The sequence below is a fragment of the Cnephaeus nilssonii genome, assembly GCF_951640355.1.
Source record: "Cnephaeus nilssonii genome assembly, chromosome: 1".
Lineage (NCBI taxonomy): Eukaryota > Metazoa > Chordata > Mammalia > Chiroptera > Vespertilionidae > Cnephaeus > Cnephaeus nilssonii.
This window is the reverse complement of record NC_137072.1, coordinates 70,734,331-70,973,343: the sequence shown is the minus strand read 5'-3', so window position 1 is coordinate 70,973,343 and position 239,013 is coordinate 70,734,331. Positions and strand designations below refer to the sequence as shown.

Sequence of the window (239,013 nt, the reverse complement as noted above, 5' to 3'; positions counted from 1 at the left end):
GGCCGCTGATGGAACTCGCTGCCCACTTGGGGCCACTCACGTGGGCGCCACCACCACTGTTGTTGCTGCTGCCACTGCTGCTGGGGCTTGAGGCACGGATGGAAGCTGTGGGGTACACCCATGACCTACCCAACCCGGCATGAGTGGGCCCAAATGGGCAGTGCATTCCATCAGCAGCCGGCCTGCGCACGCACATGGAGGTGAAGTCGCCAGTGCCTGCTTTCCCATAGACCTGAGCCCCGGAGCAGCCGGGGATGACCTGGTGATCCCAACGGCCTTACAGCCTGGCAGCAGAAGCAGCGTTCAGCCTGGGGACTGGCAAACAGACAAAAGATGGCCCTGATCACAGGAGGCTAGGCCCTAGGGACCCTACCTGCATGATTTTGTGCACTGAGCCTCTATATATATAAAAGCCTAAGTGACCATTCGACCATTCAACCAGTAGCTATGACACTCACTGATCACCAGGAGGCAGATGCTCAATGCACAGGCATGGAAACATCAAACAGACTGATGAATCTCAGAGGAAAGAGGGGAGAGAGGAGTGAGGGAAATGATTAACCAAAGATCTTATATGCATACTAGAGGCCCGGTGCACGGATTCATGCACTGGTGGGGATCCCTCGGCCTGGCTTGTGGGAATCAGGCTGAAACCAGCTCTCCGATATCCCCCAAGGGGTCCCGGATTGCAAGAGGGCACAGGCCAGCCGAGGGACCCCACCAGTGCACGAATCCATGCACTGGGCCTCTAGTATTACCTATAAATATTTAGCATCTATCTCTAAAAAGTAAAGACTAATTTTTTTTTTTGGACAAAGCCATTTATCTTTATTACACCTATAATAATCCTTTAATATCAAAACATCCAATTAGAGTTCATAGTTCCCCAATTGTCTTTTGTTCTTCCTTATTTTTTACAATTAGTTTACTTCAAACAGCACCCGAATATAGTTGGGATTGTAATTGGTTAATATGTCTCTTAGATCTCTTCTAAACTGTAGGTTTCCCTCTCCCTCTTTTTATTTTGCCTTGAAAAAAATTTTTTTAGACCAAGTCTTTTGTCCTACACTGCATGACTGAATTTTAAGGCTACTTTCATGAAGCTTTTACAGCAATCAGTTGACGGCCAGGACATCAGCACACACCCAGCACAGTGGTTAAGAGCAAGAATCCTAGAGCCTGACTGCCTGGGTTCACATCACTGCTCTGCCACTTATTAGCCATACTAGATGCCCGAGGCACGAAATTCGCACAAAGGGCTTGGCCCTCGTAGCCCCGGCTTTGTCTGGAAGGCCATCTGTAAGGACATCCGGAAGGTGGTTCGGCTGTCTGATCTAATTGGCATATTATGCTTTTATTTTTATAGATGACTTAACCTCTCTGTGCCTCAGTTTCTCATCTTTAAAATGAGGGTGACAATAGTACCTATCTCATTGGATTAATGACGATTAAATGGCCTAATGGATGTGCAATAATTAAAATAGTGATGCTTAGAATACAGTAAATGAAAAAACGAAAAAATAAATAAATAAAAGAATACAGTAAATGATACTTTATATATATGAGGAAACTGAGGGGCAGGGAAGCTGATTTATCCCACTGGTTTAATCGTTTCAAACCACTGATAAACAAAGGCTCTCATGTAGTGGGCATCACTCTGACCCTGACCAGGATAGTATTGCCATTCTGCTGTTAAAGCACAAGGATGACTTTAGGAACCTTCCCAGGCCTCAGTCTCCTGATCTGCAAATGGGAGAATTGGAGATGTGTCTAAGGGGCCTGAGATCCCTCTTAGGAGAAATTCCAGCAGAAGATGCGCTAGCAAGCTTTGCAGGGGAGTCATCCAGGCCACCACAGAGCAGCACCTCCAAATCAGTACCGACCACAGGACCTTTAGATTCCCTGAAAAGGTGTCTGCCCCATCCTGCCGACAGAGAACCCTAAGCCACCCAGGCCTCCAGGAGATAAGCCTCAGAGCGCCAGCCACTACTTCCTTAGCCTGACTCAGAGTCCAGACCTGGTCCCCACGACTCCCCTGATAACCTGACTCATGGAGGCCCTAATGGCAGCTTTCCGCATTACTCACTGTGGCCAGCATGTGATGGGAATGCCTCTCCCAGACAGGCAGTTTCTTCAGCAGGAGAGTAGTAGCCTCATTAGATGTAACTGTAGTTTGCCTTTGCTTCTCCAAGCCCTGGCAGCAAAACGGGACCTTCATCCCACAGAGATGAGTGGGGTGAGATGCAGCTGATCCATTCCTCAGGCAGACATCCCGGCGGGGCCCTGAGGTTGTGGAAGGCCGTTCTGCAGAGTGGCGCCTTTAAGCTGCAGGTGGACAGCTAGGACAGTCCAGCCTTTCTGAACATTCCTGGTTGTGGTTTTTCCCTCTCAGGGAGCTTGATTCCATTTCAATTAATACAGAAGGATGACTGATATTATCTCAATTTGAGCATCTAAAATAAACTACTTACCCAAAACCACTTTTATTGTATCCAAACCCAGTATCTTCAGCGTTTGTACCTCCCTGAAATTCTAAACACATTTTTAAACCACCAGGAAGGAGGGCAAGAGAGGCTGATAAGGGAAGAAAGCAAGGAGGTCACTATGAGAGTCTCCCCAGAATACAGGTGTTCAGCCTCCAGTTAAAAGACAGGCTTTTTGAAATGGGGGAGGGAGGTGCTACTCTCCAGTTCAATACTCACCATCCAGCTGAAAATTCCTAAAGTCATGGTCAGGGAGCACTGGCTATGCCCTGCATTATCCACAAATACCTAGACTTTTATTTGAGAAGAATTTGGTTTATTAAGTCTCTTCGTACATACATGTGCCCTAAACCTGAGAGCAGCATGCATATAGGTGACAATGAGAGAGAGAGAATATGTGTGTGTGTTGGTCAGGTTTTTTAGAGAAAAAGAATCAATAGTATGTATACATAAATAGGGGGGCATTTATCTTAAGGAATTTGATTATGTGATTATGGAGGCTGGCAAGTTCAAAATCTGCAGGGTCCAAAAAGCCTGCCAGTCTGGAAACCAGGGGAAGAGCTGATGATGCAGTTCAAGACTGAAGGCTGTTTGCTCAGCTCCTTCTTGCTCTATTCAGGCCTTCAACTGATTAGATGAAGCCAACCCATGTTATTCAGGGCAATCTGCTTTACTCACAATTCACCAATTTAAATGTTACTCTCATGCAAAAGCATCCTCACAGAAAAAAACATTCAGAATAATATTTGACCCACTATCTGGGCACCACGTCTCAGCCAAGTTGACACACAAAACTAACCATCATAAAGTGCAAGTGGGAGGAGAAAGAAAGGTGTTAACATTTCCCGGAGCTCAGATCCAAATAGCAGGGTGTGGCAGAGATCTGGAGACCCTGGGTATAGCCGCCTACCTGCCCTCCTGTCCTCTCCTAGCAGGTAGTTGCCAGACAACAAGGTGCATGAGCTCATCTGCACAAGCAGGGAGCCTTCTCCTTCCCCTCCCTAGGCATTCCTCTATCCATGCATTCCAGACTACTTACTGAGTGCCTATGTGCAGGGCACTGAGGCCACAGCTATAATTAAGACTCAGTTCTTCTGTGTACTTAAAAATGGTTAAAATGGTCATTTTTATATTGTCTATTTCATCACAATTTAAAAATATTTTAAAATAGTTCTTGCCATCAAGGATCTCAAAGTCCAGAGAGAGAGGATAGATACAAAGCTCAATGTTAATGTAGGGTCTCACCCATGGTAAGACAGGGCAAGCAGAGAACCCAGAGCCCACATGGGTCAGGAGAACCTGCGCCTCACTCACCTGCTCACCTCATCCTTTCCATCCCCTGTGAGCAATGCTGCGCTGGACATAAGAATCTCCTGGCACATCACCAACCGGGCTGCAAGCCAGTTCCCTCTTATTGCCCAGAAATGACAGTCTCACTTCTCTAGTCCTGCAATTTCATGGAACAGGTCTGCAGACTAATAACTTGTCTCAAGTTGTAAAGTTTTTTAGTATTTATTCATTAAAGTGTCAATTTTTATTGATGGAAAAAGCAATTATAGTAACACTAGAGGCCTGGTGCACAAAATTCGTGCACTGGGGGGGAGGGTGTCCCTCATCCCAGCCTGCACCTTCTCCAATCTGGGACCCCTCAGGGGATGTCTGACTGCTTAGACACATGTTGGACATCCCTCTCACAATCCGGGACTGCTGACTCCTAACCACTCACCTGCGTGCCTGCCTGATTGCCCCTACCCGCTTCTGCCTGCCAGCCTGATCACCCCCTAACTGCTCCCCTGCTGGCCTGATTAACACCTAACTACTCCCCTGCCGGCCCAATCGTCCCCAACTGCCCTCCCCTGCCAGCTTGATCTCGCCTCCAACTGCCCTCTTCTGCCGGCCAATTTGGTTCTGATTGGTCCGTTTCTATGCCAGTCAGCATCTCTGGGCCTATCAACGGGGCCTGATCAGAAAGGCAGGGCTGATCAGCAGCCCCTGTGGAGGCCTAGAGAGAAATGGAGGCACAGCTGCTGACTAGGCCTGGAAAGAGAGAGGCAAGTGCTGATCAACAGCTGCCACAGAGGCTACGGATCAGACCCTGCTTCTCTCTTCAAGCCTCTCTCCCAGCCTGATTCGCAGCCCCCTCGGCAGTCAGTGCTGGGTCACCGTGCCTGCAGCCATAGCAGTCAGTGCTGGGTCACCACAGCAACCCAGTGCTAACTGCAGGACTGACTTCCAGTTGGTCGAGCCTCCCGGTTGTTGTGGATGTGACAGACCCAGAGTTTTTATATATTAGGATTTTAGAAATTCAACCATAATCTCACCACCTGACCACACCCAACCACAGCAGTCAAATACTCAGACCAAAAATCTTGGTGTAATCCATGACTCTCCTGTGTCTCCCACACCCTACTTCCAATTCACCAGGAAATCCTATCTATTCTGCCTTCAAAATATGTCCAGAATCTCCCTATCCCCACACCTCTGCCGCTACCACCCCAATCTGAGTCATCATCCTCTCCCCCTGCACTACTGCTGTAGTCTCATAACTGGACCGCCTGCTTCCACCCTTGCCCCCAACAATCTGTTCTCCACACAGTGGCTAGAATTGTCTTTTCAAGATGTAAGGTCATGCCATGCCTCTGCAAAATCCTCCAATGGCTTCACATAATGGCCCTTGACCCCATGACCTTATCCTGGTACTGTCCCCCTTGACTCACTCTGCCCAGTTACAGCCACCTCTTTGCTATCGTATGTTACATGCAAAGTCTACTCCTGTCTCAGCACCTCCTGGCTGTACCCTCCCCTCCGCCTGAAACACTCTTCCCCCATAGAGTTACATAAATAACTTCCCCACTTCCCTCAAGTCCTTGTTCAAACATCATCTACTTAAAGGTGCCACACACACACACCCTTTTTACCCTGATTATTTTTTTATTTTTCTATAGTACATATTACAGGATATCCTAACATCCTCACATATCCTAACATATTATATAATTTATTCCTTTGTTACAATTATTGTTTACTCTCTGTCTCCATCCCACTGAATGATACTGCACTAGGACAGGTAATTTTTGTCTGTTTTGCTCACCTGACATAGTGTCTGGCACACAGTTAAATAAGTAGTTGTTGAATGAATAATGAAAACAAAGTACACATTCACAAAGCAGCACGCCCCAGTCCCAGGCTCCCGCTTCTCTGGGCTTCAAACCTGAAAGGAGGACATGAGGGACTTTTCCCTAAAACGATCAGAAAGCCTTCAGAGGCTAGCGTCCCCTCCGTGATGAAACATGTCACTACAGGACATCGGGAACTTTTCATCAGGGCAACCTAGACACGGATGCTGGACTGAATAAAGGCAGTGAATAATTCCATCTAAGTTGACATATGGTTGGAATAAGGTCACATGCCAAGTGGTGGCTGAACCACATGACCCTTCAGTCACCAACAACAATTTCTCCCAAAAAACAGCAATATAAATATTACCATATTTGTAACAATCCCAGGCATTTAGTAATACAAAGTTGTCCTTTTTTTTGTTTTTCACAGGAACATCAATTGGCCTTTGCCTGTTAACAGGCATTCTGGGTAAGTGACACATACTGGAGAGTGGGAAGGAGACATTCTGGGTGGGAAGGTCATGTGACACTGTGGGTGTAATAGACACAAATCAGGGCAGCTCCTTGGCCAACATCCCCTGTGGCCCAGTCTCTGTTACCCCTATCTCTCTTCTTCTTGTATTGATTCCTCCCTCCCTTCCCCAGCCACAAGCTTAGCCAACCAGAGCGCCTCCCTGGGTCATTTCTAAATGGTGCTGGCAGGGTAGAGCTTCTTTCTTAAGCCACATGGACATAAAACAAAGTTCAATTAAAATAAGAATATATATTCATTAATGAATTAGTGAGTAAATGAATGAATGGATTTTTAAAGCAAAGTAAATATATCTAATTAGAAGAAAAACATAAATTTTGGATCCAGAAAAATCTCAGTTCTGAATCCCAGCCTCAATATCTGAGTCTTTGGGAAAGAAGTGTAACTACTGTTAGTTCTATATCACCTCCTCATAAAGTTATTGTTAGAAAAACCTAACACCAACTGGCCATATGGGCCTTTCCCTTAACACATTGAACCAACAACAGTGACCCAAAGCCACTGCAGCTTTGTTGACATTGGGATTATGGAAATGTGCATCTCATTGATCAATCTTCAACTAAATGACTAAGTTATGATTTGTGGATTTTTAAAGTATATGACTGAAAAGATACTTTTATCAAAGTTACCGTATTTGAAATAAGCTTTCAGAAGTATTTCCTTTTTCGAGTTAAAGATTTTTGCAAATGAATTTGCTAACCTAATGACCTCACAACAGCTTCATTGAGTTTATATATTGTTGATCACTTGGTTTCACTTTATATATAACATATAAATAAACAAAATATGGCAAGAGTTACTCTATACACCAACAGTAAAGAAATAAGTAAGAACTTTCTGTCAAATAAAAATTTAATAAAACAATCTAAATGTCCCTTTTAAAGTTTTGTTCCTTTCTTTTATAAATTTCAGGGCAATAGATGCAAATGAGAAAAATATGCCACTTGCTTTTGTCATTTATTTTCATCAACATGTAAATTGGAAGCACTTTAGAAATCCAATACAGAAAAGAAAGGAGATCAGAAGAAATAATACAAATGTCCTTCAACTAAAACTTTGGTTAAATAATTTAAAATAAATCCATAAAATGGAACACTGGGCAGTAGATAAAGAGATTACATGGATCTGGTTTTATTGGCAAGGCAGTGTGTTACCAATGCAGGGGCAAAGTAGCATGTGTAATGCATACCCGGTGATGGAAAATTACAGATTCTGTGCTCTGCTTCATAGCCTCCTGTACTTCCTCTCTCTTACCCCTCAAGATCCTTTGTTGTTATTCCTTAGTTAATATTTAATGTCCCTGCCAGACTGTGCTCGATGATAGCAGGAACCCTATCTTTAGCCCAGCACCTAGGGCACATCATGCGTGGTCAACAGAGACCTGCTGGACCAGTGGGTAGTGCCTTAATCAAAGGAAATGAGCTGGGTCTGGGTCACCTCTGCTTCCTTTCCAAGCTGCTGACAAACCGTCCATTTAATCGTCTGTTCCAGAATTTTGCCTAGGATTATAGCAAGCCTGTGGAATGTACCATTTTGCCTTATTCATTTTGGTTTTCTGTTTGCCTAGTCTCCCTCATTCGATTGTCAGCTCTTTGAAGCTAGGGACTGTGTTCTGTGTTGCTGTTCTGTAATGCCCAGGAAAATGCTCTAAGTGGGGGCCTTTTGAGCAATTGAATGACTTGGCAAGTATCACCTCCCAAGAGAACAAAAAATTGGAGTCAGAATAATTTTATAACCACAACCACTCATTTCATGGGCCACACACTGAAATAGTTTTAAGTCAGTTGACTCTTTTATTCCACAACAATCCTCTGAGAAAAATACTACAAGCCCCATTTTACAGATGAGGCACCTGAGGCTTCAACAACTCTCAGGGATTCACCCCAAGTTACCCAGCTGGTAGGAAAAAGAACAGACCCACTGGTGTGGCTCAGTGGTTGAGCATCAACCCATGCAGCAAGAGGTCACCAGTTCCATTTCCAGACAGGACACATGCCCGAGTTGTGGGCTCTATCCCCAGTAGGGGGCATGCAGGAGGCAGCGGATCGATGTTTCTCTCTCCTCAATGTTTCTCTCTCTCCTTCTCCCTTCCCCTCTCTCTAAAAACCAATAAAAACATTTTTTTAAAGAAAATTAGAGTTGGACTATGTACTAAGATTGGAGCCAGGTTTTTGTAACTCCAAGGTCCACGCTCTTAATCACTTGTGACCATCCCATCCCACTCCTCCAGCAGCTGACAATCCTTCTCTCAGGAAATAACTGGGTACAGATGTATCATGTCCATCTTATTGGCAATTTCGTGCATAAGGAGGAGCCTGGAAGACAACTCGCTAAGTTAATCTTTCCAAACTTTGGTGTTTGTTTAGGGCTTAATCACAAGGAACAACAACAGCCTGTAATTATTGGAATTGAGAGTCTAGGTCAGTGGTCGGCAAACTCATTAGTCAACAGAGCGGCAAACCGCGGCTCGCGAGCCACAGTTTGCCGACCACTGGTTTAGACAGTGATCATGATGGCTATCAGAGAAGATACTTTGCTTATTGCTGTCCTTGGCTCCTGCACAAAAGCAGAGAAGCCATAACTCCTGGTCAGAGGCCTACGAACAAACAGCCTCTCTAAACTGCCTGGGTCAGGAAGCCTTTCGATAATGACCTCTCCGTCCTGTTTGGCTTTTTTAAGTAAGTAAGCGCCACAGAGGGAAGCAGTGTTGACTATTTCCCAGACAGAGTCTTTCTCTTGTGGAGGGAGACTCAGACACACAGGTAAACAGGGGAGAAGACTTGAGGGAATTAAAAGAATACAGTCCAACTCTAAGGACAAGTGAACGATGTTTGGCTGTCATTGCAAGAAGTTTCTGGTTGATAAACACTTTCTGGTACTTCCTTGCTGATTTCTTAGCCTCACACCGCAGGCCCTGACCACTGCGGTCCACTATGCACATGCAAATTACCTGACTCAGGCTGTTGAGTCACCAACTCCCTTTTAAACCAACGCTAGGTTCAAGGTAGTGACTGCTCAGGTAGAAGCCATGGCTCACAGGCTCTGCCTCTCCTGCTGGCTGTTGGCCTGCTGGTTGGTGGTAACGGTGGCAGAAGGTAAGGGTTTTTGTGTTTATTCTACCGTGGGCCCACTAATCAATAAGTTGTGTGAAAAGATAAAATTTGGCTCCATGATTATACATGTTCATAAACTGAAAATGTTAGTCAGCTTCCACCAGCCTGTGTGGTTAAAGAAGAACAGGCTGAATCTTACCATCTGACGATCTCAGTCTCAGTCTCAGTTTTCACGCTGTTGACGTTAGACATACTTAACCTTTCTGATATCAATCTCTTCATATGTGAAGTGACAGGATTAAAAACATGCATTATTTGGGGGGTTGTGAGCCATCATGCAAGAAAAGCTCTTCAAGTTTAAAATACTATACGAATACTACTTACTCTGGTTCTAAAGCTAACAATTTGCCGCCCTGAATGATAGCAATGTCCACCTCTTTCTATCCCCAGAAGCACAGTGATTTGCACATGGTGGGTATTTAGTCTCTGTTTGTTAGTTGCTTTAATTAATCACATCTATTTAGCTGTGTCTTGGTGCCATTCAGGTGAGCATAGATTTCTTTCTTTAGGATTATATTAGATTCCATCTCTCCACTGTTCCTTTTCTTTTTCCTTTCTCCACTATGAAATTTCCAAGTGGCCTAAGCCTTAGATTTGGCTTACAAACCTCTGGGGAAATGAAAGAAAACGATAAAAAAAAAAAAAAAAAGGAGGAGAGAGGGAAGAGAGAGAGGAGGAAGAAACTGAGAGACCTGGGTCTGATGACAGTTTCCCTTCGCTCCAGAACTAACTATGGTTCAGGGAGTAGAGACCCAGGAGTCAAACTGAATCTTTCTCCCCTTCACATGCCCCTGGGGGCTTTGCAGGGGCCCAGCCAGAAGCTAATCAGCCTCCAACCAATTCCCTGCTTCCATCCCCCAAAGCTCACAGCAGAGAGGAGAGAGACCTTAGAGGTGGTGGAGAGACCACCAGAGCTCACCCTGTCCAATCTCTGCATGAATTCCGGTGATCAGAGGGCAGGAAATAGAGATTACAAATAACCCCTGCCCCACTTCTTCCAAGCATCACTTGCTAAAAGTGACATCTAAAAGAAACACCATAAACAGAACTAGCCACCTCATGCCTTCGTTCCAGAAAGTGAACCATTCGTCAGGAAACTTTGTAATGTGTAACTAAACCGGTTATAATGAGATTAGAGGTTTATTCACACCAAAAGAACACCAATTAAAATGTGGGATATGATTTCTGAACTTGACTCACGCTTCCCCACTGTCTCTCAGACGGGCATGGAAGTCCATCCAATGTAGCTTCACTCTATCCAAGCCACCCTGGTCCCAGCTCTTTGCTCACTTCCACAACCCTCACTCTCTCCTCTCCTCTCCCTGGCAGGCTGGACTGCCCCTCCTCCTGTTCTGCCCCGTTTACTGCAATTCTGCTTCTCATGACAATGTTTAAGTGTCACTATGGTACTGCCTTCACAAAGGCTTTCTTAAGACAAAATTGCAATCTCTTCGATATCTTAGAATAATACTTATAATAACTTGTGCATCACCCATGGCATTCCTGCATTCTGCTCTATTACAAACCCACGTATTTGCAGTGCGTCTGCACTCCTCAGCCCAGGCCGGGTCTTTATCGTCTCTGCATGCGCCACAGTACCTAGCACAGGACCCTGCGCACTGCTGAAAATGAAATAAGCCTGTGTGACACTTTCTGGGCTCCAAATTATTTACCTGTAAAATTAGAGATATGATCAAGATAGTCAGTCCTTCTGTGAGTCACTGAGTTGCAGTTAACTAAGTCAAAATCAAATTGAGTTGAGTGGTGAGTAAATTAATCACAGGATTTATATTTCTTTCTGGTTCAATTCCAAAAGCATGTGCGAATTTTTCTAATACTCCATGTGTCATGGAAAGGAAGAACTGCATACTAGTACTTATAAATCAAGTATGAAGCTTACTTCTCTTAAAATTCATATAGTTCTCTACGACCCAACTATTGTCTGCCCAAATAACCACAGACTACAGGTAATTATATATTTATATAAAAGTCTTCTTATCCTTACTTTTTTTTTAAAAAAAGTACTAGTTGTTGGTATGCTATGAATTTTATGTCTAGACTATAATAAACCCATTTAAAATTGATATCTAAACTCTCAGCAATATTTTGGCTTAATTTTTTATTTTACTCTAATTTTAAATGTAAGTTATTATTGTGAATTTTCTAGGAGTGACATTAAATATTCATTGAGCTTTACAAAAATCTATAGAGAGGAAAATTCAATGTCTGGCTGGCCATTCATTCCATTTATCAGATCCATGTGTTTGCAGTGTGTCTGGGCACCACTCTAAGCCAGGGACCATTCTACGTGCCAGGGACATCACAGTGACCAGCAAAGTCAGCAGTCCCTGTCTTCATGGAGGTCCTGTTGTAATAAGATCTGCACCCTTTAGTCCTATCAATAGTGCACAGATTTTTATGTATAAAGTGTAACCAAATGGAACCAAGAAAACTGGGCTCTTGCTAACAGAATCTTTCCATAGCATTTAAGATTAATCACAACAGTAGCTAACACCTACTAAATGCATACTGTGGATCAGGAATGTTCTGAGCACTTTACATATCTTATTTCAGATAATACAACAAACCAGTGAGATAGATAGTATTATTTTCTCCATTTTACAAATGAGGAAAAGGCGACTCCGAGAAGTTAAGGAACCCGTCTCTGGGTTGTTAAATGGCAGAGCTCAGGACACCTGGCTCTAGAGCCTATGCTTTTAAACATTCTGCTGTTCTGCCTCTCAAAATGTTTTTAATCTGCATTTAAATATTTGACCTACTTTGGCCTGAATAAGGTTGCAGAAGCACTCTCATCTTTGATAGTGAGTGTCTTTGGTGGCATGTCAGTATGTTACACAGTGAGAACTATTTGCTTACTAACAATTGCATTATTCCTGAGAGATAGGAAAATGGTAACTTCTGCAGTTATAGAAACAGATTTCTCTCAATCAATCAATTCTACTAGGTACCATGCTGGGGATGAGGTCAAAGGATGTGGTCTACAGGATGGTCAAGTGGATATTTCAGTGGAGGAGGAATATAACCTCTGAAGAGTAATCACATGACTCATGAGTATCAAGGACTCACAGGATGCTATGGGAGCATACTGCATATTGCCTTAGCACAGTCTCAGGATTAAGGCCTCCCTCAAGAAATGAGATATGAAATCTGCATAGAAGTAAACCAAGCAAAGATGGCAGGCAATGGTGCTCTAAGCACCTGGAACCAAATTTTTAAATCCCATAACCATTGGTAACTTTTGCCAAAGTAGCCTTTGTGGAGTGGAGGAGGCAGAGTCAGATTCCAATCCATTTAAATAGGTGGGGGAGGGGCGGCAGAATCGGAAGTGTGCAGACTTTTCTTTGCAATGATTGCAATGAGAGTAAAAACCAAAGAATTTCATGGCAGATCACCAAAGTTTTCTCTATGAAATATGAAGCTAAGTAATCTACTTAGAAAGGTAGAGAGAATTTAGAAGAGAATTCTTCAGGTGAATGAAGAAGAATGGGAATTTTGAAGCAGCTTTGAGGAGTATACTAAAGGTTTAGAAGACAGTGGGAATTGAGCAGAACAAGGATAAACAAAAGAATTAATGAGCCCTAGATGGTTTGGCTCAGTGGATAGAGTGTCAGCCTGCAGACGGAAGGGTCCCAGCTTCGATACCAGTCAAGGGCACATGCCTGGGTTGTGGGCTCAATCCCCAGTAGGGGGCGTGCAGGAGGTAGCCATTCAATGATTCTCTCTCATCATTAATGTTTCTATCTCTCTCTCACTCTCTCCCTTCCTTTCTGAAATCAATAAAAATATGTTTAAAAAAATAAAGATAGCATTTTTTAAAAAAAAGAATTAATGAGCAGTATTAACTCAGTCAAAGTTGGAGACCATGAATGGCATCACCCCCTCACTCAGATGTTTGGCCTTAACCTTGTAAAGAATCTGTGACAGTTCCCAAATCAATCCCTATGGCTTCCCCATTTTACATCACTTGTGCTAGCCAACCAGTGACCTGGAATAGTCACCATGTGTCTAGTCTGCTGGAAGAATGTGGTTTTATGTGGGCTTGCCCACATTCTTAGGTGGTTAATGGGACAAACTTGTACCTTGATCTTGAGCCCCACAGAAATTCCCAGAAAAAAACACTGAACACCTCGGGACATCCCAGAGTCAGAAAAAAGCTGCCTAGCAGGCTCTAACACCCACTGTCAGCTGGAGGATGTGGAGAGTAGCTTCAGGTTTTAAGAAATGAGATGAGCACAGGGGTGGGTTGGTTGGTTGGTTGGCTTGTTTGTACAGCTGGAATGCAGCTTACTGAGTGACAGAGCTCAAGGCCCAGCTAAGCCTGATCTGATAGCAAAGTGTCAAGATGGGGATTAAGAGTAAGGCTAGCTTCTCCCCTAGCAACTGAAACCTCAGCAGAAGATTTTTATGTTACAAAAGGTTCGGAACTGATCTAATTGTGTAGGAGGAAAGAATGAGTCATGTGGGATTTAATCATCTTGTGGAAGTTGAAATATTTTAATCTAGTTTCAGTCATAGAATTTCAATACTCAGTAGCCTAGATGGGTCTGGAAGAAAGGGTCAGTATTTCCTTCAAGGAATAGACACCAATTAAAGTTAGCTTTTAAAAAGAGAACTGGAAGTGGAGTGGTTATTATAAGAATATCTCTAAGACCCTAAGTACAACCAGCCCTCAGTCAGATCAGCCCTGGAAAGTCAGGAATCAAGGCTACTTTCATCATCACTCTGTTACCACATGGTCTCTTGTCTCTTTTTCTCTTTGAGAGGCCTTCCCCATTTCATAGTTTCTATGGAAAGACGGGCTTCTCTGCTTACTCAACATTCACCTGACCAAAACCTAACCCAGCCCCTGTCTTACACCTTCCAATGACTGGGTCTCTGTTGAAATTCTCAAGTGAGAATCTGATTGGTCACTGGCCAGGCAATGAATGAGGTAAGTGTCTAACAGCAGTCCAATCAGCCATAGCCAAAAGTGTACAGGGTTGACCTTTCCGGGGGTTGTGGGTGAAACAGAATCTCTGGGAGGGACTATGAGCACAGGCAGGCAATAAGCATATCCAATACAACCAAGAAACCTGGATTCGGTTGTTCTAATGGTGAGGGGTATCTAGCTCTTTTTACGTGCCTCGGTACTCCCAACTTCCTGTGGGGAGCTCAATTTCCCATCATTCACACTCAGCAGTCCTTTCCAGATCTAGTTGGTAAGTCGCTAGGGGAGTGAAGGAGTAATTTTCTAAAGGGAAGCTTACTTTCTCATAGCCAATTCAAGTAGGTGATAGAGCTAGAGGGAAGACCTGGACACTTGAGCTTCATCCAAATTTCTTCTCAGAAACTAACGTCGTCCTGGTCCTCAGTGCTCCCTCCCCTGCTGCGTGCAGAGGCTCCCTGCTTCCTCCTTGGGGAATGCTTGCACTGCTGGGGCAAGTGACGCAGGCCTTTGGATTAATGGCCTGTTGGGGTGAGGGGCAGTTATTTTTATTTTCTTAACACCAAGTTCTGTTTTTCAACTAATTTTCTTTATTTAGTTATAATTTATATACAATAAAATGCACAAATCTATTATTTGTCAATGATCCCTCAATAAAGCTGAAAACAACAACAACAAAAAATGCACAAATCTTTTCAATTGAATTTAGTGGGGTGACATTGGTTAATAAAATTATATAGGTTTCAGGGGTAGAATTCTATAATACATCATCTGTATATTGTATTGTATGTTCACCACCCCAAGTCACATCTTCCATCACCATTTATCCCCCCTTTCCCCTCTCCTCCCCATCCCCTCTTTCCCTCTGGTAGTTATCATACTGTGTTCTGTCTATGAGGGGTTTTTTTGTTGTTGTTTTGCTTAATCCCTTCACCTTTTTCACCCAGCCCCTAACCTCCCACTCCTCTGACAGCTGTCAGTCTGTTCTCTGTATCAGAGTCTGTTTCTATTTTGCTTTTTAGTTTATTTTGTTCATTAGATTCTACTTGTAAGTGAAATCATATATTTGTTTTCCTCTGACTATAAAATGCACAAATCTTAAAGGTATAGATTGATCACATTTTACACATACATACATATATGTGTGTATAAACATGTGTGTAGATATGTATATACTAGAGGCCCAGTGCATGAATTCGTGCACCGGTGGGGTCCCTCGGCCTGGCCTGCATGGATTGTGCTGAAACTGGCTCTCTGACATCCCCCACGAGGTCCTGGGTTGCGAGAGGGCAGTTCTCGGGTGACGCACCCCAGAATCAGGCTCCCTCCTCTCTGGTTCTGGGTGTGTCACTGGAGAACCACAGCTGCCAAGTGACCACAGCTTGGCAGATCCTGTATTGAGTATCTGCCCCCTGGTGGTTAGTGTGTGTTATAGCTACTGGCCAATCAGCCAGTCACTTAGGCTTTTATATATATAGATAAGTGTATATGGGTGTATGTGTGTGTGTGTGTGTGTGTGTGTGTGTGTATAGTATTTATCTCCATATCTATGTAACAACCACCAATATCAAGATCTAAAGAGTTCCCTCGTTACTTTTCCACTAAATAATACCTACCCCAACCCTAAGCTAACTATTTTTCTTTTACATTTTTTAAAGCCATAGATTAGTATAGCTTGTTCTTGAACTTGCTACAAATGGAATCTTTTGCTCAACATAACATCCGTGGGATGCATCTGTATTGTTGTATTAGTAATTCTTCCCTTGCATTGCTGAGTACTATTTCATTTTGCTTTTTAGTTTATTTTGTTCATTAGATTCCACTTGTAAGTGAAATCATATATTTGTTTTTCTCAGACTGTAGATATTCTGTATGAATATCTACAGTCTGTTTATACATTCTCCGATTGATGGACATTTGTATTGTATCCAAGTTTAGGCTAATATGAATAAGGCTGCTATGAACATTCTTGAACTAGTCTTTTGTAGACATATACACTCGTTTCTCTTGGGTAAATTCCCCAGAGTGCAAACATGGGATCATAAGGTGTGTCCATGTTTCATTTCACTGAACATTGGCAGTTCTTCCAAACACACTCAGACCTCTCCATTTCTCCCTTCTAATCTTGCTCTCCTGCCACCCCTCAAGCATCTCCCTTCTTCTGTTATCAGGCCTGCTTCCTGACTTGCATTTTTCTCCCCACAGGACAAGTAGGGGTAGTCATCCCTCCTGGAGGCTCACAAAATAATGTGGATCCTACAGATTGCCAGATCTTTACACTCACCCCTCCACCTGCCACAAGGAAGCCGGCGACAAGGATCCAGCCCATCACAAGGACAACCAAGTGTCCTTTCCATTTTTTTCCAATACGGAGGCCCAGCGTCCAAGTTAGGTTTCCAAACAGACCTTTCCTCCCACCGAGGTGCAACCACCGTTTTCAGTACCGTCCATATTTTTGGCCAAACAATCGTCTTAATCCATATTATAACTATTTCCCCAGAAGAAGACTCCGGAGAGGAAGCTCATCTGAGGAAAGAAGAGGGAAGAGAGAAGCCCCAAACCTGCTCAATCAGAGGAGGTCAATGCCTCAGAAAAGACTGTAAAAATAGTTCTGTTTTCTTTTTCCAAACTAAAATTACCGAATTTGAAACTTATCTTAAACACCACTGACTAGAAATTGTTCTCCTTGCCAACAGTGAAGATACTGGTGTAAAGGTCATTCAAGTTTGCAAAGTAGGAGCAATAACCACATTATTCTTATTCCCAACTTTTTACGACCACATAATATTTATGCAAATAAAACCCTAAAATGAGAGGTTCTGGTCATTCCTGTCCATACTGAGATGCCAGAAGAATCAGCTCCATCTTCTAAATTAGAGCGAGGAGCATTTCAATAAATCAAGATTGCTATAAATCAAATGAAGACATTAATGAAGCACTTTTATACTCACTGGAAAACTTATGAGCAAGGTGCATTTACAAAGTGAACTGTAAAAGCAATTATGGAAAACTGAAAGCTTTATTTAAAGCATGTCTGGCAGGGATGTAACTAGTGGTTAGTTATTCATTTATTATATTTTTATTGAGGTACAATTGGCATAACATTACATAAGGATTCAATATTTGTATATATTGCAAAATGGTCACAACAATAAGTCCAGTTAACATCGACACCATCCGTAATTACAAATTTATTTTTCCTTGTGATGAGAACTTCCAAGATCCAATCAGTTTTCTAACAACAACAATTTTAAAGATTAAACTAAATTATAGGACATCTGACTATAGATAATACTTTAAAGCTATCATAAACTGAATTACCTAACCCCAGAACTCTTTTTAATTGTAATATCTAAATGTACTTTAATGTTAACTTTTTAAGCAAATTAGCATGATAAGTATCTCACATTCTCCCATTATTATCATATAGACACTAGTTTAAATGATATACTTCCCCTAAAACTTTCAATGTGGTCTGGGCTCAAAGTCTGATTAAGTTGACTTGAATGTTCTCCTAACTCTAGGACTCCACAGACATAAATTTACTCCTCTATAGGAAGCTTGTATTTCGAGGGTGCAATATAAGTAACCCACCCCACAGATTACATGCATTGGTTATTTCTTTAGCCATTCTGTCACATACCAACTCCTGTTTGTGCCACTCATCTTGCCTGTAACATAGGAACTAGTTTTGTATATGTGGTTTGTATCTTAACACCTCTTCCTCCCAAGAACTATATGTAAAAGTTGCTGCTGGTGCTGCTGCTGCTACAAAGAAAAAAGAACATAAAGACGTGAGGTTGCTGGGAACATTGCCTGGGAAATGGAAAGAGATTGCTTTGCTTCCTTGCTGTATTAAAGATAAGAAGGGGAGGGGGATACACAGCTATTTCCTTTACTTGCTTCATAACAAATTTTCATTATAAGAACAGATATTTGCTTCAAAATGACAGGCTTAAATAAAATCTATACTTGAAATCCTCATTAAGAAATTCTATATTTTGTTTAATAACCTTGATCTTTTTTTTCTTTCTTGTTGGTTAGTGGCATAAGCAGAAATGAGCCAACCTTGGGCAAACTTGAAGACAGAGAAAGATTTGTATGTGATCTCGCCTCCCTCTCAGGACCCCCTCTTTTATCACTGCTCCCCACTTACCCTCACCTAGTACTCACTGCTCTTGCCAGAACTCCCACTGTCCAACCAGCCTGGCTTTGACTGCGCTTTCTCTCCCAAACATTAGAAATTCTGCAATCCAAACGTTAACTGCTCTGAACTGAGTCCCTGAAGGCCTTGCTACGTGATATTAATCATTAGGAAAACTTAGACAAAGTAAAGACAGATTAACAGCTTCATTAGTTGGTTATTGCTTCTATTATAGAAAGCAGACGACTGCTGAAGCGTTTCATAGTGAGAGCCTTTTGTAAAATAACTAGGTAAAATTGCATTGCTTCTCACCCATGAACATGTATATAAAAAGCAGGCCCACACTTGCAAGTATAAGCATATTCTTGTGACTTTTTTTGAGAAATTGCATCCTTTGGGTTAATAGATTTTTCTCTTAAAATACAGTGATGCCTAGCAGGTTTACGGACTCAGGTACTAGTATCATCTTCAGCCACTAATACCTCAAAGTGAGCTAATTTATCAAATGCGTTCCTCTTAGCATACAAGTGGGATTAGCCGCTTTTGAAGCAATGGGAGTCTGTGGGGAGGGTGTGATGACCTTTAAATTCAACTTTTGCTTTGTGGTAAAAATAGCCTATGCAAGTCTGAAGTTCTAATTATGAGAAAAAGGCATAACCTGAATGCAGTCATCAGACAAACCCAAATTGAGGGACATTTACAAACCAACTGCCCTGTAATCTTCAGAAATGAAGATGTCATGGTAGACAAAGATTAAAGATGATTACAAAGACGCAACCACTAAATGTGATCCTGGAGGTGGGAAGGAAAAGGAGAGATTGCCATGAAAAATATTATTGGGACAAATGTGTTAATGTGGACCATGTGTTAAGTAAAAGTATTATATCAGCATTAAATTTTCTGAATTTGATAATTAGGTAAGAAAACATACTTATGTAAGATCTGAGTATTTAAGGGTAAGGGAGTATGATTTCTACAAATAAATCTCAAATTATTATGGAAAAAAGTGTGTGTGTGTGTGTGTGTGTGTGTGTGTGTGTGTGTGTGTGTGTGTGTGTAAAGAGAGAATAGGAAGAAGGGAGAAATAAAGCAAATGTGGCAAATATTTTTACAATTGGTGTATAATGGGTGAAGGGTACAAGGGAGTTCTTTGTACAGTTATTGCAACTCTTGTGCAGTTTGAAGTTATCTCAAAATGAAAGTAAAATGATACTATTAACCACAACACAGAGGCGTTAGTGACAAGGAGTGCCACCCTGGGTTAGTCATGGGGGAGGAAGTGGTTAGTTTAGGGCCTGGGGACAGATGGAGGAAACGACAGAGTAAGATTAGCCTGGGGGTGGGGGTACAAAGAAAAGGAAGGTTAAAAAGGAGACGGGATCTTGGGGAAACAAAGCTGCGGAACGCTGCATAGCAAGTGCCTAACGTGGCCCGAGAGTGGACAGCAGCACCCCAGGCTGGGCGACCCGCTGGAAAAGGGGAACTTGACCTGGGAGGATGCAGCTCCATGTAGACTTTAAAAACATTTCAGTCTGAGATTTTGGTGTGCATGTAAAATGAAGTTAGATACACTCTTCTGGGTTTGTAACTCATTTTTCCCCCACTGAGATATTTTGTGATTGAAAATTCCAAGTGAAAATGCAATGATTTCTGAAGAAATTTTGTCTGTTGAGTAGTGCCTTACAAACACATCTTTTGTCTTTCCTGTGTTTGTGGTCAGTATCAATAACAGCAAAAGTTTCTGCTTACTATTATCTTTTCATAGTCATTATAAACAAGGAGAACCAAATAATCTTTTGTGGTCGCTGTAAACTTACTGTAATGTTTGGTAACAAACAGAGATCATGCACTCTTGCTAAGGTTAGAGTTAATAATCCATCGCCAGCTTTAGTTTAAATGTTTCTTTGTGCTTTTTAAATAATCCAGCAGTAGAGAATAAACTATCAGCCAAAATCATTTTGGGAGAATAAGAGCAAAACACGGGGTGAGGCAAGGAGGTGGGAAGACAGACCTTTACAAGTTGTGATCTGTTTGTGAAACTTCAAGGGAAGGTCTGAAAACCCTTTATGTTAATACTAGAGGCCCACTGCATGAAATTCGTGCAGGGGATGGGGCAGTCCCTCAGCCCGGCCTGCACCCTCTCACAATCTGGGATCTCTGGCTTCTAACCACTCGCCTGCCTGCCTGATTGCCCCTAACTGCTCTCCTACCTGCCTGATCACCCCTAACTGCCTCTGCCTTACCCCCCGCTGCCGCAGCTTCATCCAGAAGGATATCTGGAATGATGTCTGGAAGGTCATTCGGCTGTCCAGTCTAATTAGCATATTACGCTTTTGTTATTATAGATTTGTTTCTGAGCTGCATCTATTAAATTGGTAAAGTATTACCATGGTGCGTGTGTTTTTAATATGTCTCTCTTCCCCCTTAAATTTTACTTAAAATTTTAAAAATCCTCAATACTTTTTCCTTTGAGATTTTTCTGCCTTCTGGGTTCTTTTTTTTTTTTTTTTAATGTTTAAAAATATGTTGGCATGATAGTTCAAGTCTTAACTAATGATTCAGGTATGATACAATGACTATTGGAATTTAAGGAGTATTAGGCATGCATGTATGGGGAAATATGTTCAAGTATGCTGTTGTGAAATTAAAACTGTAAAGTAGGCAGTGAAAGTGCTTGTATGTTGCTCCGTATGGTAAGAACTAGTCCTGTTGCATCATGTATATTATTACTAAGCATTTCTCTTCTCCTTTACAGCACAAAGAAAGATTTGAATTCTACACTAAAAAAAAAAAAAAAAAATCCCCACAAAATAATTAATCTTAGATTTATCCATGCCTTAAAGATAAGTTAAAAATGAAATCCTATTCCTGCTTCCCACACTACTAACACCCTTGTAATGATTCACACTTTAGTTATACTAAGAGTCATGGGCTGGTTGAGTTGGGACTCTCACGTTCACTGATATTTGGGGGAGGATGGGAAGTATGGTTGGAAGTTTGGGTCTCAAAGGGATCAAGGCATGAGACAACATGAACTTCCACACCACCACCTGGATTGAATTTGAGCCTGGAGATTGGGTCAGTGGTGAGCACCAGATGCTGATAAAAATGCCTTTAAAAGAAATTTTAGGAGACGCTGAACATAGAGCTGCCTTGGGGCCAACATGACAAAGTGTGGCACAGATTAGAGAAAGGGTCCATTCTCCCCCTGCCCCCTGCACAGAACTCACTCCTCTGTCACCCCCCGAAAATAGCAGCAACTTTTGAAAACGTGGGACACAGCGGCGTCTAGTACTCACAGAGGGCACTGTCCACCACAGCCGTGCAGGGGCGCCTTCTGGGGCTTTGTGGGCAGCGTGTGGCCACAGGGACAGCCAAGCAGAGGAAGGACATGTGGGCTGCATGGGCCTGCTCCTGACGGCACATTAAAGCACTGGTAAACTCTGGGGTTTGCTAGTTTCTGAATAAAAATGAAAAAATTAAGAAAAAGACTTATTTTATAGATGTTACCTTGTGACATTTGGAAAACTATTTGAGGAGGTATCTTAGTTTGCTAGTTAGTTAGGACTACTATAATAAAATGCCATAGACTGGGGGTGAGGGGGTCTTTTACAATAGAAGTTTATTCTCTCTCAGTTCTGGAAGCTGAAAGTCCAAGATCAAGGTGTTGGCACACGAATTTGGAGAAAATAAATTCAGCCCATAACCACAGATGTCCAGTTCCATAGTAGGAAGTTCAAACTCCCAGACAAGCTGCATAATCTAGAAAAAGCTGGCTCTAATTTTAAAGAAAACTGTGGTCAGAATGTTCAGGTACTTTTAATAGTTAAAAAAAAAATAAACTACCATTTTCCTTTTTTAAGCCTAGAGCACATTTGACTTATTTTTATAATAAAATGTAAATAGATAACAGGTTCCTATCAGAATCTCTAAGCTTGTTCTAAACAATAGCGAGATAAACAAATCAAGGCTGAGAGGTACAAAAGAGTAGACACAACTGAAACAATTTATTTGGGGCAATCAGTTCTATACATCTCAGCAGCTCCTCAAGTCATCACCAAGGAAACCCACTGAATCATCACAAAATACCTCTAAACTGGAAACAAATGTCCATCAACAATAGAATGGATAAGAACATTTTTATTGTATCATATACTGGAATACTACACAGCCACAAAAATGAAGGGATTGCTGCTTCACGCAGCAGCATAAATTAATCTCATAATTTCATGTGGAGTGAAAGAAGCCAGACTCAAAAGAATGCATTCAACAAGATTCCATTAATATGAAATTCCAGAGCACACAAAAATAATCCCTGGTGGATTATGACTGCTAAGTGAGAGAAAGACAAGTGCTATATGATATCACTTATATGTGGAATCTAAAAATTCAAACTCAGCCTCAGCTGGTTTGGCTCAATGGTCAGAGCATTGGCTTGCAGACTGAAGGGTCCCAGGTTCGATTTGAGTCAAGGGCACATGCCGGGATTGCATGCTCTGTCCCCAGTAGGGCATGTGCAGGAGGCAGCCAATCAATGATTCTCTCTCATCATTGATGTTTCTATCTCTCTCTCCCTCTCCCTTCCTCTCTGAAATTAATAAAAATATATTTAAAATAAATAAATATAAAAATTCAAACTCAGAGAAGCGTGTGGTGGTTACCAAGGGCTGGAGGATAGGGGAAATAAGGAGATATTGGTCAAAGGGTACCAACTTCCAGTTATAAGGTTAATAAGTTCTGGGGATCTAATGCACAGCATGATGATTATGCTAATAATACTATGTTATATATGTGCAAGTTGCTAAGAGAGTAGATCTTAAATCCAGGGTGGAAGTATTAGCTAATGCTATAGTGATAATCATTTTGCAATTTATTAATATACCAAATCAACACATTGTACACCTTTAACTTACATAATGTGATATGTCAATTATACCTCTGCAGTTCAAATAGATTAAGCACTCCTTAATATTGGGCCCTTAAAAATGGAAAAAAGAAGGCTATTTATTGCATGGATAAAAGGAACAGAAAATACCCCTCAGGTCAAATTCGTCACAGGTTTTTAGCATTTTTCCCCTTGGGAAGGATAAGGGTGATAGTGAGTGGGGCTTTACTGCCACCTCCTGGAGCATGGCTTGGCAGCCCTAGGCTGTCCTGGGCAGCGCCAAAGGATTAGGGTGTCACCCCAGGGAAATGGATGTTAAGGCCGATTACAGCCACCCCTAAGTTCAGGTGTTTGAGAACTCTCCTTAAATAACTTCTGTCCATTCCTGCAGAATTGACTTCTCCTTCATCCCTCTAGCAGAGGAGGGAGAAGCGCTGGTCTCTCACTAACTTCTTTCCTTCCAGGACCCATCAGAAGAAAGGGGACCTGACTGCCTTACTTTAGACGAAATAAGAAGAAAAGTGTAATTAAAACTACATTCCTCTGACTAGGTTGCATTTCCCAGTACAAAACAATTTTTGATCCTACAATATAGTTTGAGCCAAACTGTATTATCTGAATCTGGTGTTTGCCTTTGTTTTCAGGAGGTAGGAGACACATCTACAGAGGAGTATCTCCAATAGTCAAGCTAAAATCTGCTTCTTAAATGACCAATAATATCTTTATTCACAGAAGAAGGAACTCAAATGGTCTATAAGTCAGTAATAAGAAAAATATATGGAAGTATATATAACAAGTAGCAATCAAGAAAATGTAAACTAAAGCGAAATAATTTTTACCCATCAAATGGGTGAAAATAAAGATTATTAATATCTAAAATAGTTCCAATATTGGAAATAGATTTTCTCATACAGTGTTGATGACAATGTAAAGTGGTATAGCACTTTTGGAGGATAATTCAGAAGAATCAGTCAAAATCTAAAATGAAACATACCTTTTGCAGCTTCGAACTGTCCACCTCTGGTGAGCATTGCGATGGTTTCGCCAGCATCCATTCTCTTCCCCCTGGGCTTTGAAGGAGCCAGGTGGTTCCATGGGGAGGCTGTGATTGGCCTGAACCAATCAGCATAATCCCATGTCCTTTAGCTCCCATTATTAATTCAGACAAAGGAATTTAACAAAGGCCCACACTAATCAGAACATGCCATGCCCCGGGCTACATGCTCGATTCAAGGTGAGCATATCCAAATTTGGCTTAATCAGAGCGAAGGTTTGTTTGTGGCTGGAGGAATGCACTTCTTCCTCTTTTAAGAGGATAAGGACATGTATAGCTCCAGGAGTCTAAGCGCCCAGAGTTTATATTATCTAAACAAAAAATGTTTTAATTGATTCCAGATCTAAAAACCATGACCATATATTTACTTCAACAAACATGCATGGCTCTATCATTTATTGAGCGACTGACACTGAGTTAATTCCTTAATCTTTCTGAGCCTATTACCTTGCCTGTAAAATATGACTAACATTCCTACCTTCATAAGGAATATTATTACTATCGTCCCATAGGAATTGCTTTGCTAGATGGTATGGAACAGAGATAAAGTGTGGTTCCCAATCTTCAGAAACACAGAAAACGTAGTGGGCAGTGACACTGAGTATTGTTCTTGCACATGTGCCTTCAGAATCTGGCCCTGACTCTTCTGCGGGTGCCTAGGAGCAACTTCATAAACAGATGTTTCTACTTAAAAATATGTCTAGTGGGAGACAGACAAGAAGGTATACATATCAGAAAAGGAATGATAATCCAAGGAAAAAGGCTAAAAACAGGGAAGTAACCAACTGAAACACTGTTGCCATGGGGGGGGAGGGATGGTTTTTAATTCTAGCAGCAATATTAATGGAGATCACTTTCCAGATCCAGAGGCAAGGAGATAGATGAATGAAGATAAACTGACATAAAAACCTGCTCCCTTGAATGATAGAAGATCCTACCCTAACCTATGGATAGGAAAACAGGCTGAATTGAGATATTTTTATTTCATTTTCCTGATTCTTGTTTTCATTCATGTTAGACAACAATACATTTTCAAAAGTTTTGTTAGAACCTTCCTCACTTCCACTGGAGATGCCCCTGCATGACAAAGCAGAACAAGAGGATTGAATAAGGCTACATCTGCCGGGGAAGGGGAGCCGATTTCACTGAGAGCAAAAGGCAATGACATTTTATGGATGGTTTTTTGTTTTGTGAAGAAAATGTCTCAGTGTATAATACATTCGATGTCAGATATCCCCAAACATCTATAAACACAAAGGTCTAAATCACAAGTCACACAAATTACATACAAGTGATAATGAGTGATGTTAAGATTTGGGGCCAGGTATTTCGCAGAAGGACATGTTAAGAAACAAATAGTCCAGCTGGTGTGGCTCAATGGTTGAGCATCAATCTATGAACCAGGAGGTCACAGTTTCATTCCCAGTCAGGGCACATGCCCAGGTTGCGGGCTCGATCCCAGTGGGAGGCGTGCAAGAGGCAGTCAATCAATGATACTCTCTCATCATTGATGTTTCTATCTCTTTCATCTTATCCCTTCCTCTCTGAAATCAATAAAAATATTTTTTAAAAAGAAACAGATAAACTGTATGTTCATTACATTTTCAAATTAGTTCATGTCTAAAGCAATCAAAAGAAAAAATAAAACCATTTAAAAAGCAATGTGAGAACCTAATTTTTCACTCACATAGTGTTAGGGGACCATTTCTAATGTAAAAACACAATACAAAGCAATAGAGAAAAATCCACTTAGTCCAATACACTAGGACTTAAAGCTTTAGGAGCAGTGACCCTAGAATTTCGGATCCTCTGCCAGTGACTCGGTTACATTGAGGAGGGCTCAGAAAACAAGTCGGTCACATTTTTCAATCTAAACTGATTTACAGTTGCTTATAGATCCAGCCTTATATTTTAGCACAATTAAGATAAAGAAACCAATAATGAGAGAGTCACACAAGACAACACATCTTCTACGTTTCCATTTCAATAGGATGCTAGCTAATCTAACCAAGCAGGGGGTTCTCAATCAGGAGAATCAGGTTCTAAGCCTGGGTCTGTCACCACCTTTACCAGGTAGTCTTTACAAGACATGTTACTTGATGACCAGATGGCTTGTATCACTGGCTGTACAAGAAAATTAACTTGTCAGCCCTATATCCTAACTTTCCCCAAAAGAACTGATTATTTCAAACATATTTGTTAAACACCATACAGTGTTCTATACATTGTTTATAGTTTATTAATTAAATAAGTGCAAATAAAAACTATCTATGGAGTTCAATAACATATAATATTTATTAATTGTAAAATATACATACACACAGCAAGCCCATTTACCCACCATTACATATACATATTTCCTATTAGTATGTGACTTAATCATATCCTTGTAAGGAAAGACAAAGTAACCTTAAATTGAAAAAAATAGGATTATTTTAGTTCAGGGTTTATAGCCCCAATTTGCAAAATCTTTCTCAAGTAGTTCTTCCAAGGTTCTAACCAAATACGAGCTTTAAGTCTCAACTTGGACTTATAGTAAATAGTTTTTAGTTCTTTAATTCTAAAGTGCACAAAATGTTTTAATCCATAAAAGATACCTAGAGCAAATACAGAATGAAAAAGGTCTAATCCTAGACCCTCAGACATTGAGGTGATATTTTCACACCAATCTTTAAATAAAACAAACATTAAAATAAACTGGACAGCTACTTGGCTTTTAAGTAGTGTCTGCTTTTTATGCTGTGGTGGCTGTTGACAACATAATTCAAAGTAAAAATAATAATATTTTAATTTGAGGCCTATTAATGCCTATACACAGCATATTAGCCATACCTGGCCTAGTCAAACACCTGGTCAGAGGTTAAAGATAGAGTTTCAAAATCAAGATCAAAGTTTAATTGAGCCACCTACATAGACTTCTACATTGCAGCCCCTTATTTTGCCTCCTGAATGTCCTACTCTTTTGAGGCTCAGGTAAGTATGATTAGAAGTTTAATATTAAGCTCCACAGGGTAGGTAATAGAGAAAAGTGCTAGTAAAATTCCTAGGCTAAGTTCTAGTCAATGTCTTTTGGAAAAAACAACAACATACTATTAATTGGTTAAGGCAAAAGACCCCACACAAATTCTGGTCCCCTTAACAACCATTCTCTAAAACGATAAATGCAGAGCATGACTTGAAACCCAGAAACGAAAAAGCGAGAGCCAAATTGGTTTAACTCTCCCACCTAAAAGTTGAGGACCAGTGTTTTAGGAAAGATGTGTGTCCTGTGGGTTAATAATTTTGCACCTTGGTTACAAGCTTTTGGGAAGGCCTAGGTGTTTGAGGAAATAAGAAGACAGGAATATCTCTGGGATGTTAGAAAGATATTCTATGTAATATCACCTTCAAACTACCAGTGGATAGGAGTAAAGTCCAGAACAAAGTTCATCCCGTGCCCAAAGCCTCTTGGGCTGGGGAGTTCAGCAGGATTCAGCCCAGAGAAGAGTAGCCAGTCATAGTCAGTGGGTAACCCTGCTTCCCATTTCCTGATTTTGCATGTACACCTCTTTTGTCAATGAGAAGGATTCAACTCCAAGGTATACCTACGAAATTCTCCTTTCCCACTCTTGTCCCAATCACATTCCTGCTCACAGGAACATTAGCCCCCGAATCCCACAGTGCAAAGGACTGTCCAGACCCGGCTGTACCAAATCGTTAGAAATAAAAAGGGTTCTTTGCAAAACTTGCATGTAGTGTGGTTCTTAGAAGATCAGCAGAGAGACAGATTCCCATGATGCACTGATCAAACATCAACTATAATCACAGAAACCAAAGAAATACATCTATCCATAGAGAGCAGGCATATATCTTGTTAAAGCCTAGAAACAAGCAAGATTCTTAAATGTGTTTTTATAGTTAGGTTAGGGTAAAGAAAACATTTTTTTTTTTTTTACTGATCCTAGTTTTTTTCATTTTCTTCAACTGATTCTAGTTTTTAGCACCCACATCCACCAAACACACTCCTAAATAAATGTACACATTAATGCAGGTAACACACAAAGTTCAATGCATAAGTAACATAAACTTTTATAATCTTTCTCCCCTTTTTTACTTACTGCTAATCTTGGGTACCTTTAAATACACAACCTACTAATAGTAAATATACACTCATGTAACAAGAACCATATCACTATTCTTTCATTGGATATATCTTGAAATAGCATCAGTGGACTTCAAAGATGATGGGTAACAGTTGGGGAGGACACTTGCCCAATCTTCCTTTGAAACACCTGGGAGTCATTGTCTTTCCTTCTGCAAAACATTTCTCAGAAAATGCAGGCAGTTCAGAAGTAAATGATCAAAACCATGTATATCTCCTCCTGGGATATCAGCACTTTTGTTCCAAGAGAATGTCATCTCAAGCGCTAGAGCAGCATCTAAAAGCACAGGAGGAATACATGCCACCAAATATTTTACATAAAATCTTTCTAGATTTCTATCCTACTTGTTTTCTCACATTATATTTACAAATATACAAAATATTTCCCAAAAAAAAGGCTACACAGCTTTAAATATGGGGAAGAAAACCTACCCCGTTCAGAACCAAACTGACATTCAGTGCTGGTGCTCCATCCAAGGTAAATCAGCCTCCGAATCCTCTGGCAGGGGAGATCCTGGTACCTATAAATTCATAATCCAGCATTATAGATTCCTAGTCATTATACATCCCACTCCCTGTAAACCCCTATTTTTGTTGTTCAGTTACCAGATGTTTAAAATTAACTATTCATAGCTCAAATTACTTGCACAAAAGATGAAGTAAGGGGATGTTATTTTTTTTACCTCTTTGTTGATACATATATTAAAGTGTACTTTGGATGTGCCAGGGCAGTACTAACCCATTACAAACCCCCTCTCCTACTTATTCTAAAACAAACAATCAAAACAAAGAAAGAAACATTTGGGGAAAATACAAAAAAAAAAAAAAGAAAAAAAAAGCCCACTAAGGATTAAGGAGAGGAGTCAAAAATTTGAAGATGTGGCCTTTCATGTGGGGGTAGGTTTCCAATTTTGTTTTTTCCTCCTGTGGCTTTGCCCTAGTCCCAGAGTAGTGAGGAAGTGCAGCAGGCTAAAAGACTGGAAGAAACCCCATCTTTACAGAGAAACCAGGAAAAGGAATCCCTGCAGGCCAAAAAGGATGGGGGGAATTCTGAAGGGACGAGAACTAGAAAAAGGGGTCCTCTAATTCTGTATATTAGCCGTAGAAGTCTCAGTCCAACTCCTGAGATATGCACATGGGAGAGCTTTAGACCAGCACAGCAAAGGCTTACAGAACTAAACTGAGATTTGAATCACTTGCACAAGTCTCCTGAACTACACAAGTACAGGACAGGTGCAAACCAGGATAAGAAAGACTTAGAGAACTGATATTTGTACCACCTCTCACAGAAGCGAAGGCAGAATTTACAATGTGAACCACACTTGGGTGACTTCCTGCTAAAACAAAAAATTCAACGTTTTCCAGAGTATTATAGCAGAACCCTGAGGCTACACAATATAATATCCACAATGTCCTAGATATAATCCAAAAATACTGGACATAAAGACATCCAGGAAAATGTGATCAAGTCAATCAACAAATATCAATCCTGAGGTGGTCCAGATGTTGGGATAAATATATATATATAGTGTGTGTGTGTGTGTGTGTGTGTTTGTATACTTATTTTTAAGTAGCCATTATAACTATGGTATATGAGATGAAAGAAGACATAATGAAATGAAGGCTCAGGAATTCTTAGTAGAAGAGTAGAACTCTAAAACTGTCTAGAACTAAGTAGATATTTAGTATTAAAAAACAGTACTGAAATTTTTAAACTTCACTGGATGGGCTTAATAGCGGAATGCAAATGACAAAGTAGAGAGTCAAAAAACTACAGATCAATAGAAATGACCCAGTCTTAAGAATAAAGAGAAAAAAGATTGATGAGCATGAACAGATCCTCAGGAACCTGTGAGAAAATACCAAAAGGTCTAACATATATGTCACTGGAATCTCAGAAGGAGAAAAGAGATTGTGGCAGAAAAAAATTTTTTGAAAAAATAAGGTCTATGAACTTCCCCAATTAGGTATAAGTTTACTGATTTAAGAAGCTCAGAAAACCCCAAACAGGATACATTAAAAAAAACAAAAAAAAAACAACAACTATGCCTAGACATATTATACTCAAACTAATGAACACAAAAGATAAAGATTAAATCTTGAGAACAGCCAGAGAAAAATAAAACATTACATACAGGAGAATAATTATTCAAATACCTGAGCATTTCCCCCAAGAAATCACAGAAATCAGAAAAGAGGAATAACATCCTTATAGTCCTGAGAGAGAAAAAAATTTTAAACAACCTACCAACTCAAATTTTATATCCAACAAAAATATACTTCAGGAACAAAAGCAAAATAAAGTCATTCTCAAATGAAGGAAAACTAAGAGTTTATCACCATCTGACCTACTCTGCAAGAATTGCAAGAAGTAAGTTTTTCCTGTGGAAGGAAAATACCAGAAAATAAAACTGTAATCTTTAAGAAAAAAGAAAAAACAGAAATGGTAAGTAGATAGGAAAATATAGACTACTTTTTTCTCATAAATTGTTTAAAATATTTATGACTGCTTAAAGCAAAATGTATGACAGTGTAGTGGAGTTTTCAATGTATGTAAGTAAAATATATATGATTAACTCTAACATAAAGTTCAGGTTGGTGGCCCAGCCATAGTGGCTCAGTTGATTGAGTGTCGTCCTGTGCACCAAAAGGTTGCCGGTTCAATTCCTGGTCAGGGCACTTATCTACCTAGATTGTGGGTTCAATTCCCAGGTAGATCGCGCATGGAAGGCAACCAAGTGATGTTTCTCTCTCACATCAATGTTTCTCTCTCTCCCTTCCTCTCTCCAAGTATGTCCTTGGGTGAGAATAAATAAATAAAATTCTTTCAAAAAAAGTTCAGGTTGGTGGGAAGGGAAATATATTTGCAAGGTTTTTACATTTATAAGTGGCCTAATATTTTCTATAAGTAGACTGTGAAAATCCTACATAATAAAATGGTAATATGTAAATTACCATCACTCCGCTACGCCCACGATTGGGCCAGCAGGAGGCGCAGGGGGCGGGACTCAGGGTGGCCGGGGTAGCTGATTGGGCCAGCAGGACGCTGAGCTCGCGGCGCCAGTGGCGCCGCGAGCTCAGCGTCTGTGCCATGGCTGCGCCAGAGGCTTTCGGAAGGCCTGGTGCACCGGCGGACAGCCGGCCAGCTCCCCCGCGATCAAAAGCCAAAGCGGGGGAGCTGGCCGGCTGTCTACTCCGGCACAAGGCCTTTCGAAAGCCTCCGCCGCGTGCACCAGGTGCATGATTAAATCATGCACTGGGCCTCTAGTTATATATATAAAAACATGTAGTTGTGTATATAAGTACACACACACACATATATATACTGTATATATACTGTAACCCCTAGATCAATGGCTAAAAAAATAATACAAAGAGATATCCCCCAAAAGTCAACACTAAAGATATTTAAATATGAAAGAAGACTGGAAAAGGAAAACAGAGGAACAAATAAGAAACAAATAAGAAAAAAAGAAAACAGAGCTAGACCCAAACATATCAATAATCACATTAAATGTTAATGGCCTAAATATTCAGTGCTAGTCAGAATTCTAAAGATATCCCCTTAAGATGCCTATCCCTGGTTAGTCAATCAAACTAATTTAGTTTCTGTATGAAGGGTCTTTGCACATGAAATTGATGTTACTAATCAGCTGACCCTAAAGTAGAGAGATTATCCTGGTGGGCCCAATGTAATCACATCATCCTTAAAAGCAGAAGAGTGAGTCAGAGAGATGAGGCAGAAGATGAGGTAAGAGAGATTCAAAGAATAAAAATAAAAAATCCAGCTAATGTTGCTGTCTTTGAAGATGGTGGAACTGAGCCATGGTTCCCAGGAATGTGGGTAGCCTCTAGAAGTCGAGAACAATCCCTGGGGATCAGCCAGGAAAGAAACAGGGACAAGGAAACAGGTCCCACACCACATGGAACTGAATTCCGCCAACAACCTGAAGGAGCCTGGAAACGGATTCTCCCCTAGAGCCTCCAGAAAGAAATGCAGCCCTGCTGACATCTGGATTTCGGCCTGTGAGACTCTGAAGGAGAGAAGCAGCTTGGCCCGGGCTTCTGGCCCATGGAAACTGTGAAATAATAAATGGATATTGTTTTTAGTTGGAGTAATTTTTATCGGCAATAGAAAACTAATACACATTCCAATTAAAAGAATTGGAATTGACAGAATGGATACAAAGGAAAGATCCTACTTATATGCTGTTGACAAAAGGAACACTGTATAAAAACCAGATAGTTGAAAGTAAATCAAAAGTAAAAAGATATACCGTGGAAACATAAGTATAAGTAGGCTGGAGTGTCTATTTTAATCTCAGACAAAATAGACTTCAAGGCCCAGAGTACTATGAGAGTTAAAGAGAGACATCTCATAATAATAAAAGGGACATGTATCAGGAAGACAACACAATTTAAGTGTGCATGTAATTAAAAAGAGATTAAAATACACTAAGCAAAAATAAACAGAAAAAAGAGAAAAACAGACAATTCCACAATCGTCATAAAAGATTTTGACAGTACTCTTTCAGTAACTGATAGAAGTAAACAACAACAAAATCATTAAGGACATAGGAGATCTGAACAACACTATCAACCACCTTAGTTTAATTTCACATTTATAGAACATTATATCCAACAACTAAAAAATACACATATTTGCCCTAACCAGTTTGGCTCAGTGGATAGAGCGTCGGCCTGCAGACTCAAGGGTCCCAGGTTCGATTCTGGTCAAGGGCATGTACCTTGGTTGCGGGCACATACCCAGTAGGGAGTGTGCAGGAGGCAGCTGATCAATGTTCTCTCTCATCGATGTTTCTAGCTCTCTATCCCTCTCCCTTCCTCTCTGTAAAAAATCAATAAAATATATTTTTTTAAAAATACACATATTTTCAAGGGAACAAGTTTAATTTACCAATATAGACCATATGCTGGACTATAAAACACATCTCAATGAATCTAAAAGGATTAAATTCATACAAAGTATATTCTCTAACCACATGGAATTAAATTATAAATCGATAATAACAAAATACCCAGGGAAACTCCAAATATCTAACCATTAAACAAACATTTTTAAGTAATTCATGGGTTAAAGAATAAATTACGTGGGAAATAAAAAAAATGTTTGGACTGAATGATAATGTAATAACAGCATATCAAAATTTGTGGGATAAAGCTAAAACCATGCTTACAGGAAAAAACATGTAGTTGTGTGCATAAGTACATAACATGTATAAGTGTGTGTGTGTGCGGGGGGGGGGGGGCGGGCGAGGGATTATGCAACACTTTACTTACAAAAATCTATCTTACAGATTTTTCCAAAAGGTACAAATAGACTTTTATAAAGGTGAAAAGTTTTGTGTTATGTACAGAAATGAAACATAGTTCAATGTATTCTTAAAAATAAAGTAAGAGTGCAGGGCAAGTCACACCGCCTACCAGAAGGTCTTTTGCTTTCAGTCTTCTGGTGTTTCTCTTTCCTTCAGATTTTCTGTACATAAGCTCATGTTATTTTGGTGTTAATTTGTGATTTTTTAAAATATATTTTATTGATTTTTTTACAGAGAGGAAGGGAGAGGGACAGAGAGCCAGAAACATCGATGAGAGAGAAACATCAACCAGCTGCCTCCTGCACACCCCCCACCGGGGATGTGCCCGCAACCAATGTACATGCCCCTGACCGGAATCGAACCCGGGACCCTTCAGTCCGCAGACCGACACTCTATCTACTGAGCCAAACCGGTTTCGGCTAATTTGTGATTTTTGTTACACCGACTTTCTCCTTTATTATAGTTTAAATACAACTGGAAATTAAGCAAGTAACTTGAGACTAAACATGCAGAACCAGTTTATATGTATAAAGCGATTAGTTCAGCCCAGCCGGCATGGCTCAGTGGATGAGCATCAACCCCTGAACCAAGAGGTAACCAGTGTGATTTCTGGTCAGGGCACATGCCCTGGGTGAAGGTCCCAAACCAAGTAGGGGGCATGCAGGAAGCAGCCGATCGGTGTTTCTCTCTCTCATCAATGTTTCAATCTCTCTACCCCTCTCCCTTCCTCTCTCTCTAAAATCAATAAAAACATATTAAAAAAAGATTAGTTCAAAACAACAAATAAAAACCTTTTCTTCCATTGACTGAAACTAGATTTGGTTATGTCAACCCTGAAAAGTGCTTTTGGACCATAGTGCACTCTCTAAGAGCAAATGAAAAATTCTGCACCTTTAAAATGCACATTAAATTTAAGTTTAAAAGTATGCAAGGAATTTATTGAGACTCTATAGTTACCAGATGTTAAATCTGTGACAGTGATTCATCTTTATACAACAGGAATTTGTTTAGTTTTGATAATGTTGCTACAGAAATTGTCAGCAAGAGATAAGGCAAAGCAACAGCAGTCAATAAACCCTTTTTCTCAGTATCACTGGGTAACCGTCTCTGTAATTTATCCTCAACAATATTATTCCCCTTGTTTAGAGAGCTCTACAAAATTATTTAAGGAGTAACATAGTTAAGGAGAAAAGGGTATTCACATAGATAAAGAAGCAACATAGAGTTTCTCTATTAAATTAAATGGAAATGCTTAAAAAATGAGAATGGAGAATTTCACTCTAAAACAAAAGTTTCCAAGCATCAAGCAAAGGTGAGAAATCTGGAAAAGTAAAAGTGAAGTACAATGATACATATCCAAAGTTTGTAGCAAGTTCTGGTTGGCTCAGGAGATTTAAAAATTTGCCGGTTTCCTCAATGTGAAAATGAGCGATATGACTGTTGTTGCTATAAAAGTAGCAGAAACAGCCGAAACCGGTTTGGCTCAGTGGATAGAGCATCGGCCTGCGGACTCAAGGGTCCCAGGTTCGATTCCGGCCAAGGGCATGTACCTTGGTTGCGGGCACATCCCCAGTAGGGGGTGTGTAGGAGGCAACTGATTGATGTTTCTCTCTCATTGATGTTTCTAGCTCTCTATCCCTCTCCCTTCCTCTCTGTAAAAAATCAATAAAATATATATTTTTTAAAAAAGTAGCAGAAACATAAATAGTCTTAAGAGCTAAGAGAAATTATAGAAAAAGATGACTGTAGTAATAGCAAATCTTTAACATGGATGAAGTGAATCATCTTGGGGAAAAGTGTCAGACAATACATTTTAAAGGAATAAAAACAGTTTCAGAGTTATACTCTTTGAAAGATAGATTATAATTTTGGGGCTAATGCAGTGAAATACTATAAGCTACAACAAAACCTGTAGTTATATAAAAGCCATAATTAGGCTACACACACACACACACACACACACACACACACACACACACACACATTTTTAATCACAAAACATTGATTACTGTAAACTGTGAAATGTTAATATAAACATACTAGAGACCCGGTGCATGAAATTAGTGCATGGGGGAGGGGGGTATGGTCCTTCAGCCCAGTCTGTGCCCTCTCGCAATCCGGGACCCCTCGGGGGTTGTCGGATCTAAACCAGCAGTCAGACATCCCTCTCACAATCCAGGATGCTGCATGCACCAGTGACCATACTTTTCATACAGGTGAAAGGCATCTTGCTGTTGTATGGACAGCTACATTTTTTTGCCCTGATTATAAAAAGTAGTATATAACATGATCCTTCTGAGGCAGTACTACCATTTTCCCCATCTTATGGGTGGAAAAACTGAAGCAGAGAGAAGTTAAGTAATTGGCTTGGTCACACAGTTGTAAGTGTCAGAATCAGGACTGACCACAAAATGTGCAAGTCAGAGTCCATGCATGTCATCGCTGCATCATCCTGTTTTTTCAGTGTTAGAGTAGCCTTGCCAGGTTTTAATTTTTAAATCTAAGAGACTGTTCCCAATATATAGGGTAGGGTCCCTAGGTCTGGCCAGCAATCAGGGCCATCTTTAGGGAGATCGGTGGGCAGGGTGATCGCCTACCCCCCGCCCCCGGCACCCACCGGCCGCCCCCCCCCATCACCACTGCCGGTTGCCTCCCTCTCGGGGGGGCGGCGGGGGGGGGGGGCAGTGTGCATCATAGTGACCGATCGTTCCGCTGTTCTGTCGATTTGCATATTAGGGTTTTATTATATAGAATATGTCATAGAGATACTAAGTTTAATGAACCATAATACACAATTTAACAAGCAAAATTTTATAGATCCCACCAATAAACCTTCCCAATCCTTAAGAGCAAACTCTCCCTAAGGAACTTGAACAGGAAATATGAGAGACACCGGAGCTCCACACAACCTACAGAGAATTTCTGTACCTGATGCAGTGTAACACTGGAGGCATGCAAGTCAATAGCAGCCAGAGAAGGAATTTGAGATTCTGAAAGATTTTTGTTCTCTTTCCTCATTTGCCTGGAATTTCGAGCTGCACAAAAATAACCATAAGCACAGTGAAAAAAAAAAGACATTTTTGTTAGTATTTCACATTCTGTATCTGTCCCTTTGTATGTAGTACTTGTTATACATATTTACATACATAAAAATGTGAAATTACTATGAGTTTTTGATATTCTGTTCATTTAACATACATGTATGAGTTTTTGATATTCTGATCATTTCACATACATTTTAAACAATGCAAACAAAAGGGCTGACAAGGTAAAAGCATTGTAAACATACCTATGCCTTCCAAGGCTCTCAGTTCAGGGAGATGATTATAGTTTAATTCAGGCAAATGGACATCTGTCTTTGCGTATTCTCTTCTTTTCTTATTTGCCTGAAGGAGGCTCTTTTCACTAGTGATCTAATATCATCAGAATGATTAACACAAATGAATTAGCTTCCAGGTAAACTGGGCTTGCCCCTTTTCTAACTACTGTAGTCATAGCCTAAAATGTATGGATTTGAAGATCTGGAATAATACAATATTTGAAAAACGTAAGTAACACAAAAGAAACAATTTCACCTAGTTATTTCAAACCTCTCCCTCAGTAAATGTATTAAAATTGCTACCAAGAGATTACTGGTTGATATGAGTTTCTCCTTCTCCCTCTCCCAGCCTTCAGGTAAGTCCGGGCAATCAGTAAAAGGTTAGCAGATGGGCATCAGGCCAGTAAGGTCAGGCCTTAGGACACTTGCTGAGCTTTTCAGCATATAGTTGCTTAATTCTGAGCAGTTTATCTTGCCATGTATATCACATGTCCTAGGTTGTTTTTTGCTTTTCCAACATAATCTTGCTGCTCATTTTAAAAACATTTGTCCTTGTCCTGCTCCTCAGAGTTACCACATACTATCTCCTAGTTACACAGTTGTTAAATAAAAATGTAAGCTTCCAAGGCAGGGATCTGTGCTTTGTTTCCTCACTGCTCTCCCTCACACCTAGAACAGTGTCTAGCAAGTTGAAACTGCTCAAGAAATGCAAATGAATTCTTCCAGGGAAAGGGAGGTATGAACATATTCCCCAAAAAAGTATTGAATTACAACTTCAATTATTTTCCAAATCTTAATATTATTACTTCATAGTTGATAAAGTCTGAGAAATAATAAAGTGAAGAATAGTAGGAGCACTTCAACTCTGCACCTTTATGGATTTGACATTTTTCTGTTTCATTTGAGAATGACAGAAAGTCTATATTCTTTTCTACATTTTCAGAACAGGTAATATATACAGTGTGTGATTTTCTTAAAAACACACACACCTCTATATAATGAAATCATACATGTGTTTTACATATGTATGTATGTATAATGAACTATACACATAAACACTTATAATGACAGTGTTAAGCCATTGAGGTTCCTTGATGTCTCAAATTTAATATTCTGTGAATTATGCCACTCTGCCTCCCACAAAGTCTTCAAAAGTCCTGAAGTGAGAGTTTGCGTTTCTTTCTTTTGGATGTTTCTGTTTGTTCTTTTAATAGAATAAGTACTAAGGCTCTTGGCTCAAGTCAGCTACAAAATAGAATAATTAGTTCAAAAAAATTATCTGCAAATGCAAAAATAAATAAATAAACAAATAAATGAATAAATACGTCCAAACTACCATATTTACATAGTCAAACAGTGGCAAGTAAAATGCATAAAAGATGTTTATAATAATATATTTATTATTGATCTTCAACCAAGAACTTGAAGAAAGTTTAGGCTTAGCTCTGCTTCCATTAATTTTCCAGTGGATATTCCCCCCACTAATCTTTACCTCCTTTTTTAATTGCCTGTTCCAAGAAGGATAAACAGAAATAAGATCTAAAATTACTAGCCAGTGATGGTTATGCAATGCCTGAAAGAAGGCTGATATCAATTCCAGAAAAATGGTATTGAGCCAACTATTTGGAATAGCCTAGCTGAGCAAAAGAATCTTCAAAGCAGAGTGGGAATGTAAAACACAAAATAACCACAGAGAAATCAAAAGGGAGGCTATATCAAAAGGAAAGCACGACGGGTACAGATATTGTAGCCTAAGAAAAACTTAAAAACAAGCAAATATAATGTCTAAATCAGGAGAGATGAAAAAGAAAGGCTATAATTTTCAGCACTGAGGATAATGAAAGAAGTAGAGAAGGAACATTTGTGAGAAAAATACTTTTTTGGGGAATACGTTCATACCTCCCTTTCCCTGGCAGAATTCATTTGCATTTCTTAAGCAGTTTCAATTTGCTAGACACTGTTCTGGGTGTGAGGGAGAGCAGTGAGGAAACAAAGCACAAATCCCTGCCTTGGAAGCTTACATCTTAGTGAGGGAGACAGACAATCCTATCTAATAATAGACAAATATGCAAATTAACCATACCTCTGACACGCCCACAAGCCATGCCCACCATCCAATCAGAGCGAGCATGCAAATTAACCCAAACCAAGATGGCTACAGCCACAGAGAGCAAGGTTTCCTAGGTAACAGAGGAAGCCAAGCTTTCTGCCAGCCGTTGCAGGACTAAGCCTCCACTCAAGCTACAAAGTTTCAATTATAGAAGGTAAACAAATTCAAACAAATGGCGGCAGAATGGAGCTTGAGAGAGCAGGCCAGGGTTGCCGGCGGCAACAGGGGAAGCAAAGCTTTCCACACACCCTGGCCGGGTCCACCCACTTAAGGCAACAAAGTTTCAATTATAACCCCAACACAAATGGCTGCAGGCCTCGGAGGGAGCACCATGCTTGGCTCCGCTCCAGGCTACAAAGTTTCAATTGTAGAAGGAAAATAAATTCCAGATACCAGGGCCTCCGCTTTCGTTGCCAGGGGGCGTGGCCTGCCTGCAAACCACCACAGGCCCTTCGCTCAGGCCGCCCCACGCCCCAAGGGAAACCCACCCTGATCAGGGACACCCTTCAGGGCAAACCAGCTGGCCCCCACCCCTGTACCAGGCCTCTATCCTATCTAATAAAAGAGTAATATGCAGATTGATCATCACTGCAACACACAATATAGCTGCCCCATGTGGTCAAAGATCCTGCCCCCATGTGGACACAAGATGGCCACCACAAGATGGCCAGTAGGAGAGGGCAGTTGGGAGGCACCCGGCCTGCAAGGGAGGGCAGTTGAGAATGACCAGGCCTGCAAGGGAGGGCAGTTGGAGGTGATCAACCCTGCAGGAGAGGGCAGTTAGGGGTGACCAGGCTGGCAGAGGAGGGAAGTTGGGGGCAAACAGGCTGGCATGGGAGTGGTTAGGGGGTGATCAGGCTGGCAGGCAGAAGCGGTTAGGGGCAATCAGGAAGGCAGGCAGGCAAGCAGTTGGGAGCCAGCAGTCCTGGATTGTGAGAGGGATGTCCCAGATTAGAAAGGGTACAGGCTGGGCTGAGGGACAACCCCCCTCCGTGCACGAATTTCATGCACCGGGCCTCTAGTATATAAATAAAAGAATGTAGAGGACGTCAAATATATATACTGGGGAAAAAATTAAGCAAGGTGAGAGGATAGGAAGTAATGGGAGACAAAATGAGTTATCATTTTAGGGATGACCTCATAATAAGGTTTCATGTAAGCCAAGGAAGAGAAAAGGCAAGTTTTCTGGATTATCTGGAGAATGTTCCAAAGCAGAGGAAGAAGCAAGTGCAAAAGCCTAAATGTGGGAGCATGCCTGACCATGTTGCAGGAATAACAAGGAAATCAGTGTGGTTGGAATAGATTGATCAAGAATGAGAGTAGCTGCGAATGGGACAGAGGGATAGGGACGTAAAGACTCTGCAAGAACTCGGGTCTTTACTCAGAAATGAAAAGCCAAGGGAGGGTTTTGAGTGGAAGAGTGATGATGATTTAACTTTAAAAAGAAGCTATCTTGAGCATAAAAATGCTCCTCTGAAGCTTCAGAAGACATATGAACCTTGTACATGCTTCTATTACAATCTATGCTTTAACTTGCTGATCCTCTACTAAACCAAGAGTTCCTTGGAGAGAAAGATTGACTCATTCATTTCCAGTGTTTTATACATAATAGGTAATCAATAAATATTTGTTAAATGAAGAAACAGAATACTTTTACCAAAATCCTAGTGTGGGTGAGATAAGACCATTTATCTTCTCTACTCTAAAACAACAACAACAACAACACTGATCACCAAGCATTAGGTTAAGAAAATTTACTGTTGCCTAAAGAATTAAAACAGATGTCATTTTAATAAAATCTTACATTTTAAGTTCCAGACTGATATTACTTTCTAAAACTTATTTAAACTTTAAGTCTTTCACATTTATGATTATGGCAGACTGGAAAGATACCTGCATAATTAAGCTTCCATTTTATGATTTGTCCTCAAATAAAAATCTCAGTTCTTCACTATTATATTTAATATTAATAAAAGTCTAGAAATTACTTAGCTTGTTCTTCTACCACTGAAAACAGATCACTTACTGGTTTGGTCATGTTAATATTATAAATGCCTGATGGAGTCTGTTGATTTGGTTTAACAAATGGAATACAATACTTCTTGGTCTTTTCATCCACTCTGTAACAAGGACAAAAAAAATTAAGTTAGAACCAACAGTAATTATTTTTCAAGCACAAAACCAAATTACATAGCACCAAGTGACATGCAGTTTAATCAGCATTTAATGCCTGTTCTTAAATACACTGTGCGCACAGATCTGGTAAAACATTCTGTCCTATACTCATGCCTCCTACCCAGTCCCCAACTCCCATCAAACAAATTACCTTCTTTAAGCAAAATTCCCCAAAGGAGCTTCATTGTATCCCTAAATGCCTGTAGCCATAAAATGCAGAAACAGACCTTGAAAATCAATTACTTCTTTTGTTATGACAACCTCCTTCCAAGTTATTAGAATAAATAGCTGTATATTCTCTTCACCTTAAACAATACAGCCCTACTTTCTTAGGACTCAGGTTAATTTTTTGACCAAATGCTAATAATCTTCATTATATAGGCCAGAAAGTCTTTTGAAACAACAACCTGACAAGAATGAACAGTATCCAGAAGCCTGAGAGTAACACAATGGGGCTGAAATGACAATCACTTACAAATTTGCAAATATATCCTTAAACAACCTTTTGTCCTTATTTTCTTAATTCATACCTGTAACTCTGAACTCCTGGGATAGTCCCCATTCCAGAATTAATACCAGGAGCTACTGCAGAAAGATTGTGTGTAAGTGGAGGAATAGCCATGCCTGGATTCCTTGTGTGGTCCACACTGCCATTGCTGCAATCTCTAAGGCTTGTTGAAGGCACTGTTTTGATGTGGCTAGTCCCGTTGTCATGGAGACAGCTGACATTTGAAGCTCGACTGATTTTTTCAACTTTCTCTCCATCAATTTTTGACCCTTTTATCTTTAATACTCTAGAATCCTTAATTTTGGGGTCAGCATTGGAATCCTGAGCAATAATAAAAATGTTAATAACATTAATGATCTGAGGATAATGAAAAATCACCTCTACCTATAAAGTACTTGTCCACTAAACCAGAATTCCATAGACATCACCTTTTTGTGCCTCTGGTTTTTTTTATCTACCTATGGAATTAAAATTAAAACCAAGATTCTCAGTCAGACATTTATTTTGAATAGAAATGCAATTTACACTAGCTCTGATGTGTACAGGGTGGGGTAAAGTAGGTTTACAGTTGTTCATATGGAAAATAATACAGTAATTAATAAATAATAATACAAGAATAAACTCTGTTTCACATACTCACACCTGTAAACCTATGTTTGCCATGTCCTGTACACCTCAGATTTACATGATACATGTATCTAGTTTATAAATATTTCAGTGGGGAGAAATGTGGAAGAGAAATCAAGCATGTCCACTTTTTTTCTTTCATTTTTTTATTAAGGAATTATATGTGTATATATCTTACCATTGCCCTCCCCCCACCCCACTCCCATACATGCCCTCACCCCCCCCCCCCCCGAGTTTTGTGTCCATTGGTTATGCTTATATGCTTGCATACAAGTCCTTCGGTTGATCTCTTACCTCCCCCACCTCTCCCTAACCTTCCCGCTGTAATTTGACCTTCTGTTTGAAGGCATGCCCACTTTTGTTCCTATATATTTAGAGTCAGGAAACACAAAATTGAAAGTCTTTTCTTTTGGTTCATGTGAGAAAACAGGAGTGGTTGGTGGTGGATTTGAATTACCTTACCAAGAACCAATTCTGGATAACATACCAGGGAAAGTAAACTTCAAATAAATTCAATACTCAAATCTCAATTTTAAAATGCTCTACTTTATATAAAATTCTAACAATGGTATTTTCTCTTCTTCTTTTTAAAAAAATATTTTTATTGATTTCAGAGAGGAAGGAAGAGGGAGAGAGACAGAAACATCAATGATGAGAGAAAAATCATTGATTGGCTGCCTCCTGCATGCCCCCCACTGGGGATCGAGTCTGCAACCAGGCCATGTGCCCTTGACCGGAATGAACCTGGGACCCTTCAGTCCACAGGCCGACGCTCTATCCACCAAGCCAAACCGGCTAGGGCGATATTTTCTCTTCTATTATTTAAGGGGGGAAAATGGTGTTCATGTGTGTTTGTGTTCATGTATTGGTATGTGGATACTCACATGTGTGTCTAAATGTTCTTGAATGAGTATGATTTCCTACACAGTCTGGTACACAGTAGGCACTCACTACATGATATGTTAAGATTTTTTAAACAGGCAACGTCTACAGAAAAAATACATTTTTATGAAGAAGCTAAAAATAAACTTATTCCCCATCAGAAAATATTTTAACCTTCCTTTTTTTCACCATCCAACATAATAAATTTAAATTTAATAGACATCAAAACATGGACACTTACCTGCACCACAAGAGTATTTCTCTCCTCACCTAAAAAGTCATCTTTTTCCTTCTCCTTCTTTCTGTTTTGGGATTTTTTAGATAAAGAAATATTTCTGGCGTCTTTCTGTATTTTTAACTGTAGTTCCTGAGAGAACCTACATAAAAATACATTTGTCAACAAAATAAAATTGTGTGAGACAGATAAATCAAGGGGGAAAAATGGTTTTCAAGATATCTATTTTTAAAAATTGACTATTAAACTAGATTGCGTTATTTAAAATGAGAAAAATTATGGCCTCCATTAGCAGTTCTCAAAAGGTAGTTTGCATACCCCTGGGAATCACTAAGAACCTTTCAGGAGGTTCAAAAGGCCAAAGCTATTCTTAAGAGGAAGATGACTTCCTTTTCATCCTGATAACATTTGCGCTGATGAAAGCAACAGTGGCGCCGAACTGCACTAGCAGTCGCTGTATTCTTCATAGCCACACATTCTCAGTTAGAGAAAGAGAGAGAGAGAGAGAGAGAGAGAGAGAGAGAGAGAGAGAGAGAGAGAGAGAGAGAGAGAGTTGTATTTAAGGATGTCCCTGATAAAGCAGTAAAAAAGTATTAATTTTATTAAATCTAAATCCTTGAACTTATGCCTTTTTCATGTTCTGTGTGACAATATGGCAATATGCAAAAAGAACTTCTGCAAACTGAAGCACAATGGTTATCTTAAGGAAAGCACTGTGTGATTGTTTGCGATACAAACTAAACTAGCCACCTTTTCTTGGAACATTTTTACTTGAAAGAAAGACTGACAGAAGAGCTATTGTTATTCAAAGGGGGTATTTAGCATATATTCTCTTTTAAAAAGTGAACGAAGGAGCTTGTCACTTCAAGGAAAACAACTGGTAATATTTGTGTTAATAAAATTCAAAATTTTATGCAAAATTGGAATTCTGTTAAATTTGTATCCACTCCTTTGAGCTGAGCAAATTCCCAATATTTAAAGACTTTTCTGATGAGACTTTTCTGAATGTGGTTTTTTGAATGTGGCATAATGAAATAGGTCAATATTTTAAAGATCTGCATAACAGCAAAACAATATTTTCCAAATGACTAATGTATGTTATTACAAAAGTATACATGGGTAAAAGACCTATATTCAAAGTGTGAGATTTTAATGTAACTGGGTTAAAAAAGCTCACTGATGTGGTTTCAGATTCCACAACCAACATTTAAGTACTACCACTGTAAGTTTTAGTATAGCATCAAAGTTTTTGGTACGGGATCAAAGAAGAATGCGCACAATTATCTAAAAAAGCTAGTAAAATATTCTTCCAGTTCCCAACAACATATTTGTATGAAGTCAGGGTTTCTTCATATATTTCAAACAACACAACATATCACAACTACTGAAATTAGAAGCAAATATGAGAACCCATATGTCTTTTACTAAGCTAGATATTAACTAGACTTGTAAAAATATAAAGCATTACCACTCATCTCACTATATTTTTGCTTTCTCAGCTATACTGATGCCCGTAGCTCAAACAGCACAAGAGAACATGCCAACAGCTCTGGCACCCACAGGTTTGGCACACCAAGGTCTCCAGCACATCAGCAGTGTCAGCGGGGTCATAGGACTGGGTGTGGTATGAGTTTGGCAACAACAGGAGATGGTACCTTTGCAAAATGCATCAGCACCCAAGATTATGGCATCATACAACTGGTAGCAACATAGAAATCAGTGACCTGAGTGATACCTGTTACCACAGGAAGACAGGAATAAAAGCCGGAAGTGACTGCTTCGTGAAAACCAAGAGCCCTAAGTTAGTGAGTACAGGAGACCACTCCCACAAATTCCATGGCTGCTAAGGATGAATGGAGGTAGGGTGGTAAATATATGAGATCCTATAAAAGCAGCTGGGTAGAGAAATACTGTCTGTTACTATTATGGAGAACTTATTTCAACTCTAGGCTGGGCAGACCTGGAAAACATGAGCCAGTACTATACCGTTCAGCAAATCCATCCATACAAAAGAAATCATGGTGCAGGAGCTCAGCACAGAAGGGCCTTTTGTCTGGATCAATATGTAAGCATTTCTGGAAAACCAAAAGAAAAACATGTAGCTCATATTTTATTAAAAAAATCTAACCACATTTAAATGTCTAAATATAGAAAATACATCCTTATAGTCATGAATTTAAACATCTATGATAAATTATAAAGAATAAGTCACAAATCTAGACAATGACCAAAGGTTGCTAATATCACAAAAAGAAAGACCACCAGACATTCTGATCATGCTCTAGCTCTATGAGTTTATAAGAAATACAGGACACAGAGGAACATTATTAAACTATACTATATGGGAAATTCTAAGGGACAAACAACCTAGTTTCTTCAACAAATAAGTAGCAAGGTTAAAGCAGACAAAACAAAAAGAGATGAAGATGAGTTTGTAAATTAAGAATCTTTTTAAAAAAGGTAACTAGCCCAGTTAGTGTGGCTCAGTGGTTGAGCGTTGAACCAGGAGTTCATGGTTCCGTTTCTGGTCACGGCACATGCCCCCGTTGGGAGCTCAATCCCCAGTAGAGGGCATGCAAGAGGCAGTAAATTGATGATTCTCTCTCATTACGGAGGTTTCTATCCCTCTCTTCATCTCCCTTCCTCTCTGAAATTGATAAAACATTTTTTAAAAAAAGATATAACCTCCTTAAAAAAAGAAGTTAACTGATTAATATGTAGACTCTATGTGAATCCTAATTTAAACTATAAAAAGAAATTATGAGAAAATCAATGAAACTTTGAGCATTGATTAGATGTTTTATGATACTAAGGAATTATGGTGAAATGTTAAAGCCCTTGCAGAATGGGAGGGAAAGGACCTGCTCTGTGCTTATTATTGTGCTAGGTACTTTACATAGATTCTATTGTAATGCAGGTCTTGTTCTGACTAATTGAAATCATTCAATGTTAGTAAAAATAAAAGGGACACAATAAGTAGCTTTAAATGAACAAGAAAAGTTCTACATATAATTAAGGTATTTATAAGTGAAAAAATATAGTATCTGCAATTTGTTTCAAAATGCTCAAAAAAAAGGTGCTGAGGGTGTAGATAGATGATAAAGATTGTCTAGAGTTTGTTAATTGTTGAAGCTAGATGACAAGTATACGAGGCTACATTCTATTGCTATTCTTTCTTTTCTGTTGAAAATTTCTGTAATAAAATGTTTTAAAAGTTATATGATTCTACTATAAGGGCCATAAGTTAGACAATAATTTTATTTTTATTCCCTTTAAGTCTCTTTATAGATTGATCATAAAGCAGGTTTCAATGAAAAATATTTGCATGTGTTAGATTATAGAGAAAATTAGAAATGTGTTATTCTAAGAACTTACTATAATTAGTTATAAGCACACTAAACTTTCTTTTAAAATATATTTTTATTGATTTCAGAGAGGAAGGGAGAGGGAGAGAGATAGAAACATCAATGATGAGAGAGAATCATTGATCAGCTGCCTCCTGCACGCTTCCCACTGGGGATGGAGCCCACAGCCTGGGCATGTGCCCTTGACCGGAATCAAGCCTGGGATCCTTCAGTCCGCAGGCCGAAGCTCTATCCACTGAGCCAAACCAGCCAGGGCTCACTAACCTTTTTTAATGAATTATATAGAAAACTAAAAATAATAATAATAAAATAACTTAGATAAATGTTATGTGATCCTGTGTGTTTTATTTATTTATTTTTTAAAATATATTTTATTGATCCTCTACAGAGAGGAAGAGAGAGGGATAGAGAGTTAGAAACATCAATGAGAGAGAAACATCGATTAGCTGCCTCCTACACACCCCCCACTGGGGATGTGCCCGCAACCAAGGCACATGCCCCCAACCAGAATCGAACCTGGGACCCCTCAGTCCGCAGGCCAACGCTCTATCCACTGAGCCAAACCAGTTTCGGCGATCCTGTGTGTTTTAGAGATATTTATTTAATCAATACTTTAGGACAATCCTAACAAAAATTTTTCTGAGCTAATAATTCCAAAATGTCCACTTTCAAAGACAATTCGATCCATTGGGACTCTCCCTAATATCTACCTCAATCAAACACAAGGCAAAGGTGATGATGATATGCAAATTAGCTTCAGCAAATCCAGTGGCTCAGTGGGATACACAATAGATCACCTCTCGGCCTTTTGGCTCAGATCAAGTGTAGTATGTATTCTTATTGGTTTAACAATACACCGCAGGTCATGATCCTATGCCATTTAATTTAATTAATTTTCCTACTACTCTGCCCTTCTTTTTATTTTCTTACTCTATTTTCCTTTTCCATTTAAACAAGGCTTACACTTTAAATGTTAAACATTAAAAACATCTCTATGAGGATGTTTTCACACTTAAAACATGCTAGATAACACTAAATGATTTCTTAGGTGAAATTTTCAGTGAAATACACATACACACGAAATTGTTGACCTAAATGATCAACTAAACAAGAAAAAAAAGAGAGAGAAAGCCAAGCTTCCGAAATATAAATTCCCTGTCAGAAAGTGAAAGAAAAAGTATGGTTACCTTTGCTAAATCGATGACAACTTCAGGGAGCTTGGGATAGCGTCTTTCAAGAGGTTCCATTTCCTTGATTTCAGGCAACCTTACTCCAGCAAACGCAGGGTTTTTATAAAACAGCTCCTGGTGCCTTGGAATGAGATTACCTGGAGGTGAGGACAGCACACATCTCTGTCATTATACATCATGGGAGTAATGGCAGAGACAGGTGATGTGGAGTAGAGAAAAGAGGGGGACATGCTTATGGAGTTGGGGCTCTCTCTGCAAAATCAACCGAAGACAGTGCTCTTAATGGAAGTTCATATGCCAGTAAACATAGAACTGAAGACACGAAGGAGCATAGGAAAAGGAGAGGCAAAGCACTTTATAATTTTTAAAAATATACTGTTATTGATTTCAGAGAGGAAGGGAGAGGGAGAGAGAAATTGAACATCAATGATGAGAATCATTCATCTGCTGCCTCCTGCATGCTCCACCCTGGGGATCGAGCCCACAACCCAGGCATGTGCCCTGACCAGGAGTCAAACCATGACCTCACTGAACCACTCCGGCTGGGCTGTAATTTTAAAATATAATCACCAGCACTTCATTTGTAACACCAAAAAGCATGAAAGTGCTGACTAAAACAATGAAAACATGGTCAGAATCTAATCTAGATAAATCAGTCTTATCATTTAAGAATTTAATATTTGGTCAACTGATTTTATAATTATGTTCAGGTCTGATTTTAATACTTGTATCTTTTTTATCAACTTCAGTACCTATCTGAGCATAAAATATATATGAAACCATTATATTGTTTGTTGAATTTCTAACCTGGAAACTTAAAACCCAATAGTTAAATAGCCCCCAAGTATTTTACCATTTTTTCGATTTTCCAAGCTCTATCTCCCAACAATGAAGTTGATATTTCAACAAATGTGAGAACAATGTGATAATCTAGCTTTGGCACTTCATCCAAAGCACTAACAACAAAAGTCACATCTGCAACAAGATTAGACTACCTTGGAAGTCTCTGTATCTCTCAATTTGAAGGTGGGGATGAGGGTATAGTCATATTACACCAAATGCTTATTGATCCATAGGTAATAAGCAATCATTTGCATCCTTTCTATGTGTGACTGAATGCGAAAGTGCAGAGAAATATATATAACCTTTGCTCTTTAGGGGGAAGTGGGGCAGCAGGTGGAGTGAAAGCGTGATTAGGACCATAGGTCACACAGACCAAGGCCAGGCTGAGAATGAATGAATATATACATGTATATGAAAATTTCCTATTTGCTTCCTACCTTGTAAAATCAATACAAACAAATAAGCAAGCATAGGAGAAAGCCTCTAGAATTGAAAATGCAGATGTATAATCTTACCTAAACACGTCATAATATGATATAGCTGATCAATATCAGAATCTCCAGGAAAGAGGGGTTCCCCCATGAGCATTTCAGTTACCAGACAACCAATGGCCCATATATCAACAGCTCTGAAAGAAAAGCAGTGTGGTGTAAAATTTGGCCTCCTTATATTCAGTTTACTGTGACTTGAATCTGCTCGGCATATTACTACTAAATATTCTAGGTATTGGCAGGGGTCCTCAAACTTTTTAAACAGGGGGCCAGTTCACTGTCCCTCAGACCGTTGGAGGGCTGGACTATAGTTTAAAAAAAACTATGAACAAATTCCTCTGCACACTGCACATATCTTATTTTGAAGTAAAAAAAAAAACGGCAAAAACACCCACATGTGGCCCGTGGGCCGTAGTTTGAGGACGCCTGGTATTGAGAATAGGAGTAGCAATCTTTAAATCACCTATAAACTTAAAGTACTAATTCCTAATTTTATGTAAGTCAGATTTCCAGAAACTTTGATCATGTGACATAGAGGGAAAAGGCTTCTAAAAAGTCGTAATAGTTATGTGTCCTTTATTCTGAAGATAAGCCTTTTGGGTTTTCATTTAGAAGCTATTCATTCTTTGTTTACACATAATTCTAACAAGTTCATCAGTCTATCCCACCATACACTGAAAACTACCAGAAGGAGGTGGTCGTTAGGGACACGTACAGTAACAAGAAGGAGAATTGAAAGCTAATAGAGAAAAAAAAAATAGAAAAACTGTCTTTAAAATCAGTTATAAGAACTTAAAGAGTATTCTGGCATTATTAGCATAAGGACAACTACCTTGAAATTTCTCAAGGTCATAGCTATATTATAAAATGATATAAAGGTTACAGTATGACAGTAAAAGGAGAACTTAAAGTAATCAAGAAAACATTAAATGATGTATACTCTGAAAACAGAAATTGTAGAAAATATTAAATGTTAGTATAATCACCCCAAATTGTTTCACAAGAATACTTAAAGGGGAAGCACCAAAAATTACAAATCACTTTGTAAAGTTCCCTAAATTCAAAACTTCCTTCCATTGTTAGAGGAATCTTTTTTATATTAGAAATATATTAGCACCCCCCACACCACCACCATCACGATGTCTTACTTGCCATACTTCACATCACCAACCAATAGTTCTGGAGCTCTGTACCATCGGGTTGCCACATAATCAGTATAAACCTCCCCAGGAGCTGCCAATGTCCGTGCAAATCCAAAATCACACAACTTGACAACACCAGACTGGGAGACTAATATATTCTCTGGCTTGATATCTCTGTGTATGATCTAAGACAAAAAACAGAGAATGACATATATTGGCACATCAAGGTAAACAAGTTAATTATGTTTTTAGTGCCTGCCATGTGCAGGGCACTGTTTTTGTCCCTATAATGAATAGAAATAAAAGCATATGAAATTCTTCCTGGCTTTAAAGGACCTGAAATCTAGTTGGGAAAGAAATAACATTTATGCTTAAAATTTTATGTAAATAATCAAAGATATTATATATATATATATATATATATATATATATATATATATCCCAAATCAATTGTTCTTTTACTCACTCACTGCTCTCAAGATTAAGAAAATAAAGCTGTAATTGAAGACTGGGTAATCAAGGAAAAATGTTATGAAAGGGATGGGCTCTAAGGTAGGTCTTTAATCTAAGTATGACCTGGATAAATGTAGAAATGAAAGGGCACTCCAAGTGAAGGTAACAAAGAGAACAAAAGAATGAAGAGAAAAGATCAGGAGACTAGAGACATGTTACTTCTACAGTACAGGTTATATACTAGAGAGAAAGGATGTCTCAACTGCCAGCCTGAGGTCTGAGCTCCTGTCAAGGCCATGGGAACCCATGGAAGTGGTATGACCAATACGATGTTTAAAGATTTTGGCCATAAACAAGCTAAATCAGAGAGAGGGACTAGAGGCAGGGAAAAGAGCAGTGGGACAACTATGAGGCAATAAGGCCTAAACTAGACTGGTGCTTGGAGGAATGGAAAGGAGGAGACATAGTTTATAAATATTTTAAATCAAGCATCAATAGAGCTTAGAAAGTAGTCTCAGATATTTTATTTAAACCTGGGAATCTAAAAGAATGGTGGTTTTATTGCCAAAAATTAAAAAGCTTAGAAAAAGTTAGTTTTGATGGAATAATTAGTAGTTTACTTTTAGCCATAGGGACCTTTATGAGGATTGCTGAGTACCCAAGTGGAGGCATTATTCAGGCAATTAGAAATGTAAAGAGGGTCGCCAGGCCAGTGTGGCTCAGTAGCTGAACATCAACGCATGAACCAGGAGGTCAGGGTTCGGTTCCTAGTCAGGGCACATGCCCAGGTTGTGGGCTTGATCCCCAATAGGGAGCATGCAGAAGGCAACTGATCAGTGATTCTCTCTCATCATTGATGTTTCTCTCTCTCCCCCTCCCTTCCTCTCTCTGAAATCAATAAAAATATGTTTTAAAAAAAGAAATATAAAGAGGGTCAACAAGATCATTGGTTAAGATTTGTAAAGGAGAAAATATCAATACTGGGAGACAATACTAAAAATTCTACAGCTAGGCAAAACAAAATATTAGACCTAATTCTCTAATACAAGTAAACTGTATTTTGAAAAAATATTATATATATATTAAACTCTTTCTGGGGACCAGCATCTTAAATGGCAATATGCCATTACTGAGCATTTTGCAGAGGCTACCACTGCTATTACATCCATGCAAGCTCACAGGGCCAATTCCACATCTACCATTAGCATCTATTACTTTTATAATCACACACAAAAAATGTCATTTAAAATATTTTGTAAAACTGGAAGAATAATGTGTTGTTATTCATTTTGTACTTTGTGCCATTTTACCTAGAGGTACTCTTATTGATGCTCAAAGGATATAAAATTATTGTGATAGACTACAGGCTAAGAGCAGGGATTTTTTAAAAAAATCTTTATTGTTGAAAATGTTACATATGTCCTCCTTTTCCCCCATTGACATCTTCTAGCCCACCCTCACCCCTCACCCCAGGCCTTCACCACACTGTCCATGGGTTATGTATATATACATACAAGTTTTTTGGTGGATCTCTTCCCATCCACCCATCCACCCCTGCTTTCTCTCTGAGATTTGACAATCTGTTCCATGAAGAGCAGGGATTTTTATACTTCACAACTCGGCAACAGAATCTGAACTAACATATACATGGATCCTTGGTGAATGCTTTTGTCAAAACTCATACATTAGAATTTGTGCATTTCACTCATTAAATGTCACCTCAAACAAAAGCAAAAAAATATTAAACTCTAGTTAATATACATAGCCAAAGTATTTAGAGTTGAAGTGTACTGATATCTGTAATTTACTTACAAATACATAAATAAGACATTAATAAATAGATAAATTTATTAATAGATAAATAAATACATAATAAAGAAAATATGGAAAAATATTAACAAGTATAGAATCTAGGTGATAGATTATATGGGTATTCATGGCACACTCTTTTTATTTTTCAGTATGGTATGTCTTAAACTTTTCATAATATGATGGTGGGGAAAAGAACACATGTATTGTGACACATGAAAATTGGCAATATTAAAGTAACAGTTCATTTCTATGACTTTACTAGTCCAAACTTTAAACAAGTATCTCATTAAATTAAATGACTGGTGCCTGGAGAATCAAAAATTGGCAAAATAATTATTTAAACTAAATACTTACATTGTGACTATGACAAAATCCAATTCCATTAATAATCTGAAACAAATACTTTTGAACCAGCTGGTAGTCTAGTCCATTTGGAAAGAGTTCCAAGTCATCAAGAATGGTATGGTCAACAAACTCAAAGACTAGGTACCATCGTTTTTTTTTCTTACACACCTCCAACAGATTCACCAGATTTTCATGCCTCAGTTGCTGTTATAAAAAATGCAAAATAGTTTTTACAACATCAAATGATTAGCATTTAGTGACAATCCAAGATAGGTCTTAGCATAAGAAAGACATATAAATAAAATGCATGAACAGTATAAATTGCAAATGTATATCCTGGTTTTTAAATTCTAGTGAAAAGACCACATTGCTCTGTTGTCCTCTCAGAGAACACAATAAAACCGATAAGGAAAAGAAATGTAGCTTTATTTCTGATGGTACTAAGTAGGATCTATGACCCCTACCCACAACAAATGAGGTGAAACTGCCAAATGCAATCAAGATCAAACAGGAGTGTAGGAAGATACCAAGAGATTATCTGTGGCCACAAAGCTGGCAGAGCCAAGTTCTCCAAAGTTGGTGATATACCCTGAAAAGGAAAAACAACAACAACAACAACAAAAAAAAAAAAAAAAAACCCAAAACCTTCTTAGATATAATGGGAACAAGGTTGCAGAAAATAAAACTAATTTATGCTGATTGTAATCAAGACAGTTGTGACCTGAGTGGAAAAGGAAGACAGTAGTGACTAGAGAAGGTATAAGGGGTGGGGGTGGAGGGGGGTGGGGGGAGGGGTGGGGGAGGAGAGAGGGCCTTCTGGGGTTATTTTCGTGTTCTCTTACTTGATTTAGATGGTGGTTACATGGGTTGTTCAGTTATTTAAATCCATAGAGATATATTTTTATGATATGTATACTTTTCTATATGTATATGTCAATAAAAAGTTGAAAGGAAAAAAAAAGATCCAGACATAAAAGAACAAACTTAAAAAAGAGCAGCAATCGGACTGACAGCTGACTTCTCAAGAGCCATAATTGAAGCCAGAGGACAAAACAATGTTATTTTCATTTTGTTGAAAGAAAATAATTGCCAACCTGAAATTCTATACATAGCAAAAATATCCTTCATGAATAATAACAAAATAAAGATATTTTCATGCAAACTAAAATTGAAATGTTTTATCTTCAGTATTTCCTCACAAAAGGAAATCCTAAACAAGAAGGGAAGAGATCACAGATAAATAATAAATGCAGAAAGAAAGGAAGAACAAAAAAAGTGGTAAAAATAAATCTAAATGAACATTTAAAAATAATTACGTCTTATGCTGTTTAAATAAGATAAAAGGGAATAACTAGAGATGATTATTGCAAGGTTTGGAAGAAGGATAAAATTACTGGATTCTGTTAGACTTTAACAAATGTCTAGGATAACCACAAAAAGAAACAATATATAATTTTCTAATTATTTGAGAAAATAAAGGAATGATAAATGTAATCCATCCAAAGACAGAAAGAAAAAAAGGAATACAGAACCAGTGAGACAAATAGCATATATTAAGATGGTAGATTTATACCTAATTATATTAGAAACTATATTACATGTAGGTGGGCTAACTCTTCCAATTAAAATACAGATTGTCAAACATGATGAAAGAAAAATGTAACTATGTTCACAAGAGACACCTCTAAACAAGAACTGAGATGGGGAGCCAGGCAGAAGAGGGTAAAGGGGGGAGAAATGGGAGACATCTGTAATACCCTCAACAGTAAAACAAAAATAGAAAAAGATATACTATGCAAACATTAACCAAAATTAAACTAGTGTAGCCTTATTAGTTTCAGCCAAAACAGACTTTAAGAAAAAAACATTACTATAATAAAAAGTTATTTCAGCCCTTGCCAGCATGACTCAGTGATTACAGAGTGTTGGCCTATGCACAGCCTGCACATGGGAGGGTCTTGGGTTTTATTCCCGGCCAAGGGCATGTGCCTGGGTTGCAGATTCTATCCCCATCAGGGCACATGTGGGAGGCAATAAATCGATGTGTCTCTCTCACATTGATGTTTCTCTCTCACGCTGTTTCTCTCCTTTCCTTCCCTTCCACTCTCTCTAAAAAAAAAAAAAAAAAAATCAATGGAAAAATATCTTCATTCCTTAGGTGAGGATTTAAAAAAAAGTTATTTCATGATGGTAAAAGATTTGATTCAGCATGAAGGTATAATAATTCTAAATATAAAATATTAATAATATGGCTTTTCTACTTGTAAATTTAAATCTTAACTGAATTAAAATTTAAAAAAAGACATATCAATAATCACAGAAGATTTTAACATATTTCTTCTCAGCACTGGATAGAACACACACACACACACACAATTAGTGAGAATTTAGAAGATTTAATCTATGCAAGTAATAAAAGCTAATTTAATGGAATACTTTTCAAGTACATGAGAAAAAAAAATTTTTTTAGTATATTCTGAACCAAAAAGCATGTATCAAGAAATTTCAAAGAAATAAAATAAAATCTTACACAGTATATACTCATATCACAGGGCAATTATATCAAAAGTAAAAAACCAGGGAAGGAAAATCTAGAAAATTTCCAAATATTTGGAAATTAAGGGAAATAAGAAAATATTTTGAACTGCTAATCAAAATTTCTGCAATACATACCAAACTGTTCTGAGGGGGAAATTTATAGCTTTAAATGCATAAAGGAGGTGGGGGGAGAGGCTGGAAACACTAGTAAAAGACACAAGTATGTATTTCAACTAGTTTGAAAAAAAGAACTGCAAAATAAACCCTCCCAAAATAAGTAGAAGGAATGAAATACTAAAAAACTAAAATTAATGAAATAGAAGAGAAATAAATAATAGAGAAGATTAACAAAGCTAAAAGTTGGTTCTTTCTAAAGATAAATAAAATTAATACACTTCTCGTGAGACTGATTAAAGAAAGAGGGACATAACATAGCAGGCCTGAGACTGCTATCCTTAGATAGGCATGCTTGCACCTTGGCTGGTACCTGGGAACTTGGATTTCAGGAGGGTTCCCTTCATTTCCAGAATTGATAAAAACGGTGCACTGTGCAAACAATATTGTTTATGCTGAATACCTGCATTCCTTCTGGGAATCTGAAATTTTGGTACGAGCCAGGCAGAAATGCCTATATGACCAGTCACCAATAAAAACCCTGCACACTGAGAATCTAATGAATTTCCTTGGTAGACAATATTTCACATGTGTTATCACAACTAATTGCTGGAGGAAATAAGAGTGTCCTGCTTCGTGACTCCACTAGAAGGGGATTCTTAGAAGCCTTAACAGGTTTCCCTTTGCTGATTTTGCTTTATATCCTTTCAGTGTAATAAATCATGGCCATGAGTACAATTGCAGAGTGCTGAGTCCTTCTAGTGAATCACTGTACGTTGGGGTGGTCTTTGGGATCCCCAATACAAATGATAGCTGGCTAGCTCTACCTAGCTAGGTAGGTAGACAGATAGTAGAGAGAGAGAGAGAGAGAGAGAGAGAGAGAGAGAGAGAGAGAGAGAGAGAGAATATACATATGTAATCATTTTATTTGTTTATTGCCAAAAAATATATACTTTAAACCTTGTAATACATGAAACAAATATAATAACAGTAATTTCCCCCAAAATGTGTTTACTCACCTTTAGTAACTTGATTTCTCGCATAGCAATTTTTTTAACCATTTTGTCATCATCACTTTCTAAGAACTTCTTAATGGCTACAATTCTTCCGGTATCTTTATTCCTACACTTCATCACCATTCCATAGCTCCCTTCTCCAACCAATCCTAGGTTCTCATATTTTTCCATTTTAATTCAAAACCAGAAGGATTTTTTCTTGCTGTAAAAACCAAAATATAGTTAGTAATGTTGAGTATATTAATTTTCTCCACACTCACGGCAAAGTAATTCTTCCCAACTTGTTTTCCATATTAAAGCAGTCATTGTGTTGATGGTTCTGCCTTGCTGACTCACAATTTCTTATTGTTTCCAATTTTGTTATGTTTTCAAAATATTCATATACATTTTATAATAGAAAACACAAATATAACTGAAGCCATTAACTTTAAATTTAAATTACTAAATGTCATGTTGATGAAATTCAACATATTTTTAATTTGGATACAGTAACACTAGAACTACCATACAAAACAATTACAGCTCACTTTATTTTTTTTAAATATATTTTATTGATTTTTTTACAGAGAGGAAAGCAGAGGGATAGAGTTAGAAACATTGATAAGAGAGAAATATTGATCAGCTGCCTCCTGCACACGCCCTACTGGGGATGTGCCCGCAACTAAGGTACATGCCCTTGACTGGAATGGAACCTGGGACCCTTCAGTCTGCAGGCTGATGCTCTATCCACTGAGCCAAACCGGTTAGGGCTACAGCTCACTTTAGAAAAATATGATTCCTTTTCACAGAAAGTTGAAAAAGTCGCAAGTGAATTTGGTTTTAGTGAAGATCATGTTTATTTTTTTACATCAGGATTAAAAGATCAAAGATGAAAATTTTTATATACTTTCTACTCAATGAGGAAGAATATTTGTTCACAAAACTGTCACTTACCAAATGAATACTAAGAACCTTTGATAAGCTATTTTTCTTTATTTTTCTTACTATAGTAATTAAATTCCTATATTGAACTTACAGAATAACAGCAATGACATCAGAGAATATAGGCAGATTTTAGAAATTAAATATTAGTAGTACCAAATAGAGTATTTCAAAAATCCTTTTAATGATTACTCACTATGAGAATAATCATTTGAATTTTGTGCTTATAATTCTTTTCTTTTTAAATACATTTTTTATTGATTTCAGAAAGGGAGAGGGCAAGAGAGATAGAAACATCAATGATAAGAGAGAATCATTGATTGGCTGCCTCCTGCACACCCCCCACTGGGGATGGAGCCTGCAACCCAGGCATTCGCCCTAACCAGGAATCAAACTGTGACCTCCTAGTAGTTCATTGGTCAATGCTAAATCACTGAGCCAGGTTGTGTTTATAATTCTTTTCTACTCCCAATTACATGTCATTTTCTGGATAAAGGCAACCCTAATAAAACCTTCCTTACTTTACCAATGATTGATGAAGGTCCAGCAATCAGTCCATTACATATTTTAGTACAGAAAAAAAAAACTTTTCAGTCCAAATACAGATAGATGTTAATTCATAAGTTTTATTGCAAATTTCAAACTTTATTTTTAAATCTGGTGTTGAAATTAAGTTCTAGAACCAAAAAATATATATATATATATATATTCATCTTAATCCCATTACGTTTCTAAAAGTTTAAGGAGGAAAAAATACCTTTAAGTAAGCTTATATTCAAGGTTAAATTTTTTAACCTGACAATATAAAAATACTCATTCATAAAAGAAGGGGGGAAATATTATCACCTATTACACTGTGTATTTATGGCAATTTGAAACTAATTTACCCGATTGTGAGGTGTGATGCTTTTCCTGGATTCCTTATTGGTATGCTGATGAAAAAGACAATACAAATATCCTCTCTTTAACAAACTATGATAATCCAATGAATATATTTTTAGCATTTTACATATGATAATTTATATAGGTTCTATTATATAGATATACATGGAAAACCAGAAGATTGACCTGGGGGTGAAGGGTGATTGAAAATAAATCCAAGTCAACTGCAACTCAAATTATTTCATTATTTTACTACCAGCTTTGGTAATACTATAAACTGTTTACACAGCAGTGTCCCAACACGAACTTTCCATACATTTGACATTTTTACTTCCATTTAATGTCTATCAACTATTTTCAAATTTAAAAAGCCTGTGTTTGAAAAAATATCTCAACGATATTTTCTCTCTCCTTTTTAAAATAATTTTTCCTTCCACTAAGACAGTATGTTTTTATCAAGGACTAGACTGTAGGTTTTATCATGTCAAGGACAAAAATAGATGGAATCTATAACTTGCATCACTTAAAAATATTTTGCAACTGGTCTTCCCGATATTTGAAAAAGCAAATTAAAATTACCTTAAGCATATCTAAGCTGTTGGGAAGCACATGATAAGCTAACACTGTGTAAGTTGACTCCTCCAAATTCATTCTTGCAGCCAATTGCACGTTTGGTCACAGCACACTGAACACACCCATTTTTCAAGGGGCACTGCCTGCAAATACCTTAAAGGCATCACAGCTCATAAAGCCTCTTGTTTCCTGAAACAGTTACTCATAAACTATAACTTTTCATGCCTTCCACCCCCTCGAATGTAAGGGTAATAAAAACGAAGCCTGCCCGACTGGCAATGTGGTATTTCTGGACCTGTGCCAGGTACGAGTATAGTTCTAACACCAACAAGTTAGATGATAAAAAATAATGCTAATTTATCTTGTTAAAGAGGTTGAAATCTATTGTACATCAAGAGTGAGATAACGGAAGCCTTGAAAAGTATTATACTTACTGCTTCTTTAATATCCTTTCACGTGGGAAGACCCCAAGGTTTTCAACTTGGAAACAAATTTGAGGTGAAAGTCATCTCTCTCGCGGGTCTAAAAAATGCTGACTAGCAAACTAGCAATTTCGGGGCTGCTACGGTTCCTTGGGAGGACACAGTCACGGGCCCCAGGGGAAGCAGAGAGAGGCAGATCGGCCTCGGCCCGCCCCGAGCTCCCACTCAGGAGGACCGCTGCCTGCATGCTGCCGTCGTCAAGGCAACGACCTCACTCTGTCCCCAACCATAGGCACAAAGTCTCCCGGGAGAGGTACGGCTCAGGTCAGAAGGCGTCCACGGCAGGACCGACACCTGCTAAGGCCAAGGCCGGCAGAGAAGTGGGCTGGGGTGCGAGGGCGCGGTCTCCCAGCTCGGAAGGTGCCCAGTCTCTGGACTCGGGAACCAGCTCGGCTCTAGCCAGCCCTGGGCGAAGGCGTTGGCCACCCAGCTGCAAGGGGGCGGGTCCTTACCCTGCGCCAAGCACCCCGCGTCCTGATTGGCGGATCCCTGTTGTCATGAGCTATGATTGGCTTAGCGCCAACCACCCTTTCCCCTGCACCTGGGGCTCCGCCCGGGTTCCGCTCGCGGACGGCGTGGGCGCCGGCCTCTGGACACACCTACATTAAGTAAGGAGACGCCTTTCTGCCTTCGCTGGAGACCTCTCCCCACAGAGACGCGCAAGAGACGATTCTGGTGTCCATGGGGAGGGTCAGTGTGGTGGCGGTTTGCAGGACTGGGAGAAAATGGAAGAGGGAGATCATGCAAAGAGCTCGATCAAGTGTTCCCCCGCAGCTTCCCCGCTGGGGCGGGGAGCGGGCCCACGGCGCCCTCAGCCGGGAAGATTCGGTGGGAGAGGTGGGGCCAGTCTGGGCCCGATGGGCGATGAGGGTGTCAGTCTAGGAGGTGATGATTAATAGGTGAGGCAAGGTAAAAAGTAGGCAGGTGACGACAGAACTTAGGGTAGGAGGGACCTTGAGGGTAGCCTGGGCACTGAAAGTGAGAGGAATGGAGATATAACATGAATGAAATAAAAGGACAAAGGCTAGGAAGGTTGGAGAACACAGTACTGGCGTATGGCAGCCAAACTGGGTGCAGTTGGGGGGTGGGATCTTTAAGGCACAGACCAACTCAATTCATACATAACCAGGCAAGACTGGTAGATCAGAATCATGCACATGCTTAAGTCACACAAGAAACAGGGTTTAGGGGTTTAGGCCATACCTCTGCAGTAAGGACGCCTTCAGCACTCAGTTATTTTCACGTTAAATCATGAAAACTAAACGTTTTATAATCATATTTGATCTCTGTCTTGATTCAGTTAAGTGTGTTCTGGATAGCAGATATTTATACCCAGTCAATATTACAGTATTAATTCCTTTTTGTATGCTAAGAAATAAATATCCTGGTTTATAAATAATCCTTTGAGAGTTTGGTTAGCATGAATTAATTTTTCAGTGCTTGATCACTTTGGTCAAAAGGCTTAAAAACTAGTTCCTGAACCTGTAATATTAAGGACAAGACCTGGGACCTAGGTATGAAAATAATATAAGTATTTGGTCAATCCAGGATAGAAGTCTTAATATAGCAATTAGCTCCTTCCTCTGCTGTGACCAAGTTGAAGGGAGCCATACCCAATGTTGTTACCTCAGGCTATAACAGAATCTGATGAACTTCTTTTATATGAGGGGCGGATCACCTTTTATAAAATGGCAAATCCAGGTTTGGGGTGCCTGAAACTTGACAAGAATGCAAAAATATTTTTGCTTTTGCAACTTTACAAAAATATTCAACAACAAACATTTTAAAGGCTCCTTTAAGCAAGAGACCCTGAAGCTTAAACCCCACAGGCAATCAAAAGTATAACTAAAAATACTGGATTTGGTGAATAGGTAACACTTGATAAAACAATTTTAAAAAGAACTGAGTTTAAAGGCAACTGTAAAGGAGACAGGGCATTTAGGAATTACACATGCTAGGTAAAGTCATTTACATGTTTGCGGAAGAGGAGGTAGCATTATATAGGTGCAAGGTTAATTTAAAAAACACAGGGAAATCTTTGTAGTGAAGACGAATGGAGAAAGGCGTTAAAGAGTGAAGAAAATGAATAATTGATTTAAAAAAAAAACAACTAAGGACAGGTAGTGAAGAGAAAGTAATTAAGTGTGAAAAGGGCTTAGCCTTGAAGAGGTTTTGAAAAAAGAGGTTTTGAAAAAAAAAGTGTTTAAAGAAAAACTGAGAAAAGTGTTGGACGGACAAGCAAATAACAACATGATTCTCTCCCACTCCCACCCTGCTGTAGTTTCCCAATTATCATTTTTGTGTGTTTGCTTGATAAAGTTGTAGCTGGGGGGGGAGGGGTGGCGGGTGTGGGGGAAGATCTTAGGAAAGTGAAAATGTTCTAAAAATCTAAAGAAAACAGTATGGGAGTGCATGAGGTTAGCAACTAGAGAGGAGAGCTTGAGAGATATGTTAAAGAATTAAAGGTTAGAAGAGACTAAGGATCATATGACCCAGTAATTCCACTCCTAGATATATACTGAAGAAAAATGAAAACTTATTCATATAAAAACTTGTACATGAATGTTCATAGCAGCATTGATATTCATAATAGAAAAAAAAGTGAAACTCAAATGTCCATCAACTGATGAATGGATAAATTGTTATATCCATACAATGGAATACTATTCAGCCACAAAAAGGAGTGAAGTACTGATACATGCTACATGGATGAATCTTAAACATTATGCTAAGTGAAAGAAGCCAGACATAGAAAGCCACATATTATACCATTCCATTTATATAAAGTGTGCAGCACAGGCAAATCCATAGAAACAGAAAGTAGATTACTGGTTCCCAGGGACTGAAAGGGAGATAGGAATGAAGAGTGACTACTGATGGGTATGGAGTTTCTTGTTAGGGTGATGAAAATATTCCGGAATTAGTGTTACACAACTTTTTAAAGTAAATATACTAAAAGTTGCTGAATTTTACACTTCAAAAGGGTGAATTTTATGTATGTGAACTATATCTCAATAAAATAAAATAGACTACAGGAGGATAGGAAATTTATAGCCTTCCCAGAAATTTCTGCCTTTTAAAATAAATTTATGTATTTTAGCTTAGTCCAATTTTCTTACATTAGCAATCATCTCCGTTAAGTGACTTTTGGCAACAATCATTTTCTACATATCTTGACATCCCCAATAATGTGCTTGGGTGTTTTGTGCAAAAACAAACAAAGAAAAAAACCACCTCTCACTTAGGTCCCATGAGATACTGATTAGTCATGGGTTTTTGGCATCACTTCAATTGAGTCACCAAGTGAATGGAAAGGGCATAAAATCTTCAGACTACAAAAAGTAAGATTTTTTTCAGTAGAGTATATGAAGCATGCAGCTATGAATACATTCTACCATTCTATTAAGAAAATGGACTGATTCACTTTAAAGTTCTGGTTCTTTGATGGAAGGACACTTGCCATAGAAAATAGAATTCTGTTCTCAACCTAGTAGTTGATTCAATGGCATCATTACTACATTTTTAAATAATTAAGACAATTGGAATTTGGAAACCTAAAATACAATATACCACTTATTTTGCCAAATTCAACATACACCAACACATCTATAGCAGCGGTCGCCAACCTTTCAGACCTCACGGACCACCGGTGGTCCACGGACCACCGATTGGCGACTGCTGATCTATGCTGTAACAGTGTAAACCTTGGAATTCATTTCTTAAATGTTAACAATATTATACATTCTGTTTGCACTAGTAACATGCCTCTTTTGAAAAATCTTAACATTCCATCTCTTTCTAGCCTCTCTCTGATTCCTCTGTTCATCTTCATAGCAAAACTACAGAAAAAAAGGTGTGTTCATTTCTTACCTCCGGTTCTCTTGGGCTTTCATCCTTATCACTTCACTGAAATAGTTCTTCCCGAGTCATTATGACCTACATCCTGCCAAAGCCATTTGTAGCAGAGATTGCTAGTTACAATAAGCTAGTTTTTTCCTGTGTGGCTTGTTTCTTTTGTGCGATCTCCATTGCAGTTAGGAGTGGTCATGTGACTGAATTCAAGCCACATGGGCACCATTTCCAGTCCTGGTCCATAAAAATCTCCATTCAACAGTCTCTATGTTCCTTTTCCCTTTCAGCTAGCTACAATGGAGATGACTCGGGGAGGAAGGCCAGACCACTGACCTCTTCATTACCACTTTTCTAATTTTTTATATTAGGGGTAAAAAAAACTATTGTGTCTGAGCCATTAGACATCTTGGGGTCTATTTATTATAGCAATTAGCCACCCTAATTAATCCACTACCTCATATGACCTCTCAACAGCATGACTCAACTGCTTACTTCCTTTTGAGATAAACTCTTGAAACTTAGCTTTCCATGATATCAGTGTCGTCCTATTTTGTCTTCCTCAGTTTTCTCTGCATGCTTCCCCTGTACTAGAACCCTAAATTTTGGGAGTATCTGGGGGCTCAGTCCTGAGCTTCTCCTCTGTACACTCTCTTCCTCGGAAATCTCATCTAATCCCATAGCTGCAGCAAAGACCTATATGGACAACTCATAGCACTGAGCTCTCTTCAGAATTCCATAATCGTACCATGTGACATTCATTCTTGGATATATAATTGGCATATGAAACTTAACACATTGCGGACCAGTAGTTTTATTGCTAGCTTTACCCAGTGGCCAGATAAGTTTCTATTGAACTAGTACAAAAAAAAGTATTACATAAATGTTATAGGCACGCTTTAAAATTAAATACCCATTGCATTTTGAAGTTACTTATTACATGTTCTTACAAGCTAATGTCTTGTAAAACACTGTGTAATGTGAAGCGAGAATTCTCGTGATCCGTCCGCAATGTGTTAACACGGCTAAAAGAAAACTGTTGATTTTCTCGCCACAATCCACTCCTGCTTTAAATTCCCAGGAATCCCTTGAATATTATCTTTTCCTCACATTCAAGATCCAGTCCATAAAATTCTTATAGGTTCTAGATACAAAATAAATCTTATTAGCTAACCATTTATCACCATCTCTGCTACAGCTCTAACCCAAGCCACCATCACTATTAGCTGACATTTTGACAGGCCGCTCACTAATTCAGATCACATCACTTCCCTGTTCAGATCCCTGCAATCCCAGTAAAATCCAAGAGTAAATATAAGAGTAAAATACAAACTACAAGGCCATCCTCAGATTAGCTCTTACCTACCTCTTGATATCATCTGCTGACTGTTATGGCCACGCTGCCCTTGAATACAACAAACTTTCTAAAAAGGGCCTCTCTCTATGTCCTTTCTTATTCTTGAAACATTCTTCCTCCAGATCTCAGGACTGCTTTCTCTTCCTTTCAGACCTTAAATGTACCTCTTCGTAGAGGCCGTTCATTACCACCCTCGATAATGATTAAGGACCATCTCCAGTCACTATTATGTTGTCTACCTTCACTAGTTCGACCCATTAGCCATGTGATCTTGGAAAAGTAGCTAACCCCATTGTGCTTGAGTGAACCCTTCTGTTAAACAAGTAATACTCCTCAAAGAATTGCTGTTAGGACTAAATGAGTTGTGTGGTGCCCAGGACTAATCAGAACTAATAGTAAGTACTTATCTACATAAGTACTAAAAAAACCCCCACATTTCCTGAGAGTAGGCTATACCTGCTGTATTGCCAGCCATCATCTAGGAAGGTTTCTGGCTCATATTAGATGGTAATAATTACTGCATGCTATACAAGTCTTTGTCACCTAGCACATATTTGTTATATAAGTGCCTGCTTTGAAACATCACTCTGAGTCATTTCTGATGTCACCATTCATTGAAATATCTCTCACATATTTTCTATGCCAAAGTCACTATCCTCATCACCATATGCCAGGCGGTTATGGTTTTTATGTCTCCAAGCTTTACTTTAGTTCACCTCTATAAAAGAATATAAAAAACTTAGGGTAATCAGATTAGAGAATATAACATATGTAAAATGACAGGCCCTCAACATCTTTTGTTTTGTTTTTTTTTGCTTTCAGCTTTCGGCTTTGAAAGTTAGGTGCAACTTTCTTCAGTCATACCAAATCCGGGTTCCTCTGACACCAGCCACCTCCATGATGCAGCCAAAGTTTGGCCCCAAAGAGATCAAAGTCCTGTACCCGAGGTGCACCAGTGGGGAAGTCTATGCTGCGTCTGCCCTGACCCCCAAGATTGGTCCCCTGGGCTTGTCTCCAAAAATGGTTGGCTTTGACATCAACAAAGCAACTGGTGCTTGGAAGGATCTGGGGATCACAGTAATTCTGAACATTCAGAACAGACAGGCCCACATTGAGGCAGTGCCTCTGCCTCCGCCCTGATCATGAAAGCCTCAAAGAATTGCCAAGAGACAGAAAGAAGCAAAAAATCATTACACACAGTGGAAATAATCACTTTTGATGAGATTGTCAACATTGCCTGACAGATGCAGCACCGATTTTTAACTAGAGAACTCTCTGAAACCATTAAAAAGATCCTGGGTGTTGCAATATTGATGGCCACCACTCTCATGACATCACATAGATAACATCAGCAGTGGTGCAGTGGGATGCTGGGCTAGTTAAGAACCACAAAGGAAAATGTTTCACTAATGAGGAGTATTTAGGGACATTATTCCATTAAAGATTAATTGTGAAAATTATTAAAATATGTGTTCAAAAAAATGTTTCAATTAAAGATCATTTGACAACCGAAGAAAACACACATCTATATATATAAAACCCTAATATGCAAATAGATTGAATGGTGGAACAACTGAACAACCAGTCACTATGATGTGTGCTCACCAGCAGGGGGTGTGCACGGAACATGGCCTGCAAGGGCAGCAGGAGACAGAGCACAGAACATAGTGGGTGTTGGCCGCGGCAGAATGGTGGAGCAGGTGAGCAGGGGTGCCAGACCAAGGCAGGGTGCTGATCACTATCATCGGGGCGAGCCTCTGCTGGTTACTGAAAATTCTTTGCTCCCACGCACTGTGGTCCTGCCTGGCGCTTGAGCCACTGTTTGCACCTATTTGCTCAGCACCGTCAGTGGGTGCGAGCGGCGGCTGCCAGCCCCAATTGCCCCTGAGGGCTTCTCCACCTCCCCATGCTCCTGAGGGGTGATCGGGGCAGCAGCTGCCTCTTGCACCCACTGATGGCGTCAGCCCCAATCACTCTGTGCAGTCAGCTGGTGTGAGCGGGGCTGGAGCCATCAGTGCATGGGAGCGGCAGCAGTGGGAGCAGGGCTGCTGGCAGAGGGTACCAGGGGCCGTGGCAGGAGGGGCCGGGCGGGGGCGTGGAGGATGGGCTGAGACCCACCCCTGTGCCCACCGCAGCCTCACGGCCCACAGTTCCTTTCAAGGTGCACGAATTCATGCATTGGGCCCCTAGTGTGTGTGTGTGTGTGTGTATTTTCCCCCTCAATTCAGAGACTCACAGTATTTGACAGCTATTTGATTTTTGTTCCAAGTCTCTACTCTCACTCCTTAAGGCTGTGCTTCCTGAATGTTATACCCGATTAAGGGATCCTTAATTTTAGTCCCAATGCTGGAGGCTATAATTTTAGAATTTTCTAAAAGTCACAATAAAAATGCATTGCACTTAAAAGTTTAAATTTCTGAACTTTAAATAACTAATCCTTGAAAGCAGATTGACACTTTTTGCTAATCCAGTATTCCAAATAATTTCATACTAGTGTGACTTATCCTTTCTGAGCCTCTTTGGCGGTAACCTAGGTAACTATACCTAGCTTGCCTAAATGTTAAATCAGATGTAAAGCCACCAGCAGTGATTCATAATATATTCTCAAATATTGTCAGAAAACTCATTTTAGAGATAAAAACAAGTATAAAAATAACTTTTATTGGTTACACTGATTCATAGTATATTCTCAAATAGTCAGAAAACTCATTTTAGAGATAAAAACAAGTATAAAAATAACTATTTTATTGGTTACACTATTTTCAAGTAGAAGTGTCTGCTTTTCATTGATTTCTGTCTTTATGCTAACTATCCAGAACTTGAGTCATTCTCAATTCCTTTTAAGATACCGCTTACATTCAGCTGCCAAAAAATAAGCTAAACCTATTTCTCTCCAAGTTTTAAACTATTGCAAGTCTTACCAATTTTCCTGCTTCTACATTTATCCTATCTATCCTCTAAGGATATCACTGCCATGCTTAATTCTCTTTAATGGCTTCCTATTGCAATTAGAAGAAAATCCAAATTAACTCCTTACCCTGGCAGATTGCATGATGTAGTTCCTCTCTCTCCTACCCCACCTCTTATCATTTTGCCACCCTTTGAACCAACTCCATCTATCCCAGCCTCTTATCATTTCCTTCCAAGGTTTTATTTTACAGGTTGTTTTACATTAGCTGGTCCTTCTGACTACAGTGCTCCTAAGTTCCATTTCAACTCTAGAATGGGTGACTGAGAAACAGCTTATCACTTCACTGAAATAGTTCCCAAAAGTCATTATGACCTAATTCCACCACTCAGTTGCTTTTTATTATCTTAAATAGAGCCCTGGTGCATGGATTCCTACACATTGAAAGGAAATTCATTATAAGGTGGCTGGCAGTGCGGGACTGGGCGAGAAGGGCCGGACACGCCCTCAAACCAACCTCCCACGGTACCTCTCTGGTTGGCAGCATCTGGGGCGGTGCCAGGGCTCGAAGGGCATCTGTGGAGTGGGGTCCCTCCAGCAGGTGGGGTCCCTCGGCCTGGCCTGCAGGGATCAGGCAGAAACCAGCAATCTGACATCCCCGAGGGGTCCCGGAGTGCAAGAGGGCACTCTGCAAAGTTGCTGTCACTCGGCAGCTCCTGCGTTGAGTGTCTACCCCCTGGTGGTCAGTGTGCATCATACCTACCGGCCAGTTGACTGGTTGCTTAGCCTTTTATATATATATTCTCCTTAGCATTTACAACTAGTTATCTTCATTATCAAATAAATAAGCTCAGGGAGACCAATGGACTTTATTCACTCATGTATGCTCAACATCAACAATGCCTGGCACATAGAGGCACTCAATCCTCTCTAATAAAATGGTAATATGCAAATTAACCATCACTCCGCTACATAAGCCACGCCTACCAGCCAATCAGGGCGAGTATGCAAATTAACCCCAATCCAAGATGGCTACAGCCAGAGAGAGCAAGGTTTCCTAGGTAACAGAGCAAGCCAAGCTTTCCATAGCTGTTGCAGGCCTAAGCCTCCACTCAAGCTACAAAGTTTCAATTATAGAAGGTAAACAAATTCAAACAAATGGCTGCAGAATGGAGCTTGAGAGATCAGGTCAGGGTTGCCGGCGGCAACAGGGGAAGCAAAGCTTTCCGCACACCCTGGCCGGGCCCACCCGCTTAAGGCAACAAAGTTTCAATTGTAGAAGGTGAATTAATTGCCATAGAAATGGCTGCCGCCCCAGGCTACAAAGTTTCAATTATAGAAGGAAAATAAATTCCAGATACCAGGGCCTCCCCTTGAGTTGTCAGGGGGCGTGGCCAGCCTGCAAACCACCACAGGCCCCTCGCTCAGGCCACCCCATGCCCCAAGGGAACCCCACCCTGATCAGGGACACCCTTCAGGGCAAACCAGCTGGCCCCCACCCCTGTACCAGGCCTCTATCCTATCTAATAAAAGAGTAATATACAGATTGATCATCACTGCAACACTCAATATAGCTGCCCCCATGTGGTCAAAGATCCTGCCCCCATGTGGACACAAGATGGCCACCACGGGAGGGCAGTTGGGAGGCACCCGGCCTGCAAGGGAGGGCAGTTGGAGGTGATCAACCCTGCAGGAGAGGGCAGTTAGGGATGACCAGGCTGGCAGAGGAGGGAAGTTGGGGGCAAACAGGCTGGCAGGGGAGCAGTTAAGCATCAACCAGGCTGGCAGCGGAGTGGTTAGGGGGTGATCAGGCTGGCAGGCAGAAGTGGTTAGGGGCAATCAGGAAGGCAGGCAGGCAAGCAGTTGGGAGCCAGCAGTCCTGGATTGTGAGAGGGATGTCCGACTGCCCCTTTAGGCCCGATCCTGGTGGGATCGGGCCTAAACGGGCAGTCGGACATCCCTCCAGGAGTCCCAGATTGGAGAGGGTACAGGCTGGGCTGAGGGACAACCCCCCACCGTGCACGAATTTCGTGCACCGGGCTTCTAGTAAACAATAAAAAGTTAAATGGTTTGTCTTCATTAAGACAATGTTTAACAGTATAATGGGAGAAACACACACTTATGCCAAGGTTTTTATAGGGTCACCTATGGGTTAGATTGTGGGAGTACAGTCTATCACCTGTGTTTTCCTTAGATTTTTACCACCACTCATACTACTTACCATGACTCCAGTATCATAGCTATTGACTGAAATATTGGTGAATCCTTTGACCAGATTTACTTAATTCATTACTGAACTTGCATTTTTACTCTGTAGTCAGACATTTCAAAATAAAATTACCTTACCCCCCAACCCCTCCCAATTGCTTAGGGGATAAAAACTAACCTGCTTAAGGCAAACAAGACCCTTTTTGTCCCCCCCCCCCCCCCACACACACACCCAACTACCTTTTTAAATATGCACATTCACTCTCTCCATAGAGTTAGTCTTTTAGTCTGACAGCAAGGAAATTTATTTATCATTTACCAGTAGTACCTAGAACAATGCTTGGCACGTAGCAGCTCAAAAGTTAAACGAATTAGATGAATTATTAGGAGTTAATCACAATAGCTTGAACAAGTTTTCGTGCACTTTAAAAATGGATAGGAGGGAAGACAAAAATATTGAGACTAGATTTCAAACATTTCTAGGTTAAAAAGGTCAAAAAATAGAATCGTTCACCAGAAAGCCAGATATGCATTAAGTCACTTATAAAGAGAAAACATTGTTTTGGACTTGCAAATTTTAAATTATCTCGGACTTCAAAGGGGGCTGTGAGTTTTTAAGATGTTTATGAAACACAGGGTAGGTTAGACAGTAGGAATGCAATTGAATTGAAAATAGTAACAACTTGCCCAGCCAGTGTGGCTGGTGATGCTCAGTGGCTGAGTATCGACTCATGAACCAGTAGGTCACAATTAGATTCCCGGTCAGGGCACATGCCCAGGAATACAGGCTCGATTCCCAGTTAGGGGGCATGTAGGAGGCAGCTGATAGATGATTCTCTCATCATTGATGTTTCCACCTCTCTCCCTCTAATCAATAAAAACATATTTTTAAAAAAGTTAAACTTAAAAAAAAATAGTAACTTATACTTGCTAAAGGCCCACCACTGCATTGTTTTAGGTGCTTTATATATTAACGTATTAAATCCTCACAACCACCTACCTCATTTTACAAATGAGGAAACAGAAACAAAGAAAAAGGCTAACCATTGAATGGTGGACTTGTCATTCAAGCCCAGGCTATCTTCTAAGCCAGTGGTCGCCAACCAGTGGTCTGTGCCACTGGTAGTCCGTGAGGTCTGAAAGGTTGGCGACTGCTGCTCTAAGCCCTCCTCTTAACCATTATATTGTTTGAAATCTACTGGATAGACAACATATTGAAGGAAAGATAGTACCTGGCCAAAATGAAACCACCCAGAGAAAGTTCATGGGGAAAGAGATTGAGCACACAAGGGACTGGGGAGCAGGGATTATTATGGGATGAGAAAACAGTTAAAATATTAATTTCACAAAAGTGAAAGCAATCCAAGTAGGCAGCCAGCTTTGTCAAAACTCTAAGAGATCAAAGACAGAGAGAACAATTAATTTGATAATAGAAGGGTAGTAGTCTTTATGTGATTTCTTAATTCTAAACCTGCATTTTTGGTATTTTGCCCAGTATTTATTTGGTAGTGCTAAAAATTGACTATTTCTGCCCAGCCTCGGTGGCTCAGTGGTTGAGTGTCGACCTGTGAACCAGATCCCAGTTTGATTCTAGTCAGGGCACATGCCAGGCTTACGGGCTGGATCCTCAGTGGGGCACTTGTAACAGGTAGCCAATCAATGATTCTCTCTCATCACTGATGTTTCTCTCTCTCCCCTCTACCTCCCCTCTCCCTTCCTCTCTGAAATCAATAAAAAAATATTTTTAAAAATCGACTATTTCTCATTCTGAAACATGTTAAACATAAGCTATATGCTGCATAAGCAGATTTAAGTCTCCATTTGTTCAAAATACCCAGAAATTTTATTACTTAGGAATTAACTCAATGATGCAAATGATTTTAAAATAATTACTCTCTGTGCAACCTACTGAAATCTATCACAAAGGGAAATTTCTTTCATGATGTTAATAGATTGTTCACTTATCCAGTAATTTTAAAGAACTCTGGCATCAAATTGATCAAAACAGTCTACTACTAAATAATTAGAAAACTACTTATGAACACAGAATGAAAAGAAAGGTCAATGGTCTTTATTCATCTGTAGTTAAAATATAAATTATGATAAGCAAGTTTTCCTAATTTAAAGGAACAGCATTAACATCTAGCCACTAAATTTTCGTTCACTTGCTACAAATACTATGTTATAGAGCACAAGTGAAATGAAACACCTTAAGTGGCTAAAATAGTCAAATATTCTGTTTCATATTAAGTTTCCTGGACCAAACGGTAATTTGCTCCCTCAAATTTGGTTGTTTTTAATAGTGGCATATATTACATCTAAAAAATGCTTTTTCCACAGCCATAAAATTATGTAAGTCATCTATATATATAAAAGCCTGAACAACCGTTCAACCGTTAGCTAAGACACGCACTGACCACCAGGGGGCAGATGCTCAACACACAGGCTGTAAACATGGAAAAGACTGATGAATCTCAGAAGGGAGGCGTGATGGGGAAGGTGGGAGGAGATTAACCAAAGATCTTATATGCATACTAGAGGCCCAATGCACGGATTTGTGCACTGGTCACTCGGCCTGGCCTGTGGGGATTGGGCTGAATCCGTGCACCGGGCCTCCAGCATCCCCTGGATTGTGAGAGGGCGCAGGCCAGGCCGAAGGGCCTCTAGTTATATTATAATTAACATGGAAAGTGAGTTTAATATACACTTATAAAAATCTTGTCTGACTTCCTTAAGAGTATTTTAAATAATGGTTATTTTGGTTTCTCTCCAGTACAAACTTTCAAAGTCTGATTTAAGGAATCTTCACTGAATATATCTGGAAGAATTCAATTATACCATCCCTTTTAATGAAGAAAAAGTCTCAAATTCCAAAATTATAAGGAAGCTTTAGGACTCATAAATATGATTAAATGATTATTCCTCCTTTAATATTCTTTTAGAGTTTGACAAATTTGTTTCAATTTCTGAATTGGGTCATGTCCATAGCTTTAGATAGCCTCAGTATTCCCATCCCCTTTTTCCTGTCTGAGATGTGAGGTAGCAATCCTTTGGAAAACCCAAGATTTAAAAAAAAAAAAAAAAAAATTAGTAGTCTGATTTAGATCATTCTCACCTTCCTTATTACTTATTACTCTAAAATTCTTTAACTTGTAAATCGGCTGAACTGGGATAGATTTCTTAACAATTGTTAAGGAAAAATATAAAAATACTTTACTTCTTATAGATCCATTCTCACAAATAGTAAGCAGTTGGTTTTAGAACAACTCATTTTTACTTAGATGTGTGAAATGCAATTGGGAGAAAACATTTTGGAACACAACCCTACTGATTAAATTAGGAACATAGATAAACGCTGCAGACATCAGTAGTTTATTGTTTGTTTAGTCCAAACACATTCAAATGGAAACCGAAAGAATACTTTCCACCTGAAACAATTAAACTAGATTCTACTAGCATATAATGCTTAACACATTACAGCAATAAAGATGGTAATCCATTGTCTTCTATACCTACTAAAGCCGAGATGGTAAAGCCAATTTGGTTGCAATAGTGTCATAAGGATAGAATATTACCATCCATAAAAAAAAAAATCAGCAAATAACAGTTATGGTAGATGAATATTTTTACTCTGGTTCACTGAAAAGGGGACAAAATGTTAAAAGTCCACAGTACTGCAGGTGAACAATCACCATGTAAACTTCTCCATGTGATGTTTTAATGATTTATTTATGGTATGTAAAGACTGAAGCTGAATGGCTCTTTGCTCTAATTTTCTATTACACTTAACATTTGCCATTACTTTTGGTGCCAGAACAGTTTTCATGAGTGGCAGGGCAATATTCTGGATTAGAAATTTCACATATATAAAATGGGAAGAAAGAAAAGAGTAAAGGAAAAATATGCTATAGAAAAACACTGACAATAAACCACTCATTTAAAAGTAGCTTGAATAAAGGCTTCAAAACTCAAAATTAATTTTCTGGTAAGAACTTCAAGTACTATACATCAGAAAGTGTAAAAAGTGTTTTAAGCAGGAAAAAGAAAAATCCTTAAGCCCCCCAAAATGGCAACTATTAAGATATCTGTGTCCCCAAAACGTATGCAATAGTGCAAGACTTTTCCTCAAACATGGAAGACCTCATTCAAAGGAAAAAAAAGGGACAGATTTAATTTTACTTATATTGCCCAGTACATGAAAAACAAAATATGTGCATCATTTGCTAATTTACTAAATAGCAAACAGTTTTCATAATTCAAAATCCGTTTGCTACTATGTCAAGTGCATTTTTGTTTTTACCAAGATAGAATGGAGAAGTCTTCCATGCTAACAAGCAGCTTTAAGTGGTCACACTTATTTACCCCACTCCTAGCTTGAAACATCAGAAACTGGTGTGTACCAAATGCTTCAAGCATAAAATTGAACATCCTTTGCCATACTTGCGGTTTACTGGAACTTGCTAAAAAGACAGACAATAATCCAGCAGTTACAAACTTTGCTCACAGAATTGTTTAGAGATTCATGTAAAAATAAAAGATGTCGTCCCAGACTTAAATTCAGAGCCACTTGGGTGCTGACATCAGTTCAAGAATTGTGCAAAATGAATGACAGTTCCCTGCCCCCCAAATAGAAAATGCAAACACTTAAGAGCTGCTGTTCTTTTCTCTGAAAATTGCAGTATCCTCACTTCAGGTTTACTTGCCATTTATGGAATCTGACTGCTTTTAAAATGTCACTAAAAATGTACATCAAGTTGATTGACTTTTCCAAGCACCTCTCAAGTGATCTGCTTCATCATTCACATTCATGCTAAGAGAAAAGTCAACAAGAGACTTACTCAAATAACCGACTTCCTCCTTCCCACTCCCTCCCAAACACACAAGACTCCCTCCCACAGAGAACACAAAGTTGTTAACTAAAGAACAAGGTAAATAATATGCTAGTCAATTTTACTAATTTTAAAGATACTGCAATTTTTATACACTTCAATGATTTTTCAACATTTTGCAGCTGTTTGGCTTTGCAGCACAGCAATTCATACACTATACTGTACAAAATTACCAGCAAGACTGGAATGATGTATTAATAGAAGGCACCATCATGCTTATTACATTACCAGAGAACAAAAATACAGTAAAGACAATTTTCACTGTACACAGCTTAAAGAAAGGAAAAAGGGGAGGAGGAGTGTGTTGAGCAGCCAGCCATCCCTGTACTGAAGAGGGGCAGGTAGAAAAATCTTAGATATGAAGCTACTAAATCTGGTCTAGTATTCAAGACCATAGCATTTGAAGTTCTGATTTTTGTTATTTAGTTCAAACTAAATGATTTTCTTCTGGAATATACTTGTAGTCTTGTTAAGGTTTATGTGTACACACGCTGGTCACAGCAAGCAGATAAAATGCCCTCATCATTTCACAATCTATTCTCTACTGGAAAAAAGGATGAAAGATTTTTCTCCCCTGTTGCCTCCTGTTGCAGATGTCAATGTTAATGAGTTCAGAGTACCCATTAGTGCATTTTGATGAGTGCATAAAAAGTTTCTGTTGGTTTGTATTTTGGGGGGAGCCAAGAAAAAAGGCAAGATTCTCCAATTGCACTATTTGTGTTTCCAAGATTAGTAGGCAGAAACAGTAACACTTAAAACAAAATGTGCAGCAGAGGATTTTTTTTTTTTTTTTTTTTTTTTACTCAAAGGACCTGAATTCAGTTGGGCATGTCCTCTTAAAAAGTTCATTTTGTTGTAGATAGTTTAAGATATGGTCATTCCTCAGTCCTCAATTCTCCAAGTCTAGATTTATAAATTAACAATGTGAATCCTGTTGTGAAATTGGGGAAATAATGTCCACCTCAATTTAACTCATAACCAAAGATGCTTTTCACATCAAAGAAATGATCAAAAAGGCTGTGTCACATTCCAAAGCCAAAAAAAAATTAACAAGAATGCAAACACGATGAATAATGTACCACTGCCAAGACTTTGCCAACAGTGGGGCTTCAGCGACGCTGTCCTGTGAAGCGGCCTTCCATCTGCCCGGTTCCTCTTCCAGAGCCAAGTTTCTGTGCCATGCCACCTCTTGGAGGAGGTCCTCTTCCATCCCGGTCACGCATCATTCCACCACTCACTATTCCACGTGGACCACCAGGACCTCGATCGTTGCGCCTAATATCCCTGCGATCATCACCACCACCTCTGGTTTCTCGCTCTCTTGCAGCTCTCGTTTTTTTCTCTTCCACATTTAAACGCACTTCTCCTCGAAACATTATTGGCTTTAAAAGGGGACAAAAAGATTTACATGGGCAGGTTAGACAGTAATAGTAAAGTATTTCCTTGTATATGTAAATAAGAAAACCCTAAGAAACAAATTTAAAATGACTCACACCTCAGACTTTAAAACTAACAATTCTCTATTCTTTGCATAAACCATTTACTTCATAGTGAACAATTTTTAGTTTTAACATTAAAAAAAGATTCTCTATGGTTTAAAAATGCACCAGATTAATATTATATACAACAGGAATAATAAAGTCTTGAATTTTGCCCTTTAAGTCACTTACTTTTGCAATTAAGATTCTCTGAACTGGTTCAGAGTCATCAAAAACCACAAAACCAAAATTTGGAAGCTTTCCGCCAACACCCTTGGTATTGATGCGAAGTTCCACAACATTCCCAAAACCTGTGAAAACATACATTGCACCAAGGGTTATTTTTTTTTTAATGATGAGTTCACATTAATAGCTCTATTTTTATTTATTATAACAGAATACTTTGTGGCCTCAATTGTTCAAGATGAATAACCTTAATCTCCTTGATCCATCTCAAAATAAAAGTTGCAAGTGGCTACATCCAACAACAACTAAAGTACATATTCACTCATATAGGTCCTTCATCTAAGACGCCAACAACTAGCTGGACTGTTTGTTTTGTAACCCTTCAGCATCTTTATTAGACATTTCAAAAGGAAAGGTATCTACATGATTTTAGAAAGACAATGATATTTTCTATTTCTGATTTGCATTTGCTAAATTCATCCCACCTCCAAATTTAACACCGATTCATCCTGCTCCTTCTTCTCACCTATAAGAACCAGGCCAGTCAACACTAAGTACAATCACTGAGAAACATCTGATATAGCAATCTACTCTCTTCTGATAAGTGGTTGGTAACTGGAGATATTCTAATTACTATGGGAAAAGCTCTGTTTTTCTCCTGCTTAATTTTAAGATAAAGCAAAATAAACCACTTACTCATGAAGAACTCTTTCAGTTCATTTTCATCAATATCATGTGGCAAGTTACCAACAAAAAGTTGATGACTGTCTGGATAGCGAATTATTCTACGGTTGTCAGATTCATTCTGTTCTATATCTCCTCTGCCTGAGAAAAGAATAGAGCAGATATAAAGTTCACAACATCTTATAAAAACTAGTTCAAAGCAATGAATATAAAAATCACTTAATATTCCTGGTTTAGTTTAATAAGATAGTGAGTTCCTTGAACAGAGATGAAGTGCCTATTGTTAGTAGGTTAATTAGGAAATGTGATATTGAAGTGTAAAGTGAGGGTACTGACTAGATTGCACAAGTCCCTTCTAGATCTACTCATCTCATTGATTAAATGAAAGACAAATGTTAGTAGTTCAAGTTTCCCTCCTTAATCAAACTCTTGCCATTACCCAGGAGCCAAACAAATTTTATATAGTGAGGTATATTTGTACTAAATGTGTTTAGTATTTTGAAACACACAAATTACTTAATCTTTGGTAGTATGAAATTACAGCTAAATCAGTAAATTTAATAGTAATACTTCATGTATATATTATGTATGTTAGGGTGTTCATATACATTTATACACATATATAAATCATATTTGATCCTCCCAGTAACACAAAAAACACAGGCATATGAGAAAGGCATCGCACAAGAAAAATGGTATAATAACTGAATGGCATAATTTAAGGGGGTATCACCTAAGATCATAAACTCAATCAGTGGCAAAGCTAGGACAAATCCTAGCTTCCATGATTTCTGGTTTAAAAACACATCACTTATATTTTACTTTTGTGAAAAAAATTACACATTCTAAATTTGATGTATACTATCTCCCACCTCCTCCCAAAGCAATCTAAATATACTTATATTATTCAAATAGAGGTGCTACATGTATTAGCTAAAAATGGAAACAAGTCAAAAATCATGGCAACTTACTTAAAACCTAAGACAATCAAAATAAGAAGAATCAGGGTGTGCTTATTTGTTTATCTGTGAAGAGATAAGAGTGCTAAGTAAGAAAGTAGGTTATTGGCAGCTCGGTTTTGAATTCTTAGAACCAGTGACAATAACCAAATAATACTTGGCTCAAAATTATTAGTAACTGTCTTCAAAATACATGTCTCTATGGCATGACAACTAATCCTCCCCTAGAAGTTAGTTGTTTTGCACCAGACTGAATTTTAGCAGGTTATTTAAACCTTTAAGCATTTTGAAAATGAAAGAAAATAAAAGAATTTGGGTATAAAACACTATCTGTATTGAAACAATATAGATCTTGTTTCTGTAAAAAAAAAAAACACACAGAGTTTTCAAGTTCAGTATTTTCCAACTTTTCAAGTACTAAACACTAAATTCTAACAGTTACAGAGGAGGGACTGACTCACCTGGTCTTGGTCCTCTAGGAGGAAAACCAGGTCGTTCTCTAGGTCGTTGTTCACGCACACGAGGTGGCTGAGACTGAACTTCTGGTTTAGCTTCAACTCTTGGCTAAAATACAAGGGAAAAAAACACATTATAAAATGCAAGGGAAAAAACACATTATAAAGAAAAGAAACACATTCCATATTAGAAAAACTAACTAAAGCAACTACCAAAAGTCACTAACAGGCATAATGGTAATTTTAAGTTTAGAATGTTTTTACGTAGTGTCTAATATATATGAAAAATAATTTTATAAAGATATTCTGTACCAATCTAGGACTGTAGGGTAGGCTTTGTTTTCCCTCTCAAGGCCATATAACTCACAATGAGCTATTTTTTACAACCACATTTTAGAAGTTACATCCACACTGGGAAAGCATAAAAATCACAAAAATGCAAGATGAACCAGCCACTCCATGTAAACACACATACAAAAGAAAGAGCCATCTTTATTTCAGGAAGACAAGAATATCTGACACATACTTTCTAATTATCAAGCTTGCTGACCTTCAAATGTAAGTGCTTAGCAATATCCTCTAAACCTCACCCTATAAATAAACCTTGAAAATCAATATTTTGATAGTTCAAAATATATAACTTAGCTTATTCTAGCACCTAAAAATACTACTTTTAAGTCAAAATGCACATAAGAAAATAAGATAGAAACATGTATACAGAAGTCTTAACTTTCTATTTTTCTTCTTTATGAGAAAGGTGTGCATTTATTTAAGGACTGACCCCAACAATTTTCCTTAACTGTTTCTTGAGGGATAATTGGGGGGAGGGAGGGAGGGTAATGGGACATTTAAGATGCCTTCCAAAAGTTTCTGCTAACTGCTGAATTAAACACATACAATTAAACTATTTTAAAAACAAAATAACATCCACATCTATTACATTTTCTTTTAGTATAATGGCATGTTCAGTATTCCCAACTTCTTCAGGTTATTTACTGCCCAAATATTTGTAGTCCAAGGAAGAGGTAAAATATATGGACCTTCAAAGGATGCTGAAAACACTCAGCAGTATATGAAGAACATGTTATCAAGTCAGGAAGCTATTAATTTCAGTGCTGTCTTTATGGTTGATCATCTCTAAGGACCTCAGTCCCAGCAGTGGCTCAAACTCATCATTTATGTAACTGAAGTATTATAATTTGCAAGGACATTTTTTTTACAAGGACATATTTTGATACAAAAAGTTATGCTTCCTTCACCAATGACAATTTATTGTAAATGCCTTCACCCACTGTAATTCCTAACAGTTTTTAACAGATTTGCCTAACTCTTCCCAAATTCTTTTTCTTCCATGTAGATTCTCATTTCCTCCAACAAGATGAATTGTTTCCCATATTCTAGAATTTTGCTAGTTAAAAAAATTTTTAACTCTCTCCAGATTTATTCAGTTATTTATATGTATTTATTCCTACAAGGACCATATCTTAATTTATTTCTACACCACCCAAAGAACCAAAACAGTGCTGTTAGACATAGATGTTTAGTAACTATTGATTCACTTAAAGTTAAATCACATTTAGTTAGTTCTCTAACCCAAACATGTAGAAGAATGTTCTATGCCTGACCCAAGGTACAGCCCTGAGACCAATACTATCTATAGTTGGAATTGAACACTATAAGATATTTTGACCCATGATGTGATGCCTGAAAAAGGCAGTTATCTAGAAATTTCAACTTAAGGGGGCCTAAAGTGCAACTTAACTTGAATATTAGATTGTAAAACAGAATTAAAGAATAGATGTACTCTAACAAAATTTTGATGAAGCTAGTGTGTTTTACAAATTCATAAAAATAGCAAATGCACATTTTAATTTAAGAATATCAGAAAAACCTAAGACTCATTCAATCCAAATGTTATCAAAGAATTTGAGGCAACCTGACTGATTCAAATTGTTTTCAAAACAGATTACCAAAACAAAACCACAAGTAGCAAAACAGTAAAGTTCTTCATTATCCTTTAAGGACTTCAAAGTAACAATTATTTTAAATAATTTTCAACATCTTACAAATAAATCAATTTAGCAACCTTTTAATATATATCTGATGATACCAATGCAAGAAGAATGAGATTAAAAAACCTAACAAAATTCTTTTCAATAACTGATTAATATTTTAACTAAGCCAGCTATGTAGTTTTAATACTGTAGGCTCAAGTTTATGATTAAAACTACGTACTCAACTAGATAAAATGGCTAATATGCCACATACTATTTTATTTTAGGGCCTTAAAATTATTTCCATGTAACAAGAAATTGTGCTCACATGACAAATCCCACAAATGAAAGTCAAACGAAATATGAGATAAAAATGAAACCATCAAATCAAGTCAATAACAGCAAATAAAAACCGCAACTAATAAACACATACTTCAATTTAACATAAGCTATTTAGATAAAATAATCAATTTCCAGACAAAATCTTTTCACCAAGACATTAATGCCTACTAGTAATATCCTAAGAACTACATTTAATTCTTTTATTAATTACCTATGCTAAAACTGTTAAGGAAATAAATATTATACCAAAGTAACAAAATAAAATTGAAAGATTTATTAAATCAAGGGGAAAAATCATAAATTCATTCTAAATATAGCCTAAAAAGATCAGAAATTTATTTTAAAGTTTAAATTATAAACATTTTGTTTTAATAAGGGTGTAGGTTGGGAAATACAATCTAGTCTCCTACAATTCAAAAACTAACTTCAAAAATCTTAAGATAATTGTATTTCCTAGGCAAGAGGCTAGGATATAATGAAATGCAATTTAGACATGCCTTAGTACTCTTCTTCTTAAATGTAAATAGAGATACATTCCCCTCCAAGGGTCTAAAGAAATCTATATAGGTTTGCATAAGTCACAGATGGACTCTAGTGCTCATGGCGTCCAACTGCATGAATTCAAAGCCTAGCCCTACTATTTATATACCTGTCTCAAGTACTACTCAATTTAATTAAGTGGGAAACAGGAATAATAATAGTAACTACCCTCACAAAGTGGTTATGAAAATTAGATGAGAATGAATAGAAAATGTTTTGACAATGCCTGGTATAATGAGGATTAGCTATTTTAACTTTTAACTAGCAGTAATTTTTTTTAATGTAGCCAACTCTCTGAAATGAAGTAGCAATCCAAAGGATTCCAAATGCAAATCTGATAAATCAAGCATTTCAAAGCATATCCAGAAGTCACTTATCAGGTCTTCAGATGGGTTGAAAAGTACAATCAATACTTGGTAAATTAATTTTCTTTAAGAGAGAATCCTGATTTGTGATCTGAGGTAACTACTCAACACTTCCTGAATATCTAACTGAGGGGGGAAAAAAGGTTATCATGAGGCCATGTATTGTACCTGATTATGTGTACCAACACCAGAAAGACTCATAATTACTAGCTTTTTGAAACCACAAAGTTTCACTATTTAGAGCATATTAAGAGGTGTATACAAACAGGTGTATACAAACAATTTTATGTGCACTAGCAATTTTAATTAAATTTTCTAGTGGAATGAAGTTTAAGTCAAAATGTAGGTAAAAGAATAAGACATTCTTTTAAACTGTGCTTATAAATTTAATTTAAATTTAGTTAATTCGAAAGTACACCTATTTCAATGTTTTGAAAGCTCTGAAATGGGTATGATGACCACAAACAAAAAGCAGAATACTGGAATGATTGGTTAAGGTGAACACTACAGTCATAAGTTGGTACAGGCTTCGATTAAATGGTGTGAACCACTTACAAAGAGCTTAGGCAGTATAATTTTTTAAAGTATTTTATTTTTTTAAAACAGTGATTCTTTATAATGCCATACTACTTTGTGCCTTTCCAAATTTCTTCCTTAAAATATGTTTGCTAAATAAAATTTAAAACTTTTTTAAAAAGAACTATTTTGGTTATTTTATAGAAGCCTTTTAAATGACAATATATATATGTAAAACCAACTTAATCTGCATTTCACACACCCAAACCCCAAATACCACCTATGCAGATGATGAATGGAGATTTGGCATTTAAAGTGGGTGCACTGACATTTAATACAATTTTTTTTGGTATATTTAATCCATAATTTCTGATTGACTCATTTTAAAAAGTATTAAAAAGATAAGCAATTGGCAATGTAACAAGGATACAATCCAATGTGTTCACAGATTGGTTACCTGTGAGACTGGTGCTTTAACATGGGGTGGAATTCCAGAGGAAGAAACAGTACCACTAGGAGGCAGGTTTTTACTGGTCACTGAAGCCCAGGAGAAAGCCTGCAGGAAATGCAACAAACCTAGACTACTAATCATGGAAAACCACCAACATTCCTATAGGGAAACTTCCAAATATATATTTTCTTTTCACTTCTAAACTACTGTTCTATATTGGAGGACTCCTACAAGAAAGGCACACACACACATGCCAGTCTATGTGCCAGCTTTCATAATCTCATTATGTAAGATTACTTGATGTTTTTTTCTGAACTACTAAATAAATCCACAAGCAAGTTCCTATATGCCCTAAGTAGATGAGCAAGTGGCACAAAACCACTAACACATGCTAGAAAAATAAGAGCCTAATAGAACCAATTTCTTTCCCCTTTTAGAGAAAATGGGGTGTGTGATGGTGTTAAGAGGGGAAGAATAGGAAAGAAGAGAGTACTAGCTGGAAACTTTAACAAACATTCACAAATTGAACAAGGAATCTCCTCTCACTACCCAAATATACTTTAACCTTCTACTTTTACAGGAAGATAAAAGATGTATAGATAGGCTTAAATGATACATTATGGGTGTCACTCATCTTTCCAAGATAGCTTAATTGGTGTAGTAAGGAAACCGTTCCCATTAAGGCAGAAATAAGAGGTATCTCTTCTTTTAATAGGCCAACTTATTTAAGTTGGGAAATTGTAAGACTCCTTGCATCCGGTGTGTAGAGGATTTATTAGTACAGAATGGAAGAGCAACTCACAGTTTTATGCATGGACCCAAATAATTTCATGTAAGGTACTAAACATTGCATAGAGACAAAGATTAATCTTCAACTTCACTCTGCGGGGTATTTTTTGAGGGGGAAAAAACAATGCGATTTTCTCAGAATTACCAAAAACCCACAGCTTCTTTCATATGCACAAAAAAGTATAGTTTACTATATGAAACCAATTAACATAATAGAACAAAGATCATGCTTCATTAATGGTATCAAATATAAAAGTGTGATGTTATAAAAAGTTCCTTTGATCTAACCTTCGGTGGTTCTTGTGGCAGAGACACAGGTTCAGCAGGAGGAGGAGAAGTAGACTTCTCCTCTAATTCTTCCAAGTTCTTCTCTTCCACTGGCGGCTTCAGCTCTTCAGTCTTTGTTTCAGATTCTGGCTCAGGTTCAGGTTCATGAGAGGATTCTTCCAAAGGCTCCTCTATGCCATTACTACAATAAAATATTTTATTTCCTTTTCAGTATGAGTAAAATGATCAATTCAAATAAAATTCAGTATCTCTCTAATCTAATGGGAAAAAGTCCAGTAAGAACTAGAAGGCAGAAGGGAATAATACTCTCAAGCAACATTTCTCAATCCCACTGTTTTAAAACTGGATTACTAAAAATGTTTACTTTAGTATCAACTAGAAATAAACCCCCTACTTATAAAAATAAAATGCTCATGCCCTAGCCAGTTTGGCTCAGTGGATAGAGCGTCGGCCTGCAGACTGAAGGGTCCTAGGTTCAATTCCGGTCAAGGGCATGTACCTCGGTTGCAGGCTCCAGAGCGAGTGCAGGAGGCAACCAATCGATGTTTCTCTCACATCGATATTTCTGTCTTTCCTTCTCTCTTCCACTTTCTCTAAAAATCAATGGAAAAAATACCCTGGGGTGAGGATTTAAAAAAAAAAAAAAGATGTTGAAAAACAGATAATAAAATGATCTAAAAAAATAAAAATAAAAAAATAAAATGCTCACTCTGTATTGTCCTAAGTGATCTGCATTATCAGTAAGTGATCATGGTTTTGGTCCAAACCATGTTCAATTTTTTAATCAATTAAAACAATTATTTCCAAATTTCTTGCAAAGTACTCAAATACTGTCCTAATAGGTACCTTTATCAAAAACTTACTTCCAACAATTCTAGGAACAAAAACCACCTGACATTATAATATAGAACAAATTTAACTTTGCAAGCACTATTCTTACGTCACAGGGTGAGCTTCATAGTATCCACTGTTAGCATTTTCTTGTACAGGTTCTGGAGATGGTTGCCTTTCTTCTTGTTCCTCTTCTACTTCATCTTCCGATTCTGACAATACATAATATACCAAATATTTTTTAAGAGGTTCGACACACAATGTGATATACATATTTTTAATGATTAAGGCAGTGATATGATAGTAAATAGCAAAAAATTGCCATATTTCTTACAAAAGCATTCATTTGTGATATTCCCTAGTCTCTAAAAAAAATAAAGAGCAAACAAGATAAAAGTTTGGTATTTAATCGTATTTTATTTTAAAAAAATCTATTAGTAAGGAAAGGGTAGGAAATAAATTATAAAGCCATAACTCAGTTTCCTTTGTCACATCTATTCAATATAACAAATAATAATTTAAAAAATGATGTATATCAACAGAAGATCAATTAAATAATTATGGTATAACTAAAAAATTACCAGTCAACAAAGATATTAAGTGAAAAACTAAAAGCAAGCTTTATTATTTTTTAAAAATATTTTTATTGATTTCATTGAGGAAAGGAAATGGAGAGAGAGATAGAAACATCAATGATGAGAGAGAATCATTGATCAGCTGCCTCCTGCACACCCTACACTGGGGATTGAGCCCGCAACCTGGACATTTGCTTTGACCAGGAATTGAACAGTTACCTCCTGGTTCATAGGTCGATGCTCAACACTGAGCCACACCGGCCAGGCCTAAAAGCAAGCTTTAGGCCAAGTATAGGATTCAACAAAATTCTGTAATTTGCACCAAACTCTTAGTTATCTATAAAGGATGAGATTGAGAATTTTTTTCACTCTCTATGTCTGACATTTTTATAATTTCATATAATGAACACCTATATTGTTTACAACAAATACCAAAAGGAGAAAGGGGTTTTGACTCGGTTATAATATACGAAAGCTTCTGTAAGTTCATACTTTTCCTTAAAGAGTGATGAAAGAACCTTTCTACCTTGAAAGTAACCTCACCTTCATCAAGTTCTGGCTCAGAATCACCAAATACTTCATCCTCATAACGAAACATATCATTGTGAACGTAAAATTTATTTGGAACAGACCCCTGTAAAAAGAACAACATCCAAATATGCCATAAGTACCCATAAAGGTGGCATAACACAAAAAGAACAAATTACACAACACATTCAATTTCTATTTTAATACTATAAAAATAATGTAGACTAAATATAATTTCCCAAAGTTGAACATACTATATGATGTTAATAAAGTAAACTAAAGAAGATCAATCAAAGAATATTGGAACTCAAGAAATGTCTACTCAATGTAAAAGAATCTGAACAATTAACAAATGGAACTTTTCCATTCTGTTTAATATGTAACCTATAAAACATAATTTTTGTATTAGTTCTGTAATTTTAATAATCTATATACCCATTAGTATCAGTATCTTTTACCTCTAGTCAAAGAGTGCAAACACACACGCACACAAAGCACAAATAAATTATATCAACATGTTCACTACAAATTTCTCAAAAAAGCTACATGTATATGTATGTAAACTGGTATGAAGAAACTCTTTGGACACGTCAAGCAACTAAGAGCCAAATAAAATTATGTAAATGAAAACTTACTTCAGGAGCCAGAACAAAGGTTTGCATAAACTTCCTCTCTGGCTGTCCACTGTTAGACAGCAAACCCATGACCTGGACAACTACTCCATCACTCAAGGTTGCGTGGGCATCCACATGACGAATTTTAGTATGACATTCACTGAAGTTCAGAGATAATACTTTGTGGTGTATATCCTTTATTAGGAGAAGGGAAAAAATACAAATTCTTGTGATACTGCATTACCTATACCAGTGATCGGCAAACTCATTAGTCAACAGAGCCAAATATCAACAGTACAATGATTGAAATTTCTTTTGAGAGCCAAATTTTTTAAACTTAAACTTCTTCTAACGCCACTTCTTCAAAACAGACTCACCCAGGCCGTGGTATTTTGTGGAAGAGCCACACTCAAGGGGCCCAAGAGCCACATGTGGCTCGCGAGCCGCAGTTTGCTGACCACGGACCTATACAATACTACAAGAAAACTTCACTGATTTCTTCCTTACAATTTATAGATTATTTACGTAATCCTTCTGCCTCACTTGAATCCATTTCATCATACTATGTGTTACTGCCAGACTGGTATTCCTAAGCCACCATTTTCAACATGTCAATTCTCTATACAAGAAAGCACAATGGCGTCTCTTATGCAGAAGTATGGGCTTTATAAAGCTTCCTGCCACTATTCTGTATTGGGTATTTACTCACACAAAATGTGTTGACTACTCCTTGACCTCATAGCTAATTTTACTTTACTGCATGCTTGCTGAGGCCTTTTTTTCTACTTTCAATTTCCTCGTTTGGCAAGGCCAAATCCTATAATTCAGAGTCTAGCTGAAATCCCACATCCTATTTTCTACATCCTTGTAAGAGAACCTATAAATAATATATATATTTATCATAAGGAGCATACATACTTCTGTACATCCCTATTTATAAAGTAAGATTAGGCCCACATTTGTATAAACTTAATACACTGTCTCAACTGTTTCATGTATAAATTTATTACATCAAGGAGAGAAAACATCCCATCTTCTCCTTTGTATCCACCCCCATGTAATACTGTGCTTCATACAAAATGGATGTTTTTAAGAACTCAAAGCACAATCACAATTATTGTAACATAAATTCTAGTTACAACTAATGATTACATTCAATAAATTAATGGCAAGGGGGGGCATATGTAATACTTTCAACAATAAAGAATTATTTAAAAGGAAATAAAGTAATGGGCACACGAAGGCTATTTTTCAAATATCTATCAACACACAAGAAAAATCTAAAATGTATATGGAATTGATACTTACATTTTGGCCATAAACGGCCTCCTGGGGCTTTCCACTGGCATCTACTCCACCATGAACATAGGAAGAATTTCTGCCATAAAACCTGTAAAACCATTGATAATGATTAATATTCAATTGTCAAGAGAAGTCTAAGAGGCAAGAGTTCTGGTATCAGAGAGACCTAATTTCCAGGTCCAGCTCTCTCAATGATTAGTTGTTTATATTTAAGTACATTTAGGGTTTTTAAGTTCACTTTCCTTGGTTATAAATCAGAACAGTGACTACCCCATAGGGTTTTTGTAAGGGTTAAATGAATAATGACATAAAATTATTAGCGTGTCTAGAACACTGAATATACCATGCACCCAGATAATTAGTTATTCTCATCTAATTCCTGTTACATCTATTTTTTATTAAGTGGAAAAACGAAATATTCATAAAACATTCTACATAATGATGCTGCAGTAGTTGACCCATTTCTTTTCCTTTAGATTAAAAAACTCAGTTACCTAGATTTGTTTGGGAATCAAATGCTATTTAACATTCTACTTTGAGTTCCAAATGATTACTAACCCTTGAAAGGCTTAATCAGTTTAGATTTAAAATAACAAATTCAGAGATTACATAAAAAAATATACATTATTTCAACACCCAATTTATTAATATTTTTATATTGCTCTTAAGTACATGATGCTTCTCTTGCATTATCTAAAGCAATTAGAATTAATATCTTTCTAAATTAGGGTTATCAAACATGCAAGGTTGATTTTTTCATAAAGAGAATTCAAGTTCTATCATAATAAAACATGTTTAAGACTTCCTCTATGCCAAGTAATGTTCTCAATGCATTACATACACTGATTCATTTAACCCTAACAACAACTTCATGAAATAAGTGCTATTATCTAAATGAGCAAACTGAGATTCAGAAGAAGTTAAATTAACTTACCTAAGATCACACATCTTTCAAGTGGGGCAGCTAAGACATAAACTCAGTCTGTCTCATTTCAGCATCCATACTTTTAACTGCTACCCATATTTTAAAGTTTATACTATTTCCTCCCATGTAAAACTGGCAAGCACATCAACTGCTATTATCTCACTGGAGGACAATTTGGCTCTAAATGTGCATAAGAAAAACCTTTAACATTTTGACTTCTAGGAACTTATTCTAAAGGCGCACAAAATGTATGTGTAAGGATATTCATTACAGTATTAACCAGTGCAAAATTACAAACTAAATTTTCATTACTAGGGAAACTGGTTACATAAGTATAAAACAGAAGTTAGTGCTGTTATTTGAAATGATGGTGGAAAGTCTATTTTACATTTTTTACATTTTACTTTTTTGTCACTATAAAAAAAGTTCCTTGCTTAAAAAAAAAAAGCTAAAAATGTTAATACCTACATTGTAAAAAGATTAAATTTCAAATCATGAATGGCCCTATTAATTCTATTCTCCTTCCACAAACACTCTCAACAAGAATGCCTTTATTTTTATAATTAGGAAAATGTGTAAGTATTCATTTTGGGTTGGGGGGGGGGGGTGTGTTGCTATACAAAAATGTCTCCTGTAACAACACAGAATAATACACACATGTTTAACAATGCAGGGCATATTGCAAAATCTAACTTTAGAATAGCCAGCATCCTAGTAAGAGAACCTATAAATAATATATATATTTATCCTTAGCTCACTTGGCTAGAGTATTCTACAACAAATACTTGCAAAGCCTAATACTTACAAAAGTCTCACTTATCTTCCACCTGCTAAAATATACCAGAAAGAACATAAATCAATTTCATTTCAATCTCTGGAAAAAATAAGCTTACAAATTCCAACTCTTACCAAAATACCAAACAAGGCTCCTGTTGCTGTTTTACCAAGAAATACTATTTTGCAGATTAATCAAGAAATGTTCACAAATGTAATCACTTAATGGATTCATTTCCTAACGTTGCTATAGAGAACTTTAAGGAGATGGCTTAAGCCCATGATTTCAAATTGCACACTGGAACTCATTAGTTGTCAAGCCAAAGGTGGTTGTTTTTTTAAATGAAACATAAAGTACCAGAGTATATAATTCTGTGCACATGCATAAGCGTGTGATGTGTTATATTGTGAGAAGTGGTTTTCTTACTGTGGATTTCATTTAAAAAAAAATGGTTTTAGCCACCAGATGGTTAAAATATTAGATAAGGTTTACAAAAGATACTGTCAAGACAGGAAGTGACAGGAAGACAATATGTCAAGTCATACTCAAGAAAATAAAACTATAAAACTAAATAAAAAATACTAAAATATACCATTTAAAATTTACCTGTGTAAATATTCTGGAGCTTTATTCAGCAAAGTATAATACTGCCTCACAAACTCCCGCCCTACAAGCAGCGGACTGGGCTTCTCCATAACCATTTCTTTGCTGCACAATGTCAAAATCTAAAGGAGCAAACACAAGAATATTAAGTATTGGAAAGTCATCTTTGTAAACTTCCATGAAATCAATTTTCTGAGCCATACAAGTGGTAATTAAGAAAATTAATACCACTTATTAAAAAGTAGTTTACAATGGCAAAAGAATTCCAAAAAACCACTGGTAACCTCCAACATCTGCATCTCCTGCTTTATCCCTCAAAAGGGAGAAGTAGCACCGTTATTTCCAAGTCAGTTCAGTGCTGCCTCACACTGGACTATAAAATCAAGTAACCAAGTAACCAAGAACAAGACAGTCCAGTGCTGCCTCAGATTATAAGAAAAAGTAGTCAGAACAAGTAACCAAGATTTTCCATTCATAGCACCTTTTTTCCTTTGGGGACCTTATCTCCTTATGTTCATGAATTCATTTTTAAAAACTAGGTAGAGGAGACAGGACTGTGAGATTACACTTATGGAAAAAGTACTAACTTGTTTCTTCTTCATACTTTCAAAATAATGATTACCACTAAAAATCAACAATAATCTTAGTACTCAAAAAAAAATTTGAGTCCTTCCAATCTTTCTTTCCATTGATTAAGCATCTAAGCCATGTACTGTACTGTTTATAGTAAATTAAATACACTGGGGAACAAGATAAGACTCTAGCCCTCAAGGAGTTTATAGTCTGTCAAGGAATATAAACAAGCAAAGAACAGAATGTGTTAGGTGCTATGCTAAAAATTACTTTTAAGCTGAAATCTCAAAGATAAGGTAAAGAAACACAAATACAGCCCTAGCCACTTTGGCTCAGTGGATAGAGCGTCAAGGGCACATACCTTGGTTCAGGCTCCTCCCCGGCCCAGAGCCCCAACCAGGGCCTGGGCCCATGCATGAGGCAACCAATCTATGTGTTTCTGTCTTTCCCTCTTTCTTCTACTCTCCCTAAAATAAAAAATCAATGGAAAAATATCCTCGGATGAAGATTAACTAACAAAACAAAACAAAAAAAGAAATACAAAATAAAATTAGAACACAACCTTTCTTCATTTAAAGTAAATGATTTATATGTTTACAGCCCCAGAACAGTCAAAATTATAACAATCCAGCCTTCATGGCTCAGCAGTTCAGTGTCTGGAGGTCACAGTTCAATTCCCAGTCAAGGCATATGCCTGGATTACAGGCTTGATCACCGGTGTGATTGGTGTGGGACATGCAGGAGGCAGCCAATCGATGATACTCCTGTCTCATTGATGTTTCTCTCTCCCTCTCCCTTCTCTCTTTCTAAAAATCAATAAAAAATATTTTTTTAAAATAGTTTTGTTCAAATGGTTAAAGACAAAAATGATATTAAGAATTGTTTTTGGGTTGGGGAACTTTATTGTTCCCTTTCTCCTCCGTATTTCCAGATTTTTTACAGTGACACTTCCTCATTTATCCCAAATATTCCATCACATTTATAAGGTACATATTCACTTATCATTTTTCTCACATATAACCAAAGTAAAAAAGGGTACAGATCACACCTATCAATATCAAAGGAAGGGTCAAAATACACTAAAAAGTTATTGTAACAAGGTTCATTCAAGAGGGACTTCAAATTACCTACCACATAGAAAGTCAATGAAATATCATGATCATGGTATCCTCAATTTAGATCAGAGCTAGACAAAGGGAATAGGAAGTAGAGGTAACTTTTATTTGATTATTATTCAATAAACTAGAAGCCTGCCCTCTCGCAATCCAGGATGCTGAATGCAGCAGTGACCATACTGACCGAGGGCAGCTCCTGTGTTGAGCATCTGCCCCCTGGTGGTCAATGTGTGTAATAGCGACTGATCGTTCCACCATCCAGTTGATTTGCATATTAGGGTTTTATTATATAGGATTATTTATTCAAAGGAGGTAATTTGAAATGGCAAATGAGAAAAGGCAATGTTCATCTGGTAAAAGCCTAACTAATGGCTATACAATATTAGGCTATGCAGAGCCTCTTTCTGAAGGCGCAGGAGAGGCTCCTCCACAGGGATGATAAAACGAAATAAAGATGTCACTCAGAGGATGGGTTTTAAGTTAATTATACTGACAAATATAACTTAAAGATCAGTTACTTCTTTACCATAAGTCTGATTTAAAGTGAATCAGAATTTAGAGGGCTAAAATATAACCAACTGATGGAAATCAAGCAGAAAGTAAAGGTATTGGGAATGGCACAACCTTACTGACTAATCTATTTTTTAATGACAAACTAGTTTATGTGTTCTATACAAGCCAACTGCCATCTCTTCCATCTTCCTCCCCCACCCCAGAGTAGAAAAATTAACAGTTCAATAAATAAGGAATGCATCAAAGCAGCATTAGGGATAAATTATAGATGAACCACCAAACAAGGTAGTTTGGGATATGGAAAAAGCTGACTAATACAGATTTTGTGTTTATTATTTATGCAAGGCAGTGCATATAAGAAAGTCAAGAGAAAGAATGAGCCAAATTACCGCTTCAGAATAAAAAGTCATGTTCTTTTTTTATCTTAATTTCCTAATTTACAAATTGAGACATGATCTCTGGTCAAGCCTACAAGACTATGCACGTCAATAAAGATAACCAAGACAGTACAAAAAAAGATCTTCAGAAGGTTGTTAGCCTCTAGCACCTTATAAGACCAATTATCATCTAATATCATTTTAGAGAAAGTGAAATTCCATATATTAAACTCCATTTGACAGCATGGAGATTGCTGTAAGACTGAGATGCACAATGTAAAATTTATTCTCTCCTTGTCAATCAAAAGCTATCCATCCTATTTATTCACCCAAATACCAACATTATATCCAGCTTCCCTCATTATCTATTGAGCCTTCGCTATGTCCAAGATCATTCTACTGACCAACTCTGTCCCATCACACTTAAAATCCATGCGTATCTTCAACAATGTCCTTTTATTCATTCCTATTTCTTAAAATGTCTCCTTCTCCATTTGCCTAGACTAATTCCTGAAAAACATACCCAGGGAAAATGCTTTATATGTCAACTGTTACCATTTTTTCTAAATCTCTTAATCCTCATAACCCACTGAGAAGAGATAAGGGAAAAAGTAACACATACACACAGATAGAAAAGAAAGTCACATTGGACTTCCTATCGGTATCTACAATATATTCAGATTTCCTCAATTTCAAAATGAATACTTAAAAAACCTGTTTATTAGCCTCTACTCTTCCCATGACTAAAACTTCAGCTTTTAGTTAAGCACTTAGGTTTTTGTTTACTTTTTTAAGTCAGCGAATTAGCAGCATATAATGGAACTGTCCCCAAAGCAAACAACCTAAGGCTAGTATGAATATAAAGTCAAAAATGAGCTGACATTTCTGTTCTACTCTGTACAAGTTCAATACTGGTTGAACAATAAATACAAATTACAGAAAGGTAGATTTAGGTTCAGTCCTATCCTATATAAAAGCCCAGTGACCAAACAGCAGAACAACCAGAACAACAGGTCAACCAGTTGCTATGATGTGCACTGACCACCAGGGGGCAGACACTGAACACAGGAGCTGCCCCCTGGTAGTCAGTGTGCTCTCACAGTGGGAGCGCTGCTCAGAGGGCGGGTCCACAGCTGCTTGGCTGACCAGGAAGAGCGGCGCTCCCACAGCGGGCCGATCCCCACAGGCCATGAATCCTGTGCACCGGGCCTCTAGTCCTATGTAATAAAAGCGTAATATGCTAAGTGTCTGACCATTTGTCCAGTCACTATGACATGCACTGACCACCAGGGGGCAGATGCTCCAACCAGTAGGTTATCTTGCTGCTGGGGTCCGGTGGGTCCAGACTGGGTGAGACAGGCCAGACATGCCCTGGAACCCTCTGTGGTCCCTCCCCGGCCGGCTGGCCCTGATCAGCCCCAAATGGGACTGGGCAAGATGGGCTGGACATGCCCTGGACGAACCCGTGCACCGGGCTGGTTTCAGCCCGATCCCCACAGGCCAGGCAGAGGGACCCCATCGGTGCATGAATCCGTGCACCAGAACTCTAATATAAATATAATGAAAGAATAACCTGAAAGAGCTATTTCATGAATAGCCAGTCACTGCAGGTATTTATTGCAGAGACTAACTGAATAGTTCAGCAGAAATATTGTCAAACTAATCATGTGTCTAACAAAGATTAGATAACTCCAATGCCAGGACTCTAGAAGTCTATTAACAAGAACACCTTGACTCCTACTTCAATACTCATTCCATACCTTTCTATCTAATGATTGAAACCCTACGCATTCACATTTGGGTCCAGCTAAAATATTGTCCCCTGAAAAGTTTATCTGTTTGCCTCAATAGGATATAATTATCTTTCCTCTGAATTCTCAACTTTGGGTCTTTATCATGACACTTCATTAGTCAGATCCTGCCCTAAATTACTAAATGCGTATCTGTCTTAGTCGTCCTCTTCTCTACTCCCATTTCATGTATTATATTCTGAGCTTTCCCTTGAATGTCATTCCCTCAAAAGTCACAATTCTACTAAAAAAATTCAATAACCTCTCCTCACTCCTCTACCTGTCTGCATTATCACGGTTGACCACCTCTTTCTAATGCTTCTAGATTTCTACAATGAGGCCAATAACCTACAACTCAACACCTATAATAATGACTAACATAAAAATCTAAAAGTACTGTTTACAAGATAGGGAGAGCTGGTAGGAAAGAAAAAATGTTAATCACTTCAGAAAACAGTAAGGCAGTTTCTTATAAAACTAAAAACATACACGTATCCCATATTATTCAGCAATCCTACTCCTAGGTATTTATTTAAAAGAAATGAAGCATATGTCAAAAAACATATATGGTGTTTATGACAGCTTTATTAATAAACATTCAAAAACTGGAAACAAAATGACCATTAGCCAGGAGAATAAATAAATTGTGGTGTTAAGTCCATGCAATTGAATACTGCTCAGCAATAAAAAGAACTGACTTGTGCAACAACATGGATGAGTTTCAAAAACATTATTCCAAGCTAAAGTTAATCCTATATAATTCTATTGATAAGATATTCTGTAAAATGTAAAAATTATAGGATTACATCAATTCAGGGGGGCTGGAGGCAGAAGGGAAACAACTATAAAGGAACATGAGGGAACTTCAGGTGATGGAAATTGATTGAAGTGGTGGTCTCATGACTGTGTATGTCTGTCCAAAGTCATATGACTGCACATGAAAAGAGTGGTTTTTACTCTTTGTAAATTATTCCTCAATTATTAACATTTAGCAATGCAATTACGCTTCATTATGTCAATCATTTCACAACCATTTATGGAGAATCTACCACAACCAAGCATTTATAAGAAAAACATGGTACCCTGAAATCAATATTATTCAACAGTTCAAAAAAGGCAATTTATTCAAAGTTGCTATCTTTCACCTATGAGGATTAACAAAAATTAGTATCCAGTACTGTTAAGAATATGGGAAAAAGGCTCTTTCACAAACAGTATTGGGGGAATATAAACTGTTAAAACCTTTTGGAGATTTAATTTCACAGTTTTAATCAAAGTAATAAAAATGAACACATACACAGTAATCACACTTCAAGAAGTAAATGCACAAAGATGTGTATTCAAGGTTTTTCATTGCCACAAAAGAAAAAAATCAGTCTAAATGCCCATCAACAGGGAAATAATTTACTAAATTATAGCATAGCTATAAAATACAAAGTTATACACTCAATAAAAATAGGGAAAAACGCAAAGTTAAACTTACATCACACTGAGTATTTAAAAGAACATATATTGACTTTGTATTTTTAAAAATAGTATTTGAAAAATTTTCATTTAGGTTTTGATAACCATCTAACAGATATGAGTTACTGGTTAGGAAACATGGCTCTGGAATAAAAGTTGAAAGTGTGAAAATTCATTTAGTACTACTAGTTAACCAAAAAATACCGATAGTATGCTTACATTAGTGACCATTAATGGTTAAAGTTGGAGTGTGCTTAAATATTACCAACTAACTGAAGATAAAATTGAGAAGGCTGAAATGGGAGAAACAGACCATAAAAATACCACGCTAGAATTAAAAATGAGCAGCTACATAGAGAAAGAGAATAATGAAAAACCTACAGCCTAGACTGTAGGGTACACTCTTCAACTTTAATGTTTCCAAGAGGTAATTTAAAAAACACTTGTGTTTACTGATATAGTACTATTTTTTTTTTTCGGATAACCTGATACCAATGGTCTTAGAAACAAAAATAAACTCTAACCCCAACTGTGAAATATCAATTCATGTGCAGTCATTATGTCCACTTTCACCACTATTATTTAACACTAGAGGCCCGGTGCACAAAATTTGTGCACTGCGGGGGTTTGTCCTTCAGCCCAGCCTGTATCCTCTCCAATCTGGGACCCCTGGAGGGATGTCCAACTGCCTCTCACAATCCAGGACTGCTGGCTCCCAACTGCTTGCCTGCCTGCCTTCCTGATTGCCCCTAACCGCTTCTGCCTGCCAGCCTGATCACCCCCTAACCACTCCCATGCCAGCCTGTTTGCCCCCAACTTCCCTCCTCTGCCGGCCTGGTCACCCCTAACTGCCCTCTCCTGCAGGGTTGATCACCTCCAACTGCCCTCCCTTGCAGGCCTGGTCCCTCTCAACTGCCCTCCCTTGCAGGCCTGGTCCTTCTCAACTGCCCTCCCTTGCAGGCCGGGTGCCTCCCAACTGCCCTCTCCTGCTGGCCATCTTGTGGTGACCATCTTGTGTCCACATGGGGGCAGGATCTTTGACCACATGGGGGCAGCTATATTGTGTGTTGCAGTGATGATCAATCTGCATATTACTCTTTTATTAGACAGGATAGAGGCCTGGTACAGGGGTGGGGGCCAGCTGGTTTGCCCTGAAGGGTGTCCCTGATCAGGGTGGGGTTCCCTTGGGGTGTGGGGCGGCCTGAGCGAGGGGCCTGTGGTGGTTTGCAGGCTGGCCACGCCCCCTGGCAACCCGAGCAGAGGCCCTGGTATCTGGAATTTATTTTCCTTCTACAATTGAAACTTTGTAGCCTGGAGCAGAGCCAAGCCTGGGGCTCCCTCTGCGGCCGGCAGCCATTTCTGTTGGGGTTATAATTGAAACTTTGTTGCCTTAAGTGGGTGGGCCCGGCCAGGGTATGCGGAAAGCTTTGCTTCCCCTGTTGCCGGGGGCAACCCTGGCCTGCTCTCTCAAGCTCCATTCTGCCGCCATTTCTGTTTGAATTTGTTTACCTTCTATAATTGAAACTTTGTAGCTTGAGTGGAGGCTTAGGCCTGGCAAGGGCAGGCGGAAAGCTTGGCTTCCTCTTGCTCTCTGTGGCTGTAGCCATCTTGGTTGGGTTAATTTGCATACTTGCTCTGATTGGATGGTGGGCGTGGCTTGTGGGCATGGCTTGTGGGTGTGTCAGAAGTATGGTCAATTTGCATATTTGTCTATTATTAGGTAGGATAGTACTGGAAGTCCTAAGCACAGAAATCAGATAAGAAAAAATAAAAGGCATCCAAATTGGAAAGGAGAAAGTAAAACTGTGATTATTCACAGGTGACTTGATATTGTACATAGAAAACCCTAAAGACTCCACCAAAAAACTGCTAGATTTAATAAATGAATTCAGAAAAGTAACAGGATACAAAATTAACATCCGGAAATCAATGGTATATTTAAACACCAATAATGAACTCTCAGAAAAACTAAAAAAAAAAAAAAAAAAGCCCATTTATCATTACAACAAAAAAATAAAATACCTAGGAATAAACCAACAAAGTAAAAGACTTGTACTCAGAAAACTATAGGACATTGAAAAAAGAAATAGAGGAAGATACAAACAAGTAGAAGCATATACCAAGTTCATCACATAATTAAAATGTCCATACTACTGAAAGCAATCTTCAGATTCAGTGCAATCCCAATTAAAATACCAACATATTTCACAGATCTAGAACAAATATTCTAAAAATTTATATGGAATCAAGAAAGACCCCGAATAGCTGCAGCAATCTTGAGCAAGAACAAATTTGGAGGAGCTCACAATACTGGATATCAAACTATACTGCAATGCCATTGTAATTAAAACAGCCTGGTACTGGCACAAGAACAGGCATACAGACAAATGGAACAGGACTGAAACGCCAAAATCCACCCACACCATTATGACCAATTAATATTTAACAAAGGAGGCAAGTGCAAAAAATGGAGTAAAAATAGTCTCTTCAATAAATGGGAGAATTGGACAGGTCCATGCAAAAAATAAAAATAAAAATAAATCAACTTACACCACACACAAGAATAAACTCAAAATAGATAAAAGATTTAGGTGTAATTCCAAAAACCATAAATATCCTAGAATAAAACATAGGCAGTACAATTTCAGACATCTAATGTAGCAGCATTTTAACCAATATATCTCCTAGGGCAAGAGAAACAAAGGAAGAAATACACATATGGAACTATATCAAATTAAAAAGCTTCTGCCCAGCAAAAGAAACCATCATCAAAATGAAAAGGGAACCTACCATATGGGAGAATATATTTGTCAATGATACATCTGATAAGGGATTAATTTCCAAAATATATAAAGAATTCATACAACTCAACACCAGGAAGACAATCCAATTTAAAATATTGGCAAGAGACCTAAATAGACACTTCCCCAGAGGACATATAGATGGTCAATAGATATACGAAAAAATGCTCAAAGTCACTAATCACCAGAGAGATGCAAATTAAAACTATAATCAGTTATCACTGTCAGAATGTCTACCATCAATCCTATATAATAAAGGGGTAATATGCAAATTGACAATCATGCCCTCACACAATATGGCCACCCCCATGTGGTCAAAAATGGCCGCCACAAGATGGCCAGCAGGGGAGGGTAGTTGTGGGCAATCAGGCCAGCAGGGGAGTGCAGTTAGGGGTGACCAGGCCAGCAGGGGAAGGCAGTTGGGGGGGACTAGACCTGCAGGGGAGGACAGGTGGGGGGGACCAGGCCTGCAGGGGAGGGCAGTTAGGGGCGATCAGTCCTGCAGGGGAGGGCAGTTGGGGGCAACCAGGCTGGCAGGGAAGGGCAGTTGGGGGGTGACCAGGCCAGCAGGGGAGGGAAGTTGGAGGTTACCGGGCCAGCAGGGAGGGCAGTTGGGGGCGATTGGGCCAGCAGGAGAGCAGTTAGGCGTCAATCAGGCTGGCAGGGGAGTGGTTGGGGGGTGATCAGGATGGCAGGCAGGCGAGCGGTTAGGAGCCAGCAGTACCGGATTATGAGAGGGATCTCTGACTGTTCAAATCTGGTTTTGATAGGTACGGGATCAGGCCTAAACCGGCAGTCGGACATCCCCCAAGGGGTCCCAGATTGGAGAGGGTGCAGGCTGGGCTGAGGGACAACCCCCCCCCCCCCAAGTGCACGAATTTCATGCACCGGGCCTCTAGTACATCAATAAAGAACAAGCATTAGTGAGAATGCAGAGAAAAGGGAACCCTAGTACACTGCTGGTGGGAATGCAACCACTGTGTAAAAACAGTATGGAGTTTCCTCAAAAAATTAAAAATGGACCTGCCTTCCGACCCAGCAATCCCACTTCTGGGAACATACCCCAAGATTCCCGACATACCAATCAGAAAGGATGTATACATCCCTATGTTTATAGCAGTGTTATATGCAATAGCTAAGATCTGGAAACAGCCTCAGTGCCCATCAGTAGATCGGTGCATAAAAAAGCTGTATACATTTATACAATAGAATACTACATAGCTGAAAAAAGAAGGCTTTCTTATCCCTTTGTGACAGCATGAATGTACCTGGAGATTATTATGCTAAGGGAAATAAGCCTGTCAGAGAAAGACAAATACTGTATGACCTCACTTATTTGTGGAATCTAATGAACAAAACAGGTCCAGAGGTATGGATGCAGGGAACAGACTAACAGACCTCAGAGGGGAGAGGGTGGGAAGTAAGGGAGATTAACCAAAGAACATATATGCAAATATGCATAGCACATGGGCACAGACAATAGTGTGCTAAAGGCATGAGGAGGGGCGGGGATGGGTGGAGGAGGGCAAAGTGTGTGTGCGTGTGTGTGTGTGGGGGGGGGGGGGGGGGAATGCGAGACATCTATAATACTGTCAACAATTTCAAAAAAATCAACTTAAAAAACAACAGAGGGTAAAATTTTAAATGACGGTCTGATTTCAATAATGTTACGGCAAGGTATTCACTTTGGCAAGACAGTGAAGTTAATTTTTCGATCTACTATAGCAAAATTAATTATCAGAGCAGATTTCAATAAAAAATACAAAGTAACTTTGTATCTCACCAATTATCTTTAATCTCAGGGATCTCAAATGACATCTCCATTTTTATTAAAGAAACTATCTATATATATAAAAGGCTAATATGCAAAGTCTCCCCACGGGAGTTCAACCAGGAGTTCTATTGCTCGCTATGACGTGCGTGGACCACCAGGGGGCGGAGTAGAATGAAGGAAGGCCCCAGCTGGCAGCTGGGGAAGGGAGGCCCCAGCCGGCAGCCAGAAGGCCCTGATTGGCCCTGATCGTTGGCCAGGCCTCGGGACCCTACCAGTGCATGAATTTCGTGCACCGGGTCTCTAGTTATCCATAAAATAGCTAGATCTACATATAATCATAAAACCTAATTATAATTTGTTAACTACAAACAGCTGGCTGCAACCACCACCACTATATATAAGCATCAAAATGCACAATCAAAAATTCACTCTCAGAGGAGCCTGGAGTGTCCTGACCACCTATTAAGAATAAGAAATGCAGCATCTTTGCTCAAGTAGTTCTAAGAGGGGGGAAAAAAATTCACTCATTACAAATTACTGACATAAAAATTCATATCACACTTTGGTGGCTATTTCAATGCTTAGAGAAAATGGCCTAAATCAGTGGTCGGCAAACTCATTAGTAAACAGAGCCAAATATCAACAGTACAACGATTGAAATTTCTTTTGAGAGCCAAATTTTTTAAACTTAAAACTTCTTCTAACGCCACTTCTTCAAAATAGACTCTCCCAGGCTGTGGTATTTTGTGGAAGAGCCACACTCCAGGGGCCAAAGAGCTGCATGTGGCTCACTAGCCGCAGTTTGGCGACCACGGGCCTAAATGAAACTGCTAAGAAGTTGAAACACATGTCTTATTTAAAAAATGAAACAAAATAAAAAAGACCCCCAAGAAGCCAAAAGAAAATGACATATAGGAAAATAATCTACAAATAAATTTTTCAGCACTGTAAAGTTAAATGTACTACATCCTGCTTCTTATAAAAAGACTAAGATTTCTACAAATAGGATGCAGTTCTTTTTACCAGAAAAAAACTATATTACCAAGGGCTACGCCTATGCTAGGACACAGCTTTATCTCTACTATTGAATACTTACTCCATTATCCCTCTAGAGCCCCTCACTCTGGGCTCATACAATTCAGGCCCAGGCCCTTTCTCACTGAACCATTCTCAATAGCTAACCCATTTTCAATAGCTAATCCCAAATTAAAATTAGAATCTTCTAAAATTCCAGGTGGGTCTGTTTAAAATGCCTTTACCAATCAAACAGCAATGTATCTATAGCTTTCTAGAGCAAAGGCTAATTTGTTGTGGCAGACCATTGAATGAAAGCATCACAATCAAGATCCATGCAGCAGTAGTGGAAATAAACAATAAAAGGTAGTTGTGGATTAAGCCTTTTCTTTTTTTAGGCCCCAAAGGTAAGGAAGCAAGTTTTGAAGCTCAGAAACTATTAAAAGTGATCAAGTAGTAAGAGAGGAAATGCTGACCAACAATAATAAAAACATGTATTCATATTATGCTTTCAAGTTTAACAAGTACCCTACATATTCCTTTATCTCCTTGAAATAGATAGGATATTAGTTTCATTTACAGAAAAGGAAACTGATGTTTAGAGAGCCTAAGAAAAGGAAGGAGCTCAAAGTCCCTCCTTATAGTTATGAAAGAGACAATCTGAAATCAGGTCTCGTGCTTCTGGTGTTTTCATTACACCTGTTAAAAACAACTGCTTTAGAAGAACAACCAAAGACACAACTGTTCACGTATTTGGTATTGTTGGTAGAAGCAAAAAAGCAGGGGACAGTAACTTAATAGGAAATCTGAAAAGTGTCAACCCAACATACTAAAAACATTTTATCAAAATAGGGTAAAACATATAGAAATTAAACAATAAGCTGAGACACAGCAGTCAAGAAACTGTTATACTATTGCTTCTGAGCCAGTCCAGAGTTCTAGGAGGAGAAACAATTTGCCTTATCAGTTCTTAAACAAGTGTCCATTAGTGGAGAGTAACCAAGTCATGTTTGTCAATTAAGTTCTATTGAATTCAAAAGTTCAGAAACAACCCTTAAATTCGTACCTATCAAAACCAGATTTGAACAGTAGTCATTCTCCACCTCCATAACCCCTCAGCATAAATTATGTGGGAAAGTCTTATTTAAAGCAACTTAGGAAAGAATTTTCAATCCTGATAGTGGGTAATCAACAGCAATAATTCTGCAGGATAAGGATACTGTTAAAAATCTAAAGACACTATTAGTATTTATAGATTTTCAGTAACTGCTATAGAAATTTTCTTTTTTGATCTCTCATAAGTGAAATATAGATAATATTTCCTGCTACCAACAGTGCCAATATTATTCAACTCAAGAGTTGTCTGCTGGCAATTCAAGTTGCAAAATGAACACTCAATTAGACTATCAAATGATTAAATACTTATTTTCTCCGTGGATCTACTTCTGACCCCCATTTACCCCACAAGCATTCTGGTTCTCTCCACTCTTAATACTTGTTCACACTTGACTAATATTTCAACCTCGAATATTCGCAATCGGAACAGCTCTTAGTAATAAGCAAGCCACTGCAGGTCCTTATCCTACCTACAATTCCTTATAACTTTTCAGAATTAAACAGCATTTAGAGATTAAATCATATGACTGAGTTCTAAAAATTTAAGAAAACAGAAAGGTAATAAATATAACCAAAGAAACACATAATTCAGTTCTAAGTTCAAACTAATCATTCCGTCTATTTCTTAAGACCAGGAATTTTGGACATCGAAAGGACCACTGGATACTATAATGTTTACTTAGAAACCTTGCTCACATGCCTAAGGCTATATTAACTGCCAAATATGGTGCTGGACAAGGAACTCCCATCTTCTTACCCTCTAGTGTACGGGGCTCCCTAACGGCAGTAAATGGTTCACGGAACCAGGTACATGCATTGCTAACATTTGGAAGACTAAAACGAGGTCTGGAGTCTTGAACCCCAAACCAGGATGATAACCCAAGTTAATATCACGACAATCATATGGGGGTTATTCGAGAGGACAACCTTGCTGTTTTTGCACCTCCGGTGCACGTGTGTTTTTGTTTGTCTGTTTTAAGAGAGCAAAGACACCGCCCCTCTTAAAAAAGAAAAAATTTGGCTCAAACATTAGGTAGACCTCGGAAGGGGAAAAAATACTGACCTATGCTGAAAATGATAGATGCACATCTATCTTCGCTCCAAAGCGAGCGGCACAGGGCCATGTTAAGAAATCTGCTTTTAGAGACGCAGGTAAAATTCGACCAGATTCGACTAACAAAATGAACACTAGGGAAGCTTAGGTTCCTCCCTTTGACTATCCTGCCCGCACCCCCTCCCCCCCAAAAAAAAGTGGGGTAGGAGGAAGAAATCCATTCTTCAAAGTACTCAAACATCTTTTCGGTTCCTGGGTCAATAAAGGGTCGTTTCCCAAAAAATAAATAAATAAGGGGGGAGGGGGGGGCACGAAGAAGCGCACGTCACAGAGAGCTCCGGTTTCTGACCACGCTGGGGATAAACCCGAGAGGGGCTCAGGGGCCGCGGAACACCAGGGACTGGGGGAGCCAAGCGGCGGGCGCCTTCAAACCCGGATTCAGTTTCGCTGCACAGAAATGGTGCCCAGAGGCCTCTACTTTCGCATCTGCGTCGCTTCTGCCTCCGACACAGGCGCCTTCCCCTCCCCCACGGGCGGGGCGTCCGCCTCCCCGCTCCCCGGGAACCTGGGATAGGCGCCGCGAAGGAGTCGGAGGTGAGGCAGCTGGGCTCCGCACCTGAGACGTCCTCTCCGGAAAGCCCACTCCCTCGCCGGCCGTGTGACGCCTCCATCGGCGCGCTTCGGGGAACGACCGCGTCCCCTTCCCATCTCACCGCCGCATCCCCTACAAGCCCCCGCTCCACCTGTGCCCTCGCCGCCCGCCGCCGCTCAGCGCCGGGCCGGTCCGCTCCCGCCCCACGCGGCCTCCCATCCTTCACCTGGGAGGAAACGCTCGGCTCCTCTCTCGCGTACACCGCAGCGTCCGCAGCGCCCGCAGCCGGCAGGAGCAATCAATGTCCCCGCCGCTACGCCTCTGACACCCGGGCTCCCGCCCTGGACGGTTGCCTCGAGCCGCCGCGCGCGAAGGGACTGTCCCCCTTCCGACCCCCACACCGACCTCCCTCGCAGGCCCCCTTACACACCTCCAACCAACAGCGGCGGCGGGTACGTCGCGCGGAGGTCAGCGGGAGAGGCGCAGAGGACCAGCTGCAGCGGATTCTTCTCGCTCGCCGTCCCCGCCCTCCAACAAACGTCAAACCTCGGAAGCCGGGGAGCCGCGAGCTCGTCCCCTCGCTACCAGCCCTGCCTCGGCGCCAGGCGCTGCGGCTAGCGACCAGGAACACGGACGTCCCGCCCCCTTTGCCGCCGCCCCCTCTTATTGTTTTACCCCTGCCGACAGGGCTGGGGAACCCCCCAGCACGGCCTCAGCCAATCACGCATCTCCTTCGCGAGCCGGACCCAACCTTCTCTCGTCCCTCTGCGGAGCACGCGCAGACCATCGCCGCGCTCACGTACTCGCGCGCCCGGAAAGCCGGGGAACCGGAACCGGCCTGAAGCCGGTACGAGTCCGCTGATTTGACGTCACAAGGAGGCTGCCTTTCTCCTGGCTGAAGGCTCTTGGTCTCGCCGCCCTTCGAGATCGCGCCAGAACAGGAGCCAGTTCGCCTGCAAGAGCTGCATCTTTTGCGCTGTCTTTGGAGACATATATTTCTGGTCCCCTTGGATTACTAATGTTAAGAGGGAGGGAGGGAATTTAGTAATTTTCTTCTCTTAAGTGTCCGCAGGTTGTTTGCTGCTCTAGATGAGCATAAAATGCAGCCAGTGGTTTCAGGTGCTTGCACCCTAAACTCACCTATATTGCTTACTAAGCCATCCTAGGAAGTGGAGGTTTTAAGCTCCACCGAGATCAAATTCACCCTAACAACTCAAAGCAATATATAAATATATATATGGGGTCTCCTAGGTGCTGGGCCCTAGGATGTAGGGGGTGGGGGAATGACACAGAAGGGAAGAGAATCTATTTCTTTGTGTACCCGTTTTGTATTTAGGTGTTGCTAATACATACTAAGAAGTTTACATACTAAGGAAGCTAAAGGACTAAAATCCTAGGCGATATCGGGATTACAGTCCTGTCCTAGATCTAGACACAGACTTGGTCCCTGGGCACAGCTGGGAAAACACTAGATACTGACTCTCCTGACCTTGACTCATGGAAAAAGCCAAATCTCCTTACAGTCAAGGAAGCCACTTTGCACCTTAGTTCTGGCAATGTTTCTCAAAGAATGTCAAGACAGCAGAGGCATTTTGGAAGGAAGGGCTGAAATGAAATGAAAGGGCAATTAGGAAAGGAAAGAGAACACATTTATTAAATGCCCATGTACCAAACACAATGTGGGCATATACATTGCATCAGTTTTTTTCACAATCCTATAAGAACAATTTTACTATTTTTACATGTGAAAATTGAGGTTTGCAGAGGCAATGCCAACATTTGAACCTCCAAAATCAACATAGTTTTACCTATAGTAGGCTGCTTAGTCATTTTGTTATATGCAAAATATATAGGCAGACCATCACTTTTATGAAATGAACTTGGGCATATTTTTCCTTAAAGCATTATAATATGCAGGTTGCTCTTAAGTCTAATACTTCTGTACCAGGCATTCTTCTAATTTACATAATTGGTTAAGCCTCACAGTTAAGTCCATAAAGTAGTTAACTATTTTATACCTATTTTACAAATGAGGAAACTGAGGCTTAAAGAGATCAAGTCACACAGCTACTATTTGGTGGAGCTGGGATTCAAACACAAGCAGTCCGCTTTCACATTCCATGCCCTTAACCACAAGCCTCGGAATACTTTCATTGTATTTACTGCCACGACTTATCTCCTCTACTGCTGATTGACCTTCAGTAGTTTCCAGTTTGGGGCTTTTATGCACCACACTGTTATTCTTCACCATGTATCCTGGCGCACAGGTAAAAAGTTCCTCTATAGCAGCAGTTCTCAGAATTACCGTGCATCAGAGTCACCTAGAGAACTTGTTAAAATACATACTGCTGGGCCCCACTCTTAGGGTTTCTAATTCAGCAAATCTGTGTTAAGGCCTGAGGACCTGCATTTCCAACAAGTTCCCAGGTTGCTGCTCTGTTCTAACAGCAGTTAAACCACACTTTAAATATATATATATATATATATATATATATATATATATATATATATATATTATTGATTTCAGAGCAGAAGGGAGAGAGAGATAGAAACATCAATGATGGGAGAGTCATTGATCGGCTGCCTCATGCACTCCCCACTCTGGAGATCGAGCCGGCAACCCAGGCATATATCCTGACCTGGAATCGAACCATGACCACCTGATTCCTAGGTCATCGCTCAACCATTAAGCCACGCCGGCCGGATTAAACCACTCTTTAAAAAAACACTAATCTACAGCATAGGTTGGCAAACTTATACGTAAAGGACCAGATAGTAACTATTTTACGTGTTGAGGGCCACAAATGATCTGTCACACATCTACCCCCCCCCCCCTTTTTAAATTCCTTTAAAAATGTAAGAAATATTTTTAACTTAGCTCTAGGACTATAAAAAAAGACCCCAAGCAACCCTTGCTCTAGAGCAGTGGTTCTCAACCTTTCTAATGCCGTGACCCTTTAATACAGTTCCTCATGTTATTTTCGTTGCTACTTCATAACTGTAATTTTGCTACTGTTAATGAATCATAATGTAAATATCTGGCAAAAATAAAACCTGTTCTTACTGTTCACTGCTTTGCTCTGAAGTAACAACTTACATTTGCATAGCCTTTTATAGTTTTCAAAACACTTGATACATATTATCTCACTTCATTTTCACAAGCAATTCAAAAGCAAGTAAGTTACACTTGGCTAAAAGAGGCCAATTTAGAAAGAAGCCCCAGAGTGCCCCCTGATTCGTGCCGTTCTACCATATACCACTACTAAATGATGAACCTCCCTAGCCTTGAAGCAAGTCTTTCCGATAGAAAACTCAGGGCTCTCTTGTAGCAGGCTCTTTTACAAAGCTTTCTGATGCAATGAGAAGCCTGCACCCATGAGTAGGATGAATCCATTCATTTTAGAGCAGGAGAGTAGAAAGGCTATTATAGCCTGAAGAAAGAATCAAACGTTAATTTCTCCTGAAATCTTTCCATGCATTACCTTTGTGCTACTGGGACAAGTTAGGGTCTAAGGAGAGGTTCCTCCTCTCAATTTGATGGTTGTGTGTGAAATATGTCACATTCAGAAAGATGCATAAAACTCTTGCACAGCCTGCGCATTTGTTGCCAGGAATAAAATGTAACAATATGCACAGGGATGAAAAGCACAGCATAGGGAATACAGTCAATAATCCTATATAATAAAAGCCTAATATGCTGTGTCCAGTCGTCTGGTCGGCCATTCAACCAATCAAAGCGTAATATGCTAATGATATGCTAAGGCTGCTCAACCGCTCACTATGACATGCACTGACCACCAGAGGGCAGACAGTCAACTGGTCAACCAGTTGCTATGATGTGCACTGACCACCAGGGGGCAGATGCTCTGACCAGTAGGTTAGTTTGCTGCTGGGTCAGGCCATGCCCTGGAGCCCTCCCGCTGTCCCTCCCTGGCTGGCCAACCTCCTGCGTCCCTCCAGGGCCCCGATTGTGCACCCGTAGAGTCCCTCGGCCTGGCCTGCACCCTCTTGCAATCCGGGACCCCTCGGGGGATGTCAGAGAGCTTGTTTCAGCCCGATCCCACAGGCCAGGCCGAGGGACCCCACTGGTGCATGAATTTGTGCACTGGGCCTCTAGTATTCTAATAACTGTGTATGATGTCAGGTGTGTACTAGACTTATCAGGGGAATCACTTTGTAAGTTATATAAATTTCTAACCACTATTCTGTATACCTACAACTAAAATAATATTGAATGTCAACTGTAATTAAAAAAATTTTAAAAATGTTTAATGTAACAATATGAATGACTATAGATAGCAGATTTTAGCTATGTAACTTGTTTTGATCTTATCTATTAAAGTCTTCAAGTAGAGGAGATTCTAAATGCTATCAGACAGAGCTTGAGAAAATAAAGGTTGCAGACACTAAGGAGGTCACTTCTTCAGAATTTAGAGACAAAAACCTCATACAATATCAAATCCCAAAGAATTGGGTTATGGGATTACAAAAGTAACCCACCTTGAATGATTGCTTGTAAATTCTAATAGATTCTATCCAATGCTCACAAAGCTATGATGAGGGCTAAAATCCCCTCAGGCCAAGTGATCTAAGACATACAGTACTCCTGGAAAGTGTAAGAACTAAAGGTAATGTAAATAAAAGAGGGTTCACCTGCCCTGAGTTGTCTGGAGTCCCAAAAATGATGACTTTGGAAAGAGGCGAAACTTTACCATGTTTATCTGGCACTGTCCAGGGTACACTAAAATTTGGCAGACACCAATATTCTAGCCATTACTGGGCTACAGAGTGTGTTGAATTCTTCAAGCCTTACAGTCTGGATATGAGATGCCTCAAGGTTATCCAATTGGCTCCTCTTTGATTTAATGCTCACCAAGCCCTCTGACCCAGAGGAGGGGGCCCTGGTCAGCAGATACTCTGAATATTGGAAAGGCATATCTCCCTCTGTGAAATGGCACCTGGTGGGTCGCTAATCAGCCTCAGAGGAATTAAGTTAGTATCAACCAGTGTCCATGAGCCACATTTCCTCATCTGGGGGGGAGGGGAGAGGTTATACTGCAAGAAGCCAGAGCTGAGGAGCAAATTCGCCACTAAATATAAGAGTACAAAACGTAAGAGTACAAAACATGTGGGATCAAGTCCCATTTTCTTCTCTAACTAACTTTGTGACACTGGTTGTTAGGTTAGTTCGCTTCTTTGACCTTTAGTTTCCTCGTGGATAAACAGCCAACTTTATGGGTATTGGGAGGATTATTTATCGTGTTTAGAAGTTTCTGGCATAGCAGATATAGAACTGATTGCTGTTACAGAACTGAGGCAGACCCTCAACATTGGGAGCCCCAACACGGTGCTACAGATAGTCATGAACAGACGCTGGGCCAGATGTGCCCTCCATCCTTCCACTTTCCATTCTCGTGGGTCAAATACTTGGTTTGATAGTGCAGAGAAACACTGGCATAAGTCTTTGTCTTAGTCCAGGCGTCCTCAAACTACCGCCCGCGGGCCACATGCGGGTGTTTTTGCCGTTTTGTTTTTTTTACTTCAAAATAAGATATGTGCAGTGTGCATAGGAATTTGTTCATAGTTTTTTTTAAACTATAGTCCGGCCCTCCAACGTCTGAGGGACAGTGAACTGGCCTCCTGTTTAAAAAGTTTGAGGACCCCTGTCTTAGACAGTCAAGTTCAGAAGGAAGAGGGAAAGGATATAGTACCTTTGAAAACAAATTTGTTTTCCTAGTCTCTTGTACCAACCAGACTAAAAAAACAAAACAAAACAAAAAACCAACCTATTCAGGGTAGTAAAAGACCAAGCTAATGCAAAATATAAGGCATTCGTCAGCAGACAGAAAACTAGAAGATGGTAAAACAGTTGTGAAACTTCTTCTGATTGGAAAAAGGTCATAAAATATTACAGTTGATACAGTGAAAGCATTTTGTCTTTCTTCTACCTTGACCAATGTGAGAGCAGAACACAGCCAATCCCTCAAACAAAGTATCAGCATCAGCCCTTATTTCCACCTGCGTTTCCAGGTGTAACCACTTCCTTGTAGGTTCTTCTGGGCTAGCTAATTCTAGATTCGAGCTCCACAGCAGCAGAATATTTCACTGAGCTTTACCTCGGCAGGAAGCATATAAGAGGTTTATGACCAAGGCAAGAATCTTCCTCAGAATCAAGATTCATCCTACCCTTCTGATTAGAACATAAGCTTTTTTTTTTTTTTCAGAGAAGGCTTTATTTATTATTGATTTCTAGAGAGAGAGAAAAAACAAAACAAAACATCAATTTATTGTTCCACTTATTTATGCATTTACTGGTTGATTCTTGGATGTGCCCTGACTGGGGATTGAACCCAAAACCTTAGTGTATTGGGTCAATGCTCTAACCAAGTGAGCTACCCAGTTAGGTCCCACGTTTTGTTTTGTTTTCTAATATCTTTACCCTTCTCCTTCCAGATTGCTGCTCTAACCTATTCCTTGTTGAATCACACTCTCAGAGTGAGCCCTAGCTGTGGAAATATACTTCCTGGCAGATGGCTCAAAACTGACAGGAGCTCCCAGCTACATTCTCATACTAGATGGACTTGCAAGATCCCAGAGCCATGACCCCAAATTACCCAAGTTGTTGGTGGTGACCTGGAAAAGGAAAGACATCTACAAGTTACTGACCAAAGGTCTTTTATGCACAAGAAAGCAGTTCCAGATCAAATGTGATTACAGGGGCAATATGTTGAAGCAAGTTTTGTTTTATTTGTTTGTGTTTGTTTTTTTCTGCAATCAACCAAGAGCTGTAGAAAAATCCAAGGAACTTTCAGCCTTTAAGAAAACGAGGGTTCTAGGGGCTTTTCTATAAGCAGAGTTGGAAAAAGCAACGAACAAAAAACCAAAAAAACCCTGTCAGGCTGGTGTGGCTAAGTGGTTGAGCACCAACCCATTAACCAGGAGGTCAGGGTTCAATTCCTGATCTGGGCTTGATCCTCAGTGTGGGGCATTCAGGAGGCAGCTGATCAATGTTTCTCTCATCCATGTTTCTATCTCTCTACCCGTCTCCCTCTCTCTAAAATCAATAAAAAAATATATATATTTTTAAAACTAATAAGAATTATTAAAGAATTAGAGGTCCAGTGCATGAAATTCATGCAATGGGGTTGAGAGGGAGGGTCCCTCAGCCCGGCCTGTGCCCTCTCGCGGTCCGGAACCCTTCGCTCTTACCGCCCACCTTCGCTCTTACTGCCCACTAGCGCTGCCGTGGAAGCAGGAGAGGCTCCCGCCATTGCTGCTGCACTCGCCAGCCATGAGCCTAGCTTCTGGCTGAGCGGCGCTCCCCCTGTGGGAGTACACTGACCACCAGGGGGCAGCTCCTATATTGAGCGCCTGCCCCCTGGTGGTCAGTGCACATCATAGCAACCGGTCATTCTGGTCGTTCTGCCATAACAGTTGCTTAGGCTTTTATTATATAGATTTCCAGATTTAAGTAAATGTATTCGGTTTAAACCAGAAGTTTTTAACCTGTGGTCTATGTACATTTTGAGGTGTGGAGATAGAGAATGTTTGTGAAACCATGAATGTGTGTGTATATGTCTTTTTTGCTGAAAGGTCCATATTTCATTGCCTCCTAAAATGCATTTATGACCTAAAAGATTAAGAACCAATGGTCTAAACCACATTCTTCCTCAATGTATATCATGGCAGTAATGAGTTGTTTACTATAATAAAGGCTTTATAGTATAAAGAATGCTATTTTCATTCAAAATGCATATTTAACTAAAATTCTATGCTAATCAATAACCTCAGTTTATATACTATGGATATGAAACTATTTCCTGGTTTTGATATTATACTATCTATACTAATAAAAGGGTAATATGCTAATTAGACTGGATAGACCAGATGTCCTTCCAGACAAAGCCACGGTGGCAGGGGCCGAGGCAGAGGTGGTTAGGGGCGATCAGGCTGGCAGGGGAGAGTGGTTAGGGGTGATCAGGCAGGCAGGCAGAGGGGTTGGGGCGATCAGGCAGGCAGGCAGAGTAGTTAGAGGTGATCAGGCAGGTGAGCAGTTAGGAGCCAGTGGTCCTAAATTGCAAGAGGAATGTCCGACTGCCAGTTTAGGACATCCCCCAAGGGGTCCCAGATTGGAGAGGGTGCAGGCCAGGCTGAGGAACGCCCCCCCACCACCACCATGCACAAATTTTGTGCACTGGGCCTCTAGTAGTTATATAAGATGTCAAATTGGGGGAGAGTGGTAAAGGTTGCACAGGACCTCCCCATCTATGTCTTTGTAACTTCCTGTTAATCTGTACTCATTTTATTTCAAAATAAACAATTAAGAATGTTTTAAATCATAGGTTCTGGAATGTGGTAGCATTTGGTTCTTAATCCAGCTCTGCATTTAAAAGTTATAAGATGCTAAGTTATCTGAGATTGTTTCCCCATTTGTAAAAAGGCACAATGCACTTACTACCTCATAGAATTGTCACATACACAGTTCTTAGCACCGGGCATGACCCACAAAGCATCATATAAGTATAAACTCTGGTGATTACTACTATTAGGCTGTATGGCCACAGCCTAGACATCACCTTTCACTGGGTGACAGATACATGGCTTTCAGACATCGTTCTGAAAGGGGAAATAAATGGCCTCCTTCAAGATAGTCTTGGAAACCCAAATCTATAAAGTAACAGTGAACATTATACTCTAGGACATGCCCTTTGGAAATATGAAGAAAATCTAGCCCAGCCACTGTAGCTCAGTAGTTGAGTGTCAACCCATGAAACAGGAAGTCACTGTTCGATTCCCGGTCAGGGAACATGCCCGGGTTGTGGGCTCAGACCCTAGCAGAGGCCATGCAGGAGGCAGCTGATAATGATTCTCTCTCATCATTTCTAGCTCTCTCTCCCTCTCGCTCTCTGAAATCAATTTTTTTTAAAAGAAAAACTAGTGTAACAGAATAATAAGGGGTTAATAAAGGAAGGAAGGGAAGTACACACACATACACACACAGCAAAAGCAGAGAAGGAGACCATTTTTTCAAGTGGGTATTCCAGTCCATATTTGCTCAGTAGCAACAGTGTGCTTAAGGACCCTTAAACTTAGAATCTTAATCTAAATTGTTTCAGTTGAATAGACAAAATAATGATAGTGTATATTTCACAAAGCTGCATGTTTTTCATTAAGGATTATTAACTAAGCCTAACATCTGGGAATAGGCTAATATTATGATTTTTAAAAGAAAAGGATGGTCACATAATTAATAATTTTTATTAATAATTTGTTTCCGGGGAGTGTATATGCTAATGGGAAAGACACATGCCAAGAAGAATTTTAATATCACTGTAACAAAATATAAAGTTTAAACAGATTTGCATGGGGTGCAGTGAGAACAGAACAAAGGGCAAGTACATCAAACTAGAGGCTCAGAATTCCTGGAGGAGAGGACACCTGAGCTGAGTCTCGCAGATGAAGTAAGAATGAGCCAGTGAAGAAAATGCAATGGTTGACAACAGCTGTCCCAGGCAGAAGCACCAGCAAGCGCAAAGATGCAGCAGCATGACAAGCAGTTTGGTATTACTACAACAAGTTCAAAACCAGGCACACCTCAGAAACCAAAGGGAGGAGGGAAGGTCAATGGCATTTACATTGAAAAATGTTCTTCAAGCTTTCCTACTGCATAAAAATCCTAGAAGAAATATTTGTGCAAGCACTTTCATCACAGAACACCTATTTCTGTGATGAGAAAGGACGGCCAGACCTATTCCATCTTGGAAAAGCTGGGCTTAATTTCCATGAACAAACTGCATTTCCTCCCTATTTTTCTCTGCCAACTGAGAAAATATAGCGTTTAAGCCTTAAAAAGCAGTACTCCCCCCCCTTGGAACTGGCAGGGGTCGGATGACCTTTCTTATAAAACGTGGGATCTTAAGGAAAGCGCAGAGGAAGATGGAACAACACTTAGCCTTAGAAACCTGTAGAAGGGATTGGTTTCTGCCCGACTGCTTAGGGAATAAATTTTTTGAGCTTTCTGATCTGAAGACTAAACATCAATCCTAATTTTATGGGAACCGGGAAATAGTATCTAGTGAAGGAAGACCTTTTACTAGTTATTGTGTTTGTGGTGTGTGTTTTAAACCTCTGTTTTCAATGACTCTGATCTGATTGGCTTCAAACCAAGACACTGACCTCATACCCCAGTTGTACTGTGAGGCTTATTTTGGGGAAAGACAGCAAAGTATAAGACCTGCAGCTGTCTCCAAATCACCTGAATACTCAAATACATTAGGAAAGGCCTGATTCATCAAGACCTTCCTTGTGCTTCATTCTGAAAAGCAAACCTTTGTTAGCCCAAGAAAAGAAATTGCACAGAGCTCGGGCCGGATGGCTCAGTTCACTGGAGCATCGTCCTGTACACCAAAAAATTGGGTTCAATTCCCAATCAGGGGACATACGCAGGTTGAAGATTTGATCTCTGGTTGGGGTGCTTTTGGGAGACGACCAATCAATATTTTTATCTCACATTGATGTCTCTCTCTCTCTCTCATCAATAAAAAACTGTGTCCTTGGGTGAAGATAAAAAAAGAAGAAAAATTCTGCAGAGAACAAATTTCTGTGCAAAGTCCTCTGCCATGTTTAGCGAGCATTTCACTAGCTTGTTTGAGTATGCAGGTAAACAAGAAAGTGCTAAGGAAACTAGGAGTAAATTACATGGCACCTTCCTAATACTTGCAAGTATAAAAACACTATTTCATTCCTAGCTATATGTTTGGTCTTATACTTAAAGATTCTTAGGTGAAGAAAGGGGTTGGTCTTTAATAGTGGATACTAGATGTGAAAGAGAAAAAGAATTATAAATAGGAGGAAAACTCATAACCAGTTCCCAAAGGCATGCCACAATTAAAAAGATTCCAGGGAGAGGAAAAAATACCTAGATAAGAAATTCAATCTCTTAAGTTTGTTAAATGTTTATAAATGTTCACGTTTACTCAGTTCAAGTTTAAAGACTTGTCCAAGTAGTTCTGCAAGACCAAAATGCTATCATTTGCCCTCAATAATGTTAGTCTTCTGAAATTAAATTCCCCAAAAAATCCTTTAGGAATGGATTTTCCTACTGAGCAAGGGAGGTGGCTTATTCAATAAATCACTTAAAGAATATTTTAGCATCTCAACAAACCTGTCCAAATAATTTACTCTGAAGGAAATTGAGTGAATGTAACATCAAAAAATTATCCATAGGCAGTAACATGAGGGAATCTCACAAACATAATGTTGAGTAAAAGAAGCCAGAGGGAAAAAAAGACATATTCTATCATTCCATTGGTATACAGTTCATACCAAGGCAAAACTAATCTATACTTACAGAAGTCAGAAGAGTGGTTACCCTTGAAGGAGGGGAACACAAGGAAAGCATCCGAGATGCCAATAAGCTCTGTGGTGCTGGTTCCCTGGTGAGTTCAGCTTGCAAAATTTTGAGTTACATACATATGTTTTGCTTCATTAGAAAGTAAAAAATAAATAAAAACAACAAAGATCATTATGGGTCCTTCATCAATGAAGCGCTTCAGTTAAAAACCAACATTTGAGTCCACAAATGGTAAATCTATAGAGAAGGAAGGTCAATTAGTGGTTGCCTAGGGTTGATGGTTAACAGCTAAAGGGCCCGAAGTTTCTTTTTGAGGTGATAAAAATGTTCTACTGTGGTGACGATAGCACAACTCCATAAATTTAATAAAAAACATTGAATTGTGCACTTTAAAAAAAACAAACAAAAATAAAAACCAACATTTGGAGAACTATTATTTTATACTCTCTATTGCTCAGTCCCTCTGACTGGTCCCTATTTATTCCCTAGACTCCCAGGCTGAGTATTTGGTTGTGGAATGAGTACAGATGCACATTTCCACTTAAAGAAGAGCTAATTAAAATAACACTACTTGAATTCACTGGCCTTCCTGACCTCTAGCTCTTCATTATTTACTGCTTCTTTCTCTCTGTGAGCAATGCTCAGCAGGAATCAATATTATATGGGAAGAACACAACAGTTCTCAAACTTAGCTGCACACTGGTATCACCTGTGGAACTATGAAAACTAATGATACTTGAGTCCCACCCCTAGAGACTCTATTTAAGTGGCACGGGGTGCCACCTTGGCATCTGAATTTTTAAAAGCTCCCCAGAGAACATACACACACACACACCACAAAATTTAAATTCTCGTTGTGCCATTTATTAGTTATGTGACATTAATAAGCTATTTGACCTCTCTGAACTTCAGGTATGACTTTCAGACATACCTGGCACACAGTAGTTTTTCTTAAAATGTTAGTTACACTTCTTTTTTTTCTTTCCCTTCAAAAACTAGAGAATTGTATGCAAAGAATAAAAAAGCAGTTGTCTTGTGGCTACTACAAATTCTATTCTGATCTCTGGTGCCTCATACTTGCTCAGATGCCTTAATCCAAGTTACTGAGCCTCTTGTCCTCTGGCCCCGTTCCCTGGACCTGTAGATTGGGAATCTGATCCCTGTCTTGGCTGACCTCCCTGGAGTTGGTATCTAGACCAACTGTCAACCCATTTCTGATTTTGCCTTCCCTACTTGCTCTGTATTGCTGCTGAAAAATGTCAAGCATGCATGCCACACAGCAGTCTTTGAGATGGATTTTAAAGATCAAGTAGGAGTTAGGATTTGGATTAATGGAGATAATGGGGTTGGGCAGTCCAGATGATGGGATGTGCAGAACAAAAGGAAGAGCCATGAAAACATAAGGTATCAGGGAGCATGGAGGGGCTTGAAGGGATTTCTGAGAACAAAGATTGCAAACTGGGAGCCTGTAGGCCAGATCCAGCTCAGAGCTGTCCTGCTTAGAACTGAGAGATTTCACATCAAAACTAGATGTCCAGCTTCTCTTTAAAAAGATGAAGATATGACAACACTGGACCCCCCCACTCCACATGAAAACCTTGGGGATTGGTAGCTGCTGCTTGCTAAGCCCAGGGCATCCTCTCTCCAGTTTTCTATAGTCTCTACCACCACTTGCTTCACCTCTTCATTTACGGGCCTGCCTTTCTAGTATTTAATACTTATTTAGTCAATGCACAAATTAGAATGGAAGGAAGAGAGGAAGAAGAGGAGAAAGAGGAGGAAAAAGAGTCCCCTATTAATAATACTAAAGAGTTATATAAAATCTTCACACTGTATTTTTTTTTACAGGGTTCTTCACTTGAACCCCCAAATCACATTTTTCTTTTCCTTTTTTTAACTCTATTTTTATTGGTTTCTGAGAGGAAGGGAGAGAGAGGTAGAAACATCAATGATGAGAGAGAATCACTGATGCACACCCCCTACTGGGGGTCGAGCCCAAACCTGGGCATATGCCCTTGACTGGAATCGAACCTGGGACCCTTCAGTCTGCAGGCTGATGCTCTATCCACTGAGCCAAACCAGTGGATTCACTGTATACTTTAAACTTACACAATGTTCTATGTCAATAAAGCTTGAAAAATAATACTACAGAGATTAACTGGGAAAGACCTCAAATAGCACACCAATAAATGTGGATTATGGCCTTAAATGTAAGTTACCTGAAGGCATTTTCCCAGGTAGCAACAAGATCAAGGTGAGTATTTAAATATGTTTTAGCTAGCACACATGTGAAAAGAGTGCTTACCTAACTTTATGGGACACTAGCAAAGTTAGGCCCTCCAATCTTTCACATGATACACAGGACAGTAAATAATAAAAAGAAAAGAAATTGTTTATTTTTATATACCCAGAGTTTGGCAAAATGTCTTCCATGAAATGGAGATCAAGAAATATTTATAAAATGATTGATTGAATGAATGAAAATAAAAATAGCTACCATTTAGTCCTGACTGGTTTGGCTCAGTGGATAGAGCATCGGCCTGCAGACTGAAGGGTCCCGGGTTCGATTCCGGTCAAGGGCATGTACCTTGGTTGCGGGCACATCCCCAGTAGGGGGTGTGCAGGAGGCAGCTGATCGATGTTTCTCTCTCAACGATGTTTCTAACTCTCTATCCCTCTCCCTTCCTTTCTGTAAAAAATCAATAAAATATATTTTTAAAAAATAGCTACCATTTATTGAGTTTAAAAAAAAAATAAAAGAATGCTAATAAAATTACTAATTTTAAAAAGCCTACTTGAGAGATAAGTATATCTCTATACCTCACCAAGTTCCAGGAAGGATTTAAGACGGCACTAGAAGGCAGGATGAGCTGAAGTGTGAGGACCACATCCAGACGTAATGGTGGGAAGGATCTTCAGTAATTTGGAGTATGAAGTAATAGAGGCATGAAGGAAGGTGGGACAGCAGGACACAGAAGAAGACAGGACTTTAAGAAGGAGTAATAGTCAAGACCTAGTGAATGTCCTGGAGAATAACCCCATGGCTGAAGGCACAGCACCCAGAAGACCCTGCCAGTGAAGGCTGACACATAGCACTAGTGGGCTGAGAAAAACAAAATGGGATTTGTTTGTCTGGAAAGGGACATGGTGAAATTAACATTTCAGGGCCTCAGCAAAACAGGCTTCAGACCTAGAGGGAGAGTGGAGTTGTTGGGAAGAAAAGACAAGCAGCATTCAGGTCCCCAGGAGGGAAGGCTGTGTGACTGTAGCCCTCTCAGGTGCCACAGGCTCAATTCAGGCCTGCCTGTTTTTTTTAGCAATCAGACTCAATTCTAAGGTATTCTCAGCCTGGAGGTGATGGGTGCTGGTGCCCAGGGCCTAAAGTTCAGGGCAGGAGCTGGGCTAAACGTCTGAGGTGAGCAAAAGTCAACCTGGATAGCCCCAGAAATTAGACAGAAACGTGGTCTGGGAGCTCAGGAAAGAAGTTAGGTTTGAAATAGAGATTTGGTAGCAAGAAAATTAAAGCCAAAGAGTGCTAAGAGAGAGAGAGAAGCATGGGTGACTATCAAAGCCTACAGAGGAACCACATTCAAGGGATGAAAGGATTAAAACCAGCTACCACATTGGTCAAAAATTCACACAGGAAAGCCCAAGTAGAACAGAACCATTTGCCATCACAGAAGCTAAGAGAGCAAGAAGTAAGGGGGCTGTTAACAGTCTCTTACTAGAGAGAATACACAGGACAGAGCCTGAAATCATGTCCAGGATCTGGCTGGTAATCTTCAAAAGAAGAGTTTCACAGAAAGGAGTGGAAACCAGATTGCAAGGGGTTAAGAGTAGGAAGTTAGAGGGTGCCAAACACATCCATTGGTATTTATGGTAGTAAGACTTGAGTGGTGTTTGTTTTGGCTGTGGAGTTGCTAGGCTATGACAAGCACACACTGCAATCTTGCCCTGCCTTCCCCTTTCATGTCTGGAAATCTAAGACATCACCTTGATCACCTATTCTTACTGAGTCCTAAGTAATAACTGTAGGCCAGTACTTGTTATATTTTTTCTTTTTCAAAGTGGAAGCCAATGGCTCTCTAATTGCATCTGCGGTTGCCAACAGTCCACGCAGTGTGGGCTGTAATAAACAAAGGACATTTATTAGTTATGTGACATTAATAAGCTATTCCCATACATTGTGGGGCTCGTCCCTTTGAGAACATGAAGGAGACACCAAGCATACGACTGACTATGAAGAAGGGGAACTGGTCTTTCCCCCCATTTTGCATATTTGTTTTTATTTCCCAGTCAGTGCCCAGTGGCCTTGGCAAAAAACACTGAAATGTGCAAATGATACAGCCATGGCAGACAATTGCCAGCCTTCTCGCAGTTGTTCCCTATCATCAGTGTCGTCATGGAAAGAGGACTAAATCAGGAGTGTGGACACCAATGGGCAGCCTGCTAATTTTATAATCATAATCCTTTTATGCAATTCCCTGTTCACATGCACCCTAGGGGAACATGAAGTTGAATTCACAGCATTTTCCACATGGTAGGTGCTCAAATATACTTGTTTAGTCAGTCAGAAAATACTCATTCCTAATAAATAAAAAAAGTTTAAGAAAAAGGAAACATAATCTGAAAAGGGGCAAAAGCTTGTATTCAGACTTTATTTTCATCCCCTTTAAAAAGACAAGTGAATTGGGCTTTTGGGTACATGACACAAAAACCAGAAACTAATGTTATGATTTAAATTTTCTTAAATGAATGTATTTTGTTGAAATATTTATGGATAAAATGACATGATTCTGGGATTTGCTTAAATATAATAAATAACTTAGAGGAAGTGGGTAAGGGTATAGATAAAATAAGATTAGTGTTAAATCGATAATGATTTAAATTTGGAGATTCAACATAGTAAATCTCTACTTTTATGTGTTTGACATTTCCCACTATATAAAGTTTTTAAAAGTAATGTACTTCTGGTAACTTAGACAATATCTTATAAACAAAATTGAAAGGCAAGAATGAACTGGGGGAAATATGCAAAATGCTGATTGTTAGGGTTTATATCCTTAAGACAGAAAAAGTTCTTACAAATGAATTATAACAACTAGCAGCTATTTTTTTTTTAAATGTCACAAATGGGCAAGTCACTGAAGAAGAAATAATAAAAGCTAATAACCATATGAAAACATATTCAACTTCACTAATTATGGGAGACAGATTAATCTCCCCCACCACCACCACCACCACCACCACCAGGATGTCTTAAGTCCTAATCGCAGGTGTTAAATATTGTTACTTTACATGGCAAAAGGGATTTTGCAGATGTAATTAAGGACCTGGGGAAGGGAAGATTATCCCGAGGATCCAGGTGGACCCAGAGTAATGAAAGGGCCTTCAGGAAAGTGGCGAGAGTGTCAATGTTAGAGAGAAAGCGCTGTGACACAGGAAGCAGTCAGTGAGGGAGATTCAACAAGGCTGTGTTGCTGTCTTTGAAGATGGAAGAAGGGACGGTGAGCCAAGAAATGCAGGTGGCCTGTAGAAACTGGCATAGGCCGGGAAAATGATTCTCCCCTGGAGACCCCAGAAGGAAGCAGCCTGCTGACACCTCAACTTTAGCCCAGTCGTGGTGTCTGGAGGAAAACACAAAACAATGCCATCTGATCCCACTTTAAATTCTTGCCTATTGACTTCCAGTGACTAGGCCTCCACCACTACCATCGCAGTTACACCACCTTTCCCATCAATTCACTCCTCTAAACGAGTATGTCACAGCTTCTCTGCTCTCGTCAAATTTCCCAACAACTGCCCCCCACTTCCCTTCCCTATGCATTCCCTTTGGTTGTGCTGTTTGCAGGAGAGAGGGAGCGACTTAACCCCACAGCAGGGTGAAGGGCAATCAAGACACTTTCAAACTCTTCCACCTCTACCTGTACCCACCCACTCCTCTGTCCCACCTACTGCTTCCCATACATTGTGCTCCTACCTGAACCCAATCTTCCCCTCTCGTACTCAAGAACATCACTTCAATTCTCCATCATCACCAAATTTTCTCTCTCCACTGGATCATTAACATCAGCATATAAACGTGCTTTAAAACAATAACAAACTTCCCCTACTATATTCCCCTCTAGCAACGACCCCATTTCTCTGCTTCTTAAAAAGTTGGGCAACTTGATCAAAATCACACATCAGTTAGCAGCCAACACTCCAAACACGGTGCCCTCCCTATTTGCTGCTTCAGCCTGGCTCTCTGATTTTCTACTGTCTATTGGACAAGTCAAACAGCCTCCTATAATATTGGCCTTGTTTACATATTTTATAGAGTGTTTATTAGATTTGATGCCAATTAGTTTATGAGCCACCACATAACACATTGATTTTTGAAACTAATATATTTCAGATTTTATCTGTTTCATGTCTTACATTGAGATGTTTTCTCTTGTCAGTTATTGATTTTAGGAAAGAGTTCATGAATATTTCCCTAAACCATGAAGCTAATTTTCTATAATCTATACAATATCATTTACTGATACACTTATTATTTTCCTTTTAAGTAATACTCAGTCAATACAAAACTGTAGAAAACGGGAAGCAAAAAATATATCAGCCATAATTATACCACTGAAAACAAATACTGTTAGCACTTTATTTCCTTCCAGGTTTTCATATGTGTTTTTTTCTAGTTCTAATTATAGCAAATGTGGAAAAGTAACCTTGTGCTATCTATTAAAATATGCAGGGAAATCAACATAAATAAAAAACACAAGTACTTAGGAACACATGAATGTTTAATTCAGCTTAGAAAAAAAATGACAGGAAATAACTTACATGTCCATCAATAAAAGAGTAGTTATATAATTTGCTTCCTCTTCTATAAAGTTGAAATGATACTAGTATTCCATTGGATTGTTCTAAGCATTAAATTAGAAAATTATGGAAATTAGAAAATGTATATTAAATGACAACTGCTCATAAAGCATATTTTTTTTTACAACAGCTTATCTCCTCAACCCTGTAGTCTCTCAATTCAGCCCTTTCCAGCTGAGGTCAAAGTTCTCTAACCTGGCACCAATATTCTGGAAAGTCTCATTACTCTTTCAATTTCTAGGTTCCAAAGAGATGAGGTTATTCTGTCAACCCAACAGATACCAAGGAAAATTTTCCATGTCCTACTTCCCACAGAGATAAGTTTTGATGCATTATTTTGTAGGTATTGAATTTGTCTCTCTGATGCACCTAAATAATTTCTCCAGCTTCAGCCATAATTTACCAACTCTAACTTTTCAGGAGTTAAGGCTGCTCAGCCTACATCCCTGGTTTTTCCTTTCTCTTTTGATGGCTACTTCATCAGAGTTTTCAGGATGCTCTTAAAACATAAATGGGAAAAGATTAAATAAAATTGTGCTAATAATTTTAACCATTTGGTTTAATTAAAATATTTTTCTTATCCTCCTTAATTTGTTAAAAGAAATCTTGTTGAGTAAGCAATATTTTACATTTGGGACAAGAGTCTCATCTGGATCCAGTACATAATATTCTAGGCACTGTGTTTGTTTATACAGTATTTGTTTTATATTCTAGCCACTTGTTTGAAGGTTTTGGGCTCAAATGCAAATACTGATATAATTTTGGAAAACAAGTTCATCCAATTACCTTCTACCCACTGGAATGCTCTACTAGAGTATAAAGACAGATCATGAAGAGGTCGAGAATACACCACTATGGCATAAAAATTATTTTGAGCAAACGGCACTTGAGTACCTGAAATCTCTTATCTGCCAAAAGCAGAACCTCCAAAAAAACAAACAAAACAACAACAACAACTCAAAAGAATCCAATTGTTATAAATAACTGGGGAAGACTGGTTTTTAACACCAGAGATGTTGAAAAGTCTCCACATCACAAATAAACAAGACATTGTCACAAAAACTATCCTATATAATGAAAGCCTAATATGCAAAATGTCTGGTCATCCATTCAACCAATCAAAGTGTAATATGCTAATGATATGCTAAGGCTGCTCAACCACTTGCTATGACGTGCACTGACCACCAGGGAGCAGATGCTCCAACCAGTAGGTTAGATTGTTGCTGGGGTCCGGCTGATATGGACTGAATGAGATGGGCTGGACATGCCCTGGAGCCCTCCTGTGGTCCCTCCCCCACTGGCCAACCTCCTGCGATCCACTCCAGCCCCGATCATACACAGGTGGGGTCCCTTGGCCTGGCCTGCGCCCTCTCGCAATCCAGGACCCCCTGGGGGATGTCGGAGAGCCAGTTTTGGCTATGACGTGCACTGACCACCAGGGGGCAGATGCTCAATGCAGGAGCTGCCCCCTGGTGGTCAGTGCACTAGCCAAAAGCTGAACTCATGGCTGGCGAGTGCAGCAGTGGTGGCGGGAGCCTCTCCCGCCTCCACAGCAGCGCTAAGGATGTTTGACTGATGGCTTAGGCCCGCTCATCCCCCAAGGTCTCCCGGACTGTGAGAGGGCACAGGCCGGGCTGAGGGACCCCCCACCCCCAGTGCATGAATTTCGTGCACCGGGCCTCTAGTCATCTATAATCCTAAGGACCCATTTATCTTTCCAAAACCTCATTTCCCCCCCATAAGTGCCCTTTCTCTCCCTCTACTTCCTCCATTAATCTTTCGTTTTCCTGTAAGTGCCCTTCTCCCTATCCCCTTCCTCCATTAAGATGGTATATAAGCCCCAAATTCTAATTGCTGCTTTGAGTACTCTTTTCAAACATTAATAAAAATATGTAAATAAATTCTCTTTTGTCAGTTAGATTCAATGGCCAACAAAAATTGAACCAAAGAGAGTAGAGGAAAAGTTTCCCTCCCTGACAACCTTATGATCTAGTATTTCCAATACTTCTTTGCAAATGCTGAATTTTAGAACTTCCTATATGCCACTATGAAAGTAAGAATGTATGGGTATTAGCAGTACTATATTTGAAAGGTACAAGCAAGGGAATTACTGCCCTGGCTGTTCCTGCCCACTCCACCCATGCCATAATTTGGAAATAAGAAATCAGACACAGCAGAGATAGGTCAGTGACCCAGCAGAGACTTCCAAATGCTTCCATGAGGTGAACCTGGACCATAAGCAGACTCAACATGTAATACATCTACAGAAGAAGGAGCAGGAGGTCAGTTGGTCAAACTTGAAAGGATTTTTTTAAGCAGCCCAGGGCACAGTCGCTGGGCAATTCCTGCATTACCTGAGGCAAGGGTCAAGTGGCCACTACATTGGAACAGTATGGTCTCCACAGTAGGGAGGAGCAGTCTCCTAAACTTCCTCAGCTGAAGATGGTTCTTACAATCACATTCTTTTGTTGCAACATTGAGTAGGTACCCAATAAGTAAATGCATATGGAAGGAAGGAAGGAAGGAAGGAAGGAAGGAAGGAAGGAAGGAAGGAAGGAAGGAAGGAAGGAAGGAAGGAAGGAAGGAAAGAAGGAAAGAAGGAAGGAAGGGAGGAACTTCCTGTGGGATGAGAAAGTGCTGACAAGGAGTCTTTCTCCCACAGTTAACATTTCTTCTCACACATTAACAAATGAGCAAAGGAGGGTAGTACAAGATGGGGTTAACAGAAACTGGTTTCCCAGGGTTTCAAGCAATTTATGGACCAATTATAAGGACCAGCCTCTAACAGCACTCAGCAACCTGACAGGGTGTCCTGGTGTCAGTGCGCAGACAGCGGCCCACAAGACTCCACCTCACAGTCTTTACCAATTACGCAACTTCCACTGGACCCCAACCCCTGCCAGATCCTTTCATTCAACAACTGTTTACTAAGTGTATAAAAGGGCCAAACACTAAACTGTGTGTGGGCCTGTGAAATAGGGTTCTTGGCGTCCTGAAGACTGAGGTCCGTTTATCTGGGTATAGAGATTAGCAAACAAGAGAGATTAACACAGTGGGATAAAATCTATGGGAAAAGTACATAGGGGCACCAGATTCTGGTGGATGCGGGGGTGGGGGGGTGTCTTCTAAATTAAAAACTGAAGAATGAGTAAGAGCCAGCTTTGTGAATGGGAGGTGGTTCAGATGGGGGTAAGCAGAGGCAGATTCCTGGAAGAAAGAACATTTAGGAACTGAAAGATGTTTAGTTGATGCTGGAGTTTAAAAGAGGCAATGCGTAGTGTATCAAATATTTTCAATTTTATTCTGAGGGCAATAGGAGGTACTGAGATGTGCTGGCCAAGAGAGAAACCAGATGAGGTTTTCTTTTTAGAAATATCACACAGGCCACAGCAAGAACAAACAAGGGGCAGGAGGAACAGAGAAGGCAGGGAGCACCTTTAATATCTTGGGCAGCTGGCTTATTAACTTACCTTCATTCATAATTTCTTTCCTCTTTTCTAATCATTTGACTCATAAGATATCCTCAAGATCATTTCATTTTCTTATTATGACTTTTAATTAAACGATAGTTTTAACCTAAATGTAATTTCATTTGATGGCAACGTCTGTTGTCTGTCTCAGAGTAAATGCTTCTCTTAATACATCTTGGATCTTAGGCAAAAATGCAAAGCCCTGTGTAATTTTTCTATAGTTTTTTTATTTTAAAATGTGTTTTACTTCTAGCCCTGTCCAGGTATCTCCTAACCGCAGCGCCAAATTTAGGAAGGAAATGCCCAGAGGGGATAATCCCCAGAGAAGGGGGTCTCGGGCACATTTAACTGCCCGATGTCCCACCTGCAGTTCCTCAGAGATGCAAAGTGCCCAGGGCAGGAAAGAGAACATCCACGAAAGCCTGGGCACTTCCGCCTACCCGGGAGGTAAAGACCCTACCAGAGAAAGCAAGAGGCGGAAGCCTAAGTTGAATGGTTTTTATTCTCCAAAGTAAACACACAGAGGCAGAGGCCACTGGGGATTCCATTTTACCATTTCAACAGAAATCAGGGATGATAGACCAGAGTCAAATGAAGTCACCTGTGTACTTTCTTATGCATTTTCCTGCAGATGGTCTCCATTTTCCTGCAATGATTAGCTATAAAGCTTATTTAAAAAACAAAAGGCCAGTGCTGGTCAGGACCGCCAGGTTGGGAAAGCCACAGAGCGCATTCCACCCAGGACTAAGCCTGAGGGAGGGGGTCCCCTGAGAAAGAGTAAAGGTTCGGTGTACGTAGGGGGGTGGGGGTGGGGGGGACAATGGGAGGATAAGGACACATATGTAATACTTTAATCAATAAAGAAAAAAAAGAGTAAAGGCTCGGGAAGGCAGGCTGGGAAGAAAGGAGAGTGGAGCGAAGGAGGCCCAGAGGCTAAGGAGTGAAAAGCCCCTGGAACCCTAAAACGGTTCTACAGCCACTTAGAGGAGGCTAAGTGAGAACCGTCAGGGTCCTTAAAAAGAGAGGGGAGGAGTGAACAAGCTCTGTGGAGGCGGGCAATGAAGAAGGAATGAGTATACAACTTTCTCAATATCTAAGGCCCATTAGATATCAAAGTTTTACTGTCAAAACCAATGGATAATAGTAATAATAGTTATCATTTATTGAACACAGGAATACTGTTAGAATAATGAGCACTTACTACATGTCAGGCACTGTTTGAGGTTTTATACACACAGACACATGTAGATGAGAGGTGGTCCAGGTATGTAATATAAATACACTCCACTACTCACTTATTTAATCCTCACAGCAGTCCTATCAGGTCAGTTTTATTATTACTTCCTTCTTATAGATGAGGAAACAGTCTCAGAGAGGTTATATATATATATATATATAGCAAGATATAATTCACATGTGAGTCCTCTGGAAACTCTATTAAGGTTCTACTTACTTTTTAACTTCAGCTATTCTAACAAACCTGGATAGTGAGGAAATATTGTATATTCTTCATAGTATTGCAGATTCTGGAGCCAGACTGGGTGTGAATCTCAAGTTGCCTCTTGCTAGTTGAGTAACTTTGCCCAAATGACCACAGCATGGGCATACCCTACATTGCCTACCCTTCAGGGTAGTTATGAGGTAATATGAGATATATTACCGAAGACATGCCAAGTCTTTAGAACAATGCCTGGAACACAGGAAATGCTCAATAAAAGTTGGCCACTACCAAAGGCCCACATTAGATCATAAGTTGCAAGTTAGAGTGCAAAGAACCATTCTGCAAAGCAATGGGAACTGAAAGCTAACAACCTTAACAGCCAAAGAGAAATGTGAAAACATAAATAACCAAGTACATAAGTGAAAATGTGTTTGATGGGAGAAGAGCCGAATAAAAGACAGGTATGTGCATAACAAGTGACCCAGGAGTCCTACACATTCACAATCAGGTGAGGGTGAAGGAATAGACCCAAGATAATCTCTATTACATGTAAGACATTATTAAATTGATGAATGAGGATGCCATTCACATTTCTTCTATAGAGGATCATTATTGGTCAGCATAATTATAATCCTATGGCTTAAGAAATCAATTTAGAAAAATGTTGAGCCCTAGCTGGTTTGGCTCAGTGGATAGAGCGTCTTGCCTGCAGACTGAAGGGTCCCGGGTTCGATTCCGGTCAAGGGCTCATGCCCAGGTTGTGGGCTCGATCCCAGTGGGGGGCGTGCAGGAGGCAGCCGATCAATGATTCTCTCTCATCATTGATGTTTCTCTCTCTCTCTCTCTCCCTCTCCCTTCCTCTCTGAAATCAATTATTTATATATATATATATAAAATGCTGATTGGGCCCTAATCTTGCCAAATATAAATTTTATAAAATTAAAATCAACTTTATTTTCCTAATTTTATGGCATTTATCCAGAGCAAAATATAATTTAATAAATGTAGAATCTATTATTCAATATTAAGTATTGAATCTTGAGAATAAAAATGTAGACATAGTCCTAATTGAATGAATTAGCTAATTGGTTTTCTTAATCTGTTACTATTAATAGCTACTTTCAGCCAGTGTATACATAAAATGAAAATTTATTTCAGTGTAAATTCAAATGTATATGTAACAAATGGACCCTCTATTACTGAGTGTGTGCATGGACAGAATGAGTTGGGTCTGTGCTAGGTGCTAAAATAGCTACTCTTTGCTGAGGGGCAGGTGTTGTCTGAAGGGAAGTATCCTAAATTTCAAACCAAAAAACTAGACACTGTGAGAGTGGGTCTAAGGAAGGCCTCTTCCTTGCCCGGCCTCTGGGCCTGGTCTAATTGACTCCCTCTCTCCCCCACTGGGCGTGGCTTTGAGAAGGAATCTTGCATTTGTTCTGCCCCTGCCCGTAGCACCAAGCCTGGTAAATGATTACTGGATGTTGGGATTAAAGAGGATTCAATCTGCATCATAGTCCAAGAGCTAGGAAGACAGGAACCCCAGTGAGCTGCAAGCTGAGACTCAATAAATTCTCCTTACAAACCAGATTACCTAGGTAGACATCACTCTCACCCTCAGTGTTTATTTCCCTGTGGTATCTCTAGCACAGTGGTCGGCAAACTCATTAGTCAACAGAGCGGCAAACCGCGGCTCTCGAGCCGCGAGCCGCGGTTTGCCGACCACTGCTCTAGCAGATAGAACCCAACTTTAGTCAGGCTCAGCTGTAAACTTTAGTAACAACCACTAGAGGCTGGTCCACAGCCTTGGAAGAGAAGAAACAGTGCCCCCTGGAGGCCAACAGTAAATTGTGAGAGATCTAAGAAGGTACAACTTAGGGAACAAAATGATAGATATTATGGTATAGTAACTATAGTTGATCTTGATCCTCTCCACGGGGATTTTCTGCTTTACATTTAAAGGTTCATTTTTATTTTAAAAAGTTTCATTTTTTTTAACGGAGCCATCTATTCCAAGAATTTCTAACCTGTTAAACATGATTACTTTTTAAATGATTTAAGAGAAAAGAAAAGAGAAAAAAGAGAGAGAGAACACTGATTTGCTGTTCCACTTATGTAAGCATTCATTTGTTGTTTCTTGTATGTGCCCTGACCAGAGAGATCAAACCTGCAACCTGGCATATTGGAATGATGTTCTAACCAACTGAGCTACCTGGCCAAGGCAATTATGATTACTTTTAACTCCATCAACTCACCTTCCACTCTAAGTTGGGGCAATAGTCTGAATATTTGTGTTCCCCCCAAATTCATATGTTGAAATCCTAATACCCAATGTGATGGTACATTAGGGGGAGTCTTTGGGAAGTTATTAGGTCACAAGGGCTCCAAGTGGGGTTAGTGGCCTTATAAAGGAGGCCCAAGAAACCTCTCCTGTCGTCCCTGCCATGTGAGGACACAGCAAGAAGGTGGCAGTCTATAAACCAAACAGGGAATCTGCCTGTGCCTTGATCATAGGCCTCCAGCCTCCAGAACTGTGGGAAATAAATTTCTGTTGTTTATAAGCCACCCAGTCTATGGCATTCTGTCATGGTGGCTCCAATGGACAAAGCCACTTGGGTAATAACAAAACAGTTCTGATGACCATTGGCTTCAATTTTATGAGAGGATATAAGCTAAAGTTGGCTAATTAGGTTCAATGGAGGAAAAAACTTATTGAACATCCCACTACATAAATAGGTCCTGTGACAGGTGTTAAGTGAAAGGGTTAAAGAGAATAAAACGGGGCAGAGAAAAACTTATTGTGTTTAGCAGATATCTTGCAGAAAGCTTGGAGCCTTGAGCACAGCATAGCTCAGATAACCAGAAGACACCTGGCATGGGAAGAACCAAGGGCGGACCAGACCTTTATATCAGCATAGCGGCTTACAGCCAGCAAAAATTAATAAAAACCTATATCTCCCTGCTCTCTTTGCTAATGCGTTTCTCGGTCTCAGCCCACCTGCACCCAGGTGTCTGGAATGAAATCTCTTTTGATACATTATGGCCTCATGCATAACCCAGGCCCACTCCAAACCTTCCATTAAGCACTAAGCTACTATTGAACATTATAATAGCTTATATAAATGGTAAAGTGTAGCGGATTTGGACCACTTCTTGATGGATGGTGGATAACTCAACATGAGAAACCAAGAGGGCAGCCTCTTCTTATGTCCCTATGTCTGGTAAGATCACAACTTTGTCACAGACTGGAAGCAACTGGGAAACACTGTTACTGGGTGGGCCTCTATAACTCATTGGTTGGTGTTTCTCGTCTCACAAATTAACTACTTCTCCAAAGTGGGACTTAGCCAGGGAAGTGAGTATCAGGGAAAAGCTATGGCAGTTGTCATAAGCAGCCAATGACATGACTACGGATTGGTGTGGAAAAGCAGGAGAGGGAACATGCTCCAAGAAATCTCAGATCAAACCTCAGCCACTGAGCTTTGTGACCTTGGCAAGTTAACTCTCCTTCAATAGTTTCCTCTTACATAAAGGGGTTGGAAGTAGGAAGGTTGAGAGAGTTGATGGAGATGATAAAGTGCTTAGGACAAAAAATTGTCGGAAGTAATTCTTATTTTGAAATAATATCATTTACCACTCACTCAGGCAAAAGAGAATATTCCAAAGGGTCTTCACAACAGGATTCACGGAATCTCCTGTCCTTCCACCCGTCTTACACTCTGTAAGCCAAGGTAAAGGAGAACACAGGCAGTAACCGAGAGGCAACGTTTATTAAGCACAGCTCCTAACTGGACCCGGGTGGACACTTGATCCGAGCTGAGCCAATCAGATCCCCAGAGTCATCCTGAGTCAGCTACGGGGAGGGGAGCTAAGCTGTGAGGTTATGTTGAGCTTGGGCTGGGGTTTCGGCAGTGACAAGCCAACGCCACTTGCAAGCTTGGCAACAGAGAGGCTATAAGTCAGTAGAGAAAGCAGGCCACAGTGAGAAGCAAGAGAATGGAATACACTCACTGAAAAAGCAGACAGAGACTATGAAACCTGACTCTCTCTCTCTCTCTCTCTCTCTCTCTCTCTCTCTCTCACACACACACACACACACACACACACACACACACACACACACACAGTACCCACATGCTGACTGTGTTCTTATGAGGCTGGCTAGACTTCCTGAAGACTTCCTTAAAGGTTCACCTCCCTATGTCCTGACAATTGACTCTTCTGTCATTTTCTAAGACCCTGTTTCTTTGAACAAGAGGGGCCTTAGACTCTCACAGAACTTTTTCCACAACCTTAAGTGATGTGATTTCAGAATGAAAGAAATAGACACGTCGCTGCAGTTAAGGTGAAGGGTGAACCAGAGGGAGGATGTAAGATAAAGACATGCAAGTATAAATGATAGCAAAACCTCAGCGGCTACTATTTTAAATTTTATTTTCAGAGATCCATAGGTCTCTGACAGATAGTGAACTATCATTTAAAAATGGGATCTAGAGGCAAGCTACTGCCTGGCCGAGTAGCTCAATTGGTTAGAGCATTGTCTTCATACACCACGGTTGCAGGTTCAATCCCCAGTCAGGGCACATACAAGAATCAACCAATGAAAGCATAAATAAGTGGAACAACAAATAATCTCTCTCTCTGTCTCTCTCTCTCATATTCAATAATATTTTTTTTAAAGAGGCAAGCTACTGAGAGAGCAGAGGGCCTGCATTGGCGCCTCAATGAGGTGTTTTTTAATTCTTACTTTCTATTTATGTAAGTTTGTATGTATGTATGCATTTATGTATTTATTTATATCTTACACATTTTGTGAGAGAGATGGCATACTTCAGGAGTATTTGACAATGTGAGGGAGTTCCAGTTTTAAGGCACTCTTTCAAAAAACTGTGACTATGAAGGGAAGGAGGAAGAATGGTACCTAAACCTGAGAAAACTTCAGGATCTTTCCCCAAGACAAACTCATATGTTAGGGTGAAACTTGCTCCCAAAATCCTACCACTGGTTGTTGTTTTTCATTTTTCCTGCCCTTCTTAATTCACCTCTTGCCATGGGACCCTCCTACTGTCAACTCTAAAACCCACTCAAGTCTACCCCTTCTGGATAGTACCTAATGGCCCCCTCCTCAATTAAAATGTTTATTCTTGCAAAGCATGGCTCTCATTTAGCTACTGAGGTATATGAGATAATTAATTCACACTAACACATTAAGTCTAATGATGATGCACTCTTTCCATTGATATCTGCAATTTAAATGATGTTGTTGACCCAAAAGGTGAGTCCTTCATGGCAGAATTTTATGCAGTGATCCTGTGGTTCAGCAGATAATTTCTGATCCAAGAGTCTTTCCAGGACTTCCTAAATCACACTGTCTTCCCCACTAGAATATAAGTTTCACAAAGGCAGTTTGTCTGCTGAATCTCCAGTGCCTAAGATAGTGAATGGCATAGTAGCTGATCAATTAATGTTTGTTGAATGACTATGTTGATGGCTAGATTCAAATCCAAGTATATATGGCTCTAAAGTGTAATGTTCTTTCTGATATATCAAACTGCCTCTTTCTTATAAATAATCTCTTCACCTACCTTACAGTAATAAGAAAAGAGAAAATAAATAAAGGAAAGAAAGAATGAAAGGGAGGGAGTAAAATAGCTGGTATACAAAGTAATGTAACGAAATTCAGGCTCAGGCATCAGCTGCAAGCAATATGGAGCCTCTTGGGCCTCTCCTCCGAAGCACAGTAATAGTCAGGGTTCCAGATGCTTCTTTTCCCAAAGTGTTCTATTTAATTTATTTTCTAAGTTTATTATTTATGATTTTTCTTAAGGCATGCTTGTCAAGAAAAAGAAAAATTATCAGTATTAATTATGGAATAGTTGAAAGAAGAAAACATCACCCAGATCCTTCCACCTAAACATAACTATTCTGAATTCATACCTTACTACATTTCCTTCCTATGCATTTATTTTAACCTTAGCTATGATCATTTGGTATATAAAGTTTTGTATCCTGATTTATCACTTGTAACTTCTGTCATGTGCTGATGCTTTTATTCTATAATGTTCAGGTTAAAATTCTCAGTTAAATGAAGTGAGATTTTACTGCCAATTGATATTAAAATTTCATGTTCTTTCATACTGATTTTGTGACAAAGGAATTTTAAAATTCCAATTCCTATCGTTGGCAAAAAATGAAAGATTTTTACAATTCGCTCTCTCTTTGTTAAATATTTTTTAAAACAGCAAATAATCAAAAAAACATACAGTTGTATTTATTTATAATGCTGAACAAATACCTTCATTCTCTGACCATTTTCCCCTCCCAGATCTTTCTAGATCATGATCTCTAGGGAACTTAATAGCCATTGCCCCAAAAGAGAACGTCCTTGGACTACATAGAGATGAATACATCCAAATATAAAGAAATTTAAATCAAGTATAGATAGATGACAGATTGCTGTCATTATCTAGTAAACAGGATCACTCCACAAACAGATATGTAGTTATTATAGTATAGAGGTAGTTTTAGATGTACAGCTGAAAAGGTGCCAAAAGATTTAAGAGAATACAGGAAACTATGGTGTAATGACTAGAGTAGGGTTTGTCATTTACTAGCTATGTGACAATAAATAAATAAATAAATAAATAAATAAATAAAATAAACAAAACCCACAGATTGGGGAGGGATATTTTTAAGTATCAACTGTGACATAAGCTCCTGGTAGATGTTTTACAAACATTATTTAATTTAATCCTTATAACGATAATATTGTGTTGGCAAGTTGCTTACCCAGTATATTATCCCCTCTTTACTACGAGAACCCCAATTTTATTGGAGGTAGCAATATGCCCATACAAAAAAAACAACAATATAATTATGCATTTGTCAGGCACTCTTGCAGCTAAGGCTTGATACAGTTCTTTTTAAAAAAATATTTTTATTGATTTCAGAGAGGAAGGGAGAGGGAGAGAGATAAAAACATCAACTATGAGAATCACTGATCAGCTGCTTCCTGTACTCCCCACACTGGGGATCAAACCCACAATCCAGGTATATGCCATGACTGGGAATCAAATCGTGACCTCCTGGATCACAGGTCAATGTTCAATCACTGAACCCAGGCTGGACACAGTTCTTAACAAAACAGGTGGAAGTACAAAGATGGAGCTTCCTGGAAAGCTTTGTAGACAAAATGCAGACTGGCAACCACCAATGATTCAGGCAAGAATATCAATGGATGCTGAAACAGGAGGGTGAAAGTTTGATGAAAAACAGGACACTTATCAGTACTAACGCATATCTTCCAAATAATACTTATCAATTACAAACTGTTCAGTGGAGTAGTTTGGCAGATAACACCTTAAACAAATGATCAAAATTAATATCTATACTAATAATAGAGGGATATGCAAATCGTCTGGGACGCCGTCACAGTAACGTCCGAACAGCAGGCTGCGTGGGGCGACAAGGCCGGCAGGGGGGACAGTTGGGGGTGACAAGGCCAGCGGGGGGGGGGGCAGTTGGGGGTGACCAGGCCAGCAGGGGGTTGCAGTAAGGGGTGACCAGGCTGGTGGGGGGGCAGTAAGGGGCGATCAGGCAAGCAGGCAGATGAGCAGTTAAGAGCCAGTGGTCCTGGATTGGAGAGGGTGCAGGCTGGGCTGAGGGGACCACCCCCCACCTCCCATGCACAAATTTCATGCACCAGGCCTCTAGTCATTAATAATAGGACAAAGAGATCCTGAGATGATGCACTGTGAGGACAGCACTTCTGTGATATTCCTGTCAAAGATGTATAATCTGAATCTAGCATGAAGCCAGATCAGACAAACCCCAAATGAGGGGCCCTCTACAAAATAACTGACCTATCTTGTACTCTCCAAAATACCAAAACCATGAATGACAAAGAAAGACAGAGGAACTGTTCCAGATTAAATGTGTTATCCTGAATTTGATACTGGACCAGAAAAAAAAAAATTTTTTTTTCTCAAAAAGGAAATTAGTGGAACTACTAGCAAAATTTGAAATAGGTTTGTAGATTAGATAACTACAATGTTTTCAGTGTTAACTTCCTAGTTTTGATCATTGCACTATGTTATTTGAGAAAATGTTTTTGTTGTTAGGAATAAAATACTTAAGTATTTCAGGGATAAAAGGGAGATCATGCCTATAAATTCTCCTCCAGATGGTTCAGGAGGAAAATGTATATATTTAGAGAAAAAATGATAAAGTAATTGGATGAAACATTTGAGAAATCTAGATGAAGAGTATATGAGAATTATTTGTACAATTTTTGTAACCTTTTTGCAATTCTAAAATTAGTTCAAAATAAAAGAGTGGGGGATGGGTATCAGTTGATAGATAACTTTTACCTTTGACCTTTGCCCCTCTTCCTTTCCAAGATAAGGATGCAATGCTGGAGATGTAACCACAAAGATGGCTGAGCAGAAAGATCCCAGCTTAGATTCTAGTTGGCATCTTAGAGCCTCTGTATCAGTCCTGTACTGCCTACCTAATTTGATGAAGACACTCTGGCTTTCTGTTGCAAGGCACGGTAATCATAACTGGCGTAGCAAAGTTAGTAATTTGCCCAGGGCTACACAGTCCCAAAGTGGCAGGACTAGAATAAATACCCGGGTCTATCTAGGTTTGCAAACAAAACATGCCTTTCTGTTCTATAGCATGCTGAAGCCCAGGCTTCTCTATGAAATAGGAGTAAGAATTTCTAGCATTCCAGAATGAGATTGCACATGAGAGAGTACCTATAGCGAGCCTGGCACAAAGGACAGAGGCTCAAATGTTTCCTGAATCAGTAGTTCAAGAAACCAAGCACATCCGCTTTCAGAATTCTGCTATACCACGCTATCTTTAAGTACTGAAAAAAAAAAACTGCATTAATATGGGTATAATACTCTAGAGCTTCAGATATTAGTCAGCAGTTTCAATTCAGTTTCTTAGATCTCTCTTGCCACTCTCTCACCATCTTCTTCTTTGCCTCTTCTTTCCTTCATAGAAGTCCTAAAACCTTCTCCTTATCCATCAGCTCCCGCAGTTCCATCTACTAATCCCCCTTCCCAACTCCCACAATCTACCTACTCCTACTCCCCTCCCCTTCAAAATAGAGGAAGGGACTAAGCATGGATCCTGTTAGAAGGGCACTCTAAGAACAAAGTGGCTCATTCTGCTGGGGAAGGCAGGAGTTAGACAACTGGAAAGACTATCCTTCCCAGATTGGCTAAACAGGGAGCCCTAGCCTCTGGCCAGAGCTGAGCAGTTACCCCAAAGGTTAAGGTTCTAAAAAGCTCCGGGCAGAAAAACTATAGGTGCAGGAAGGCACTGAATCTGAGCCAGATCAAAACCATCAGACATGAACTCTTCTGAAGGTGAAGGACACAGCAGAATTTGGAATGGCTAATGTGTTTGGCAGGGGCGGGCTGGGAGAGGACAATGGGGGGAAAGGGGACATATGTAATACTTTCAACAATAAAGAATTAAGAAAAAATAGAAATGTGTTGAATATGTAGTTTCACTGATTTGCTTTAAATGGTATGAATTCTGAGCTTTTAAAAAACAAAGATCTTGATGTTTATTACATCATGAAATTAGTACCCAAATACCAGTATAGTCATTTTGTACTGATCCAGGCACTGGAAGAAGCAGACCTAGATGCCAGCACCCTCCCATGAAGGAGACTGGCAGTGGCAATACCTACTGAGACCTTCAATGCTAAGCTATTTAGGAGTCATTATGGAAGAGAGCCAGCAGTTTTAGGACTTGGCCCTGGAAAGGCCATGTGTGCATGCAGGGATTGGAGGTGGGGAAAAAGTAGTGGCGGGGTGGGGGTGGGGGGTGGGGGAGAGAAGGCTAGAGCTCTTCTAGTTCTTTATACTGCCCACAACTAGTGTGGTGTTTGTGAGGTCCTGGGCAAGGCAGCGTCAGGGAACAGTCAGGCCACAGGGAAGACTGCTCTGCCTCTCTGTGCTCATGATCTTCCCATCTTCCATTCTTTTGCCCATGGACTCCTGAGCTGCTGGCAGAGAATTAAGTACACAATCAACTCCCTCTTCTTTCCTCAAGCCACCTGCCTCTGCCACCTAATACCAGCAAGTTACTGAGCCCATCCCAATTATCTGTGTAATGTGTTCACCATCACAGACCACTGGTACCTTACAGTCAACTTCACTAAAGAGCTGGAATTGGGGAGTGAGGGGCCCTTGGAGGTTTGTGCTGGCTTTGAAAGTTCTAGTCTGGTCTGCTACCATCCTGCTGGCCCTGAGGCCCAATCTACCTTATTCTCAAGAGACAGCCTACAGACGCCCCTGCCACCGAATCTCCCCACCCATACTCACTTGGGCCATAGACTCAGGCAAATGAGATAGATCAGCTACAACTTGCTTCGGGATCATGGATTACTGGTCAAAGTGGCAATGACTCCATAATAAGTCATCTTAAGCTTCCATGGAATCTTGGCATCGGCTAGTAATGTGAACTTCAAAGGATTTGGTGTAGCTGTTAAATGGGACAGTAAAAACTTCAATACTATTCTGGCTATTCAGGACCTGCCTGTTCAGCTAGCAGAGAGGGGAGGAGGAAGAGAGTGGGTGTAAGACAGGTGACAGTAAAATTCCACAGGGGGCAAGAGTGCCAGGGCCTGGATCTGTCCCTCAATAGTTTTATAAAAAGCCCTTTGAAACTAAAAATGGTGTTTTCCAATTTAGGTGTTTCAGATGTAAGCAATTCTGTTTATTGTATTTTCTTAAGAATGAAAACACAACTAGACTGGACTTTCTTTATAAGGGTGTAGGTACAGCTTTGCTTGCAGATATAAATATGAAGCAGTGTAAAGGTACTGCTATTAAATAATGCAACATGATCTTTTGAATCTTTTGCAGAGCAACAGAACTGATGCTAGCAATATGCTAGTAGCATGGCTGGAAAAATACTTTTCAAAAACATTGGCCAGCAGTCAAGTCCATTAGGGGATATAGTGAGCATCTATTGTTTTTTTCTATCCTGATAAGCTTTCTCCTGGCACAGTATTTCAGCTTTTCTTTGAAGAAAGTCCCTGCTCCCCTGTTCTTATGCCATATCCGTTGAGATGAGGGGAGGATTCCTATTGCTTGTTTTAGAGGTGGGCCTCTAAATCAAGGCCAATCAGAGCATCTCACACACTGGACTACAGGAACTGGGTCAACACATGGGCAAATGACCTAATCAGATCCAATTAAGTCAGAAGGAGACTTTTGCTGGGACTGTAAAGAGAGAGGTTAGGAGTCTTTCTTAATGAACTTGGACCTGGGAGATTATAGGACTACAGGTACTGACCGTCATCTTGACACTGTATGGAAACCAATAAAAAGAGTAGAGTGCAAAAACAGTGAGAGCCCAGATCCTGGAGAGATTACCTTGATGCCCCAGATTAAGCCATATTTGAAGTAACAGACTTTTCAGTAACATGTGCCAATGAAGTTTGAGTTGAGTACCATAACGGGATAATTTTAAATATTCAGTTGTTAAGAAATTAATGATACACATCAAAGATGGTCTAGGCCTCTACTCTAGCCTTTAGTGTGTACTTACTATGTTTCATGTACTGAAGTACAAAGCACATCAAAGCTATCATCTAATACAATCCCAACAACCACCACATGAGGAGGGTACTATTATTTCTTTCAAAACAGGTAGAACAGGAACTTGAACCCTGGACTCTACAGCATGTGAGACTGATGGACTTGCCTTTTCCAAGTTCTTGCCTGGGTCACATTCCATATCTCCTAATAGGCAGCTGACTAACATTTTAGCCTCTGAATTTTTTCAAATGAAATAGGAATATAAGCAAATGAAATCAATCAAATGGAGCAGGAGGGAGATGGTCAGAATCCCCTTGCTTGCACCCTCCTCTCCCAATGAGCATCTAGGACTTTAAAAATATTTTGAAAAGCACTTCATGGAACACAATTAGGATAAGAAATACCTCTTTTTGTATGGAACTATTTCCAAGATATATTAAATGGGAAAAAGTAAGGTGTAGAACTGTGTGCTACACATATTTGTTTAAAAAAATAAAGAGATTACATATACATATATGTATATCTGGAAAAATAAACAAGAATTGTTTACATTAATTGCCTGGGTGCCAAGGAATAGCAGGGAGACTTTTTGCTATATACCCTCTTGTACTTTTTATTTTAACCATGTGAATGTATTACCTTTCTTGAAAAGGAGGAGGAGAAAGAGGAAGAAGAGAAAAGAACCACTGCATAAGTGTAATGAATTTCAAACAAAGTGTGCTGCCCACTGGCAGGTTAAGGTGGCTATATGATCCTAAAAATAATGTCCTTTTCCCCCACAGTCATTTATCTTTACATATGACTACATGTTAATTACTAAGTTGATCAGTAAAGATCAACAAAATATTCATAAACTAAAACTAGGTAATAAAATTTTCTGAGGAGCCTGATTCAAACTCAGTCTAGGAAGTCTGGCTGCCATGCAATGCTTAGCAACATTGCAGGATTTCTGTTCCCATGCACATGGCAAAAGTGGGAATTTCTTCATTTGGGGAATTCATTCATTCACTGAAGAGTTACCAAATGCTTACTACGTGTCAGAGATACTGTGCTAAGCACTGAGGATCAAGCCATTTATAAAAGGACTAAAATCCTTACCCTTGTGGGTTTACATTCTGGTGGTAGTAGGAAAAGAGATAATAAACAAGCTAAAGATTTAAAATATATACGAGCCCTAAAAGTGGTGTTTAGTTAGAGCATCATCCTATACACCAAAAGGTCACAGGTTCGACCCCTGGTCTGGGTGTGCACAGGAGGAAACCGATTGATGTTTCTCTCTCAAACTGATGTTTCTCTCTTTCTTCTTCTCTCTCTAAAATCAATAAACATATCCTCAGGTGAGGATTAAAATATAATAATAAAATAAAATATATACTATATTCCATTAATCTTACAATGAACATTTTTTTTTACATTTTATAAGACCTGAAATTTAAATGCATCTTTGGTAGATGGCTTTTTACCACCTGACAGGTTTGTTTATTTTTTTCTTTCTGAGGTAGATTTGATGTTGTCTTAGATCTGATGAAATGTGGGAAAACAATATATATGGAAGAAGTATGTATCAGACTGGTAAGTGCTACAGAAAAGAACAAGCAGAGCAGAAGGAGAAGGAGTATGGGAAGATTACAACTTAGGGCAGTCAGGAAAGACCTAAGTGACATCTGAGTGGACTTAAATAAGGTGGAGGAGTAAGCCAGTCCTCTTTGTGGCTGGAGTAGCACGCATTCAAAATATAGCAAAGAACAAGAGGCAAGAGCAAGTTTCAGAAACCCAAGGAAGCCAGTGTTGCTGGAATGGAGGGAAGAGGAGGTCACGGGGATAACAGAGGGGCCAGGTTGTGTAAGAACTTGTAGACCACTTAGTGCAAGGTCATTGTCTTGAGTCTAGACAGGTCAGATAGCAAAGTACCTAAGAGCACAGGCTTTGGAGCCAGACTGCCAACTGTACCAGCTCTGCTGCTTCCCAGCTGTATGACAGACATGGCCAGGTCACCCTGTGTGCCCGTGTTCCCCTCTGTCAAACAGGACTGATAGCACTGCCTACTTCATAAGGTTGTTGTGAGGATTATGTACATTATTTTATGTAAAGTACTTTGAATAACTAAAGGCTAGCATATAAGGAGCACAAACAATGCTTGATATTGTTATTATTGATTGGTCATAGATTTCAATTGCTGCTTCATCATTATTGATTTATTTCGCTGTGTGTTGTTTGGTTAATGGATATTACACATAATTGTATCACCAATATTTCTGTACACCGATTTTCCAGTAACTAGTCTTTAAAAGCCTGTATGTGGCTGTTTACTGGAGACTCGCTGCAGATCGAAAGACTGCAAGTAAAGGGATAAAAAAAGATATTTCATGGAAATGAAACAAAGTAAAAAAAAGCTGGGATAGCAATTATACCAGATAAAAACAGACTTTATTTTTTTTTTCAAGGTTCTATTTTTTTTTAATTTCTTTATTGATTAAGTTATTACATATGTGTCCTTATCCCCCCATTAACCCCCATCCTCCCCACTCATGCCTTACCCCCCTGTTGTCTCTGTCCATTGGTTAGGCTTATATGCATGCATATAAGTCCTTTGGTTGATCTCTCCCCCTTACCCCCACCCTCCCCTACCTTCCCTCTGAGGTTTGAAGGTCTGATTGATGTTTCTCTGTCTCTGAATCTGTTTTTGTTCATCAGTTTATGTTGTTCATTATATATTCGACAAAGGAGGCATGAACATACAATGGAGTCAAGACAGCCTCTTCAATAAATGGTGTTGGGAAAATTGGACAGATACATGCCCAAAAATGAAACTAGATCACTAACTTACACCATACACAAAAATAAACTCAAAATGGATCAAGGACTTAAACATAAGATGGGAAACCATAAAAATACTAGAGGAATCCACAGGAAGCAAAAATCTCAGACATATGCCGAAAGAACTTCTTCACTGATACTGCCCCTAGGGCAATGGAAGCTAAAGAGAAAATAAACAAATGGGACTACATCAAAATAAAAAGTTTCTGCACAGCAAAAGAAACCATCAACAAAACAACAAGAAAGCCCACTGCATGGGAGAACACATTTGCCAATGTCATCACCGATAAGGGTTTAATCTCCAACATTTACAGGAAACTTATACAACTTAACAAAAGGAAGATAAACAACCCAATCAAAAAATGGGCAACAGACCTAAATAGATACTTTTTGAAAGAAGACAGAAGGAAGGCCAAGAGACATATGAAAACATGCTCAAAGTCACTAATTATCCGAGAGATGCAAATCAAAACGACAATGCGGTACCATCTCACACCTGTCAGAATGGCTATCATCAACAAATCAACAAACGACAAGTGCTGGCAAGGATGCAGAGAAAAAGGAACCCTCATGCACTGCTGGTGGGAATGCAGACTGGTGCAGCCACTGTGGAGTACAGTATGGAGTTTCCTCAAAAAACTAAAAATGGAACTCCCATTTGACCCAGTAATCCCACTTCTAGGAATATATCCCAAGAAACTAGAAACACCAATTAGAAAGGACATATGCACCCCTATGTTCATAGTAGCACAATTCACCATAGCTAAGATTTGGAAAAAGCCTAAATGCCCATCAGTAGATGAGTGGATTAAAAAACTGTGGTACATCTGCACCAGTGATGGCGAACCTATGACACGCGTGTCAGCACTGACACGCGTAGCCATTTCTGATGACACGCGGCCGCATGCCGAGGATGAAACATTTGCTGCTCCTGAGGATGAAATATTTGCGACTAGACTTGGAGTTAGTTTTTTCCTCAAAGTGACACACTACCCGAGTTATGCTCAGTTTTTTGGCAAAGTTTGACACACCAAGCTCAAAAGGTTGCCCATCACTGATCTACACAATGGAATACTACGCTGCGGTAAAAAAAGGAGTTCTTACCATCTGCAACAGCTTGGATGGACCTGGAGAGCATTATGCTAAGTGAAATAAGCCAGTCAGAGAAAGATAAAAGTCACATGAACTCACTCATTTATGGAAAAACAGACTTTAAAACAAAAGCTATAAACAAAATAAATCAGGCTGAGAATTATACCTAAGACAAACTTTGAGGGTGGCTACTAGCATATAGAACTAATTGCAATCAGAGCTAAGAAGCCTACTAGGTTTTTAGAGAAATTATATTGCTGAATGTGGAATAAAAAGCCTTTTACCATTTAGAAAAAAGACTGTAACAAGAGACAAAGAAGGGACCAGCAATTCCATTTCTGGGTATTTATCTGAAGAAACTCAAAACACTATTTTGAAAAGACATATGCATCCATATATTCATTGCAGCATTTACGATAGTCAAGATATAGAAGCAACCTAAGTGTCCATCAATAGATGAATGGATAAATAAGTGGTGCATATATATAATGGAATATGATTCAGCCATAAAAAAAGAGTGCAATCTTGCCAGTGCTATTGTTGAGTTTGCCACTAGAAAGTAAGAAAGGATAGGGAAAATGGGCCACTGAAGAGAACCACTGAACTAGAGGATTGTAATGATAAACAGTTTTAAAAATTAATTTCAAACCAATGACTTTTATTAGTTGCTCTGTTTTCAGGTTTGCTTTAGAAAAATAAAAATCATTTTTATTTACCCAAGTCAAATATGTGTATTTTAATAATTCATGGCATTAACTTGAGTGTTTAGATTTATGAAAGTCAGAAGTATAATGGCATAATCAGGCAGTCACAATTTTTTCACATTTCCTCTTCCTTTATTTAAGAAATGGATCTTGAGCATCTATCATGATAAAGGAATTGCACTAGATGACTAAAGAGTACAAATAAGAACAGGACATGGTCCCTGACTTTTCTCTATAAAATCAGCGGAAGTAGATTCACCTGTAACCCCCCTGCCCCTTAAATGAGTCCATTTCATGGCTATTCTGTAGTAATGATGTCTCTGCTCTCCTTTCAGACCCCAAATGAGGGACAAAATGGCCACTGTACCTTCTCTGCCTCCTCTTGAGCCTAGAAGTAACCGGCAGCTCCACCCTTCCCCAGACATCAGGAGAAGGGCAAGACTAGAGGTCAAGAGGAAGCCTGGGGCCTCCACACTCATCTGCTCTGCAATCAACTGTCCATCCTTCCTGCCCATAGTCCTTCCTACCCAGTGCATGCAGTGAGGGAAGAAACAGGTCAAATGAAGGGAAAACTCCTAGTGGCCTACTACACTCACCAAAATTTAAAACAAAACCAGGCATTTTGAAAAGGCCAGTGCCTTAAAACAATTTTGCTAAAATGTCAAGGCACTGCTTTTTATTACCAAGTAACACATGTAGTACACATCCAATGAGCCCCACTCCGTCTTAGAGCTTTATCCCTCATGATGGGGTACAGTGGGGCACATGGAGGAGGAGGTGAGAAGAGGCTCAGGGAGGGAGGGGAGAGGCTTAGGGACTTGGTGAAGTTCTTTGCACACATTACCTGGTAATAAAAAAGCTGAGCATTTATTAGTTACTTTTTTTAGGCTGCAACAAAATGCCCCCATGGAAAATGTCGGATGGAAAATGTCAAGTGTCCAGTTGTAAAGCAGGGGACAATGCTTAGTGCACAGTATTTTTGGCAGCATGATCCCCACCATTATCCAAGTCACCCAGGCTTAAAACCTTGACACTAGGAAAGGAACTTTCACTATAGCTTTTGTGATATGTACTATCTATAATTCTACATTACAGATGAAAAAAAGGGACCCTCCTCCTCAGCATAATATTCATATATCCTTTAATGCTTTCTTCACTTACCCATAGTATCACCTCCTATGAGATAGTGCTAAGACACAAAGATACAAAATAAATAACATAATCCTGCCCTTAACAGTTTGGCTTAACAAGCGTTTTATTGAGAGTTGCCAGAAGATGCCAGAGTTAAGTCTTAAGGAACTAGCAGGAGTTTCCTTGATAAGGAGGAGGAAGGGGAAAGGCATATACCCTGAGTATGTGGGGAAGGCAGAAGCTGTAAAGATAGGCCGGATCCAGATCAGAGCAGGCCTGTGTAGTAAGCTAAGGAGTTTGGTTTTATTGTGCAGAGAACGGGTGATCACTGAAAGATTTTAATAAGAGGACTGTCATGGACAGATGTTTTGCCATTGCTAGGCTCACCCACGGATGGACTAGCCTAGTGGTCCGTGAGGTCCGAAAGGTTGGCGACCGCTGGACTAGAGACTGGAATGGAGGGAAGTCAGGGCTTGAATAATGACAAACGAGTTAGGAAGCTATTGCCTTATAACCTGGGTGGAAACTGATGACAACAATCTATCTCACAGGCAGAGATATGGAGAGCAGACCTATTTGAGAAATACTGCATTCTACAAATAAACATAATAGAACTTGACCCCTAGACATTGGGGGGCGGGAAAGAGTCCAGAATTTAAGAGTCTTCCCAGCTTCCTCTTTCTAGCTTAGGCAACTATTTGGCTGGTGATACTATTGATCGTGGCAGAGCACAGGGAGCATCTTGATTTTTTTTCTTTAACGGAGGCTGGGGAATCTGAAACCTGTGGGGCATCCATGTGGAGAGGTTTATGAATCAGTTGGCTAAGGAGACCCTGCGCTTTTTGGGCTCAAGAAATCTACAAGACTACTCCAGAAGCAAATGTACCTGGAAATCTCCTTTTGAAGGGAACAATGCATACCGATTTTGGGGGGGAAAAAGACATTTTTTCATGCTAAAAACACACACACACGCTGAAATGCAGGGCTTGAGAGTTAATAACAAAAACATTATGCTACTCGCTGCCAAACTGTGGACCCAGCAGATCAATGTATTTGCTCTAGTAAGGCAAATGCAGAGTTCGATTGGTTTTCTCCTCACACCACTTGAAAACAGCGGTGTACCTGGTGTCTGGATCTGGCGTTCCTTTTAACAGGTTTGAAGAGCAACATCTGAGAAATGCGCCCTCCTGTGGCAGTGGAATGAGGGGGCTCCGGCACCCTTTTTACCACCAAACAAAGCCAAGCAAAGGAATACAATTTACGGGGTTCAGAAGCTGCACCGCAAAACCAGATGAACCCTCCCAGCGGCCGGGATTCCTTACCTGTCTCGTCGGCCGAAGGAAAATTTCACTTTCGACTCAACAAAAGACGACACCAAGATGTGATAGGCTGCAGTAAGTCCCGCTCGGCGCCCGCTGAACACGCTGCAAGCCAAAACACGTACACGCTCTCCGGATCCTCTCCAGCCGGCGGGGCCGGGCTCCGACCACGTGGGTGACGGGTTCCAGCCCCAGTGATCCTAGGGGGGCGGGAGTAGAAGGCGTGTCCCTGCGGAGGGGGGCGGTGCCTGCGCAGTGGGCGGGGCTTTGGCGGACCCAGGCTCCGGGACCTCCCGTCGTTTACTTTTTCCCCCCTTTGCCTTCGCCCTTCGAGCCGCCACGTAATGCCACGTTTCCGCGCATGCGCATCCCCACTGAAAGCGTTTCCGGGCTTCGGGGGCTGGAGCGGCCGCCGAGTTGGAGGCGGCGGTGGCGGCGGCCGCGGAGTGCGACGTGGGGGCCAGGCCCTGCGGAGGGCAGGGGAAGTTACCATTTCTTCCCGAAGGGGCCGGTAGAGCCGGCGGCTGAACATCAAGATGAATTTCCTCCGCGGGGTAATGGGGGGACAGAGTGCGGGACCCCAGCACACCGAAGCCGAGACGGTGAGAGGAGCGGCGGGTCCGGGACGTGGGAAGGGTTCGGGCAGGAACCGGGGACGGAGGACTCAGGGGCCCGGAGGTCACCTCCCGCGCCCCACCGTGGGTCCCCATGCCGCCTCCCCCTTCGCCTCCCTTTTTCTCCAGAAACCCCGAGTTATTCCCTTTCGTCCCTAGCGCAGCCCCCCACGCCACGGCGGCTCGGCCCGGCTGACAGCAGCCGCGTCCCTAAGCGCCGCAGGCCCCGCGAGGCGGTGGTCCGTGCCGGGTACCGCCCGCGAAGGGGGCGATCCAGGGCAGAGGTGGCCCGACCAGTCTCCCACGCCCCCTCGGGGCCGCGGGCCTCTCCCTGCTCCCTTTTCGCTGGTGTCTCCACTGGCCGAGAGGAGCCCGAAGTCCTGCTCCCTCTCTCGCGGTCTGGAATGGGGGCTTTGGGGAGGACGGAGCTTAAAACCCAGCTGTTGACGAGAGCCTGTGGCTAAGAATAAAAAGACATGCTGGGGCACAAAGCCACCTGCCCTGGTCCCATCAAACGGTTCGGACCCCGTTTTTCGGGCTCACGCAACTATATGCCATTTGGGAAATACTTGGACGTGGTAGGGACCTTTGGAGTTCAGAGAGCTTTGGGGACACCCCCACCACCAGCACCACTTTTCCCTTGCACTCACTCACCCTATTCAGAAGTCTGAATTCGTGGTAACCCTATTTTCGGCATCACTTTAGGAAAAATTGTTAGCCACAGAAAACAGTCTTGATCGTTGGTTCGATTTTTAGGTTTATGATAAACTTAACTTGGTGAAGTTTGATTGGCATCTATTAGAAATTAGTGTGTATGACTTTTTAAAAATACACTTTTTATTGTAGGTCTACAGAAAAGTGACAAAGCATGATTTTAAGGGCAGACTTGGGGGAATATTCATACACATAGCTGGGATGCCTATGAGCGTAGATACCGTGTTCTATGTTACTGGGATCCTGAAGAGTAATAATAACTTTTATTGTCAAGTCCTTACCTTGTGCTAGACACTGTGCTGAGCTTTTAAGTCCACATTCTCCTTTAACTCCTAAACACCCTGCAAGACAGTTGATAATATCCTCACTTTACAAATGAAAAAATGGGACTGAGAGAGGTGAAGTAACTTGACCAATGTCACACTACTAGTAATAGAGCCAGGATTCAACCAAGTTTTACTTCAAAGCTTAGGCTTTATTGCTGGTGCCCATATTTTAAAACTTACCTGGAAATTTATATGTATAATTAAAAAAGTAACCTTACCGATCTGGGTTAGAACTGTTTAAAGCAGTTGGAAGCTGGTAAATCTGTTTTCCTTCATTTGAAAATCAGGAGATTTCACACACACAAACATACAAACTGATATTTGGCTTCTCTTGTTGGTTCCCACGTGGGGCTACAAGGCAGCTGAGCTACCCTATTAGAAGACCATGCTCTCTCCAGATTACCACAGTCACAGCCCCCCTCTTCAGCTTTTGGTGTGTGGTTGTTTTGTTTTTGTCTTGTCTGATATTTTTGGTTTAGGGCACCAAGTTTTGAAATGTGGTTTACTATAATTTGCTTTGGAATTAGACCTTCATTTGAATCCTTGCCTTCCATCCATAATTGGGTTAGACAGATAAAAGATGGCTCAGACCCTATGAGTAAAATAAGGAAAATGCCTGTGCTTAGGGGTGTAATGAGGATTAAGTGAAATAAGAAATAGAGCCTAACACTTAGTATGTGCTCAATAAAGGGTAGTTTTTATTCCCTGTTTTTACAGGAAGAATACTGTCTGTTTTTTTGTTATAGATGGAAGATGATGTACAATTGAGTATAGGATTTTAAAGCTGGAAGACCCTTTGCAGCTCATGCAGGTCGAACCCCCTCAGTTTAAAAGTTAAGGAAACTGAGGTACAGAGCGACCTGCACAGTATTGCAGAACTGAGACTAGAACACTTTGATCTTGCCATGGTGAATGGAACAACATACTTTTTATATCATGATTTCAAAATGAAGCTTGAGTATCATTTGAGTGTATGTTGTATTTACAAACTGAAAGAGGGTTCTTGTTCTTGCCTTTGAGTATGTACACTGAAAATTGGAAAAGTAGTTTGTCTTTGGAAGAGAATTAATCATTTATTCTAAGTTACGGTATAAGTAAAATTTGTTTTGCCATCTCATTCCATCAGGGAGTATAATAGATATAAGGGGGTCATGACTCACTAATTTAGAAATATTTATAGAGCTCTGTGTTCAACATTAGATGTTTTAATTGGTGATTAGATCTGGCCTGGATATTCAAGTTGCCAGTGCTTGAGACTGCTAACTTCTATGTTATTATTTAGTATTTTGTAGTTTTTACATTTCTGCAAAATTAAATTATTTTCATTGTGATTTTCCATTTTTCATGCTTTTCTCATCTTTTCCAGTACAAAGCCTCTTTTTTTTTTTTTTTGGTCTAAAGTCTACTTGTTCTTTAAGTCTATCATCAATGCATTCCCTAATCTGTATCCTTTACTTCGTTCCCCCACCAAACAATCTGTTTTCCCTCTGAGCAATCTTCACATTTAAAACAGATTTGGCTTTCTACCATTTATATATGTATCATCTATTCCAGACTCCTAAGTGTCTTTAGGGCAGGCTTCATATGTATTTTAATCTTTATTTTTCCATAATAGTAGATACTCAAGTATTTGTTAAATGAATGAATTATAGTGTTATATGAAAGAAATCACAGATCTATAATCATAGCAGGTTACAAAGTACTAGGTATTAAAACAGTGCTTCTTAAAGACTGTAGGAATCAAAGTTTGGGAACCGGGTTTTGAAGTCCATTACGTCAAACTTTTTACTTAAGGGATTTTTCAGATTTACTGTGCTTAGCCTGCTTTCTTACTTTTTCTTACTAAACCGAAGTATCTTTTAAATTTGTGAGGGTTATACTATTTATTGTATAATATCTAGTTTATCATACTCTCAGTTAAGAGTAATTTTGGACTGGCATTAAGATGTTCTTCAAAGACAAAGTAGTAAATATTTCTATTTGTATCATGATAGCCAATAATTCTGTATAGAGTTATGAATATTTTATTATAGAATTTCATCCACATTAAACTTTTCACATTTAGAGTCATTTTTTTTTTCTCTCTTTTTTACCTTAGGTAGAGAAAGGCAATGATTTCTGATGATTGAAGCCTCCTAACCTTGACATACTTTGCTGGGTGCAAATAAACACTAATTATAGTAAAAATGCTACTCTTTTTTTAAAATGCTTGCACAGGCTTAATTTTCCATCTACCTTCCAACTAATGCCTTTTTAAAAGCTAGTTTATTGAAAATACCATGACAGTTATTTAACTACATTTGATGATAAATCATAGGGAAGTTTCCCCTTTGCAAGTTGTACCCTAAAGCATGGAAGTTGGCTAAAGTCTATAGAAGTATGCAGAGTTAGCATACTGTTAAGGCATCTCTTTTTAAATCAAACTGATCAGCTGGCTTAAAAAGCAAAAGGGTTAACAATAAAGACACAGCTATGCTTTCTTTTAATAAAAATTGAGTGTGTGCTTAAATTTAGACAGTTTTAGTTTGGTCAAGCATATTTTACTAGAGGCCCGGTGCACGAAATTCATGCACGGGGGAGAGGGGTTGTGTTCCTCAGCCCAGCCTGCACCCTCTCCAATCTGGGACCCCTCGAGGGATGTCCGACTGCCCGTTTAGGCCCAGTCCTACTGGGCAGTCGGACATCCAAGACTGCTGGCTCCCAACTACTCGCCTGCCTGCCTTCCTGATTACCCCTAACCACTTCTGCCTGCCAGCCTGATCACCCCCTAACCACTCCCCTGCCAGCCTGATTGATGCCTAACTGCTCCCCTGCCAGCCTGATTTCCCCTAACTGCCCTCCCCTGCAGGCCTGATCACCCCTAACTGCCCTCCCCTTCAGGCCTGGTCACCCCTAACTGCCCTCCCCTGCAGGCCTGGTCACCCCCAACTGCTCTCCCCTGCAGGCCTGGGTCACCCCCAACTTCCCTCCTCTGCTGGCCTGGTCACCCCTAACTGCCCTCCCCTGCAGGCTTGATCGCCCCAACTGCCCTCCCTTGCAGGCCTGGTCCCTCCCAACTGCCCTCTCTTGCTGGCCTGATCGCCCACAACTGCCCTCCCTTGCAGGCCTGGTCCCTCCCAACTGCCCTCTCTTGCTGGCCTGATCGCCCACAACTGCCCTCCCTTGCAGGCCTGGTCCCTCCCAACTGCCCTCCCCTGCTGGCCATCTTGTGGTGGCCATCTTGTGTCCACATGGGGGCAGGATCTTTGACCACATAGGGGCAGCCATCTTGTGTGTTGGAGTGATGGTCAGTTTGCATATTACTCTTTTATTAGATAGGATAGAGGCCTGGTGCCCTGGGGGGGCCAGCTGGTTTGCCCTGAAGGGTGTCTTGGATCAGGGTGGGGGTTCCCTTGGGGTGTGGGGTGGCCTGGGCAAGGGGTCTGTGGTGGTTTGCAGGCCAGCCATGCCCCCCGGCAACCCAAGCGGAGGCCCTGGGATCTGGAATTTATTTATCTTCTATAATTGAAACTTTGTAGCCTGAGCAGAGGCCAGGGCAGGCCAGGAAGTTTGGCTTCCTCCATCGCTGGGGAAACCCAAGGCTCCTGCTCGTTCTGTAGCCAGCCGCCAACTTGGTTGGGTTAGTTTGCATACTCGCTCCTGATTGGCTGGGGGGCGTGGCTGGTGGGTGTAGCAGAGTGATGGTTAATTTGCATGTTTCTCTTCTATTAGTGTAGATACCATCTCTCTATATAAAAGGCTAATATGCAAAGTGTCCCCACTGGAGTTTGACTAGGACAGTGGTCGGCAAACCGCAGCTTGCGAGCCACATGCAGCTCTTTGGCTCCTTGAGTGTGGCTCTTCGACAAAATACCACGGCCTGGGCTAGTCTATTTTGAAGAAGTGGCTTTAGAAGAAGTTTAAGTTTAAAAAATTTGGCTCTCAAAAGAAATTTCAATCGTTGTACTGTTGATATTTGGCTCTGTTGACTAATGAGTTTGCCGACCACTGGACTAGGAGAGCAGAGTTCAGTCACTCGTTATGACATGCACTGACCACCAGGGGGCCGCACAGAATGAAGGAAGGCCCTAGCCGGCAGCCAGGGAAGGGAGGCCCCAGCCAGCAGCCAGAAGGCCCCAATCGGCCCCGATTGCCGGCCAGGTCTAGGGACCCTATCCGTGAACAAATTTCATGCACCGGGCCTCTAGTGTTACTATAAATGTGTAGTCTGAACTCTTGTTTGGGTTATTGTTTCCTATTCTACATTAATAACCAGGTCAGTGTCATAACTGATGGGTGTTTTCTCTCTTGGCTCTCTTGCAATAAATGTTAGAGAATATGATTTATGTTTAAATCACTTCTGTATTCCACCAAAGATGTCTCTTACAGTATTTTTATTAAGTAGTATCTATTGAAAGCTACATGGCTTTTTAAAAAATTAATTAGATTACTTAATGTGGTTCTAAAAAACTAGTATCATTTAAATTTTACATACCCTAGCATTACCAAAGTATGTTCCAAAGAAAGTGAATAGAGGTACTCAAAGGAATTTTGTTACCAAAGAAGTGTGCTGTGTGATGATAAAAAATGAAACACAGAAAACTAATATTTATACAAGACTTAAGTTTTCAAATATTTTCAAGATAGAGATATAAAGTAAGTTGTGCTTGCCAAATTTATTTGACCGGACCTCCCTTCTTTTTCCCCACCAGGAAACCTTGTAGGTCTAGTGTTCTGAGGAACATATTTAGGGGAAAATTGTCCTAGAGAATATATTTTTAAAGCAGGGGTGGGGAACATTGGACCAGCAGGTCCTACTTATAAGGCCTGAGAAATCATTTGGTCTTCCCTGCCAAGTCATTAGGGGGTCAATTAATTAAATGTTTGACCAAATATAGCAGGCTAATTTTTAAGTTGATAACTTTGTATGGCCCGCAAATGATGTTATAAATATCCAAATGACCTTTGGCAGAAAATTGTTCCCCGCCTATTTTAAAGGAATGCTACATTTTAGAAATATCCTTAGTTATCAGCATTATGGAGTTCATGAAATATTTCTCTTTTAATACCTAAAAGGTAAAATAAGTCCTGATGCTTTATGATTTGAGAAATAATTGTAATCTCTTGAATCTGATTATCTCTTAGGAGAGAATGAAAGAATTTCTTTTATAAATTGTTGATATCAAATACCATTTCTCTCTTTTTATATACTTAACTCCTATTATTCCTACCGCTTTGTCTGTTGTAGATATCAGACAAAAGGCTTGCTTATTTTTTATACTCCAGGCAGAAAAGCCATAAACATTTTTTGTATAAAATGTTACCTTTAATTTGAAAACTTTCAGTGTTAGACTTTGAGATGCTGGTGTTTGTGATAGATTATTTGGTAGACAAGTTTTATTATAATAACTTGCTTAAAAGGTTGTTCTTTTGGAAATCATTTCTTAAAGAAGGCATAGAGAATAAGTGAAGCAATATATTAACTAGGTTGATTTATTGATAATTGTAATGGGAATAGATTGTGTTAGATTCACTGGATTTGTCTGATGTTTAGCTTTGTAATGTTCTCACTTTTTATTTTATTTTTTATAATAAATTAGGTAATTAAAGATAAAACTGACTGGCTTTTACTTTTTTTTGTAAATTTTCAGTTATAGAGTTCAATTTAAAAATTAAATATCTGCCTCTTTCTTGTATCCTTAAAGAGTAATATATACTTTTTTATTCCATTTAAACAATATAAATGAATTGACTATTGGTTAACGTGAATTAATTTAGTCCCATAGGAACCAGTCATGGATAGGAAAGTGCTCTTCAAGGAAGGAATAACCGTGTGTTAAGCTTCATGAAGGCAAAGTTAATCATTAAATAAATTGGCATTAGAGCTGATAAATATTTGTTGAATAAATGACTGAATGGTTGAATTAGATTTCTTAAATTGGAATTCCTGCTCTTCATTTTTGCATATCAGTTAAATAGTTACTGAATACTTTAAAAATATGTATTTATATTAGGAATTCTAAGAAAATACTGCAAACTGCATATGTCAATGCCCATTAAATTTTAAATGTTCCTTCAGCATCCTAGCTTTATGGCACCTTCATATTTTTATTTTATTTTTTTACTTTCCAGTGGTTTTTCATTTTTTCATTCCTTATATCACTTTTTGCTTTCCTAGTCTCTCCTATTCCCATTGCTTCTATTTTGGTCTTCTTTGTGTATCACAATAAAAAAATAAATGGCACCATTGGGTAGCAAAACAAACAAAGTCAGGTTATTATGAATTTTGATTATGAATTAGTTTGTGGGATTTTTCCTTTTCATATTTTTCTTGGTAAGTGGAATTGAGAATCTCACTTGGAAGTTACTGAAAACAGAGAAGAATTGATCCATGATCGCCTGCATTTGCTGCATGATGTTACACCTATTTTATTGATAAGCCTTTTCATTTTTTAATTATACAAAGTGGCAAATAATGCTAGTAAAGTTTAAGTCCTCTTTGACTACCATCTCCAATTTCAGTTCTCTTTGCAGAAATAACCACTATTCTTAATTGGTATAAATTCTTTCAGACCTTTATGCATAATCGTGCATTTGTGCATTATGGAATCACGTATTTGTATGAGCATATTTATCTCTTTTTTCATAGATGATACACTGTTTATGGTTTTCTATATCTTATCTTTTTCATTGATTGATATGTCTTAGAGAACTGCATGTTAAAGCATAGGGCTATTTTATTACAAATTATTTAAAATACCATATTTACAGTTATTTTTGTTAATTATACTACCAGTGTAATAGACTATAAAAGCATCTTTATAAAAGGTTCCATGTCTAATTCATCATTGTCTTTATCTCTCAGACCACTTCATACCTAGTTAGCATAATATGAATTAAAGAACTACTGTTTCTTGAGTTTTTCCTTATTATCTCTTTGTGGTCCCTCTAAATAAAACTAACTCTCAATTAAATTTTACTCAAAAATTTTTTTCTCCTTAAAACTGCTTTTTGTTAATACATAGCATTCTGTTACTTAATGCAAGAGTCATGAACTCTAATCCTAAAAGTGTCAATTGGGTCACATCATTGTCCATTGAAGCAAGTTGGATTAGAGAAGAGAGCAGAGGTCTGGGCTGAAGCTGGAGCCTGCATATTCTTTGATTATTCAGGAAATTTTTCTGTATTTTAGTTGTAATTTCATTTTGGTCCTGGGAGCGTGTCCATGCAGCATCCTCTTCCTCCACTGCCATTTTTAATCTCTTGGAGCCTGCATATCCTGACTTGAAAGTGTATCTACTGCTCAATTCCAGACCGTTGTTGGCCTCCGGAAATGAAGGTCCAGAGATCTGATTTAACCAAGTGATTAAGCACTTAAACTGCTTGGCTTTGATTGCCATCCCACCACTTACTAGTGTTGTGAACTTGGACAAATAACCCAATATGACTCTGTTACCTCAGATCTGAAATGTGGATAGTAATAGTGTCTACTACATAGGATTTTTGTGAACATTAATAGTTAAAACTATAAAGAACTTTAGAACACAGCTGACACATAATAGGTACTATATGTTCCAGATTTTAACTATTTTGAGGTGCACGTTAGCATTTAAAATAAACATCTCTGAAATCAGGTTGCATCTTGTAATTATAATTGGCGGTATTTCTTTGTTCTTGGTGATACATTTTTAAAAGTGGTGAATCTTATAATCGATGGCTTCTTAAATTGTATGAAATACAGTGTTAGCTATCATTAGCTACCAAGCTGATTTTTTTTTTTTCAAGAAAAGTTGGGAAATCTGGATTTTTGTATGAATCTTTGGATTTTAAAATATTGACTTAAAATTATTTTTAAAACTGCATTACCATGTTTCCCAACTTACCAAAAAAACCTTGCAGTCCCTATAGTACCTGCAGTAGGTACTCAGACTAACATTTCTCTGCATGGGAGGTAATATAGGATAGTAGAAAAAGTGTGAAGCTCAGTTAGAATTTGAACTGTGCCACCAAACAGGCAGTGTGTTTTGGGGTTTATTGCTTATTTCTGAGCCTCGTTTCCTCTTAAAATTAGTTTATTAGTTCAGGTATTGGATCAGCTGCTAGAACTAAGGCCAAAAAACAGCTTTAACTGAGACCAAAGTTTGTCTTTCTCCACTAAAAGGCCAATTAGAAGGCGATCCTAGGGTAGAGTAGTTCTGCTCCTCAGGTGTCCAGGGGCCTATGTGCTGCTTTATAAGTTGTTCTGCCATCCCTAGGATGCTGCCCTTACTTGAATTGTTAAAGATGCATCACTGAACCAGGCTAAAGTTCCAGCTGAGGGAATGAGAATGAAGAATCAAGAACAAAAAGATTCACTCTGGCCAGGTGGCTCAGTTGGTTGGAGTGTTGTCATCTGCACCAAAAGTTTGTGGATTCGATCCCCTATCATGGCACATAGCTAGGTTGTGGGTGGATCCCTGACTGCTGCGCATACAAGTCAGGGTTAGGGCAGCAACCGATCCATGTGTATTTCTCACTTTGATGTTTCTCTCTGTCTATCTCTATCTTCTATCTCTATCTCGCTATATTTTTCTAAAACATATTCTCAGGTGAGGATTTAAAATAAAGAGCAAATAACTTCCTTTAAATTGAAGAACATGACCTGGAAGGTACTGGCAACTCATTGGCAATGTAGTCACTGCCTAGATGTAAGGAAGGCTTGAAAAGTAGTCTAGGTGTACAGCCATGTGCCCCGCTTAAACACAGAGGGTTCAAATCACCAAAAGAGAGAAAGAATAGAGAAAGAGGCCCAGTTGTACTGCTCCGGGTTGGTTTTTCAAGTAAGGAATAAAGGGAATAATGATCATTGAGATCTATAATTTCTTAATATAAGACAAGCATACTTGTGTGCTGCAAATTTTTTGCTTGATAAATATCAACTGAAAAATATAGACCTGTCTATATTTGGAATATATATAATACTAGTGGCCCAGTACATGAATTTGTGCACATTGAAAGGAAATTAATTGGAAGGAATATTTTAATATCGCTATTCCCCCTTTCTCTATAATAGAAGTGTCAACCAAATTCACGATGGGTAATGACAAATTGAAACACACATACAATTGGTGCCAGCGAGAGATTTATATCTATAATAATAAAAGCATAATATGCTAATTAGACCGGATGTCCTTCCGGACCGGATGAAGCCTGGGCTGCCAGGGAAGCCCGGGTCCCAGGTGCCAGAGGGAAGCCGGTGCCGGCAGCCAGGGAAGGAAGACCTACTCTTGCACAAATTTCATGCATACAGCCTCTAGTACAGGGGTCCTCAAACTTTTTAAACAGGGGGCCAGTTCACTGTCCCTCAGACCATTGGAGGGCCGGACTATAGTTTAAAAAAAAACTATGAATAAATTCCTATTCACACTGCACATATCTTATTTTGAAGTAAAAAAACAAAACGGCAAAAAACACCCGCATGTGGCCTGCGGGCCGTAGTTTGAGGACGCCTGCTCTAGTATATAGATAAATTTGCTTAATTAGACCTGCTTTCTGATTTAGCTAAACTTTTCCCAGTCCAGTGAAGCACCCCAACTTCTCTTTCAGGTAATTGTCAGCAACACAGCACTAAATATCACCATGAAGCAGATTGTTATTGTAGATCATGCAGGGAGAACAAAGGATAAAATATTTAACTGCAGCAGAATTTGACTATATTCTGCACAGTGACAAAACCTGAAGTCATTTTCAAGGTCCACCATTTCTTCTTTTCAGTCAGGGCAAGTTTCTAAGCTTTCTAAATCTACATTTTCCAGTTAATGAAAAGAAAATAGGATTCTACCAAGTCTCCTATCTACTACTCCAGGACTTCTGTGAGGATCAAATGAGATGAGGCATGGGAAAACGCTTCACAGACATCTGGTTAAAGTGTGAAATGTTTGCACCTGGCTATAAAGCAAGTCGCGTTCCTGGGCTGAAGAAACTGCAAGGAGGCTAATCGTCAGTAGGGAGAGGAAGCTGGGCATAACTACATGACGTCATTACCTGGTGCCCACAGCAACCGTTTCTGGGCTGGGCTGGGCTGGGCTGTGGGCTGCATTTTGCGCCATGGGTCTTGGCAGCATCGGCTGCGATTTGGTGGGCTGTCCCTCCGGGGTGCTGGCGGGGCCTGTGTCCTACTTGGGGAAGCAGAGTATTGCTTTGTGGGCACCAGGTCCACGGTGCCATTTCTCTGTAAATGGCCAGTGCGCATGTTGGCACCTCATGCGTTGAGCGTCTGCCCCCTGGTGGTCAGTGCGCATCATAGCAACCGGTCGGATGGACACTTAGCATATTAGCCTTTTATATGTATAGGTGCTTTTCTTTCATTTGGTTTCAGTTGTCTGTAAAGAGTAGCAACATAGCATTTTATTATGGAGAGGTCACTTATTCAGCAACTTCAACCATCTGGAATATTATCAAGAGGTAATGAGGCTTTCACATAGCAAAGCAGAAGTTGCAAAGTCCATGTACTCAATCTTGATTTTAAACCTGAGTAATTTCCGGCTCTAGATATATTACTGTCTTGCTTAATTATAAATTTCTTAGTAGCAAATAAAAATCTACAAATGGTCTGTCAGAAACATAAATGATGGAAATGCAGCCAAAAGCCTAACAGGATCAAAGAAAGATACATAAAAGTCATAAGAAGCTTTGTAATAATAGAAGTTTGTTAATATTTGAGTATTTATAGGTACCAGGTACTATGCCAAGACTTTTATATTCATTTAACACCTAAGACATCCCTATATATGATATTGGAGAGAACTTAGGCTTAAATCGAAGAAAGCTTATAAAATTACGTTTTTTAAGAAGACAGAGAAGCTTATAATTAGTTCTAGATTACTATCAGAAATCACTAAAATGAAAAGACCGTTTTGGTGATTGACAGAATGTATCCGAAATAGGTCAGTTATGACTCTGAATAAATAAGTTGTTATACTCACTTTTGATTCTCGTTGGTTTGCAGTATGGTTGACTGATTTGAGTTTGTCTTAAATCACTAGAGAGAAAGTTCCGATAAAAATCCCCAATTGGTAAGAATTTGTACTTGCCATTAAAACCCAAATTTAATAGATAAAATGCATGTTTATATTCTTAAAAATAGTCTTGATACATTCCCAAACTCAGGAATTAATGGATTTTATTTCTATAAGTATAAATAGTATACTCTAAATAGTGATTAATTTTAATATTTTAAGGTACATTTTATAATTACCTAAAACAGCTTGTAATTTGCTTATTAATCTGAGTCTACTGAAGCAGATACTTTGATTCATTTAAAAAAGAAATCTATTTTTAGTTAAGTTTACATTTTCTTATTTCTCCCTACATTATTTTAGATCAATCATTCCCAGAAATAACAAGCATTTAAAATTCTTATAAAAGGAAATGCTCATATTTTAAAAAGTTTCCTTTGATGTATTGTTTTAATAGAACAAATATCTATATAGATATAGATATTAGAGGCCTGGTACATGAATTCTTGCACCAGTGGGGTCCCTTGGCCTGTCCTGTGGGATTGGGCTGAAACCGGCTCTCTGACATACCCCGAGGGGTCCCAGATTGCGAAAGGGCGCAGGCCAGGTCCAGGGACCCCACTGGTGCACAGTTGGAGACAGGGAGGATGCGGGAGGTTGGCCAGCCAGGGAGGGACCACGGGAAGGCTCCAGGGCATGTCCAGCCCATCTCACCCAGTCCCGATGGGCTGGAACCCAGCAGCAAACTAACCTACTGGTCAGAGTGCCTGCCCCCTGGTGGTCAGTGCACGTCATAGAGACTGGTTGACTGCCCCCTGGTGGTCAGTGCACGTCATAGCGACTGGTCGACCAGTCAACTATCTGCCCCCTGGTGTCAGTGCACGTCATAGTGAGCGGTTGAGCGGCCTTAGCATATCTTTGCATATTACACTTTGATTGGTTGACTGGACGACCAGACGACCAGACACTTAGCAAATTAGGCTTTTATTATATATAAGGTGTGTGTGTGTGTGTGTGTGTGTGTGTGTGTGTGTGTGTGTGTGTGTGTTTTATAACAAATATAAAGTAAGAAATCATTTTCTGTGCCTGGAGTTCCTTCTTCATGTGATACTCATCCTTTAATTTTTGACTCAAGTGGCATTCTTAATATTTCAAACTTAAATAATATCTTAGTCTGCTATAACAAAAATACCATAGACCAGGTGGCTTAAACAGCAACTTATTTCTCATAGTTCTGGAGACTGGAAGTCCAAGATTGAGCATCTGCTGAAGGCTTACTTCCTGGTTTATACATAGCCATTTTCTCACTATGTCTTCACAAGGGAAAGAGGTATAGGAGCTAGCTCTTTAGGGCCTCTTTATAAGGGCACTAATCCCATTCATGAAGGCTCCACCCTTATGACATAACCTCCCAAAAGCCCCACCTCCTACTACTACTATCACATTAAGGGTTAGGATTTCAACATATGCATTTGGGGGAGGGGGATATAAGCATTCAGCCTATAGTAGTTTTACTTTCATATAAAATTGATTGCTTTTCCTTTTATGCCCCTGCTTTACTCAGCACATAGTTATATACCTTTAACTTGTTATTATACTTTATTTATATGACTGTTTGCCTATGCAGGCTCCTGTGGCCAGAGACCATATTTTTAATTTTGATTAGCACAGCAAATGTGTATGTGTAGTCATTGTGTTTATTGACTGAGTAATGACTGTGTAGTCTAATCTTAAAAATTTGTGCTTTATCCTATAGGCTACAGGGAACTAATTGAGATTATTTTTCTTATGGTAGTTTATTTTTATCAATTAAGAGCTGATTTCATGCTATTTTGATCAGTAGAATGAAAATAGCAACTTTGAAAGATGAATTTAGTCAGTCATGAAAATATCCTAGAAATTCCAATAAAGCAAACCATTTCACTTTATTCCATTTTGCTCTTTTCTGCTTATAAAGATAAGTCCTGTTTATTATCAAAATTCAAACATCAGAAGTAATGCAGACAATGAATATTTCTAGCAACCCACTAAAATATATGGTGCATAGTCTTAATTTTTTTCATTTATATTCAAATGGTTTGTTATTAATGTAGTGTTAAACCCAAATGAGCTCATATTGAGCATATTGTTTGTTTTTTTCTTTTTTTCAGTTACTATATCTTGAACATCTTTTCTTGTTAGTAAATGTGAATCTGCTTTATTCAACTTGATCAGCTGCATAGTGTACAAAGTGGAGCAAAAGTAGGTTTATAATTGTGAGTACACAAAACAGTTTATTCTTATATTATTATTTATTAATTATTGTATTATATTCCATGAGAACAGCTGTAAACCTACTTTTGCCCCACCCTGTAGGTGTACCATGTATTAGTTCACTATTCTCTGGCTGATGGATTAACCTTTAGATTTTTTTTTTTTTTTAATAAACAGCAGAAATTTATTGCTTATAGTTCTGGAGGCTAGAAATCTAAGTTCAGGGAGCTAGCACAGTCAAGTTATAACCCTCTTTCGTGTAGCAGACTTTTTATTATATCCTTACAGGGTGGAAGGTAGATTTCCATTTTAGCTATTAAAAATATTGCTACAAAGAACATTCTTATATATAACACTGTGTAGTTGTAGGCCTTTTTTTTTTTTTTTTTTTTTTAATCCTAACCCAAGGGTATGTTTAGAGAAAGGAAGGGGGTGAGGGAGAGAGAGAGACATTGATCGGTTGCCTCCCATACAGACCCGACCTGGGATCGAACCTGCAACCTTTTTTGTTCTACGGACAACACGCCAACCAACTGAGCCACCCAGCCAGGTGCTATGAGTATATTTTTAAAGGATAAATTCCTAGAAGTAGGAATGCCTGGCTGAAAGGGTATAAACATTTTAAGTTTACTAGTTTTTGCCAAATTGCCACTTTTTTGGTTACTTTCCTTCTGAGAGAATATAAGCAAGTTCACTTTGTTGTTGTTAATCCTCACTGGAGAATATTTTTTCCATTGACTTTTAGACATAGTGGAAGGGAAGAGGAAAGACAGAGAGAGAGAAACATCAATGTGAGAGAGACACATGGGTTGTTTGCCTCCCACACAAGCCCAACCAGGGCCAGGCATTAAGGCTGCAACCGAGGTATGTGCCCTTGACCAGTATTGAACCTGGGACCCTTCATTCCACAGGCTGACGCTGCAGCCATTGAGCCAAATTGGGTAGGGCAGCAAGTTCACTAATTTATATTTTGTCTATCCTGGATAGTTGTATTTTAAATATTTTATAGAAGTATATAGAAAAGTACACATGTGATATTATATGTAAATCTTAACCTGAACATACCTAGATAACCAACACCCAGATCAAGGAACAGAAGAACATTGCTAGCATCTCTGAAGTCCCCTTTGTGCTTCATTCAGTCCCTGCCCGCCCCTATGAGTAATCACTGTCCTGACTTCTAATAGCATAGATTAGTTTTGATTTTTATTTCATAAATATGGAATAATTTGGTATGTGCTACTATTATTTTAATTTTGTGAATCTGTTAGATAAAAATAACCTCATTGCTATTTTATCATCATAATAAATAATATTATCTTTCTGTATATCTCAAAGCTTTAAAACAACAACAACCAACAATGCTGAAATGTTAGCATGTTAGAACACAAAATAAATGACTGAAATTTTTAAAAAAAGGCTAAAGTCTTAGAGTTATGATTATCTCCCTCCAGTATTCCTAAAGCTAAGTATCTCCGCCACCATCAAATAGCTTTCACATTCAGTAAATAATGATTGAGAAGCTTCCAGACATGAAAATTCACATTTTGACATAAGTCTCTATACATTCACCAAAGATGGGATTGAGGCTGGAGTTCAAGTCCTGAATTGCACTAGGACAAACTACTGCAAATGGAGATGGAAATTCAGGTGGAGTTCCTAGATCTAGAGCCAGTCTGTGCTTGAAGTATAGGATTAAAAAAAAGCAGAAAATGCCTACAAAAGATTTCCCAGTCATAATATAAACTACCTAGAAAAAAATTTAAAGATGTAGAAGACCCAAGTAGAGGAAATTACAATATGCTTATTAGGAAAACTATTTTTGGCCTAAGACATTTTTTTAAGTTGGGTAATGAGGTTCATGTTTTCAAAAGATAATTATGTAGTTTTTTTTAATGGTAAAAAAAAATTATAGTAAGAAAGGTATCAGTTATTTAATAAAGAGTAAGTTATGGTCTTTCCATTTTGGAAAATCAATATAATAAATATAAAAGTGAATACAGTTTATGGTAGGAATAATTCCTCAATCTGAGCAGTTAGAATGAATAAAATAAAAAAGTAAAGCTTGCTTTGGTAATACTGTTTCTGTAGGATGAAAAATGCAAGTCAGCATAGTAAAGACTTAGAAATCCTGCAGTGCAGAAACCTATTTAATTTTGTGTAACCTTGTTTCCACAAGTTTTGTGATCATAGGAAATCTATTAATATCTTCTGGGACACTAGAAGCCTACAGAATATAATTTGGAAAACACTATGTATTTAAACACTATTTACTCGGATACATAGGGTGCAAAAGTTTGAGTGATATGCCAAAATAGTATTTATAGAATCTTTGTAAGGACTGTCATTAAAGAATGAGTAATTTATAATAAAATAATAACTGTTAGCTCTATAAAGTACTTGAATTATAGTGGTCTTTAAAACTATCCTTTATCAGATGTTTTCCAAGTATTTTCATCCAATTTGTGGCTTATCTTTTCATTCCCTTAACAGTATTTTTTGAAGAGCAGCAGTGATAAACTCCAATTTATTATGTTTTTCTTTTATGGATTGTGCTCTTAATATATACCTGAGAAATCTTGCCTAATTAAAGTTCACAAAGATTTTTCTTCTAGAAAATATAGTTTTAAGTTTCCAAATTCTTTTTTTTAATGAAAGTTTACATACACAGTTTGGTACTTTTGCTTTAATAGGCTCACAATTTACATATAGTTTTACAACTTTCTCCCCCTCCCTCCACTATTTATCTATAATAATAAAAGCATAATATGCTAATTAGACCAGACAACCTTCCGGACGAAGCCAGGGCTGCGAGGGAAGCCCGGGTCCTGGGTGCCTGCCGGCAGCGGGAGGAAAGCCTGGGTCCCGGGTGTAAGAAGGAAGCTGGTGCCAGCAGCTGGGGGAAGGAAGGCCTACTCTTGCACGAATTTCGTGCATTGGGCCTCTAGTTAAGTAATAGTATTTTCATGTTAATACAGTCAATTCTTTTGAGTAGCTGCAAAGTATATACCAAAGAATTTACCACAATTCATTTAGTTTTTCTTCTCTTTTTGGACAGTTATTTCCAGTTTTTTCCTATTGTAAATAATGCTCAATGTTTATTTTAAAATTCAGTTTGAATTTTAATTGTAAATTTATTAAAAGTTTTTATAATAGAAATGTTTCATCTTTGTAGATTATAAGGTACACTCAAAACTTTAAAAATTTTATATACAGTTCTGACTTTCTTGTTTAAATATATGGTAAAATTATGATATAAACAATTATAGTTTAAAAAATTTTTAAATAACCTCCCGTCTTCTACCATAACCCTCATGGATTATGCTCCCTTCTTGGTTCAAACAGTCATAATAGGCATGTTTAGAAAACTCTGGGTCTACTAATGATTTCTTTTAATTTCTCAGTTTATGTGACTTAATTTATGTGATGTCTCTTCCACCACTTTTATTTTTCAAGTGTCTCTGTTTGATCTCTGTAATGAGACTAAATTATTACCTAGTTATTTAATGATATTATAATATTACTTAAATAGTTACTTACATTTGTGAAAGACCATTTCCATCACGTCCCATTTGTTGATTCATTTTTATTTATTTTTAGTTTTTTCAGAATTAGGTGGTATAAATTTGGGGAAAACTTCATGTTTCTTTTTTGTGCTTTCTCTTCTGTTAATGCTGTTTCATTTTTCTACAACAGATCCAAAAGCTTTGTGACCGAGTAGCTTCATCTACTTTACTAGATGATCGAAGAAATGCCGTGCGTGCTCTCAAATCATTATCTAAGGTCGGTAACACTTTGTTAGTTATCAAGTTTATTAAATTGGATATTAGTTTCTTTAACATTTTTATTTTGTGCAGAAATATCGCTTGGAAGTGGGTATTCAAGCAATGGAACATCTTATCCATGTTTTACAAACAGATCGGTAAGCCTCTTTAAGTCTTCTTGAAATTTTAATTTGTTTTACAATCTCTGTTGAAGGAATGAAGGATAAACCTATTAAAACTATTACAATTCTTTTGTTTTATTATAATTTTTTAAAATTTACCTTTATTGTTGAAAGTAATACAGATGTCCCCTTTTTCTTTTCCTGTTGGCCCCTCTTATCACCCCTCTCTCCTTTCCCACCACCCCAGGCCTTCACTACACTACTGTCTGTGTCCATGGGTTATGCATACAGTATATGCATATAAGTTCTTTGGTTAATCTCTCCCCACCCACTCCCCTACCCCCACCTTCCCTCTGAGATTCATGAGTCTGTTCCATGCTTCTATGTTTTTGGATCTATTTTATTCATCAGTTTATATTGTTTATTGGATTCCACATATAAGTGAGATCATGCGATATTTGTCTTTTTCTGACTGGCTTATTTTGCTTAGCATAATACGCTTCAGGTCCCTCCATGCTGTTTCAAAGGGTAAGAGATCCTTCGTTTTTACTTCTGCATAGTATTCCATGGTGTAAATGTACCACATCTTTTTTATCCACTCATCTGATGAGTGCTTGGGTTGTTTCCAGATCTTAGCTATTATAAATTATACTGCTATGAACATAGGGGTATATATATTTTTTCTGATTAATGTTTTGGGTTTCTTAGAATGTTCCTAGAAGTGGAATCACTGGGTCAAATGGCAGTTCCAATTTTAGTTTTTTTGATGAAACTCTGTACTATTTTCCATAGTGGATCCACCAGTCTGCATTCCCACCTAGTAGTGTACCAGGGTTTCATTTTCTCCACATCCTTCCCAGCACTTGTCATTTGTTGATTTGTTACCTCACACCTATCAGAAGGCATAATAGCCTTCTGATAGGTGTGAGGTAATACTTCATTGTGTTTTAACTTGCATCTCTCTGATGATTAGTGACTGAGCATTTTTTCATGTCTATTGGACATCTTTATGTCCACTGTGGAGAAGTGTCTATTTAGGTGCTTTGCCCAATTTTAAAATGGATTGTCTTCCTTTTATGAAGTTGTATGAGTTCCTTATATATTTTGGAAATTAACCCCTTATCCGATATATCATTGGCAAATATGTTCTACCATATAGTGGGCTCCCTTTTCATTTTGTTGATGGTTTCTTTTGCTGTGCAAAAGCTTTTCAGTTTGATGTAGTCCTATTTGTTTTCTCATTTGTTTCCCTTGCTCTAGGAGATGTATCAGCAAACATTGCTATGAGAGATATCTGAGATTTTGCTGCCTATGGTTTCCTCTAGGATTTTTATGGTTTCACCACTTACACTTAAGTCTTTTATCCATTTTGAGTTCATTCTTGTGTATGGTATAAGTTGGTGGTCTAGTTTCTTTTTTTTTTTTTTTGCATGTATCTGTCCAGTTTTCCCAACACCATTTATTGAAGAGACTCTCTTTTGACTCCATTGTATGCCCTTGCCTCCTTTGTCAAATATAATTGAGCATAATGGCTTGGGTCAATTTCTGGGTTCTCTGTTCTGTTCCATTGATCTATATGCCTATTCTTGGCCAGTACCAGGCTGTTTTGATTACAGTGGCTTTGTAATATAACTTGGTATCTGGTTTCATGATCCCTCCAACTTTTTTCTTCTTTCTCAAGATTGCTACAGCTATTTGGGGTCTTTTTTGGTTCCATATAAATTTTTGGAGTATTCTAGATCTGTGAAATATGTTGTTGGTATTTTAATAGGGATTGCATTGAATCTATATCTATAGATTGCTTTGGGTAGTATGGACATTTTAATTATGTTAATTCTTCCAATCCGTGAATAGAATATTCTTCCACTTGTCTATATCTTCCTCTCTTTTTTCAATGTCCTGTAATTTTCTGAGTACAGGTCTTTTACCTCCTTGGTTAAGTTTATTCCTAAGTTTCTCAAATTTTTTGTTGAATTAGTAAATGGGATTATTTTTTTAGTTTCCCTTTCTGAGAGTTCATTATTAGTATATAAAAATGCCATTGATTTCTGATTGTTAATTTTGTATCCTGCTACATTGCTGAATTCACTTACTAAATCTAGTTTTTTGGTGGAGTTTTTAGTGTTTTCTATGTACAATGTCATGTCATCTGCATATAATGAGAGTTTTACTTCCTCCTCTTCAGTTTGGATGCCTTTTATTTCTTCTTCTTGTCTGATTGCTATGGCTAGCACTTCCAACTTTATGTTGAGTAAGAGTGGTAAAAGCATAGCCCTGTCTTGTTCCTATTAGGTGAAATGGTTTTAGTTTTTGCCCATTGAGTATGGTGTTCACTGTAGATTTGTCATATATGGCCTTTATTATGTTAAGATATGATCACTTGATTTCCACTTTTCTGACAGTTCTTATAATAAATGGGTGCTGGATTTCATTGAATACTTTTTTTGTGTCTATTGTTTTTCAATTTACTTATGTGATGTATCACGTTTATTGATTTATGGATATTGTACCAGCCTTGCATTCCTGGAATAAATCCCACTTGGTCATGGTGTATGATCTTTTTAATATATTGCTGGATCCGATTTGCTAATATCTTGTTGAGGATTTTAGCATCTTTGTTCATCAGGGATATTAGCCTGTAATTCTCTTTCTTTGTAGTCTCTTTATCTGGTTTTGGAATTAGTATAATGCTGACCTTGTAAAAAGAGCTTGAAAGTATACCTTCCTCTTGGAATATTTTGGAGTAGTTTGTTAGTTCTTCTTTGAATATTTGGTAAAACTCCCCTGTGAAGCTATCTGGACCAGGGCTTTGTTTTGCTGGGAGTTTTTTGATTGCTGCTTCAGTTGCTTCAGTTGTTACCAGCCTATTCAGATTTTCTGATTCCTCCTGATTCAACTTTGGAAGATGGTATTTTTCTAGAAATGTGTCCATTTCATCCACGTTGTCTAGCTTGTTGGTATATAGTTATTCATAGTATTTTCTTACAATCCTTTGTATTTCTGTGGTGTCAGTGGTTACTTCACCTCTTTTGTGTCTGATTTTATTTATTTGGGTCCTCTCTCTGTTTTTGATGAGTCTGGCTAAAAGTTCGTCAATCCTGTTTATCTTTTCAAAGAATCTGCTCTTGGTTTCATTGATCTTTTGTTTTTGTTTTTTTGTCTTGTGTCATTTATTTTCTCTCTGATCTTTATTGTTTCCTTCCTTCTACTTACTCTGGGCTTTTCTTGTTCTCATTCTAATTCTGTAAGGTTAGATAGTTAGTTTAAAAATATTCTTGTTTTTTGAGGTAGGCCTATAGTGCTATGAACTTCCTTCTTAGGACTGCTTTCTCTGTGTCCCATAGATTTTTGGATTGTTATGTGTTTATTTTTATTTGTTTCAAGGAAGTTTCTGATTTCTTTCTTGATCTCATTGGTAACTCATTCATTATTTAATAACATACTAGCCTCCATGTGTTTGAATGTTTTTGAGTGTTTTTACTGTAGTTGATTTCTGATTTCATGCCATTGTGATCTGAGAAGATGCTTGATATGATTTCAATCTTCTTGAACTTGTAGAGACTTGTTTTGTGTCCTAACATGTGGTCTTTCTTTGAGAATGACCCATGTACACTTGAGAAGAATGTATATTTTGCAACTTGGGAGTGAAATGTTCTTTATATGTCAATTAAATCCATCTGATCCAGTGTGTCATTTATAGTCACTGTTGATTTTTTGTCTGGAAGATCTGGGGTGTTAAAAGTCCTGTACTGTGACTGTATTGCTGTTGATCTCTCCCTTGAAGTCCTTAAAGAAGTTTTTTTTATATAAAAGCAGTCCTCAGGTTATGTCGGACTCGACGTACGTCGTGTTTACGTTACCATCCCCCATTTATTTATTAAAAAAAAAAGTTCCGTCATTCCGACGTATGTACATATGTGCTTTATGTTTTTTATTATTTATTTACCACAAGTAAAAGTCAGGAATTGTTATCTTTCTTTTAATTTTTTTTTACTGTTTCACTTCATTACTGCTGTGTATGTACTCCATGTGAGTGATGTAGGTGCTTACGTAGGTGGGTTCCAACTTACAGCGAAAATTGCGTTATGTTTCGCTATAGGAATGGATCTCCGACGTAACCCAAGGACCTACTGTATTTAGGTGCTACTATATTGAATGCATATATGTTTCTCATGGTTATATACTCTTGTTGCATTGATCTTTTTAGTATTATTAGTGCCCTTTATTATCTTTTGTTATGGCCTTCATTTTGAAGTCTATTTTGTCAGGTATGAGCATTGCTACCCCAGCTTCTTTTTATTTTTTCGTTAACATTTGCATGAAAATTGTTTTTCCATCCATTCACTCTCATCCTGTGTGAGTCTTTAGTTCTGAGATGGATCTCTTGTAGTCAGCATATATATGGGTCATGTTTTCTTATTCTCTAGCTACCCTAAGTCTTTTGATTGGAGCATTTAAACCATTTACAATTAAGGTTATTATTGATAGGTATTTATTTATTGCCATTTTAATTTTTATGCCTGTTTTTCTATTTCTTCTTATTATTATAGTAGTCCCTTTAACATTTCTTGCAGTGCTGATTTAGTGGTGATAAATTCCTTTAGCCTTTTTGTGTCTGGGCAGCTCTCTATTTTACCATCTATTTTGAATGAGATAGCCCTGCTGGATAGAATAGTCTTGGCTTCAGATTCTTGTTTTTCATTACCGTGAATACTTCATGCCATTCACTTCTGGCCTGTAGAGTTTCTGATGAGAAATCAGCTGACTACCTTATGGGACCTCCTTTGTAGGTAACAAATTGCTTTTCTTTTGCTGCTTTTAATATTTTATATAACCTTGTTAAATAACTGTCTAAAAATGGTCATAACAGTTCATACTCTAACTAGCAGTGTATAAATGTAATTATTTCTTTTTTCCAGTTCGGATTCTGAAATAATAGGTTATGCTTTGGATACACTATTTAATATAATATCTAATGATGAAGAAGAAGAAGTAGGTAAGTTTCTTTTACTGTGTATTTTGTACATAAAGTTAACTGGATTGTACCAATTTTATGTGTGTTTTTCTCTTTTTCATTTTTATGAATAAAGGAAAGACATATGCTTAGTTCCAGAAAAGTGTCTTTAAAATGATTGCCTTATATGTAATTTGGAGATGAAAAATGATTCTTCTCTTTTAAAAACTATTTATTCCTCTGTTTGTATTTGGTTTTAGTTAAGCAATATGAATATTAGTAATCTCTGGATTAAATAATCATTTCTGGCTATTGGTTAAAAATCAAGCTATTTTATTTATGTTATTTGGTGAGCAGTATAAGTTTTTTCCTAATAAATACTTAAACTTTTAACATAGGACTCATGCTAATTTATAAAGAACAACAACTTGTTAAATTAAGAAAGTCTTTTTTAAGACCATCAGTCTGTGGGCTGAAGGGTCCCAGATCCGATTCCAATCAAGGGCACATACCTTGGTTGCAGGCTCCTCCCTGGCCTGGGCCCGGGTCAGGGCTTGTGCATGAGGCAACCAATCATTGTGTTTCTTTCACAATGATGTTCCTCTCTTGTCTTTCCCTCTTTCTTCTACTCTCTCTAAAAATCAATGGAAAAAAAATCTCGGGTGAGGATTAAGAAAAAAAAAGAAGAAAAAGAAAGTCTTTTTTTACATTGAATCTGTTTGTTGTGACATGATATGAATAAGTTTGAAATCCACACATTTCTTTTGTACATCCTTTCTTTTTTGTTTCAAATTACTTGCTTACTTAATTAAGGTAGTCTGTCATTAATTAATTTATTTTATTGTCAGTATGTGGAACACTTTACTAGAAGTCTGAATACATTCTGTTTGCATATTATAAAAACATGCATTGATTAACATTTCACAGTGCTATTGAAGAGTGCATTCTTATCAGATTGGCTGTTGCAGTAGGACATAATGGTTTTTCATTATTCTAGACAGAAATGTGGACATATGCATGCATGCATTTTATAAGTCTAATTTACATTGAAATAATAGGATCTTTAAAAAATCTTGAGTAAACAAGTCATAAAGAAATATAGATGATATTGGGTTTACAATTTTTTTTTTAAATAAAAGTAGAGCAGAAATATATGTAGATAGTAACATCACAGAATATCAGTAATGGGAACATTTTAAAGTAGGTTTATTGAATAATAAAAATTTTAGATTTAAAAATCCTTTTTCTTATATTTTTATTTCTCTGTAATATCTAGCTTATAACTAACTTTATTACTTTTTCAGGGGTGAAAAATCTTTAGTAAATATAATTTGGGTACCCATGGTAAAAGAAGCTGTCAATCACATGACAGTATTGAAATACAGTATACACAAGAACATATTTTAAAGAAGATGCTTATTTTGCCTAGTTATTTCTCTAAGAAAATTAGGTACAACACACTTGTTATAATATGTAAAAAGACTCTTTTTTTGCTGTTATAATGGATGATTTTTCTGTTTTAAAAATATTATATAGCAGCAATAAATTTTAGTTAGGTGGTTTTCCTTTATTGTAAATTTATAATATAATCATGTTCAGAGTCACAATTTTATTGTTTCACTTTATATATTTGGGCTCTTTATTTTTAATTCAACACCCAAAAATTATCCTTTGGCTAAAAAAAGATAAACTATTCTGTACTAGAATCACTTTTTCTAAGAAAGATTAAAATGGGAACTTAAATTTTTACCAAAAGGTCATTCTTACTGGCCCTGGCCAGGTTGCTCAGTTCGTTAGAGTTTTGTCCCCATATGCCAAAGTTGTGGGGATTGATCTCCAGTCTGAGCACATGCAAGAATCAACCAGTGAATGCATGGATGGGTGGAAAGATGGATTCATGTCTCCCTCCCTCCCTACCACCTTCCCTCCCTCCTCCCTCCATCCCTATCTTCCTCTCTCTTAAAATAAAAAAATCAATACATGAAGTTGGCATAATTAACTTTATTTTAGAGTTCTTTATATTGGATATATTTTATAACTCTTTAATTTATTGAAAAATCTGTCTCATCATCCTGAATAGCATATGCTATATCTCTTTTGCTATTTGAGTAAAATGAATATGAGTCTCTTCTGTTTAGAAATTATATTGCTTACTTGACATTTTTAAACTCTTATTTATTGTATTGTGAATTCTACATAAACTATTTTATCACCCACTTTTTATGTATGTATATTTATTTATTTATTTATTTATTTTTGTCTACCTTTTCAGATGATGTGGAAGGTAAAAGATTGCATTTACATATGCATGATGCTTTTAGGCATAATTTCTGGTAATATAAAAGGACACTGTCAAGTGATGTTTAATTCTGGCTGGTAAATTGAGATTTGTTTCACTATATAAGGATTACTTAATTAAAGAGCAATATCTGATCATCTTATATTGCTATTTTTTATTTTTATGACTGCTAAATCTGTTTATTGGCTAGAACACAGAAAACAATCTAGCGCATTTTTTAACAAAGATAAAGCTGTTTCTCTAGTAGTACAATCTATTTGAATTACTTTTTGTGTACTTCCTGGAAAAATTTGAGGCAATTTATTTAAAAATAACATTTGAATATGTATACATACAGATGTATACACATAAATTTTATCCTTATTCAATAATAACTGGAAAGTATTTCAGTTCAGAAAATACTTAAATGTTGATATTGTCCCTTTAAAGTAATGCATGTATAATAATATCTGGTTACTGACAATTTTTATATTAATTTATAGAACTCACCAATATTGTCTGTCTGTATTTCTGGTGATCTGTTTCAAGTTCCATTTACTTTTAACATTGATATTTCTTTAATTCATAATTAAAGTTACTAAGTTTTATTTTGTATTGTTTTACCATTTTTTCTTAGACCCTAAACATTTTAAAATAAGGAAAGGAATATCCTTATCTAAAGGAGGTTTAAAATGGTACAAAAGAAAGTTGCCCAGACCTAACAAAAAGATAACAAAAACTAACTTATTAAGGTATTTATATAGCTTTACCTTTTGTGTCATCTGAATCCCTTGTTTGAAAGCAGAAAATACAGGAGCATTATGCCTTGACGCTTGTGACAGTAAGCTCTTCCCTGTTGGGTAGCACAGATCAGTAGTTGTTGTTTCTATTATTGTTTCAGCATACTTGTTTAGAACATTAAAACTTACAGTGCTTTTATATCCATTATCTTATTTGATTCTCACAGCAGCCTTGAGGTAGGTGCTATTTTTCTGTTTTCTAAAATTGGCAGCCCAGAGACCATGTAACTTACAAGGTATCATCTAGTAAGTAGGATAACAGTGGATCACTATATTTTTGGATACATTCTTTTCTTTTTCTTTTTCTTGTATTCCAAAGATGTCTGTTTTAATAAATTGTGGCCATTTTTCTAACTAGATTCTTTATTAAACCTGTAATTTTCATAACTAGTTTATAGAGGATGCATACAAACGTTAAAAAAATATAGGTGTGCTTGTTTAACTAATTGACTATGGTGTAAAAGAAGATACTTGGTAGTCCCTCACTCTGAGTTGGGACTACTTTTGTTAAAATATCTCTTTTTATAAAATAGTTTTGTCCTGCTGATATGGAGTGAAATTTCAAAGAGAAGGTCCACAAATGTTTTCTGGAAAAAAGATAACTGTAAATACATTTGAAGAATAAATGTATTTAGTTAAAAACCAATCATATAAATAGGCCTAAAATGTTTTCAAGGGTATATAAAGACTTTTTAAAAAGCAGTCTTTAATTCTATATACCTGTCTTAGAGTTCTTTTTCACTATAGTAACAAAGGGCCATTTAATTCTTATTTATTTTTTCATTTATCTTACAATAAAGAGTATTTACTTTTACAGGTTATAATAAGTATAGCATTATAAAATATAGGATATAAAAATAGGCTTAGCTCTAGGAGTTTTAAAATAAGTATATTTAATGAGAGAAGATGGTTTACTTGTCTTATATCATGGTTTACATGTAAAATAGGTATAATTTTTCATAACTTTTAGGTATAATTAATGTATTCATTTTAGCTTAATTTACTGCTACACCAAAATAGTTTTGTATGTTACTTTAATTGCTTAGCTAGTTTTTGTGGGACTTGACATGTCTTTTTTTAAAATATATTTTTATTGATTTCAGAGAGGAAGAGAGAGGGAGAGAGAGAAACATCAGTGATGAGAATCATTGATCAGCTGCCTCCTGCATGCCCCTACTGGGAATTGAGCCCACAACCAGGGCATGTGCCCTGACCAGGAATTGAACCGTGACCTCCTGGTTCATAGGTCGACGCTCAACCACTGAGCTACACCAGCTGGGCCAGAAGTGCTGTCTTATACTTAAAGGAAGTAAAGTTCATCTCACTAACAGCTTTTTAAAATTAACAATGTTAAGCCAGAAGGAAGCATAGATCCTTGAAACAGGATCATATTTTACTAGTTCATTTCCAAACAGCTCTTAATTATATACTGTTTAGCTACAGTATTTTATACATTAAAGCTACAAAATAAATATATTAACTCTACTTCTTGCTGTCATTAGCTTGTACTCAATGCAAACATGAATTAAACATTTTTCTTGGTTAAACCTACATTCCTTAAAGTGTAGATATGTCTCAGAATACTTTGTATTAAAAGGGGTCCATAGTTAAATATGTTAAATAAACAAAACATACTATATTAGCCTCTGAAGCATTAGAAATTTACATAAATATAGTAAGTGCAAATATAGTGATTTGTTAATCCATTCCCTTTTTGGAGGGCATTTGGATTGTTTTCAGTTTTTAGCAGTTCCAAATAAAGCTGCTATAAATATTCATGTACAAGTGTTTATATGGACATATATTTTCATTTCTCTTGACTAAAAACCTAGCAATATAATGGCTAAGTGATAATAGTAAGTGTATGTTTGACTGTATAAGAAAATTCCAAACCATTTTTCAACATAGTTGTACCCTTTTACATTCTCACTGGTAATCTATGAGTTCCGGTTCTTCCACATTCTCTCCAATACTTGGTGTAATTGTCAGTCTTTTTAAATTTTAGCTGTTCTAATAGGTATCAAATAGTACCTCGTGGTTGTTTTAATTTGTACTTTCATAATAAATAATGCTATTAAACAACTTTTCATGTGCTTATTTTCCATCTATATATCTTTCTTTTTGGCGAAGTGTTTATTCAAATCTTTTGCTTTTTTTTACTAGATTGTTTGTCTTCCTATATTTCAGTTTTAAGAATTCTTTATATATTCTAGATACCAGTCCTTTGTGATATATATTTCACAAATAGTCTGCCTGTTTGTGACTTGCCTTTTCATTTTCCTAATATTATATTTTGAAGAGCAGGTTTTAACTTTTGATTAAGTCCATCTTATCAAATTTTTTTCTTTTCTAACTTAGGCATTTTGTTTCCTATTTATGAAATCTTTGCCAAACCTAAAATCACTAAGATTTTCTCCTATGATTTTTTTTTTTTTTACAGTTTTACAGTTTTAATTCTTATGGTTAGATCTGTAGTCCATTTCTACTTTTACATTTGGGTCTATGATCCCTTTTGAGCTAATGGATCTATTTCTGGACTTTCCCTTCTATTGGAATTTCTGTTCTGTTTGTCTGTATTTCTGTCCTTTTGTCTATGTGACACTCTCTTGATTATTGTAGCTTTATAATAAATCTTGAAATCATGTACTTAAGTCCTCCAGCTTTTTCATTCCTTTATGAGCGTTTTCAAAATCGCTTTGTCCCTTTTAGGTTCTTTGCAGTCCCACATCAATTTTAGAATCAATTGGTCAATTTCTATTTTAAAAACTGACTTTGGGATTCTGGTGAATCTGTAGGTTGAATTAGGGAAAACTAACATCTTAACAAAATTGCACCTTCTAATACAAAAGCACAGTATACTAGTACATGTTTATTTGGGTCTTTAATATTTCTCAGCAGCATTTTGGAGTTTTCAAAGTATAGGTCTTATACATCTTTTATCAAATATATCCCTAAGTCTTTAATACTTTTTGGTGCTGTTTCAAGTGGTATTGTTCTTTAAATTTCAGTCTCTAATTGTTCATTGCCAGTATATAGAAATGCAATTAATTTTGTATATTGACCTTTCATTCCCCACAACTTTGCTAAACTCATTTACTAGTTTGAATAGCTTTTTTATAGGTTCCATAAGATTTTATACATAGGCAAACATGTCATCTATAGAGTTTTACTTCTTCCTTTTCAATCTGTATGCCTTTTATTTCTTTTACTTGCCTATGACACTAAGATTCCAATACATTGTTGCCTGGAAGTAGTGAAACTGGATATTCTTGCTCTTTCCTGATCTTAAGTGGAAAACACTCAGTCTTTCACCATTAAGAGTGATGTTAGCTGTAAGTTTTTCTTAGATGCCCATTATCATCCAGTCCTGTAACTTTAAATATCATTTATGTTTACCATTTTAATGTATATAGAACCCAAACTTCTCCACATTTATGCTTGTATTTATCCAACTGCTCACTTGATATCTCCTCTCAGATTTTTATAAGGTGTCTCAAACTTAACGCCAGAATTAAACTTCATATTCTTTCTATACTCTCAAATTGCTTCTCCCACTGGTTTACCATCTCAGTAACTGGCAGCTCCATCCTTCCAACTCCTCAAACCAAAACCTTGGAATCACCCTTTCTCTTTTTCTTCCTTTTTCTTTTTGCTTCTCATACCCCTCTATGCAATATGTCAGCAAATGCTGTTCCATTTTCATAAAATTATGACCACTAACTTTTAAGCCCTTTTAATCTTCATTTTTGCCTTCTATTCTGTCTCCCTTTCCCCCTTGTTCCCTGACATTCTATGCTTAGCACAGCTGCCAGTAATTCTTTTAAAACTAAAGTATATTTTGTTTTAAGTAATATAGTTTTAAGATTCAGAAACTGAATTCTTTTACAGATACAAGAGGTAAGAGGGATATTTCTTAGAGTTTTTGAAGGGTAAACCCAACATATTTGGATACATAGTCAATATTGGAAAACATTTTCTTTCTACTTGTGGTTTCTTATTGTTTCTCTTTCCTCTACAAAAATTAGATGTGATTATCACTCTCACTGTTGGATTGCTTCGTTTTTCTTATCATGTGCTGGATTTTTTTCTATTTCTGAAATATTTTATTATTAAAATCACACATTTGAAAAAGAACTGTTTGAGGGATAATAAATAGGTTTGATCTTGATTGCCAGCTTCATTGGTTTATAGTCACTGCCTGGAGCAATATGTGTATAAGGATTCTAATGTGCAGCAGATGCTGTGATCAATTGGCTGTGTCTGGTGTGGGTTAGGGAATGGGGAACAGTATATTTGCCATCTCTAAACTGTGTTAATAGTATAGGCAAATTTTAAATGATAGTTTGCTTTGGCAGTTGGTGCTTCACTAGTTATTAGTGATCCTTTATGTTCTTGACAGAGTACATTGAAACAACAAATAGTTTAATCTAAAGACTAAAGTTTTAAGGACAAATATGAAACTTGGCTAACTTTTTAAAAAAGATACGGAGGAATCTGTAAGTAACTGGTTAATTTTATAATTAAATTATTTAACACAGTAACACTCAGAGTCAGTAAGGACTATATATTCAATAATGTTTTCAAGGCAGGAGGTTTTGAGGCATAATTTACATACAGTATAATTTACTTTTTGGGATTTTATAGTCCTGTGTGTTTGGGCAAATGTTTACAACAGTAGTGTAACCATAATCACATTAGAGATAGAATGTTTCCATCACCCCAGTAAGTTTCCTTGTACCCTAATTAGAAGTTTAACCTAAAAATGTCCTCGAGGAATATCTTTTATCATATTTAAATATTTAAAGAATAAAAATTTGAAATAGTACCATTTGCAGCAATGTGGATGGATCTTAAGAGTATTATGCTAAGTATAATAAGTCAGATGGGAAAGGACAAGAACCATACGATTTCATTCAGAAATGGTATAGAAAGCAAAAAGGAATAAACAAACAAAACAAATTAAAAAACATACTCATAAATACAGACAACTGAATGGTGGTTACCAGAAGGGAAGCAGAGGGAGGACAAATAGGGTAAAGGGGGTAAAATACATGGTGATGGAAGGAGATTGACTTCAGGTGGTGAGCACACAATAGAGTATACAGATTATTATAAAGTTGTACACCTGAAGTTTATATAATTTTATTAACCAATATTACCCCAATAAATTTACTAATAAGAAAAAAGAAAAATATTTATTTAAATACATTGAAAATTAATTTAAGGATATGTTTTTCAGCATAATTGTACCAAGGAAATTATCATTTCTGCTTAGCTCCTTCAAAAAAAAAGAGAATACTTTAACATAACACTGCATCATATTGAAGTGCTTTATCTTTTAATATTACAGAAGAAAATTCCACAAGACAGAGTGAAGATTTGGGAAGCCAGTTTACAGAAATTTTTATTAAGCAGCAAGAAAATGTTACTCTCCTATTATCTTTGTTGGAGGTAAATAAAGAACCTTGTCATTTTTGTCATCTTAATAAGCTTCTTTTTTACCCTTTGGGTAAAGCATCATACACACACACACACACACATATATATATATATATATATACTAGTAGCCCATTTGCAGGAAGAATCCTGCAAGCGGCCACTGTGGCCGCATGCGCTGCCGCTGCCGCCGCCATTGTGGCCACCGTGCCTGCACCCGCGCGCCGCTGCCGCCCGCCCCTCTCCCCCCCACTCTGCCCCGCCCCGCTGCGCCCCGCCCTGCCCGGGCTTTCCCTCTGGCAGCCACCTTGCTTTCCGCTTTTCCTCCCTCTTACTTCTAAGTTGTCTTCAGTCTTCACTCCTCCCTCCCTCAGCATATGCAAATTAACCTCCATCTTTGTTGGATAATTTGCATACTCACCCTGATTGGCTGGTGGGTGTGGCTTTGGTTGGTGGGCGTGGCTTGTATGTAGCTAAGGTGCGGTCAATTTGCATATTACTATTTTATTAGGTAGGATATATATAGATATATAGATATGTACCTCTTTAAAATAGTGAGATTTGCTGTATCATTGCAAGAGATTCACATGCATATTTTAAGAACTATATAATCTGTTAAAATGCTCAGCTTATTTCCAGTTTTACAAAACACTGTTTTATCTAGTCAGTAACAGTGAATAAATTTGAGCAATTTATATCAACTATTTTTTATTGTTTTTTTATTTCTTAAATTAAAGTTTGAAAAATTTTTGTTTGTGGTTTTTGGCACCACTATTAAGTTGAAGAAAAAAAAAGTGTGTGTGTTTTCAATGTAAACATTTTACATTCTTATATTCCAGGACTTTGATTTCCATGTCCGATGGCCCGGTGTGAAGCTTCTTACTTCTCTTTTGAAACACCTAGGGCCTCAGGTGCAGCAAATTATTTTAGTTAGTCCCATGGGTAAGTGACTCATCTTCCTTATATCATTTTGACTTAAAAGTCAGGATCATTCCTAAAGAGGGGCACTGAAATGATGTGTTAATAAATTGTTTATAATTTGCATCACTATTTGTATTTTTGATCTGCCAGTATTTTTCACATGGTTGTGTGTTCTAGGTGTTTCAAGACTGATGGACTTATTAGCGGATTCCAGGGAAGTTATACGTAATGATGTAAGTTAAATTTGAAAAACAAGCCTAAGAATATGCAGCTTTATTTTTTCTTGCTTTGCAAATTAAATATTTGATTAGGTTCCAGTTCCACTTTTTGCTAGGATATTTCCTAGCTGATCAGTGTTTTTAATTTTACAATACATCGAGAAATGTGTAATATCTGGCTGTCTCACTTTTAGTGATCAGGGGTTTGATTCTGGTGGTTACAGCCAGATCACTCTATTATACAGCTATCAAACTTACCTTAAATTCATCTATTACAACTGATTATCCATTAATGATTATTGCTTAAATAGCTTATTTTGTTGAGAATTTCAAAATGATGATTTTTATAATTTTATTATTTTACATTTATTAAGCTGTGATCTTACACAAAGAACTTCACTTCATCAACTAGTCTACTTTATTTATTCTGAAATACATTTTATACATGAAAGACCAGATAAATAAAATCAACCTTTTAGTTGTCAGTTTTTAAAGTAAGGAATTGGTGCCCACTTACTTTCAAATGACCAGACCAGTGAGTATACTTTCATTCTTAATAGCATTTTAGTGGATGTGTTTGATTAGAGCAATATATTTCTTAACAGGGAAAAGAAACACATGTATTGAGAAATTAAAAGTCGCATATAAAAGTAACAAAGGTATTACCCTTGTTTTACACATAAATGTACTAATACTCAGAATTTATGTAATTTGCTTAAAGTTGCACAACTAGAAACCAGGACAACCATTTTTTAAAACACACTTTATCAAACTCAGAGCCTTAGTATGCTTTCTACTGTAGTTCTTCCTCCTTTTGTTAGCAGTTAAACTCAAATTGGCAGCATTACGTAGGAAAATTTCACATCTAAAAATAATCACTTAAAAAAATACTAATAAAATAAAAAATAATCACTTTTGCCTTTCTCATCTTTTTTTTTTTTTTTTAATATATTTTATTGATTTTTTACAGAGAGGAAGGGAGAGGGATAGAAAGCTAGAAACATCGATGAGAGAAACATCGACCAGCTGCCTCCTGCACATCCCCCACTGGGGATATGCCCGCAACCAATGTACATGCCCCTGACCGGAATCGAACCTGGGACCCTTCAGTCCGCAGACCGACGCTCTATCCACTGAGCCAAACCGGTTTCGGCTGCCTTTCTCATCTTAATGTTGAGACTTGACAGGAAAATTCAAAGAACAAGCTCAATAAGGCCATGGGCATTTTTTTGTCTTATGTGAATACTTATCTGCCTAGTACTGATAGCCTAGAGCTAACTTGCCTTTTTGGTGCTTTGGAACTACCTATTTGCTATTCCTTTGTTTTATAGTGAAAGAAGCAGAAATGGGTAACAGGGAGTTTTTCTTGAATGATAAGAGGTTGCAGAATCCTATATAATAAAGAACTAATATGCTAATTAGACCAAACAGCAGAATGACCCTCTGGACAGCCTTCTGGACAAAGCCGGGGCAGAGCCGAGGCAGCCAGGGCTACGAGGGCAGAGCCCCTTGCACGAATTTCGTGCATCGGGCCTCTAGTATGTAAATAAAATCCAACATAATAGGAGCTGAGAAAAGCTAAAAGTCAGAAGCAAAACTACTGTGAATTGTCTCAATCTGGATATGCCAGAATTGAGTTTTAGAAATTTGGGGGAATTGTAACAATATCTGAATTTTCTCTGCTAGAATGTGATATTTGTTGATTTATACACTGAGTGGCCAGATTACTATGCTCTCTGAATGCATAATAACCTGGCCACTCAGTATATATAAATATATATATTAGAGTCCTGGTGCATGAATTCGTGCATGGGGGGGTCCGGCCAGCCTGGCCAGGGAGAAGGGATATGGGCGGTTGGCTGGCCTGCCTGCTGGTCGAACTCCTGGTCAAGGGGACAATTTGCATATTAGCCTTTTATTATATAGGATATACACTGAGTGGCCAGATTATTATGCATTCAGAGATCATAATAATCTGGCCACTCAGTGTATTATTGAATTCACAATTTAATGTAATTACTATTGTGAAGCATGTGCAGAGGCATTCCTGAGATAGATATAATGCTAAACTCTTAACACCACAATGAAAGTTGTATAGTGATTGATGAATATGCAAGAATTATTGTATGTTTATATTTACAGTGAAAAGAGAACTGAATTAGGAATTGGTAGACATGGATTTAAGTCTAGGTTCTTACCTTGTTTTCCTTATCTATGAATTAAAGGGATTGGACTTGTAAAATTCCTATCACTTCTAAAATTCTATGGGTTTTGAGAGTAATTTTAAAATGTCTTATAAAACTTGTACTCCACTAAACATTATTTTTCTTCTCCATAAGGGTGTCTTACTACTACAAGCACTAACAAGAAGTAATGGCGCAATTCAGAAAATCGTTGCTTTCGAAAATGCTTTTGAGAGACTACTGGACATTATTACAGAGGAGGGCAACAGTGATGGAGGTACAGTATGAAAGGATTTATTTGAAGTGATTCCTTTTGTGATCATTAAATTGTTAACTTCTGGAGAATACAATTGAAGGGAGAAATGAGGACTCTCACTTTATATTCTTTTTTTCACTATGGTGTGTTGTGTATAGATTTCTTTTTATTTATTCTGTTTGATATTTGTTAGGCATCTGGAATCTAGGTTGGTGTCTATCATGATTTTTGGAAAAATCTCTGCTATATCTCTTCAAAGACCACTGTGCCACATTTTCTCCTTATTTTAAACTCAGATTCAATTCTCTGTCATCTGTCATTTAACTCTCACCTATTGTCTTACTTTTTCTTCTGTGTTCAACTTTATGTCTTTCCAGCCTTTATTTGGATTTTTTTTTCTTCTGATTTGTTTTCTATTTCAACAATTCTCTCTTCACCTATATTTAATTTGCTAATAAATGTGTTCGTTGAGGGGTTTTTCCAGTTATATTGAGATATAGTTGACATACAGCACTGTATAAGTTTAAAGTGTACAGCATAATGATTTGATTTACATATATTGTGAAATGATTACCACAGTAAGTTTAGTTAACATCATCCATTTAGTTTTTATGAGGTGTGTGTTTTTTTTTATCCTAACCCAAGGATATGTTTTATTTATTTTCAAATTGGTTTGAGAGAGAGAGAGAGAGAGAAAGAAAGACATCAATGTGAGAGACCATTGGTTGCTTCATGTTCGCACACCGACTGGGGATCGAATTGCAACCTAGGTATGTGCCCTGACTGGGAATCGAACCCACAACTTGTTGGTGTACAGGATGATGCTCCAACCAACTGAGTCACCAGGCCAGGGCAGTTCATTGAGTTTTTAGCACGTTAAGTGCCCAGCCTGTTTTGTCTTCCGGACGGAAAGTATAGTGTCAGTCACCAGTGACTGACAGGGCGCTTAACGTGTTAATGTTTCTTTTCTGGAAGCTCTGTTTGGTTCTTTGGTAAATGTGTATGATTTTTGTTAATTTCTTTTTCTCTGCAGTTATTTTCAACTATCTTTTATTTCTTTGAACATAAGAAACAATTATTTCATAGTCTCTGTCTGATAACCCCAATGTTTTCAGTCTTTGTGGGTCTGGTACTTTTGCTCTGCTCATTCTTGCCCATGGTACAATGTTTTCTGAGTACATGGTTATCTTTCACTATGGGTTGTTGTACTTAACAGAATTATATATAGGAATTTAAAGCCTAGGATGAAGGAAATTTCTTTCAGAGAAAGCATATGTTAGTTTCTGCCAAGCCTTGGGGGATCACATTACTCCAAATTCAAGACTTGAGATTTCCTAGAACACTCAGGCAATGCAAACTGAGGCTGCAAGATCTGTGAGGACTAGTTAACTTCTGGTCACTCTCACCCTGAAGATAAAGCCCTTTGAATTCTCAGCTTACTAGGTGGAGAGTTTTCTATTAGTTTTCCTTCCCACCTGTGTATGCTCCTGACTTTGATTTATTTTTCCTCTGCCCCATGAAACCTTCTAAATGAAAGTTTTAGATTTTTTAAGATTGAGAAATATATTCCCAGCCCAAAAGTACTTTATACTTATTTACCTCTCCAGATATCTATTTTCTCTTCAGCTTTAGCCTGTTAAATTGTCAACTCTTCATTGCTCCTAAGAAAAAAAAAATGAGTTCTGTTTTTCTATTTGAAAATGAGTTTATTTTTATTTACTTAACTTGGATTAGCCAGTAGAGTAGTATAGTGGGCAGTTGGCTATATGAATCTAGAGGGGAGAGCCAGCCTGAAGATGAAGATTTGAGAGTCTTCAGACTATAGATGATAAATAAAACAAAATTAGATAAACAAGGAAGATTAGATGAGTCACTTAGGATGAGAATGGAAATGCTAGGACAGAACCTAAGGTATGCCAGTAAATATGGGATAGTAAAGGGGTAGTTGGTAAAAGAGACTGAGAAGGAAAAGGCTGAGAGACGAGAGGAAAACTGCATTTTTAGAAGGGTCAGGGGAATGGGCAGCAGAGATGTGTCTGTGGGATTTAAAACATGGACATCATTAGTGACCTTTGTGAGAGCAGTTGTGTAATAGTATTTGCCTCTGGATTCAGATTGCAGTCTCAAAGAGTGAGTTAGAAGTGGGAAAGTAGAATAGTAAATAAAACTTGGAATTTGGGAAAAGCACGGGAGAGAGGTAAACATGAACTGGAGGTTTGACACGGATGTTTGTGTGTTTTTTATTTTTATTTGTTTGTTTTCTTGATTTTAGAGAGAGAGGTAAGGAGAGGGAGAGAGAGAAACATGGATGTGAGTTAGAAACATTGATCTGCTGCCTCCTGCATGCCCCCTACTGGGTATCAAGCCCACAACCCGGGCATGTGCCCTGACCGGAAATCGAACTGGCACCTTTTGGTGTATTTGACAATGCTCACATTCAAGGGAAACAATGGATGGTTTTTATGTTCTTAAATTTTTTATTGACATGAAATATTTTAAACATACAGAAAACAATAGAAAATAGCATAACAAACACTTGAGCACCTACCATTTAATTATATTAAATGCTTACATTTTGCCATTCATATATCAGATTTTTTTAAATAAATAAAACACAACAGTTAAGTCCTTTATATAACCATTCTAATATTTTCCCCAACCTTCCTTCTCTAAGATCACAATATTCTGATTTTGTTGTTTTTCCTTCCTATGTGTGCTTTCATACTTTCAGTACTTATTTGTGTGAGTCTATATATACACATTCTATCTAATAAAAGAGTAATATGCAAATTGACCTTACCTCCGCTACATCCACAAGACACGCCCACCAGCCAATCAGGAGCAAGTATGCAAATTAACCCAACCAGGATGGCTGCAGCCACGGAGAGAGCAGGAGGCTTGGGTTGCCCCCTGCAATGGAGGAAGCCAAGCTTTCCACATGCCCTGGCGGGCCCAGGCCACGGCTCAAGGCTACAAAGTTTCAATTACAGAAGATAAATAAATCCCAGATACCAGGGCCTCCGCTTGGGTCGCCAGGGGGTGTGGCCTGCCTGAAAACCACCACAGGCCCCTCGCCCAGGCTGCCCCATGCCCCAAGGGAACCCCCACCCTGATCCGGGACACCCTTCAGGGCAAACCAGCCGGCCCCCACCAGTGCACCAGGCCTCTATCCTATCTAATAAAAGAATAATATGCAAATTGACCGTCACTCCAACACACAAAATAGCTGCCCTCATGTGGACACAAGATGGCCAGCAGGGGAAGGCAGTTGGGAGGGACCAGGTCTGCAAGGGAGGACAGTTGTGGGCAATCAGGCCAGCAGGGGAGGGCAGTTGGGAGGGATCAGGCCTGCAAGGGAGGGCAGTTGGGGGCTATCAAGCCTGCAGGGGAGGGCAGTTAAGGGTGACCAGGCCAGCAGAGGAGGGCGACTGTGCCTGCAGGGAAGGGCAGTTGGGGGGGACCCAGGCCTGCAGGGGAGAGCAGTTGGGGGGGACCAGATCTGCAGGGGAGGGCAGTTAGGGGTGACCAGGCCTGCAGGGGAAGGCAGTTAGGGGCAAACAGGCTGGCAGGGGAGCAGTTAGGCATCAATCAGGCTGGCAGGGGAGTGGTTAGGGGGTGATCATATATATATGCCTAATATGCTAAGTGTCCAACCATTCATTTGACCATTTGACCAGTTGCTATCATGTGCACTGACCACCAGGGGACAGATGCTCCGACCAATAGGTTAGCTTGCTGCTGGGGTCCGGCTAATCGGGACTGGGCGAGACAGGCCCGACACACCCTGGAGCTCTCCTGTGGTCCCTCCCCGGCCCTGATCATGCACCAGTGGGGTCCCTCGGCCTGGTCTGTGCCCTCTTGCAATCCAGGACCCCTCGGGGGATGACGGAGAGCCAGTTTCGGCCCGATCCCTGCAGGCCAGGTCGAAGGACCCCACTGGTGCACGAATCCATGCACTGGGCCTCTAGTATAAACAATATATAGTATTATTTTGCAATATGTAGTATTATATAGCTAAACAATATATAGTATTATTTTGTAATGTGTAGTATATAGATAAGTATTCTGCTGAATATAATTTTACATCTTACTATTTTATTCAACATTTTTTTTGAGATTTATTTTTTTTTGAGATTTATTTATATTGATACATGTTACTCTAATTTATTAACTTTAAGTGCTATATATCATTCTGTAGTATGTACTGTGATCTATTATTTTTTTTAATTGAACTGACAGGTTGTATCTGGTTTTTGCTAATATAAACTGTTGTGAAGTCTTCATGTATCTATTTGTGTATGAAGTTTCTCTACATTATATACCTACAAATAGAATTATTCTTTTTCTCATCTTTTTTAATCCTCAAGAATATTTTTTCCATTGATTTTTAGAAATAGAGGTAGAGAGGGGAGGAAGGAAAAAAAGAAAGAGAGAGAGAAACATTGGTGTTAGAGAGACACATCGATTGGTTGCCTCCTGCATGTGCCTCAACCGGAGCTAGGGATCAAACCTGCAACCCAAGTATTTGTCCTTGACCTGGAATCGAACCCATTATCCTTCGGTGTGGAGCTACTGAGAACACTAGCTAGGACATTATCTTTAATAAGATTTTGCCAAATGGCTTTTTTAAGTAGTTTTATCTATCTATCCATTAGCATTGTTTCCAAGTTTCTGTTTTTTCACATCCTTGTGGATTCTTGTTTGCTTATTTGATGGATGTGAGATAGTACCTTTTGAGGTTTTATTTTGTTTCTTTAAACTCGTGAGATTAAGCATAATTTTGTGGATATATTTACCATCTATTTTTCATTGTTTGTTTGTCTTTTACCCCTCTGAATTACCTACTTGCCCATTTTAGTATAAGACCATTTTTTCTTTCCGGTTGGTTACTGGGAATTCTTTTATGTATTCTGGATACTAATCCTTTGTTTGTTATACATCTTCTAGTCTGTTTATAGTGTTTCTATTAAAATTTGAAATTTTAATGCAATCACTATTTTATAGTTTAATTTTTTGTGTCTTGTGTACGACATCTATCTCTAACTCAAGGTCGTAAGGAGATTTTCCATCATTTTCTTCTACTAAAGACTTTAAAATTTTGTCTTTTACATTTAAATAATATGGGTTTTGCATTTGAACAATGGTATGAAGTTTGTAATTAAATTTTCATATGTATGAAAGTCTGTTTGTGAGTTCTGTGTTCTGTTCCAATAGTCTGTTTGTCTAACTCTATACCAAAATAACACTCTTAATTACTAAAGCTTTCCTACCTTTTAGAATAGAGGAAAAATCACCTGTCTTGGCTCTTTTCAAAATTGTATTCACAGGCCTTTTCTTTTTTGTCTTTTCATTTGAATGCAACTTGTTTACTAGTCAAGTTCTATGAAAATCCCTGTTAGAATTTTGCTTAGAAATACATTGACTTTACAGATTAAGGAGAATAGCCATGTTTACTGTATTGACTTTTCCACCCATAAACCCTGGTATATCTCTTAATTTATTCAGGTTTTATGTCTTTCAGTCATGTTTTACAATTTTGAGCAAAGGAGTCTTATACCTTTTTTAGTAGATTCATTCTTAGGGATCTTATAGTTTTTGTTACCATATGAACAGAATCTTTCTATTACATCCTCAAATTGGTGGTTACTACTTGATTTTTGTATATTGATCTTATATCCAGTTAGTTCTAATGGGCTTTTTGTGTAGATAATCACATTTTCTACAAATAAGAGTAATCTTTTTTTTTTCCCTTTTCAATTATTATACCACTTTTCTTTTCAACTTATTTAATTAGAATCTTTACAGTGTTAAATGTTGCTGACCTTAATGAAAATGCCTTTACCATTAAGTTTGATTTTTACTAAGTGTTTTTATCAATGAATCTTGAATTTTAGTAAATGATTTTTTCTACATATATGGAAATTATCTGATTATTATTCTCCTTTAATCTAAGAGGGCTTTTTCTTTTAAAATGGGAGAGACTCCAATCACATAAGCAAGGAGAGATAGGGGAGATACAGGAGAGAGAGGATGATCAATCAGTGGTACATAATACCTGAAAAAGGAGAAAGAAATGGCATCCAGGGAGAGGAAGGAATTGAATTAAGATAGGAGAAGAAAGGGAGTTGAATTGAAGGAAGAGTCATATTCAAAGAGTGAAAGAAGAGGACATAGTTAATAATTAAGGAGATTAAAAATTATCTTTTGGAGAATAGGAGAGTTAGTTGAATATTTTAATTAGGAAATTTCAAGATAGGGATAAAGGCCTCATTAATATTGTTGATTTCACAGAAGAGTAGATTGCCCCCTCATCATCACCCCCAAATACTCAGCTACCTAGGTGAAGATGTAGAGAAAAAAACAAAAAACAGGCAGGTGATTTTTCATAGTATTGTGCCTTTTCTAAGAAGGTGCTATGAAAAGACAAGAGAGTTTAGCATATTATCTATAAAGTGGAAGAAATGAAGATCTATATAATCTCATTTATATAGGGAAAGAAGTAAAGACAGAGGAAGTTTCTAAAAAGGGAGAAAGACTTGTTAGGTTGAACATCTCAGGGAAGCCATAGGACAGATATATTGAGAATTCTTGAGCTAGGAAGATAGGAGGTTTTAGTAATAGAGGATTGTCTATTAAGATGACACCAAGGAACTGAGGTCTAGGTATTAGATCATTTGTCATTGAAATAGTCAAGAGTGATAGCAAACTTGGAGAAAGAAGCCTTTGAGTGAGAGGCCAGTGATGTTTTCAGTGAACGAAGAGTAGTGACCATGAATTTGTTACATAATTATAAGAGATGGTACAGCCAGATGGCCTGAGCCTCAAGGGAACAGATTTTTTTGACAGGGTAGAGGAACTATGATCTCTGGGAAATACACTGTGCTAAAAGGATCATAGATTCCATATCCTGACTCTAAGGAATATGAATTTCCTTCACTTGAGAACATTCCAGGATAATGCAGTTTCGTTAAAGAAAAGAAGCATTTCATGGAGTAATTGAGGGTGTAATAGGTTTATTAACCAATATTTTGGACTTTGAGGTAGCATCATGAAAGAGTTTGAAAAGAGGTTAAATGGGGAGAGGAAGCCCAAAGCATTCTAAGATGAGAAAATGGAAGAGCATATGTGACCAGAGGTGCATATTTTCTGAGGAAAGCGGGATTTTAAGGCAAGGTGGAATTACCTAGTCTTAAGGTTGTTAAGACAAGTTCCAGTAGCTCCTTGTAACTGGTACTGGCCCTCAGATCTAGAATTCATTTTGCACACTGGAAGGAAGGCCTGCCAGTTATAGTGAGGGCTTTGATATTCTGTTTCCTCCAGAGCCTTCAGATGGTCCTAATGGCAGATCTTATTTAATGGAGATTTATGGTCCTACATAAGAGACAGATATAGTGGTTCCTCCTCATGAGGTGTGAGTATCAGTCACATGGTTCAGCAACATGAGGTAAGGAAGCCTTCATTCTGGAGAGATCAGGACTGATTAAACTTGAGATTCTTTAAAAGTATTTGAAATGTGCAACTTCAACATTTTATTTTAAGTTAAATATAATAAATTTTTAAATGTAATTTCTATACTAACCTTTTAAGTTAGAGCCAGAAATTTTTTCTTTGAATATGGGTCTACTGATTGGAGTTTTTCACCATCTTCCTTGCATACATCACACCTATAATACATTATGTAGGATTTGCATTTTGTTTTCATTAAAATGGAGTGCAGGATCTGTATGGGTTTTTACAATTACTTTCCTTATTCTAGACTTGTATTACTACCCCTGCATAACAAGTCATTTTTAATGATTTGCTTTTATTGAGTTTTGCCAAATGCAAACATAGTTTTCATAAAAATAGCTCTGTTGTCATGTTTTGGCAGTTTACATAATAGTTAAATTAATAATCAGTGCAAATAGCATGATATATTTGTGAACAAAAGAAATTTATTTTTAGATACAATACCAAAAGCATAATCCATGAAAGAGAAAAATGATAAGTGGGACTTCATTAAAATTGAAATTTTCTCAGCAGAACATTCTGTTTAAGAAAATAAAAAGAGACTTCTGGTCAAGATGGTGGTGTAGGTAAATGCAGTACTCGCCTCCTCCTCCAACAACGGCATCAAAACTACAACTAAACTACAAAACAACCATTATTCAGAACCACCTGAAACCTAGCTGAATGGAAGTCCTACAACTAAGAATTTAAATAAAAAGCCACATTGAGATTGGTAGGAGGGGTGGAGTTAAGGAACAGGATGGTACCACACTCATGTGTAGTGGATAAAAATTGGGAGGAATATCTCTGCTGTGGAGGTCTCCCCTGAGGAGTAACGTTACCAGGCCACCCAGCCCAGGGTTCCAGTGCCAGGAAGAGAAATCCCCACAATCTTTGGCTGTAAAAACCAAAGGGAATTGTGGCTGAGTGAGATGGAGAGCTTCTGGAGACCCAGGCAATTCCTCTTAAAGGGCCTGCACACAGACTTACTCTGACTTACTCCTTCAAGAGTTCCAACGGGGATAGCAGCTCAAAAGGCACCAGGAACATGCAATGAGGAACTGAAGTATTTGGCATCAGGGCAAGAGCTGGGGGGTCAGCTTTTTCCCAGAGAAAAGTGCTGGCAGAGGCCATTTTCCTTTTTTTGAGCTCTCTGCCAACAAAGCTGGCAGAAGGGCACCATATCTGAGTCTCTGTCAACCTGGCTCACACTGTTTGCCCTGCTCTGTTGATTCCCTGAGACCCCCACCCCACCCATGTGGCTTTTCTATATAATGGCCTATCTTTGCTGACACTTTTCTAAAATCTCTCAAACAAGCCACATCTGGCCTTGTTGTGCCCTGTACCTTTTGCTAAGTTGTCCCCAGGCCTGGCACTAGCTGCATCTAGCCTTGGTTCACAGTTAGCCTTACCTGGGCACCTCTAAGCCCAGCACAAGTAACAGCCATCTGCAGATCTCTTTGTAGTTCATGCCAGGTGGCCCCAGGCAGAACACACATGGTGGCTCACCTTAGCCTGCACCTCCCAGGAGGCCCCAGAGCCAGCACAACCAGTGGACAGCTTCAAATTACATCAAAGCATCACCCAGCCACTTCCACAAGTGACACAAGGGGTAGATTCAAGTGGGCACCAGAGCCCCACTGAAGTAAGTTCTTCTCTGTGGGGCGGGCTCCTACACAGTTGATCCTCTATGGTGATTGGTGGTCATAGCCAGTCCTTGCAGCCAATCAACCTGGGGGTAAATTCAGTCCACTGATGTGCCAACAGCAATCAAGGCTCAACTACAACAGGAGGGCATACATAGCCCACATGGGGGCATACATGGAGTGCCCAGCTCAGGTGAATGGGGAAGCTGTGCCACTGGACCCTACAAGATACCTACTACATTAGGCCACTCTACCAAGCCTGGGAGATGCAGCAGCTCTACCTCATACATAGAAACAAACACAGGGAGGTTGCCAAATGAGGGGACAAAGAAACATGTTTCAAATGAAAGAACAGAACAAAATTCTAAACGAAATGGAGACAAGTAATATAAATGCAGAATTCAAATCATTGGTTACAAGGATTCTCGGTGAACTTAGTGAGAACTTCAACACCATAAAAAAGGACCAGTCACTAACTGAAATGAAGAATAATTTACAGGGAATCGATAGGAGAGTAGATGAAGCTGAGAATCAAATCAGTGATTTGGAATATAAGGAAGTACAAAAACACCCAATCAGAACAACAAAAAGAAAAATGAATCCAAAAAAATGAAGGTAGTGTAAGGAGCCTCTAGGACAACTTCAAGTGTACCAACATTCACATCATGGGTGTGCCAGAAAGAGAGCGAGAAATTGAAAGCCTATTTGATAAAAGAATGACAGAAAACTTCCCTAACCTGGTGAAGGAAATAGACAATATAAATCCAGGAAGCACAGAGGGTTTCAAACAAGATGAGCCCAGGGAGGCCCACACCAAGACACATCATAATTAAAATGCAAAAAGTTAAAGAGAGAATCTTAAAAGCAGCAAGAGAAAAGCAATTAGTTACCAACAAGGGAACTCCCAGTGTCAGCTGATTTCTCAACAGAAACTTTGCAGGCCAGTAGGGATTGGCAAGAAATACTCCAAGTGATAAAAAACAAGGACCTACAACTAGGATTACCCAGCAAAGCTATCACTTAGATTCAAAAGACATATAAAGAGCTCCCCACATAAGAAAAAGCTAAAGAAACTTATTACCACCAAACCAGAATTACATGAAATGTTAAAAAGTCGTCTTTAAGAAAAATAAAGGGGGAAAAAGAGAAAAATATATGAACAGTAAAACGGCAATAAATATATATCTATCAATAATTAAATCTGAAAAACTAAACAAGCAGAGCAGAAACCGACTCAAAGATTTTGATGGTTGCTAATGGGAAAGGGGCTGGGGGGGGGGGCGGGGATGAGTGGAGAAGGTGAAGGAATTTAGAAGTACAAATTGGTTGTTACAGAATTAATCATGGGGATGTAAAGTATAGCATAGGGAATATAGTCAGTAATATTCTAATAACTATGTATGGTGTCAGATGGGTGGGAGATTTATTGGGATGATCACTTAGTAATTTATGTAATGTCTAATTACTGGGGTATACACCTGAAACTAATATAATATTGTATGTCAACTATAATTGAAAAATTGAAAAATGATATAAATAAATTTTAAAATAGAAATGGAAAGATAGGCCACAGACAGGAAGAAAATAATACATATCTGAAAAAGGACTTGTATCCAAATTATACAGTGGACTCTTAAAATTCAACAAAATAAACAAGCAAAACTCCAATTATAAAATGGACAAAAGTGAACAAACACATTACCAAAGAAGAGATATAGATGGCAAATAGCACATGAAGAGATGCTCAAAATTATATGTCATTAGGAAAATGCAAATTAAAATAATGAGCTATCACTACACACTATTAAGATGGCAAAAATATAGAACACTGAAAATACCAAAAGCAGGCAAGGATGTAGTAAGTACTACAGAAACTCTCATTCATTGCTAGTGGGAATGCAAATTGGTACAACCACTTTGGAATACATTTTGGCAGTTTCTTACCAAGCTAAACATACCTTTATCACTCAATCCAATAGTCACTCTCCTTGCTATTTACCCAAATGAGTGGAAAATTTATATGCACACAAAATCCTGCACATGAATGTTTATAGCAACTTTATTTGCAATTGCCAAAACTTGGAAGCATCTAAAATGTCCTTCACAATAAAAAGTTAACAAACCATGAAAAGACATGGAGGAACCTTAAATGCATATTGCTAAGTTAAGCCCATCTGAAAGTTTACATTGTCTGTGACCTAACCAACTGACATATGTAAAAGACAAAAGTATATAGAGACAGTTGTCAGGGATTTGGGGGAAAGAGGAATGAATAGGTATAACACAGGATTTTAAAGCATGACACTATTCTGTATGATACTGTAATGGCAGATATATGACATTGTACATGTGTCAACCCATAGAACTGTTCAACACAAAGAGTGAACCCTAATGTAAACTATGGACTTGAATAATGTATCAGTATTCGTTCATGAGTCACAACAAATGTGCCACACTAATGCTAAAAGATAATAGTAAGAGAAACGGAAAGAAATAAAGTATATTAATTTTTAAAAATTGATTATTGTAGACATAAAGCTTAACTACTAAGAGCAGAAGTATAGGTGTACTGCACAAAAGAACCTGCTAGCTGTAAGCATCCAGCATCATCCATATGCTTCATTGAGAGAAACAGATCATTGCTTAAACTAGCACTTGATAAAGTAGAGATCAGTAGTTGGAGAGCTTCAGCTGTGATAAAAGTGTTACCTGTTGTGTGGATGAAACTACTCTGGAGAGTGTGTTTTGTAAGCAAAGAAGAAAAAATGGAGAACAGAATCATGAATGATAGGAAGGAAGCCAGAGGAGTGGCCAGCGATCCCTAAGGAAAACCAGGAAAGAGCAAGTTTTTTGGGGAACCAAGGGAAGAGGAAGTTTCAAGGAAGAGACAGAGAGACAACAATGTCTAGTGGTTCTTAGAAATTAAGATATGATTAATTCATTCAACAAATATTTAATAGTGACGTATTATGTATACACCTGATATCTTGTCTCTGTCTCTGCAGCGGATACAGAGTAGGTCACTGTATCCTAGTACGGCATTCACAAATTCCTGTCTTCATAAATTATAATCTATTGGAGAAGATATCAAAATAAAAGGAGCAGGCTACTATGAAAGCATGTAGCTAGTGATGCTAGCTAAGTTAGTCATTGGGTCTTGGTGATTATTCCTGAAGAAATTATATTTAACCTGGGATTTGAAGAAAATATCTGAATTACTGAGGTAACACATATGTACATAGTTGAACATAGAAGTCAAAGAGGTCATTAGCGGACCTGAGAAAGAACACACAGATTGTGGCCGTCAGGAGTCAGAACAGCTCTCTGCCTTGCCATACTGAAGAGATGTTGAGTGTGGAGATTTCTCTCTCTCTCTCTCTCTCTCTCTCTCTCTCTCTCTCTCTCTCTCTCTCTCTCTCTCTCTCTCTTTTTGATGTTTAGAGATTGAATTTTCCTTCAGGTCTTATCAGCCTTAACACTTCCATTTTACATTCTTTCCTCAGGTATAGTAGTGGAAGATTGTCTGATTTTGCTCCAAAACTTGTTAAAAAACAACAATTCCAATCAAAATTTTTTTAAAGAAGGCTCATATATTCAACGTATGAAACCTTGGTTTGAAGTTGGAGATGAAAATTCTGGCTGGTCTGCACAGAAAGTAACAAATCTGCACCTAATGCTACAGGTATATTGAACTTAGACATAAATGTGGTAAGAATTTTGACTGTAATCCTTTCAAAGAAAAGTAAACTCATTTTTAATAAAAACCAGGATGTTCAGTAGATTTCAGGTCGGCTTTTTTAAAAATTTCCTTATAATATGGAAATGGATCCCCTTCACCCCTCCATACACACCCCTATCATTCAGCTTTAATAATTATTACATCTGGCAATTTTGTTTCATTTTTTTATTCCCCTCTCTCACCCTGCAGGATTATTTTAAAGCGAATCCAAACATAGTTTCCTGATGAGTTTTACAACAGAAGATAATCAATTACAGTGTTGACTTGGAATTTTTTAAATGTGCTTTTTTTAATGAAGACTCTGATGTAAATTTTAATATTTAGAATAATTAAGTTCAACAAATAAATTCATTCAGAAAACATTTACTGAGGGCCAGGCACTGAATGCTAGTAAATGAATTATAATGTCTCTATCCCCAAAGATAGATAGTCTGAATTTTAAGTCCAATACAAATTAAATTGACAAATCACCTCTAATTTTATTTAAGCTTTATTGTAATAGATAGTGAAAGTGAGGACAGTAGGATCCCAAATTACTTCTGCATCAGAGAAAATTATAAAGTTCTTTGAAGCATTTTACTTATTTACTCCTTTATTGAATTTCCTATTCCAAACACTTAAGTTTAGACTGCCTCCTAACTTACTCTGGTGAATCTTACGGGTCTTTGAATGTCTGTGAATTGTGCCTGCATCTCTGAAGTTGTGTTCTGCAAAACTAGATTGTTAATTTCTCTAGTAATTAGAGTCTTAATACTGTTGCATGCCCAGGAAGTTGCTTACATAGGTTTGATTGATAATTAGGGTCACCATATACCCCAGTTTGCCAGAACAGTATTCGTTTTACAATTACTCAGTGTCATCTTTTGCTTCAAGTGTCCCTATTTGGGTAATAAATTATATAGTTACTCTATTCAGAATGTGCCTAAACATTGTTAGGAAAATATTTTGTAGAAGAACATGGGCAGAATCTTTCTATTTATACTCCCAACTTCATTATTTCTATTTTCACATGTCAGTATTGCACATTTCAAGACTTTGTTAGTTTATGTTTTTTAGAACAGGGTTCCAAGTGGTAAACTTGATGTCTTTGCTCAACACTGCTTTCTTGATAAAGGAAATTCCTCTAGAAAAGTAATTTACAAAATGTGATTAGAGAGAGTGAAGGGATCTGATGATGTACAAAAACTTACAAATTTCCTATCAAACAGTGGAAATTTAAATTGCTTGAGGAGCCTACTCATGTTTTATAGTGTAGGATACTATGTAAAGAATTATTTTTGAAGACAGTGTCACTGTTTAAAAAGTAAAGTACTCATTTAACCCCAAAAAATTTTAGAATAGAGTGTTACATGTAAACAGAAGAACAGAACCTGGCCTGTGTGGCTCAGTTGGTTGGAGTGTGTCCCATATACCAAAAGGTTGCAGGTTCAGTTCCCAGTCCGGGCACATAACTAGGTTGCGGGTTTGATCCCTGATTGGGGTGCATGCAAGAGGCAACTGATCGATGTTTCTCTCTCTGTCATCGATGTTTCAGTCTCTCTCTTTTTCTCCTTCTCTCCTTCCCTCCCTCTCTCCCCCTTTTCCCTCTCTCTCTCTCCCCCTTCCTTTCTCTCTAAAAAAATCAATAAGACATCTTCAGGTGAGGATTTTTAAAAAATAGAAAAATACTGTTATTATTCTATTTACATAGTAAGTTGGTTAAGCATCCTTTCCTTTTAAAAAGTAACAAACTAACTAGATACTAATCTTGAAGAACATAAACGTCAGAGTAAAACTGATGTTTAATTTATATATTCTCCACCTTAAAGATTGAGTAGTTGGAGCATTCATGACTTCATAGGCCACAAGTTATTTTCTGCTTTTCAGTCTGTTGAATGCTCTTTCTTTATAGCTATATTCAGGGATGTTTGTATTTCAAGCACATAAAAAGACGTCATAAATGATGATAAACAATCCTTTTTTGGATAGACACACCCTAACTGGAATTATTCATCTTTACAGTTATAATCATAATTGAATTCCAAGCCACTAAAAGTTGAAATTGATCTGCTTGAGAATATTTCACGCCAAGATTTGCAGATTGAATTTGGGGGGAAGAATCTTTTTGAAAAGTTTTGTTAGTCATAAAACATTTTAATTTTTTTGAATGATAGTTTAATGTCTAATTCTGCCTCCCAGAAAGTTAATTATCTTATGAGAGGATCTTTTTTCAGTATTCGGGAGTTTAAATTATTACAAACTTAATCTATATAATGAGTCAAAATCTGCTTTCTTAGCCATATAATAAGGACTCCCTCTTTTTTTCAACCATTCTTTCTACTTTTCTTTCATCTAGAAATTGATAATTATTTTTTCTGTATTTCCTTCATCAATAAAAATATCTAACTGCTATTAGATCATATTAAGAAGTTATTATTTTAATGGCTTGATGACTGTGTTTTCTAAAATCCATATCAGTTAGAGGTAATTATAGAAATATTTGTTGGAGAAATGACAAATAGCTTGATATTTGCTTATAAAAAATTTTAAGTAGGGATAGGAAGATAATAAATTTTAAAAACAACAACAACAAAAAATTTTAATGGAAATCTAACTAGAAAGGTCCAAGGAGAAGAACCGATGTGAAATCCTAAAGCCTCTCTCTAGTATCATCAATCTATTAGTTAACTCTCTTAGTTAAGTATTATCATAAATGTCCCATTTGATTTTGATATACAAGATTTTATACACACATAAACATATAACTCTAGTTTTAAAATGCAAGCTATATATAAAATTATTTTGAAGATGTAACTGTGCTGAACACTTATTTGGGATGACTTTTTCATGTTTCTTAAATTTCATGTTTAAGTTCAGACTAATCTAATCATAGGATCCGAATTAAGGACTTAATTAGCATTAACAAGCAGTGGGGCCAACCCCTTGCCTAATGCATGAATCTTCTACCATGTCTCCAGTTGTTAGTTTATCCTCTCTTTAAATATTTCCGGTTTAGGAGGAATTTAAACACCTCCACCCATTCTGTTTTCAGACCTGCTCATCCTTACTTCAATAAGAAATCTTACTTTGATAAAATACCACCCTGTTACTTATTCATTCATTCATTCATTTATTGAGTGTGGACTATGTGCTTATTTGGTATACAAAAATGACCGAGGTAGTTTCTACTCTCTGGGAGTTCACAGTCACTGAAGGAGACGAACTTAGGATTAACATGTAGTATAACAGAACTATTGTCATGATAGCATAAAGGAAAGAGCACCCAGATCTGGCTGAGCAGGTGAGGGCATTCTTCACATAGATCTTTTTTTGTTGCTATAGATTAAATTTGCTTCAAGACTTTATTTTAAAGTCTTTGATCTTTAAAAGACATCTGTTTTCTCTTTCTTTCGCAGCTTATTCGTGTCCTGGTATCTCCCACCAACCCTCCTGGTGCTACCAGTAGCTGCCAGAAAGCCATGTTCCAGTGTGGCTTATTGCAGCAGCTTTGCACTATCCTAATGGCTACTGGAATTCCTGCTGATATCCTGACTGAGGTAAACTGAATGAAGGCAGAGACTGCTCTGTGGAAGTTGAAATCCTAAGAATTACCAGAAAGAATTAAATATCAGCTAAAGAAAAAACAGCAATAGTTAACTATTTTTATGTGTTAAGAGTCCTTATTGATCCTACTAAAACATAATTAGCATAATGATGACAGTATCAATTCCAAAGGTGGACTCATTCATCAAGTTTAATACCTTTTTATTTTTCTCGACACATGCACATTAAAAGCACAGATAATAATAAAAGTTTTATAACAAAAACAGCTGTCTTCAACCTCTCTCCTCCCTATGATCAGTCCCACTACCCTCCTGTATAGGCCTCCTACTTTACTTCCCTTGTTACCCCAGTAACTTATTTTTAAATCAATAATCAAGGCTTATAGTCTTACAACTATATTTATACCGTCCCCTGCTGAGCCAAAGAGAGCCCTATGTCTTTTTTAAAAATACCCCTTGCTCTTGTTTGTGTTATAATAGTGTTCTTTTTTGCATTTTATTTTCTGGAAACCTTCCATCATCCTGCTCCAATATGGACTGGTTATTCTCTACTTCTGCCACTCGACTCTTGTCCTGGACTTTCATTCACCATTCCTCCTAGGAGTTCCTTTCGCCTCTCTCTTGACTTGGATTCCTTAGTTACGGATTCCATGTCTTCCCCCGACCCCCCATTTCATTATCTTATTTTAGTTAACTTCTTGAAAAGGGATAAATGGCAAGAGAATATGTTTTTAGTTTTATGTTATTCCTTCAGAGTTAATTTGAAGTTTGGCTAGGGATAGAATTCAGAGTTGGAAATTACTTGCACTCAGCTTTCAGAACATTATTCCAGTGTTATTGAAGCCATCTTGAATCTTAATCCTTTTTATAGAATCTGCTTTTTTCTCTCTAAATCTTTTGGAATCTTCATTTCTGGTTTTCTGAAATTTACTGATGATATGCTGTACTGTAGAACTGTTTTTCCTCCATTTATTTGAAAGAGCACTCACTGGGCCCTTTCAAGCCAGAGACAAATGTCCTTCAGTTCTGAGGATGTTTTTGTATTCCATGATAATGTTCCCTTTTCTCTTCTGTTTTTCCAACTCTATTAATAGATTTTTGGACTTTCTGGACCTATTTTGTTTTTTTAATTCTATTTTCTTGGAGGTTTTTTTCAACTTTATTCTTTCTCTCTCTCTCTCTCTCTCTCTCTCTCTCTCTCTCTCTCTCTCTCTCTCTCTGTGTGTGTGTGTGTGTGTGTGTGTGTGTGTGTGTGTGTTAATCCTCACCCAAGGATATTTTTTCCATTGATTTGTAGAGAGAGTGGGAGGGATGGAGGGAGGAAGGGAGAGAGTGAGGAAAGAGAGAGAAAAAAACATCAACGTGAGAGAGACACATCGATGGTTGCCTCCTGCACACACCCCTACCGGGGCTGGGTATTGAACCTGCAACCCAGGTATGTGCCCTTGACCAGAATTGAATCTGAAACCCTTTGGTGTGTGGGCCAACATTCTAACCATTTTCCCACACTGGCCATAGCTCAACTTCATTCTTAAATTGAATCTTTAATTTGTTACATTTTAAATTTGTTCTCTAATATTATATTAAAACATCCTTTTCTTGTTTTGTAGAAATAGACTCTAGCTCTTAAATAATATTATTAATTTTAGGTTTTTGAGATTTTAAATGTGTGTGGTCAAGTGTTATTTTTAATTGGAGGCCTACACTTAATTTTTTTTAATGTTATCTCAAAGAAGTATTACAAGATTATATGCTGTCACTAATTAATTTGGTGTCTGAATTTTGGCTTTGAAAAACAAAAAGCAGAGATATAACAGTTATCTTCACTTGATAACAGGTTTCCTTCCTTAACTTACTTTCTCTAAATTATTTTCCTCCTTTAATAGACCATTAATACTGTATCAGAAGTTATTCGAGGCTGTCAAGTAAACCAAGACTACTTTGCTTCTGTAAATGCACCTTCAAACCCACCAAGGTAGGAAAAGGGAAATATTGAATAGATTCTGCTATGAAGTAAAAACTTACTTTGGGTTTTTAGTATGTCTCATATGCACATCTTATTGTTTTAAGAAGTTCAGTTTGTGTGTTTTGAAACTAGAAATTATCTGACAAGATAAATATGTTGGTATTTTAAAAGAGTTAGTAGTCTTTGGTACCTATGCATTTGGGCTCAGGTATCACCTCTTCTACTTTCTAGCTGTGTGCCTAAGCAAATAAATAATTTCGCTTCTCTAAGCTGCAGTTATCCTTTCTGTGAAATGGAGATGGAAATACTTAACTTGCTTGTGTTCTGGTTATGGTTTTTCAATCTACAAAAATGACTAGTTATTGATTTGCAATGTTTCTTTTTGTTCTTTTTTCAAATGCAACAGACCTGCAATTGTAGTACTTCTCATGTCTATGGTTAATGAAAGGCAGCCATTTGTATTGCGCTGTGCTGTTCTCTATTGTTTCCAGTGTTTCTTATATAAAAACCAAAAAGGACAAGGAGAAATTGTGTCAACACTTCTACCTTCCACCATTGATGGTAAATAATTTTGTTTTAATTCCTGCTTTAAAAAGTAGATAATTGTCTTTCTAGATTTTAATGGTAAAATATATCACAAATCATAAAAGACCCTGGGTGTAGTAGAATATTTAAACTATGGCATTTCTTTGAATTTTCTTTAGAAATGTAGTGTTTAATTAAGGTAAAAAATTTCTGGACTATTACTATTATCAATTTGATGCCTAAAGTATTCTATTTCTTTATTCTGCTACTTTTTTCCCCCAAGGTCTTTTTGGGGAGGGGTCATCTTTCATTTGTTCTGAAAAACAGACTTTCAAAAATATTACTTAACTAGTGGCTTGGTGCACAAAATTCGTGCACATTAAAAGGGAATTAATTAGAGGAAATATTTTAATATTGCTATTTGCCCTTTCTCTATAATAGAAGTGTCAGAGATGAAAGAAAATTAGTAAAATGTACATGAAAATCTCCCTCCTGTCAGAGTCTGGGCGCTGCAGGACCTAGAGTCAAGTCCCCGCCCACCACCCGCATGTGCTTCGAAAATGCAGGAGACCCAAACCTGGCCGGCCCCACCCCTGTCAAGCCCCTCCGGGCTGGGGGCGCAGCCTTAGGTCCCCCAGCCCGGCGCCAGGTGGGGGGCACAGTCTCAGGTCCCCTGTCAAGCGCCGCCGGGCAGGGTACACAGCCTCAGGTCCCCCAGGGCAGGGGGTGTGGCCTGGGGTCCCCTGTCAAGCCCCACCAGGCAGGGGGCGCGGCATGAGGTCCCTTGCCCCAGCCAGGCGCCATGCAGCCTCAGGTCCCTGCTGTTCAGTCGTGACATTACGGCTTCCTGGCTAATTTGCATATTCCTCTATTACATAGATAAATACTACTTATTAGCACATTTTTAGATAGCATTTTGACTTTTTCTGTGTGTGGAAAACAACATAATAAATGTTTATGTTATTATCATCTGCCTTTCATCTTTGTAGCAACAGGTAATTCAGTCTCGGCTGGTCAGTTATTATGTGGAGGTTTGTTTTCTACTGATTCACTTTCAAACTGGTGCGCTGCTGTGGCCCTTGCCCATGCTTTGCAAGAAAATGCCACCCAGAAAGAACAGTTGCTCAGGGTTCAACTTGCTACAAGTATCGGCAATCCTCCGGTTTCTTTATTGCAACAGTGCACCAACATCCTTTCACAGGTAAATTAGCCAGTGAAAATTATCTGAGGGCATGAGGGAGGTTTGGCTTACATGTTTTGATGCCAATGATATAAGAATTTAAGGCTGTTCTTAGTAGACTATGCAGATGAAAAAGGGAAGGGGCAAGGACTTACTTACCTCCTTATTAGCTCATTGTAACCTGAAACAGTTTTGTAGAGAAAAACCCATAAATATTCTTACAAGAATGGTTTTGCCAAATAGTTTTATAATAAGGTTTGCATCATGATGGAAACACATATTCTAGGCAGAGGTGTTCATTGGTTTTTCTTCTTTAATCATCCACATTGTTCTTGCATGTCATTTTCTCTGTCATTTTAATTCAGCTCACTTTAAGAGAGAGGGAGTAAAGTGGTTCATAGCCATATACCTCCCTCTTTCTCTTCCCAGACGCAGAGCAATTGAACTTCCTTTCAGAAAACAAAACTAGAATACCAGACCATGGCTTGTATAGTTAAACTGTATATCCCTTGATGTTTATGAGTTCTCAAAACTCCAAGGCATATAATTTACCTAGTATGATAGAGGAAAGCATAACTAAAAATGTTTACATTCCTTTAGACTATTGATAAGAACAGTAGTCTCGAAGTATTGATTCTAATTCATGTAGGAATATCACTTACTATCAGATGATTTGCCCACACGTGCCAGACTTGCTGTTGAACAATTCAAGTTCATGCTTTAGCAACAGGGTAAAGGCATCAACATTCAGAGTCACTGGGTCAGGGGGAGTAAAAATGTGGGTAAGTCTAAATTGCTATATCCACTGGAATTGTCTGATACCCCTTCCCATGATAATGTGCCATATCTTCCTTAATTTTTAATTTTGCTACACTTAAGGAATTGTTTTATTGTTAGCTTTAAAGAAACATCAGTGTCATCCATAGGAGTGATAAATGAAAGGTTAAAAATTAACTGTAGCCCTGGCTCGGTGGCTCGGTTGGCTGAAGCGTTGTCCTGTACAATAAATGGTTGCAGGTTCAATTCCCAGTCAGGGCACAGACCTAGGTTGCAAGTTCGATCCCCACTTGGGACTCATGCTGAAGGCAACCAATTGATTCTTACATCAATGTCTCTCTCTCTCTCTCTCTCTCTCTCTCTCTCTAAAAATCTATAAAAACATATCCTTGAATGAGGATTTAAAAACTTAACTGTAAGTGAAAGGGGAGTTAAAAACTCCCTTTGTTGTTTAACATTACTTTACTTGGATGGAAAGCTTATAGCTTTGATTTATCATTTATCTCTTATTGTTTAAAACTCTATCCCAAAATATTCATATTTTTACTTATTTAATACTTGGTATTTTCATGTTGCTGTCAGTTGAAAACAGCTTTTCTTAAGCCAAACAGTAATTAACTGTCTAACCACCATCACTATAGACTTTGCTCTAACATTGTAATTATAATTAATGCATAAAGAGAAATCCTCAAGATAATGGTGTCTTCCCACTCTTAGTAATCACAGTGCTATAAAATTATTCTTTCTCCTCTAAAATATATGTGCATTGTTATATAATAAAAGATTAGAACTGTTCTGTCCCAAAGTATTAGTTTGGGTTTGTAGAAATTGTATTTGAGGGATTTTTTCTAGATTTAAATTTTTATAAAGCAGTAATATTTATGAATAATTTTTAATGTATAATTTACAGGGTGATAAGATCGACAGACGGGTATGTATCATTTCTGTAAACCTAGGCATTTTCCTCTTACAGCAAGGCTTTTCTTTGTCTTGGGTTTGCTGATTGGTTTTTTTTTTAACCGCTTGTTTGAAGTTATATTCTACTCACACTTTCACATGCCAGCAAGTTGATCCTCTATCATAAGTGTCTCTACAGTTTTTCTCCTTGGGGTATTGTAGTGGTTTTCCTAAGAACTGTGGGAATGACCGTCTGAAGCTATACTGTGCTTCCTCCTGGAATGCTTACACTTTTAGAAATTCCTTGGTTTGGGCTCTTGGTGTTTTTTTTTGTTTTGTTTTTCACCCAAGCTTGCTTCTTCATTTCCCCTAAAAACATTTCAACAGTAGTAAAATTTGCGATTAATAATTTTGCCATTAAGTTAGTCATTATATGAAAAAAATGTGATGATTTTTATATTAATTAGGTCAGTGGTCAGCAAACCGTGGCTCGAGAGCCACATGCGGCTCTTTGGCCCCTTGAGTGTGGCTCTTCCACAAAATACCACGTGCAGGTGCGCACATACAGTGCGATTGAAACTTTGTGGCCCATGCGCAGAAGTTGGTTTTCGGCCTGGGTGAGTCTATTTTGAAGAAGTGGCGTTAGAACATTCAAGGGGCCAAAGAGCCGCATGTGGCTCACAAGCCGCGGTTTGCCGACCATTGAATTAAGTTATTGAAAATATACAATAGTAAGTATAATTTTGTAATTTGAAAGACTTTAAATTAAATATTATGGGTTATTCTGGATATAACCCATATACTACAGCTACTATTGGGGATTACTTTTTTATGTGTGTGTATGGTGGGTTGGTGGGGGAAATGTGATTTGTTGGTTTGGTTTGGTTTTGTGGAGTGTTTGGCAAAAAAAAGGAGTGTACCTTAATGTTCATGTTTGGGCATATGTTCAGTTGTGTGGGTAGTAATAACTGAGATTCTGTTAGGAATTGTATCTCTGTTTATGAGCATGATTTAACACATGTCAACTCACACACAGACATATTTGGCCTGAAGAATTTTTGATACTCATACATGCCAGTAATTTAAGAGGAAATTTTTTGTAGGTATAATTTACACACAGTAAAATGCAGTTAAATGTTCAGTCTGATGATTTTTGGTGGTTAAATATACATCTCTGAAAATACCACCCAAAACAACATTTAAAACATATTTATAGTCCTAGAAAGCTCCATCATGTCCCTTTCCTATTAATTCTCTATGCCCAGAGGCCACCACTAGGAAATGAATCTACAGAAAGTAATACTCTAGAATCTCATTTTAAAACGTTAACACTAGAAGCTTAAAACATTGGCTTTTCATATTTTTTACAAAGAATGGAAAAATACTAAACTTGAAATCCAAAAAGTAGGAATAAGAGATATTTTTATTTAGAAAATAAAATAGGGGAAACATAATAACTTATGTTAAAGATAAGATGATTCAGCCTTAATTATTTTGTTTGTGGTTCTCTTTCATCCTGTAAAATACCCTGTTGTGTGATTTCTAGTAACTAAACCATCAGGGTGGTCTGAAATTATAATTTCAGTGTCTATTTGTTTTTCAAAATATCTTCAATGGTTCATATACTCTGGGGGCCTAGGGTATGTACTTTTTCTTGACAGAAACCTATAGACAAACATATGAATATGTAAACATAAACAACATGAATAGTTGTAGTCAGAAAGTGGGGTCTGGCTTTCTTTTAGCTATTCTGGTGTTTATCTTGTGAAGAATCCATCAGATGATCAGAGAGAGCAATGACAGAATATTTTGATAGCTTTTAATGCTCAATTTCTGATTTTATTTTGAAGGAATAGAGCAGTTTGAACAGGATTTTATTGTATTGATCTTATTTTCAACATGATGGTACACTGGACAGATACTATAGCATTTTTGTACTCAGTAGTAGTTATTTTGGATATTTAATTGTCTACCATTTTTCTCTGTTGTGTATCATGGTTTGGTGAACATCAGAATAACTAGAGGCCCGGTGCGTGAAATTAGTGTAGGGAGGGGGGGTGTCCCTCAGCCCAGCCTGCACCCTCTCCAATCTGGGATCCCTCTCACAATTCAGGACTGCTGGCTCCCAACTGCTCACCTGTCTGCCTTCCTGATTGCCCCTAACCGCTTCTGCCTGCCAGCCTAATCACCCCCTAACCACTCCCCTGCCAGCCTGATTGATGCCTTAACTGCTCCCCTGCCAGCCTGGTTGCCCCTAACTGCCCTCCGCTGCAGGCCTGGTCCCCTGCAACTGCTCTCCCCTGCAGGCCTGGGTCCCCTCCAACTGCCCTTCCCTGCAGGCCCGGTTGCCCCCAACTTCCCTCCTCTGCCGGCCTGGTCACCCCTAACTGCCTTCCCCTGCAGGCTTGATCGCCCCCAACTGCCTTCCCTTGCAGTCCTGGTCCCTCCCAACTGCCCTACCCTGCTGGCCTGATTGCCCACAACTGCCCTCCCTTGCAGACCTGGTCCCTCCCCTGCTGGCCATCTTGTGGTGGCCATCTTGTGTCCACATGGGGGCAGCCATCTTGTGTGTTGGAGTGACAGTCAATTTGCATATTACTCTTTTATTAGATAGGATAGAGGCCTGGTGCACGGGTGGGGGCCAGCTGGTTTGCCCTTAAGGGTGTCCCAGATCAGGGTGGGGGTTCCCTTGGGGCGTGGGGTGGCCTGGGCGAGGGGCCTGTGGTGGTTTGCAGTCCGGCCATGCCCCCCGGCAACCCAAGCGGAGGCCCTGGTATCTGGGCTTTATTTATCTTCTATAATTGAAACTTTGTAGCCTTTAGCGGAGGGTAGGGCAGGCCAGGGAGGGCAGAAAGCTTGGCTTCCTTCATCGCCGGGGAAACCCAAGCCTCCTGCTTGCTCAGTGGCCACAGCCATTTTTGTTGGGATTTATTTATCTTCTATAATTGAAACTTTGTAGCCTTGAGTGGAGGCCTGGGCCAGCCAGGAAGTTTGGCTTCCTCCATCGCCGGGGAAACCCAAGCTTCCTGCTCTCTCCAGCTCCTTGGCTGCTGCCATTTTTGTTGGGATTTATTTATCTTCTATAATTGAAACTTTGTAGCCTTAAGTGGATTCCACCGCCGACCAGGGTGTGCGGAAAGCTTGGCTTCCTCCATTGCCAGGGAAACCCAAGCCTCCTGCTCGCTCCAAGGCCGTAGCCACCTTGGTTGGGTTAATTTGCGTACTTGATCCTGATTGGCTGGTGGGCGTGGCTTGTGGGTGTAGCAGAGGTGTGTTCAATTTGCATATTACTCTTTTATTAGATAGGATATAGTTTGCATAAAAGAGCATTATTACATAGTCCTCACTTTACATCCTTCCAATATGCATGGGTTTCTGTTAATGCAGCAACTCAAGGGCTGCCTATATTTCACTGAGGTAATAATTTAAAAAAATTATCCCCGCAATTAATATTATTGTTTTCTTTTTTCAGATCAGCTTTATTCTGCCATCTATTTTAAATTTGGAGCATTAGTTCTGCTTTTAATATGCTAGTAGTTAGAGAGTCATAGAACTGCAGAGCTAGAAACTAGGATAATAGTTTATAACATTTGTAGAGCATTTACCATACACTGTTCTAAGTTCTTTACATGTATTTAATTCTTTCCACAACTCTGTAAGATGGGTATTAACTATTGCCCTTGTTTAAGGATGTGGAAGAGAATTAAGTAAGATTTTATAGCTATTGCGTTTTAGAGTCAGGATAGAAATCCTGGTATCCTCTTAATGAGATTATGTAATCCAACTCCCTCTGTTACAAAATGAGGAAATTTGGGCCCACATAACATTTGGTTCTTCCAATTTCTAACCAAATGTCCTTTTTACTGATACCGTACTGCCACTCTTAGAATTAAAACTTCAGTTCTTTAAAAATATATATATGTCCTTTTGAAATGGGTAATACATGGTTTAGAAATCAAAAGAACAAAGGCTGTGCTGGCAGCCAGGGTAAGGAAGGCCCATTCTGCACGAATCTTCGTGCATCGGGCATCTAGTATTTTAATAACAATGTATGGTGTCAGATGAGTATTAGATTTATTGGAATGATCACTTAGTAAGTCATATAATGGCTAATCATTGTAGTGTATACCCAAAACTAATATAATATTGTATGTCAACTATAATTGAAAAATAAATAATGATTTAAATAAAGGTTTTTTTTAATGATATAGAAAGGTATACAATAAGAACTCTTGGCCCCTATCCTAGTTCCCTGCCTCCTATTATTCAAATGATTTGCCAGGTAAAGGCCATTTCTTTTATACTCTCAATGCTTTTTATGCATACCCACTGTTCTGCACCCTGGTTTTTTCTTTCATTTGGTGCCATTTTACACTTCCACTAGCTAAGGGAAATAAAATTGCAGTGTACTAGATTATCTGTTTCCCCACAGTAGATAGCATGGTGTCAAACTTGTATTCTTGCCAATCTGATGGGTGGTAAAAAAAGTTATCTCACTGAGTTTTAATCTGCATTTCCCTTACTAAAATGTTGAATCACTTTCTGTATGTTTGCACACCAGTTTAAGTTTTTCTGTGAACTCTTTTTTTTTTATATTTTATCTGCCCATTTTTCTATTGGATTATTAATCAAATTTATTGTTTATAAGAACTTTATTTTATATGAAGGAATTCAACCCTTGTCTGTGATAACTTACAAAAATATTTCTCCTGAGGTGTCATTTGTCTTTTGACCTGAGTGCTTTGTTTTGGATTTATTTTATTTTTGTATCACTTTCCTTTTATTGCTTCTACTTTGCCATACTTAAAAGGCCTTTACCACTTCAAGATTTTAAGGAATTTGACCATATTTTTATCTCATACTTTCTGGTATAATTTTTTGCATTTAAGTCTTTGTTCCACTTTCCTCAATGAGATATGAGATATGGATCCTCTGATCTTATTTAGATAGCTCTCTTGTTGTTCCAACATTTTTTAAGTCCATCTGGCTGTATTCATTTCTCTTTTTTATTTTTTACAGTTTCCCTAGTTATTTTTGCTTGTCTATTTTTCTATATGAACTTGAGAGCCAACTTGTTTAGTTCCAGAAGAAAAAATCTGTTGGTATTTTTATTAGGTTCACATTAATTTTCTAAATTTTATAAATTAATATAGAATTAATATATTCATGGTCTTGAGTTTTTCTATCTAAATATGGTTTCTTTCTGTTGATTTATGTCTACTTTTGTGCTCTTTAGGGATGGTTTTAAATTTTCCTAGGTTAGGTTTTATACAGTTTTAATTATGTTCATTCTGTGTACTTTATATTATTTAAATGTAACTATAATAAAGGGGATATTCTATTCTCTCTCAGTTATGTTTGACTTTGCTCTTCTTATCCTTCAATTAGAACCCGAAGGGCATACTTCTAGAAGATTCAAATTTGAATCTTATTGCACATTTGTTTACTCAGACATTAGCCAGTGATTTGATAGGATGCCTTTGTATATATGAAATAGGTATATTTGGCACCTACAAATAGTGTCCCAAGTAATAATAAACTTTTTATATATAACCAGAGAAAATCAATAAAACATTTGAATGTATGACTTGAGAAATTAGTTTTAAATGCCCTTAGGCACAGTCAATTGAGAATAAGTGTATATATTTTAACTTTTCACTTTACTTGCATAACATGAAGATATATTGTGGGCACAGTAAAGTAATAGAGGCAAGGAAAAATAATTCATGTGAAAATTAAATTCATGCTAATTAATGCTTACTTGGCAAATCATTTGAAGAGGTCTAATTTGAATTTGTTTAAATATTAAATATACTGGAAAATAGATTATAGAAAGGCTGAGATATTGACATCAAGACTCATTAAATTAGAAATTTAATGCTAGAAATTTTTCAAAACATGGTGATGGCTGTTACTTTAAATTCATAGTTCTCTAGATCTTTGAATAATTGTATTTTGGTTATTTCCAGAAATTGCTCCCAAAAGTAATACATTACTGTGCTAATAATACCCATTATTTTGTTTCAAAAAGTTTTGTTTTTCTTAATTAAAAAAAAATAGGTTACATAATATAATATTGGCTGTGATGATGATATCAGCAAACAGAATTTCCCACAAAGCAGATATAAATCTGTTGTATCAAAATTTAGAAAACTATAATTTGGATGAATAGGTTAGTGTTCAGTATTGTTTAATTATACTTTGCAGCAGTGTAGTGATTTGAGGCACTTAGCTAACTAACATAAATCTTTTTCTCCTTCATTATGTTTGTGATTTTTTTATTATCTGTCATCTTGTCAGTGAGTCTGTAACATGGTTTGTTTATTTTTCTGTTAGAGAATATATTCTTTAATGAAACTTAACTAAATAATTCAGAAGATTATTTCTTTGTATTTTTCTCTATGTTTTTTGAAGGAGGTAGAATTTGTCCTTTTATTCGAAATTTGTTTTTAAACTTTTAATTGAAACATCAAAAATTTTTCTGGCAAATTAATTTTTTTATAAAGTGACTTAGGATTGATACATTTTATAAAGCATCTATATCATACACTTCCTCCTTAGCAGACCAGGTTTTTCCACTAATAGTATTTTAGATAACCCAGTATATGCTTAAGAACATGAATCAGTTCTGATTCCTTACTGTTCATTTCTTGCTGTGCAGTACAGCTCATAGAGGACACAAGAATGCATTCTCTTGTTCAATTTTTAAAATCTGGATTCCTGACACATCTTTTATAAGATGTTAAATATGTTCTTATGCAAATGGGGAAGGATCTTAGGGCAACTTTAAATTTGAAAAAAAAGTAAAATGGAGTTTCTGCTGACTTATCTATTTCAGGGAAGCAAAATACAGACAAGAGTTGGATTACTGATGTTGCTTTGTACCTGGCTAAGTAACTGTCCCATTGCGGTAACTCATTTTCTTCACAATTCAGCCAATGTTCCCTTTGTATCCTTTCTATTGGTGTAAAATACATATAAGTAGTTATCATTGTCATTTTTATTTCTTCCTCTCAGTTTGAAGTAGCTCTATGCCCCAAATATTTGAATTTTCTATATTTGAACTTTTTAAACTGTTAAAGTGGTTATGGTGCTTGCTTAAGCTGTGTGTGTGTGTGTGTGTGTGTGTGTGTGTGTGTGTGTGTGTGGTGTGTGTGTGTGTGTGTGTTCACTAGGACTGTATATAGAACTCTTACATGAAATACATGTCAAATTCAAATTATAAAATAAAATGCTCTAGATATTATGAACCATTAGTCTCCTTAACAAAGATTTCAGCTTACTGGGCAAATTGCAGAAAATCTTGGAGAGGAAGAGCAGTTGGTCCAAGGCTTATGTGCCCTTCTATTGGGCATTTCTATTTATTTCAATGATAACTCACTTGAGAACTACATGAAGTAAGTAAGGGGGAAGTGCTAGAATAAATGACTTATTAATGTTATCAAGAGAAAATGATAAATATTTTTGTGCCAAAGTATAATGTAAACCAAGTTTTTATGTTTCATCATGACTTTTTTTAAGCATCTCAATATATTTATCTCTCTAGAGAGAAACTAAAACAACTAATAGAGAAGAGGATTGGCAAAGAGAATTTCATAGAGAAACTAGGATTTATTAGCAAACATGAGTTGTATTCGAGAGCATCTCAGAAACCCCAGCCCAACTTTCCCAGTCCAGAATACATGATATTTGATCATGAGTTTACAAAGCTGGTAAAAGAACTTGAAGGTAAGATAAGGACTTTTATATTGGTACTTTCATTACAAAGTACCTATGATTATATTGTATATGTGTATTCTGGTCATGTGCAGATTTTATGATAAGCTTAAAAGTGGGGGTTTTTCCTAGCTCTTGATATGTAGCCCATTGAAGGGTTTTCGGCCTTCAATAAGATTGGAAAGATTGTTTCTGTCTCATGTAGTTAGGCCATATGTTTTTCCTGATTAATTCTTAATAACATAGTATTTTAAATGTTTAAAACAAATTTTAAATAAGCTTTCTTTTATAGGTGTGATAACTAAGGCTATTTATAAGTCCAGTGAAGAAGATAAAAAGGAAGAAGAAGAGAAGAAAACATTAGAACAGCATGACAGTATTGTGACTCACTACAAAAATGTGATTCGAGAGCAAGTGCGTACTGATAAATACACTCTCTGACATAATGATACTTTTCTACTTTAGAAAAGAGTTTTTCCTGGCATTTCAAATGTAAGAGGATACAGAAAGTAAAACATGTTGTTTTCCTAAATAATTCAAAAACATCTGAGTATTCAGTAAACTGAGTATTCATCTGTTTTAAGCAGTATGCAGAATGTTGTGAATAAAGACATGAATCGGACATATTTCCCTATCACAGTCTCATGGGGAGACAAACCTATAAATAGATTATTATGACACATCCTATATAATAAGAGAGGAATATGCTAATTATCTGTTACGCCCTGAGGCATAAGGACCAGATCATGGATCTGCAAAAGGGTGGAGCAGCGAACTACAAGCGGGTGGCGAAAAGCTACAGGAGGGGGAAGGGCAGCAAGCTATGAGGGGGGAAAGGGGGAGAGGGCAGGGGGAGCCAGGAGGGAGGGGCAGCTAGCTACAAGCAAGGGAGAGCTACCGGTGGCGGTGGGCGGGTGGCCAGCTGAGGCAAGCGGGAGCAAGCTACTCGCGCCCGGATTCGTGCGCAGGGCTACTAGTGTATTACAATATACTAGAGGCCCAGTGCATGACACTCATGCACTGCGGGGCGGGGGGGGGGTCTCTCATCCCAGCCTGCGCCCTCTCACTGCTCCTTAGCACTGCCTCAGAGGCAGGAGAGGCTCCCGCCACTGCCGCCGCACTCACCGGCCGTGAGCCCAGCTTCTGCATTGAGCATCTGCCCCCTGGTCAGTGCATGTCATAGCGACCGGTCGTTCCGCCTTTTGGTCAATTTGCATATTAGGGTTTAATTATATAGGATTAAGTCTAGTGATAAGAGATAATCAAAGCTGTATGGCAGCACTGAGAGGCACCTAATTTAAGTAAGAGCAGAGGCTTTGAGAAAACAGAAGCTGAGCCCTAAAAGGATGACCAGGAGTAAGCTAGGCAAAAGGAGAGAGAAGAAAGAGGCAAGAGATGTATCTGGCATATACATAGAACATTTGGTACCTATATAAAGGAGGCAAGGCTTGAAGGAGGGAGCTCAAGAAGGAGGTAGTTGTGGTGGGCTAGGGAAGGAAATTGGAGCACTGATGATGACAATAATGATAATGGCTGCCAGTTTTTGTTTGCTGGATACTAGGTCATCACTAAGCACATTTTAAACACAATCTCATTTAATTTTCACATCATCCCTACAAATTAGTTAATGTCTTCAGTTTAGCATAAATGAGGAATCTGCAACAGAGAATTTAACCTGTCCAGGGTCACTCTGTGAGTGGTGGAACAGAATTCAGATACATGTGTTACTGGGACTCTAAAGCTCATACTTTGTGGTATAGAGTCGACCTGAAAAAATGTGGAAACTAAGGAAGATAAAACTGGCAGGACTTGGTAATGATTGGATGCAGATGTGGGAAAGCATAAAGGGTCAAATATGATCCTTAGATCGCTGTCTTACACAAATGAATAGCTGATATTGAGTTAGATAGAACAAGGGAACAAGGAAGGGAGCTGATGTATTAGAGTGAATAATTATGAATTTAGTTGAAATTTCATTTTCAAAGTCATCAGTTGATATTTTCTTTTCAGGATACCAGAGAAGCTCCCATTTGCATTGTGTTGAGCACCTTCAGTCTTCCATTGCTTTCCTTAAAAATGTTTCTTAGTTTTTTCTTTCATTTAATCGCTCATCCTGGTACCTTGATTGGAATCGTATAAAGTGCTGTAGTATTATTTGGAAAGTGAGATTATTGATGTTAAAATCCCAGTGTCATAAATTCCAGTACACTGGTGGCAGTTCATGTGGGACAGCCCTCCACTCCTGCCATTGTGCACAGCCTGAGGCAGGTGTGGCAAGTAAGAGCTTGGGTGGAGCCCTCTAAATGACAACTGTCTGTGTGTGCTTTTCTGACCCATAGTCTATATTGTTGAGATTGAAATTGTAAGAAAGAATAAAAATCTATATATATAAAAGCCTAATATGCTAAGTGTCCGACCCAGTGGTCAACCTTTCAGTCGACCGCTCAACCAGTCGCCATGATGCGCACTGACCACCGGGGAGCAGATGCTCCGACTGGTAGGTTAGCTTGCTGCTGCGGTCCGGCCGATCGGGACTGGGCAAGACAGGCTGGACACACCCTGGAGCCCTCCCGCGGTCCCTCCTCGGCCAGCCAGCCCCCATCGTCCCGATCAGGACTGGGTGAGACGGCCCAAATCACCGGTCAGGCCGGGGACCCCACCCATTATGAATTCTTGCACTGGCCTCTAGTAGTGTTATATTTATGGTTCACTATGAGCCTTTCAGTTTATAAGCAAATCAGTAAATTAGAATCAGCCTTGAATGATCCAGATTTGGATTATGAAACTACCCATAGTTATTAGGATTTTTCATCTATATCTTAGTACAAATATGTAATGTCTTTAGAGCACTAGAAAATAAATACTTGGAATGTGATGTTATAGCCTACACTTGGAGCTGATAAATGCAGTTGATTTTGAGGAAGAAGAGTGATTTGACACAATTACTTATAATGACTCTTCTTTAGAAATGTTTCTTTTAAATATTTACACCATTTAAAATGCTATTTGACAATTAGGCAATAGGCATAGGAGCTATAAAATGTTTATATACACTTTGACATTTGAGAATCCATCCTAAGGAAATTATCCAAAATTCAGGACAATTATATGGACTAACATATTTATGGTAATAAATTTACCATTTAGAGAAATGGAAAGTAGCCTCAGTGTTTGAATATAAATCATAGTGCATCTACTGATTAGATATTAAGTGAGCATTAAAAATTATGATCATGGCCCTAGCCTGTTTGGCTCCATGGTTAGAGCATTGGCCCCTGAACTGAAGGATCTCGAGTTCCATTCCTGTCAAGGACACGTATCTTGGTTGCAGGCTTGATCTGTGGCGTTGGTCGAGACTCATGCAAGAGGCAACCAGTTGATGTGTCTCCCTGTCTCTTCCACTCTCTTTAAAAATTAATGGGAAAAATATCCTCAGGTGAGGATTAACAAAAAAAATTATGATTATGAAACTGTGTTAGCAACATGGGAAAATTATGAATGAATAGTCAGTAAATTAAAGATTACAAATGTTCTTTTACATGATTGTCTTTAATGTGAAAAGTAATATAGGTGCATAAGTATAATACATATACTACCTTTTTTAAGTAGTTTGGTTTAAATTTCTTATATGATTTGATGGACCATAAAATGGAATTTTTCAAATTGATCTTCCCACTCCCAATAATTGCAGATAGATTACAGGATGTATGATAGTGCTTATTAGTGGGGTTTTATGTTAACTGGCCTTGGTGCATATACTGCCTAATTATTGAATGGTTTTGGAAGTGTTGAGTACTTTAACATCCTGACCCAAAGTAATCTCTTGTTTTTAATTTGTTCACTTTCTTAATGCTAATTGGTATGAATTTACAACACTTGAATTATGTTTTATTTCACAGGATCTGCAACTTGAAGAATTAAAGCAACAGATTTCTACATTAAAATGTCAAAATGAACAGCTCCAAACAGCAGTCACCCAGCAAGTATCTCAAATTCAGCAACACAAAGATCAGTATAATCTTCTTAAAGTACAGCTAGGTACGTATAGTTGGCCATCACTGTTGCAATGTCCCCAAGAGTTGTCAAACAGTCAAACAGATTGTTTTTGTAGACTAGTCTTTCTTTAATCTTAAATCAATCACTGTGATAAACATGTAAATCAGATTTTGAAGTTCAGCCTCCTTGGTACCTGTTTGATTTTCTGGTTCATTGATTTTTAGCCTTTGGGTGTACATTAGAATCTCCTGAGTTTTTTGGGGTGTTTTTGTTTTTATATAGCACCAATACTTGTTGGATGGGTACTAGATTTATCGGGGTGATCACTTTGTAAGTTATATAAATGTCTGATCACTATATTATACACTAAAACTAATATTGTATGTCAACTGTAATTGAAGAAGAAAAAAGTATTTTATTTTTACTTATTTATTTTTAAAATATATTTTTATTGATTTCAGAGAGGGAGAGAAAGATAGAAACATCAATGATAAGAGAGAATCATTGATCAACTGCCTCCTACACACCCCCTACTGGGGATCAAGCCTGCAACCTGAGCATGTGCTGTTGACCAGAATTAAACCTGGGACCCTTCAATCCACAGGCTGACGCTCTATCTACTGAGCCAAACCAGCTAGGGCTGAAAAATAAAAAATATTTTAATTGAAAAATAAATAGCACCAATTCTGAGACCTCACTGTGTTTCTGATTTAATTTGTCAGGTTTGGGTCCATGCATCAGTAATTATTACAGGCTCATCCCTAGGTGATTCTGATGTATAACCAGTTTAAAATGACTGGTCTAGCCTGGCCATCATGGCTCAGTGGTTGAGCGTCAACCTATGAACCAAGAGGTCGAGGTTTGATTCCCAGTCAGGGCACATGCCTGGGGTTGCGGTCTCAATCCCCAGTAGGGGGCGTGCAGGAGGCAGCCAATCATTGATTCTCTCTCTTCATTGATGTTTCTCCCTCTCCCTTTCTCTCTGAAATCAATAAAAATATATATATTTTTTTTTAAAAAGATGACTGGTCTAATTTTTTTATTTCCTTGTCTACAAAGTTGAGCTGATAATAGCATCTGGGTCATTTGGAAATTAAATGAAATAATATTAGTAAAATTCTAGTTCAGTGCCTGGCACATGGTAAGAGCTCAAATTCTTGTAAAGAGTATCACCCTATAGTGCTTATGATAGGAATGCTAGCTACTTAGAAATGTAGTTTATTTATATCAAAGTGATTAAATTTTTCAGAAAAATTACCTCTTTTACTTCCTTTATTTATGACAATTTGTCAGTTATTTTAGTCCATATAGAAAGCTATTCCTTTCAGGACATTTTTTTAAGAGATTTTATTTTCTCTTATGTTGGCAGAATTGGAATTGAAACTAGTATAATTTTCTATCTTAAATCACCAAACCATGCAGTTTAGTCTTAATAAGACTATTCTGCTTTTCTCCCAGAAACCTTGAAAGTATCATTTGTTCATTATTTTATCAACACACTATTTTGCAAAAATGAAATGTGCTTACAAAAGTGCTGCCAAACTAATTAAATTAAATTTATATTTGAATCTTCTAATTCAAAAAATGAAAAACTTAAGTTTTGTGCTGGCTTTTCACATTTTATGCTTGTCTAACAGGAAAAGACAATCAGCATCAAGGTTCTCACGGTGATGGGGCTCAAATGAATGGCATTCAACCAGAAGAAATTGGTAGGTTGCGAGAAGAGATAGAAAATTTAAAAAGTAATCAGGAACTTTTACGAAGCCAGCTGGCTGAAAAGGACTCTTTGATTGAAAAATTGGTAAGTAAATGTTAAAAATTTTTAAATAAGAAGTCAAGAGTAATCCTCATTATCCTAATTTTTTTTTTTTTTTCGGGATCCCTTGAGCCAAAGTATCCTAAGATTTTAGAATATAAGCTGTGTCAGACTGTCTGAAGTTTCACTGCTTCCTCGCTTATTGACTGTCAGCAATTTAACTATGAAAAAGTTGTAGACAGTATGTGGTATTTGGAAATTTTATCAAAATAAAATGTTGGGCCCTGACCTGGTTGCTCATTTGGTTGGAGCATCGTCTCATATGGCAAAGGGTTTAGGGTTCGATTCCCTATCAGGGCACTTACATCTAGGTTATGGGTTCGATCCCTGGTTGAGGCACTTAAGGGAGGCAACCAATCAATGTTTCTTTTTCACATCAGTGTTTCTCCCTTACTTTCTCTCAGGTGAGGATTAAAAAAAAGAAAAAAAAATTAAAATGTTGGTATGAATTTTTTTGGTAAATGTCTACATGTACAGTTCAGTTTTGTTTTGTTTTTTTCCTATCTTTTTAGACTAAATTTATTTCATAGCTTATTTCTATGCTATTTGTAGAAATCTTCCCAAACATCCCCGGACACAAATGAAGCAACAGCTTCAGCTAGAGATTCTGAACAAATTGCAGAATTAAAACAGGTAATTGCCCAGCTTGATCCAAGTTCTTTTTTGTCTTGTTTTAATTGTAATAGAGTAGCCACCTTTCAGTTCTATTAATCTAGAGTTACTTTGTGTGATGCAAGCAAAAACTGATAGTGAAGAAAGCCATGTGCAAATCCAGAAGCTGTTGTAATTATAAGGTAATGGTATTTGCTTGTTATTGCGGTTTTTTAATTTTTTTAATGGTGCTCTTTTTAACAGATCTCAGCATCTCACCAGATTATATGTAGATTATTAGTGAACTAACAATTAAGGAGAACATAATTATGTTTATAAGCTACAAATATGAAGATATAAAATCTTATGCCTAATCCATACAATATTGACCATGATAATTGCTTCGTTAAGTGTATTGGCTATTTAAACCTTTCTGTCTAAAAAAAAATATTGGTTTTTAGAATTGAAAAGAAAAAAACAGGAGGTAAACTTGTGTGTATGTCCTGAAAATAGACATTTCCTTGATGAAATTAATGCCATTTAAGTTTACATCTCAACTGTTTTTTCTCTCTTAGGAACTGGCAACGTTAAAGTCTCAGTTAAACTCAAAATCTGTGGAGATTACCAAACTACAGACAGAAAAGCAGGAGCTGTTACAGAAAACAGAAGCATTTGTAAGTTAGTTAAATTTTTTTCTCCTAAAAAATAGTAAACACAAGGATAAGATGATGTTTCTCAACCACTGTGGAAAAGAAGCAAATTTGTCAAAAAGTACCTTCCCTTTAGCCAGAGTTCTAGTCACATCGACTTCTTGTCCATGGTGGCAGCCTAAATATTATAGTTAGACTCACCCAGTCAATTTAATCAGATACTTACTGGGTCATTTTGCTGATATTTTGTATTTTATCCTGTCTCTGTACCTTCAGTCCAAGTTATTAGCTGGTTTACTGCTAGTATAAAATTATGAGAAACCTTCTTGAGAACCCATGCAATTCTCAGGGGTCCAAGCCATCGGACAAGAAGGCCCTCCTGGATCCTTCCTGGATAACCACCTCTCTATTCTAGCTTCTGCTGAGTGGTTGATTCAATCCATGAGTCACACATGCAGCCTCTTTACAAATGGTTGTCCAGCCACCCCCTTGATGTTTCACCAGAACATGCCTTGTCATTTATTGCAATAGAGATAGGCTGATGATTTTCTAAATTTTCAAATTCTCATTAACTTTTGTTTAACAATTCCTTCTTCAGTTTCTCTCTCCTTTCACATTTTATTATAAGCAGCAAGGAACTAGACCACGCCTTTGACACTTTGTTTAGGAATCTCCTCAGCTAAATGTCCACGTTCATCACTTAAAAATTCTACTTTCCACAGAACACTAGACATAATTTAGCCAAGTTCTTTGTCACTTTATAACAAGAATTGCTTGTCCTCCACTTTCCTGATTTCCATCTCAGACCTCAGTCAAAACCACTTTAACATCTATATTTCTATCAGCATTCTGCTCATGATGATACTCATTTTCTCTTTGACCATGGGAGCTTTCTCTACAGCTCTCCTTTTTTCTTTCTGAGCCCTGACCAGAATTGCCTTTAATGACCATATTCCTGCCAACAGTCTCTTCAAGGCAATGTAGGCTTTGTCTAACATGCACCTCAAAACTCTTCTAGATTCTACCAATTCTAAAGTCCTTTACACATTTTCAGATATTTGCTACACCAGCACCTCACTTCCCAGTATTTTATAGAAAAAGAGGTGGGGAAAGACTGAAAAATTGATTTAAGAATACTTCCTATAGCTCTTAAGAAAATACTTACATTTCACCAGTTAATGGCATTCAACTCAGTGTTCCCACCTATCTCTCTGAGATGACAGTGTCAACTAAACTTGCAGGAATTTTATGAGGAAATGGCTTTGAAAACTATTCCCTGCTATTAAATGCTATGTTATAGCTACATGAGAGCTGTCTTGTTGATTGCTTTCCTGGTGTGACCTTGAGGCAACTTAACCCAGCCTTCCTCATCCTCTGCTGAGATTTGGTGCCCCACCACTCTTGTCTTCTACTTGACTGTAGATCACTCATCTTTCTAGGGAGAGCACTTTATTCCTGTAAATATGTGAGGGAATTATATTTTCTGTTATTGGAAATAAAATTGTAAAATAAAATTAAATCATTGGGGTTTCATATTGATCGTAACTTTAAAGAAACTGTTTTTTCCCTAATTTCTACTTTCAGGCACAATCAGTTCCTGTATCAGGAGAGAGTGAAGCTGCAATAGCTGCAAAAACTACTGATGTAGAAGGAAGGCTATCGGCATTATTACAAGAAACTAAAGAGTTAAAGGTTGGCTTTGGTTTACTGCATATTATATGAAATGAACTCCAGGAAATTAGAGTTTCTTTCACTTAATTTCTCAAATCCTTAGATTTAAGAAGAAAGCTAATGAGGTGTAATGTTATCTTACAATCTTTCTATTCTGTTACCCAAAATAGCACAAATGAAGATTTTTTTAATTCCTTTTCAAATAATTGTACCAAATATATAAAGTAAGAATACATCAGAATGTACTTTGAAAGTGAAAATAGTTTTCTTATCAATCGCTAATCACAATAAGAAGCAGGAATACAAGTTTGGCTAATACACAAGCCACATGTAAGCTTTTCATAGGCCAAAGAACACAGGCACATGAAATCCTGCAGCCTGTTGTGTGACATGGAAACCAGAATAAATAATACAAGGAAAGGAATGAGGTAATAGTAAAAAAAATTAAAGGCATGCAGGAAAAAAAAAGGAAAATAATGTGTAATTATGCCTTTTGGATAATGGTCAAATTATTTTTAAGCCATTGGTTTTATTTGAAGCTATTTTTTCTGCTTTTAATTGTATGTATAAAGTTGGGATAAAAGTTTTTTTAAAAAAAAACTTTAGTTCTAATTCTGATGCTAATCAGGCTTCTGCTATAAAATTTTGTGTATTTATTCCTCTGATTATCTGAAATGTTATTGTCTCTTAGGATTTATTGAGGAATAACTGATTAAAAATATTTTTTTGAGGTTAAACTGTATTTTTCACAGTAACCATCTTTGATGTATAACCTAACATAAATTCTCATGAATGTATGTTTTAAGTGTTACGGCATGAATATATGTTTTAAGTGTTCTATTACCCTGGCCAGGTTGCTCAGAGTGTCGTCCCAATCCACCAAGGTTTCGGATTTGATCCCTGGTCAGGGCACATACAAGAAGCAACCAATGAGTGCATAAATAAGTGGACCAACAAACCGATGTCTCTCCCTCTCCCTCTCCCTCTCCCTCTCCCTCTCCCTCTCCCTCTCCCTCTCCCTCTCCCTCTCCCTCTCCCTCTCCCTTCTCTCTCTCTAAAATCAATAAATAAAATTTAAAAACAAAACAAACAAAAAAACCTCTACCCTTAAACTCCTCAGATTGGACAGATACAGTGATTTATCATAAAAAGAATCTACTTATTAAAAACCTTAGGAGAGTTAATACTAATTTTAGATTCGTGATTTTCACCTTTCTTTTCCTAGAATGAAATTAAAGCTCTGTCTGAGGAAAGAACTTCTATTAAAGAGCAGCTGGACTCATCTAACAGTACCATTGTCATTTTACAAAATGAGAAAAACCAGCTAGAGGTGAACATTAAAGATTCTAAAAAAGAACAGGATGATCTCTTGGTGCTGTTGGCTGATCAGGATCAGAAAATATTGTCATTAAAGGATAAACTCAAGGAACTCGGTCATCCAGTAAGATTGAAATGTTTCCTAAAATCTTATATATTATCTTTCTTTATAATGTATTTTTTAAAATTATATTGTACCATGGAAATATACCTATATATCTAGAATACAGGCATAGATACGTTAGGTACATGAATTCAGCATCATCTACATGGTGTTCACCGAGTTGACTTAAGATGCAGATTGTGCACAGTTTTCAGCATTTGTTAACTGTTCTCTTTTGGGCTTTGAGCCTAGAGAGTGAATTGATTTGATTGTTCCTGTCATAACAAGACTCTTATCACCCAAATGTGCCATTCTGTTTTGACTTTGGTTCAGGTGAGAGTTATAGCCATCTGTCGGCCAGTTAACCTATATGTCTTGTTTCATGTTAAAAATGACAGAGTGGCCAGAGAGAGGTCAACTGGGGGGAAAGGATACTTATGTAATAGTTTAAACAATAACGAATTTTAAAAGAATGAATGAATGAATGAATTGCAGGATCCTTAAGCATTAAAGCAAGAAAATCAGATAGTGTGTAATCTAGTATACTTACTAGATTAAAGAATTTATCAGTAGATATATTATGTATTGAATGTGAAGTGAGAAATCTTCATAATGTTAAATGTGTATTTTCTGATTAGGAGGAAGAAGAGGATGAACTTGAATCCATAGACCAAGATGATGAGGATGATGAAGATGAAGATGATGACAAGAGCCAGGGTGATAACTAGCTTTAAATTTTCTAGGAATGATAGGGATCTAATCGTAACTTTGAACATGAAGTCTTAAGAGAGTGCTTTGGTTTGCCTCCACAATAAAACTTAAACCAAGTGGGAAACGTTCACTAATAAGACTATCAATGTATTTTTTTAAACACCACCACCCATGTTGAAAACCCTTAAAACTCTAACTTTATGCAGAACACACATCTTTTATTGAAATTCATCTGAGCTGTCCCAAAATATAATTTTTAAAGAACTCCAGACACCAAAAATACACTATTTTAAGGCATATGATGGCAATGCCGTTTGCCTTAGTTCATTGGTTGTTTACATAAGTTCTGTATTTGTCTATTTTCACTTTTCAGAATTTGTGACTTTAACTATTAACACATTAGATTTAATGTGTATTGGGATCACTGTTTCTAAATTCAGTATTGGAGTTCTTAGCTAATGATTTCCTTTTAAAGAAATGAAGTTATTCAAAGGCAAGATAGTGTGAGCAGGAGGTGGGGGGCTAATATATACCATCAGCCCTCCATCCAGTGCTACTCCTGAGGTGAGCAGGACCGGACCGTTTAGAATGAGTGCCTTGACACCTGATAACCTGCATTCTGTGCCTCAGTGAAGGACACCGACACAGCCATGAGGAGAGTGTTGCTGAGAAACTTTTGCAGCAGTGTATTAGCATGTGGTTGGTTTTGGTTTTAAGCTAAATGTTAAAATACAAGTTAACCACTCACGCAACTCAGATTTAGTATTGTTGTTTGATTATCATAAAACATATTATGTTCCTAGTTTTAAAAAGACCCAAACTATGATTTATGTAATTTATTGGCATTTTTGCTGAATAGATTTAAGTCAGATAATAGATTTTTAAGAAGCAAATGAAGCAATGTGTCAAAATTTAATGTTTTCGTAATAAAAATAGATATTATGGACACTTAATCCCTGGTCGTGGTTTCCTTTTTTTAGGTTTTGAGAGAAGTATTTTTCAAAAAAGATAAAGCAAGTGAAAAAAAAAAAAAGATAAGGCAAGTGGAAGTGGAGTAAGTACATTACTGTACCTGATTGTTAAAAGCAGTCTGATTCAGAACTAATGATTAGGATTGCATTAGAGGGGGCTGATTGGAGCAGAAGTAGAAGAGGTTGAAGAAGGCTTTAAATGTTTCTAAATTGAGCATTGGAGTTCTTGGCAACGGTTTTCCTTTAAACAAGTAGTTTTACTTAAAGGCAAGACATATATCATCTGGCTCCTGGCCTCGGGAATCATTTGAGCAGTCCACCTGGGGACACAAACTTTTAAAGGAGACGAAGTGTCTACATGTTTTGAAAAAGGCGATGGCTATGTGTTGCAGAGCATTTGTGAACCCAGCACGTGCCCCTGTCCCCTCCCACCCCTACCAGCACATCCTGAGGACCTTGTCATCAGAGAACACATGACTATTACCGGACCAGCTTAGGCTGTGTGACGTCTTGCTAAAGTTGACACACGTAATAAACAACTGGTTAATGACTTCATTTCAGGCTAATAAAATGGGTTGGGATTAAGAATGAGACTTCCATAGATATGGGATACCAAAGATCTACAGAAAGAAACATCTGCAAAATCAATGACAGTTTGCCAAAGGTCAGTCACTCAGGCTGCCCTGGAGTAGAGAAGACACCAGGAGGCCTCGAAGCTGCACATTCCAGCCTGGAGCCCAAAGGGACATCTTCCTAACCATAACCATAGTTCTTTGCCTGGGTTGCTATGGAGTCTTCAAAACTTGTCTCTCTCTGCCTCCACTCTGGTTGTGGCCTCTCTACCACACCCTCCCATCATCCTTCATATTCACCACAGGAAGCTTTCTAAAATGCAAATAGGAGAAGAGATTGTGGTGCCTGCTGTTTGGATCCTTAGCCAGGTGTGTTAGAGCCCTTTGTGCTCTCCAGCTTTATCTTCCTTAACCTTTTGCACTCGGATGTCTAGTGTGACTCGACACGGTTAGCATTAGAATAAAGGAATCGAGAAAAAAGCAAGCAAGTGCAAAGGGTTAAAGTATATTTTAGAACCATCCCAAAATACTTGCTGGTACAGCGAATATCCTGCTTTTTCAACCCTCACTTTGCTTTTGCATGTGCTCTTTCCTCTGCCCATTTGTCAGCCTTCTCATTAAAGGCTGTTTTTCCGTGTATTAAGAGCTACAATAGTGGAGCAGTCATAAAGCATCCTATATAATAAAAGCCTAATATGCAAATCAGCCAAATAGCAGGACAACTGGTCGCTATAATACGCACTGACCACCAGGGGGCAGATGCTCAATGCAGGAGCTGCCCCCTGGTGGTCAGTGCGCTCCCACAGGCGGAGCAGCCGCTCAGCCACAAGCCAAAGTGATGGCAGAGCATTGGTGGCAGGAGCCTCTCCCACCTCCACAGCAGCGCTAAGGTTGTCAGTCAGACATCCCCTGAGGGCTCCCAGCCTGCTAAAGGGCGCAGGCCAGGCTGAGGAACACCCTCGTCCCCAGTGCATGAATGTCGTGCACCGGGCCTCTAGTAAAATATGTATTTATGATTTGAAATTTTATTCAAGGGTTTACACCTCTAGGATCATCAACCAGAGTTACTCTAAAAGGTAAAATATCTCATGGTTTTGTTTTGTTTTTGTTTTTTTTAATATATTTTTATTGATTTCAGAGAGGGAAAATGATGAGAGAATCATTGATCAGCCACCTGCATGCCCCCCACTGGGGACAGAGCCCACAACCCTAGCATGTGCCCTGGCCAGAAATTGATCTATGACCTGGTTCATAGGTCATCACTCAACCACTGAGCCAGACAGGCTGGGCGTAACTCATGTTTTAAAGGATACTAGTCTAAAATTATGCTGATTAAAAAATCAAACCCTTTAATTTATAAGTTTTGTTGCAGCTAGGTAAGGGCCTCATAATGCTCACCCTATTGTAACAGAAAAATTAGTTCACCCCATGAATATTGAGTGTATGATGTGCTGGGTACTGCTGTAGATACTGGAGATAATAGTGAATAAGACAAGAACAAGGTAAGTGCCTTCCTGAAATGATTCAGATTCTGAAGGAGTAAACAAGTATGGAAGACAATGTGGGTGCTTTGTAGCTTCTGGAAAGGTGTTTGCATCTTATCCTGAGCTTGATGGGAAGCCAGAGGACTGGTTAGATGTGATTTCTCTTTCAAAGATAATTCTCTCTGTTATGTTGAGAATAGTCTAGGGCAGCAATTTTCAACTGGTATGCCGCAAGAATTCTAAAAACATGCAATACCTTACTATTTAATCAGGGTACTGACCTCTTTTCCCTTAGATATTAAAATTTTAAAAAAGAAAGCAGCCAACAAAATAATAGCTGTCCCGTGTGAATAAAAATTATAGCTTTTCTTTTTCTCAGATTGGCAGAAAATATATTTTTAGATGCCACAGAGTTTTAGTAATTAGTTTATGTGCCATGAGATGAAAAAGGTTGAAAATCTCTGGTCTGGGGGTGGGGGGAGGCTATTGCCATCATCTAACCCAGTGGTCGGCAAACTCATTGGTCAACAGAGCCAAATATCAACAGTACAACGATTGAAATTTCTTTTGAGAGCCAAATTTTTTAAACTTAAACTATATAGGTAGGTACATTGTTATTAACTTAATTAGGGTACTCCTAAGCTGGCCTTTGCTAAAAACTCAAGGGGCCAAAGAGCCACATGTGGCTCGCGAGCTGCAGTTTGCCGACCACGGATCTAAGCAAAAGCAGGTGTAGTCACGCTACATTGTAGGGGTACAGGTGTCTAAAGTGGTAGATTTTGGGATATATAGGATGTCCCAAAAATGTATACACACACTTTGAATGATTATAAAGGCAGTGTTTATTAAAATACATTTAATTTTCAAAATTGAGCTAAGCTATTAGAGTGTGTATACATTTTGGGGGGCACACCCTGTATATTTTTTTTTTAAACATCGATCAGCTGCCTCCTGCACACCCCCCACTGGGATGTGCCAGCAACCAAGGTACATGCCCTTGACCGGAATCGAACCTGGGACCTTTCAGTCTGCAGGCCGACGCTCTATCCACTGAGCCAAACCGGTTTCGGCACACACCCTGTATTTTATAGGTAGAACTGAGAAGACTTCATGAATTGCATGTGTCTGGGGAGTAGGGGAACAAGAGAGGTCAAGAGTAACTCCTAGGGTCCTGGCCAGTGTGCTCAGTGGTTAGTGTCAGCCCAAGCATTGAAGGGTTGGGAGGTTACTGATCAAGGGCACAGACTTGGTTTGCAGGTTCAATCCCCAGCTCCCATCAGGGTGTGTGCAGGAGGCAACCAACCACTGTCTCTCTCTTGCCCTCTCCCCTCTCTCCTACACACACACACTCCTTCCTCCCTCTAAAAATCAATGGAAAAACTATTCTTGGGTGAGGATTGAAAACACAAAAACAAGTAACTCCTAGGGAAAGGTGGTGCGCTTTGCTGAGCTGAAGAAGCTGGAGGAGCAGGTTTGTAGTGGTGACCTGGAGTTGTGGCTTTAGGATTGCTAAACCTGAGACTCAGTAGATACGTTTATACACATAGATTTATTCAGTAGGCGGGTGTATAGAGAAATTTGGAGTTCCCTGGGGCTGAAAAAATAGTATATAGACGGTCTTTAGGTCCATCCAGCAGGATAAGTTCTCACAGGGAGTGTAGCGGGAAGGCAGCCAAGAGCTGAGATTTTGGACAATACAGTTTGTTTATATTAAATGAACAATGAAATCATCTCACCCCAGAGCAAATTTGAGCCTTGGAATTAAGTGGAAAACTGAGAAAGCAATGACCTGTGAACTGATTTGCTACTGCAATTTTGGAAAAGTAAAAATTATTTTATATACTGCTTGAATGAAACTTTATTCTGTTGATACAGACTAGTTATTTACTAGTGAATCTAATTAAACCTGTTTTTGAAAAATCTACCCTGCCAACCAAATAGGAGATATAAGTATTTGAAAAAAATGTTCGTTTACAATTGCACATCATTTGAAATGTTTTTAATGCAAGTTATTTTATCAAATTGTCCCATTTTATCAAATTGCCTCTATTGTGGATTAGCGACTTGCTTCTCTGCCAGAAACTCTAAAGAGAAGTATTCTTGCAGTTTTGTATGTCTACAACTCAGAAACTTTAGGATTTCCTATAACTTTTCAAAATGAAAATTAAGCCAAAGGGAAAGCATTAAGTGGCACATATCTATCTTAAAGTGTGGTTTCCCTTCCTGCAAATTAACTCATTTTGTCTAGACATAGGTTTTTTTCCATATCCACTCTAAGCAGTCATGACTAGTTTTAGTTCCAAAAAGCTTTATACATCGACCTTGCTACAATTACACATCACTTTTGGTTTTGCTCATTACAAAAACATGAGACCACTTTGTAATTATATTTTCTACCGATGAGAATGTAAATACATGAATCTCTAATACCTGGTTTGCTAGTCTTTTTACCAGCTTTAGCTTTTTAATTCTACATTTATCTAAATTTATTCTCTAAATCTAGTGGGATATCTGTAATAATAAAGCTTGCCATTTTGGATTAAGTTTTTAACCTCTCTGTGACATTTTATGCTCCTAATACTCACATGAAACAGCTTGTTTTTGATTAAAAATGAGTTTGCATAAATAAAGCCTATAAAACAAAACAAAAAAGTAGGCAACTGTCTTGCAGCACAAAAAGGTTAGCATGTTTAAAAATAGAGATGAATAAAAGCTTAAGTATTACTTAGGCTTCTATATTGCCTTACAAATTACCTCAAATTTAGAGGCTTAAAACACACACACATTTATTACCTCACAGTTTCTGTGGGTCAGCAGTCAGGGCACAGCTTAGCTAGGCCTCTGCCCTTGGTCACAAGCCCGCAATTAAGGTGTCAGGTGATTTCATCTGCAGGCTCAACTGGAGGCGAACCGGCTTCCAAAGCTCAGCCAGGTGTTGGGAGAATTCATTTCCTTATAGCTGTGGGACTGATGGCTTCAGTTTCTTGCTGGCAATTGGCTGACTTCTGTCCTCAGCAGCTAGTGATCACTCCTAGTTTCTTGCCAGATGGGCTCCCTCAGCAGGCTCGCTTACATTGTCAAGCCAGCAAAGGAAATCTCTAGCTCCAGGCAGCCTGCCAGACTGAGTCTCCTATAAAGTCATACAATCACATAATTGACTTGCATGATTTCGCTGTGTTCTACAGGGTAGAAGCAAGTCAGGTCCTGTCTACACTTGGGAAGGAATAACCCAAAGGCATGAATACCAGGAGGTGGAGATCGTGAGGTGCCACATACTATTCTTGAACCCTAATTTCTTAATCTGTCAAGATGCTTTTGAAATAAGGTGTATGGGGAGTGCAATTGGAAGGGAGTAGTAAGTTGAACAGCAAATGTTTATGTCAAACTCCACCTTATTTAGTTCTAAGCTGGGATCCTTGCAAATGAACAACTAAATAGGTCAGAGTAACTGTCACATAGGTCAATAATATAACAGTATGAGCTACAGATCACGACCTAGATAGTGTCATAAATTCAAATCTTCAGGCTAGTTCTCTGAGCTTCATATCCACTTCATTGTCTCCCAATTGGTATCACAAAGGCACTTCAATATAATATGTGAAAAACAATTCATGTTCCTCCCCTCCCTACACCCGGTTCTCTTGTACGCCGATCTCATGTGAATTGGCACCATCCTTTTATCCAGTTGCACACATAATAAATCTTGGACTCATCTTTAGTACCTATCTCAATTCAGAGTGAATCCCTAAAAAGTTCTCGAGTCTGTCCAATTTCTCCCGTTTTGCCGGTATTCTATCCCTGGGTCTTCTCAAGTTCTTGCTCTGATGGAGAAGGCCGCCTCCAAACCACAGCCAGCTAGGAACGGAGGCCCTCGGTACAACAGTCCAGGAAGAGTCCTGCCCAGCTGTTAAGAGAGCTTGGAAGTGGTTCCGCCCCAGGTGGACCCCGAGATGACTGCAGCCCCAGTGGACCCCTTGATTGCACCAAGTGAGAAACCCTGAAGCCGAAAGCCCAGCAAAGCCGCACCTGGATCCCTGACCCGTGGACACTGGGCGATGATAAGTGTGTGTTGTTTTAAGCCGCTGAGTTTTGGGGTAATTTATTATGCAGCAATAAATAACTCATGCACACAGTACAATACATAGTGCTTAGCTCCTTTTCCTTTCTCGTGTCTCTTCCGATTTTGGTAGTTTTTACCATTACAAATTTCTGCCTCTGTATTGGAATGCAATCTATTTTCCTGTGGTTCCACTCGCTGACCATAGTTTGAGTCTTCGGGTTCATGCAGTCTTAAACAGCAAACTGTATCCCCTGAGGCTGCTCCCAGGCAATCTTCCCTGCTCCTTCAAGTGTTCCCTCCTGGTTCCCTGGAGAAACTCTTACGTAGGCGGTGCCCAAATTGCGTGGAAAGAACAACCACCTCCACCGACTGAGTACTTCCCTTGTCTGACAGCTGCTTACTCCGTGCAAAGCAAGGCGGGTGCAGTGCTCAGGAAATGCTGGGCAAGCACAAAAATGCCATTTTCCATTCAGTCCAAGGTGTTAGCATCTTTTTTAGGAGACAATGTAACATTGCCCACTCACTGCCTTGCCTGTTTTCTACAAGTGCCATTGTTACACCGTCCTGTACCTGAGCAGTTGTACTTTGGACTCCCAAAGACAAGATCTTTTGTGTCGGTTTAAATTTAGAATTGTGAGCTTCGCTTGCATTGCTACAGCCTTTTGGAATCTTTTTCATACCCCAGTTTTTATCATAAGCACTTTACTATTCCCCATCTCTTTAAAAAATAACCACAGAAGACTTGGTTTTGCCCTACTGACCTCAGCAAGCTATTGCCACAGTTCAATATGCTCATGCATGGGAAATGTCATAAAATTTCAGGTTTATTTTTTAAGAGAAATTGCAATTGAGATCGCTTATGAACTAAAGCAGCTATTAGATATATAATAAATACATATAATAAAAAAGATGTATAATAAAAATAATAGGATTTTGAACCTCATTTTAAAATATTTCATTTAATACACCACTAATATCTAAATAACTTAAATTTTCTAATTTTGTATAATTAGTATTTTTCTTGTTGATAAATATTCAAAAAACATTTAGTGTTCAAAGGAATGACAAAGTATATAGTTGGATTGTAAAGATAATGTTCTTTTTTAATTTGTCTTGAAGTATAATCTCTAATGTTGTCCCAGGTTAAGATAAGTAAGTAACTCAGTTATGAAAAAATATGCAGATATTAAATTCAAGAAGTAACATCCTTGCTCACATTTAGAGATGAACATTTCTTTAATCTGGTCACATTTGAAAGGTATTCCAATATGTTGCTATTTCAGTGACAGATTTCTCATATTGAAACACTTTTGCTCCCAATTTAATAATTTTGAGTCATAGTAATAACCAATATTCAGTGGAAAAAAGATTGCTGAGTTTATGAAGTTATAATATTTAAGATAACTTGGGTTACAAGTAATAGAAACTCAATTCAGAAAATTATGATCAGGCGTGCTCTTCCTCCACAGGCATGAATCTCCTAAACTCTAAGGGACCCCAGGAGAATTGCAACCAGGGAGCAATGGGTAGTGCAGCTCTTCCCGGGCTGATCCCCTGATTCCTGGCTCAGGGTCCCCTTTTCTCTGCTTCCCAGTGAGCTAGCAGCCCCGTCTAGGCTCTCCTGTTGCTTCTTTGCTAAGCCCTTCCTTGTCTCACTGTCCCCAGCTTTAATAGATGTTACCTCAAAATAAAACAAGGATAATAATAAGACTAGAATAATTGGAGACAGCAGTATAGAAAACTCCTTTGGGATGTTTTGCTATAATGGTGAGTAGAAAAATGGGCCATAGCTGGAGTAGGGTCAAGTGAGAGATTTTTAATGTAGGAAATACAGCCCTATCTGTGGCTCAGTTGGTGGAAGGTCATCCCATACACCAAAAGGTGGATTCATTCCTGGTCAGGGCACAAAACTACACTGCAGGTTCGATCCCTGTCAGGGCACATAAGGGAGACAACTCACCAATGTTTCTCTCTCTCTCTCTCTCTCTCTCTCTCTCTCTCTCTCTCTCTCTCTCTGTCTCCCATCCTCTCAAAAAAACAAACAAAAAAAGGCACATCCTCGGGTGAGGATAAAAAGAACAAGAAATACCTACTAAAGGCTATATGCTGATGGATGATCAACTAGGGAAGAGAGGGCATTGCAGATGCTAAAGTGATGTCCTTGAATAGATGAATGGGCATAAGAGCTAAAGCACAGGTTGAGGGTGTGGCCTTAGAGTGGAGTGTGAACAATACATCCGTAGTAAGAAGAGGGGAGTGGAGGATATGGGTAAAAAAGGAAATAGTTTTTGGTATGTGGTGGTGGGAAAGTGCAGACATTCTCTGATTGCTCCTATTTTCTTAGTTAAGTAAGAAGCAAGAAATCAATTGACAGTAAGAACTGGGGAAGAGGTTTGAGGAAAGTAGAGAAATTGTGAAAATAAATGTCTTACAGTGGAGCTTGGGAAACTAAATGCACCAGGAAGATGTAGTCCAAGCATCCACTTCAGAGACAAAAATGTCTGGAGGAACAAGACTTTCTCTTTTGCTTTTTTTTTTTTTTTCCTTCCCTTCTTAAGAGCCTGGAAACCATTCCTTGAAGCCCCCAGTGAAGTTTTTCCTGTGAAAAGGGAGTAACATCAGGCCTGGGTCTCCAAACAGATTTACACCACTCTGGGAAGGTGAGCTTGGAGCTGCCTTCTCGCAGCACTGTTTCCTTGGCAACTACCATGTGCAGCTAGAGAAGAATGCTTTGTGCTGGAAGCTGATTGCTGCCTTATCTGCTTTGAAATCCCCCATCTGCAGAGCTGCACCTGCACAGAGAGCGGTGAGCTGGCCCCCGATAAACAGTGCTGAGACTCCCGTCAAGTGCATCCGTGCACCCGATCTTCCTGTACGGGCCCCGGGTGGGTCACGGGGGCCAAGAAGCCAGAATACCTGGGTAGCCCCTGAGCCTCCTGATGACATGACGAAACCGTACACTCAGTGTGCCTGTCTTGTATCCCTCTGTAAGATTAATAAATGAAGTATTAGAATAAAGCCTATTGTATCTTACGAATTTGATTGATAGTCAAAACCTGTGACTACTTCTGATGTGAGGCAGAATGGTATTGGAAGCAGAACTGGCATTCACATCCTTAACTCAATTGGTATCTTCCTGCCTCCTGGCCAGAACTGGCTCACAGACTCATTTCCTGGCAAACCAATTACCATCAAAGGGAATAAGACCGCAGTGATTGCCTTGCCTAATTGCAAGTCACCCCTGGGGTGCGGTGGGTGCTGAGGCAGCATCTCAAGCACACGGCTTTGTGGGGGTGGGCGATACTCCAATAACATTAAGGTTGTGTTAAGAAGAAGAAGACAGAGGCCAGAGTCTGGCAGAGCAATCAGTCGCATTATGTATGTTGTGCATGTATAATGCACGGAATAAAATGGAGCATTCTCTCAGGTCTCTATAGCTGTTTACTGTGACAGAACAATTGGTGTCAACAAGTCCTCCTTAAAAGGTGACTATTTCATGTTAGACATGAATTATATCACAGACCAGATATGTAACCCAAGCATCAAACTCAATCTTTCCATTTTCTAACACAATCTTCATATTTATATGAAATTCACATTTCTATGGTTTTAAAGTTTTGGATGCTAAGTTCCATCATATAATGTCCATTTAACTTATTTTGTGTGTTTGTGATTGTCATGTATAAAATGCTGTAAAATTACCAATGTCTGAAGGTTAGTGAAAAATTCATTGCATTACATCAGTGTCTTCCTAAACAACTTACCTAACTCATTGATTTTGTTCTTAGCAAGAGTGATTCATCTGCAGACTGAGCTCATTAGAAACATTGTGTTCCACAGCTGACAAGCACTGAACCAACTTGTTTCCCTATATGCCCTATATGTACATTTAATGTAGATGAGCAAATAGATTGGATACTTGAAGTAATAGAGTAGGCAGACCTAACTCCAAACCTTGTTCCTTCACTATTAAATTTGGGTGTTTTAGTCAGCTCAGGTAATAACAAAATACCGTAGACTGGATGACTAAAATAACAGAATTTTATTTCTCAGTTCTGGAAGCTGGGAAGTACAAGATCAAGGTAGGTTTCCCCTGAGGCCTCTTTTAGGCAGCTGCCATTTGCTATCTGCTCATAATGACCTCTTCTGCAGAGAGAGAGAGAGAGAGAGAGAGAGAGAGAGAGAGAGAGAGAGAGAGAGAGAGAGGATCTCTGGTGTCTCTTATAAGGGCACTAATCCCATCATGGGGTCCCACCGTCATGACTGCATCTAACTCTAATTGCTTCCCAAACATTGATGTTTCCATCTCTCTTTCTCCCTCTCCCTTCCTCTCTGAAACCAATAAAAATATGTTTAGAAAAAGAAAAGGACAAGGGGCAACCATGTCTTGTTCCTGCCTTCCCTGTGAAATCCAAACGCCTATAATTGCTTGGTTTTATGCATGACTTATATAGAATATTCATTATGCAAAGGAAGTTTCCTTCAAATTGCTTTGTCTTCTAAAATGTTCAAAGGAATGCCCTTTATTCATAGCTAATTGACGTGGCATTTTGTTCAAATTATGGTAATGGACTAAAATTTTTCTTATATTGTCCATCAAGTGCTTTTTCATTATAAATCTGCTTTTATCATAACTAACTAGAGGCCTGGAGCACAAAATTCATGCACTTGGGGGCGGGGGAGGCTCAACCCAACCTGAGCCCTCTCGCAGTCCGGGAGCCCTTGGGGGATGTGGGAGAGCCTGTTTCGGCCCAATCCCCACAGGCTAGGCTGAGCCGGGCTTCTGGCTGAGCAGGGCTCCCCCTATGCAAGTGCACTGACCACTAGGGGGCAGCTCCTGCATTAAGCAACTGCCCCCAGTGGTCAGTGCATGTCATAGCGACCGGTCATTCTGCAGTTTGGTCAATTTGCATATTAGCCTTTTATTATATAGGGTGAGTATTTTTCTCTGGTTAGGTATTTAACCTTTGTTAATATGGAAAAACAATTTCTCACCTTAGCTAAGAACAGTATAGTTCATTTTTGCTTGCTGTCCACTAACATTACCTTTCCTGAGTTAAAATTTTCTCTATGGGCTAAAATGCCATTTAATAAACTTAGGTGCTCTTTGAATTTTTTTATTTAATTTTTTTCATATTTAAGTCATCTTTATTTACAAAATACTATCCTGAGAATGTAATTCCATTAAGTTCCAATTTGAGCATAAGTATAATCACTTAAGTAACTGCAATTACTGAAAATGAGAGAAAATCAAAATTATTTTTGAAGAGAGACCAAAAATATTGTCACGTTACTTGTGGTTCTGGATGTTCATTCAGTAGTAGGCTCATTTGAAGGCGGAATCAACACAGATGGGAACTCATGTCTGCTTTCTTGATTCTCCTTTCTTATTAGTAACCTAATGATTCTGAGGATTCCCTGGGCCTCTTTAGCCTCTTCCTCCTCCACCTGGAAGCAAAGGTGAGAATCTGAGTGGATCCTCCAACAATGTTGGAGGAAAGAGAAAAGTTCTGGTTTCAGATGAAGGTTCACCCAATGCTGAGGGTTCTTATGGGGAAGAGCCTCTGCCAAATGCTGTATTTAGAATGTGAAGGGCGTAAGGATCTTTTTCTGAACGTTCAAATTTAAGCTCTGTTTCAGTTAATTTAAGCTCTGAGGTAAGAATTTCCTGTCTTAGGCTATTTCCATATCTTAGCTATGGTGAATTGTGCTGCTACGAACATAGGGGTGCATATATCCTTTCTGATTGGTGTTTCTGGTTTCTTGGGATAAGCCTAAATGCCCATCAGCAGATGAGTGGATTAGAAAACCGTGGTACATCTGCACAATGGAATACTACGCCACTATAAAAAAGAAGGAACTTTTACCATTTGCAACAGCATGGATGGAACTGGAGAGCATTATGCTAAGTGAAATAAACCAGTCGGAGAAAGATAAATATCACATGATCTCACTCATATACATATTCCCTCCTTATTGGCTGTGGGTGCCACCATCTTTGAGGGTGAGCTAGTCAATTAACATATTCCCTCCTTATTGGCTGTGGGCACCGCCATATTTGAGGGCAGGGCAATCAATTAGCATATTCCCTCCTTATTAGATAGGATGATTGGACAACTGCAGCTTTTCTTCACTGCAAAACCAAGGGTCTTTGGGTTGGCTGCTTCACAATGTTATGTTTATTTGGGCAAAGACATTTACTTTAAGTCTTCTTTTATGAACGCTCTGCTGAATTGAGCTCTCCATACTTTTTCTTCATTCTTTCTTTCATTTGCTTTATGTTAGTGCAATAATGCCTATTGTCCTGTAACATACTTTTTTCTTTTTTCTTTTTTTTGTTGTTTACTTTTTTAAAAGGAGTTACACCCTAGCTGGTTTTGCTCATAGTTAGAGCATCGGCCAGCGGACTGAAGAGTCCGGGTTGGATTCTGGTCAAGGGCAGGTACCTCCATTGCAGGCTCCATTCCAGCCTGGTCCGGGCATGCAGGAGGTAATCAATGGATGTGTCTCTCTCATGTGGATGTTTCTCTCTGTGTGTCTCTTTCCCTCCCTTCCACTCTCTTAAAAAGAAAAAATCAATGGAAAAAATATCGTGTTTTTTTTAAAATATATTTTATTGATTTTTTACAGAGAGGAAGGGAGAGGGATAGAGAGCTAGAAACATCGATGAGAGAGAAACATCGACCAGCTGCCTCCTGCACACCCCCTACTGGGGATGTGCCTGCAACCAATGTACATGCCCTTGACCGGAATCGAACCTGGGACCTTTCAGTCCGCGGACGTCGCGACGCTCTATCCACTGAGCCAAACCGGTTTTGGCTGGAAAAAATATCTTAAGGTGAGGACTAACCCCCCAAAAAAGAGGAGGTTACTTATGTTCAAATTGATTTGAAAGCATTCTTAGAGGTGATTTGTTGGACCTCCTTAAATGGAAATGGACCCATTGCCAGTCACACTGTCTTTGGAAATGTTATTACTATTTATTACATAACAAATGAGTACTTATGCAAACTCATCTCAGTGTCAGCTCTCAGTCTCTGCTCTTCTCTTCCTGGCATAAAAGGAAATTTATGCCCTGCCTTTAGGCAGATAAGGGGAAGGCAGAGAACTCTTTCTGTAGCTGTTGATTCTCAATTGCTTTCAGCTCAAAGTAATCCTCATACCACAGTGGCATATTTTGGGGTCTGACCCCCTTTAAATGCTAACTCCTTTTTCGGAGTAGAAGATTGCAGTGTAAGAAAAAAGTAAAAGTAATTGTTTCCTCAGCTCCTTAACTTTGATTTTTAAAACCTTTTCTCCTCTCAATTTGCTCTCAAATTTAAAGCAAATCTATAAAGCAAATGAATTAACTTGCATTTCTAAGTTTCCTTTCTTACTGCAAGAACTCTTGTGATGTTTAAGATTGTGAAGGATAGCCGAAACCGGTTTGGCTCAGTGGATAGGGCGTCGGCCTGCGGACTGAAGGGTCCCGGGTTCGATTCCGGTCAAGGGCATGTACCTTGGTTGCGGGCACATCCCCAGTGGGGGTTGTGCAAGAGGCAGCTGATCGATGTTTCTCTATCATCGATGTTTCTAACTCTCTATCCCTCTCTGTAAAAAAATCAATAAAATATATTTTTTTTAAAAAAAAAGATTGTGAAGGACAAAGAATTATTTCAAACTAGAGAAGGGCCACATGAAATCTCTCAGGTTACTCTGCCCAGCTGTAGTTTTCCTTCCTTTTCTCCTATGTCTCCACCCCATTCTAGCACGCTTTGGTGATGACAGACCCATCTGTTTGAGAATTTCTTTTTTCTTCTTTCTTCTGGATTCTGTATAAATGCACGTGCTTTCCCACATGCAGTACAGTGTGGGAAATTCCCTACAGTACTTTACAACTGTAATCACCAGAATTTCTACTTCTCCTTTCATTTTACAACTTTTCTTAATGTTTCTGTGCTGTGTCTAGAAATACAGGAATATACTCATTCTGACACTGCAAGACTCCTGTGTCTTCTTCTTTTCATCTTCTGATTTCATCTTCATGCCTCGTGGTGTGCTAGAGCTGAGTGTTAATATTTTAGGGATGTTGTAGGCCCGTTTGTAAACATGGCCATTATAAAAAACAAAATTATATAAACTTAGAGTTAATAAATTATATTAAAACAAAGATAATAAGTACTCTCAGTGCATCGCTTTCTAGTTATTTTACTTTATCTTATAATCTTTGCTCCTGTGCCCATTATACCTATCTGAATGGAGGGAACACTATAATGGTGAACTGCCGTATATCCTTCCCAGCTCTGTGGTTAGTGATGTCACGGTGAAAACAACAAAGCAGAATTGATTTTCCCCAGGGAGCCGATGGTTAATCATTTGCTGCCACACCACTGCTCTAGGCCCACAAGATGCTGCCAGATCATATGTGAAGCTTTAATAACCAAGTGCTCATTTTTGCTGTGTTGAACATCATTCTTCTTTCTCCCAGTGTTAAGATGTGTGCAACCAGAAGGTGGAGGAGAGTGAGTGGGTGGGAGGTAATCAACCAAAGACTTTGTATGCATATATGCATAACCCATGGACTCAGACAATAGGGTGGTGAAGGCCTGTGGGGGCAGGGGGGAGGTTGGACGGTGTCAATGCGGGGGAAAAAGAGGACATATGTAATACCTTCAACAATAAAGATTTTTAAAAAAAGAATTAAAATATTAGAAACACCTCAATTTAAGAAAAAAAAAAGATTTGTGCAACCAGTTTCGTTTTAAGGGTAGAGTAACATCCCTTTTGCTGTCAGCTAACTTCTTCGTTTTGAGTCAGCTCTAATTTCTTCGTTTTACTTGCTGCACACAAGACCCCCCTAAACTCTCTGAGTCTCTGTCAGTGGTTCCATAGCAAACTGAATAGTTGCTGAAGCTTTTCAATGACAATGGTCTACCTAGTTGGCTATAGTTTTAGTTTCTAATCTGCTCGCTCTTCCAGGATCATCTATGAACTGGTTGCACAATTTTTTTTTCTGAGCCTTTTCCTTCTGCAGTTTTGAATTGTTCTGTTTGTTTCATTCTGGGCTATCTCTGTCACTCTGGAGTCCACAGCTCAAGTGTTGGAAGTCAATGAATGACATCAGGATTAACGCAATCGTCTGAAGAACTGTAGGAATTAAAAGTGTAAATGGCCAACAGCAGAATCTCTCCAGATGTGGTAGAAACAATCCCTAGGGCAGGAAGAAAATGCAAAAATAAAAAGACAGGACAGGGTAACAGTTAGCAGATTCCTATGGCCTCCAAATTTTTCCTGAAATGGGCTTTTGAAAAAAAAAAGTATAACAGTGCAGAGGTGATTTAGAAGTTTGCTGTTTTATTTTTAGGTAACAATGAGAAATTGCCTCAGGGTTGTGGGGCAGGTGCCAACATCACTTTCCTGGGTCAGTGAAGCTTCTTTATGGGTGAATTTCATTCCTAGAGGAGTTGGTGACTGAATGAGGTGAATCCCATAACGAAAATAGTCAGGTTCACAGGATACATTGCCAGGGGTGGGTGACCAGGGCCTGGCAGGTGTGGGTCCAGGTCTCCTCCCAAGGCAGGGGGCGGGGGAGGCACTAAGCATTTCAGCTTACATGTCTCCTCGGGGTTCCTTAGTTGTGGGTGAGGTGGGGAAGCTGGCGCTGTCAAGTGCTCCCG

The 239,013-nt window shown here is 38.6% G+C and overlaps 5 protein-coding genes across 9 annotated transcripts in view; 2 read left to right on the top strand and 3 right to left on the bottom strand.

Annotated features, from left to right (window-relative positions):
• The first annotated feature begins 9,106 nt into the window (after positions 1-9,106).
• Positions 9,107-18,167, top strand: ODAPH (odontogenesis associated phosphoprotein). The gene is made up of 2 exons (XM_079774079.1): positions 9,107-9,229; positions 16,398-18,167. Exons 1-2 carry the CDS (start codon positions 9,163-9,165, stop codon positions 16,793-16,795), a joined length of 465 nt encoding a protein of 154 aa, XP_079630205.1. The 5' UTR covers positions 9,107-9,162; the 3' UTR covers positions 16,796-18,167.
• An 8,394-nt stretch (positions 18,168-26,561) lies between these two features.
• Positions 26,562-60,190, bottom strand: CDKL2 (cyclin dependent kinase like 2). Of its 2 annotated transcripts, XM_079771817.1 has the most exons (15): positions 59,728-60,190; positions 56,921-57,119; positions 53,259-53,453; positions 50,646-50,824; positions 49,522-49,634; positions 48,161-48,300; positions 45,595-45,683; positions 43,615-43,750; positions 41,887-42,185; positions 41,208-41,301; positions 37,042-37,165; positions 36,681-36,787; positions 32,364-32,495; positions 28,849-28,937; positions 26,562-28,693 (listed from the first exon to the last, which is right to left on the bottom strand). In XM_079771817.1, the coding sequence occupies exons 2-14, from the start codon at positions 57,086-57,088 to the stop codon at positions 28,872-28,874; spliced, it is 1,842 nt and encodes a 613-aa protein (XP_079627943.1). In that variant the 5' UTR covers positions 57,089-57,119; positions 59,728-60,190; the 3' UTR covers positions 26,562-28,693; positions 28,849-28,871. The 2 variants fall into 2 exon arrangements, with proteins under 2 accessions (XP_079627943.1, XP_079627942.1); XM_079771816.1 differs by lacking the exon at positions 32,364-32,495 and having other exon boundaries at positions 26,564-28,693.
• A 13,256-nt stretch (positions 60,191-73,446) lies between these two features.
• Positions 73,447-146,278, bottom strand: G3BP2 (G3BP stress granule assembly factor 2). 3 transcript variants are annotated; one of them, XM_079768653.1, is made up of 12 exons: positions 146,128-146,278; positions 90,190-90,308; positions 87,890-87,971; positions 86,603-86,776; positions 85,983-86,073; positions 84,974-85,076; positions 84,034-84,214; positions 82,963-83,061; positions 78,755-78,857; positions 77,347-77,475; positions 76,657-76,775; positions 73,447-76,368 (listed from the first exon to the last, which is right to left on the bottom strand). In XM_079768653.1, the coding sequence occupies exons 2-12, from the start codon at positions 90,282-90,284 to the stop codon at positions 76,096-76,098; spliced, it is 1,449 nt and encodes a 482-aa protein (XP_079624779.1). In that variant the 5' UTR covers positions 90,285-90,308; positions 146,128-146,278; the 3' UTR covers positions 73,447-76,095. The 3 variants fall into 3 exon arrangements, with proteins under 3 accessions (XP_079624779.1, XP_079624781.1, XP_079624780.1); XM_079768655.1 differs by lacking the exon at positions 146,128-146,278 and adding an exon at positions 104,800-105,023; XM_079768654.1 differs by lacking the exons at positions 82,963-83,061; positions 146,128-146,278 and adding an exon at positions 104,800-104,932.
• Positions 146,279-146,488: 210 nt separating this feature from the next.
• Positions 146,489-223,231, top strand: USO1 (USO1 vesicle transport factor). 2 transcript variants are annotated; one of them, XM_079772247.1, is made up of 25 exons: positions 146,489-146,726; positions 164,704-164,790; positions 164,865-164,929; positions 169,813-169,889; positions 178,276-178,376; positions 179,201-179,303; positions 179,460-179,515; positions 181,840-181,960; positions 194,577-194,755; positions 198,208-198,348; positions 200,241-200,329; positions 200,727-200,881; positions 201,835-202,046; positions 203,713-203,733; positions 210,538-210,648; positions 210,978-211,096; positions 211,246-211,427; positions 211,708-211,829; positions 215,315-215,453; positions 217,049-217,212; positions 217,780-217,860; positions 218,394-218,492; positions 220,053-220,160; positions 221,365-221,580; positions 222,198-223,231. In XM_079772247.1, exons 1-25 carry the CDS (start codon positions 146,661-146,663, stop codon positions 222,285-222,287), a joined length of 2,904 nt encoding a protein of 967 aa, XP_079628373.1. In that variant the 5' UTR covers positions 146,489-146,660; the 3' UTR covers positions 222,288-223,231. The 2 variants fall into 2 exon arrangements, with proteins under 2 accessions (XP_079628373.1, XP_079628374.1); XM_079772248.1 differs by lacking the exon at positions 203,713-203,733 and having other exon boundaries at positions 146,490-146,726; positions 222,198-223,230.
• Positions 223,232-238,765: 15,534 nt separating this feature from the next.
• LOC307103990 (uncharacterized protein) overlaps positions 238,766-239,013 on the bottom strand; it is a 10,746-nt gene continuing 10,498 nt past the window's right edge. The window contains exon 4 of the mRNA XM_079778614.1: positions 238,766-239,013. This exon is cut by the window's right edge and continues 364 nt beyond it. Within this exon, the coding sequence (XP_079634740.1) occupies positions 238,946-239,013 (68 nt within the window). The 3' untranslated portion in view covers positions 238,766-238,945.

Excerpts from the sequence above, each read along its gene's own strand:
- ODAPH (XM_079774079.1), top strand. The coding sequence starts at position 9,163 with ATGGCTCACAGGCTCTGCCTCTCCTGCTGGCTGTTGGCCTGCTGGTTG. Across the intron at positions 9,230-16,397 it reads GGTGGTAACGGTGGCAGAAG|GACAAGTAGGGGTAGTCATC; the intron begins GTAAGGGTTTTT and ends TTCTCCCCACAG.
- CDKL2 (XM_079771817.1), bottom strand. The coding sequence starts at position 57,088 with ATGGAAAAATATGAGAACCTAGGATTGGTTGGAGAAGGGAGCTATGGA. Across the intron at positions 43,751-45,594 it reads ATGGATGGATTTGCTGAACG|GTTCTCTCAGGAACTACAGT; the intron begins GTATAGTACTGG and ends ATTTTTATGTAG. Across the intron at positions 37,166-41,207 it reads ATATTAACATGACCAAACCA|ATCACTAGTGAAAAGAGCCT; the intron begins GTAAGTGATCTG and ends TGATGATATTAG.
- G3BP2 (XM_079768653.1), bottom strand. The coding sequence starts at position 90,284 with ATGGTTATGGAGAAGCCCAGTCCGCTGCTTGTAGGGCGGGAGTTTGTG. Across the intron at positions 86,777-87,889 it reads AGGCCGTTTATGGCCAAAAT|GATATACACCACAAAGTATT; the intron begins GTAAGTATCAAT and ends CTCCTAATAAAG. Across the intron at positions 85,077-85,982 it reads TGAGCCAGAACTTGATGAAG|AATCGGAAGATGAAGTAGAA; the intron begins GTGAGGTTACTT and ends ATGTATTGTCAG.
- USO1 (XM_079772247.1), top strand. The coding sequence starts at position 146,661 with ATGAATTTCCTCCGCGGGGTAATGGGGGGACAGAGTGCGGGACCCCAG. Across the intron at positions 179,304-179,459 it reads TATTTTAGTTAGTCCCATGG|GTGTTTCAAGACTGATGGAC; the intron begins GTAAGTGACTCA and ends TGTGTGTTCTAG. Across the intron at positions 203,734-210,537 it reads GTGATAAGATCGACAGACGG|GGAAGCAAAATACAGACAAG; the intron begins GTATGTATCATT and ends TATCTATTTCAG.